Here is a 285,762-nt window from a genome sequence, read left to right as displayed (position 1 = left end):
GAATGGTCTTAGCATCCTTTTTGAAAGTCAGTTGATTGTAGATGTATGGGTTTATTTCTAGACTTTCATTTCTAGTCCGCTGGTCTCTGTGTCTAAGGGTGTAAGTGATTCCAGTTATGTGGAGTTCAAAACCAGGCAAAACTAATTTATGAAGAAGGCAGAATAATAGTTACTTCTGCGGTAGGGGAGGGCCATAAGAGAAACATGGGAGCTGGAAATGCTCCATGTCTTGATCTGGGTGGTGGTACCCAGGCGTAAGCATATATGAAAGATGATAGAGCTGCACCCTTAGGATTCATGAACTTCATGCACTTTACTATATTTATGTTATATCCCAATAGAAGGGAAAGAAGGAAGAAAAGAAAGAAGGGAAGGGAAAGAAAGAAGGAAAGAAAGAGAGAAAAGATGGCGTGGTCAAGAGGTAGGGTGGAGACTGACCAACGCGGAGGAGAGTCGTGGGGACTTGGCTTTGGTGCCTGATGGCACTGTGCCCCGAGGAGGAGAACTTGGAGGAGAAGAGGCTCTGGGGAGAGAGGCTGAGTTCGGCTGGGGGCCTGTTGAGCGTGAGGTGGCGCGGTCCTGGAGGCAGCCGGATGCTGTGCCTACATCTCTGGGAGGCAGCGGCTAGAATGGGATGGAGAGCGGGGCCTGGGCGAGCCCATGCAGGAAGAGCAGCTAGTGGGACGAGAAGAGGCCGTGGGCCAACTCTGAGCACTTGGAGCAGGAGGTGCGCCTGGCAGAGTCGGTGGTCAGCTAGGCTGGGAGGTGGGAACTGAGGGCTGGAGGGGTTGAGGAGGTCAGGATCAGGTGGAGGAATGTCCACAACACTGCATCCCAAGGGCCAGGCCGCAGGCTCCGGGCTGCGTGTGCTCTTCGTCATCTCATCCCTGTGAGTACAAGGAGGAAACTGAGGCACAGAGCTTGCCCAAGATCAAGGCAGAGCTGGGAGTGGAATCCAGGCAGCCCGGCTCCAAGCCTGCACCCATAAGCCCTACCCCACACTGCCACCCGGTGCAGTGGCACATGGGGGCGGGGGCTGAGTTTGGGGTCTTAACAAGGGGGCCCCTTTCCTTGTTCCTTGCTCCCTCTGGGGGCGGTGGGGAGAGAGGTGTCCCCTCCGCCTGGAGCCCTGGCTCGGGACACGAGGGGAAGATCAGTGAGCAGGGGCCGGGGAGGCTGAGGCAGAGAGGGGGAGTTTTCCGAAAGAGCCCTCCCTCCACCGGCCTGGCTCCCTCTGCTCTCTAAAAGGGTGGCTTTCCTGGAAATCAAGGGCTCTGCCTCCGACGAACTCGTCAGACCTGTTTGTGTCCCGAGGAACCAGGCCGGAGCCAAGCTGGAGGGAATGGGCACCGCGGGCACCTGCCTGCCTGCTTGGCAGCTCCCGGCTGCCCTGCTTCATGACACCCAGGTCTCCCTGCCCCGCAGTGGCCTGGCTCCACAAGGACACAGGGGCAGCCAGTGGGGAAGGCCAGAGGGGCTCCACGCAGCTCAGGAGAGGAGACTGGGGGCCATTTCTTTGCTCATTCATCCCTCCATCCTTCAGACATCCATCTACTTACACCTCCTCTGCTCCAGGACCCGGAGACAATCGATTACACCAATAACACCCACTACCTGCTCTCAAGGGGCCCTGAGGGAGGGTGGTGGGGGTGGAGTGGAGAGCCACAGGCCCGGGAGTGACCCGGCTCCGGTGGCCTAGGGAAAAGAAGGTGGGAGGTGAGCGATGGCCAGTTGTGAGGCTGCTGGTGGCTCCGAGGCCCTGGCCTCTGCCTCTCTCGGCAGCCCCACAGCACTGCTCGCTCAGGACCCTTTCCCTCCAGCTGTGTGTCATTGATGCTCTTGGCTGCGCCTGACCTGGGCCCACCATCAGCCACCTTCAGTCTCTGTGACTCTCCATCCAGTTCTCAAGGGCCACCTGGGTTGGCTCTGCACTACCCCCATATGTGTTCCCCTGGGCCCCCCTCTGGTCCAGGCAGCAGGGCTGGTCTACAGAGCTGCCCCTTCCAGGAGTAGGGGCCGAGGCTCCTGAGAGCTAGAGAGAAACTGGGAGGAGCACACACACTGGTGGACATATCCTCTCTCCTGTGTCATATCTGGAGCCACCTTCTTAAAGGCACAGGAACTCCTCGTGGCCCCCTCCCCTCCCCTGTACCCCTATCCTCTTGCTGCTGGGCTCCAGCTGCACGGTTTCCTTTGGCGACTTGAGTGCCCTGCCTTTCCTTCTGCCAGAGGGTCTCTGAATATGCTGTTCCTTCTGCCTGGAACGCTCTCCCGCCCGGCACCGCCCCCTTATTGCCCAGTCCCCAACTCTCAGCTTTCCGCCCTCGGCTCTGGGTCACCTCCCCAGGCCCCTGCATGCGCTTTCATGGCATCAAGTGCTTTTGCTAGAGAGACTAAGCGGTGTTCATCTGTAAGCCCGGGAGCAGCTTAGACTGTCCCTCGCTGCACCCCCAGCACCCCGCCCCGGGCCCGGCGCATCAGGACTCTTGAGAAACATTGAACCGACTCCGGGGGGCCCAGAGACCCACCCCCGAATTGCACAAGGCCTGTGGCGGCAGCTCCCGGGGCCAGCGCTGCAGGCTCTGGGCCTCCGAGAGGACACCGTGGGCCAGAGGCTGAGGCCGGTCCAGAGCCGTCCCTGGGACTCCACGGGGCCTGGCCTGTCTATCTGGGCCTTAGTTTCCCCACAAGCAACGGGCCCTCGAGGTTCTTGGGATCCCCGGGCAGCAGCAAACCCCGAGGCCATGGCCATCCCTGGGCTTTCCTGGCTGTGCCTCCCCAGAGGTGACCTGTCTCGGGAGCTGGCCAGACCGGCTCCCCTGGAATTCTTGGTGGCCCCAACCAGGGCCTGGCAGGCGATGGGCAGGGAGCCCAGGCATGGCCACGGCAGGCCTTCCTCTCCCTGGCTCCCCGCGTGCAGGGATCCGACCCGCCTTGGCCCCGCCAGCCCCCCAGCCAGCTGGGTCTCATTGAGGGTAATTGGCCCAGCGGGACGCCTGGGTCTTGGCATCTCATTTTCCACTGCGATCCGTCAGCCGGGCCTTCGGACCGTGGCCCCCCGTATAAATCACGAGGGGGTCCCTGTTAAGAGAAACAGCAAATTCCTTCCACCCGTGTGGCTGACTAAATTGACTCAGAGAGCAGATTCCCTCCTGGCGCTCACTCAAGAATGGCCGAGTCCTTTGAAGGGCCTTCCAGGACGGACCCCAGGGGCCGGCAGCCGGCTGGGCAGGGAGTCTCCCCAGAGCCTCTGCTGACCGCAGGAGACCCCGCCTGACGCTGCTCCACCGTAGCTCCTCTGCATCTCGGTGGCAAGCCTGGGGGCAAGTGGCTGTGGTGGGGGTGGGGGAGCCGATGGTGAAGGGACAGCAGACCTCAGGCCATGAACCGTGCTGGTGGAATTTCAGGCTTCAGGGTGGTGGAGGCCCCAGCCGCCGCAGAGTCTGACGGGAAACTCCACTCCATCACTGCTGTGAGCTGAACCCTGGGCTGGGCCAAGGTTTCAGTCCGGCTGAGGGTCAGTCTGGGCCTCCAAGCAGCCCCCAAGTGTCTGTTTCTTTCTGTCTGTCTCGTGCATAAAGCTCACAGTTGACAAAAGCAGAGAAAAGTCCTGCAAGGGAGACGGTCAAAGGTGACCTGTGCCAGCTCTCGAGCCTGGGGCCTGAATTTGCATCGGGCTCCACTACTAGGCGGGTGACGCTGGGCAAGTCACAAACCACAGGCCAGGCCGGGGAATCCGATGGTGGACAGACAGACATCATCTGGGCCCCCACTGAGCCTACATCTCGGGGGAGGCAGACACCACGAGCAATGATGACATCAAGATGCAAGAAGGACTCCAGTTGGTGGAGAGGTGGACGGCCGGTGGGGAGAGGGGAGGGAGTGGACCACCCGTGTAGGCCGTGGTAAAGTTCATCCCAGGAGTCTGGACACTTCCATTCCATTGGGAGTGACATGATCAGAAATGTGGTTTAATAACCCCAGGTAGCAAGTACAAAGTCAGGAAAGGCCTATGGAACTGAGGAAGCACAGAGGAGATGCCCCTTCCAGGCTGGAAGGCTTCCTGGAGGAGGTGATCACCTGAAGAATGGGTGGGAGAAAGGCAGACAGAGAGGGGATGATGACGGGCCTCCAGGTGGAAGATGGAGAAAGGGAGCCTTCTTCCAGAAAAGTCCGTTCCTGATTACACCAAGGGGGAGGCTCAGTTTGGCACTAGTGGATCTCTGGGCAGTCCACGGCCCTTTTCAACCATCGGGAGCCGGCCACAGGCCAAGAGCCTTCCTTTGGCCACAGCAGCCAGCTGGACTTGAACAATATTGTTTTCACCATATAAAATGCTATGGTCATCTTCTGTTGGTGGCGTGTGGGACCAGCTTTTCATTTTTTGGCAGTGAAGTTCTTTATAAAAGCTTTCTGCAAAATAGGTGCCTGAGTTGATTTAAAGAAAACAACATGAGCAATATTTAGGGGCAAAAATCATGAAGCGGGGATGGGAAATCACTGAGGTTTGGGAAGAGCTGAAGTCTCGGGAAGAGGCTGTGAGAGATGACACTGAAGGGGAATGTTCCAGAACTCTCTGGAACACAGGTTCCAGAATGCCTATGCTGAAATCGTCAGCTTTCAGTCTTGAGTCCCCTTGAACAAAGAAACTCCATCCTAGACCCCAAACCAGTGGGGTGGGGCCACGGGTGGGGCCACTGGTGAGGTGGGAGTGTCGTTGCTCGCTGACAGACAGACAGACAGGCTCCCAGCCAGGTGAGACTTGGTTGCGGGGCACGTACACGAGCTTAGAGTTGGTTGCCTTGAAGCCAGTCTCCCTGGGTGATTCAGGGGCAGCTCAGTCTGGCGGATGTGGCATCCTGGGGCCTGCCCTGTGCCTGCCGCCCCGCGCCACAGGCCCCTCTGCCCAGCCTCTCCCAGCTTGGCGAGGATGGAGCAGAGGGGGAGTCAAACCTTTGTTCTTGGTTTGGTTAAGACCGTCCAGCCTCTCCTTGGAGTCAGCAGGCCTCACTGACCAGAAGCCGAGGTCACTCAGCAGGGGCATGTGGCCGCCAGAGGAGCCCGCAGTGTCAGAGGCTGCACTCCCGGAGCAGCCTCAGCCAGGATGCAGAGGGGATGGGCCTGCTCACCCAGGAGGGCTGGCCCCCCCACACCCTCCCCCCGCTCTCTGGGGGACAAAGACAGAGGCAAGCCTGAGGGGGAGAGGCCAGGACGGGGCAGGGGGAGGGAGCTGGGGACAGTGTCCTGTGAGCCCATGCAGGCTGGGTGGGGGATACTCAATCTTCAAACGCTGTCCTGGGGCAGAAGGCGGGACTGGCTCAGGTGCCCCAGAAGGCAGAGCGGAGGAGGTAGCTGGGGGTGACAGGGACTCAGTCTTCAGACTGCTCTGCAGAAGGACTTTCTGCAAGCCTGAGCCATCATGGGGATGGGCATCTCGAGTGGGAGTGAACTGCCCGTGACTGGAGGTATGCAAGCAGCTACTGGTGATCATGTGGCAGGGATGGGGCAGGCTGGCTTTTAGGACCCGAGTTGCCTCTCGGGGCAGAAAGATGGGGCGCATAAAGCACCTGGCCTGGCACACAGTGGGTATCTCTCCCGTCCCACACTCGCCTGCCTGGCCTCGGTGTGGCCCAACCAGAATCGCAGGGCCCATGGCAGGCTGAGCCGGGACCCTCTGGGTCACCGGGTGCCAAGAGCTCTGTGAACAGACGAGGGAACTCGCCCTCCTCAGCTCCAGACCATCCACGTGCCCTCCCTCTTTCCGGTTGCCCCGGAAACATGCTCAGGACCACATTCCTGTCCCAGACCTGTTGCTGGTGACGGGTGCTGAGCACGTGTGTCGGTGGCTGGGACAGGGAACAGCATGTTAACCTGCGGCCTCCTGGGTGAGGTTGGGGGGCTGTGAGGTGGGGCTTCAGGCCATGGGCACGCTGGGGGACTTGGGGCTCCTCAGTGCAGGGGGAGGGCGTCCCGAAGATGGGCTGCTGAGCGGGTCTTTCCCTCTCCGGGCCCCAGACCTCTCTGTGCCACGAGCACGCTGGACTGGAGAGGGGCCCGTGGGCGTGGGCCTGGCGACGGGGCTGGGAGGCACAGGCCAGCCTGGAGCCGCCCTAATCTGGGGCTTAGCTCTGACTTCAAAGCTGGCGGCTTCAGCTTCGCTGGAATGTCCAGCCATGGCGGGGGCGGAGGGGGATGCCTGGTTCCCATCAAGCTCCAGAGAGCAACTGTGGCCTCTTGGGGGCCATGAGGGTGGGGTGGATGGCAGGAGGGCAGGGCTGGGGATCTCAGCGGGGGCATCTGGGTCCCACCCCAGCCCCTTAGAGCTGTGTGACCTCGGGCGGTGGCTTAATCTCTCTGGGCCCTTGTATTCCCCCTCAGAGAAACAGGGCGAGTGGTACCTCCCTCTCGGGGCAGCACCTGGTATAGATCTGGCCCGGGGGTAGGGGGACCCCAGTCTGTGCCTGACCTAGCGTGTGAGCACCGGCTTGCTGCGAGGGTGACCCTGTGGCCCCACAGCGCCATCTACTGACAGCTGAGCAGCTGCGCCCAGCTCGGCTTCTCCAAGGCCCGCCAGCCTGGGCGTCTTCTGCGCAGCCAGGGGCACAGGGTTAAAAGCCCAATTTAGGGGCAGACAAGACTGAATGTGAGTCCCAGCAGCCTCAATTCCTGGCTGGATGACAGGGAAAACTCCTGTAAAAGTCAGCAGCGAGCACTTAGAGAGCGTCCACGGTGCCCCGGGGACGGTACTTTATGTGCCTCCACTCAGATACCTCTCCTAACAACCACCCGGAGTGGAGCTGACTACTACCCCTATTTTACAGAAGGGACATTGAGGCCAGAGAGGGAAAGACACTGGCCCTAGGCTGCACAGCCAGTGAGTGACAAAGCTGGGATTTGAATCCAGGAAGTCTACCTCCTCAGCCCTTGCTTGTTGTCACCCCTAGACCGAGTACAACGAACGCAGCTGGTGTAGCTGTCCGGCCGGGTTGCAGGTAAGAGCGCCTCCTGGTAATTCGGCTGACAGCTCTTGGCTCAAGGTGGTGTGTTCCAGGGACTCCAGCACGGGGTTTGCGTTGCTCTGGGTTCACGTCCTCGCGCTTCTCCTTATTAGCTGTGGGACCCGGGCGAGTCACACAAAGCTTGGTGCCTCCGTGTCTTTATGGCTGCTTGGCGCAACAGTCAGAGATGAAGCACGGAGGGGACACCCAGCAGCTGGTGGCAGTGAACTCCTGCTTGTTCTCACGTATCTGCAATGTCCCCCTCTGGGCCGGTGGCCCCTCCTGGTGCCCGTGCACCAGAGACGGTCCAGGAAGCAGTCCTCACACTGCCACAGTCCTGCAGCCCCGGGCACGAGAAGGCCCACAGTTGGGGAGGGGGCTGGGTGCTCAGAGAGAAGGGACCTTCATCCTGGCTCCCGTGTCCAGGGGACCGGACTGAGGCGGCCTGAGCCCTGGGGCCTCGGGTGGAAGAGAAGCAGCCATGGCGGGGCCCCACCTGTCAGAGCCTGGTTCACGCCTTCCTCCAAATTTGTGGGGAGAAGGCTTCCTCTCCTTGTGGGTCCCGGGACCTGCATCGCCCAACCCTGCCGCCCACTGGGAACAACGCGGGTGGGAGGAGATGGCCGCCGCCATCTGTCGTGTGACCCACTCTGCGAGGCCTCGTCTTCTGCCCTCGCATGGGGTGACCTTATACCTTCAGCCACTTCCAGCTCTAACACCTCCCCAGCCTCTGCCTTCCTCCCTCACATGCCCCTTAGGGGTCAGATTCCCCAGGGACATAGGCCCCCAACACCTCCACTGGGAGGGACTTGTCAGAGCAGTTTGACCCCTGAGTCACTGCCCCCACCTGGAAATGCCCTCCTTGGCTCTCTAATCCTGGTTCTTCTTCCTGCCCCACCTCCAAGCTTCGTCAAATGTTTGCTCACCGACAGGGCTGTGCTGTGAAAGCCGGAGGCCTAGGATGGCTTGAGCACATCCAAATACAACGGAAAGGGAAGCTGCCCCTGAATCCCACTGTCCAGCCTGGGAGACTTTGGGAGATGGGACCGCGGATCAAGCTGGACCCAGAGTGGCCCTGGCTCGGGGCTCAGGACCCTCACTGGACCACTGTCCAGGGTGTCTCCATGAACACCTGCCAGTGAAGGGGTGAGCTCCCCATCACCGAGTGCTGGGTGGCCTGGGCCACCTGCTCCACAACCCTTGACAATCTCCATGGCCCTTGGACCCCCACTCTGAGGATCAGGCCTGCCACCACCTGGGGGGTGGGCCAGGCAGGCAGGAGGACCCATTTTACAGATGGGGAAGCTGAGGCCCAGGGAGGAAAAGCAGCTTGCCTTTAGACACACTGGCAGGAAGTGGCAGAGTGGACCTCAGAAGCCAAGGATGAGGACTCCGGGCCCAGGGCTCTCCCCATCGCCTGCTCTGGGGGTCCAGCCCCTGGCTCAGGTCTGTTTCCTGGGGGCTGGACAAGGAGGACATGGGTCCCCAGAGGGTGCTCAAGGTTGGGTCGCTGCAGCTTGGGAATGGGGCTGGTCCTGGGCCCTGAGGCAGACACCGGGGCAGGGGGCAGGCCTAGGAGGAAGGGGCGAGTTGGATGATCTGGGGATGGAGCAAAGAGGTGGACCCTGAGGACAGGGGATGGGGGACGCCTGGGGCTGGAGGGGGAGCTGCCGTCTCTCGCACACCTGCTGGCCGCGCCCTGTCCTTGAGCTTCATGCGGTCGGTCTCTCTGAAACCGCTCTTCAGCCCTGTGAAGTTGGAAGTGATAGATCTTGACAATGAGCTCATACCCTGAATATACTTGTTAAAAATCCTACATGCCAATAAGGAAAAGAGAACAATAAAAAACCCCAAACCAAAAAACACAAACCAGGTAGGTGGCAAAAAAGGATACCCAAATGACCAATAAAGGCCTGGAAAGATGCTCAACCCCATTCTCCACAAGGAAAATGCAAATTAAAACTTCAGTAAGGTAGCCACCCAGCAGACTGGCTAAAATGAAAAAGATGGACCCTAATTATGCCCATTCTGCAGAGGAGGAAACTGAGGCTCGGAGAAGCTAAGATACCTGTCTAACGGCCGAGGATGCCCAGGGCTGTCTGCTCTCCCAGCCTGCTATCCTTCTCCTCCCAGGGGGTGGTTGGAATGCCTTCCGCTGACCAGAAACTTTCTGAATGCATTGGTCACTTTGCAAACCACCAAAGGGCTCCTCCTTTGGCCAGGCCGGTCCTGGGCACTGGGAGTCGGGCCTGCTCACCCCCAGCCTCTGCTCCTGAGCAGTGTAGCCAGAGAGCAGGGGGCGGGTCCATAACAGCCCGTGGCCTGGGCTGGGCAGAGTCCTGGGGGCCCAGAGGATGGAGAGGCCCTCGCTGCCAGGGGCGGAGGGATAGGCCGGGCACCGATGAGCCGGCCTTGCCAGGGCAGGAGTTGCTGCGGGAGGCAGCCAACAGCCAAGCTCGGCGGGTGGTCTGGAGGCGGCCGGAGGCCCGGAGTGCCCTCTGGGGGAGGGGCAGGGCCTTGGCTCCAGTCAGAGCTGGGTGGTGATGCTGAGGGCACAGGGAGCCGCCCTCGAGGGCGTGGGGCCCACACGGGCACTGTGGCATGGCCGGGACTGAATGGAACTCTGTGCTGCCGTCCCCAGAGGTGGTGACAGAGGCCACTGCTGACACGAGGCCGGGCACAGTGACAGAGGTGTGCATGGTCCTGGACTCCTGCCCCGGGGGTCCTTGGAGAAGCCCAAGGCTGTGGCCCCATCTCTGTGGTGGAACCAAGAAGGCGACCAGGAGGGCAGAGGTCAGTAGCTTCTGCAGGCCGAGGAGTTCGGGCTGATTCCATCCCAGACGAGCCAGCTGCTCCCCTGGTGCGTCCCTTCCCCGAAGGGAGCTGGCAGCCATCGGGGACCAAAGGACAGACCCAACATCTCTTAGCTCCAGCCCCCAGCTGGTCCCAATGTGACGATGTCATTGCTCTGGGGTGGTGTGTGTCTGCCTGATGTCACCAGTCAGCTGTGCCAAAATGGACTGACCAGAACAAAGGGGATGCCATGTCCTGGGGGAGCGGGGGCCAGGTGGGGGCTGGGCTGCCCCATGGGGTCTGTGCCCCAGTTGGGCCTGGGGTTGCTGTCTGGGGTGGACACCCTGCTGTCTGCCTGTGTGCCCTGCGGTGCCACCCATCTGAGCCCCTTTCAGAACTCAACCGTTTGTCCATGGAGTGGGGTGTCAGTCAGACCTGGGAGCCTCGGGGCCTGTGGTTTGTGTCCCTCACATGGGGTCATCAAAGGGTTTACGAGGCCCTCTGGCAGGCCCACTGGGTTTCTGTGAGGTGAGGTCATGCACCTGAAAGGGGGGCCCACCCTCCCTGTGCCTTGAATGGGCTTCTTGTTCTCCGGAACCCGGTTGTCAGCACCCGGCTTTTTCCTGCCAGGCCAGGGGCCCTGCCAGAGGCCAGGTGAGGGTGGAGACAGCTCAGGCTCGGCCCCAAACGTGTCCACCCGTTGGGGGGCCCCAGTCTGTCTGCACTGCTGGTCCTGGCAGGCGGTGGGTGGGAGGGGTGCCGGATCATAGAGGCCTGCACTGTCGGGCCCACTCAGCATCCTTGAATTTTCTGGTACCCAAATGCTCAGGAAGGGCTGTGGGGGCTCCTTCACTCAGCACCTGGGCCCTGATGCCTCCCTGGGGCCCCACCACTGCCCTCGCAGTGCTTCCAGCCCAGGAGCAGAACGACTAGGAGGTGGGTCTGGACGATACGATATGGCAGGTGGGAACTTAGAGGAACGTGCCTGGAGAAGCCTGTGATGGATGTGGGAATGGGCGAGATGGATGATGACGGACTTCCAGGTGGAGAAAGGGGCCCCGGAGGGGTGAAGGAATCTGTGCAGGACTGAGGCGCCAGGGGCCTGGAGCATGGGGCAGGGGTGGGGGTCGGGGGAGGAGGCTGCAGGGCTGCAGTGTGGGCCTTAGGGAGCGTCCTGGTCCAGCTGGGCCTCTTTTCCAAACCCTGTTCTCCTTATTCAAAATCCTCAGTCTCTCCCCACCATGAGAAAGTTTTAATTTGATGTCTCCTTGAACGCTTTCTTGGCACTCCTCCCACAATTTGCTAAATTTTGCACAGTTTGGCCATTTTTTAGATTTCTTAAAGCTTCCAAGCTTTTAGATAAACAAACAAACAAGTAAGCAAAAAAGTCCACAATGTTCGTTTTTTTTTACTTGGTAGAGTAAGTAAATAGAAGCTCAAAAACACATGCAGCGTTTTCTATGCAGTGATTTAAGACCAAAATGGTGACACATATTTAATGCTCTGCTGCAGGGGTGGGAAGTCCGTGCAAAGGGCCAGACAGTAAATCTTTTAGTCTCTGCAGCCTTTCGGTCTTTGCCGCAACCACACAAGTCGGCCCTTGTCGTGCGAAAGCAGCCGTGGACCATATGTCGTCGAAGGAGCATGCCTGTGTCCCAATCACACTTTATTTATGGGACCGAAATTTGAATTTCAGATAATTTTCACACACGGATCACCAAATAATATCCCTCTGATTTTTTTTGCCCAGCCATTTAAAAATGTAAAAATCATTCTTACCTTCCAGGCTGTACAAAAACAGGCAGCAGGCAGTTTTCTGTAGTTTTTTGGCTCTTGTCTGATAGTGTAGAAAGGCCTTTTAAAAACTAGTAAATAAACACTTAGAAATGCATACACATCTCATGCATGGGGCTACCATCTGTGTTGGTTACCCATTGCTGCTTAATAAACTGCCCCCAAACTTTTTGGCTTAAAGCAATAACCATCTCACTGAGTCTCACGGTTCTGTGAGGCGACTGTGCTCGGCTGGGAGGTTCCTCTGCTCCACGTGATGGTCGTTGGGGCTGCAGCCTTCTGAGGGCTTGATGTGTTCCGGAGCAGGATAGCCGGACCCTGAGAAGGAGCGTCCCAGAGGGAAGAAGCGGAAGCCGCCAGTCTTCTTTGAGGCGAGGACTAGAACTGGCACCGAGTCCCTTCCATGACATCCTGTGGGTTAAGCAGCCACAAGGCCAGCCTAGACTCGAGGGGAGAGGGAACAGACCCCTTGAAGGGAGTGACAAATACTCTGTGGCCATCTTTAGTCTACCCTCCCACCTGTTGAGGCCACCAGGTGGGTGGATGACCTGGTGTGGATTTCAAGTGATTGCTGGATGCTCGAATGTTCAGGGACTACACACAGCTGGCCGGACCATGGGGACACGTTCCCAGCCAGTTAATAGCTAACGTTTATTGAGTACCTACCATGGGCGCAATGAAAGTGTGATATTGTAGTATCTTATAATACCCTGTGATGCAGAAACTATCGTTATTCCGGTTTCACAGATGAGAAAATAGAGGCTTAGAGACTTCCACCCAAGACCTGCTAAGTTGTAGGGTCCGAGGGACACCTGAGGATAAAGCCCGGGTGGTAGGGGGTGCAGGGGCTGGGGCTCAGAAGGAGATCAGGGCTGGGGGAGGCAGCCAGGTTTAGATGATGGGAAGTGACTTGTCCAAGGCCACACCGCCAGCATCCTGAGTGGAGCTGAGACAAGAACCCAGGCCAGTGGGGGTGGGGGGTGGCATCACCCCCGGGACTCGGGAGCGAGCGCTGCATTTTCATCCACACTTGCAAGGTGAACCAGTCAACTCTGAGCTTCAGGCTGCTCCCCGGCAAACAGAGCAGATAATGGCTTCCTCTCAGAGCTTCGGGGAAGGTCAGACCCGAAAAAAGTCACCACCGCTGTCATTTTGAAGTGCTGAGGGTCTGTGGATCTGGGCACATGGGGACTACTCACTTAGCATTCCAGCCCCTGTAGTTTTCTCATCTATAAAACGGGCCCCGGTCTTGCGAGGAGTAAGTGAGATAATGTGTATGACGCACGGAGTACAGAGCACCCTCCTCCCAACCCTGAGCTGGTGGAGGACAGCAGCTCTATCCCACCCCTGGGTCCCCAGCCCAGTGCCTGATGGAGAGCAGCGCTCAACATAGCTGAATGCGCATATCATGAACGCATCCTGAGCTCCTAGGAGGAAACAGAGGAGGAGAGCGTGCACACAGAGGAGAGGCTGGCAGTGGGAAAGTCCCCTGAGGACCCCTGGCTGCCTCTTGGGAGGATTGGGGTCTCTGGGGTCAGGCAGACCCAGGACCCTCCCCACGTGGTGGCTGGAAGACGCCAGGAAGAGGAAAGACGAGGGGCAGATTTAGTTGTGTGCTGGAAAATGTGGGGAAAAGCTGCAATTTGTAGCATCTGCCAGTTCCCATGGTTTAAATGCTCTCACTGTGGCTAATTTCAAGCTCTCATCATGACATCAACCAGTTTGCAACATACTGAGAAATTAACAACTGGTTCTCAGAGCCGGCACCGGCAGGTTCCGGGACCACTGGGGGAGCTCTACCCCCACCTTCCTACTCCACGGAGCAGGGTGGAATGAGGTGGGTGCCCGGGGACGTCCATGGTGGGTATAATGGGAGGACTGGGCTAGTGACCATGAGGGAGGTGGGATCCAGATGTGGCCATCCCCTGAAGCTCAGGAGGGTTGGCTGGCTGCTTTACTCATCTCTCTCTCCTCTCCCCCAAACAGAATCCAGGCAGTTTACAGCAATGAAGACACTGCAACAAGGTGGAGTGACAAACAGTATTTAGAGGCTGATAAAAGGTAATATTTGGAAGCAGTAGGGCAAGGCCAGGGGTGAGGTTAAGACCCCAAGTTAATGTCACAAGGTACTCTCCTTCCTCTGGTCTCCTGGGCTGCCTCCCTTTCCTGTGGCTTGATGACACACTTGGCCTTCTGTGCCAGACTGACAGCTGGGAGGTGAGAGGGTCTGGGGGCAGCCTGGAGGGGACCCAGGCTGGGGAAGAGATGGGTGGATGGATAGGCACTGAGGGACACCAGTGCCATCTTCAAGTTTCTACAGGGACATTCTGGGACAGCAGGAATATACTGGGTCCAGAGGACAAAACTAGGGTCAATATGGACCTCTGTCCAAGAAAGAGCAGTGCACAGTCAGAGTTGTTCGTAGATGAGACTCGCAGCCTGGGAAGGTAGTGAGCTTCTTGTCAGGGGAGGTGTGTAAGCAGATGCTGGACAGCACTTGGCTTGAGGGCCCGTAGTGCAGGCTGTTACCAGTCAGTGTAAGGCAGAGGTTAAGAGTGTGGCTCTGGGCCCACGGCCCAGTTCAGTAGCTTCCTGATCAGGTAGTCAAGTTTCTTAACCTCTCTGTGCCCAGGTTTCCCCATCTCACCTCTACTTCCACGTCCACGCCCTCCAGGCCCCATCCTATCTGGACTCTTGGTGGAAACGCTTCTGGTCTCCCAGGTTCCCAGGCAAGCCGAGCTCGAGAGGGGCAGTGCATCAGCGGCAGTCAGAAGCGGCCACGCTCTCGGGCTGCACTCTAAGACTGGGGCTCAGCATCCCCCTCAGCTCCTGCCTGTGCCTCTCTGCTACTACTGGTGGCCTCTCCCTGGGAGGGGGTCCTGGAGCTGCTTCTGATTCCTCTCTGTCCCCCAGATCCCAGTGCAGACCTGGCACATAGGAGACCTCAGTGAGTGCTTGTTAGATGAATGGAGGAGAGGATAGATGGATGGATGGATGGATGGATGGATAGGTGGATGGATGGGTGAATGGATGGATGGATGGATGGATGGATGGATAGATAGGTGGATGGAAGGGTGAATGGATGGGTGGATCCATGGATGGATAGAAGGGTGGTTGGATGGGTGGAGCGATGGATGGGTGGATGGATAGGCGGATGGATGGGTGAATGGATGGATGGATGGATAGGTGGATGGATGGATGGATGGATGGATGGATGGATGGAAGGGTGGATGGATGGATGGATAATTGCAAGGGTGAATGGATGGTGAGTGGATGGATGGATGGGTGGAGGAAGGAAGGGAGGGAGAGGTAGTACAGGCCCTTTAATACAATTGCAAAGCATTCTCAACTCCTTTATTTTGTTTTATCCTCACAACTGTTTTGAAGGCTGGGCTGGAACTACCAATCACATCCACAGAATGAACACTGAGTAAAAAACTGGTAAAGTGCCTTGCTCCCGGTGCCTCTTCCAAAAGCTCCGTGCAGTCCCTCACTCATTCATTTATTCAAGCAGTCATTGTCACTGGGCATCATGCATTCAAGCAGAAGCTTGCTGAAGCCCATTTTGGGCCACTCAGGGCTGGGGACCTGGAAATCAAGCACACCTGCTTCCTGGCTTTGAGACGCTCTTAGGGAGCAATGCATGGACAGTTTGGCAGGCTCTGGGGAGAGCCTGGGCTAAGTGGCAGGGCACCACCCGTTCTGGAAGGTGGTATCAGAGTCAGTGTTTCCGAGGAAGTGAGGCAGGGCTGGACCTGGAAGGAGATGCAGGAGTTGGCCAGGTCAAGAAGGACAAGGCCGGTGATTTATGGCCGACATTGTACAGAAGCCCCAGTCACAGCAGCTGGGCTCTCTCTGGGGCAAGCCAGGCATCCTGGGCATCTGAAGGGGGGTGGGGGGGAGGGGCAGGGATAAGGCCAGGGAAGCTGGCGGGGATGGATCAGGGGCTCTGAGGGCCAGGCTGCAGAGTTGGGACTTCCTTTGAGGCGGCGGGGAGATGCTGAAGGGAGGGATGTGAGAGGGATCTCCCCACTGAGAGAGCAGCGGTGTTGGCCCTCACTCAGGCCCCTCTTGGCCTCCTTGGCCGGCTTCAGAACCCGCCTCCACTGTGACCTCAGCCAGGCCTGGGCCCCAGTGCCACCCCCTCAGGCAGTGGGAAAGCCAGCCAGGGCAGGGGCCCACCCACGGCTGCCCACCCGGCAGCGCCAGGGGGCCACCAGCGCTCCGGGAGCCTGGGGCTGGGGTGCGGGGACACAGCCCCCAGAAGCCGCCTCCAGGGGCACGGCCGCGACGCCAGGTGCGCGCCGCTGCTCATTAGGCCGCCGTGCGCGCCCGGCTCTTGGTGTCTTTCTGAGAATCCCCCGAAGAAGAAAGCAATCAAAGCCCGGGGATTGGAAAACAAGGATGAGGAGATAGAAAACAAGATTTCTATCTGAATAATTTCCTCTAATTGCTGGTGAGAGACACTCATTTTCCTTTTGAAGCTCCCCGCGGCCCCAGGCGCCTCGGGCCGTGCCAACATGGCAGCCCGTCTGGCCGGATTGTCTCCCCGCGCGCCCGCGGGGCTGGCAGGGTGCCCATGGGGGCGGGCTGGGTGCTGCCCGGTCGGGGGAGGCGGGGAGCCCCTGACCTGGCGCGCTGAGGATGAAGCACAGGGGGCCTTGCCTCTCTGCGTCCTGGCGCGCCTCCTGACCTCCCGCCACCCTGGGAGGGACACAGGAACTGGGGACCCCGATGCCGGGCCCCTCTCCCGTGCTGTGGAACCGCTGGGCCTTGGGACACGCAGGGCATTGGCTGGGCCACGGCTTAAGGCACTGCTTCCTCACCTCTCCTGCCCTTGACCTTGGCCCCCACAGTGGACAGAGCCAGGTGAGGCCAGGTGAGAGAGGCCGAGCCGGGGCCCCCTGTCCAAGCTCCTACCCGCTCCTCATGATTATCCCCTTGAGGGCTTGAGGTTCAGGGATGGTCCCACTGCAAGAGGGAGGATGAATGAAAGTTCTGTCCCCAAGCCCTGGTCTTCAGATGGCCGTGGAGAAGAGTGCAGGGGAAAATCTGGATTCTTCAGCAGTGCCTCCCAGCCAGCCCTGATCTGTCCCCAGCTCCCTCATCTGCTCTCTTCTCTCATTGTCCCTTGTCCTGTTCCCTCCATCGGCTGGGCTAGAGGCCTCCTCTGGGTTCGCCAGCCCCCCGGCTTTCTCTCTCTGCACTGGTCACGGCGACTGCCACGGCCTGCTGGCTGCTGCTCCCTCCTGTCTGCAGGGACCCTGGGGTGTGTCCCACGCTCAGCCCGGGGCCACATGTGTCGGGGTGTGCAGGGGACACGGAGTGGAAGGAAGGCCCACACCCCAAGGCAGCCGCGTGGGCGTGTCAGCTGGGGATGGGGCCCAAGCTGTCTTCTCCCCTAAGAGGTTTTTCCTTCTCTTTTGATCCTTTGCAATTTATGAAAAATGGAACGCATGTGTTCCTGATTAATTTCTACAAAATCACAGAAATGTTGACTTTTTTATAGAGTCGTTTTATGTGGATGCTCCTTTTATATTCTTTGAAGTCTTCCTTTGCTGGGAAAGTTGAGTTTGGGGAGAAGGACCACTCGGCCGCCTCTCACCTCCCATCAACACAAGGAGAATCGGCACTGTCACAAAGGCTGGCCCTGGAGGGCAGGTGTCCCCACCTCACTTACATTCCTCCTTGGCTCCCCTTGGCCTTCAGAATAAAGTCTGGGCTCCTGAGCCTGTCATTCAAGGCTCCACAACCCAGCCCTCTCGGTCAGTCTCTCAGCGCCCTCCTCTCCTCCCTAATAGCCAGACTCGCTGAACTTCTAGTTGCTCCCAGAAGATGCCAGTCTGTTCCTCTCTCTATCCGTTTGCACATTCCCTTTGCTAGGAATGCTCTCCCTTCCGTTTTTCCACCTGACAAACTTCTACTCATCCTTCAAAACCCAGGCCCAGTGTCTCCTCGTCTGTTCAGCCTTTGCTGCCTTGCCCAGGCAGCCCCTGTGCTTACCCCGCATTCCAAGAGGCGAGTCCTCATTTGACCAAAGAGGCCTGGACACGTCACCTCTGGCCTGCCTCCCGGGGTCACTGACCCAGGCGTGCAAAGATGAAAGGCTGGTATGTTGTGGTAAGAAGTAATAAAAAAGGCAAGACAAACCCTCCGCAAATGAAAGCCATGCCCAGTGTTTATTTTTGGTATTTTATGAGGTGCTTTTGGGCCTGGGAGACGGAGGAGAGTTCCACCAGCGACAAGAAGCACATTTCATCCTTGGGCTGGGAGGGCGGAGACAGGCGCAGCAGCCCCTCTGGTCCATCGCTGATCTCTGGGCCTCACCTGGACTCCTGGGGAGCCGGAGGTGCTGCCAGAGCTGGTCACGGGCAGGATTTTGGATCCCAGCAGAGGGTCCCTCTGGCTCTCACACCCTCCCCTCCCACCCCCACACTGAACCCCTTCTCACATGCTTTGCAGCTCACCTTGTAAGGCGGGCGGGCTGTACACGATGCCCATTTTACAGGTAAGCAAGCTGAGGCCCAGGCATGAGAGGGCTGGCTTAAGGCCGCATGCTGACTTAGCAGCCAGGCAAGGACTAGAACTCGGGGCGTCTGCCCCTACAGTCCAGGCTGGCTCTTTCTACCCAGCTGTCTCCAGCCATGGGAGAGGGGTCCCAGGCGTCTCCAGCCTCCTGTCCTGACAGCAGAGGGCACCCTACCCGTCCATTTCCTCCAGCCACACCAGGCCCTGGCCTCCTGGACTTCCTGCTTGCCTGCCTTACCATGAGCTGCTGCGTCTCTAGTTGAAGAAGGGGGCAGAGTGTGTGTGCGGAGTTCCAGCCCTGAAACCACATGGCCCAGCTGTAGGAGGCTGTCCAGCGAGCAGGCTGGCCCCGGAGACAAGGGAGACCCTCATATGCCAGATTGCCTCCTCCTGATCCAGCCCCAGTCCGGAGGATTGCCAGCAGCCTACTCTGTCCCCACACTCACAAGAGCTGGGGAAATCCCAGAGGGCTTCCTGCAGGCAGGGCCCGGCTGCGGGCGGGAGCCTTCCTCTTGTCTTCTTGAGTAATGGGGGCCTGAAGCCACAACAGAGGCTGGGAGGAGCCGGGGGCTGGAAAGGCCATGGGTGCTGCTAGCTGCTAGCCCAAGGGAGGGGTGGGTGGTGGGAGAGAGCCGGACCCTCAGGGAGCCTGCGTTGTGTCACGGAAAACAGCACGGCCTTGGATGACCCCACTTCCTGAGCACCGATTGGAAACCCAGCTCTGGGTCCTTTACGACCATCATGGAATTCTTGTAGTGACCTCATTGGCCCCATTTTACACAGAAGAAAACTCAGACGGCTGGGAAGGATCCATGGCCCACCTGGGGGCACAGAGGGAGTCGATTGCAGATGTGGGATTTGAACCCACATCTATCTGACCTCAGAGCCTGCGCTGTGACCCATAGGAATGGCTACTTAGAGTGGTGGGAGCACCCCGGGGCCCTCCCCATTGGCCGATGTTGGAGGAGAGGTTGCTGATTTGGCCCAAAGAGGTGTCCCAGGTGTGTGGCCCTGTGCTGCCCCAGCCAGGCCCCAAGGGAGGCATGATGACAAACGCTCTCCCCGTGAGCGGGGACCACCATTTCAGAAGGGAGTTGAGTGTAAGTCAACCAGTCCTGATCTGGGTTCATCTCTGACACCGCGAGGCTCTGCTGGAGCTCTTCCTTGGCCTCTCTTGTGAATTGCATTTGAGTAAACACTCAGTAAATGAGTAAACTCAATGTAAATGCTCACCGGTTATGCCTCCCAGCATCCTTTGATTAGCCTGGGTCATGTGACTAGTTCTGGCCAATAGGATGTGAGCAGAGGAGACCCGCGTCCCTTCTGGGCTGAAGCAGTTAGGAGCCAAGGAGCTCTCAGCATCCCTCGCTCCTGCAGGAGCAATCTTGGAGGAACATACGTTCCAGATAATAAGGCTGAAAGATGGAGGAAGGCCTCCACGTCCGATTTTGTAGGAGGCAAAAATTAAACTAGGTACTGGGTTAAGTCACCGAGATTTGAGGCTTTCTCCAATGTTGATTACCTGAGTATTAGTACTCCGAGTCATGCCATCCTGGGAAATAGGGATTATGGTCTCCATCCTGCAGGTGAGCACACTTGGGTCTGGAGAAGGCTGGAATCTTTAGTTCCAGAACCACATCAGCCGGCGGTGCCTGATCCAGCCCCCGTGAGGTTTTCCCCGCCCCTTGCATTGCTGGCCTGCTGAAAACAGTGCAAGGACAGAGGCCCCGGAGAGGGGAGAGGAAGGAGCGGCTACAGCCCACTGGTAAAAAACTGCGTGTTGTTAAAACCCCATAAGGCTCATGCAAACCATGCCATGCAGGGCGGCTGCGTGCAGAAGAGCACAAAGGAGGACTAAAACGGGGCAGACGCCTGGGCGCCCCAAGGACGGTGGCAGGATGTGTGTGGGGCATGAGGGCAGTGTGTGGGGCCGGCTGTCAGATGCTCCACCTGCAGCGTGATGGATGGCAGGTAGGGGCCACCAGGGTGGCGGAGATAGGGCCTGATTTACAGGCAGCGGGGAAGGAAACGCAGCCAAGATTTATGGGGGCTCAAGTGACTCGTTCAAGCCAAGTTTATTACCCATCACGTGCATCTGAATGTGTATTTATGGCTCTCCAAATGATCCCGTCTCGCTGCAAATTATGTCCAAAGGACGCGAACAGTAGTTTGTCTGCATCAAGAAGGGCTGGTCCAGAGTGGAGTTCAAGACGGCTCTCCCAGTTGTCCGGGGAGGCCTGGAGCTGATCTCATTGGTGTGTGCACAGGTTCGAAAGGTGGACACAGGCCAGCGGGAGCTCCGAGCCGGGCCCCGCACTGGAGCCAGCGTGCAGAGACTCACCCGCCTCACAGGGCCCTGCCTGCACCCCACTGTGCCCTGCCTGCACCCCACTCTGCCAGGCACGGAGCCAGGTGCTGAGTCTCACAGGCACGCTGAGGAGGTAGCCCAGAGGGAGGGTGAGAATGCTAACTCTGTCACGTGACTGCTGAGTAACCCTGGGTGAGCTACCTAACTTCTCTGAGCCTCAGTTTCCTCGTCAAGAAAGCGGAATTAACAAGGATGGCTGCCCCAGAGAGTAGTTAGGAGGTGTGCAAGACACAGCATGTAAAGTGCCGAGCACAGTTCCTGGCATTCGGTAAGTGCCCATAAATGTTTTTTTTGTCTGTTGTCATCGTGATTATTACTCTAAGCATCATATGTAATGTTTGGCATAACCTGACCATCAAACCAAACCAAACAAGGCAAATATCTGGCTGAAGCCCATTTGGTAAAAGAAGGACCACTTAGCTGCTTTGCACACACTGGATACCAGGGAGGTAGGTCCAGCCAGTCAGATAACCACCTACAAGTGGCTTTTATCTTGGAACTTAATGAATAAGTGAAAGAACTGGTTGGGAATGACTTAACCTGCCCCAGTCTCAGACCTGTAGATCTCTAACTAAGCCCTGAACTTTGGCACAGTTGGAAACAAGAGCTGACATTATGCCAGTAGGCGCTCATATGACTGTCTCTTCCAGACGTGCCAGTAAATAGCAACCACTCTTGACACTGGAAGTGCCTGTCCTGCTGCCCCGGCCATCCTAGCCCCTCCACCAGGACCCCTTGATTAAGGGGTGTCTTAATTTGGATTGCCCCCAAAGGAGAACCTAGGACAAAGTCTTAGGAGTTGGGAATTCATTTGGGAGGTGTTTTAGGATGTAAGTAGAAGCAAGGGGAATGTTAAGGAGAAAGATGAAAAGCCAGTGTCCTGATGTGTTATCGTGGGCACTGCTCTCAGAGATGGGGACGTGGTTCTATAGGGGCCCTTGAGAAGAGTACAGAGTGTCTTCCAGAATTGTCCTTCTGGAAGAAGGAGGATGGAGCATGTGTCCACTGTCTCCTGTGCCCCAGTGGCTGAGAGCTTCCTTTGGGAGGATTGACCCTCCCACACTTCTGGGCAGTGCTTGCTCATAGACTGAGCAGACCCTTGTTGTCGGAGAGGAGCCTGAGCCAGAAAGGGGAAGGACGCATGTCACACGCCTGACATGGAACACTATCAGTGTGCCTGAGTTCACCTATAACTGTCCATCCTAGCTGCTGATGAAATCAGAGGGAAGCTGAGGGAATGTGATGCAGGGCACCGAAAAGCATCTGCTACGGTCCACCCCTTGCAACACTTGGATCTCTTTGTGTCCACATTAACTCCACTGTGTACTGAGTCTTCAAGTGGTGTACAGCCATAATCTATAAAGAACTTAATGCAGGATTCTGGGAAGGTGGTGGAGTAGGAATCACCAGGAATCTCTCTCTCCATGTAGACAACAACTGCATTGGCAAAATCTGTCTGATACAACTATTTGGGAACTCTGGGGTCTATTGAAGACTTGCAACTTCCAGGGAGAAGCTTAGACAATAAATTGCTGTTGATTTCAGCTCTTCGCACAGTAGCAGCTACCCATCCCTCACCCCCAGCCACATGGCAGGCAGATGTGCATATGTTCCTGGAGCAGCTTGCACATAACTGGTGAGAGCCAGATGGGCCAAATATGGAGGATTTGTGCTCTGATTGCTGACTGCTGCTTCTGATCACAGAGGTGCAGACAAAGAGGTGAGCAGCCATTATTGTTGCATCTCCCCTTTTTCTTGCAAACCCCTCCTCCTCCAGCTGAAGTGACATCTGGGGAATTTAAAGGGCTAGCATCCCTCTACTCCTTCTTCATTTTTTGCTTTTTTCCCCTTTGGGGAGACAGACATTAAATAGTAAGACATTAAAAAAACAACCACATGTACAGGGAAAATTAGAAAGCAAGCCCAGGGAAAGGCTTAGCAAAAACTATAGAGGAACTTAAGCTGATACCTCAGGCTGATCCTCATCACAGAGACAGCCTACAACAATCAAAAAGAAAGAGAGAAAGGCAAAGAAACAATAACAGAAAAGAACAAACCCTGGGAAAGGGAAGAATCTGATTTTCAGAGTTACCACATAATTAAATTCTAGGGTCCAATTTTCAACAACAACAAAATCACAAAACATAGAAACAAACAAGAAAGTATGGCTTGTTCAAAGGAAAAGAAATAATTCAAAAGAAACTGTCCATGAAAAAGTTCTGATGACAGATGTACTAGACAAAGACTTTAAAACAAATGTCTTAAAGATGCCCAAAGAATTAAGGGAAGATGTGGAGAAAGTCAGGAAAAACGCGGTGTGAATAAGATGGAAATGATAAACTGATATAAAACCTAAAAAGAAACCAAAAAGAAATTCTGGAGCTGGAAAGTACAAATAACTGAAGTAAAAATTCACTAGAGGGATTTAAAGGCAGATTAGAGTAGGCAGAAGGAAGAGTCAGTGAACTGGAAGGTAGAAAAATGGAAATTATCAAGGCTGAGGAACAGAAAGAAAAAAGATTGAAGAAAAGTGAAGAGAAGCTAGGAGACCTGTGGGACACCATCAAAAGGACCAACGTACACATCGTGAGAATCCCAGAAGGAGAAGAGAGAGAGAAAGTGTCAGAGAGAATATTTGAATAAATAGTGGTTAAAAGCTTCCCACATTTGATGAAAGACATGAATATAAACATCCAAGACGCCCAACAAATTCCTGATAAGATGAACTCGAAGAGACCCACACTGAGACACGTTATGATCAAACTTTCAAAAGACAAAGACAAAAAAAGAATCTGGAAAGCAGCAAGAGAGAAAGGAATCATCACGTGTAGGGGATTCCAGTAAGAATATCAGCAGATTTCTCATCAGAGACTTTGGAGGCCAGAAGGCAGCGGGTCAATATCTTCAAAGAGCCAAAAGAATAAAATTGTCAACCAAGAATCCTATGCCTGGCAAAACTGTCCTTCAAAAATGAGGGGGAAATGAAGACATTCCCAGATAAACAAAAGCTGAGAGAGTCTGTGACTTCAAGACCTACCCCACAAGAGGCGCTCACGGGAGTCCTGCAGGTGAAATGAAAGGATCCCAGACAGAAACTTGAAGATGTGTGGAGAAATAAAGATCTCAGTAAAGGTAAACACATGGGCAATTGTAAAAGCTAGTATTATGGTAACTATGGTTTGTAATTCTACTTTTTGTTTGTTTTCTCATGATTTAAGAGACTAATATATTTAAGGAAAAAAATCCACCTACTAGTGTAAAGGTTAGTACTGCTGTAACTTTGGGTTTTAAATCTTGTTTTCTACATAATTCAGGACACGGATCCATTTAAAAGAATTATGAGTTTATGTTTTTGGCAACACAAAGTCTAAAGATGTAATTTTCTGACATCAGGAACTGAAAGGGATGGGGACAGAGCTGTAAAGAAGAATTTTTGTATGCTATTGAAGTTAAACTGGTATAAATCCAAATTAGAGGGTTATAACTTCAGAATCTTAAGTGTAATCCCCATGGTAAACACAAAGAAAATAGCTATAGGATATACACAAAAGGTAATGAAAAAGGAATTTAAACATTTCACACACAAAAATTAACTAAACACAAAAGAAAACCGTAATGCAGGAAACGAGGGACCAAAAAGCTATAATGCATCTAGAAAGCAAATAGCAAAATGACAGGAGTAAGTTCCTCCTTATCAGAATTACTTTAAATGTAAATGGATTAAACTTTCCAATTAAAAGCCAGAGACTGGCAGAATGCATAAAAATACATGGTCCAACTGTGTGCTGTCTACAAGAGACTCACTTTAGATCCAAAGACACAAATAGACTGAAAGTGAAAGGATGGAAAAGATATTCTGTGCAAATAGTAACCAAAAGAGAGGAGTGGCTGTGCTCATATCAGACAAAATAGACTTTAAATCAAAAAAGTTTGCAAGAGACAATGAAGGACATTATATATTAATAAAAGACTCAGTGCAGCAAGAAAATATAACAATTATAAACATTTACGCACCTAAGGGCAGACCCTCAAAATGTATGACGCAAAACTGACACAATTGAAGGGAGAAATAGACAGTTGTACAATAATAGTTGGAGACTTCAATAATCCATCACAATAATGGATAGAACAACCAGACAGAAGTTAAGTAAAGACATAGAGGATTTAACACAGTAAACCAACTGATTCTAACAGATTTATATCTACCCAAAAACAATAGCATACACATTCTTCTCAAGTTCACAGGAGACTTTTGTCAGGATAGATTATATCTTAGGCCACAAATTAAGTCTCAATAGATTTTAAAAGACAGATGTTATCCAGAGTATCTTCTCTAGCCATGACAGAATGAAGTTAGAAATCAGTAACAGAAGGAAAACTGGGAAATTCACAAGATTGTGGAAATCATACCACATAATTTTAAACCAATCAATGGATCAAAGAAGGGATCACAAGGGAAATTAGAAAATACTCAAAGACAAATGAAAATAAAAATACAACATACCAAAACTTAGAGGATGAAAAGAAAGTGGTGCTAAGGGAAAACTTATAGTTATAAACACATTAAAAAACAGGAAAGATCTCAAATCAACAACCTAACTTTACAACTTAAGGAATTGGAAAAAGAAGAATAAACTAAACTCAGCAAAAGGAAGGAAGTAATAAAAACGTTAGAGCAGAGATCAATGCAATAGAGGATAGAAAAACAATAAACAAATCAATGAAACTGAAAGTTGGTCCTTTGGTAAGATCAACTAAATTGACAAACCTTCAGCTAGATGGACTAACGAAAAAAGAGGGAAGACTCAAATTCCTAAAATCAGAAATGAAAGTTGGGACATTACTACTGATTCTACAGAAATAAAAACGATTATAAGAGAATACAATGAACAACTATATGCCAACAAATTAGATAACCTAGATAAAAGTGGAAAAACTCCTAGAAACAAAATCTACTAAGGTTAAATTACAAAGAAAGAGAAAATCTGAGTAGACCTATAACTAGCAAGTAGATTGAATCAGTAATCAACAACCTCTCAACAAAGAAAAGCCCTGGACCTGATGGCTTCACTGATGAATTCCACTTAACATTTAAAGAAGAACTAATACAATCCTTCTCAAACTTTTCCAAAAAGCGGGAAAAATGCTTCCTAACTCATTCTATGAGGCGAGTATTACCCCGATGTGAAAATCAGACAAAGACACTACAAGAAAACTACACATCAATATCTCTTGTGAACATTGATGCAAAAATCCTTAACAAAATAGTAGCCAACCAAATTTAGCAGCATATTAAAAGAATTATACTCCATGACCAAGTGGCGTTTATTCCTGGAATGCAAAGATGGTTTGACACACCAAAATTGATTAGTATAACACACCACAGTAAGAGAATGAAGGCCAAAAAACCCCACGTGATCATCTCAGTTGATGAAGGAAAAGTATTTGACAAAATTCAACACCTTTTCATGATAAAAATACTCAAGTAACTAGGAATGGAAGAAATTACCCCAATATAATGAAAGCCATATAAGAAAAATCCGCAGCAAACATCATACTCAACATTGAAAGACTGCAAGTGTTCTCTCTAAGATCAAGAACAAGGCAAGGATGCTCGTTTTCATCACTTGTATTCAACATAGTACTAGAAATTTCCTAAGCAGGAAAGGGAGAAGTAAAATTCTGTTTGCAGCTATAGTCTTACATGGAGAAAACCCTAAAGATTCCACAAAAAAATCCCCACAAACTGTTAGAACAAATAAATGAATTCAGAAAAGTAGTAGAATGCAAAGTCAACACAGAAAAATGAGTTGTGTTTCTTTAAGCTAACAATGAACAATCTGAAAAGGAAATTACAAATACAGTTCCATTTACAATGACATTGAAAAGAACAAGATATGTAGGAATTAACCAAGGAGATGAAATACTTGTACAATGAAAACTTCATAATACTGCTTCGGAAAATTAAAGAAGAATAATAGAAACAGATCCGACATTCACAAATTTGAAGACTTAATATTGTTAAAATGGCAATGCTATCCAAAGTGATCTATAATTCAACACAATTCCTATCAAAATCCCAATGACTTTTTTTTTTTGCAGAAATGGAAAAACCCATCCTAAAATTCATATGGAATCTTAAGGGCCCCCGAATAGCCAAAAGAGTCTTGAAAAAGAAGAACAAAACTGGAAGCCTCACACTTTCTGATTTCAAAACTTGCTACAAAGACACAGGAATCAAAACGGTGTGGTTCTGGCATAAAGACAGACATATAGACCAATGGCATAGAATAGGGAGCCCAGAAACAAACTCTTGCAAATACGGCCAAATGATTTTTGACAAGAGTGTTATCACCATTCAGTGGGGGAAAGGACTGTCTTTTCCACAAATGGTGCTGGGAAGACTGGACATCCACATGGAAAAAAATGAAGTTGGGCATTTGCCCAACACCATATACAAAAATTAACTCAGAATGCATCAAAGGCCTAAGTGTAAGACCTAAAAGAATAAAACTCTTAGAAGAAAACATAGGATGAAAGTTTTACTGTGTTGGATTGGGCAATGATTTCTTGGATATGACACGAAAGGCACAGGAAACAAAGAAAAAGACAACTTGAACTTTAGGAAAATTTTAAAACTTTGTGTATCAAAAGACACTATTAACAGAGTAATAAGGCAACCCATAGAATGGGAGAAAGTATTTGCAAATCATATATCTGATAAGGCATTAAAATCCAGAGTATATAGAGAGCTCCTAAAACTCAACCACAGAAAAACAACAACCTGATCAAAAAATGAGCAAAGGGCTTGAATAGACATTTCTCCAAAGATATGTGAATGACCAATAAGCTCATGAAAAGATCCTCAACATCAGTAATCACTAGGGAAATGCAAGTCAAAACCACTTCACACCCATTAGGATGGCTATAAAAAAACTGCTATTAAAAAAACTATTTTAAAAAGTCCCCAGAAACTACTGTTTCTACTATTGAAAAAATGCAATAACACAGAAAACAGTAAGTGTTGACGAGGATGTGGAGAAATTGGAACCCTTGTGTGCTGATGGTGGGAGTGTAAAATGGTACAGCTGCTTTGGAAAACAGTATGGCGGTTCCTCAAAAAATTAAAAATAGAACTACCATACGATTCAGCAATTCCACTTCTGGGTATAGACCCCAACAAAGTGAAAGCGGGGTCTTGATGAGATATTTGTACACCCATGTTCGCAGTAGCATCATTCACAACAGCTAAAACGTGGAAGAAACCCAAGTGCCCATCGACCAATGAATGGATAAACAAAATGTGGCATATACATACTATGGAATATTCCTCAGCCTTACAGAAGGGGCGTCTGTTACACTACAACCTGGATGAACCTCGAGGACCTTATGTTGAGTGAAAGAAGACAGTCACAAAAAGACAAATACTGTATGATTCTTACATGAGGTCCCTGGAGTAGTCAAAATTATAGAGACAGAAAGCAGAATGAAGGTTTCCAGGGACTGCGGGGAGTGGGGAATGGGAGTTAGTGTTTAATGGCACAGAATTCAATTTTACGTGATGAAAAGAGTTACGGAGTTGGGTGGTGGTAATGCTTGCACAATATTATAAATGTATTTAACACCACTGAGTTGTACACTCACAAATAGTTAAGATGGTAAATTTTATGTTATATATATTTTACCACAATAAAAAAAATTGGAAAAAAACCCACCTTAATACAGAGGTATATTGGAACAAGCTACATTCCTTGCAGCTACAGCTGGTCACAAGTCCATGATCAATATTCATCTTCTGTCCTCTCCATCACCCATGCAAGATTTCCTTCATGTCAGTCAGCACTTCAGCTGGTCCAAGTTGCTTGCCTCTGTGGGGACCCTGGCCCTCATCCCCGAGGGATCTGAGCCCTTGGTTGCCTTGCCATTGTCAGACCCTGGTTGCCGCCTGTTCACCATATCACTAGGCATCGATGCACCAAGAGACGCTCCAGTGGAACCTCCAGTTCCAGACACACTGCCCCTGCCCTACTCTATATCGCAACCCAGCTTCCTCACAGTAATTGATAGTCGCCCCCATCGGTATGACGACTCCTTCCTTTGCCTTCTATTCTACTAGCCTAAGAAACCCAAAGAGACAGATAACATTTATAGGTGCAGGCTCAGTGGAACTTTTAGTGGGTTTTCTAGTGGAAATATCTCCCCAGACCCTGGAAACAGGGCTCCAGGTCTGGTGCAGCACAGATTCCACTAGGGTCTCTGGGAGTAACGTGAGAGGGACCAATCCTTGGTTCCTGAACATCTGAGTTCTAGCTAAAATGTTCTAGCTACAGGGGTATAGCATATCAGTTGTTGGTTCAATGCATATACAGCCATGTGCTGCACAGTGATGTTTTTGTCAACAATGGACTGCATATACAACGGTGGTCCCAAAAGATTAGTACCACATAGCCTAGGTGTGTGGTAGGCTATGCCATCCAGGTTTGTGTAAGTGCACTCTATGATGTTGGCAAAATGATGAAATGGCCTAACGATGCACTTCTCAGGATGTATGCTAGTTGTTAAGCCCTGCACGACTGTACCACATTGTGGAGGACAGCTCTGTGTCAATCATATTTTTTATTTTCTGTATTTTATGATGGTTTGATGTATTGGGACCTTGATAATCCTAGGGGCTGTCAACCCCAGGACTAATTAATTCCTAGAGAGAGTAAATAGTTTGCCTCCAAGCACACATTTGCTATGCGAACCAACCAATCCAGAAGCTGCTGGACAACCTCCTCTATTTGGCTTTTACACTCCAGGAGGCAGTATTCTTCTGCCCTAATCATGCCAGGGCCAGGCATCAGGCACATAGGGACAGCCTTGACACCCTAGAGCCCACTAAAATCATTCAAACTAGACGATCCCAAACCTACTCAGCCCATTCCCCCTGCCTCACCCTTTCCTTCTCTTGAAAACCACAATAAAGCCTTTTGCCCACTTTTCCCCTTGTTCTTTCTGCCTCCTGACCAACCCAGGTGCTTCTCCATGTGGCCCTGCATGGTGCACCATGCCTCCTGTTTCTAGGGAACTGTGAATAAAAACTTCCTTCATGGCAGTCTTCTCCTGATCTGTTGGCCTCACCATACCTGATTAAAACAAATCTTGAAAAATTTGAACACAAGCTCCCAATCCCACAGGGCATTTTCCTCCAAATGGCACTTTACCTGAGCCTTAAACAGGAATTCCAATGGTCAACCGGGCTGGCTGCTTCCCCGTGATGTGGTAGTTGGTAGGAACAATGGATCCCATTGTCATGCATTTATTGTCTTTCCTCTGCTGTAAAATAGGCCTCTTGGTCCAAAGCACGGCTGTACAGGATTCCAGACTGGGAGATCAGTCACTTTATAAGCCTGTGTGTGGTGCTGGAATGCAGGCAGAGATAGCAAATGCATATCGCAGCAGATGGATGTCCACCTTTTCTTGCCCTTAGACATTGGAGCTCTGGGTTGTCAGGCCTTGGACTCATACTGAATTATACCACTGGCTTTCCTGGGTCTCCAGCTTGTGGACCACAGATTGTAGGGCTTCTTGGCCTCCATAGCTGCATGAACAAATTTCTATAATAAAGCTCCTCTTATCTACATCTATGTCTAATTTCCTATTGCCCCATTTCCCTGGAGAACCCTGATGCATACAGCATCTGTTGATTATCCTTTCGCTTGAGAATTATCGAAATTTTCCTGGTTCTTTGTATGTTGAGTAACTTTGGATTTTATCCCAGAATTTTGAAATTCTGGGTCCTGTGAAAATATTCTGTTAAATGCTGATTACTCTAAAAGAAGAAAGTCGTTGTGACTAGGTTCAGACCTCAAGTCATGGTCCTCCTTCTTTGAGCTGTGATTCCAATGCAAGTTATGTTTTTAAAGCCTTTGCAATGCTATCCTGGCCCGTCCCATGGCGCACTACCCAGAGGCCAGTTTGGGACCTTGATAGTGGTCTATACTAGGGGTTGGCAAACTGGTCCACAAGCCCAATCCAGCCTGTGGATTGTTTTTGTGATGGCCTATGTGATAAAACTGGTTTTTATATTTGTAACAGTTGTGAAAAAGAAAAAAAAGAGAAAATATGTGACAGAGAACATATGTTACCCACAAAATCTAAAATAGTTGCTGTCTGGCCTTTTATGGAGAACTTTTCGACCTCAGTTCTCAAAGCCTTTCCTATGCTATTCCTTGCACGCACGACTCAAGGCTTATGCCTTTTCTTCACACGTTCTGCCAGCTCCCTCCTCCCCAGGACTTCCCCCACAATCTCCGTCTCTCCAAGCCTCTATTTCTGGTGAGAAAGCCGAGGGTCTAATCTCTCTGACTATCATGCGTGTCCTCTGACTGGGTCCACTCAGGGAGACGTGGCAAGAGAAACATATGGGATTCCCCACCCTCTTCAAATCACAGAGGCACTTGCCCAGTTTCTCTGAGCAGAGAGAAATTTTTCTCAGAGTTTTAGGTGCATGTGGGACTGCCGCCACCCCAGGACCACAGATTCATAACTGGGGCTTGCCTCAGGAGAGGGACAGTTAAAAGTGAAAGAAAAAAACTGGGATTTCCCACCATGTCCTCTGTCCTAAGAAATGTCTCATTCCTGGTTCTCTGGCCAGAAAGATGGTTTTTCTTAAAGCTCATTCTGTTTCAATCCACTTCACGGTCCCAGGATTTGGTCCATGCTAGAGTTTAACCCAGGAGATGTGGAGAAAAACAAAAAACCAGGGAACTCACAGCTATTTCTGTCATTTTTTGAGCTAACGGAGCAGAAACTTCAGTGGCTAAAAACAATGAAGAACACAGGCTTTGCAGAATTAGTCCAGGAGAGCCACGAAAGAAACCAACAGCAGCAGTAGCAACAGCAATAAATAGCAGTAACAACAAATCTTTGGGAAGCGGGTGAAGGGGTGGGGAATCTGATTTCCCGACTTGCCACATTCTGTTATTTCAAACACCCAGTTTCCAGTGAAATTTTATGAAACATGCAAAGAAACAAAGAAGTATGGCCCATTTACAGGAAACTGTTCCTGAGGAAGTGCAAACACTGGGCTTACTAGATGAGGACTTTAAATGCACTATTATAAATTTGTGCAAAGAACTAAAGGAAACCATGTCTAAAGAATTAACACTAGCAACCAACTGAACCTAAACAGACGTCTATGGAGCACCCCACCCAACGTCAGAATACATGCTCTTCTCAAGTGCACATGGAGCATTCTGCAGTCTATACCCCATGTTAGGCAATAAAACAAGACTCAGTAACTTTAATAGGATTGAAATCATACAACGTATGTTCTCTGGTCTCAGCAGCACGAAGTTAGAAATCAATAACAAAAGAAAACTTGGGATATTCACAAATATGTTAAAGTTAAACAACACCCCCCTAAATAACCAATAGTTCAAAGAGGAAATCACAAGGAAATTAGAAAACACTTTGAGATAAATAAAAATAAAATCACAACATACCCAAACTTGTGGGATGCAGCTAAAGCAGTGCTTAGTGGGCATTTTATAGCTGTAATTGCCTTTATTAAAAAAGAATAAAGGTCTTAAATCAATAACCTAAATTTCTACCTTAAGGAAATCACAAAAGGAGAGTAAACTAAACCCAACATGAGCTGAAGAAAAGAAATAATAAAGATTAAAATGGAATAGATGAAACAGAGAATAGAAACACAATAGAGAAAAAACAAAACTCAAAAGTTGGTTTTTTGAAAAGATAAAATTTGACAAACGTTCAGGTAGACTGACTAAGAAAAAAAGAGAGAAGACTCAAATTACTAAAATCAGGAATGAAAGTGGGACATTATTACTGACTTTACAGAAATAAAAAAGATTATAAGAGAATACCAGGAAAAATTGTATGCCAAAAAATTAGGATGAAATGGACAAATTCCTCGCAAGACATGAACTACTGAAACTAACTCAAGAAGAAACAGAGCATCTGAATAAACCTGTAAGAAGTAAAGAGATTGAATTAGTAATGAAAAAACTTCCCATGAAGAAAAGTCCAGGCCAACATGGACTCTCTGGTGAATTCTACCAAAAATTCAAAGAAAAATTAACTCCAATTCTTCAAAAAATCTAGCAATATAGAAAATATAGTAGAATGGACGCTTCCCAACTTATTCTATGAGACCGGTATGACTCTGATAACAAAACTGGACAAAGACATCACCAGAAAAGACCAATATTATTTATGAACGTGGCCAAAAATCCTTGACAAAATACTGGAAAATCAAATCCAGCAACATATAAAAGAATTATATACCGTCACCATTGGAGATTTATCCCGAGAATGCAAGGTTGGTTTAACATCTGAAAATCAATCAATGTAATACAACATATTAATAGAATAAAGGACAAAGCACATATGACCATCTCGATAGGTGCATAAAAGCCATTTGACAAAATCCAACACTCTGTTATAATAAAAACACTCAAAAAACTAGGAATACAAGGGAACTTCTTTAATCTGATAAAGGACACCTACAAAAACCCACAGCTAACATCATGCTTAATGGAGAAAGACTGAATGCTTTCCGCCTAAGATCAGGAAGAAAACCGGGATGTCCTCTCTCACCACTTCTATTCAACATCGTACTGGAGGTTCTACCCAGAGTAATTAGACAAGAAAAATAAATAAAGCCATCCAGAATGGAAAGAAAGAAGTAAAACTATTCCTATTCATAGGTGATATGACAAAATCCTAAGGAATCCACAGACACACACACACACACAAATTAGACTAATAACAAGTTCAGCAAGATTTCAGAATATAAGATCAGCATAAAAAATCAATTTTACTTCTATACACTAGCAATGAACAATTTGAAAATGAAGTTAAAAACAGTTGCATTTACAATACCATAAAAAAGAGAGAATACTTAGAAAATACTTGGAAATGACAAAAGAAGTGTGAGACTTGTGCACTGAAAACTGCAGAACATTGAAGAAAGAAGAAATAAATGGAAAGGCATCGCATGCTCATGGATTGAAAGAGTTAATGTTGTCAAGATAACAATCCTCTACAAATTGATCAATCTCTGTCAAAATTCCATTTGGCTTTTATTTTGCAGAAATTGACAAGCTGACCCTGAATTTAATGCGGAAAATCAAGGAACTCAAAATAGTCAAAACAACCTTGGAAAAGAAGAGCAAAGTTAGAGGACTCATACTTTCCAATTTCAAAACTTACTACTAAGGTGTCATATTTAAAAGTGTGAAACTGGCATAAGTCCAGGCATATAGATCAATGAAAGAGAACTGAAAGTCCAGATATAAACTTACGGTCAATTTATTTTCAATGTGTGTCAAATCCATTCAACAGGGAAACAATAGTCTTGTCAACAAAAGGTGCTGGGACAATTGAATAGCCACGTGCAAAAACTGAAGGATACCCTGTATTAGTTTTTATGGCTTCCATAAGAAAGTACCATAAACTGCGTGCCTTAAAACAAAAGAAATTTGTTGTCACATAGTTCTGGAGGCTAGAAGTCCAAAATCAGTGACATGTCAGCGCCATGTTCTTTCTGAAGAGTCAAGAAAGATGCTTCCTTGCCTCTTTCTAGCTTCTGGTGCTTGCTGGCAATCCTTGGCTTGTAGGTGTATCGCTCCAATCTCTGCCTCTGCCTTCGTCACAGGTGTTCAATGAGTGTTCTCCTTGTGTGTCTCTGTGCCCCTGTGTCTTCACATGGTGTTCTCATGAAGACATCAGTCATTGGATTTAGGTCCCACCCTAATCCAATGTGACCTCATCTTATCTTGGTTACATCTGTAAAAGTTCTATTTCCAAATAAAGTCACATCCACAGATATTAGAAGTTAAGAATTCAACATATCTTTTGGGGGAACACAGTTCAACCCACTACAGACCCCTACCTCTCACCATATAAAAAATGAACTAAAAATGGATTATAGACCTAAATGTAAGAGCTAAAACTATGAGACTGTTAGAAGAAAACATAGGTATAAATCTTTGTGGCCTTGGATTAAGCAATGATTTCTTTGCTATGGCATCAAAATCACAAGCAACAAAAGAAAAAATAGATAAATTTGACTTCCTCAAAATTAAAAACTTTGTGCATCAAAAGATACTATCAAAGAGTGAAAAGACAGCCCACAGAATGGGAGAAAAATTTGCAGATCATATATCTGATAGGTGACTAGTATCCAGAATATATAAAGAACTCTTATAACTCAACAATAAAAATGCAAACATCCCAATTAAAAATGGGTGAAGGATTCTAATAGACATTTCTTCATAGATACACAATGGCCAATAGGCAATGAAAAGATGCTCAACGTTGTTAGTCATCAAAGAACTGCAAATCAAAACCACAATGGGCTACCACTTCACATCCACCAGGATGGCTAAACAAGAAAGACAGACAAAAACAAGTGTTGATGAGGATACAGAGAAATTCGGGTCCTCATACACTGGTGGGATTATAAAATGGGGCAGCCATTTTGGAAGATAATTTGACTGTTTCTCAGAAAGTTAAACAGTTACACCCCACAGCTCCTCTCCCAGATCTACATCCAAAAGAAAGAAAAACAGGAGGGAGATCCAAGATGGCGCCGTAAGTAGTCCTCTTTGTCTCTCCCCCCTCGAGTCTACAATTATTTGGACACTTATCGCTTAACAAAGGATATCCAGACAGCATCTCAGGACGTCTAAGATACCCACGCGACTATACATCGGAAGGCGGACGGACTTTCCTCCGGGAGGATGTGGAAATAGGTGAAAACTCTCTGACCCCGACCGAGCAGCCTAGTACCCGCAAGCGGCTTTCTTCCAACGGATGCCCCCAGAAGATCTACACACATCTAGGGCAGGAGCGAGCACACAACAGAGGAGCGACGGTGGAAACAGGTGACCAGAACCCTACCTAAACCCCCTGCAATTACTCCTAAACGCAGAGGGAAACTTTGGAGTTGCACACCTGGGCCCGTGGGGAGAGTCTCTCCCGGCCATTGGCGGGGAGACCCCGCCTGGTGTTCGCGGCACCCGGAGGGTCCCAGAGAGAGTCGCTGGGGGTGCGGAGGTCTCCCGGCTGCCACTGCCGGCGCGATGGGGCTAGGGATTGCCGGAGATCTCCGAGCGGACTGGGACTGGGTGAAGCTCCAAAGACTCCATGCCCCGGAGGGGAAGCTCCGGAGTTCTGCCCGGGCAGCAGACAAAACTCTCTGTCTGCCATTAGCAGAGGGGCCACGCCCAGCATTCACGGCTCCGGGAGAGTCCCGGAGAGAATCTCAGAGGGCAGGGCGACCCCCAGCTGCCACTGCCTGCCCCGTGGGACTAGGGATTGCCGGAGATCTCGGAGAGGACTGGGGCTGGGGAGAGTTCCAGAGACCCAGCTCCATAGCCTAGGGGGAAACCCTACAGGCTCACAGCAGCCTTAGGGAAAGCCTCTGCACAGCACCAGTAGAAAGCACCCAGCCGGCAGCCACAAGGCTGGAAGACCCCAGGGCAAAAGCAGCATAGCTAGGTGAACTAACCACAGACTGTAGAAGATGCCAATAGCTCTCCTGCGGCCCATAGAGGACAAGTGAGATTTTGTGGGTGCCGACAGCAACGGAGCGACAAATATAAGAGATTCCACCCCTGGCCGCTGGAAAAGCCCATAACACCGTTGCAGACCCCAAGGAGGGAGCACATCTAGGTGGGCTGCAACAGTAGGCACCAGCAGCCTGAAGCCCCCCTGTGATGGCCCCCACGGCAGAGGAGGGAATCCAAAGGACCACTGTGACTACGAGGAGGGGCCCAGACCCAGTTAGCAACTGCGGACAGGGTTCCTGGTTGGTGCAGTATAAACAGCTGCTCCCCCACTGCAGCAGCTGAAACAAGTGAAAGGAGCAACTAAACTCTATCTCCATGCGGAGGCACAAATCAACAACATAAAGCAATATGAAAAAATACATTAAATCTCCAGAAAGAAAGTAACAAATACACAGAAAACAATCCCAAAGAAAATGAGATATATAACCTAAATGATGATGACTTCAAAACAGCCATCATTAAAATACTCAATGAGTTAAGAGAGAATTCTGACTGACAACTCAACGAGTTCAGGAGCTATGTCACAAAAGAGTTTGATACGATAAAGAAGAACCAAACAGAAATATTGGAAATGAAGAACACAATAGAGGAGATTAAGAAAAATCTAGATGCTCTGAACAGTAGGGCCGATAATATGGAGGAAAGAATTAGCAATTTGGAAGATGGCAGTATAGAATTGCTGCAGGCAGAGAAGGAGAGAGAAGCAAGACTAAAAAGAAATGAAGAAACTCTCCGAGAATTATCAGACACAATTAGGAGATGCAACGTAAGGATTATAGGTATACCAGAGGGAGAAGAGAAGAAGAAAGGGGCAGAAAGCCTATTCAAAGAAACAATGGCTGAGAACTTCCCAAATCTGGTGAGAGAGATGGATCTTCAGGTGACAGAAGCCAATAGATCTCCAAACTTTATCAATGCAAGAAGACCAACTCCACGGCGTATAGTAGTGAAGCTAGCAAAAGTCAACGACAAGGAGAAAATACTAAGGACAGCCAGGCAAAAGAAACTAACCTACAAAGGAACCCCCATCAGGTTATCAACATATTTCTCAGCAGAAACTTTACAGGCTAGAAGAGAGTGGAATGATATATTCAAAAATCTGAAGGACAAAAATCTACAGCCGAGAATTCTCTACCCAGCGAAAATATCCTTCAAATACAATGGAGAAATAAAAACTTTCCCACATAAACAAAAATTAAGGGAGTTCATTGCCACAAAACCTCCTCTACAGGAAATCCTCAGGAAAGCCCTCATTCCTGAAAAATCCAAAAAAGGAAAGGGGCTACAAAACCAAGAGCAGAGGAGATAAGTAGAAGGACAACAACAGAGAGTAGCAGCTCTACATCAGAACAGATTAAACCATGGGACAAGAAACAAAGGAAATTGAAGAAAACCGGAAAACAAGACACAAAATGGTAGTGGTAGGCCCCCACATCTCAATAATCACTCTAAATGTAAATGGATTGAACTCCCCAATCAAAAGGCACAGAGTGGCAGGATGGATCAAAGAACAAGATCCAACAATATGCTGCCTCCAGGAAACACACCTCAGCCCCAAAGACAAACACAGACTCAGAGTGAAGGGATGGAGAACAATACTCCAAGCTAATAATGAACAAAAGAAAGCAGGTGTCGCTATACTAATATCAGACAAGGTAGAGTTCAAAGCAAAACAGATAAAGAAAGACAAAGAGGGACAGTATATAATGATAAAAGGGACTCTCCACCAAGAAGACATAACACTTATAAATATATACGCACCCAACACAGGAGCACCAAAATTTGTAAAGCAACTCTTAATAGAACTAAAAGAAGACATCAACAACAATACAATAATAGTAGGGGACCTCAACACACCATTAACACCAATGGACAGAACATCCAGACAGAAAATCAACAAGGAAATAATAGAATTAAATGAAAAATTAGACCAGATGGACTTAATAGATATATGTAGAACACTTCATCCAAAAACAGCAGGTTACACATTCTTCTCAAGTGCACATGGAACATTCTCAAGGATTGACCATATTTTGGGAACCAAAGCAAACATCAATAAATACAAGAGAGTTGAAATAATATCAAGCATCTTTTCTGATCATAATGCTATGAAACTACAAGAACAAAGCAGAGAAAGGTACAAAAGAAAGAAAAACATATGTCAACACGAAAACGTATTTGTGCAAAAAGGGCACTTGTACAAAAATGTACATAGTAGCGTTATTCATAATATCCAAAAAGTGGAAACAACTCAAATGCCCATCAATTGACGAATGGATTAAAAAATCTGGTGTAACCATATAGTGGAATATTCATTCAGCTATCAAAATGAATTAAGTACTGATACATCCTGCAACATGGATGGTCTTCAAAACGTGCTAAATGAAAGAAGCCAGACACAGAAGGACACATGTTGTGTGATTCCGTTTGTACGAAATGTCCAGAATGGACAAATCCATAGAGACAGAAAACAGACAAGTGGTTTCCAGGGGCTGAGGGAGAGGAGGACGGAGGAATAACTGCTAATGGGTACAGGTTTTGGGGAAGGGTGATGAAAATGTTTTAAAATTAGATGGTGAGGTAGGTGGTTGCACGACTCTAAAGATTCGAAAAACCACTGAATTGGAACTTTAAAGGGTTGGACTTTACGGCATGTGAATTACATATCCATAAGGTTGTTATTGAAAAAGAAAAACAGGCAGGAGCCAGATTCAGGCCACGGGCAGTAGCTTCCTGACCTCCGCGTCATTGTGTCGTCCCGGACCTCCAGCACAAGGTTGAATGGAGGTGGGTGAGTTCATACCCTTGTCTTTTGTCCCAACCATAAGGGAAAGGCATTCATTAGATCGCCAGTAAGTTTGGTGTCAGCTGTAATTTTTTTAATATACTCTTCATCAGGTAAGGAAGATTCCTTACATTCCTTATCCAACACCTTAAATAAATGTTGATTTTATTATTTTTTTTCCTGAGGAAGATTGTCCCTGAGCTTACATCTATTCCAATCTTCCTCTGTTTTGTATGTGGGACACCATCTCAGCATGGCTGATGAGCGGTGCTTCAGTCCATGCCCAGGATCTGAACCCACAAACCCTGGCTGCTGAGGCTGAGTGCACAAACTTAACCACGACACCTCCAGGCCAGCCCGGGATATGTAACATTTCTTCCTTAACTGTTGGGTAGAATTCACCAGTTAAACCATCTGAGGCTGGTGTTTTCTTTAAGGGAATGTGTCTAATTATGGATTTAATTTCTTTAACAGATATAAGACTATAGGTTTTCTATTTCTTCTTATGACAATTTTGATAAATTGTGTTTTCCAACGAATTTATCCATTTCATCTAAAATTTCAAATTGTTGGCATAAAGGTCTTCATAATATCCTCTTACTATCTTTTTAAAGTCTTTAGGGTCTCCTGATATTTACTGATACTGATAATTTGTGTTTTTCCTTTCATTTCTTTGATCAACCAATCTAAGGATCTATCAGTTTTGTTAATCTTAGTCTTTCAAAATACCAATTTGTGGCCTTTAAAATTTTCTCTATACATATGTTTTCTATTTTATTGGTTTCTGCTCTCATCTTTGTTTTATTTTTTCCTCTTCTTTCTTTTAATTTGCCATTCTTTATCTAGTTTCTTGAGTGTTATGGGCTGAATTATGTTGCCCCCCAATTCATATGTTGAAGTTCTAACACCTAGTGCCTTAGAACGTGACTGTATTGGTGACAGGGCCTTTAAGAAGTTAACATGAGGTCATTGGGGTGGACCCTAATCCACTATGACTGGTGTCATTATAAGAAGAGGAGATAGGACACAGACACACACAGAGAGAAGACCACGTGAGGGCACAGCGAGAAGACGGCCATCTACAAGCCAAGGGGGGAGGCCTCAGGAGAAACCAACCCTGCCCACACCTTGATTTTTGGTCTTCCAGCCTCGAGAACTGTGAGAAAATAAATTTCTGTTGTGTGAGCCGCCCCGTCTGTGGTACTTTCTTATGGCAGCCTTAGCAAGCTGAGATAGAAGCCTAGAACATTTGTCTTCCACCTTTTTTCTAATCTATTCATTTAGAGTTATAAACTTCCTTCTGAGAGCTGAACGAGCAGCATCTCACAATTTTTGTACGTCATGCACTTATTTTCATTAATTCAAAATACTTTCTAATGTCAATGGTGATTTCTTCTTTGACCTATCGATTACCTAAAAGTGTGGCTTAATTTCCAAGTATTGGGGTATTTTCTATTCTTTCATCGTTATTGATTTCTAGTTTAATTTCAATTCAGGCAGAAAACATACTCTGTATGATTTTAATCATTTGAAATTTGCTGAGATTTCTTAATTTGGTTAACACATGGTCTATTTTGGAAAATGTTCTACGTGCCCCTTAAAAGAACACGTATTCTGCAATCGGTAGGCGCGTTCTGTATATGTCCATTAGGTCAAGTTGGATAATTATATACTTCAAATATTCTATATTATTACTAGTTTTTTTCTCCTCGTCTTCTTAGTGAGAGAGAGGTGTGCTAAAATCTCAGACTATAATTGCATATTTGTCTATTTTGGTAAACTTTTTCTTTATGTATTTTGGAGCTGTGGTACTGGTGTACAGAAAGCCTCCTGTTGAACTGACCTTGACATCATTACAGAAGGTCTTTCTTTAGCTCTGGTATACTTCTTGCCTTAAAGTCCATTTTGTCTCTTAATTTTGCTACACCAGCTTTCTTTTGGTTAGTATTTGCATGCTGTATATTTTCTGTTATTTTCTTCTTTTCCGTGTCCTTTATTCAAAATGTGCCTTTTCTTTACTTTTTATTAAGATTATGATAGTTTACAACCTTGTGAAATTTCAGTTGTACATTATTGTTTGTCAGTCGTGTTGTAGGTACACCCCTTCACCCTTTGAGCCCACCCTCCACCCCCACTTTCCCCTGGTGGCCACTAACTGTTCTCTTTGTCTACATGTTTAACTTCCACATGTGAGTGGAGTCATACAGAGATTGTCTTTCTCTATCTGGCTTATTTCACTTAACATAATTCCCTCAAGGTCCATCCATATTGTTGTGAATGGGATGATTTTATTCTTTTTTTATGGTTGAGTAGTATTCCATTGTATATATATATACCATATCTTCTTTATCCAATCATCAGTTGATGGGCACTTAGGTTGCTTCCACGTCTTTGCTATTGTAAACAACGCTGCAATGAACATAGGGGTGCATGGGACTTTTGGAATTGCTGATTTCAAGTTCTTTGGGTAGATACCCAGTAGTGGGATGGCTGGGTCATACGGTATTTCTATTTTTAATTTTTTGAGAAATCTCCATACTGTTTTCCATAGTGGCTGCACCATTTTGCATTCCCACCAGCAGTGTATGAGGGTTCCTTTCTCTCCACAACCTCTCCAACATTTGTCACTTTTTGTCTTGGTTATTTTTGCCATTCGAACGGGTGTAAGGTAATATCTTAGTATAGTTTTGATTTGCATTTCCCTGATGATTAGTGATGATGAGCATCTTTTCATGTGTCTATTGGACATCGGTGTATCTTCTTTGGAGAAATGTCTGTTCATGTCCCTTGCCCATTTTTTGATTGGCTTGTTTGATTTTTTGTTGTTGAGTTGTGTGAGTTCTTTATATAGTATAGAGATTAACCCTTTCTCGGATATATGACTTGCAAATATTTTCTCCCACTTGGTGGGTTGTATTTTGTTTCAATCCTGTTTTCCCTTGCTTTGAAGAAGCTCTTTAGTCTGAAGAAGTCCCATTTGTTTATTCTTTCTATTGTTTCCCTTCTCTGAGAAGGCATGGTGTCCGAAAAGATCCTTTTGATACTGATGTCAAAGAATGTACTGCCTATATTTTCTTCTAGAAGCCTTATGGTTTCAGGTCTTATCTTTAGGTCTTTGATCCATTTTGAGTTTATTTTTGTGAATGGTGAAAAAGAATGGTCAATTTTCGTTCTGTTACATGTGGCTGTCCAGTTTTCCCAGCACCATTTGTTGAAGAGACTTTCTTTTCTCCATTGTATGCCCTCAGCTCCTTTGTCGAAGATTAGCTGTCCATAGATGTGTGGTTTTATTTCTGGGCTTTCAATTCTGTTCCATTGATCTGTGCACCTGTTTTTGTGCCAGTACCATGCTGTTTTGATTACTGTAGCTTTGTAGTATGTTTTGAAGTCAGGGATTGTGATGCCTCCAGCTGTGTTCTTTTTTCTCAGGATTGCTTTAGTGATTTGGGGTCTTTTGTTGCCCCATATGAATTTTAGGATTCTTTGTTCTATTTCTGTAAAGAATGTCATTGGGATTCTGATTGGGATAGCATTGAATCTGTAGATTGCTTTAGGTAGAATGGACATTTTAACTATGTTTATTCTTCCAATCCATGTACATGGAATGTCTTTCCATCTCTTTATGTCGTCATCAATTTCTTTCAGGAAAGTCTTGTTGTTTTCGTTGTACAGGTATTTCACTTCCTTGGTTAAATTTACCCCAAGGTATTTTATTCTTTTTGTTGTGATTGTGAATGGGATTGTGTTCTTGAGTTATTTTTCTGTTAGTTCATTGTTCGAGTATAGAAATGCTACTGATTTATGTATGTTGATTTTATACCCTGCAACTTTGTTGTAGCTGTTGATTATTTCTAATAGTTTTCCAGTGGATTCTTTGGGGTTTTCTATATATAAGATCATGTCATCTGAAAACAGCAAGAGTTTTACTTCTTCATTGCCTATTTGGATTCCTTTTATTTCTTTTTCCTGCCTAATTGCTCTGGCCAAAACCTCCAGTACTATGTTGAATAAGAGCGGTGAGAGTGGACACCCTTGTCTTGTTCCTGTTCTTGCCCATTGAGTATGATGTTGGCTGTGGGTTTATCATATATGGCCTTTATTATGTTGAGGTACTTTCCTTCTATACCCATTTTATTGAGAGTTTTTATCATAAATGGATATTGGATCTTGTCAAAAGCTTTCTCTGCATCTATTGAGATGATCGTGTGGTTTTTGTTTCTCATTTTGTTAATGTAGTGTATCATGTTGATTGACTTGCAGATGTTGAACCATCCCTGTGTCCCTGGTATAAATCCCACTTGATCATGGTGTATGATCTTTTTAATGTATTGCTGTATTTGGTTTTCCAGAATTTTGTTGAGGATTTTTGCATCTATGTTCAGCAGTGATACTGGCCCATAGTTTTCCTTCTTTGTGTTGTCCTTGCCTGGTTTTGGGATCAGGGTGATGTTAGCTTCATAGAATGTGTTAGGGAGTGCTCCATCTTCCTCAATTTTCTGGAATAGTTTGAGAAGGATGGGTATTAAATTCTTCTTTGAATGTTTGATAGAATTCTCCAGAGAGGCCATCTGGTCCTGGAATTTTATATTTGGGGAGGTTTTTGATTACTGTTTCAATTTCTTTACTTGTGTTTGGTCTACTCAGATTCTCTATTTCTTCCTGCTTCAGTTTTAGGAGGTTGTAAGAGTCTAAGAATTTATCCATTTCTTCTAGGTTGTCCAATTTGTTGGCATATAGTTTTTCATAGTATTCTCTTATAATCTTTTGTATTTCTGTGGTATCTGTTGTGATTTCTCCTCTTTCATTTCTAATTTTATTTATTTGAGTCTTCTCTCTTTTTTTCTTAGTGAGCCTGGCTAAGGGTTTGTCAATTTTGTTTATTTTCTCAAAGAACCAACTCTTTGTTTCATTGATCCTTTCTTGTTTCAATTTCATTTATTTCTGCTCTAATTTTTATATATTTCCCTCCTTCTACTGACTTTGGGGTTTGTTTGTTCTTCTTTTTCTAATTCTGTTAGGTGTCATTTGAGATTGCTTATCTGAGATTTTTCTTGTTTATTGAGGTGAGCTTGTATTGCAATGAATTTCCATCTTAAGACCACTTTTGCTGCATCCCAAATGAGTTGGTATGATGTGTTTTCATTTTCATTTGTCTCCAGATAATATTTTATTTCTTCTTTCATTTCTTCAATGATCCATTGGTTGTTCAGTAGCATGTTGTTTAATCTCCACATTTTTGCCCCTTTCCTAGCTTCATTCTTGTAGTTGATTTCTAGTTTCATAGCATTATGGTCAGAAAAGATGCTTGGTATTATTTCAACCCTCCTGAATTTGTTGAGACTTGCTTTGTTTCCCAAGATTTGGTCTATCCTTGAGAATGTTCCATGAACACTTGAGAAGAACGTGTAACCTGCTGTTTTTGGATGGAGTGTTCTATATATACCTATTAAGCCCATCTGGTCTAGTTTTTCATTTAATTCTGCAATTTCCTTGTTGACTTTCTGTCTGGATGATCCATCCATTGGTGTTAGTGGGGTGTTGAGTTTCCCTACTATTATTGTGTTGTTGTTGATATCTCCTTTTAGTTTTGTTAATAGTCACTTTACATACTTTGGTGCTCCTGTCTTGAGTGCATATATATTTATAAGTGTTATGTCTTCTTGGTGGAGTGTCCCTTTTATCATTATAAACTGCCCCCCTTTGTCTCTCTTTATCTGTTTTGCTTTGTCTGATATTAGTATGGCAACACCTGCTTTCTTATGTTCATTATTAGCTTGGAGTATCATCTTCCATCCCTTCGCTCTGAGTCTGTGTTTGTCTTTGAGGCTGAAGTGTGTTTCCTGGAAGCAGCGTATCATTGGGTCTTGTTCTTTAATCCATCCTACCACTCTGTGTCTTTTAATTGGAGAGTTCAATCCATTTACATTTAGAGTGATCATTGAAATGTGGGGGCCTAACGCTGCCATTTTATTGCTTGTTTTCGGGTTCTTTTGCATTTCTTTTGTTTCTCGTCCCATGATTTTTGGACTACCAATTCAGGGAGGTAGTTTTCTATATCGGCTTTCTTCTTATTTGTAATTTCTGTCTTTATTCTTGTTATTTGTTTAGTGGTTACCAAGTGGTTTGTATGAAACGTCTCATAGATGACATAGTCCATTTTCCGATAGCCTCTTATTTCCTTAGATTAAGTCGTTCCATCCCTTTCCTCTTTGCCTTCTAGGTTGTTATTGTCAGATTTTTTTTTTCTTCCTTCTTGTGTTGTGGGTTTGTGGTTAAGATGACAAGATTATATTTATTCTTGGTGTTTCCCTTCCTTTTATCTTTAAAGTTATACTTAGCCTTTGCTAACCTGTTCTGATGGAGAGCTGCAACTTTCTGATTTTGTCTTTCTACTTATCTCCTTTGCTCTGGGTTTTATAATGCCTTTCCGTTTTTTGTTTTTTCAGGTATGAGGGTCTTCTTGAGCATTTCTTGTAGGGGGAGTCTTGTGGTGATGAGCTCCCTTAACTTTTGTTTATCTGGGAAAGGTTTTATTTCTCCATCATATTTGAAGGATATTTTCGCTGGATAGAATATTCTTGGCTGCAAGTTTTTGTCCTTTGAGTTTTGAATATATCATTCTACTCTCTTCTAGCCTGTAAGGTATCTGCTGAGAAATCTGCTGACAGCCTGTTGGGGGTCACTTTGTTGGTTATTTTCTTCTGCCTTGCTGTCCTTAGTATTTTCTCTTTGTCATTGACTTTTGCGAGCTTCACTACTATATGCCTTGGGGTTGGTCTTTTCACACTGATAAAGTTTGGAGATCTATTAGCGTCTGTGACATGGAGTTCCATCTCTCTCCCCAGGTTTGGGAATTTCTCAGCCATTATTTATTTGAACAGGCTTTCTGCCCCCTTCTCCTTCTCTTCTCCCTCTTGGACACCTATAATCCTTATGTTGCTTTTCCTAATTGAGTCGGATATTTCTTGGAGAGTTTCTTCATTTCTTTTTAGTCTTAGCTCTCTCTCCTCCTCTATCTGCAGCATTTCTATATTCCTATCCTCCAAATTGCTAATTCTGCCTTCTATATTATTGACCCTACTGTTCAGAGAGTCCAGATTTTTCATAATCTCCTCCATTGTGTTCTTCATCTCCAACATTTCTGATTGGTTCTTCCTTATAATATCAAGCTCCTTTGTGACATAGCTCCTGAACTCCTTGAGTTGTCTGTCTGTATTCTCTTTTAATTCATTGAGTTTTTAAATGATGGCTATTTTGAATTCATTGTCATTTAGGTTACAGATTTCAGTGTCTTCAGGATTTTCTGGGTACTTGTCATTTTCCTTCTGCTCTGGAGATTTAATATATTTTTTCATACTGCTTTATGGCATGGATTTGTGCCTCCACATAGAGACAGAGTTTGGTTACTGCTTCCTTTTGCTTCTACTGGTGGTGGTGGTGGGGCAGGAGCTGTGTAATCTGCACCAACCAGGATCCCTGTCAGCTGTTCCTGACCGAGCCTGGGCCCCTCCTTGTGATCACAGTGGCCCTGTGAGGTCTCTTGTCAGCTGTGGGGACAATTGCAAAGGGGCCTCCGGTGGCTGGTGCCTACTGTGGCAGACCACCTAGATGCACTCCCTCCTTAGGGTCTGCAAAAGTGTTATGGGCTTTCACAGCGGTCTGGAGCAGGTTCACCTAGACTCTCAGCTCTGCCACCATCAGGTCCCACAGGGTCTCACTTGTCCACTGTGGGCTGCAGCAGAGCTATGGGTATCTACTGCTGTCTGTGGTTAGCCCACCCAGCTGTGCTACTTCTGACCCAGGGCCTTCCAGCCTTGTGAGTGCCGGGTGGGGCCTCTCTACTACTGCTGAGCAGAGGCTTTCCCTGCCGCTGCTGTGGGACTGTGGATTTTCCCCCTGGACCAGGGAGCAGTCAGGCTGGGGTTCCAACTTGTCACTGCCCACTCACACAGTCCCTCTGGGTCTCCCTTGCCCCCTCGGGGTTGCAGCCAGGCTTTGTTTGTTAGATGCAGCCAGCAGGGTGCTCAGCCAGCCAGTCCCCTTTTGCCCTAGGGCCTCCCAGAAGTCTGATTGCTGGGCGGGGCCTCTCCCCTACGGCCGAGTGGAGGCTTTCCCTGTGGCTGCTGTGGGACTGTGGATTTTCCCACTGGGCTAAGGAGCAATCACGGGGGGCTTAGGGCTCTAGTCACCTGTTTCCACAGTTGCACCGCAGATGTGCACCCTTGGTGCCATGGCGATGCCATGGGCGTGTCAGCCAATAGAAAGCCACTTGCAGGTACAAGGCTGTCTGGGGGTTGGAGAGTTCTCAGCTATCTCCACCTCCTCTGGGGGGGAAGTCTGTCCATTTTCTGATGTATAGCAGCCCGGGTCTCTCAGGCATCCTGAGATGCTGTGTGGATATCCTTTGCTGACCCATGAATGTCCAATTAGTTGTAGTTCGAAGGAGGAGAGACAAAGAAAACTGCTCACTCTGCCATGTTGCTGACACCACTCCAAACTGTGCCTTTTATAAACAGCGTATACTTAGGATTTTAAAGCTCCATCTTGCCCTCATCCTTTGGGGTCTCCCTGGCTCTAGCTCATCACTTCTCCCTGCTGGTTCTTCCGCATCCCGCCTACACCTGTATAAACAGTCTCCTTGGGATTAAATCTTCCTCAGATTATGCTAATCTGAGTGTGCTGTTTCCTGTTGGAACTCCAAGGACCACTTCCTCCCACTTCACAGCCTCCACTGCAGTTAACTGGGGGCCGTATGACTGGTTCTGACCAATGCACCAGGCAGGGAAATGACTGGGGTCTCCCACCGAGCTCCTCCACCCGTCTCTTCCCTGTGGTAACAATCTCAGAGGCCATGTGTTCCAGATGGAGTGGCCACAGGATGGAGAACGGCTGCCCAGCGTGGTAAGAACTGTGTTGGGTGAGTAAGAAATGAACATTAATGGGCAACATCACTGAGGTTTCAGGGTGCCTTCTCATCTCTGGATCGCCTGTTCTCCGTGACTTAGGGTCATGCACTGGGTCTACTTTTGTATCCTCCTTGTGATGGATGCTCGCTTTTTCTTTCTTCCTTCCTCTTTCTTCTCTTTATCTTTCTCTTCTCCATTTTTCTTGTTCTCCGTCTTTTTTCTCTCTCTTTCTCTCTCCCTTCCTTCCTTCTTGCTTGCTTCCCTCCTTCTTCTCTCCCTCTCTCCCTTTCTCTCTCTCTCTCTCTCCTCCGCCCAGCACTTGAATCAATTCCCTTCCTACTGTGCCGAATTTCCCACTGTGGTTCTGAGGGCAGCGGTGCCTGCCTTCCACCAAAGATGAAACAACTGGATACCTGATCTCCCCTGAGTCCTGGCCCCCATCTCCTCTGACTCTCTCTCTCTTGGATCCTGGCACACGGCTTCGCTTGACCAACCAAGCCTGCAGGGGCAGCAGCGGCAGCCACTGGAAGCCGAATTCTGTGCAGAGCACGTGCCTCACCCAAAGGTTCCTCATCTTGCCTGGGTTTGTGGCTGTCTTGCTGCCTGACTGTTTTCTCAGTCCAGTTCTCTCGTGTTCCTGCTGATTCTGACCCTCCAATGTCTCCCAGTGAATTCCTTTTCCGCTTTACCCAGCCTGCTGGAGTGGGTTTCAATTGCCAGCAGCTAAAATCTCAATTGATATCCTATTTTCCACTTAACATATATCACAGACGTATTTCCATGCTATTATCATTCAAAATGTTATTTTAATGGTTGCATATTTCACCGTACTCATGTAGTATAATTTATTTAGCCATGCCCTAGTATTTGAGTAAATTTATTTAGCCATTCCCTAGTATAAATTTCTGTTAAATGCTTGCAATGAATATTTTTGTGTTCACATATTTAGTTTCAATCTTTTTCTTTTTTAAAGATTGACACCTGAGCTAACCTCTGTTGCCAATATTCCTTTTTTCTTCTTCCTCTTCTTTTCCCCAAAGCCCCCCAGTACATAGGTGTGTATTTTTAGTTGTGGGTCCTTCTAGTTGTGGCATGTGGGACACCACCTCAGCATAGCTTGATGAGCGGTCCCATGTCTATGCCCAGGATCCGAACTGGCGAAACCCTGGGCCGTTGAAGCAGAGCACGCGAACTTAACCACTTGCCCACAGGCCCTGCCCCTTAGTTTCAATCTTTATCTCCTTAGGATGTCTCAGGAGTGGGAGTACTGGCTTAACAACATGAACATTTTGAAAGCTCTTGTCGCGTAAAGCCAATTTTTTCCCAGAAACGTTATACCAATTTGTACCCTCACAGTTAAGGATGCTCAATTTCACTCCACTCAATGAGACGAGGTATTATAATTTTAAACAATCTTTGATAATCTGATAGGGGAGACTCTCACTGGTGTTTTAAAGGGCATTTGATGACCAGTGAAGCCGAATATTTTAAAATAGTTTATTACATATTTTTATTTCTTCTTTTGTACATTTCTTGTTGAAGAACAAGAAATTTTTCTACTGGAATGTTCATTTTTATTGATTTGTAATAGCTTTTTATATATTAGAGGTGATAACCTTTCGTCTATTTGTTGTAACTATTTTATCCTGGTTTGTAGTTCCCCAATAAATTTAATTAAATGGTTCATAGAGATTTAAATTTTTATATATTAAATTCTATCTATCTTATTCTTTGTCATTTTTTCCCCTGCTTTTATGTTTAGAAAGTCTTTACTCACTCCCGGATCAAATATTTGTCTCTAGTTTCCTCTCGTTTTTTTATGATTTTCCTTTTTTACATTCAGTTCTTTAAATCCTCTGGAATTTATATCAGAGCATGGTGTGAAGGAAAGAGCTAATTTCATTTCTTTCCAAATAGCTAAGCGGATGTCCCGGCATCATTTATTGAATAATCTGTTCTGTCCCCACAGATCTGCAGTGCCACCTCGGGAAGCGGAGACGCTACAGTCGCCATGGTAACAGGGCTGCCTCAAAAGCATTTGTTCTCACAGAGCCTCGGCTGGTGCCCAGCAGGGCTCAATCTGGCCTCACTGCACGTCTTCCCTAATTAAGATGCACCTTTTGGTTTTGTCTTTTAAAAACATTCTCCCTTTATAGCCACGATGCAGAAGGAAGTGGAGACCGAGGCCTCCTCACATCCTGTGTATTATGAGCTAGGCCCGCCAGGGTGGCTGGAGCACGGGAAGAGGAGGCAGCAAGCTGAGAAAGTGGATGCTGGTTCGCTCCTCTTGCATCCTGAGGAACTGGAGGGACGTCGTCAAGGTCCCTGAACAGCTGGAGGGTGATGTTCGAGAATGAAGCTCTATTTAAAATGGAGCGGAGACTGCGCTGTTGGCCCAGCGAGAGCCCAGCTTGGGTCCCAAGCACCCCTTCCCCTCCTGGGGTGGCAGCTTCTGCCACTGATGGGCAGCAAAGCCCACACTTCCTGCTCTCTGGGGCTTCCGGCCTTAGGCCCCTGGAGTCCTCTTCCTTATTAGGGGTCTGTGTCCAGCTGGGTGGGGATGAGACCTGGGCCTGCGCTCATCCTTCAGGAAGGAGGAGAAGGAGCCCTGCTTTGGGGGAGGTCCCAGGGAGCCTGAGCGCGGAGGGGGAGATGGTGAGGATGCTTGACGACCACTTTGAATGCTGGGTGATCGCAAAGCCGCCTGCTGCAGGGCAGAGCAGGCGAGAGACCATGTGAGCCGGGGCAGGAAGATGCAGAAGCTATGAGGCCAGGGACAGAACCCGGGTGGCAGTGAGAGGAGGGAGGGACATGTGACAGCTGTGGGAATCAGCAGCCTCCTCCTGCCGTTGTCCCCTGGGGGCCTGGCCCCCAGCCCTGGGATCCCCTGAGATCCCTGGAGCCTTGCAGTAAGCCCCCATTACTCGAGGCACTTGGAGTGGGTTTCTCTTGCTTGCAATCGGAGCAGCCTGTGTCCCAGCCGGTGTGAGGCCTGGCAGTGGTGCCGTGGCCCTCCATGCGGCATGTCTGTCGGCAGCGCTGTTGGCCCTGGGTCTCCAGCCTTAACCCCCTCCCCCTCCCCCCTTCTTCCTGAGGACCCAGGTGCCAAGGCCTGCTGGAGCTCCGGCCCAAGTGTCTTTCCTCTCTCGCCCTCCATCCCCTCCTCAGCTGACGACAGAACAGTCCGAGGGCTGGGGGGTGAAGAGCCAGCACACTGCTGACATCCGACAGGAGTGTCCTGCAGTGTGGACCCAACACCTGAGGTCAGAGCTCCCAGCCCTGTGCTGCGTGGGGGCTCCAGCGAGGTGAGGGTGGGGGCTCTGGGAGGCTCCCAGGGCCGTGCTGGGACAGCCAGAGACCCGGGCTGGGCAGGCCTGCCATTTCCCCCAAGTGCTGTGCAAATACTGTCCTGCTCTCTGAGCCATGACCTGAGAAAGGTCAGAAGCTCTGCCCCAGGTGGGGGCGGACCAGGCCTGGTGGCTGGCATTCAAGCTCGCCAGCTGATGCCCCCGTCTCTGGGCTGCTGGCTGTGCCAGGAATCTTGTCCAAAGAGAGGACACTGCTGTGGGAAGAGGGGTAATAGATCGTGTCCCCCATGTCCTACAGAATCCTTGCAGATCAGGCCTTGAGGATTGGCTGAGGTTTCTGGAATATGCCAATCCTACAGAAAGACTTTCAGAGCTTCCGGGGACCTTACAGGTCATTGTAGTGGCTAAGAGTGTGGGCTCCTGTTTGGCCAAAAGGGAAATGAAGCCCTGGGGCTGGCCTGGTGGTGGTGCACTCCACTTCGGCAGCCCAGGGTTCATGGGTTCAGATCCCAGGTGCGGACTTACACACCGCTCATCAAGCCATGCTGTGGCAGTATCCCATATACAAAATAGAAGGAGATTGGCACAGATGTTAGCTCAGGGTCAATCTTCCTCACCAAAAAAAAAAAAAGGGGAAAAAGAGAAATGAAGCCCTGATACACAGCACAACATGGATGAACCTTGAAATCATGATGCTGAGTGAAAGAAGCCAGACACAAAAGGCCACATTGTATGATTGCATTTCTACGAAACATCCAGAATAGGTAAATCCATAGAGACAGGGGTGGGGGGATGGGGGGACTGGGGATATTACTAAATGATATGGGGCTTCTTTGGGGGGGTGATGAAAATGTTCTAAAATTGATTGTAGCGATGGCTGCACAGCTCTGAATATACCAGAACCCACTGAGTTGTACACTTGAAATGGGGGAGTCGAATGGTATGTGAATCATAGCTCAACTGAAAAAGCTCAACTACAAAAGAAGGGGAGTTTGGGCCGCAGGGCAGACGGCCTGGGTTCCAATCCTGCCCCTCACTTACCAGCTGGCTCCTGGGACAGGCGGCCTAACCTCTTTGCACCCGAGCTTGCTCACCTGCAACAAGAAGCTGATAAAGCACCTGCTTCCTGGGTCAGGGGTCGGGGGTCGGGCTGGGTTAGATGAGTCAGCACGTGACTGGTGAGAACAGGGCCCGACGCTCAGTCGGCAGCTGCCTGCGCGGTTCAGTGAGGCAGCCCCTTGTTGGACGAGGTGGAAAATGGAAGCCCCGAGAGGTTAAGCGACTTGCCCAAGGTCACTGTCAGAAGCTGAAGAACAGCCCCCACAATAAAATACATGTCCAAGTCCTCATTCCTGGAACCTCTGCGTGTGACCTGGTTTGGAAAGAGGGTCTTTGTGGATGTGACAAAGTTAAGGATCTTGAGATGAAGAGATCGTCCTGGATTACCGGGTGAGCCTGAAATCCGACGACAAGTGTCGAGGCAGGTTCTGTGATCCCCTTTTGCAGAGGAGAACACCGAGGCCATGTTGTCACTTGCCCATGTCACACCCCCATCAACGTGAGGGAGGAGGAGGGACTGAGATGTGTGAGCCCGGGCTGTCCCCTTGGGGCACACTGGCTCATTAGATTTCCCAGCCTCTGCCTGAAAAGGTATTTAATTTGCCTTTTATGATGTACCGATTGCAAGTTAATTAACTGGCAATTGAAAGTTATAGGTGGCATTAGAATTTATTAATAACATTGGAAATAAATCTCCCTGGAATTCAAATAATTGACAATCTCGTGAAATTCTCTATTTTATAATCCATAAAACAGGTCTGGCAGAGAGGTGTTCCAGAAACCCTGGGGGTGGTTGGGGCTGCAGGTGTGGGAGAGTCAGGCTGGGGAGGGGCTTCTGTTCTGACCTAGGCCCGTCTTGGGCCTGCACCCCTGCCCACCACCTCAGCCACTGCCTCTTAGGGTCTCCTATTGGGATGTTCTGTGGCTCACTGCAGTGATCACTGCAGGGCACTGGGACGAAGATGAGACCCTGCCCACAGGAACATCACAGCCTGCTGGGGGTGACAGAGCTGTGAGGGCACTTTTTTTTTTTTTTTTGGTGAGGAAGATTAGCCCTGAGCTAACATCTGTTGTCAATCTTCCTCTATTTTGTATGTGGGACACCACCACAGCATGGCTTGATCAGTGGTGTGTAGGTCCGCACCCAGAATCTGAACGCACAAACCCTGGGCTGCTGAAGTGGAGTGTGCAAACTTAACCACCCGGCCGTGAGTCCAGCCCTAGAGGGCACATTTTTGCTCCAGGGAGATGAGGGCTGGGACTGGGGGACCCCACTGGCGCCTGGACTGCCTCTGGCTGGTGCTCCTGGCCCATTCGGCAGGAGAAGAGCCCCTTGTGGGTCTTTGGAACACACCACACACAGGATGAGAAGAATGAGCCCCCCAAATACCCCTCCTGTCCAGCATGGAGTGGGCCAACCCCGCCCACTGCATTCTGAGAAGGGAGATGCTCAGAGACCCTGAGGGTCAGGCAAGTGTCTGACCAACTTCCAGCCACGCCTTGATTCCCTCCCCGTCCCAGGTCACATGGAATTCTCTTGAGTTCCATTCCCAAGGAGGTGCAGCAGGAAATGTGGGGTCCCATTGGGATGCCCAAGAGGGCCCCTGCTGGGGCTGACCAGGGCTTCTGGCCCACTTCTGCGGGTTTTTTTGGGTTTTTTTCAAGGTATGCTTTTTATTTATTTATTTATTTTTGGTGAGGAAGATTGGCCCTGAGCTAACATCTGTTGCCAATCTTCCTCTGTTTTTTTTTTCCTTCTTTCCTTCCCCAAAGGCCCAGTGCATAGCTGTATATCCTAGTTGTAGGTCATTCTAGTTCCTCTGTGTGGGACGCCGCCACAGGGTGGCTTGATGAGTGGTGTGTAGATCCACACCCAGGATCCGAACCGGCAAACCCCAGGCCACCAAAGCGGAGGACACTAACTTAACCACTAGGCCACCGGGGCCGGCCCCCCTCTGAGTTTTTGACCAAGGCCGTCCAACCCCTCCATGGGAAGCAACCCTGTCCCAGAGCAGCGCCTCGGCCTCTGCTCATACTCGCCCCTCCCAGTGGGGCCATCCTTCCGTCTCTCGGTTCACATGGTCTCCGCTCTTCCTTCCAGAATCCCAGCAGCCAACAGCACGGCCTCCCCGAGTCCCACGGACCTGATCTGAGACCCAGATTCACCATCAGCTGGCTGTATGACCTCGGGCGAGCCACTCAGCCTCTCTGGGGCTTAGCTGACTCTCCACAAAGTGGGGAAGGCATCTGTGAAGTTGAAGGGAGGTGATGCATGCCACGTGCTTCACACGCTGCCTGGCCTCATCCTTAAAGACCAGCTCACGTCCACTTCCCCGGGCAGACCCACACCCCTGGCCCTTGGGGACCAGGGCCTCCTTTGGGGTCCACAATACCTGCGCCTGGGCCCTGTCCACACACACGGCAGACTTGGCCTGTCTCCCTGCGGCCGTGGAGCTCCCGTCGGAAGCTGGCTCCCCCTGTGCCCCTCCACTCCCGGCAGCTCCGAGCGGGCCCGGGAGCACCTGGACCTCGATCCTGCGCCCATCCTGGGGGCTCACTCCAGACTCTGCCAGCCCCCACGCAGGCCTGCCCCGGACAGCACAGGGTCCAGGGCCAGGGTACGTGGAGGCGTCCCATATATCTGAATATTTCAGTTAGATGTTGAGTTAACCGACAGTTAAATAAAATGTTCGATGCTCCTACTTGGATAAACGTCCTTTATGAGGACCTGGAAGGCCAGGATGACTTCAGATTGTGACCCCGGAACGTGAGGGCCCGGGGAGAGCCACCCCCAACCCTTTGAACCATGGCCACCCCTGCTTGCTTCTGTCCGGCACCTAGGGCCTGTGTGCACGTGTGGACACCCACCCTGCACACCCATGCTCAGTCACCCTTGGGAAGCAGCAGCCCCCGGTCTAAGGATGCAGATGTCAGTGGGGACGCGGTCTGCCCTCCAGACGTCCGTGGGGAGAGGCACACGCCGACCTTGGGCTGGGGCCACGGGGAGGGCACATTTGGTGTCCTGGGCGAGACAGGACAGGCTCCCTCTTACGGTCCCACATCTGCCACTGGGTCTGGGAGAATGAAATGCTCCTGGCCTGCTTCACCAAGGGGTGGAGGACTCAGCTTGTCAGATGGCATTTGGTCCCGTGGGGGCCCCAGGGACCTCCATGAGGCTTCAGCCAATAAGGACGGGGTGCGGGGGATGGGGTGGGGGCCTCCAGGGAGCCAAGAGTGTGGCCTGGAGAAGAAAAAGGGGCTCGGCTCCCCGGGGGGGGCACTCACACCTCTGCCCAGCCCTCTGAGCCATCCTCTCCCTCCTGCACCCTTGTGTGTACACCGTGTGTCCCCCTTGCACAAAGGATCACCAAGGAGACACCCGCCTTCACTCCCCGAGCCTTTGCTGATGCTGTTCCCCTGCCTGCAGTGTCCTTTCCTGTTTAGCCCACTTCTGCTGATGCCTGAAGACCCCTTCCTCCTCTGTGGCTCCTGCTCCGGCCCCCAGCAGACTGGCTGCGCCCCCTGCTGTGTTGGTGTGACCACGCGGCCATTCTCCGACATGGTGAGCCACGCATGTCCCACTGGCTGGAATTCACCTGTCCTCAAACCTGGCCACACTGTCACTAGATGGGGGCCTTCGTTCCAGGGCCGGCCTCCCACGCCACCTGTGGGGCACCAGGTTGGGCTCAGCGCTGGCTCTAAGTAGCCGTCCCTCAGTGTTCTTGTGTGATTGGGTCTGTGTCCCCATAGGGAGGATGCCATTCCTTTATTAAAAAATGGACACTTCGTCTGGGCCAGGCTCTGTGCAGGAGGCTGGGAAGGGGGGAGGTGACCAGACAAGCTGGATCAGGATCTCAGTAATGTCACCCTGGGACGAGGCCAGACCAGGGGTAACATGGGGGCCAGGGGCAGGAGCCCAGTCCGAAGCTTCCAGCCGGGAACACAGGGTCTCCCTGGGCCCTGGAAGCGTGGGCCTCCTCCTGGGCTGGGGCTGTGGTCAGAGAAGAACTCCCCTGGGGCCCCTCACGAGGGGTGGGTAGCCCCACGAGGCTCTGAGTCCTGCCGGGGACAGCCTGTAGGAAGCCCTGGGTGGCATTCAGTTCAGTCCCCCACCTCGGCTGAGGGCCAGGAAAGGACCCAGCGACTGGGCCCCAAACCGGATTTGTGCCTGAAAGAAAATGTCCACGACCCCAGGCTTGGGCCGGAGCAGGGGGGCAGGGGTCCCTCTGCCCAGGACCCTGAGGCCTCCCCATGTCACTCTCTGTCTTGCAGAGCTGGGCCAGGCCAACCTGGATGCCACGCTGTTGGGAGGAGGGCTCCTGGCAGACCCCTGAGGGGCCGGGCCTCGGTGAGGCTGACCAGGGACATGGTTGGTCAGTGGGCACAGCCAGGCCCCCCACCAGCTACCCCACACGACACCAGAGCCACATGAGGAGACCACCTTTATTGTCAGAGTCTTACAGACGTCCTGTCCACTTCCGACTGCCCCTCTGTAACAGCAGGCCTGCGGGAGGCCACACCTCGGCCCTAGGGCCAGCCCTGCCTCATGAGGGGCAGTCAGGGCCTCGAGGGCAGAGAGAGGTTACCAGGGGCCAGGGACCAGGCCACAGCTGCCCAGGAGCACCCAGGGCTCTGGGGACCATCACTTCTCCTGAGGGGACACATGCCCGGGGGGCGCCAGCACCTGTGAGGCCCAGCGAGGGAGCAGCACCAGGGCTGGTCCAGGTCACAGGGGACCCAAGGCCTGAGAGGCCTGAGTGGCCCAGATGGCTGGGTCTGAGCTGCTCCGGGCGTCTGCTGGGGGGCCCGCCTGGGCTCGCAGCCCTGAGGGCAGGGGCGTCTCTCCCCACCAGGGCCTGGGACATAGACAGCCCTCCTTCCTCTGTGTCAAGGGGACACAGGACTTGCCGTGTGGCAGAAATGGCCAAGCCTACAGATTCCCAGGAGCCTGCGAGGGGGCATGTGGTGGCCCCTGGAGGATGCGCATTCCATTCAATCTTGCCTCCTCCCGGCTCCGGGGACGGGGGCCTGGGGGCGGGTGGGCTCAAAGAGACTGGGATGCTGTGGTGGCCATGCCAACACGGTTTGAGGGCCCCTGCACCCCAGGGCTCCTCTTTCACGGTCCCCAAGTCCATGTGACTGTCGTGGCTTTATTCAAGGCCTTCCTGGCCTCCAGGAGCAGATACAGGCCCAGACGCTGCCAGCCCTCGGAGCAGACCCCGAGCCCGGGGAGGGCCGTCACGGAAGGTGGCCCAGGTGCCGCGCATGCAGTCTCGGGGTGCTGGGGAGGGCCCACCCTCCTCCCCACCCTCCTCCCCACCCTCCTCCCCACCCGCCGGCCGGTCCAGTCTCGCCAGCCCTGCGCCCGCGCTGGCCGAGTTTCCCCGTGAAGAGGGTAAGCTGGCTGGGTGGAGAGTTCGGAAGGGAGAGGCCTGGGTTCAAATCCTGCCCCAGCCGCCCACGGTCCGGTGGTCTGGGGCGGGTCACTCATCCTCTCCAAGCCTCCGTTGTTCCCCCAGCAGGCGGGGACAATAAGCCTATCTAAGGGCTAAATGAGACAATGTGGGGCCAGCCCCTGGACAGGCGCCCGCCTAGCAGGGACTCAGGAAATGACGGGGATTACGATTATTCCCACGCTCTCCGCCCACCCGGACCCCAGCTCCTGCAGGGAGGGGGCGTAGGGGGCAGGGACTGGGGCAGGGCTCTGCCAAGCGTGCTGGGCCCCTCTGGACCCTGCCCCTGGAGATGCCATCTGTCCCCAAGGTCTCCAGGCCTCAGGAGCCAGTGTCCCTCATCGTCGTCCACCTGGAGCCCTGGCCCACTGGGGGTGCCCTCAGGAGCCGGCAGTGGCACAGGCCTCGGGCTGGGGCTCTTGGGCTGGGGCTCTAGGGGCCGGGCTTGTCCTGGAGAGCTGGCCCTACTGCCTGCTGCTGGCCCGGCCCGCGCTCTTCTGCCCAGGGTCGGGGCCGAGCAGGGCGGCCAGTGAGCCGTCGGGGGGTGGGCCACCCCGCTTCATCTTGAGGCTGGCCCTCAGGGCGGCGTCCTGGCCGGAGCCCCCCTCAGGGGACGCCAGGGGATCTGGAAGGAGAGTGGGAGAGTGGGCTAACACAGGCCTGGGGGCACTCCAGGGCACCCTGGCTCTTGGTCCCCGGCGAGGGAAGCACTGTGCCAGGAGAGGAGAGGGCAAGGCAGCAGCCGGCTTCCTATGCCTCAGGCATGGGCTCAGTCATTCATTCATCCATCAACTCATTCACTTACCCATTCATTCATTCATTAGTTCACTATCCATTCATCCATCCATTCCGTCACTCACTCAGCCAGCCATTCATTCATTCATCCATCATTCCCTTGCTCACTTACCCATTCATTCATCTATGCATCCATTCATTCACTCACTCATTCATTCATCTATCATTCATTCTTTAACAAATGCTGACCAAGGCTGGGCTCCAGCTGCAGAGGTGCCAGTCCCCACCCTGCCACAAGAGCCTCCTAATGTGCCAGGGGGAGACCTGGACAGCCCGCCCCCTGCGGGAACAGAAGGATTCACAGAGCGCCCTGGCGAGAACAGAGGGCACCTCCACCGAGGAAGGGATCTTCGAGCAGGTCCTGAAGTGGGAGCTGGTGTCCAGCACGTGGAGGGACCGGCCTGAGCAAAGGCACGGATGGAGGTGGGAGGGGACCCGGGTGACTGGGTGGTGCCTGTGTCCCTGGGCACCAGCCTATGCTGACGAGGAACTTGGGACTTGATGCGTCTGAATGTCGGTCACGGGCATCAGGGAGCCACCGAGGGTCCTTGAGCTGGGGAGGGACAGGGTCAGACTGGGGTCTGAGGAGGACCGTCCGGCAGCCAAGTGGAGGGTCCTGGAGGCAGGGAGACCAGAGACCAGCGGCAGCTTCCAGGAGGGCAGAAGGGAGTGGGGAGGCGCGAGCAGAGGGAGAGTCCAGCTCGGTGGCCAGCAAGGGGCCCGCCCGTCCACCAGTCCCCAGGTGGTCGCCACTCACCGTGGATCCCAATCATGTGCTCCAGGATGAGGACTCTCTCCGCCAGGATCTTCAGGGCCTCCCGCAGCTGCTGGACCCCCTCGCCCTGCCAGGGAGGAAGCCACCAGGGTCAGGGCCGTCCCACCCCAGCGCACCTGTCATCGGAGCCCTCCCCACCCCCCCCTTCCCTCCTGTCACCGTCAACACAAATAACCATCATCCAAAATGTGCCAGGGGTGGGGTTCGAATTCTTGTTCACAGACAAGGAACCTGAAGCACAGAGAAGGTAACCAGCGTCCCTGTGGCCACACAGCCTGGAAGTGGCTGACGGGGCTTCACACCCAGACCTGCCTGCCTCCTGTCGGGCTCCTCCTGCTCCAAAAGCTGCCCGGCTGCTCCCCCTCCGTGCCCTTCCTTCCAGAAAATGCCCTGCTGCGGGCAGAGCACCTGGCACGGGCCCCCAGTGTGGGTGCTCTGCTGATGTCCTTCCTGGAGCTGCCCACCTGTGAGCTCTCTGCCAACCAAACGTGCAGAGCAGGCCGGGGCGGCCACCCCGGCAAGAACAAGAGAAGGGGGAGCCGCCACTTCCCGGTGCCAGCGGCAGGGCGCGATGATGGCGAGGCCACATTCTGGGACCCGGCCGACACATGGGCAACAGACCTCGTGCATCAAGACTCCTGAATGAGCTGATTTACTGAGAAGATGGGTGTCAAGGCCACTTTGAAAAGAAAAGTGACGGTGAAGGGTCAAGGCCCTGCGCTGGGTCAGCAGCAAAATGGGTGCCTTTTGCTGGAATAACATGACAGCTCTGTCATGACATTCAGATTAATTTAGCTTAAAAAACAAAAGGAAACCAAAAAGCGTGCTACTGGGTTACAGGCGAGAAGTCTTCCTACGGGGAAGCCAAAGGCCATGAGAAGCCGCACACACTGTGGACAGTGTCTGGGATGGGAGTGTCCCCAGCGAGCAGCAGGGGTCCAGCCTCCTCTCTCAGGGAGCCAGCTAAGCCCCAAGTCCCTGGACCACAGGCTGCACTCTTAAGAAATGGGGAGGGGGGAGTCACGGTGACCTCTCAGTCTCCATCTGTGCTCACGCTCCTGCATGCACATCTTCCTCCCACTGCCTCCTGCACCCACCACGGCTGCTGTGGTTCCAGCCTCTTTCCATTTCTCCATTCCTGCATGTACCTTCCAAAGGTCCGCCCCAGCTCGTCCCTCCAGCCCAGCCCGCCTCCTGCAGCTGTCTGCCTCCAACGCCCACCTCCCACCTTGCCAGACTCTCCCCTGCTTGGAACCTCCCCAAGCTCGCTCACTTAAGGGGCTCTGGGTGCCCACCATGCTGGTGGGCCTGGCCAGCACTGACACAACCAGGGGACTCTTATTCCCAGCTTGCAAGGCCTCCCAGCTGGCCCCACTGCCCTTGCCCCCTTTATGCATCACCCTGGTCCCCAGCACCCCTCCCCATCCCAGAGGGCAGGGGGCCCCACAGCCACGCCCTTGCCCCATCTGTGTCCCCTGCCCGCCCCATCTTGCCCTGCCACCTTCCTGCTCCCATCCTCACTCCTTCATCCGCCTTGTCCCACTTCCACCAGCCACGCACCCATGTGCCCTTCAGTCCACCAGAGCCGTTAACCCTGTGGGCGCATCCTGTCATGGGAGAGGATCCTGTCCCTGGAGAGGGACCCCACAGCGTGAAGCCTCCTTCAAGGAGGGGTCTTTTCTGCAGCTGGTGGCCCCTCCTGTCCTCTCCACGAGGGTCTCCTCCACCCTCCGCCCGAGCCAGTCACCCCTCCGTGCTCCCCCCACTGCAGCACCCTCGCACAGTGCCGCCAGCACTGCTTCTCGCGTCTGCCTCCCCCGATGGACGGGTCCCTGTCACCCCGTAGCCGCGCCGGCTCTGGCTCCGGCTGAGGGGCGTCGGCTCAGATCTGCTGGGAGGGAGGCAGAGGGGCCACGGCAGTTACCTCGGCGGCGGCTTTCTCCCCTTCCTCAGCCTTCCCACCAGGCTCGCCCTGGGAAGAAAGGCAGGCTGTCAACAACCAGGGGGGCAGCGGGTGTGGGGGACCCTCCCCAGCCTCGAGGGCAGACCGTGGGGGCCTCCAGGGAGTAGGGGGGGCAGCAGCCCGGGGCCCAGAGCTGGATGGGAAGTGCCCTGGGGACAGGGAGCAGCGGAGGGCAAGGCCTGGGTGTCCCTGCACAGCCTGGGGCTGTGGGGGAGTCAGTTCATGTCTTGGCTCTTCCAGGAGCAAGTCCCCTGCCTCTCTCGGGACTCTGCTGCCCTGTTTCTAAAATGGGGCCAGGAATATCAGCCTCACGGTGACACCTACGTGGCTACTTACTGCTGTGTGACCTTGAGCCGTTACTTTACCTCTCTGTGCCTTGGTTTTCTCATCTCTAAAAAGTGGGTAACAATAGTGCCTATCTCACAGAGCTATGAGGAGGATTAAATAAATCAATACCAATAGTGAGCTTAGACTGGAGCCTAAAAGTGTTGTGAAGGTGTTTACCGTTATTGTTATTTGCTACTAAACAAAGCCCGTGGCTTTGCAGGCTGACACTCCTGGGTTTAAATCTTGGCTCTACTGTTGCCTAGCTGTGTGACCTTGGCCAAGTTACTTAACCTCTCTGAGCCTTAGCTGCCAGTTCTGGCAAATGGGGGAAATAAAGCCTGGTCTCCCTGGGTCGCTGTGAAGCTTACAGACACTATGGATGAGGAGCACCTCCTCGGAGGCCACCATACAGCAGGTGTTCAGCAAAGACCCATCCTTCCTCCCCCGCCCTGTGCCCTCCATGTAAGGCTTGGGCACGCAGTAGGAGGCGTGGCCTCCTTGGCCCTGGAGGCAGGAGTTGAGACTCAGATTCTTGGGAATTTAGAAGTGAGCTGTCTAAGACGCTTGCTTCTGGGAGGTTCAGAGAAGGGAGAGATCTGCAGGTCACACCACGCCTTAGCCGGGGGGTCTGGGCTCTGAGGTCTCCCCTCCCCAACCTGGGCATCTGGGACCGCAGTCCGGGGGCCCCTTTCTCTCGTTCGGCCCAGCCCAGCGTCGGGGGGACAAGGCCGTGCTCGGGGAGCCTGGGGGCTGAGGTCCGGCAAGGCGGCTGGGACAGACCCCCAGCCCCCGGTGCCTGGGAGCGGCCCACCCCCAGGGCCCACACTCACCGCCACTGTGGGCCCCGGCTCGGGCCGCTCTCCAGCCGGACCCTGCGGACAGCAGACAGAGCTTAGCCCGGGCCCAGCGCCAAGCCGCCCCGCCCCCCCCCCCCCCCCACCCCCCCCCCCCCGGGCTCCGCGTCTGAAAGGAGGACCAAGGAGGATGGCCCGTCCCACGTCCCCTCCAGGAGCCTCGGCCGGGCCCTGGGAAGAGGCTCCTCTCATCTGCAAGATGGGGCCGCGCCAGGGAGGCCGATCGCTGGGGGAAGGAACGATGGCCTGCGCACCCCCGCGGAGAGTGGCCCCCGGAATCAAGTGACAGCAACGGCCATCGAGACGGTCCCACCCCTGGACGCCCGTCAGTGCTGGGGCCCAGCCGGAAGGCCCCCGCCCCCAGACCTGGACGTCCAGCCGTCCTCCAGCATCCCCACCCAGCAGACCAAAGGGGGAACTCCTGCTCCCCAAGCTACACTCGCCCCCATTCCCCAGTCGCCCTTCTCAGACCAGCCCCAGGTCCTCCGGCCGCTCCAGCGCCCACCTAGGAGCTCGCCTCCCCTTCCCCTCACTCGCCAAATCGACTCCAGCAGCCGACCGTCAGCTCCACTTTCGCAACGTGTCACTCACTCTGCCACCTCCTTAATGCAGCTGGGGCTCCCTGCTCCACGTCTGCCCCCAACGTCCACTCTCCCCACAAAAGCCAGAGGGGTCTTTCATGACCCCTGAGAATCAGATCAAGGACTAACCTCCCTGACACTCCATGAGTCAGCCCCCTTCCCACTGGGACAAAAATCCACGCTTCCGCCCTGCAGGTTGGGCCCTGCCCACCTCACCTCATCTCTCCCCACACTCCCTCTACTCAGCGTGTTCCAGCCACTTCCCTGCCCCAGGGCCTTTGCACTCACTCCGCCCGCTACCCGGATCGCTCTTTCTTGGCATCTTTGCAGGGCTGCTCTTTCTGGTTCCTGGGGTCCAGCTGAAGCGTCACCTCCCTCCTCACATGTGTCACTCCCTCGTGTCGCAGGAGGCCCCTTCCCAGTCACTGTCTCACGTGGCCTCCTTTAGTTCTCTCATGACACCTCCTTACTGTTCAATGTCGGCCTCCCCCCTTAGACTCTCAGCCCCCGGAGGCAGGGCTCCCTGCGGCCCTGCTCTTGTGCCCAGTACAGTGTCTGACGCAGCCGAGGTCCCAGGAGACATCTGCTGGGTGAACAGCGTTTAGGGAGGTTCTCCTAAGGGCCTGGCGTTTCCCATCTGGCATCTCCTTTACTTCTCACAGCAAGCCCACCCAGGAGGGATCTTTATCCTCATTTCACAGATGGGGAAACTGAGGCCCGGGGGGCAGTGGCCTGCTCAGGGTCACCCAGTTGGAAACTGGCAGAAATGGGCTTCAAACCCCAGTCTGTCTGTCCCACTCAGAGGAGAAAGTAGGGGCCACCTGGTCCTCCGTCACTGTCCCATCTCACTCCTATTTGATCCCTGTCTAAGGGACCCCGTCCCCAGTGCTCAGAGGTCTCGACCCCTCGGCTACGGAAGGAGACAGTGGCTGGGGCACCAGACTGGCCCCGCCGTCCACAGTGAAGCCACAGTCCAGTCCTCCCATGGGAGCAGTGGAGGCTGCTGGCCACTCGGACATTGTCAATATGTGGGCTAACCTCGGAATCTCTCTCTTTCCTAACCTTGGAATCTCTCTCCATCCCTACACTGTGGGCCCTGGGGAGCCAGGGACAGGCCGGGCACCGCCTGGGTCCCTCTGGCATCCCAGCCCTGCCCACAGGCCCCCGGCTGTAGGGAGAGACCACAGCTAGGAGGGGAGGGGTCAGGATGCCAGCAGCCCAAAGACCCCTCATGTCAATGCCCGGTGCCACTCTCTAGAGGGGGCTGGACGAGCAGCTCGGATTCGTGACCCCTGAACCTCCTTGGAATCTCGCAGGCCTGGGCCCCCACAAACCAAACCCCTGAAGCCCTGAGGGTCTGCACAGCACCCAAGGCAGCCCTGGCTGCAGGGCCTGGGAGACTCTGGCAACAGACCACCTGGTGGGATGAGGCCACCCCAGATCGGCCCCTGCATCCTCGGCAAGGGCCAGAAGCAGCTGGAGAGAGCCTGAGAGGGGCCTGGAGCTGCCCAGGCCCTGCGGGACCCCCACTCTGTTCCCCTGCTGTGTGACTCCGGCAGGTGATGGAACCTCTCTGAGCTTCCACTTCCCCGTGGCTGCTGGGATTAAATGATGGGATGCCCGAAAGCAGTGGGCACAAGGAGGTGGGGGAAGGGCCAGGAACACCCACGTCCCTGGCCTTCCCTGTTGCCGTGGGCTGGGACATCTGGAGGGCCTGACCGCACAGGGCTCCTGTGGCTGACAGATCTCCGCCACACCTCTCTCCCCAGGCTGCCCCCAGCTTCCCTGGGCCCCTCCATCCCTCCCCACAGTCCTGTCTCTGTCATTGTCATTCTCTTCCCCTTGCCCCCCCCCCCCCCCCGCCCCGGGGCCTGTGGCTGGCGGCTCCAGGGGCTAGGAGGGGACCATGCGGGCCTGGCCTCCCAGCTTCCCTGGCCAGCCCCCTGACTCAGAAGCAGAGCAGACCTGAGGGCCCCCTGCCCCTGCAGCCCCCGCCCCACCAAGGCCCTGCCGCCAGCCTGGTTGGTGGCACAGCCAGCGTCGCTCTATCTGTGCCGTGTGCCCCTTCCCACGCCTGTGCATCCCGCCAGCCCTTCTCCACGTTGCCTCCTCCGGGTGTGACACACTGGGGACAACGGGGAGCAGGTCAGGGTGGGGACACTGGTCCTCTGACAACCAGAACATCCGCTCTCGAGGGCTGGGCTGTGGCCCCGGGGCCGGTCGTGTCCCAGGCTGGCGGTGCTCAGGGAACACTTGTCAGGCGACTAAAGGGATCAATGAATGTGGGGGACTGCCCAGGTCCCAGCGCCCACAGGTCAAGGCCCGGATCCACACCCCTCGCCATGTGGGGTCACCTCTCAGCACCCACCCCAGCCAAGCCGGAGCCCCAGGACAGCGGAGTCCCGGGTCTGGACAAGGCCCAGGGTGGGGGCTGCAGGAAGCTCTGTTTGGTAGGACATCCCCAAACCCCTCCCTTTTGGCCTCTGCAGGACGTCCTGGGCCGTCCTGCCCCTCGGGGGCGATTTTGCTCCCAGGCCCCAGGCGCCTGCACAGGCTGTTCCATCTGGCACCTTAGTTCTCTTTCGCTCCCTCTAACAACCCACGAGGGAGGCCCTGTGCCCCCCCGTCTTAGCAGCTGAGGAAGCCAGAGCCCAGAGAGGCTGCCTTTCCACCCAAAGTCACACAGCCAGAGAGGCAGAGCAAGCTGGCGTTCGAGGCCACCCAGGCAGGCTTTGGGGTGCCCCCTCCCACACAGGGAATTCTTGGAGGGAGGGGTGACAGGCTGGGGTGGCTGTCCTGTGATCCTGGCCTGGCCCCACCACACCTTCTTTGCGACCTTTGGCCTCCCCGGGTCTCAGCTCATCTAAGAAATGGGAGTGACGCCAACACCTCCCTGGCACGAGGGAGCAGGCAGCAAAGAGACACTGCCACTAATACAGCCAGGATCCCCGCCGACCTTCCTCCGGGCACCCCTGGCCCCACAGGGGACTGGCCCGGCGGCTGGTTCCTTCCTGAGCAACTCTTGCTGCTAAGAAGCTGGCTCCTCCTTTCCCGGGAGACAACGCCCCCCGTCCCCCTCAAAGGGGAAAGTCCTTACCTGGGATCCAGGCACACCTGGGGGTCCTGGGGGACCGAGTGGTCCAGGGGGACCTGTTGGCAGAGTCACAGGTGGTCTCAGGGCCCAGAGAAGCTGGGTCAGCTCAGGAGAGGCCCCTCCCCGCTCCCAGCCCAGCCTGCCTGGGTCTGTCTCCACTGGTGCAAACAGGGGGGTTTGATGAAGGAATGGTCAGGGGCGGGGGGCACGTGCTCCCCTGGCCTCCCCTGGCCTCCCCTGCCCCCCCCCGAGCTGAGACCCCCCTCCTCCACCTCTTCTCTCCCTGCAGCCCCCACACCCCATACTGCTCCCCCTCCCAGGGCCTCATCCATGGGGCCGCGCTGCACCACCCCCACCCCGAGCCAGCCCAACCCCTGGCAGATCAATCGCGTCTGCCCCTCATCGGGACCTCAGACCTGAGCCCTCCGAGGCCATCCTCACCCGGGGTACTACAACCGCGTCCTGACCATCCACCCTCCTTGTGGCCACCCAGAGCCACCTTCCAGTTAGGTCCCTCTCAGCCCAGCCCACTCCACCCTCATTCCCTAGATGCCCTTCCAGAAGTTTCCTCTGCTTCTGTGCCTGTGCCAGCACTGTTCCTTCCTCCTGGAGCTTCTCCATTCCCTCCAGATCCCGGCAAACTCTTTCCTACTAGTCTCAGGCTGAGCATCACCTCCTCCAGGAAGCCCTCCTACTCCCTCCTCCCTCTAGACACATCCCTGACGTGGACCAGCCGCTGCGCACGGCCTCTGTCAGATTCCCTGTCTGGAAACTGGGTCACGGCCCAGGGAGCACCCAGGGGGTCAGGCTGGTGACTGAACTTCCCACACGTCTGGAAGCGTGAGGCCTTGTCCCCAGGCGCCAGCATAGGCCTGTGCCTCCCGGGCTGCAGGGAGCCCCCTGCTGTGCCCGCGTGCCCCCACGCCTGGCAAGGACCCACAGGGAGGGGCACAGATCTGAACGTGGTCTGGTTAAAAACAAACGCCCTCCCTCCAGTCGGAGCAGATGACCTCACGGTCCCCAGATCCCCTCCGAGCTCATGCCCTCGCCTCCTCCAGCCTTTGCTCCACTGCCACCGTCGAAACAAGGCCAGGAGCCTGGAACACCGCCGGGCAGCGGGGACGGGGACGTGCTCAGGAACACGCGGAAGGCACCCTGCGGAGGCCATGGGCCCCACCCAGCCCTCGCGCCCCTCGGCCCAGGCCACCCCAGGAGGGGCACCCCGTCCAGGCCGGCCTGTGTGCTTACCTGGAGGACCTGGGGGGCCCCGGGGCCCCGGGACGCCTGCCAGCACGGTGTCCACAGCAGCAGAGGCCAGCTGCGCGTCCCCATCTGTGGTAAGAGCAGAGCCGCCTGTGACTGGCAGGCAGAGCCCAGGGCTGGGGGCTGGGCCAGGGCGGCCCCGACCCACCCCGCTGGGCCTCACAGCAGCCCCGGCACGCGGACACGGATGCTCTCACTGCTCAGAAGAGCAAGGGAGCCCGGGTCAAAGGGCAGGGGAGCCTGATGGTCTTCCTATCAAGACAAATTCCCTCCTGAACATTCCAGGCCCTTGGGCTCTGGCCCCACCCCGCTCACTGCTGGAAAGGCTGGCACTCTCTTCCAGGCTCCACCCCACATGCTCGTTCTGATGCACCCTGCTGGCTCATTCCTTCGGGGCCTCCACCTCCAGGAAGCCTGCCTGCCCACACCTCTCAGCCACAGGGCCCTGGCCTGCCTCCCTCACGCCTGGGCAGTGGTGAGGGCTGGCTAATGGCTCCTCTCATCCAGGGCAGCCCCATGTGACTTCGCCTTGCCCCATCCCACAGCCAGGCCCAGAGCGGCCAGGCTCAGGGAATGTCTGGGATGGGGGTGGTCACCTCCGCCCCTCCCTCACATACCCAGACCCTCCTTCCACGGGCCACACAGCAGGTGGTCCTCCTGCGGGCGCTCAGTCCCCACTGGCTGCCTCCACTGCTTGGGGCCTCCCCACTCTTCCCAAACGCTCACACCGCAGCCCTGCAGGATGGCCGCCCTGTGTCAGGAACCCCAGGGCTGGGGGAAGGAGGGTCCCATCTGAGGAGGGCTCTGGGCACTGGAGGTGGCAGAGGCAGGGCGTGGTGCCCAGGCCAGGGCAGGCTAGAACCTTCCTGCGGCTCCTCGTGGTCCGGGATGCGGCTGCTGGACTCGGAGACCCATGCGGGCCTCGCAAACACCCTCTGCTCTCTCCCTGCCCAGGTGCATCGCTGAGCCACCACGCGTGAGGAAGCTGGGTCTTCAGGGCTAACACTCGCTCCAGAAGGCCCCTGAGAGATGAGCCCCTCCCCAGGCCCTGCCGCACCCACCGGCGCAGCCCAGGACCCCCACGTGCCCAGGAATGAGTTGCTCCCTTCCGGGGCAGGCACTGGCTGGGGGCTGGTTTTCAGCTCCAGAGCAACTCCATCAGGGAGTAGTACCACCCCAACTTTACAGATAGGGAAACTGAGGCTCGGAGGACAGTGCAATTCAGGTCCAGGGTTTAACGCTCAGCTGAGGCCTGTGCTGCCTGGGGGGACAGAAGCAGCCGCAGAAAGGGGGCTGGGTTTCTCTGACAGCTGAAAAGGAGGTCCCCACCCCCCACGGAGCCTGGGACATCACCCACCCATCCTGACGGCACCTGGGATGTCACCCACACATCCCCGAAGCACCCAGGACGTCACCCCCCCCCCCCCCCGCGCCCGGGCGTCCCCCCCCCGCCCCCCCCGCCACTGGGACGTCACCCACCCATCCCCCCATGGTGTCTGGGACGTCACCCACCTGTCCCCACAGCAGCTGGGACGTCATCCACCCAGCCTCTCTTCTCAGAATTTAAAGTCAACCCTGTCACTTGCTTCTTAAAACCCTCCCCTGATTTCCCAGGGCATTTAACAAAAACAGTGCCCCTCTGCCCACCCGCACCCCGCCACCTTCCTGTCCCTGTGCCCTGAGTGTGGCGGATGGTCCCATGTGCCAAGGCCCCTCCTGCACAGGCTGTGGCCCCCAGGGCAGGCGTCTGTCTCTTGCTCCTCGATGAGTCCCCAGTGTGTGCGACACATAGTAGGTGCCCAACCAACACTTGTGGAGTGACCTACAGCGAGGGGACTTGTAAGGAGCAGATGCCATAATGGATGACCTGGGGGCGCTGCCGTCACCAGGCGGGGAAACCGAGGCTGGGCCAGAGAACAGAGTGACCTTTGGGGGTCAGGACCCAGGGGCGGGAGCTCCAGGCATGGACAGGCCGCACTGGGGCCGAGAGCAGGGTTGGGGGCCAGCATCAGCCCCCAGGGGACCCCTGCCCGCCTGGCTCCCCAGCCGACGCCCTGCTCCCTGACGTCCACTTCCCGGGTCCCTAGGGGAGGCTGACCCCCCAGGCATGACACTCACTGTCCTTGTCGGTGGGCGGCTGCAGGGAGTAGAGGACGCCTTGGGGGCCACCTGGAGGGAGGCCAGGGCTGCCTGCCGGGCCAGGGGGGCCAGGGGGGCCAGGGCGCCCCATCTCTCCAGGAAGCCCGCGGGGCCCTGGCGGCCCCAAGAGGCCTGTGGGGGAGAAGAGGAGTCACATGAGGCCCGGGCCTGGCCGCTGACATCACAGATGGGAGCAGGCCCATCCAAAGGACGGGTTGGGGGGCCAGAGTCAGTGGGGGCGTCTAGATCACCGTCTCCCCGGAGGGCTGTCCTGGGATGTGAGTGACATGGCTTCCCCTCCCCGGCCAGGGCAGAGGGCACAGCGGGGCGCTGGTGGGAGTGAGGGGGGGCTAGGAACCAGCGAGGCTCTGCTCAGACGCCGTCTGCCCCTCCAGGGGCCTCAGCTCTGGGGCAGGGGTCCCGAGGGTGGCGGTCAGCCCGGGCCAGCCCTGTGCCTGCCCTGACAGGACCCGTACCTCCCCTGCTCTCTGGAGGTGTCGTTAAAATGGCTGGGAACAACCGCCAGCCCCCCACGGCCTCACCCCACGCCAGCACCCACGGTCCCAGAGCCTTCTCTTCTCCCTGCAGCCCACAGTGAGCCCCGGCCCTAAGGCGCTTGGAATGGGGCAGCCATGGGGATGCTGGAGGGAGGAAGTGAGGCTGGAGCCCCCCAAGATGGTGGCCATTAACCCCAGCAAGATCCGGGGTACACAGGATGCCTGCTCAGATAGGGGAGAAACACCCCCCCGCTGAGGGGACAAAGTCAGGTAGGGGGTCCTTACCCGGAGGCCCCGCTGGGCCCTTCTCTCCCGCCTGGCCCCGGTCACCTTTGGAGCCTGGGGGGCCTGCAGGCCCTGGTGGTCCCGTCTGCCCTGGGGGCCCTGGGGAGAGAATGAGGGGAGGCCTGAGGACACTGTGGGCCAAGCTGCCTCTGGTGGCTCCAGGCCTGACCACCTGGGCTGTCCGGCCAGACCTGCTCCAGGAGCCGGGACCCCCGTCGGCTCGCTCGGTCATTACAGTTTACAAATCACTTTTGTACCTATTAACTTCCGTGATCTCAGGAGCTACTTTTGTCCCACTTGACAGGTGGGGAAACTGAGGCTCGGAGAGGGGTGGTCTGTTGCTCAGGCTCGCAGAGCCAGGCTGCAGGTGACTCAGGCTCCTCCCTCCACGACCTACCGTCTCCCTGCTCGGGGTCTGGAACTGGGCTTGTGGCAAAGAGCTCTCCAGTAAGGCCTCCTCGGAGCCCCGGGTGGCCCTGGAGGACACGCCTGCCCAGCGTCCCAGCCCCGGGGTCTACAGGCCCCCAGGGTGGCCGGGAGTGGCGGGGGCCGGCCCCTCTCCCTCTGGAATGCCTAGAGAGGATGCCCAGGAAGCCTCGCTGAACCGAGGGAGGGACCTGTGCTGGCTCCGCGGGCCCCTCCTGCTCCCACCGCCTGACTGTGGTCCTGGAATAAGGGCTTGACCTTGGCCTTGACCCAGGCTGCTGTTTTCTGCTCTCAGGAGGTCCAGGCGCTGGGGTGTCACCATTTGTAGGGGTTGTGCCCCACCTGGTGGCCACTTCTTGGAACTGCACCTCCCCGGGGTGGGGGGGGGGGGCGGCGGGAACCCAGAGCCTCTCCCAGCCTCCCACCAGCGGGTTTGGGGCCTGGGGCCTCAGGGACGGGAAGGTTCCTTCCTCCCCAGTTCCAGAGGAAGGATCTGAAGAACATGGGCATGGGGCAGCCCCTGGGGGTGAGATCTTGGGGACAGCGGCTAGAGAAGTGGGCCTGGGGGCCCAGGGAGAGATGCTCCCCGCGCCCCCAGCCCCCAGCCTCTTGGAAGAGTGCAGAATATCTGCTCCTCCCCCAGTACCAGGACTGGCCTGTGGAGGGCAGCTCCCCCACAGCCGGGGGTCTCCCTCGTGCTCTTTTCCCTCTGCTGGCCGGGCCAGACAGGCACAGATAGGAAACAGGCAGAGGAGGCAGGGAGGGGCCGGGCACGTGCTCAGAGCTGAGACAGGGCAGGGGTGCTAATATGCTGTGGGCTCGACTGGGAGCCAGGAGGGGAGGGAGGTGTCACCTGCAAAGGGCTCTCGTGGGGCTGACAATCATGGAGAGAAAATGCCCCTGGATCCCTGGGTGACCCCCACTCTGAACCTCAGTTTTCTCCTCTGTAACCCCCAGCTTTAGTGGAATGATTAGAAATGAGATCCGTACAGCCAGGGGTGACATAAAAGTATTTAATAACTGGCACAACATGGACACTGACCAGTGAAAAGCGACATCAGCCTTAACCCCGAGTTCAGCCATTCTGACAGGTGCCAGCCAAACATCTGCCCAGGGTAAGTGCCTGGCACAAGGCAGGCCTTCAACAATCTTAACGACTATTATTACAATTATTATTACTATTCTACCATCCTAGAGAGCAGAGCCCAGGGGATAGAAGCTGCAGAGAGTAAACATTTACCCTGATTTTGCAATGTGGCCGGAAGGGAGAAAACAGGATGGCAGGTGTCCTCTGACTATAGTTAGAGGTCAACAAGGAACCCCCAGAAGGTGGTGGGAGGCAGTCACTCCCTGTAAGATGGAGCCGAGCAAGGTTGGGGCTGGGCTGGGGGCCTAAGTGTAGAGCTAAGGGGCAGCAGGGCAGACAACGAGGACAGTAGCTGAACTGGGAGGCAATAAGGAATGGTGAGGCCTGTGGCAAACTGCAGAGCTTGGACAGAATCTGTGGGGCAGCCGTAACTAGACTGCAGTGAATTGTTTCCATGAGGGACTGCCAGCCCCAATGGCCAGAACTTCCATTTTCCTAAGAGAAGCTAAAAAATCCTGATATTCATGTGAAAACCCCCAGTTTTTAAATGTTAGTTTAATTTTTCTAGATGCCACGTGGGCGTATGTGACCCAGAGGGCCTACCCTGCGACCTACTGGTGGAGGTCCTGGGAGGCCATGCCTGGGCCCTCCCCTGCAGGCCTCACTCACCGGCTGGGCCTGTGGGTCTTCTCCTTTGGGGCCCCGGGTGGGCGAGGGGGATGGCATCTGGGAGGAAATCCTCGTTCCAGGGCGGTGGGCTGCTCTGGGGCACCGGCAGGTCGTTGTCCGGGCCTGAGGGCCGTTCTGCAGCTTCCAGCAGGAGAACCTGGGCAGGAGAAGGGCAGAGGGTCAGGCCGGTCACATGCTCGCAGAGTCCCTGAACTTCTCTCCGGAGTGGCCGCCACTGGGATTGGAGACCTGTGGCCGTCGGGGAACGACCCCGGTCACCCCACTTCACTGGTCCTCCCAGGGCGGCGCTGGGGGCACTTGTCCCTGACATTGCCCAGCTCAGGGCACAAACAAGGTGGTCAGGAAATGTCTGTGGACAGATGGAAGGAGGGAGGGAGGAAGGAAGGAAGGAAGGAAAGAAAGAAAAAAAGGGAGGAAGAAAGCGCCCAGCTTGGCGCATGATCTTTAGGGGAGCTCCAGGAAAACGGAAGGTGGTCGTGGTCACCCAGGGCCTGGAAGGCAGCCATGTCCTCTCCCCTTGAGGGACGCAGGGGCCAGAGACCAGGAAGGCCCCAGGGGACCGTCTCCCCGATTCAGGTGAACTGGGAGCCGGAGGGAGGCCCCCGCGAGTCCCTGCTGCCCCCGAAGAGGCCGCCAGGGGGCGCTGCAGGCCCGGGATCCGCGCGGGCGCCGGCAGGTGCGAGAGCCAGGGGCGCCCCCAACCCGGGCAGAGGGTGCCCGGGTCCCTGTCACGTGGAGCCCGGCTTCCTGCTCCCACCCTCTGTGTCCCTGGTCTCAGCCCCCCCGATCTGCCGACCGGGAGGAAGAAGTCGGGGTCTCGGGGTCCCGCCCCACACCCCCCGCCTCGGGAGCCGGGCTCCTGCGTCCTGCTGGATTCCCGGAATCCGCCCCCACTTCGCGGAGGGTCAGGGCCCTGCACGTGGCCTCCCCCGGTGCCCCCGCGCTCAGGCCACAGCCGGTGCCCAGGCCTGCGGCAGCCCCCCAACCCCCGCCTGCCCCTCCCCCGCCTGCAGCAGGGGGCGTCAGCCCGCCCCGCCCCCTCCTGAGCCCCTGGAAGCGGCTGAGGCTCTGAGTGCCCCCTCCGCTGGCCCTCTGCAGAAGGGGGCCACCCCCTCCTGTGTGTCCCTCAGCCCCTGCACCACCACTTTGTGCCACCAGCCCTGCCCTGGGGAGACGGGACCACGACGGGGCGCGCGCCCTCCTTGCTGCTGGTCCCCAGAGCCCGGCTGGCGTTAAGTGCCACGTGGTGGGGAGGCTAGGGCCCTGGTGCGACACAGGCCAGTCTGGACCCTGGTTCTCCCCCGAGGTGGTCCCTGCGGGACCTGTGCGAGCGTCATGACCTCTGTGGGCCTCAGTTTCCCCCTCAGCAAAATGGGAGGAGCGTGCAGCCCACGCGCACCCTGGTTAGTCCGCCGCTGCTGGGGGGTCACGGGGACAGACGGCTGCCCGCACAGCCCCCGGGTCTGGGCTGCGCTGAGGATTCGCGGGTCCCTCTGGGCACCCCCGCCCCCCACTCTGCAGTGTCCCTGGGCCTGCGTGACAGAGTCTCCCAGGATCCTTGGGAACACGTGCCACCCCTGTGTTGGCTGAGGGGGCTCCTGTGCCGTGAGGCTCTGGTGATGCCCAAGCCACGTCTCTGGGCCCCTCCCTTCCGGTCCTCACAAAGGCCCATGAGGCAGGAAGGGTCCCTGCGGCCACATCACAGGTGAAGCCAAATTAGAGGCTCAGAGACTGTAAGTGACTTGTCCAAGGTCACCCAGGAAGTAGGTGGTGGGGCATGGGCCCCATGTGATGCCTCGTCCACCTCGTCACAGCTTGGCCACCACTTTGTCCTCAGCAGAGCTTCTCGGAGGCACAGAGAAGGGGAGCGGCTGGCTCAGATCACACAGCAGCTTGGGGTGGAACCCCGTCTCCTGACCCCGGGAACCCCCACAAAGAGGAGAGGGTGTCCCTTCCTGCCCCAACCGCCCAGTGTCCACTGGAAGCTGACCAGCCTCGCCAAGGTTGGGGGCTTCCGGGCAGCGGAGGAGTTGGCGAGGGGGGCAAGGAGACTCGGCTGCGGGGGCAGGTGATGGGGGACGCCAGGCAGTGGGCGTGGGGACGGGGTGAGAACCGTCGGGACTGGTGCCCGGGGCTGGGGGACAGGAGGGCGGGTGAAGGCAGGAGCGGCTCCCCCGTTTCAGGCCTGGCTCTGGGGATGGTGGGATTGCTGCCAGTCAAACTGGGGCACAAGAGAGGGCAGGTGTGGGGGTGACAGTGACCAGTGTGGGGTCGCGTTGAGTTGCAGTGCCTTGGGGGACCTCCAGATGGACATAGCTAACAGGGAGTAGCAGGGGTGGGGCAGTTTGGAGGGGGAGGGGCCCCCACCGGGGTTGACCCCCAGTGTTCGTTCCTGGCAGGGCTCAAGAACCCCCATAGGGGACCTGCCACCTGCAGCCCGGCCCCCGCACAAAAGGCCTGGCTCACTCCTTCCTGGGCCACCTCCCATGCAGACACCAGGTCCACAGAGCCCACGGCCCCAGGCAGAGGGGCGCTGGCCACGGCTAAGTTAGCCTCAGGCCCCGCCAGAGTCCAAGCCCCCTGGCCAGGCCGTGGCCAACGTCCCAGAGCGACAGGCCCCACCCTGGCAGCATGAGCTCACCAGGCTGGGCAGCAGTGGGCGTGAGGACTCAGCCCAAGAAAATCAGACATGGCCAGCCTTCGAGGGCAGTGGCCCCAGTGATGTCATCGTGGCCTGGCTGATTGGCCGGAATGCTGCCCCCCTGCACCAGAGACCAGCCGAACTCAGCGGCTCCTGTGACCCTCACGTGGGGGAACTGCCTGCGTGTGGTCCCTGAAACCAGCGTGTAAACTGAGGGGGGAGAGAGGAAGGAAGGCAGGATGCTTTCCCCAGCTGGCCTCCCACCCCACTGCCCCCAGCAGCCAGGCCCGCCTGTCCTAGGGAAAGAGGCGGGCAGGAACACTACATCAGCTCCTAAGTCTGGGTCCTATGGCAACTCGGGCACCCGTGGGGAGTGAAGATGGAGCAGACCCTGATGGTTGCCTGGTCACCAACTGCCCCTCTCCCCTGGCTCCAGAACCCCCTCTTGTATGTCTGTGGGTGTGCCCCAGAGGAGGAATCCTGATTGGCCAGGTACTCATTTTCCCAGCTCCCTTGCAACTACGAGGTGGGCATATAGCCCAGTGCTGGCCAATGAGTCTGCTGGGGTGTTTTCCCTCACTCTAGTTCCTGCCTTTGAGGAAGTGTGAGGATGTGATGCCTTGAGCTGCAGCAGCCACTTTGTAACCATGAGGCACTGACCATGAGGACAAAAGCCAATTCACTAAGGAGCTGGAGGGGAAGGCTCCTGAATAACTTGGGTTCTTGAGTCACCAAACCAATCCAAAGACCACCTACTCCTGGACTCTTTGTTAAACAAACAATAAGTGTCCTTAAGGAATACACTGTCATTAGCTAGGTTTCTGTTACTTGCAGCTGAATGCCTCCTTCCTGACAAACCAAAACAGGCTTCTTGTCTGAGGGAGCAGAAGGCTGTTTCCAGGCCTCTGTGTTGCTGCTCTCTCATGCCAGCTGCCTCGTTTCTGGCTCCCCGTCTGGGTTCTCCCTGCCTGGCTCTGCTGTCACCCTCCTGATCCAGCCTCTGGCCTGGCTGACCCCAGCTCCACCTTCTCTCTGACCCCTGCAGGCTCGCCTGGACTTGGCGCAGCCCCAGGGTTGCTGGGCTGTCCTGACCACCAGCCTGGCTTGTGTCCCCTCCTTCTCCAGGCCGCTGCCTTTCAGTGCCCTCTGGCCCAGGCCAGCGAAACTCCCAGTGGCCCTGTATCCTCAGGGGACAGGGACATGGAGCAGGCAGCTGGAAGGTGGCCCAGGCAAGACACGGGAGCTGAGCCAAGAGCCTGCCAGCCCTCCCTGGAATCCAGAAGGAGGGTAGGCAGCTGAGAGGGGCTCCCCACAGGAGGGGCAGGCAGCCACCTCCCCAGACTCAAGCTGCGCCCACTACTCCCCACCCAAGAGCGCCCTGAGCTGGCCCTTGTGCACGAGCCTCGGAAGGACCCAGCAAGGGGCAGGGAAGTGACGTCTTCCGTGTCCATTTTACAGGGCAGCAGAATGAGGCCGAGCTGAGAAGGGAGCTGCCAAGCCAGGGCTATTTATTGCCAGGCCGGGCATCCTCGTTCTGCTTCCTCCAGCACATCCTGCTGTCCCTCCCTCCCTCCCCTGATGTCCACAGAGGGGTCACAACCCTCACCCTCAGCCACCAAGGTGCCACCGAGCCAGCCCTGCGCCCAGCTGCGATGCCGGGGCTGCGCCGGCAGGAGTGTCAGGGCCGAGAGGACCAGGGGCTGGGATGGCTCATGGCAGGAGGGCACAGGCACAGGCCAGGTGGGCGGGGACAGCTGGCGTTAACAGTGGGGGAGCTGTGACTTGACACCCCGAGGCGCTGGGTGGGGCCAGGGCTGGCTGTCGGGGCTGCTCTGCCAAACCACACAGCCGCTTTGGGGGCCTAGGAAATGTCTGGCTGGCTGGCCCGGGGATCCCCCTTTCCTAAACTCTTAGGTGCCAGAAGCTCACCCCAGCACCCTCCCTGCACCCACTCCCGTCCCAGGGCTGCCCCAGCCCTGGCTTGGCCCACGTGGCAGCATCTGCTCCCTTTCGCCCCCACCCCCAGGGAGCCACTACCCCAAGGAGGGCCCAGGTCCTCCACCCCCGGCCCATGCCCAGGACCCCCAGCCAGCAGCAGGGGTCCAGGACGGGGAGGCCATTCACACCCTGGGGCTCCTCGTGCTATGCGCTCCACACGGATGCCTCCCACACACTTGTGTCTTCAGCTGTAAGATGGGGACAGTGATGTGGCATAGATGGTAACACGGACCCTCACACTTGTCGGGCACTGGACCTCTTCCAAAGCCAGGTCCCACCACCATGTCCCCTGCGGCCCCCAGCTGCCCTGCGAGGCTGGTCCTCTCATCCACTCCACGGGGGAGGAGCTGGGAGCTCGGCGAGAGCCACCAGCTGGTGGAGGGTGGTCCCGTGTACATCTGACCCCAAGCGACAGGCACCTGCAGCCTCCATCTGACCAGTCGGGTGCCCTCAGAGTCCAGCTTTCAGGGCAGGAGGCAGGGCCAAGGGGCGAGGTAGGGTTGGCAAGGGCTGCGTGTATGTCTGTGTGTGTGTCTCTGTGCTGTGTGTGTCCGTGTGTGTGTGTGTGTGTCTCTGTGCCGTGTGTGTCTGTGTGTGTGTGTCTATGTGGTGTGAGTGTGTCTGCAGAGGACACCTGCCTGCCCGGCTCCCCTGGGCAGGTTGCCCGCTAACACCCTGCGCCTGGCCCAGCCCTCCCTTCCCTGGCTTTCTTCCTGTCTCCTGGCCCAATGCTGCCTGGGACCACTGCCAAATAAATGACTTGTCCTTTATCCCAGTCCTTTTCCCTCTGGGGTGACCCGTCCCTCCCACCGATGTCCAGGGGCCAAAAGCTGCCTGGCGCCCAAGGCTCCTACTCCACCAGCAACTCAGTGCGCAGCTCCGCACCAGACAGAGGGAGGAGAAGCCGGAGCTGGGGACGGCGGCCCTGGGGGGCGGTGACTCCGCGCTCTTTCCTCCAAGGGGTTGACTTCTGGGTGTCCAGCCTCCCCGTCCCCGAGGCCTGCACCCAGACCAGCCTGCTTCGTGGAGCCTCCAGACTTCTCCCCTCTCCCCTCCCCCACTCAGGAGGCTGGCCCAGCCCAGAGAAGGCCACTCAGCCCCCAAGTCCCCGGCAGCACCCAGCCCCGGGCCCAGGCTGCTCAGGCCTGCTGGGCTCCCTGGGGTTGGCGCTTCCCCAGCCACACCCTGTGGGTGCCCGCTGCAGCCTCCCCGGCCAGCTCCCCAGGCCGTCTGACCTTGGCCTCCAGCGTGGTCAGCCGCTCACTCATGTCGCTGAGCCGGGTACAGTTCATGCATTCTGAAAGAGAAGAGGCGCCCAGTGAGGGTGGGGTGTAGACCCTGGGGAGAGAGCAGCTCAGCCACCAGGACGGCCTCTGGGTAGACACGCAGGGAAATCTCTGCAGATGTGCCTGGAAAACTCCTACCCATCCTTCAGGGCCTTATCCTCAGCGCAGCCTGCCGGACCTCCAAGTCTCCTTTCTGAGTACCCACAGCACATTGCACCATCTTTTTTCCAGCAAAGTTCTGAGCTGGTGCCAGGCCGCTGCCTGGGCTGCCTTGTCAGTCTATGAGCGTCCCGAGGGCAGGGTCTTGTCTATTTTGTTTGCCCACGAATCTCAGTGTGTGGCCCAAAGTAGAGGCTCAAAAAAGTTCTGAGAGTTGAGGAATGGATGGTCAATGAGCTGCACTCTCTGCCTTTGGGATCTGTGGTCTGGGGAAGGAGCCGGGTGAATAGACTCAGGCCGGGAAGGGCTGTGCTGGGGCTGTAAGAACAGGACCTGCAGGTGAGCATCACGGGGGACGCCCAGGCCAGTCTGCAGTGGGGGAGGGGCTGGTCAGGGAGGACAGCCTGGAGGCAGCGGCCTCTAGGGTGAGGCCCGGGAGAGGCACAGTGAATGGTCAGGTTCAGCAGAGGGGAACAGAACAGGGGTCCACCAGCAGCCTGGCTGAATCAGAGGGCCCCTGCAGGCCCCCCGAGGTTGAACAGGGGGCCCCTAACACAGGAGGCCTGGAGGAAGGAGCTGGGCAGGGTCCTGAGGCCAGGGGGCAGCTGTTGGCAGGGGTGGAAGTCAAGGTTGCATTTGGGTTTTTTAAAGCTCATTCTGGCAGCAAAGTGTACGGAGGGCGGGAGTGGGAGGGACTGGCAGCCGGAGGGCCAATTAGGAGCGCGGTAATGGTCGACCCCCCAGGGAACGCCTCTCCCTGGGCTGTAATTATCTCTTTCTGTCTGTCTGCCCCGGAGACCCGGAGCTCTTTAATGAGGAAATAGATGGTTCAAAGCTGTTCCAAAGAGCTTTTATTGCTCTCGAAGTCAAGGGACGCCGAAATGCCTCTGTCAGTTCAAAGGCTGACCCCACAGGAACCTCATTCTGGTTAAACAGACAGACACCCGACAGAGATCAGGTCCCCCTGCGTGTGCTGGGCTGACCATGGCAGTGAGGCCCGCATGCCCCCGTCCTTGGCAAGATCCCCCATCTCCATCACTGGATGCGAGTCACCTCGCCAACGTCCCTATCCTGAAATGGCGATTGCTCTGTGAGAGACGGGGGAGCGCCGGGGTTTCAGGACCACGGCGCTAGATGGTTCCTGCCGTGTCCTCCCCAGGGCTGCCCACCGGCTTCGGGGCCAGGGGGGCTGACCCCCGCGGCTTTCTGCTCAGCAGCCCCAGGGGGCTTTGCAGTGCCTACTGCGGGGCCGGCAGACGCCCCGCTCCCCGTCTCCCTCCGCTGCTTCCCTGGGCTGGGCTCAGTCAGTGGTTTATTAGCATTTTTTTAGGACCAGAACTCTTCCTCCTCTTCCTCCCCTCTCGTAAAACCTTCTCAGTAACCCCGACACATAAAACAGATTAAAGCCTAAGGTATAAACACTAAAGTTTTAAAGAACAGAAGAATGTACACAGTCGTCTGACTCTCTGACGACTTCACAGGGGACCCTCCAGGCGGGGGTGGTGTTCTGGTTAAACACGGGGAGATTGAACACACATGTCCCTTCTGGTCGCTCCAGGAGAGGGAGGGTAGAGGAAGAAAGAGGTACAACCACAAAGCAGAGACGGACTGGGGGACTTCTCAGGGGACCAGCGCTGCCAGGAAGTGACAGGCAGCCAGGCCAGTCCCGGCCTCGCCAAAGCCCACGGAGGCCACCAGAGCCTCCAGGCTCCCCTGAGGCTGGGACAGCCCAGGCGGGTGGGGTGAGGGGTCCTCTCTGGGCACAGGGACCCGCCCAAGGGAAAGGCCCACAGGCACTGACAGCTGGGGAGGCCCCGTGCTGACAAGGCCAAACCACATGGAAAGAGCCCCAGGGGCTCCACAGGCCCTCTGAAACAGACAGCCCAGGACTCCCCGGCCTTTGAAAGAAGCCTGTAATGAGAAAGACGGAGACCAAAACAGGGTTCCGTGTGTCCATCCACCCACCCTGCCCTCCACCTATCTACCAGCTCTGCACCCCACTCACCCACCCACCATACCCACCCCCGCCCATCCCCTCACCCCCTGGAGCTCGGCGGCTTCCCTGTGCCCCTTGGTGACCCTGTGCCAACACTGATGGGGTGGGCGGCAGGGCAGCATGCACGGGGGGCCTGCCTCGGAGCAAAGGCCCATGGACCGTCCCCCGCAGCCGTGTCTGAGGGGGAACAGGCGCCAACTCCGGAGGAGGACGGGCCGGAGGACTTTGAAAGAGCTAGATTCCTGCTGGAGCCCCAGCTGCCTGGTCCGCACTCTGCATGGGAGAGGGCACCCCCCGCACCCCGGGGCCGGCAGGAAGAGCAGGAGCCGGAGGAACAGGATGGACGCGGGTGACTGTGAATCAGAGCCCCAGCCCTGCCCAGAGAACATTCTAGAAGCGTTTAGGGGCCATGACCAGAACGTTTCCATGCTCTCAGGCCACAAATAGGACTCTCTGCAGGGGAGAAGGTCAGCGGAGGGAGGGGCGGGACCTATTTCTGGAAAGTGTGCTGGGCCTGCTTCCAGTTTGCCCTGGCACTGGGCGCCCTGCTTGGCAGTTGAGCGGCGGCTTGGCCATCGGCGGGCACAGGGGGTCCAGCTCCCTGGCTGTGGAGAGGCCCAGCCAGCGGGCACCTGGCCGCAGGCATTGACACTGGCTGGCCCCGCGGCTCCCCTGGCATCCTGTCATCACTGAAGCCTGTTTGTTTCACTTTCTCGAATTACCCATCAGCGCAGTGGATGCACGGAAACGGCACAGGTGGCACTGGGCCTGGCTCTGGGGCGGACGAGCTCCGGGCCTTGGTTTCCCCTGAGAGCAGGGCTCTCACTTCCTGGGATTCTGAGGGTCCCCATGTTCCCAGCGCACACAGGCCGTGAGCCCCGGGCCACAGGACACGTCCCGGTGGCTAGGACACAGATGCAGAAACCCCTGTTGGCAAATCTTTGCCAGAACAGCATGTGCGTCTCGGAAGTGTGGATGTGCCAGGCAAACCAGCCTGTGTGTGTGCGCGCGTGTGTGTAAGAGAGAAACAGAACCGGACTGCTTGGTGCGCTCAGTGGAAAGAACTCTGGAGGCCACTAACTCCCTGTGTGGCCTGAGAGGCCCTCTTCTCTGTGCCTTGGTTTGACCCTCTGTAAAAGGGGTTCACGCCGGATCAGCTCCCAGGGCCTCCGGCTCCTGGACCCTGCTCCTGCCGCCTGTGCCCTCACCCTCGGGCCTTGCTGCCGGGCTCTGTCCACTGCAGGACAGTTGTTGCCAGTCCGCCTGCCATTCACCTTTGGCCAGCACTGTGCTGGTGATGGCTCGGCACCCAGAATTCAGGACCCACTGCCTGAACGGGGCCAGATTCCTGAGGCCTGGGCCCTGAGATTGGCTTCACCCATAAGGCTATTGCAGAGAAACCTAAACTAAAAGGGCAGAGTGAGTCCACTGTAGGCTCGGGCCATGAGACCCCGACAGGGGGAGCCAGGGTGCAAAGGTGGTCCTGTCCCCAGAGGCCCAGCTCCCTCCATGAGAGGTCTCAGAGATGGCCGTGCAGGCAGGGACATGCGCGGGGCAGTGTCACCAGTGGGGCCCGGGTGGAGGAGATCCCTCGATCCTCCTGGAGACCTCTGACCCTAGCCAAGACTCCTCGGCCCTGTTAGGAGGACACAGCTCCACTGGAATGGCCGTGAGTGCTCACAGGGGACCACAGGAACAAGGAGATCCTGAGTGGACTCGGTTTTCCCAATATGACAAGAGTGGGGCTGGGCCCTGCACAAATACATCTGGCACCTTTCTGTCCTTGACACAGGTCAGCCTTGGGCCACACATTCTTTCAGTGCATCCCTCACCCACTGGGACCCTGGGGGTCACTCAGCACCTCACCCCGCTGGAGAGATTGGTCATCTCCCCCTCTGTCAGAACCCTGAGCAGCTCCCATGTGCTCAGGAGAGAGTCCTTGTCTTGGCTGGGCACACTGCCCCAGATGGGGGCTCTCTTTTCTCTTCTCTCTCAATACCACACCCCCAGCCAGGACACACTTCTCCAGCTAGGACACACCCTCCAGCCAGGACACACCCCTCTAGCCAGTACACACTCCCCTCAGCCAGGACACACCCCTCCAGCCAGGACACACCCCCAGCCAGGACACACCCCCAGCCAGGACACACCCCCCCAGCCAAGACACACCCCGAGCCAGGACATACCCCCAGCCAGGACACACTACCTGAGCTTTCCTCAGTGCCCAGAGGCTCCCTCCAGTCTCTAAGACAGAGGTAGTCTTCTGAGGAAAGAGGATTTTCTGGCTAAGACTCTGTACCCAGCTCAACTATCTACCAAGGTCTGAGAGTAGAATGAAGGCATCTTAGACAGGCATGGCCTCAAAACACTTATACTCATGTGCCCCCCCTCAGGAAGATGTTAAAGGATGTACTCCACCAAAACAAAGGAGTAAACTAGAGAAAGGAGGACAGGAAACAGGGACACACAGAGGCAAGAAGTTCCACATGGGAGAGAGACAAAGGGGTATCCTGAGTAGGGAACTAAAGGAATGCCACGTGAGGACAGGAGGCCTGGAGGACAACCTGACCACGTTAGACCAGGAGACAGAGCGTTCTAGAAAAGAGAGAGCCTCTGAGGGTGGGAATGTCAGGAAGGGAGAATTAAATATCTTTGCGGGAAATCTGGGGTGAATTAGTGATATGCCAAGTAATGCACACCCACAACATGGCATAGAAAACTGAGCACTTAAAACACGAACTATTAACTTTCCAGAAAATGAAAAATCTAAAGCGAGGAGAAGCACCCTGGTCTACTGCCCAAATCAGCTGCGAACGTGGTTTGCTTTGTCAGAATCCTCTGTTCATTGTCTATCGCTCTAACCCAAATTGTGATACAATTCTCTGGGAGGAGGGGAGGAAGAGAAGGCCTGGAGCATGGGTCAGGGGTGAAACAACGTGTGTCTAGTTCAGCCTGCAGCTCTGCGGGGCCCTCAGGGGCTCTGAACCAGCCCCATGGGTAGCAGAGAGGCCCTGGGAAGACCTGTGCCTGGGAAGCTCCCTTTCCAGCCAGCTTCTAGAGCGCCACTTATCCAGGCTGGATTTCTCGAAGCCACATGCCCCAAAAGGAAAGGCGGAGGGGGCAAGGTCAGGCCGAAGCGGGGGGGCCTTGCCCTGTGCATCCTCTGTGCTCCCCAATATACACCAGAGCAATGAACCTCATCGGGGGCTGGGGAGCCTGCTGGTGCGATAGAGCCATGGCTGCATGCCAGGCCCAGCCGTGGGGTTCACGGACAGGACAGAATAATTAAATTCCCTCCTTTTCTATATCAGGGATCACAGAGGAGGCAAGATTTTTTAGGAACTTCTGCCAAGACTTTTATTGAAGAGTAACTTGAGTTCCTTCTCAAGAGGGGCAGCCTCGCAGGGGTGTCCTCACTGGAAACACAAATGCGCGAAGGACTGGCTGCCCCGAAACTTCTCAGAACATGATGGTAGCTGGCCACCTCCACCCCGACTGCTGGCACCCACATCACCAGCCCCTGGACTGCGGAACTTTCTGGCGATGTTCAGAAACACCCCACCGGGAGACGGACAACACTGGTGAGTGAAGTTGGTTCACTGGTGTTTATCAGGCACCCACTGGGTAAAAAGCAGAAATACCCTGGCATACTGCCCTCCCTTTGCAAGTGAGGAGGATGAGATTCAGAGAGGTTTGGCAATGTACTCAAGGTCACACAGCTTGTCAATTAAAGGCCAGAATCAGAACCCAGGTCTTCCCTTCCCATAAAGCCATGGTGGGCTTGGCTAGGTGCCCTGGCTGGGGCAGCAACTCTCAATGCGAAGTCAAGACAGTGCCTGGATCTTGGCTGGGCATGGGCAAAGTCTGTGAATTCTGCACCCCACATGGCCCTAGGGATCTGCTGTTCTGGCTGGCCAAGTCTGTCTTCCCCCTTCTCTACCTCCACATCCAGCCCAGAGTTCAAGGTTGATGGGTCTTGCACCACGGCTGGACCACATCCCAAAGCATCTTTTCCCCAACAGAATCTACAGAGGGATTATTAGAATTATTGAGTTACTTTACCAAGGTCGTTGGAATACAAAGACAGTTTACAAAAATCAACAGTATTCCTATATACCGGTGATAAACAAATAGAAAATGAAATTGTAAAATACCATTCACAAAAGCATCATAAAGCATCATTATGTAGGAATAAATCTACCAAAAACTATAGAACATCATTGAGAGAAATTAAACAAGATCTGAATAAATGGAAAGATATACTATGTTCATGGATTGGAAGACCCAACACTGTAAAGATGTTAATTCTCCTCGGTTGTTCTTTAGAGTCAGTGCAATTGCACTCAAGATCTCAGAAGGCGTGTGTGTGTGCAAATTGGCAGGTTGATTCTAAAACGTATATGGAAATATAAAGATCCAAGAATAGCCAACGCAATCTGCAAGAAATTGAACAAAAGTGGAGGACATGCTAGCAGAATTGAGACCTATGATACAAGTATAGTAATTAAGACTGTATTTTGGGTGCAAAGACAGACAAACAGACCCACATTTATACAGTCACCTGGTTTAGGAAAAAGGCACAAACGCATTACAGTAGAGAAAGGACAGACTCTCAATAAATGGTGCTGGGTCAATTGAATATCCAAATGGAAAAGAAAAATAAAAGAATCGGACCGCTAACCCACCCCATGCACACAAGTCGATTCCAGACGGCTCATAGATCTAAATGGAAAAGGTCAAACAACACGGCTTTTAAAAGAAAACATGGGCGACTACCTTCATGACCTCAGGATAGATGAAGATGTTTTTAAACAGGACATAAAAAGTAGTAACATCATAGAAAACGGTGATAAAGTGGACTGCCTTAAAATTAAGAATTTCTTTTCTTCAGAAGACACCACTAAGAGAATACAGAGGCTGCCACTGGGTGGAAGAGGAAGGTTGGAATTCCCGTGTCCACAAGATGTCCAAATGGCCAATAATCACACACAGAGGGGTCACCTCATTCGCCCTGTCAGGAAATGCAAATGACCCCCAGCGCCACACTCCCACACCCCATCAGAATGGGTGCAAGTAAAAAGATGAACAACGCCGGTGTTAGGGAGGCCGAGAGCCACTGTATAAACCCAACAAAAATGAATGAACACGTTCACCAAAAGCCGTGTGCAAGAATGTTCACTGCTGACAATCACCAAAACCCAGAAATAACCCAAATTCCCATCGACGGCCGACCAGATAAACTGAATATTCACGAGATGGAGTTCCTCACAGTAACGAGCTTGCACGAACCGTGTGCAGCTGTGTGGATGGACCGCAGGAAGATAAGGCTGGGCGAAGGGTGGCAGACCCCGGGGGAGCGTGCGCCGGGCGGGCCCCATTCTCTCAAGCTCCAGCACTGACTAAGGTGCTGGCCCTCGGGGTAGATGACCTTGGGGAGGGCGGCTATTGGAAGGGGCGGGAGGAGGCCTCTAAGATGACGACAATGTTCCTTTTCTTGATGTGGGTCCTGGGACACAGGTGCCGTCAGTTCGAAAAACACGTGGAACTATTCCCCTGCTCATCCGAAACCACCAATCTGACATGTTGCCCCCAGGGCTCCCTGTCACCCTGAGGACAAACCCCAACAGTGTGGGCTACTTGCCATGCTCTGAGCACCTCTCACTCTCCCAGGCCTTGTTGTCTCATCAAGAAATGGCTCCCAGCCCACCCCGTTGATCAGCTAACTCCTGCTTAAGCATCACCTCCTCCAGGAAGCCTTCCTGGACCACTCCAGCTGGACATCGGCACCTGCCTTCCCATCAATTGCCACGCGCCCAGTGCACACCTTGCTGACAGCACTGGGCACCCTGGATGGGGCTGGCCTCTTGTGTACCCCTCTTTCCTGTGGGCTGTGAACCCCTTGAGGGCAGGGCCCATGTCTCATCCATTCTCATATTCTAGAAAAATGGGGGAGGCATATTCCCCTGTCACATGGGGCTGCAAAGATGCTCATGTGTCCTCATGGGAGGTGGCAGCGCTGCCCTTGGGGATGAGCAGAACTGGAAGGGGACCCCCAGCTCACAGTCCGGGCAGCCTGCCCTGGGGAGGACCTCGGGGGACAGCGAGGGAGGGGGCCGCTCTCGTCAGTGGGGGAGGCGAGCACGGTCGGGTGTCTGCCCGGTGCCCCCTGCAGCTCCGTGCCGAGCTCCCTCCCTGCACAGGAAGGGCCACAGCCCCGAGCAGAGAACAGCTGTTTCCCATTTCCACCAAGGCCAGACGGAGCGGAAGCGGCTGAGGGAGAGATAAGGAGGACGTTTTGATGCTGAAGCTCATTATATTCTGGCTGTGTCACCACGGGACGGGAGGAAGGGGGGAAACGCTCTCCTCCAATTTCACAGGAGCAGCAGGTCTGGCCCACGTGGCGTGAGGCAGGTCACAAAAACGATCCAAAGGAGAGATGGCCCCTCAGGTCCAGGGAGCACTTATCGTGTGCCGGACGCTGCTCAAAGGGCTAGACCTGCGCTGACACCCCCTTTTCGTGTAAACTCGTCTAATGCCTACACTAACCCCATGAGGTAGGGACCATTGTTACCTCCACTTTACAAATGAGGAAACAGGCACAGAGAGGTTAGGGAGATAGCCCCAAGTCACACAGCTTGGAAGTGGCAGAGCCTGGATCCAAACCCAGGCAGTCAGGGGGTGGCACCCTGGCCGGCCTCGGGGACCTGCCTGGTGAAAACACCTGAGACCCAGGGGCTCTGGGGAGCCTGCCTCCAGGCTTCCTCCTGGCCCCAGCCCCACCAGCTGTCCTCTGGAATGCCTACCCCCGCGCCGAGGGCTCCACAGCCTCTCCCCAGATGCCATCTCCTCCCCTTGCCCCAGCTGAGGGCACCACAGCATTTCCTTTTGAAAACATTAGGGCCCTCGACTTCTGTGGGGAAACAGCAGGAATTAAATTAATGCATTTCTTTGGGAAATGAGCCCTGACCCAAAGTGAGCTGTGTCCCTCTGCTCGACGGGGCTGACACGTTCCCTTTGCCTTCTCCCCCAGAGGGCAGCTGGGCCCAACCAAGAAGACACTCAAGCTGGCGGTGGCGTGGGGTGGGGGCTGCAGGGGCGAGGGGCTGCCACCTGAGGAGGGGCCTCAGGGCTCCCAGAGGGTCAGGGCACTGCTGAGGGGGAGGGGTCACAGGAGGGAGACCAATGCACATGGCCACGCAGCACGGTGCAGACACTCGAGAACATGTGTGTGTGTAAGTGTGCACGTCTGGTCCTATTTCTGGGAGGGAATAGGAAGCATTCTCCCCTCCCCCAGGGCCCCGGGTTCACAAAGCCCTTTCACCTTCAACCTCACTTGGTCCCCGTGTGGCTAGTGAGGCCCCAGAATCCATGGTCCCAATTTATAGCCATGTCAAGGGCAGCTCAGAGAGGGGAGGGGACTTTCCTAGGTCATACAGTGCTGTGACCAAATGCCAGTGTCCTCTGGGGAAGGCCAGGGGCCCTCCCACCCCACCACGCCCCCCATTCCCACGGCCGCTCCAGCAAAAGGAACCCACAAGAGGCTCCAGGAAGAGTGGCGGCCGAGGCCAGGGAACCAGCCCCCTGCTCTGTGAGCATGCACCCTCTGATGGATCAGGAGTGGGGTCAGGCATCAGGAACAGCGCTGTGTGCCCTCAGGCAGGGTGCAGCCATCTCTGGGCCTCAGCTTCCCGAAGGTTAGATACAGAGACAGACTCAACGCTCTCTCAGGGCCCTGTCGCCCATCGTTCTCTGAGTCAGTAACCCAAACGGGAGCCAAAAGGTGCATCAGCTGGGCATCTGCCTTTCCCCTTCTCTCTCCTGTGGGCAAAGGAGCCGGGCCTTGCTTCCTGCGAACAGACGGATCACATCATGGCGGCTCATTCTCAGGCTTCTATGGTGACATGTGATCCCCTGTGAAGCAGCCCGGGGCCTCCGTGGGCTGAAGGGGCCATCTGCCCACCTGGCAGGGGGCAGGCAGCGTGCAGCCCAGGTGAGGCGCAGAGGCTCTAGTCCCATCTCGGCTCACCCGCTGCCTCTCAGTGGGCCTCAGCTTTCCTCCACGACAAAATGGGGCAATAGCACCTGCCCTGTGTGGCTGGGAGGCCGGGCCCAGACCTTTGCCGCTGGCCTTCGGTTAGTGCGTGGCCTTCCGTCCCTGTGGCTGGGGTGCTTGGACCAAGGCGGCTGTGCGACAACAGAGGGGTTTCCAGCTTTCCAGCAATGTCCCTCAGGTCTTGAAGGGGATTTCATCACAACAAAAATAAGTGGTCCAGTCTCTATGGCCTTTTGGGGGAGCGAGAAGCTGGTGGGGGCCGGGGCACCCTCCCTGCATATGTTTTCTCTCTCCGTATTCGGCCGCTTCTCTCGGTGGAGTCCTGAGGTTCGTGCGGTTAATCTGAAGTTATTGCTGGAAGCTCTCTATGCTTTTTTCCTCATCCAGAAAGAAATCATAAATATCTCCAAGGTCCCAGGAAGCTGGCAGGCAGCCTTGCCCGGGCCTGAAAGATGACACCAGGCACGGCCGAGGGAGATAAGCTGCGATCCTAGACACCCTTGGACACGCGGAGTCGGGGCTGCCACGGCTGTGTGTCACTGGGAAAGAATCCCGTTTAACAGGGCTCCAAGCCGAAGGTCAAGGTTCAGGGGTCATCAAGCAAAGCTGGCTGACCGGGGCCTCCAGACCCCAGGAGGGGCGGCCTGACGCCGCCGGGGCTTCCGCTCCCCAGGGGGCCGGAGGAGCAGCCCAGCCTCGGCCCTGGTGCAGCCTCCCCCTGCCGTGCCCGTCCAGGCTCCAGAGGCGCAGGGAGCTCTCCTGGGGAAACAGGAGGTGCCCAGACAGACAGCAAGAAGGGGGCGGGCTCCTTGGTCCCCAGGCCTTCAGAGGGAAACAGTAGCAGAATTTTAAGAACTCAAGTCAAAGTCCCTGGCCTGTCCCAGGAGGGCAGCGTGGTGGCGGAGGAGCCCACAGCAGAGGGGAGGGAGGCCTGGGGAGCAGGTCTGCACGTATCTCCACAGGCACCTGGGCGGGTCCCTTCCCCTCTGGGGTCCTATTCCTCCAAAGGCAGCTGAAGGGACCCTCAGAGATAACAAATCAAAGAGAAGCTGCTCCCATGCAGGGGGAGGGAGCCCAGAGCCCCCGAATCAGCTACCTCCTGCCTCCTGGGCTCCAGGTGGGCACGGGGTGGACGGGTCTCGGTGCCCCGGCCCCGGGGCCTCAGACCCCCAAGGGAGCAGCATGTGAGGAGGCCCGTCCCACGCCCACTGGGGCTGTAGACAAGACTCCTGACTCTCAGGGTCAAACCTGGACCAGGCCTTTCCCCGGAAGAGGTTGCCATGGCAACTAAAGGACCACTTGATGGGGCCCCTCCCCTCACCAGGCACAGACCCTCCCTGACGATGGATCTCCCTGCTGATTGCCTGTGTTTTCCAGCCTGGAGGATCACTCAGACACAACCTGGCTCTTTCTTAGGGACACTTCCTCCCCACCCCCCGCCCCCAATAGTTGAAAACACATTTGAACGACACAACGTGAAGGCCTTTGTGCAGGATTTACTGTCGTTGTCTCATAGCTTAAGGCTTAGTCACCTCTCCGGGCCCTGCCCCCCGACAAGCTGAGTGACCTTGGCAAAGTTACTTCTCTGAACTCAAGTTGCTTTGCTGGGAAGAGGAGGATAATCGAGGCCGCCTCCTAGGGCCCGGACCAGTTAGAGAGGAACAGGAGAAACACGGACCGCACGTCCCAGGAAGGGCGGCTGTTAGCTGGACTCTCATTGGAAAGCACACCGCCCACGCCGTTATACAGTCCAGAAGGATCTCACGCTACCTCACCCGGGCCTTTCATTTTACAGAAATTTCATTTTAGAAAACGGATCTGGAATGGTAAATGGTTCACGGCCACAGTCACACATTTGAGATGGTGGCCAACCCAGGTCTGAAATCTGGTTCTGGGCATACGTCCAGTGGCCTTTTCCTCCTCCTGGGGTAGGCGCCACATTACTTCCCCTCAGTCATTTACACCATAGTAAGAATGAGTCCATACAGTACCACTGAGGTCACAATGCTTTACAAATCACTCTCCCATCCCTCTCTCCCACTAGGAGAGCCCAAGAAAATAACATTATCCCCAGAACTAAGGAGGGGTGGGAGATGGTCCAGCCCAGAAAGGTGAGGGGTGGTCCGGGATCTGGAAATGCCAATCCCTCTGAGTCAGTGGCTCCGTCTGTGTGCAGGTTCAAGGAAGGGGACAGGAAGCCCTCTGCTCAGGCACAGAGTACAGTTATGGAGGGGGCTCCTGTTGGCCGCGTGTTCCAGCACCCAGACGCTGGTCTGGAGCAGCAGCAGAAGCTTCTGCTCCACGATCGGCGCTGATGCCTAAACTTGGTCCTACCCCAGGCTTCTGGGAGCCCAGCTGGACTCACCATGCAGCAGAGGAAAGAAAGCTCAGGCCAGAAGCAAAGCCACTACAGGGGAGGTGGGAGGACAGCCAGAGGCTGGCCTCAGCGGCTGACACTTGTGCCCTGTTCAGAGCTGGGCTGGAGCATGGGGGGCGCAGAGAGCCCCGATCTCCCCCCTTCAGCCTCTCTGAGCTTCAGGGATTAGGGGAGGACTGGGGCTGGGGTTGCAGATTCTCCCGGGGAAGGGGTCCGTCCATGTGCAAGGGGGGCTGGTCTGATCCACTTACCCCCGGTCCCCTTCTCCCTCTCTCCTGCCCCCTGCCCTGCAGACCAGACCCAGGCACTAGCCAGAGGCACACCTGGCCGCCCGGGAAGGGGCCCTGCCACCAGTAGATTCCAGGCAAGCAGTCTCAGGTCTGGGCCGGGGGTACGGGGTGGGTGGGGAGGGCCTGGGGGGACCCAAACAGCACCGCCTTGGGGCTGCTCGCTGTCCCAGCCAGAGCCAAGCCCCGAAGGAAGATAGGAGTCAGGAACGAGCCTCCCTATGGGAGAGCATCCAGTCCCCTGCCTCCTCCAACGACCCCCACCCCAGCTCTGTACCCCGGAGCCCCAAGATGCAGCCGTCCAAGACTGCAAAGTCTGCCAATCTGGTGGGCGTGAAATGCGATCTCGCCGTGGTTTGAATTTGCATTTTCCACATTGCTAATGAGGCTGGGCATCTTTCCATAGGTTTGCAAGCCGCTTCTCTCCCCGACCCCTCTATGAAATGCCCGTTTGCGCTCTTGACCCATTTTTCTACCGGATTGTTGTCTTTTTCATATTGATTCATAGGAGTTCTCTCCGTATTTCCGATACCAACCCGCTGGCGATTTCACACGTTGCAATACGGCCGCCCGGTCTGTGGCTTGTGTTTTTGCCCCGGTAACACTGTCTCTTGTCGTGCAGACGTTTTCCAGTTGATTCACCATTTATTCCTTTAACTCCAGGCATTTCGTGAAGTCGCGCTAGCCGCCTCCGAACCCCATTCGCGACTTTGAAGGGACACTTCCAAGGACTCACTCACGTGTGTGACATTGCGCTGTGGGACTGGTAGGCGGGATCTATGTGGCCAAAAGGTCCTTTCTCTGCCTAGTTTGCCAGGAGTTTTCACCACGAATAGATGTTGAATCGTATCTTTTAAACTGTGAATGAACTGAATTACAGGAACCACCATTCTGAACGCTGCTTGGTGGCGATCTACGACTCGTTTGTGCTCCGCTCGACTTGAATAGCTACTATTTTATTTCGGGTTTTTCACTTGAATCCTTTATAGCTCCAACCCGGAACCATTGTGTGGCCACAGAGGTGAGGTCAATTTCAGTCCTGCACCCGGGGGAGGGAGAGGCCTGGGGCTCTGATTTCTCAGGCCTATTTCTCCCCATCCAGAGTCTGACGGACAAGCTCCCTCGTGGCCTCCCTGAGCTGGGAGGGGACCCTTCCTGTCTCGTCTTTCACTGAGTCTCCCCCGTTCCAGCTCAGGCGTCGACCCCAGTCCCGGGTTCCTGAGACCCACGCCCCCACCCCACCACCACCTACCACTGGTGCCCCCAGCACCAGCAGCGAGCCCTCGGTCTCCTAGGGTACCTGGACGCCTGGAGCCCTTGCTCCCTGCCCCGGAGGGGAGGCCGAGAAGGGGCCAGCAGCCTTGTCCCTGCTTGTTTCACCCAAGCTGAGGTTGTATTTAAAATGTAAAAGAAATGGTTCTGGAAAACACTGATGAATAAGTGAAATTTGATGAAAACGCTGGCTACGAGTCAGCCAGCCGCTCCAGTACAGGCTAACACGCAGGACTCCAGTGCTGGTAGAATTTCTCAGTGGTTTGGTGCTAAGAGACATCTGTGCCCAGATGACGAAGAGATTCCCAGAGTGTGAAGCTTGATTCTGGGGTCCCACCGTTCCGGAGCCTGGACGAGGGCTCCTGCTCCTGGGCCATCGTCCCATACCATGGGCCCAGGCTTCTTTACACAGCTTACATGTACATACAAGCACATACATGTATAAATAGACACATATATTCACAAAATATGACGTCCAAGCTCTGACATCCAAGCTCTGTATGGGCATGAAGACTCTGATGCTGGGGTCACACACATGCAAGTGCACATGTACACACAAACACACACGTACCATGGCAGTCTCTTAAGCCTTCCTTCTGGAACATTCCAGGCTGAGACTTGACTCATAAGCTGAGAGGTGGGCGACCCCTCCCTCAGCCCCCAAGGCCCATGGAATGGGAGGGTCTGGGGGAGCTGGGCAGGAATAGTGGCCAGCTCTGGGAGGCCGGTTTGAGGCTGCATGTAAAGGGGAAGACAGGCTTTCAGCGTCAGCTTCTGGAACATTCTCTAGATAGAAATGATTTTGGAAAATCCTGCAGCACAGAAACCTTTCTAAAGAAAGTAAGGCACTTACCACTACCCAACATTTGGAGAAACACATGGTGAATGACCTTACAGATATTCATTCAACAAACACTGCCAAGCACCCTGGCCAGGAAGCACTATCCTGGGCATTCAGGATTCAGGGAGTGAGAACACAGACTCAACCCTTGAGAGCTCCATGGCCCTGGGAGAGACAACCCACGAGACCATTGTAACAGCAAGCTAAGGAAGCCAAGAGGGTAGGGTGGGTACACAATGAGGCCTTCCTGAGGGTGGCGGCACCAGAAAATAAGAACAAGTTGGAATTACTGGAAAGGGAAAGTAGTACTTAGGTAGTTTCCAAACCTAATTTGGTTAATAGTTCCCAAGACGATGCTGGGGGCCCGAGGCCCCAGCTCAGGTCTGCCCAGGGCTCTGCCAGTTGTCCAGTGTCTGAAGCAGCAGGATCTGCCCCCGGCCATCAGACCCATTTCCCAACAAGGGGCTGGTCAGCATTCCCAGGAGGTCCATGAGGGCTGTAACCACAGGTGGTCCCTCAGCAAACACTGAAGCCAAACTCCATCTTATGCAGATGGAAACAACGGCCCAGAGAGGGTAGGGAATTGACCAACAACACCCAGTCAGTCAGGGCAAAGCTGGGCCAGAGCTGGGGCCCACATGCCAGTTTTGCAGGCTCAGACTTCCGCAAGTTCTCGGTCCCAAAGCTGTTCTCAGCCCTGTCGGGGTTCCCCAGGCCGTCACCAGCTCCCTTAAAGAAAGTCTCAACTTCTCTGGACAATGGGCTCCCCGTCCCTGTGGTGTAAACTGCAAACTCCTCAGCTGGCCCTCCAAGGCCCTTGCAGTGCGGCCTCTGCGCCTCCCGGGCCGTCTCCCCCTCTCCCACCCTCCCCACGTTCTCCCTCTGCACCGGATCAGTCGCCTGCCGTCCCCAAACAGACCTCGCTCTTCCCTGACTCCTGGCCTCCACATACCACCCCTGTGGCGTGGGCCTTCTTGTCCCCTCTGACAGATGGGGAAACCGAGGCTCCCCAAAAACCCCCCACCCCAGGGTGCATGGCAGTGCCACTGTATACAAGCCCAGGAGGACTCAGCCGGCTCCTGGCACTGCCTGGGCTGCGGGCACTAGAGGCGTGGCCTCTGCAGAAGAGGGCTCAGCCCAGTGGTCAGTTCCTCTGTCTTATGATTTCATCCTGCTGGGATAATATTAATAATAGCAATAACAGCAGTCGGCACTCACAGGGCTTCCCAGGTGCCAGGTCCTGTTCTAAGCACACTGCATATATTAACCCATTTAATCCTCACAACAACCCTATGAAGCTGCACCCATTTTACAGATAGGGAAACTGAGGCACAGAGAACAGGCTGGTAAGACGTCACACAGCTTGTCATGCAGATAATTCGATGGCTACCGTCCAAAACGTGCCTGATAAACTCTGACTTGACCCCAGATCAAGCACCTTCAGGACACCAGCATCCCCAGGGCACCAGGTCAGCCATCCAGGATTTGCTCTGGGTGTTCAGTTTGTGGTCCTCCCACTGAGCACCCAGGAGTCCCAGCCCTGAGATGGGGTCCAGGCCTGCTACTCGCCTTCCCAGGGACCCCCGTCAGCTCCCCCAAGGGCCTTTGTCTTTCCCAGTTGAAGCCTTCCAAAGGGTTCCACGTGGCCGGGCCACTGGAGGCACAGAGAGGCCCCCCGCCCATGTGCGGCTGCCTGGCATCGACCTGGACTCAGGCAGTAGCGCTCGTGAAAAGAAGCGAGATGCTCAAGTGCTTTCGAATCACCCCGTGTGGACAGCCGAGAAGAGCCCCCCGTGTTGAGAGGCCCAGAAGCCGCATCCCATACTGCTGGGGCCTCAGCTCTCAGCTCCATCCCGCCCACTGCTGGGCCCGCCTGGAATATTCTGGGCTGGGGCCCTGCCCGGACCTCAGCAGTCCCGGCCTTCAGCTGGCAGCAATCCCCGCCGCCCCTGGCAGGGTGGGCTCTTCAGTTAGCACGTCCACTGGCTGCGATGAGCCGTCCTCGCTCTCAGTCCAGGGAGGGAATCCACACACTTGGGGCCCCGCCATTCAGGCCCCGGGGAACCGGGCACATGCTGGGCCCAGCTTGTCCTCCAGAACACGCCCTCGGAGGACAGCTGGCAGCACACACGGCGTTATTTCCTCCGACCCAGGGCGGTGCGCACAGTACTCGGAGCATCCTTACCTTACAGGTGGGGAATTCGAGCGGGCAGAGGGTTAAGTGCACCCAAAAGAAAGGGAGGACGAGGAGCTCTCGCTCCGGCTCCAGCGCTCTTTCGGCTCCAGGCCGGCCCCGTCCAGGAGCAGAAGCAGCCGCCAGAAGCCTCAAGAAAGAAGATACAGAAGCCCATGGCATGCATGCCTATGTGTGAGCGTGTCTGCACGTAAGTGTGTAAATGGGTACATTCCTGTTGGCCCAAGCGTGCAGATGCCCATGGGCACGTGCGTACACCGGCTGTTTGTGCATGCCGGTGCTTGTATGCTCGTGGGTCTTGTCCGTGTCTGTCTCCTATGCAGGGGTGTGGACTGTGCGCTGCGTGCCGTGTGTGAGCGCGTTCACGTGTGAGGGGAAGGGAAGAGGCTACGTCTGTGTGCCGTCCTCCCACACACCTCAGTCACGGCCGAGCAAGGGACATGGAAGCACTGGGGCCCATGTTGGGAGGTTGGGGGTCCCGGCGGCTGCGAGGAAGCCACCACCCCTTGCTGCTCCAGGAAGGGCTGGGCACTGCCCATATTTTGCACCACTGTTTATACAGAGACTGCAGCCCCACCCCTGGGCCAGGATGTGGGGGCTGCGGGCTTGATCAATGGATGCAGAAGCCAGCCAAGTGCAAACTCAAGGAGGGACCAAGGCATCCTTCACTTTCTGAAAAAGGAGGGGGAGCCGCTTACCTCCGTTGAAGATAAAGCAATAGAGACTAGAGAGGAGATGGCGTCGGCCAAGACTAGCCATGGAAGCCTGACCTTGAGCCCAGTCTGCCTGAGTTCCAGCCCAGGGCTCCTTCCTCCATCCACACTGCCTCCCCAGGCCAGGGGGCTTGGGCCGGGCTCCTCAGATGGCGAGTCGGCAGTGCCGCCCTGGACCAGCATCTCGGTGCAGGATGCAGAAATCCCGAAAGCTTCGCGCTGAACCAGGCAGAGTGTAGGGAGCCCAGTGGCTCTGAGCCTGCAAGGGGACAGCACCCCCAAGCTTTACGACCTGACGATGGGGAACCTCAGGCAGCATCTCCAAGCCAGAGGCTTCCATCTCCAGCATCCGCCCTCCAGCTCCGTGAGTTCTTGGAGACCCGGCAGCCAGAGCCCAGCTGGGGCTCCCAGCACCTCCAAGAGACTCAGAAGCTTGGCAGCTGGGGCCCTTGGAGTGTGCAAAGGGAGGGGACGTTGGTCTGCTCCATCCAGGGAAGTGCATGAGGCCAGGCAACAGGCCAGCATCACGGCCTCCATCAACCTGAACCTGGAGTGTCTGGGGCTGAAGCGGGGAGGGGGAGGCGGGAAAGGCGGGTCTGGGGAGTCCATGTCCCACACCCCTCCCTCTGGCCAGGGCGAGGGTGCTGGGTCACTAAAGCGACTGGAGGCTGAGGGAGGAAAGGATCACACACTGAGGCCAGAACGGAGGAGCACTCAGGAGAACAGAGGTCAGCACGCTTCTCCCTCCTCCTCTCGATGTCCAGCCTCCCATTGGGCCACTTATTCAGCAGATGCTCCCTGTGCCCTGCTGAGTGTCAGGGGCTACAACACACAGTGACAGTGGGTGCAACATGCTCTTTGCCCTTTGAGAGCTTCGAGTCTGCTGGAGGAGACACAGGGTCACCAAACAGGTCCTGCAGTGTCCCACGTGCTGTGGTGGCCGTAGGGACGGGCCACTGGGGGAAAAGGGAGAGGGGCCTCAAATCCAGACGTGATTTATCAGCGGAGGCTCCCAGAGCAGGAGTGAGCAGTTGGTCAGGTGGAGGGGCCAGTCTGTGAAAAGGCCCTGAGCAGGGAGAGAGCTCAGCACGTTCCAGGTCAGGGCGGCTAGAACACAAACCTCAGTTGCCTCGTGCCAGGCCCTGCGAGCCCACTAAGGTGCCCGGTATCTATCCTCAGGGTGGCAAAAGCTGAGGAACAACATTAAACAGGGAGTGAGAAGCAGAGAGACCTTCACCATGAAGCTTACACTTCTGGAACCTTCACTGGCAAGGGTCCCTTCAAGGCCCCGAGAGAGACTCTGGCAATGTGTTCACATGTCTGTATAAAATTTGCCAACCTAGGAGTTTTCTATGTATTCCTTTTATTTAAAAGCCCCTCCAGTTGGATAAGCATCCCATCCACGGGCCCGGATCTGCCTCTGGATGGGGAATCAGCTCCCGTTGCTGGGAGGTGCTCCTGGCACAGAAGGAGCCCTTGCGTCAACTATGGACTTCAGGTGATTGTGGTATGTCACTGTAGGTCCACCTGTTGTAACAAATGTGCCAGTCGGGGGGTGGACACTGATAACGGGGGAGGCTATGCACGGGGCGGGGGCGGGAAATCTCTGTACCTCCTGCTTAATTTTGCTGTGAACCTAAAACAGCTCCACAAAAATGAAGTCTTACAAAAAGAACTGCGGGGGCCAGCCCGGTGGTGCAGCGGTTAAGTATGCACATTCTGCTTTGGCAGCCAGGGTCAGCCAGTTCGGATCCCGGGTGCAGACATGGCACCACTCAGCAAGCCATGCTGTGGTAGGCGTCCCACGTATAAAGTAGAGGAAGATGGGTATGGATGTTAGCTCAGAGCCAGTCTTCCTCAGCAAAAAAAAAAAAAAAGAAAAAAGAACAGTGGGAAAGTGCTCCAGGCTCAGTGTGAGAGGCGGATGGGGTCCCCTTTCACAGAGCAGGGTCTTGCACACCTCTGGACAAACAGCAGGTTCTCGGTCTACACTGGGTGTTCTAGAAAAGCTTGCTGATCGCGTGGGAACTGCCCCTTCCCTTTGGAAAAACCCTTTCCCAGCCCTGCACTGAGGTGGCTGCTGAAGGCTGAGGGACGTCCTAAAGAGAAGAGAGGTTCCCATATTCCCAGCCTCGGCGTTGCTTGTGGCCGACGACCGTGACATCTCCCGGCTCACACCTGACCCTGTGGGACCGGGCAGCTGCAGCGAGCGGGTGACAGAGCCGGGCCTGGGAAGACCAATGGCATCTAATATTCAGTCTGACATCATCTGGCTGATGTTCCCAGAGACTAAAATTAGGCAGAGGAAATTTGGGATGCTGCTTCAGGTTTCCAAAGAAAACAGGAGGGGAGGCCAGAAAAACGGATCATCAAAGGATTTTTGTGACTCAGTCGCAGCTAGGAAAACAGACACGGGCTCCACTTATGGGAATAGGCAGAGGATCTCCCAGCCCTTCAGCGGAAAGGGAGAGCCAAGCTCCGGGTGAGCCCACTCCCACTGGGGCTGTCCCGGTGCAGCCCCATTTTGCGGATGGAGTGGAGAGATGCCGGGCCTCGTCCAAGGGCAGCTGGAAGCCGGTGGAGTTCCATCCGCAGCCACCTCCTTAGGACACTGCTCTGCTCCCAAGAGCATTTGGCTCTGCCCCACTTAGGAGAGGTGAGGGGTCTCGAAGGGTCTGCTGCTCCATCAGAACTAAGTGTTTATCCCCAAGGACCAGCTGGGAACGTCCAGGCCACGCGGGTGGGCAGGCCAGTGCCTGAGAACTTGAAAAGTGCCTGCTACCCCACGTGCCATGGGGCCCAGCAAGGATCAGCAGTCTTTCCTCATTCTACCACTTGAGCTGAAAGACCTTTGGTAGAAGCTTCTCAATGAGAGATTAGGGAACCCGAAGGTTCTCACAGTCTCTGAAACGTGGAAAGTGTAAGCAAGATAAACTGTGCCTGGCCCCGTTTCAGGAGAAACTGTCCAAAGCCTTGTCCAGTTCTCAGAGAGGGGGATCCATGACCCTGTGTTAAGACCATTGCCTCGACTGTCCAGTTCAACCTCTCCTTTTATAGATGAGGAGCTGAGGAGGGGCCGGCTGCAGATGCTGACACAGGTGTGGAGTGCAACAGGTCGAAACCAGGTGGAAAGATGGAGGGGAGGAGACATCAGGCAGAAAAGTCAGATGAAGCCGGGGTAAGTGGGGGTACAGAAAACGGAACTGGGGGGACCGCCACGATTGTCAATCATCAGATACAAGCGGGGCATTCTACTGCCCTCATGTGGCTGCGGGGAGAATTACAGGCATGAGCTGGCCTGAATCCCGGCCCTCCCCCCCCAACCCCGTCCCCCCACCCCGACCCCGAGCCTGGCCCGGTTAGCGGGCGCTCTATACAGATGTGAGTTTTCTCCCTGGATGAGAAAAAAACAGGACAGATCACCACCAGGCACTGTCGTGAGGGAAGGAGATGCGGGGTGGGCATCTCGAATTTTCTGGCATCTTCAGGACTGCAGTAATCCCAGAGCACCCCCAACAGAAATGTAATCCTGACAACACAGCAGAGGCTTGGGCTTGATTCTGGGATTTCGCTTCCAACTTATTGGGCAAATTCTCTCAGTGTTGCAGAATAAATTAACAGGCAGGTGGATGGGAAGACCAGCATCCCCGGGAACAGTAGGTGCAAAGTCCAACTCCAACACGAGGGCTGAGGAAAGGGGAGCTGCAGGCGGCTGGGTGGCCCCGCAGATTTCCAGTCACCACGCCAAAGGGAAAGGGAGAGGTGAACTCTGCAGAAGCCAGAGAGGGATTAGCAAGAAGCGGGGCAACGAGGGGCGAGCCTCACGCCAGGCTGCCAGGCCCACTCAGAACCGGCCCTCCCACAGCAACTGTAACTCAGAACGTGGCCTTTGCAGCTGCCTCACAGCCTCAGCGGCCAGTAACCCCAAGGTCTCCATTTCACAAACAAGGAAATGGAGCCTGAGAGGGAGTGAGGCCCTCCCCACAGCACACGCCCAGAAAGAACCCAGGCCTTCAAAATAGGCCAGAGCCATATTTCCACGGCCAGCTGATTTTCAACAAGGGTGCCAAGATCATTCAAAGGGGAAGGAATAGTCTCTTCAACAAGTGGTGCTGGGAACCCTGGATGTCCAGATGCAAAGAACAGAGCGAGACCCTACCTCACCCTGTACACAGAAATTAACTTGAAATGGATCAACAACCTAAATCCAAGAGCTGAAACCATAAAACTCTGAGAAGAAAACACAAGGGAATGCCCTGCACTTGGCGACGGATTCTCAGATATGACACCAAAAGCACAAGCGAAAGAAAAAATCGATCAATTGGACTTCATCCAAATTAAAAATGTTTGTGCATCAGAGGACGTTACCGAGAAAGTGAAAGACAACCTACAGAACGGGAGAAAATAGCTGCAAATCGTATCTCTGAAAAGGGTCTAGTTTTCAGAATACATCTTACAACTCAACAAAAAAGACAAACAATCCAATTTAAAAAACAAAGGACTTGAATAGACAGTTTTCCTAAGAAGATACACAAATGGCCAACGAGCACATGGAAAGATGCTCAGCATCCTTAGTTCCTGGGGAAGCGCAAATCAAAACCACAGCGAGATACCACTTTCCATCTGCCAGGATGCTTAATAATTTAACAAATTTTAAAAAACCCCAGAAAATAACAAGCGTTGATGAGGACGTGGAGAAACTGGAACCCCTGTACCTTGCTGGTGAGAATAAAAAATGGTTCCGTTCCCATGGAGAACAGTTTGATGGTTATTCAAAGAGTTAACACAGAATTACCGTATGACCCAGCAATTCTCCTCTTCGACATACACCCAGAACTGAAAACAGACACTCACACAACTGCACGTACAAACACGCTCACCCTTCATAGCAGCTCTTTGCACAACAGCCAAAAGGTGGAAACAGCCCAAATGCCAACCCATGGATGAATGAATAAACAAATGGTGGAATATTAGTCAGCCATAAAAAGGAAGGAAGCACTGATCTGGGCTACGACGTAGGTGACCCTCCAAAACATTATGCTCAGTGAAAGAAGTCAGACCCAAAGGTCACATATTGTGTGGTTCTATTTATACGACATATCGGCGTAGATAAATCCACGGGGACAGAATGTAGATTGGTGGCTGCCAGAGGCGGGGGGGAGGGGAGAACAGGGAGTGATGGTTTAACGGGTTAAGGGGTTTTACTTCGGAGAAGTGGTCACATTCTAAAACCAGAGAGAGGTGGCGGTTGCATAATACTGTAAAAATATACCAAACGCCACTGAATTGTTCAGTGTAAAATGGTCAATTTTGTTACGTGAATTTTACCTGAATAAACTGTTAAAAAATAAACCAGAAAATTTACTATAAACCACAGGATATGCTTCCCTAGGCTGGGTGCTTCCCACCCCACCCTCATCCCTTCTCAGACCCTGGAACCAATACGTTCTCTCCAACCACCCGATGGAGAGCTCACGCCAGCCTCTCCCCAAGCTGAGCCATGCACCACGCGTCCAGCCCGGCCTCTTGGGCTTTGCTCCGCCGCATGGCCGCCGCCTCAGCCATGAGAGACCATGGCATGCCCCAGTAGGAGAGGGGCTGGTCTAAAATGGCGCCACTTCCAGTTTGAAACGTCAATCCCTCAGCCCCAGGCTTCTATCTCCTTTCAAAAAGGCACCTGCCAACCTCACTACAGAATTCCTGCCCCACAGGCACCGCTTCTCTTTAGGGCCTTTCTCATCGGCCAGCCCCAGGAGGACATGGTATTAGCACGATGAAGCTGAGGCTCAGAGAGGTTAGCCACTCTCCCAGGGCCACACAGCAGGGCAGCAGAGCTGGGACGTGAGCCCAGGCTTCTGACCCCCAGGCTGGTGTGGTGCCTGATGCCCATTTCACCTCCTGCCTCCCAGTGTACAATCCCACAGCTCCCACGGGAATGGCCGTGACGCCAAGACAAGGACTCATGGCAAAGTGCTGGGCACAGGCCTTCCCACTGCACCTGCCTTCCTCTGCCCTGGGGCTCCAGGCCCTGCTCTCTCCCCACCACGTTCCCTAGACTCCAGGGCAGGAGCCAGCAGCCTGCAGACCTGCAAGCTTCCCCATCTCTTCTGCCCAGAGTCAGACCCAGGCTCCAATCCTGGGTCCACCCCTTACTGCCCTGGGGCCTTGAGCAAATTCCCTAATCCCGAGGGCCTCAATGTCCTCTTCTGTAAAATGGGACTACGAATAGGATGGTGAGCTCACCATAGTGTCAATCCCTTAGTTGTTATTAATCACTTTTGCCCTCTAGCTCCCTTTTGTTAAAGGGCTTACCTACTAAATAAATGACATTTACTGAGGGATAATTAATTTATGTTACCATTTTGAACTGTGATCCCATACAATGGTACGTTGCTTAAAATCAGTATTCAATAGGGCCGGCCTGGTGGCACAGTGGTTAAGTTCCCACATTCCCCTTTGCTGGCCAGAGGTTTGCGGGTTCGGATCCCGGATGCAGATCTACACACGGCTTGGCACACCATGCTGTGGCAGGTGTCCCACATATAAAGTAGAGGAAGATGGGCACGGATGTTAGCTCAGGGCCAGTCTTCCTCAGCAAAAAAAGAGGAGGATTGGCGGCAGATGCTAGCTCAGGGCTAATCTTCCTCAAAAAAAAGAAAAATCAATATTCAATAGCAAAATGCTTAAAACTTTGAGGTGATTTTCAGTACAAACTTTGGGAATTCCTACTCTGAAGCCACCCTTAGGCTGGGTCCTGAGCATTCAGACCCTAATAAGACCTGCTTCCTGCTGGCGAGGAGCTCACAGGGCAGGGACACCTAAGGGACAAGGACAGCTTTTGTTAGAGTGGTGCCTGAGGGTCGCCCAGGGACTGAGGGAGCCTGGAGGAGGAAGCAGGGACACCCTCCTGGCCCTGATGAGAAACGGCTTTCTGAGCCTTGAGGTGTGACGAGAAGCTGACCAAGCAGAGCCGAGCAGAGCAGGGTGGGAGGGAGGCACGCCATGCAGAAAGAATGCCCGTGAAAGGGCAGAGGTGAGGAGAAGAGTAAGAAAGGAAAAAGACTAACATAGCGCTTCTGCGTGCCAAGCCCTATTTCACATTTTACAAATATTAACCATTTAATCCCCACAAAAACCCAAGGAGGAGGGTCTTCCTCTGAGCTCCGTTTCCCGGATAAGGAAACCGGTCGGATGCAGAGGTTAGGGAACTGGACAGCAGGTGCTGGTCCAGCTGGGATTCTGTCTCCCAAGTCCGCATTCTTAGCCACCCCGCTGGGGCGCGTGTGGAGCCTCAAACAGCTCCATGTCTGTGGAGGGTGAGATGTGAGTGGGTCAAGGGGCAGGAGGTGTGAGGGCACCCAGGGTCTCGGATGCCCCGGGACACCTGGATTCAGGAGACTGTGCATGCACACCCCTAGCACAGTCATCGATTTGTATGCTCATTACAACTGTCGTCCAGCAGATGGCAGTCAAGGGCCTTGAGGCAGGGCGCCTTCTAACCGGCACAAAGACGCGGTCGCACCAGCGGAGGTGCCGCTTGGCTGGTACCCAAAGCCTCTCAAACGGGGAGGGGCTGTTTAATTGCCATCTGGGACTGGAGACAGCTGGGCGCTCCAGGTGATAGGTGGGCAAGGGCTAACCTAAGATTCGGCAGGGGCCAGAGAAGAGAGGATGGGTTCAAGGGCTGCGTAGACAGAAGAATTCGTAGGACATGGGGATCCCTGGAACTGGGGCACAAGGAAAGGAGAGCGTTGGGGCTTTGAGGTTCCTGGACTCAACAGCTGACAGATGCAGTGGCGTCGCTCACTCGTTGTTGAGCAGGGGGAGTCAGCAATGGTTCCGGGGGCAGCGATGAGTGGCTTTCGGACACGCAGGGAGTGAGGAGAGGGCAGCAATCCAAGAGGGACGTCTGGAAGGGGCTGGATGGAAAGGAATGGATCTCAGCACATGACCCATCCACGCAAGACACTAACATTCCACGGGAATCCCATAGTGGTCCAAACCGTCTAGCAGAGCTCCCTGAGAGACCTGGGAGCAGGTCTTCCTGTGGTCCCGGAGCAAGTCCAGGTGAAGCCAGGATGCTCTTCGATCCCACCACACTGGGACCCCGAGTCACTGTCCCCCTCCTGCACCCAGAAGATCTTTAATATACTCTCTCCACGGGGGCTGCAGAGCCCGCTTACTAATAAGAAGGAGGTCATGTTTCTGGAAACAAATGGAGTCTGGACACCACAGGGATCTCTTCTGTAGTGACCAACCTGCAGCTGGGCGAAAGGAAGAAAGCGATCCGGGATCCCACAGCTGGATGCAGCGGTCTCAGGGCTGGCGCCCAGGACCCACCTCCAGCTTCTGAACCAGCCCCGCGGCCCACCCATGATCTGGGGGCCCCCTCTCAGCTCCCTCGAGCCGGAGCCGCTGTCCGAGGGGGCTGGGCCGGCAGGTCTGGCTGGGACCGGTTTGGTCTCTGCTGAGAGGCCCCCACCAAGTCTTTGATTAGCAGCCAAGACGTGCTTCTTTCCAAGTCAAAAATAAAATAAAATAAAGCATGTTACAAAGTGATTCCCTCTCCTCCAGCTCATTTTAATGTGGTTTTCAGTGTCGGTTTATTGCGAGCAGCCCTGCTCACAGAGAACATGTGTGTGCAATATGGCCTGTCACCGTCGGGATTCCAGGGGGCCGCTGCCGGCCGGCCGCGCAATCAAGAGCAACAGGAAGGAAGTTAAAGGCGTGTCGGTGAGGGTCAGGTAATTGGTGCCTCAAATATTTGTCCTAAAGGCTCTGAATGGGTCTGCTTCCACCCTGCATCCTTTCCCTTTATAATCCCAAGGCTTTCTCGAGCCTGGCAGGGGGAGGAGGAAGGACAGGGTGGGAGAATTCCAGGGCTGGGGTGTGGCGTGGGGACGGGGCAGCCTGGGGTATGCCTTCTCCTGTCTTCGGGTCCTCGCAGTGGGATGAGGGAGCAGGAAGATCTCCCTGGCAGGCGATGGGGAGATGGAGCCTGTAACAACACTGTGCTCTCTTGGGTAAGTGCCTGCTCATCTCAGGGCAGCTGGGCCTCGGTTTCCCCATCTATAAGAGAAGGTGTTTGGCCTAGATGTCAAAAGGTGACTTCTATATGTGACATTCTCTGGTTTCTCTGGGTGGAGACAGTGGAGCAGGGATGGTGGATGGCCCGAGCCCTGACAGGATCTTGTGGGGTCCCTGCAGTTATGTAGGGTCAGAGGGTGCCTTAAATATTATCAAACTCACCCGAATGTGTTATTTGACTCAACCTCCCCCCACTGACAAGAAGACCACTGCCTCTCTGGGAATGTGCCCCCAGCTCATCCCTCCGTCTTCATCCCTTGGTCCTGGGTGTGCCCGCTGGTGCTCCCAGGGAGACCCTGGCCCCCTTCCCCACCCATGACAGCCCTGTGGATGTCTGGGGAGCACGGACAGGTCTGCCCTGGATCTCAGTGTCCTTGGTCCGACATCCCCACACTGCGGCCTCCACCTGCAGGGCCCGGTGTCCAGGCCTGGCCATGTCAGGCAGCTCATGTGAACAAGAGCCATCCTGCCAACCCCCACCCGACAGGGACGTCCAGAGGAGAGAAGGCAGAGGCGGGAGACGCTTCCTGAGCACCTAAGATGCACAAGACACGATTCTCTCATCTGTCGTCTCTCCTCCTGGGTGCCTCTGTTTTATAGTCGTGTAACTTGCCCAAAGTTGCGCAGCTCACACATAGCACTCAGAAGGGCCTAGAGGCAGAGAGCCCAGTGCTTAGGACCCGAGTCCGTGTCTGTCCTCACCCCTATTCAGCGGTGCGACCCCAGGCAAGTTGTTTAACTTCTCCAGGCCTCACTGATCATACGAAAAATGGGGATAATATTAGTACCCACTTCCGTGGGCTGTGGTGGGATCTGGTTTCCGTAAAGCGCCTGGCACAGTGTGGGACACAGAGTGTCACAGCGCCGCGCTGGGCACCGTGTGACCCGGCTCCATCAGACTCCACCAGAGTGCTGGGGCACCGGCAGCCACCGCACAAAGGACCTCTTTCAGGAGGAGAGATAAGTGGCATCTGCTTCTTTGAGAGATGACGAAACCCCATGGACTTGACCGAGGACCAGAGGCTCCTGGGAGCTGTCAGCCAGGCCCCACACCCCGCTGAGGGTGGACCAGGAAGGGGAGCCCCAAGTCAGCTCCCGCCCTTCCTTCCTGCCCCTCTTCCTTTTGTTCTATGGGATGGCCTGCCCCTGCTTACCAGAACCTTCTGGGGCCTGCTTCCAAGGGAGTTCCATTTGCCATGGATGCCAAAAAGGCTTCAGGGTGGGGCACAAATAAAATGAAAAGCAAATATTGCAGTTTGCAGTTTCCCATAGTCATCCAGGCTCCAGGCCCTCTCTGGATATGTTGTGTACACTCATGCACACACATACACACACATGCACGCACAGTGTTCACACATGGGCACATCCAGACCCACTCAGGCCCCTCCACCCATATGAATGGACACACAGGCCTGCACGGACGCACACGCATGTGCATGCACACACACTGCGGGCAGAGCTGACCATGGCCCTCTGACTCCACTGGAGTCGGAGAATCTGGACAACAGTCAAGAACCAGGCTCTGCGCTTGGTGGCTGGGGACCACGGGCAAGTCACTGAATTCTGAGCTCAGGGGCCTCACGTGTGTAATGAGCAAGTGAAAAGATCATAAAAACCCCTCTGCCGGGCCGGCTGCGCAGGGCCCTGGAGAAGGAGCAACAAGGCGGCAGGAGGAAGATGGCTGGTGACTCACAGAGCCCACGTGTCACTCTCAGCAGCATCAGCGTCACCCCAACAGACAGAGATGCCAGAGGCTCTTGCGTGGAGAGTAGCGTGATGGAAACCCCTGGAATCAGGAACGGCAAAGATGGGGGAGGGAGCAGAGCCTGGATCCCTAAATCCAAAGTGTGAGGAGGGGTCAGCTTGAGGCCAAGAGAAGGTGCCGGCTCACAACAGGATGGGTTTCCAACCCAGGGGGACTGGGAAGCTGGGGTCCGCAGGAGATGGACAGACACGACTCGGTTCAGGGCCGCCTCCCCACGTCGTGGGCCCGCTGCAGAGAAAGGGTCTGGTGACGCCTTACACGCGGTCCCCTTCCTGGAAATCACCGTAAATTCCGATCCACTGTGAAAAGGAACTGCAGACCCATAGTCGCCCAAACAGGTTGCGACAACAGCTCGGAGCTGTATTCAATAAGCCGAAAGAGGGTTCCAGCAACCGACTCTCTTAGGAAAAGAACAAGCCCCGCCCAACCACGCCCCCCTGCCCAGCTCCTTGAATAGGGGGCACACTCACGTAGGTTTCGATTTCGGACTGAAGGACGAGAGGCCCCACACCTGGCCTCGAGGCTCCCTTTCTTTGGCTCTGTGTTTCATTAGTACCTTTGCTCCTCTGGATGGGGTCCCCAACCAGCAGCAGCGTCTCCTGAGAGCTCGTTAGAAATGCAGACTCCTGGGCCCGCCCCAGGTCCCCCCGTCCCAGTCCGCACCGTAACAGGACCCCAGGGGATCCATGTGCACCGGGCATCTGAGAAGTGCTGGGTTGTTTTCCAGCCATCGTTTCTGAGACACACAAAACTGGGAACAGCAAGACAAGCAAACGGAGCAGTGACTGGTGCTGTCACCAGCAGGTGTCATTGGGGACACAGGAAAGAAAGCGTCGCAGGAGCAGAGGAGAGGGGGAGCCTCACAGAGCCTTGATGCCCAAGACCCAGTTCTCAGGCCTGGGATGAAGGCCCATCACTGACGAGAGAAGAGACAATGAAAAAGGAGGGTAATGGGGGGGACCATGTAGGGGCGGGGCCCTAGCCTGGTGGGGTGGCAGGCGAACTGGGGCGGATCTGGGAGAAGCAGGTAGGCAGGGCCCTGGGGAGCCACAGAAGGCACTGGGCCGTTCACCATGGGCAGGAGGAGGCGACACAGGCTGTATCTGTCATGGGGCAGAACGAGCAGGTGGGCCCCACTTGGGTCAACCAGAGTCAGTGCGCAGACTCCACACAAGGTCCCAGCTCCCTCAGAGGAGGGGCTCCCTGCAGAGAGGCGTGGCTGCCCCGCGGAGGGGGAAACGGAGGGAGGGAGGGCGTGCCCATCTCTAGAAGTGCCCAGAAGAGGGCAGACAGCTGCTAGGTGGGCATGCCAAGGAGAGGGCTTGTCCCCCAAGGGCCCCCACATGCTGAGCTGCCCACCCACGTCGGGTGGGGGAAGGGGGCTCCTGATCAAGCTGCCCTTCCAGGCTTCAGCTGCACAGCCCCATTCGTGTGTCCCTGGGGATGGCGGGGCTCCAGCCCCACTCCTGCCCTAGCCTGGCGCTCCTCTCCGGCAGCCCCCGTCCCTTAGCACGCTCAGCCGCCAGCTTTGAAGGCGCTTCTCAGTCAGGAGCCAGTGGGTATGGAATGCCCAGTCCCCTCTCTGAGCCTCAGTTTCTCCATTTGAACAAAGAGAGGGGTAGGCCAAATGACGTTCCAGGCTTTGGCAGGGGTGATCTATCCCACGTGTGTTTCTCTAGAGAGCTGCTTTGAACTAAGACTACAGAACCGTGTACACACAGCCCACGCACACACACAGCCCTATACACACGGCCCATGTGTGTACACACAGCCCATGCGCATGCATCCTATGTCCACACACAGCCCCCCCACACCCTATGTATACACATGACCCACGCACACCCATGGCCCATGTTTGCACACACAGCCCAGGTCTGCACAGCTCATGTACACACATGGCCCGTGCACACACAGTGCATGCACACACATCCCAAGTGCATACACATGTACTATATACACACACAGCCCATGCTTGCAGAGAAGACTCATGGCACACACTCAGACTCACACATGCACATGCACACGTGAACAAACACCACCAGCAGTCTAAGCCCCACTGGGCACGGTGGGGATAAACCCAATGGCTGTCTTGCCAAAATGGAGCATGCGGCCGATCTGGGGCAGAAACAGCAGGCAGAGAGTGACAAGGACCAAAAAAAGGGACAGCTCGTAAAGAGAGCCTGGCTCCCCCAAGACCGATGGGGCTGGTATCTTGGAGGAGGTGCCTGGTGAATCTGGAATAAGGGTGGAACATTTTGGACTTGAAGACATGGGCCATCTCCGAGGGGTGTCACCTCTGAGCTCACAGCCCCTCCCGGCCTCGCCCCGCCACCGCCGCAGAGGCAGGGAGCAGTGGGGGCAAGTGGGGGCGAGAACGGGCCGGGCGTGGCAATGTGTATGGGTCTCAGCCAACAGCTCTCACGGCCACCAACTCATTTCCTCCCTAATCCTCGGGCTTATTTTAGTTGGCAGATTCTTAAGCGATACTTAACAGCCTCTTTAAGACAATCAGGACAATTTTCTTTTTAATAAGAATAAAAATAAAACACCTCCGGATCTGAGGCCGCTCTCCTGGGCTGGGCAGTAAGAACCTGGGTCTGATGAAGCTGAGGGCCCCGCCTGGAGGCCTGGCTCCACCCTGGAGCTGAAGCTGCTGGACCAACATGCGCAGGTGGGCTGCTTTCACAGGGGACATTAAACACGAATGTGACTCAAACAGGGACCAAAGACTAACTAACGCGCAAAAGGAGCACCCGAGAAGTCTGCGATTGTAGGCTTTGCTTTCAAAACATCCCCTTCCTCCCCAGGTCAGGGGTCTCTACATAAGGCCAGGCTCCTTGGGCCTCACCATGACCTGCAGAAGCTGCTACCAGCCCACCAGGCCTGGTTCCATGCCCACCAGGGCCCCGTTCTACATGCCTCCCTGGCCCCTTGTACCCAAGCCCTGGGCATGCCAGCCACTGGAAAGGGAGACCCCACTGGACATTTTTCCACCCCCCTCCTCAAACATGCCAACTCCCAGTGGAGCCTGAGGTCCACGGGGTCTCAGGAGGGAAGGGAGCATTTGGCAAGAATAACCCAGCTCCTTCCAGGAATGAGCAGATCGGCCGTTGAGGCTGTGCCGGAGTCCCGAGGCTGCCTCTGCCCCTTGGGCAGCAACGTCTCCTGAGAAACGACCTTTGCAAAGAGGCAGGTCTTGTTCTCGCCCTTACACTTGGATCAAGGCAGACAAGTTTGGTGGTAAACAAAGGCCTGGTTGCAAGTGGTCACCGGCCAGCTGTGTAGCCTTTGGCAAGTTACTCAGTCTCTCTGAGCCTCAGTTTTGTCATCTATAAATGGGAACAACAGTAGTAACAGTGTTATATACTATTGTGTTATACATTCTATAATTGCATATGATATATTAATATGGTATGATGTGATATGATATAATAATAAGGCCTGATCCATGGTGGTGTTGGGAGGACCCCCTGGGAGAACACTCAGAGTGCTTCGCACAGTGCCTGGCAGAAAGTGTTCACTAACTGTGGTATTGTCTCCGCTATGCATCAGGATGTTCGACTGGAAGTTTCCACCGAGCGCCATGCTGTCGAATACCAAGAGAATTCAGAAGCAAACCAGCGCGCAGACAGTTCAGAGCATGTGATGGAGAACCTGTTAGGAAACTCGCCCCCGTTAGCATATAAAGGGGTGGAGAGGAGTTTCCAAGCTCTGTTTGGAGGATGGGGTGAGGTGTGGCTGTTTCCCTGGACCAGAGCGGGGCCATGCACACAGCGAGCTGGCCAGCGCATCAGCTCAGCTCCTGGCCACGGCGGACGAACAGCCCACAGCAGGAGGCCGAGGCAGCCTCTGGATTCCTGGAAGTTGAAAAAAGCCCCAGCAACTGCCAGCAGGATGGCATTTGCCCAGGTGATTGGAGGGGGGAGGTGCCCCTTCAAGGAGAAAGGCAGTTCCAAGCCTGCCAGCCCCAAGGAGGAGCCTTAATGGTTGATGAGTGTCGCACAGGAAGCCACATGCCTGCTGTTCCGGCCTCCCCTCCTCCCCACCCCCACCCCCACCCCCCATCCGGGAGACGGGAGTTGGATGAGGCAGAGAAGGCGAGGACGCCCGGGCAGCTGGGCTCCGAGCAGCCAGCCCGCGGCAGGCCCAACTGGGGAAGGGGGCAGATTGCATTATAAATCAAGTTTAGACTTTTGAGGATTACCTGGTTCCAGTTTTTTCTGGTTGACGATTGAGACTGAGTTTGCGACGTCAGCTGACTGTCAAACGTTCTGTTCCCTACCGAGGGACCAGAAAAATCGTGGGAATACCCAGTTCCTGCTCCAGAGCGGGGGTGAAACTGCCCCCTTGAGCAAAGTGGAAAGGGAGCATAGGTGGCAATAACAAAGGTGCTTCCCCACCACAGCCGCCGGTCCCGCTTCTCAATTCCAGTTTCTAGAATAAAGACATCTGCCCCAGGGAAGCTTCCCCCCTTACCTCAGGGATGGTCCTTCATTCGCCTGCCTTGGGAAGTGTGAACTGCCATCCCCTTAAATACCCCTGCCCCTCCCCGAGGCTGGTGGTCATGTGACCTGGCTGGGCCAATCGGAATCCTTCCCCGGGAGTTTTTCCTTCTCCAGCCTCTGGAAGAGCTCCCTTTCCTCTCAGAACTCGAGCAGTTAAGGCTGAGTTTGCACCCTCATGGCTGTGCCCCCTCCTGAAGGAAGAGACTCCTCTGAGAAAATGAAGGGGACGCACTGCAGGGAAAGACCCCAAGACAAGAGACAGAGGAAGAGATGTGGCAGGAGAGCAGGGGGGCTGGAAGGTGGCTCCCTGGCTCCCGCCACCCCTTTATCGGCATGGTCGTGGGACTCCCCCATGTGCGACAGGCTCCTGTCTCTGTAGCTGAAGGCCTGCAGGTGAACCCAGACCTTCCCAGAGAAGCAGGGAGGGAGCCTCCCCCCGACGGGCCGGGCTGTCTGCAGAGCCCGCCCTGCTGTGGGAGCCCAGGTCACCTCCCCGCCAGGATGATCACGCTAGTGCCCATGACCCTCATCAAACTCTGTTTGGCGTGGCCCTCCTCAGCTCACACAGCTGTCGCGCAAATACAACGTTCCAGCAACCCCGTGAGCAAAGCGTGACTATCTGCATCTTACAAAGGAGCAGGTGAAGTGACTTGCCGTATCTTACGGCTGGGAATTGTCGTCACCGGGACTTGAACCCAGGATTGCCTGCATCCCTCGCCAGCATCCCTCCAGGTCCACCAGAGGTCCCTTGGTGGCACACCCTCCCCTAATCCTGGGATCATGTCAGGGGCTCTAAGGGAGGGCGCTAGACTCAGGGCTCTCTGTGGCCCCCAACACCAATCCCTGAGGGGTCAGATCTCCCTTTGTCTCTGAACCTCAGTTTCCCCATCTGCAAAGTGGGGCGATCATGGGCCTCGCCACCTCCAGGCCGAGGGGAGCACAGGCAGGCATGCGGGGAGCTGCGGAGCCCGACCTCACTCCCCACAGCGTTGGGGGCAGGAGGATGGAGACACAGCGAAGCCTGCGTGTGTCGGCTCCGATGCAGAACAAATTCAAGCAAAAGTGGCCCAAACTGACCTTGAACAAACCTCCTTGAATAGCCCCTCCATCCCCTCCACCAACCCCTTAGCCACATGTGGCAGACGGTCACCTTTCCCGATGCCTGGTTTGTTCATTCACTCATTTATTCACTCATTCATTCATTCCCCAAGTATTCATGGAGCAACAGGATCCAGCAGGGAAAAGAGTGGACAAAGCCTTAGAGGGCTGGACATTCCTAAGAGAAGGATAATTAGCGTAACGACTAAGTCAGTGATGTAGTGCTAGGGTGTTGGGGGGAGAAGAAAGCAGAGTAAAGAGATAGGTAGAGTGGGGGCCACAGGGCAGCAGCCACGCCAGTTAGGTGGAGAGACAAGAGAGTGGGTGTCCCAGCTGGAGGACATGGTAAGTGCAAAGGCCCTGAGGTGGGCGTGGACTTGCAGTGTTGAGGAACAAGCAGGGGCCAGTGGGGCTGAGGCAGAGGGAGCCACAGAGGCGGGGGGTGTGTGTGCTAGGGTTGCCCCGTTTGGTGGCTGCCCCCCAAGGTGGGCAGAAGCCCAGTTGGAAAATGCCCCCACGTACCTGAGAACAGAGCACACAAGGGTTGGGCTCTGGGAGGCAGGCATTCCCCATTGCATTTCTGGGGCAAGGAAGAAGAGGCCTGGGGAGGGACCAGGAGCCCCAAATCTGTCCCCACTCACTGTGACTCAGACCACGGCAAGTCCCGTCACTGCCATTGGTCAGCTCTCAACTGAGCGTCCTGACGCTCCGTCCCGGGGTGGCTGGGAGGACACAGGTATCACAGCGGTGGACACAAGGCCCGGGGGTCGGCAGTGGCCCTGCATCCACGCAGAGCGGGGCTGGAGCTCCCGCCGCGCGGCCCCTCCCGCAGCCTCCCCTCCCCCGCCCAGCCTTCCCGGGAAGGAGCGCGCCTCCGCTGGCCCAATCTGGAAAGCATTGAGGCCGGATGGCTCCATTTCAAGCGCAATTATTACAAACCCTTCAGGGGACGCGAGCTCCAAGATGAAATCTCTCTGTCAAAACTTTCATTACGGCGGCGACGCCGCGCGTGGATCAGCTTACACCGAGCCCGCGAGCCCTCGGTGGAGACCGGATTCCCGCCCCGCTCGCTCGCTGCCTCCCTGGAGTCTGCACACCCCAGAGAATCCGCCTCCAGCCGCTGTCTCCAAAAGACAATAGCCTTTGTGTTGGGAAAACGTCCACTCGGATTTCACCAAAGCTGGGCACAAACACGTCAAGGGAAACACACCACTTGCTCGCTGGTTGTCAAGAGCCGTCTCTGAACTCAAACCAGCATCAGGGAGCAACTCTCCAGGGTGCAGCAGCTCCAGCGCGCCACGCACGGTGCAGATGAGGAAGCGGCTTGGAGGCCTGGGATGCTGCCCGAGGATCCAGGTCTCTCAGAGCCGACAGGAGAACCCAGGGCTCCCACCCCATGCCCAGTGCGCACACCGCAACGCCAGGGCCACTTTAGCCACACCTGCATCTCCTCTGTCAATCACTCTAATGTGACTCTGACAGCCCAGGGGCAGGATGCCGGGGAAGCACTGATGAACCCAGCACAGGAGGCAGCCCCAGGTTTAGTTTTTCTATGAGGCAAACTGAGGGCCTGAGTTTGGGGAAATTCCTGGACCAGAAGTCCTGGGTGCCCCCTTTTCACCAGTCCAATGGCTCTTCTCAGATGGACAGGGAGAGGGGGAAACAGCAGAGCAATGACCCCCACTGTCCCTGAATCCCTTCCCCTGCCTGGAATCTTCCTCCTGGAACACCAAGGAGGTCCTTCTGAAACATGGGTCTGAGCTCTGCTCACTTCCTCACTCACTAACCTTCAATGGCTCCCTATTGTCGACAGGACCAAGTTCGAGTCAGCCTGGGCAGGTGGCATCACTGCGTCCAGCCACAAGTCCCCTCTGTCCATCCCCAGCACCGGCACTCCAGGGCATGCAAAGAACCACTAGCTTCTTCCGGAACCAGCATCCAAGCCTCTGCATTTGCTATTCCCCCCACCAAGAGGATCTTTCCAACTCATTTCACTGGGCCAATTCCTCCTCATCTTTCCAGGTCCGCCTCCTCTGGGAAGCGCCCCCAGGCCCCTGGGGAGCTGGCCGCCCCACCCCGTGTTCTCCTCTATTACAGGGACAAAGGGACAAAGCCTGGGTCTTACTCCCCTTAGAATCTCCAGCGCTGAGCACAGGCTCTGACGAAGAGGTTCTGGCTACACAGCTCAGTGGTTCCGGGCACAGATCGCTGCAGGTTACAGGTTCAAGTCCCGGCCCCGGCACTTACAGACTAGGTGAGTTTGGGCAAACCACTCAGCTTCTCTCGGCCTTGAGAGATGTTTCCTCGTCCACAAAATCATTGCAGTCTCTCCTCACTGTTGCAGGCATTCAATGAGGATTAAATGCCTTTAAAGGGCTCAGCCCGGTGCCTGGCATGGGACGTGCTCAGCGCAGGTTACCCAAAATAAGACGAACACAAAACAGGACGAACCTCCTGCTCCCCGAGCTGCGGGTCATGGCTCCGACCATGGGGAGTGCAGAGCTGTGGCCCACCTCTCCTGCCAGCGACAACGCAGAGGAAGAAAGAAACAAAGGCACAGGATGATGCAAGGTTTCCAGCCTGCCAGACGGAGCCTGCTGGTGAGCCACAAGCGTCCACCTTTTGGGGACAGAAGCACCCAAGGGGGCCGTTTTGCTGGGTCTCACTCTGATGAGCCCATGGGGCCTCTGGCGCCCGGCAGGTGCACCATTCTCCCCACCCATGTTGGAGGCCAGTAGTCCAAGCCACTCTTTGCTCCTGAGTCCTGATGGCTCTTGCTGGGTGTGCCCTGCCATCAGCCCTGCGGCCCTGGCCACAGCCCACTGGCCCAGGAGTCAGCTGGTTTGAAACCCTGCCTGGGAGGAATGGTCCCTTCTGGATGGTGACAAATGATCTTGGAAGTGTAATGTCCAGTTTGCCAGGAGATGTGGGACTGCTGGGGAACAGGACACGCCGAGTGACTCGGAGCCATTCCCTGGGGCCGGATGAGGTGGCACAGCACCCTAGGCTGCCCAGAGTGCCTGCCTCTGCTCTTGCACCAAATGCCACTGCCCGAGGTCCCCTGGAAACTCAGGGAGCTAGCAGCTGCCCTTGGGAAGAAAAGGAATCGGGGCCACGTGCTCTGGAAAGTTCTGTCTGCAGAGCTTCCATCGCCGGGTCTGAGTGACGTCGGGCTGTGCTGGGCAGATAATGTTCCATCGCTGCGTGCTGGTGACGGCTAGAGCGGATGGCTCCCTGATAGGCTGACATTCTCAGTGGGTTAGTGTAATGCCTCTTTAAGACAACCCTCGCTGGGTTTTTTTCTCCAGGCCAGAATAGCTTCAGGTCAATTAATTTCTAAAACCGCAGCAGCTCCTTCAGGCTGCCTTTGCCAGGAGGAAGTTTTGGAAGCAGCGAGGGACGCCCGTCGGGATGAGCACAGCCCCTTTCCCCGGAGACGAGAAAATCACAGCCAGCTCAGGGCAGCACCTGACAAACTGATTCTGAGAGGGGGTCTCGTGCCGGGCCAAGCCAAGTCACGATCATGCCATTAAACCGGCACAGCTGGAGGACTAGAGCCTGGGGACGAGCAAGGCCTGGCCCCCTGCCACGACTTCCTTCACTTAAATCACTCAGTCACTCACTCACTCATTCAACAAACCTGCGGTTCGCTATATTCAGCTTGCCTGCATGGTCCAAACCAGGTGTGACTCGAAGTACTGGAGATGCAGACAAAACCTCATCCTGGACCTCAGGGATGCCTGAGTCTGGAGCACAGGTTCTTAGAGGGTAGAAATCAGGAGTTTATGAACTGTGATTGGAAATAGAATTGCGTCTTTATTTTCACCAACCTCTAACTGACGTTTAGCATTTCTTTCCATTACGAATGTACTAACAACATCACCGAGGCAGAAGTAGGAGTACCTGGATCTTCGTTCCCTATAGAATTCACATCACAATTGTTGCAACTATCTAGAGACATCATTCACATTCATTGCTACTTTGAAATTCTAGAAGTCATCGGACCCACTGTTAGATCTTGCTGTCTGGGTGTTAGCAGAGAAGCATATGCATTATTCTCTATATGATTTGTCAAGACTGCTGTTTGCACTCAGTGTGGTGAGGACTCTAACTGATGGAGCGAAGCCACCACCATAGGACCCCCAGGGAGTCAGGGGGGCTTCACGGAGGAGGTGACTTCTAAGCTGGGCCTCTGCAGGCAAGTAGGAGCCCTGGGCGAATGGGGAGGGGATGAGGTGGGAGCACTTCGGCAGCCCGCTCTCTCCCTGCTTCTGGCTCCCTATTGCAGTAAGGAGGCAAAAGGATGTGCTTCAGCTCAGACGGATCCAGGGTCAACCCCTGCTCAGTCATTTACCCACCGCACGCCCATGAGCAAAGTGCCTGCTCCTCTCAAGGCTTAGTTTTCCCCTCCGTGAAGGGGGATGACCACGCCCGCCTTGTTTGAGGATGAAATGCAACAAGGGCTGTAGTTTGCCAACCACAGCTGGTACCCGGAGGCTGCCCAAGAAATGATGACAAATCATCATCCTCATTATCCGTGTTATTTCTACCACTGCTTCTATCTACTGGGTTTTTTCTTAAGAAAAAACAAAGAAGCCTCTTCCCAGAAGATCCCACTGCCTGGGCAAGAGGAAGAGCAGGCAATGTCCCTTTCATTCTACCCTCCGAAATTCACCATCTGCGCTGACCCGGGGAGCCGCCCCCAGGCACCTAGTGTCTCCAGGCAAGGACCCAACCCTTGTCAGCCCACCCAAACCCAGTGGTCTTGCATCCTGTTACGCCATAGTCCTCACACCCCAAAGGGAACAAGCGTCCCCAGTGCCGGGCACCAAACAGCAGCTACACATTGGCACGGCCACCAGTGGTGTGCTGGCAAAGGTGAGCCACCAGCTGTCTGTGGGAACAAGCCCATGCCTGTAGAGCTCGCTGATGCCCATGGTGGAGATGCTCCCACCGTGGGCAATTTCAAGGTACCGACGTGACATCACCGGACCCGAAGGTCGGAGGTTGAAGGGGTTCAGGGTCTCCCCGAGATGCGCCACTTTGGCATGTGGAATATTCTGCAGACTCAAGAGAAACTTTTATTTCTCCCTTAAGGAATTTAAATGGGGGTCCCTTGCCCATAATAAGAGTTATTACCAGAAATAACTTTTTATGACCTATCCGTAGGGCCCAGCAAACCTCTAATCACTGAACCTCTGCTCTTCCTGTCGTCCCAGGAATTACCCTCTTCCCCTCTGCAGCCTCAGGCCCCTGTCCTGTTCCTCAGCTCAAGATGGCAGATATTCCTCGTTCTTCCTTTCAGTCTGTGAACCTCTCATGTGTCTGGGCTCTCTGAGCCTCTTGTGTATGTGAGGCTCCTGCACACACACAATTAAATTTGATTTTCTCCTATTAAGCTGTCTCTTGTCAATTTCATTCTTAGACCAGCCAGAAGAATCTAGAATGCAGAGGAACATGTCTAAGGTGATGCATAAAATTGGCCCTCATGAGAGAGCAGGGGACAGCTTCAGTGCACAGCTAATGACACAGTAGACGGAAGAGCATGATGGTCCCCGTGTCACAGGTGAGGAAATGAGGCTCAGAGGAGTTAAGTCCACACACCTAGAGACTCTGAATCTGTGTCGCTCTGCTTTACCACGAGTCCTCCCATGAAACTGCCCTGGCTTCAGAATGGCCCTGGAGAGCCGGCAGAAGGACAGAAGGACAGGGAGGGACAGTGGGGGATGCTACGGTTGTGGGGGCCAGCTGCAAGGGGCACTGCGCTATCCACAGATGCTCGGAAGGGGCCCAGCCCCGGTGCAGCCCGGGGCCCAAGGTGACCTGCCTGCTCGGGGATAGCTGTGGAAGGAATCAGAGCCTACAGGTCCCCCCAGTGACAGATGCATTTTTCCAACAAAATGAACAGCCACCCAGCAGGCGGTCTTTATGGTTCCCCTGCAAGTCCTTTCTTTTGTTTCGGTTTTTTCTTTAACGGCTCCCTTTCTTCTGAACCAAACAAAAGCTCATTGTTGGAGCAGTTCCAGGCACCCTGGAATGCTGTGTTCCACTGGGGACCCCTTGGGTCCCTCTGCCCCTTGACTCCCTGTGTCATTGGGGGACAGTGCTGGAGGCCAGGTACCTGTCGCCACTGCCCACCCGGCCGCACTGTGACCTTGGGCTGGTTCATCTCTGAACAGGAGCCAGTGCCCACACCCGTGCCTCCCAGGGGTGTCCAAGGGTCGACAGGAGTGGACGTGCCGAGCTCCGAGCAGCCACTGGCACAGAGCGGGTGCTCACAGCCCACCGGTCTGAACCTGGCTGCCAGGCCTCGGCTAAAACGTGAGCGGGGTGGTGAGATGGCCTCAGGGCCCCCTCCGGCTCTGGCTGGCTGATGGTGGCATTTCGGTCGTTTGCTCCTGGGGTGACAAAGGATGGAATACATCTGGCACCTCTTTCCCAGCTGGGCTGTAACAACCCAGAAGACCCTAGGCCTTGCCCTTCCTACAGCCGGGGAAAGGCCAGCCCGCAGCCCCCACTCAGGCTCAGGCTCCCTGGGGGGCCTCCATGTGACCCTCTCATCTGTCAGCAGCGAGCTCCTCACAGGGGCCCACGATGAGCGAGGGCGAATCTGTGAAAGGCGTGCAGGGCGGCTGCAGACCTGCTGGGCGTGACACATTCCGACCCCCTTGGGAACGGGACACCGGCTGAGGAATTTCAGGACTTAAGCCACAGCTCCCCCAACTCTGCAGACTGAAATCTTGTGAAAGGACCAAGTCTAACAAGAGGGGAAACCATGGCTCCCTTACAAATATAAAATGAACACGTGTCAAGGATTTTATTTAACGCATTCATGAAAGCGGGGACAAAGCAGTAAGATGCTACGAACGGTTCAAAGAAAAACTCAGAGAACCACAAGAACGCGGAGGCAAACGAGGATCGCTCCGGGAATTTACAAATAAATGCAGACCAGGCCCAGCCCTCGGCGTGACCGGCTGCGATCCACGGGCCTCAATTAAGGGACGTTAATAGGGACAAGGATCTTCCCATTCTCCCTCGCGCTGTGCAACGTTACCGGGTTGTGTAAAATATTTCAAAGACAATGAGAGGCACAGCTCGCCCGGGAGGGCACGCTGGACAGGACGTGCAGTACACTTTTTTCTCCCTTTGAAAGTCTGCAACTTAATTGGGATGATGAAAAAGTGCTGGATGAGGATGGTGATGCTTGCACAGCAATGTGAATGTACGTACTACCACGGCACTGTGTACTTAAAACTGGTTAAAGTGGCAAATTTTATCTTACGTTTTATTACAATTAAAAAAACAATTTCTATAGCCTAAAAGCTACCGCAATAGCCCCAACCCAAGTGACACTGTGGGTTCGCTTCGGGGTCTCAAACACCAGAGTTGTGAAGGTCTCGCCACCCCACGGCTGGTCTTTTCTGCCTAGAAGCCCCCCAAATCCAGCCTCAGGGGGTGGGCTTCCCTCCCACAGAGGACGGCCCACCAAAAGCCAGCATGCGGGCCTGAGGCCCTGGGGACAGAGCGGTGGCCGAAGTGACTGAAGGCCGCGAGTCTGCGCGTGAGCATGACGTCTCAGAGGAGGAAGGGGAGGTCTGGACTCCATCTACTCCCTACGTCCCAAAACACACCCCCAAGCAGGAGACTGGTCCTGAGCCCCTCCCCCAAGAGGGACGAACCCCGCTTAAGTGGGAAGGTGTCCAGGCTGGCGAGGAGAGAGCACTGAGCTCCTGGCAGGACAGCAGTGAGCGGCCACAGCAGAGTGGAGGCCGCCCAGAAGCTTGTGCCTCCTCCTGCCGCCCCACTCCCCAGAGGTCTGTGGCCCAAGGCACAGAAGAGACCCTAGTGTCTTCTCGCCCTGAGGGCCCGATGGGAGAGGACCCCCAGGGCCCCATGCTCCCAGAGCCTGGACACCTTTCTCTAAGTCACACACAGGCACCCTGTGGGCTGGCTGCAGCCCTGCCCCCTGCTCAACAAACAGGAGTGAGGGGCCCACGCGGGCGGAGGGCCTGTGGACAGTGCTTCGGCCACCGCTCCGCCCTCAGGAACAAACCCTGCAGACTCCTCCACAACTTACATGTGTCTCTGACACTTCCCAGGCCTCTCTCGGGCTCCGGATGGCTCTTGGCAGACAATGCCAGCCTCAGCCAGGGGGAGTGACCATCCCGGGGTTAGCCACGAATGAGGACTCGGGTCACCAAGCTCAGCCTTGGGGCCAGGCCTGGTGGCCCCAAGGGCAGTGCTCTGCTCACATGGCCTCGCGCTCCTCCGGGAGGCACCTCCCTGGGGTTTCATCCTCCCTGGATGCCCAGGCTCCAAGTTCTCTTCTCCAGAGGCTAGAAAATCGTGGTCCAGTGCCCACAACCAGCCCTGGAGGGTCTGCTCCTCGTCGCCGGGTTTTGAGAACAGCTGTGCCTCCTCCCAGCCCTGCATCCTCTCAGCTTCCTTTGTCCATCTCCCCAGCCTCCCCTCCCACGCCCGCCTGGAATCCCCTTAATTGGGAGCTGTCGGCCCAGGCTCCCTTCCTCCCCCTCCAGCCCCGGGACTGTGCTTGGGTTCCCGGTGCCTGTCTGATGGCCACGGGGGCAAACGCGGGGCTCCGGCCTCCCTGGAGATGGTCCAGAGACTTCAGAATTAATAGTACAGAGTCTGATTCCAAAAGAGCATAAATTACATCCTGGAATCCATTACATTCTGATCTGCGAGGCAGGAGGAAACGTGGTCTGTAGCGAAATAAAAGACATCCTGGAACCCATTACGGACTCCGACAGAAGACAAAGGCAGTGGGAAGGACATTCCAGGATGGACGTGCCTAATAGACGGCGTGTTGGCATCCCCCTCCACCGGGATGCGGATTAACAACAGATGTACCACACTAATGGCGATTTGTATGCTAATCGAAAACAACTGTGGGGCCTCTGCAGACAGGAATTCTATAAATGCAGCCGGGTCCTGTTCCCAGAGCAGCTGCCGGTGGCAAAGGCAGTGGCGGGGCTGGGGGCTGTCTCCAGCCCTCCCCTGCGGCACCGCGTGGTGGGGACCCCCAGCTCGGGGTCAGGGCCCCAGCCCCTGCCTTCCCCAGGGTCTCCTCTGAGCCTGGCCTGTGAACCCCAAGACCCAGCCTGAGGAGTCCTCATGGGGTAGGACACAGGCAGCCTTGGGCTCTGGGGGTAGGCCCCACCAAGTATTCAGCTGGTCCCTCCACGGGGCTGACGCTCCCGGAACATCCCTTCCCCAAGGTTCAGCCACGCCCAGAGGGTGAAGCCGGATCCCAGAATCCCAGAGAATCTCAGACCCGCTGAGATCACTCTGCCCCCAACACCACCATCTAGGATGAGAGTCGGAGGCTGGGGGAGAGGATGAAGCTTCCCAAAGTCACACGGATGCAACGCCAAGCCTCCTCCATCCACTCCCCCACAGCCCAGGCACCTGCACGTTTGTGGCGACCTGCTCTCGGGGATGCCAGAACAGTCAGTTCTGTCCCATCAAAGAGCCCTTCCTGAGGCCTCTCCAGGGCCAGGCCCTGTCCTGGACACTGGGGACACAGAGATGAGTCAAATGAGTCCCCAGCATCCTGGCCAAAGCAGCCGAGCAAACAAAGGCAGCCACAAGTCAGGGGACAGAGGCCGGGACAAGCTCCACAGCAGCACAGGGAAGGAAGGGACCGTGAGGACCACCTCCTTTCTGGTCCATAAGCTCCCAAGTGTATGTCCCAAGGGAGCCTTAAGGGCCCCTGCAGCACAACAGCCTATGGCACAAAGGGCCCAAACTCACACTTGTCGTTTTGGAATGTGTCTCCAGGTAGGTGTGTGTCAGGCAAAGCATGACCAGCCTCTGAAGCCGAGGGGCAACCCCTCCCACAGGTGAGCTGATAGGCACCCCTGCTCCTGGAGCTCACCTGGAGAGACAGATCGCCTCTTGGCAGCAAACATCCAGAGCTGACCTCTGGATTCCTCTCACCTCCCTGCGTGTCTCTGGTCTTTTTCTCCAGTGGTAGAAATATACGATCAGGAATCAGAAGGTAGAATCCAGACTCTGGCTCTGCCACTAAGTAGCTGGGGCATCTTGCATGAGCTCCTTAACCTCTCTGACTCTGGTTTCTTCATACGCAAAGCTGCCTTGCAGCACTGCTGGGAGCAGAGAGGGACTGTGGCCGGCACAGGGCTGGACACTTAGAAGGGGTTTGAGAAACGTTCATTTCTCTCCATTCCTGTCTCTTCCAGAGATAGATTTAGTCACCAATCTCCCATTTTCTTCCTTACGTTTCCTTGACCCCTTAGGGTTGACCAGGGCCACATGACTGCTTTTGGCCAGTAAGTTCCAAGAGGTTGAAGTGCTGCTGAAAAGTCCATGGGCAACTTCCCAGCCTCCCATCTGATGCAGATGGTACACCTGCAGGATGGTGGAATGTCTGTCAACTGGAGCCCTAAGATGCTCTGTGATGCAGGGCCCTCCGCTGACCTGCACCGGACACGTAGCTTGAGCAAGAAAGAAACCTTTGTTGGGTCAACTCCCTGAAATCTTGGGGCTGTTTGTTACCAAAGTGTAACCTGGTCCATCCTGACTGTTACAACATCCCCCATCACGGGGTTATTATAGGGATGATGTGAGAGAAGATATATTAATGTAACTAGCATAACGTGAACAGTAACTTTCAATTTCATTGCTTCTTCCCTACCTCCTTCTCAGGATAAATTTGGCACTATTAAAGGTCACAGCTTACATTGGGAGAAAATGAGCTATTTTATTTTCAAAAGTTGCCAGCAGGGCCCCACAAAAATACCAATAAAGAGAAAAACCACATATGATGTCAATGTAATAGTAATCATTATTCCCAGCATTTATTGAGTGCTTACCATGTGGCTAAATGTTTTACACAAATCCTTACCTAATCCTGATAATGCATTGTAGAAGGTGACATTATTCCTACTTCATAAATGGAGCAATTGAGGCTCAAGGGGATTAAGTGGAGACCTCTGGTTCTAACAAGATGGTATATAAGAAAACAGAAAAACTTTCTACAAACACTTAGAAATGCTGGGTAAAATGTAACAAAAATTACTTCAAATGCATAGCTGGTTTCCCAAGAAAGAAAGGAGGTGCTTACAAAAATAAAGAGGAAACTGAAGACAGAGTAGGTAAGACATGAGTGGCTGCTGTACGGGACCTTGGGTCGGGGGTTGGTTATCATCACAGGAATCCGGCTGCTTCAGTGTGGGGATTCACACCCGTGAGCTCTGAGCATCCACGACATGAGCGAGGGCAGCAAGCCCTGTGAAAGCTTTGCTGGAAGTCTATCAGCACAAGGGGGCAATAATGAAGCTTCTCCTTTTTGCCTGAGTTTAAACAGAAAATCTCCTCTGGTACATCCAAACCTCAGGCCTGTGCCTTACGTGGATCTTGGGTTTGAATTAATCTTAGAAACCCACGAGAATTTATCCAGAAACCCACAAGCCAGGAAATCAACATAAAAGTCTACTCCTGTCCAGTGATACTCTGAAGTGCCTTGTAAAATGTTGCGGGAGAACGGTTCTACAATCCAGGTGCTGAGGGGTTCCCACAGGAAAACAGGCTGCAACAAAGATGAGCTCACCAACAGAAATTGCAAAACAAACAAGGAAATAAGCTACCATGAGTGAGAGGGTGAATAAGACAATCGGGAACATGAAACCCCAACAACATGAGAAAATAGAATTCCAATATGCAAGGACATATGAAATATATATAAAATAAGTATGTTTTAAAACATTAAAGAACTGAAAGAAGGAGTTGGAAATAGGACAGAAATGAAAAAGAACTAAATATAACTTGTAGAAATTAAAAATATAATAAAGATAAAAATTAAATGGACAGGTAAAAAGGCATATTGGACACTGCTGAGGATAAGATTAATAAAATCAAGGCTAGATCTGAGGAAATTGCCAAAAATGCAAAATTGAAACAAAGAAATAGAAAGAACGAGTGGTTAAGACACATGGAGGATCGAATGAGGATTCCACCTGTCTACAAGGAATTCCAGAAGCAAAGAATAGAGAAAATGGCAAAGAGGCAAAATCGGGAGAGATAATGGCTTGAGGTTTTCTGGAATTGATTTAAAAATACACAGCTCCTCATAAATCAAGGATTGCAATGAATCTCAAACAGATGAGTAAACCAATCCATCTCTAGAGAAGTTAGAGTGAATTTGCAGAACACCAAAGACAGACAAAATCTTACAACCAACCAAAGGAAAAAGTTGAATTATCTCCAAAGACATCTACAGTAGATCTCCAACAGTAACAACAGCGGCCAGAAGATAAAGGTATGAAATCTCCAAAGGGCAGAGGGAAAATAACCGTCAACCTAGAATTTTATACCCAACCAAACTATTATTCGAGAGTCATGCCTAAGCACAATAATTTTTGGACAGACAAAAACTGAAAGAAGCTGAAACTCAGATGCACCAGGGGAATGCAAATCTTTAGAACACTTTACAATTTCTCTTCCATCAGAGTACAGAAAATCACGTCTGGTAACACGATGTGTTGCCTATGGTATGGAGCAGTGGGGAACTTTCACATACTGCTGGTGAGGTGGCAATTGGAACAATGAGTTTGGAAAGCAATTTCACAAGATCTAGAAGAGTTCAGATACGCATTTTCATTCTGGGCAAGGCTTTGCTCATATGCACAAAGATCCAAGGGTATTCTCTCAGTCCCGCTTGTAATGGTGAAAAAGTGGAAGCAATCTATCTTCCAGTAGGAGAATGATAAACTGTAGGATGTTCACACAGTGGAATACTATAAAGCAGTTAAAGTAAATGAACTAGAGGTAAAAAAAAAAAAGTCAACATGAATAGATCTCACAAATACGTTAAGTGAAAAAGCAGAAGGCAGAAGGATGAATTCAGCAGAACATGTATTCAAATCTTACAGCACATAGTCATATATATTATTTATAGATATAAACATACATAAATAACAGTAGTACAGAAGTTTGCCCAAGAATGACACACACCAGTCTGAGATTTGTACTAGCTCCATGTGGGATGGGAAAGGAGAAAAGGCACAGAGGGTGGGGCTTCAACTGTGCCTGACTTTAGCCATACCTGTAACGTTTTACATCTTTAAAATACACTGTGCTGAATTATTTTTGAATAAGCAGTTAAAAAGAAAAAACTGTTCTACAGAAAATATGACATAATGCTAACTGTTGAATCTCAGTGGTGGGTACAGAAGTATCTTATTGGGTGTTTTATGTACTTCTTAGTTAGTTTGAGATATTTCCCATGTAAATTTTTAAAAATTAAGAGTTTAATTGGAACATCAAGATGGTGAGAGAGACTAAGGGTTGCTGAGCCAAAGTGCCCCGTGCTGTGACCTACCTCCACAAGGGGGCATGACATTTTCCTGGGCACCCGTTTGTGGCACAGATGGCAGATCCACATTGACCACCACACTCTCCTGAAACCTCCCCACTGAAGTGACAGGAAGAGTTGGTTCTGTAAAATGTATAAATTGACAAGGATAAGACAACAGGAGAGGAGTCAAGAGCAGTAGAAATGTGGGATCTGCAAAATGAATGGACAAATTCCACCGGCTTTGGGCGACTTTGCTCACCCAAGGATGCTGCACAAGGATGCTCCTCAGTCAGCACAAGGAGAGCTGAGGAAAGCTGTCACACTGCAGAAGCCCCTCCCCAAGACGGTGGCCTGTCAGGTACCTAGACGTCCGGAGTGACCTCTAAGTGAAGATACGCGGAGGTGCTAAAAATAGGCCAGTTTCTAAGACCATAAGGAGAGTCTCTGAGTCCTCAGACTTGCTCAGGCAGAAAATTGGAGACTTATTCTCTGGAGAGGAAAACACGAGGCTCTCATGACGGAAGGATACCAGGTACGATGGAGGGTGAGGGAGCCATACTGAAAAACAGGGTTAAGTGCGAGTTCATATGTGAATGTCGAGACGCTCCCCACCCAGCCCCCCTCTCCTGTGCAGCTTCCAGAAGGCAGATGGCCAGATGAACACCTTCCAAGTACAAATTTAGACACATTTTCTCAGGAGAATCTCCCAGTCCAAGAGAATGTCACTGAGGACGTATTACACACTCACAGCACATCTGCACACGCCACACACACGCATAAACCTCACACCCTGCCCACGAATGCACACACGTGAACACGTACGCACAAATGTTACACGCATAATTCACACTGACTACACACAGAGCACGTGGATACCCCACAGACACACAGTACCCTACAATCCACACACTGACACACACCCCCATGGGCACACACACCCACCACGCACAGACAGTACACGCCCCCACACACGTGTGCACATACACTAATGTTCTGCATATGTGGACAACATGCATAGCCACCACACACATCCTATACACACTAGGTACACGCACACATCATAAACACAACACAGATACGCACAATGCATACAGTACACACACGTTGCACGCAGACACAGCCCCACTCCATAAGTGGACCCGGTGACCAATGGCCCTGAAATCCACCGTCGCCCTTGGTCTCTGGACGAGGCCTCTGGAGACCTATTCTGTTGCCGAACCAGCCAGCTGGCCGCCTGCTTCTCTTCACCACGGCCAGGCTTCTCCTCACAGCCCCGAAGCCCAGCGTCAGCTCAGCAACAGCACAGCCCCATATGTCAATCATATATTCATCCATTTCCTCCTCAGTAAGTGTGGGGCCATAGAAACATGAGACCTGGTTTCTGGTCCAGGATGCATCACTTACACCTACGAGGCTTTCATCTAATCATCTAATGCCCTGAGTGCTCATTGGCTGCTGGGCGCTGAACTGGGCACTTTCCAGAAGCCTCTAGACCTCCTAACACACCTGCAGGGGATGCCCTAACCCATCTCATTGATGGGGAAAGCCAGGCTCGGAGAAATCGTTTTCTTGTCCGGAATTTCATAGCTAGGAGGTGGCGGGGCCAGACTTGACTGGAGGTCTGGAGGCTCCAAAGCCCTATTTTTCTCCTCGGGGCGGTGCGTCCTTGAAGAGAAAGATTTAACTCTCAGGCAGCCCCAGACTAGTTGGGACGATAAACACGTAGGTGATTGAGAGAAAAGGAAGAAGACAAAGAGGAAAACCTCAAGCCGGTGAGAGGAGCGTTGAATGAGAGGCCCAGGCAATAAATAACTATTCACAGCAGAGTGAGGCACAGTGATTCTGGAACATTCCAACTCCACGTCGGGAAACGCAGCCCCTCCTGAGGGGAACTCGAGGCAGTGCCTGGCCATAAAGAAGATTTAGGAGGTTCTTGTGGGAACAGGGGACCCAGGGCCAAATGCACCACCTCCACAGAGCCTGGGGGTCCCGTGGGACCCCGGGACACTTCAGCTGGAAGGAGTCACGGTTTGCACCATAGATTCCCGTGTTTACGGGCTCCTGAGGGCACGCGGGCATTTCATAATACGACTTGGTGATGGAACACTTGGCTGAGGCGAGAACTGTTCTCATCCCAGCTGCTCCGAGGTCTCCTGGAGGTCATTTTCCTGTGGCGTGATGAACACGATTGCAGTCCACACGCACTGGGATCGCTTACTGTCGTGTGGCACCCATGTGTCCGTGATTAATGGGTCCACCGACACAGTAAAGGCACGAGCATCAGGCAACTCTACACTCTGTCAAAGGCACTGCCATCCTCAGCCACGCGCCTGGCTGGAGCAGAGCCCTCGTGCCGTGATGCATGTGATCCATGGGAGCAGACCCCTGCATCACGCTCCGTGGCTTTCGGTACCATGGAACGACACTGCAGACACCAGGGCCCCCCTACCTCAAACCTAAGGCCCCAAGTGGGCGTTTTCAGGCCCCTCAGCAGCTCCAGTCGCAGCTCGGAAAGCCTTCATCTCTGTGGCATAATAAAATATACCTATTTGGATTTTATTCCCAGGTCCTGGCACAGAGCTCCTAAACCCCTTGGAATTTCGTCAGCAAGAGGAGCATCTTCTGTTATTCAAAATCGCCCCTTTTGACCACACCTGAGTTCGTGCTAAGGAGGGGACACTTGGTGGCCCCTGGATGCTCCAGAATGGGGGCTGGTCGCCAGAGGAACGGACTGTGTGGTTGGAGGGCTGAAACTCTCATCCCACCCCGTGACTTCCCTCTCCAAGGAGGGAAGAGGAGTCGGAGATTGGGCTCTGTCACCAATGGCCAATGATTAACTCAATCGTGCCTACGTTGTGGAACCCCATATAAAAATCCTAAACGACGGGGCTGCGAGAGATTCCAGGCTGCTGAACACATCAAGGTGCTGGGGAACAGTACCTCTGGAGAGGACATGGAAGCTCCATGCCCCTTCCCCCACTCCTTGCCCTGTGGAACTCTTCCACTTGGCTGTTCCCGAGTTGTATCCTTTACAATAAAACGGTATCATAAGCACGGTGCTTGCTTGAGTTCTGGGAGTCATTCTAGCGAATCGTGGAATTTGAGGCGGGAGTTGTGGGAACCACGAATTGGTAGTCAGCAGGGAGGCGGATGTGTGGGTGGCCCCCGGGGACCTCATTTGCAGCTGGCGTCTGAAGTGGGGGCAGTCCTGTGGGACTGAGCCCTTCACTTGTGGCGTCTCCAGAACCTCCGGGTCGTTGGTGTCAGAACTGAATTGAAGTGTTGAACACCCTTCGGTGTCGGCGAGTCGGTGTTGAAATGAAGAATTTGGAGTTAGGAAAAAAAAAAACACGACAGCATCTATCTTTTCTACAAAAACATTCCTGAAGTTGCTACCGACACAGTTTTCAGAGAAGGAGACCCCAGGACTTCCAGGACAGGGCCCCTTGTGTCTGCACGGCACTTTACAGCCTACAAAGTCGTCCCTGTCTTGCCAAATTTCTCCTCACCGTGGCCCCAAGAGGTGGGTCTTAAACTCGAAAAGGCATTCCTTCCGCTCGACAGGCGTGTCTACTGATCCGCCCCGCCAGGTCTCCGAGGATCAGGAGATGGAACCCTTCGTGCTGGGAGACTCTCTCTCCCGCCCCGTTTTACAGGTCAGGAAACTGAGGCCCCGTGAGGCTGCAACTCGCTCCACGTCCACCCAGCTCAGGAGAGCAGAGCTCCAGCCACCAGGGCTCCAGAAACCAGCGCCGGGCACGTCCCGCTTTGGAGGAAGCAGCCACGTGAGACCAGAGTGTTCGAGGCGGTGCCTGGCGCCCATGGATGGCCGGAGAGGAAGCACAGAGGGAAGTGGGCACCTCGCCTCCCCGCCCAGGACAGTCTTCCCAGCACGTTCAAGTCCCAGAAATCTCTCGTTAAAGTTTTACAGTTTAACCGCTGAACATGCTACTTTGTCTCCATAATTTATACCTGACCTGGGCGTCTAGACATGACATCATGGTAAGGTATGCCTCGTTCTGCGGGAAGTTTACAATAACCAGAGCTCAGCATCGTCCTTACGACAGCCTCGCTCCGCAGCAGCGGGGAGCCCCGTGGGGGGAGCGCAGAGCCACGGGCTCGCAGACCTCAAAGGCGCCCCCTGACCCCCAGCAGAATGACTACGAGGACCCCATTTCCAGATGAGAAACCGACCGCAGGTGACTTACAAAGGTCCTGTGGCCAGGAACAGTCACAGCATCTGGCCTCAAAGCCCAAGCTCAGTGCCCACCACCTGCCGCCTCCCGAGCTCCATTCACAGCATCCCTGCTGATCAGCTGCCTCGAGGGGGACGTGGTTGGAGCCCAGACCCCAGCTGCCCCCAGAGGAGAGCTCACCTTTGCAGGTGAGGGCACTCCCCCGGCCCTCGGGGCGGGGCTCCAGCACTCGCAGCAGAGCCACCACCTCCTGATGCTCTCCACCTGCCGGGGCGCTCGGGGTCACTGGCAGCTGAGTGATCCCCACTTCTGGGGTCCCCTGGTGCCCAGGCAATATGTGGGCCTAAACCCCATGCTCACTCAGACCCCAGTCACGTTCACAAAAAGCAGAGTCTGAATCAATCTCTCTTACACACACACACGGACACAACAAAGATTTTAAGGTCCATTTCAGTTCTAAGCACCTGTTTTGTGAAGAGAAAGACACCAAAATCAGTGAGTGTGTCTCTGTAACACATTGTGCCTAGCCCTGGGCAGGTTGGGAGGATAATAATAGCAGCAAGAACCGTTTACTAAGGACCTACTATGTGCCACGGTCTGTGCCACATCAGGTACTTTGTATTCCCCTCATTTGACATACAATAGGACAAACAGCAGCTCTGTGAGGCAGCTATCATTGTACCCACTTGACAGATGAGGAAATGGAGGCTCAGACAGAGGAGCTGACTTGCCCACAGAGCGAGTGTGTGGAGCCAGGATTTCAACCCTCGGTCTGGGTTGAAGCCTGCGGTCCTTCTACTGTCCGAGCGGGTGAGGGACACAGAATCCCTCGGCATGGACAGACCGATGGCTCCACCGTGCTGGGAGCATGAATGATACACCAGCCAAGCCCAGATCCCCTTCTGGGAGCTCTAGCTGGGAAACTGAGTCACCACGGGCAAAACAGTTAGCCAGTCACGTGACAAGAGGAAGGAGGGGGTGGAGCCCTTTCTTTCCTCTGGGCGGGGTGGAGAGTCCCAGCCGAGGGCTGCTGCAGGGCGCTCCTGCCCTCAGCAAGCTGGCCCAGCTCATCCTCGCACTCCGGGGGGTTGTATGCGGGCCCCGGGAGGTGAGACTCTGTTCTCCATTCTGCTTGTTCTGTTTGGAAAGCCACCATGCTCTGTCCGTGGGTGTCTGGTTACACAGGAAGGGGTCCGATGCCTTATACCACCGCCACCCTGATGTCCTGCATGGGGGTGTCGGAGGGTCAGGGGACTGGCTGGACAGCCAAGCTGGAGTTCCCCACCCAGCAGCCCAGGATCCAAGGCTGTGACTCTGTTAAAATGGTGCAGAGAGGACCTTCTGGGCTTCCAGGGGACCTCAAGCTGGCCTTGGTGAGTCATGTGGTGTCGGAAAGAAAATGTTTAAATGGAGCGGAAGGCAAACCAGACCTGCCCACCAGTCTTGGTGTAGTTCATGCACCGCGCACCCCAGGGGCGGGAGAACCAGGTGAGGCAGCAAGGATGGAGGCCACGGGGGCCTGTCTGGTCTGGAAAAGGATTGGGGAAACTGAGTCTGTCCAGCAAGAGAGAGGCAAAGATGCCTAGGATGGGGGACTGCAAATACACAGCATGGCTTACGCACAGACAGGGGGCACAGGGCTGGGATTCAGGTGAGACAGAAAAGAGGCAGCCTCTCTGAAGGCAAGCGCCCCCACCCAGGACGTGAGGACCCGGGGACCTCTGTCGGGGGCTGGGACTGCAGCCTCTCTGGAGGCAGAAGGGGCCTAGGCAGACTCCCCAGGTCTCCAGTCGCTGCCTAAATGCCCCTGTCAGCCTTGAGCTGTGCCCTCGGTGGTCTCGGGCTGGGGGCAGGGACTCGGCTATCCCTCCGCCACCTGCCAGGGAGTTTGTGGCTGGAAAAGCGCCAGAAGCCACAGAGCCAGTGCTCCTTGGGCCGAACCCCCTCGGGAAGACCCAGAATCAGAACTGCATCGGCCCTGCAGGCCCAGGCTCTCGCAGGCGGAAACGCCCCTCCGTGTAGACCACCTTCCAGGCCACCGGGCCCTGCCTCTCCATCTCAGCAGCCGCCAGCCCTGCCTCAGCCTCAGTTTCCAAGTGGGAGGCAGACACAGGCCGCTGGGCGGCGCTGCAGGAGGGCACAGGAACTCGAAGTCTCCTCTCAGGACCCCCACTCGGGGCGGTTCTGAAGGGCCGTCCATCTCGGAGCTCCTGTGGAGTGGGCGGAGGCCTTCCCGGAGGCTGCATTGCAGCCCAGCCTCTCAGCTTGTTCCATCCATCCTGCTTCCCTTCCCCTGAGAGGTGTTGATCCTCAGAGCACCCCCAATAAACCTCTTGCACAAACCTCCCTCCCAGGGTCTGCATCTTTGGGAACCCAGCCGGCCACAGCTCTCCGGCCTCCCCACTTTCTCAATCCATGTGTGTTTGGCCCTGCGGTCGGACTTGGGCCACCGTGAGTAGGGGTGGGGGCCTTGTCTCACACACTGATGGTTAATGTTATATGTGGGCTTGGCTGGCCTAAGGCATGCCCACATAGCTGGTAAGACGTTATTTCTGGGTGTGTCTATGAGGGTATTTCCAAAAGAGATGAGCATTTGAATGGGCAGCCTGAGTAAAGATTGCCCTCACCATGCGGGTGGGCACCATCCAATTCTTCCAGGGCCTGAATAGAACAAAAAGGCAGAGAAAGGGCAAATTTGCTCTCCACTCGAGCTGGGCCCTCCATCTTCTCCTGCCCTCCTGGTTCCTAGGCCTCCGGGTTTGGACCGGAACTATACCATTGGCTTTCCCAGTCTCCAGCTTGCAGACAGCAAATCGCGGGACTTCTCCGCCCCCAAATCTCGTGAGCCAATTCCTTATAACGAAGCTCTTTCAATGTATCTACATACGTCCTATTGGCTCTGTTTCTCTGGCTTTCTCTTCAGGGCTGCTCTCAGTGGCCCCAGAAAAGGCCAGCTTCGCCCCAGGGCAGGGCTCCAGGAGCGTTTGTCACACCCCTGACCTGGACCACTGGCACCAGAGACCTTACCTGGATGGCTGTTAAACACACAGATACCTGGAGCTGCCCCAGGGTTTCCTGTTCTGGAGGTCTCCATGTCTAATCTGTTCTCTGGGTGATTCTGAGGTCGGCCAGTGAGCAAGGAGCATGAGGCGCCCTCCAGCCTCCTCATCAGCAGCTGAGGCCACAGCCCCACAGGGAGGAAATGAAAATTATATTATCTAAGCTTCAGGTGGATGCTGTAAGCAATTTACCTGCAAACAGGTGTCCCACGAAACCCAAATGACCTCAAATGTCCAAAACAGAGCTATTACAAGCTAACACCGTCTAATTACACGCTACTCTTAGAAGACTCTATGCTATTTATTTCTTTTAATAGAATCAGAGTCACCGATAATAGTAAAGAACACTTGCCCCCAGTTTCGCTCCCCAAAGTCCTTCCTTATATACTCCCTCCTTTCATCTGCTAAACGACCCCAAAGGTGAGGTTGGGCAGGCACAACCTGCAGTGAAGGGATGAGGAGAGCGAGACGTGGATTTGATCCTACATCGCTCAACCCAGGTGATCCCCGGTCCTTCATCCACACCTCTGCGCCTGCCTGGAAAACGAAAATCAGGTGAAAACGTGCATTTGACTGGCAGGCGTGCCTTTCTCACTGCGGACGAAGCTGAAGGGCCCTTCCTGCCCCGGCCCCCATGCTGGGAGGCCATGTGCTGTTGGCCATGCCTGAGTCGCCAGTGGCCCAGCTGAGGACAGCCGGGAAGCAGACTCAAGGATGTGCAAACAATTCTCCTCTCCCTTCCGGCTGTTCTTCCCTCCGGGGGGAGAACCTGGAAGCCCCGAAGGCCAGGGCCCTCAGTGGGCTCTCAGGACGGGACCAGAAAGGTGCCCCCCTGCTCCTCACGGCCCCGCAGCCCAGCTCCTTCACTCCCTGGCTGTGTGAGGATGTATAACTCCTCCCGGGTGCAGACCGAGCCAGGCGCACAGGCCATTCCCTCGAGGGAAGAAAAGCCCGCAGCTCCGAGTTGGGGACTACATTTGGGCAGGGCGGCGCAGAGTCAGGAAACCTCCAAATAGAGGGGCGAGCAGGGTGGATTTCGCATTCGGGTGTGCCGCGGGTGGGTAAACTATTGCAGGAAAAGCAGAGAGGCAGTGTGGTGCAGTGGCGTGCGCAAGGGTTGGGGTTTGGTGAACGAGAGGGGCTCACATCGCAGCTCTGTCACCACCCGCCCAGCTGGGTCACTTCATCCTCATTCATCTCACACCCATTGTTTGAGTCCTGGCTGGACAGAGGGGATGCAGGGACGAAAAGGACGGCCCATGTCTTCCTCACAAGGTGGTCCAGAGGGCTATACGGCTCACGTCCATGAGAGCCCACGGCCCCCAGCATTGAACGCCTGCTGGATACAAATGCACGCGAGGCCTAAGAGAGAAATGGGCTCATGTCTGCAGTTTACTTTGAAATGCACCAAAAAATAAGACGGATCGAGGGATGGAGAGATGGATAGCCACTTCTGGCTTGTGGACCGTGGCTCGTCCTCACCCTCTAAGAGGTCTGGACCCTTCTTCTGGGAAAAGAGAGGGTAATTCCCAGCTGCATCACCCCTTAAGATCGGGGGTCACCGGGGGGAATGCCCTCCCCGGCTCAGGCGGCGGGTCCTGGTTTGCTCCGCCCAGACTCAGTGTGGATGCTTCTGTTGTCTGCTTCTACGACTGTCGTGATGGGTCCGGCCTGCCAGCCCCCCACCCTCCCATGTGTCACCGGGGGCCAGAGGCATGGAGGTCCCGGATAAGCAGTACAGGGAGCTGCTGATGACACTGTAGTCTAGGAGGCCCCAGGAGGAGAAGCAGAAACACCTAGAAGACGGAGCTGTCAAATTACAAGTGCTGTCTGGGTGGAGCCCATCCATCGCCGTCCACCATAATAGGCCAAGGGTCCTGCTAAGCATGGGCAGGCCCCAAACAGTCAACCCCACAGTCCCCGAGGGTGGGACTGGGATGGACAGATGGCCCCTGCCAGTCACCGGCTCTGCCCAGCCTGGGCCAGCACAGCTTGGACCCTGAGTTCATGGCTGATGACATTGGCCAAGGCCCTTCGCCTCTCTCGGCCACAGTGTGGTTGTGATGTGCTCACTGCCTGGGACCCTAGCCTCAGCCAGAAGGTTCTGGAAATGCTTCCCTGCAGTCGTGGGTCAGGTTGAGCATTCTGGCCAACCCAGTCCTCTTCAGTGCATTGGGCCTGGCAACTATCGCAGCCTCTCGAAACCAGAGTATGTGACTTTGAGCCCCAGCGTGTGGCCTTGGCCCTAGAGAGGATCATAATTAGAAGGAGAAGGAAGGGGAAGAAGAAAACCAGCTCCTTGATCTGCTGAATTAGCATAACTACCCCTTTCTTTATGTTTTCTCCTGGTTTTCTAATACAGCTCCCGCTTCTCCCCGCCAACACGCAGGCCGCGCTCCATAAGGCTCTCCACTCGCCTGCTGAGTGCTCTGGAGAGAAGCCCACTGGCATTGAACAGGCCGCTTGGGGGGCTGACATGTTCGCCTTAGAGCCTCAGAAGCTAATTGAGGGACCCCGCCCTCCCAAAGGCTGCCTCGGCCCAGTGGCTCAGCCAAGCGCAGCGCACATCTGCTGCCCTTTGCCTGGCCCCGCTTCTCTCCCATCCACAGCTCCCCCACATCTTACCCCCAGAGCGCCTGCACCATTCATGTGGTCCAGCTCCTTGTCTCCGGGCTAGCCTGTACTTCACCTCTCAAAGAGAAGGAGAGACTCCCCTCGCCAGGCTCTGCCCACCCTTCCCAGACCTCAACAGAGGCCCCCATCTCCCTCCCTGCGGTCAGCACATCAGACTAACAGGAGAGCCTTGCCTTGCACCTGGAGCCTCTCCCAGAGAGATGTGGAGCCCTGTGGCCAACAGGGAAATGCCCAGGTTCCCCCTGAGGCGGTCTAACCCTGGCCCAGAGGAGTCTCAGAAAATTCATGAGTGTAGCGATCATCTCCCACGGCATCGCTCTGGCCCCAGCCTCCCCCTGTGAAACGCCCCTGGGTGAAGAAGAAGCCCCCCCGCGGAGTGCTGAGAGCGCTCTGGACGTGCAGACAGCCCGGCAGCCGAGCAATGCGCCTGCGTCCTGGGCCAGCCCCCGTGCAAGCGCTTCCCAGAAAAGGAAAAGGCAGGTGACATCTGTGGATATTTACAGCCCCACAAAGCATGACGGGAGGTGCCGAAAGATGCTCGCCTGACAACAAAACCCGTGCCGATGGCTGGAACCAGTCCAGGCTAAGGAGGGAGTATCAAAGGGCCCGGATCTCATCAGCAGGGCCATGCTGTCTGCTGAAGCTGAGAGCAAGAGCAGATGCCGACTGGAGCAGGCCCTCAGCTCGTCCTCCCCACCAGGCCAGGGCCCAAAGTTCACCGAAGATGCCAGGAAAGAGGCGGGTGTCAGAAGTGACCGAGTGGTCAGGCCCTATGAAATGTCCTCTCCAGCTCAACCAGCCAGAGAGCTGGCAGCAGCGATGGCACCTTCCTCTTCTGGTCACTCGACCCCTACGGTCCCCCATCGGCTCCAGCAGGGCCTCACATAAACTATCAACGCTTCTGTAAGTCCCAGATCCTCATCTACGCAGTCGGGATAATCATCCATCCGCCATCCGAACCTCATATCTCACACACATGAAAATCGCCTTTGCTCTCATTCATTCATTCATTCATTCATTCGAGAAATGTCATCAAGTTCCAACTCTTTGCCAGTGGGTTGGGAAGTAGAGATAAATATGACAAGGACATACCCTGCATGGCGGTCACTCAGCAAGAAGACTCTCTAAGTGGTAAGTAGGGCAGGGCTCTGACCTCGCTGCTTGGAGAAGACCCTGGAAGCACAGAAGCTGAGTCAGGGAAGGTGGATAGCTCTTCCAAGAAGCTTGGCCGAGAAAGGAAGCCCAAGATGGGGTGGTGGCCAAAGGGTAATGCAGAGTCAGTAAGATTGTTTCCTTCAAGATGGGAGATGCTTGATGCACTCACGGGCTGACGGGAAGGAACCAGCGGAGAAGAAAGACGGAACCTACAGGAGTAGGGGATGCCCCGTGGAGTGGAGCCTTGAGAAAGTCAGCCACGTTGGGTCCAGAGGACCAGGCCTTGGACTGGAGGAGCCCCCCAAACTCCCTACTCTGCGGGTCCCACAGCACCACAAACATACCTTTGGCCAAGCCCTTACTCACAGCCTGAGGATTATCTGCTCACTTCTCTGACCCCTACACCACCCCCACCCCACCCCACCTGGGAGCTCCCTTTTCATGAATGTGACCCAAGCACCTAGCACAGTGCCTGGAACCTCCCAGGCACTTGGGTAATTTGAATAAATGGCCCTACTTGCTTGTCCCTCCCTTGATGACAGCCATGGTAGGCAAGTCTCAGAGACATCATCAGATCCCCCCAGAATCATTTCCCTAAAATGCTGAGCTCAGCAGACTGGCCAGGAGGTTGCAGCCTCCTCCCAAGAGAACTCCTTCTGGCTTTGAACCCTCAGCCATTCCAAACACAAACACACTCACACACAGAGCTCGAGCCAGGGGTGAAAGGTCAGCATCGCCTTGGACTCAAATCAATCAGCTCAACGCTTGGATGCACCGACTAAGCCCCCTCGCCCCGAGCCTGCCCTTGCCCATATGGGGGCCCAGGGATTCATTTCCCATTCTGGCCAGGACTCCAGCTGAAACAAAAAAAAAAAGAAAAAAAGAGGAAAAATCTCCTACTTGAGTTAAATTTATCATCTCCTGATGATAGAGTCCATCAACTTTATGGCAAATCTCCTCCACGACACCAAGGCAACGTGAGATCTGGCCTCTAAAACACAAGGGACCAGGCTGCCTTAGGTATTTCAGGAAGGAGCCAGCCCAGAATCCAGTGGACCTGTCCCTTGTGCTGGGACAACTTTGGGAGGGATTTCCCAAGACCTCAAAGGTCCCAGTTGGCTTAGAGTAAAAATCACTTAATCAGGAGCAAACGATCCAGGTTCCAGTTCTGCAGTGGCCATTCCTCAGCTGGATGATCTCGGCCAAATCTCTTCTCACCTCTGAGCTCAGTTTCTGCGTCTGTCTTAGTCCATTTGGGCTGCTATAACAAAACACCACAGACGGGGCGCTTACAAACAACAAGCACTTATTCTCACAGCTCTGGAGGCTGGAAGTCCAAGATCAAGGTGTTGGCAGATTCAGTGCTTGGTGAGGGCCCACTTTCTGGCTCACAGATGGCCGTCTTTTCATTGTCTCTTCACGTGGCAGATGGGAAAGGAAGTACTCTGGGCCCTCTTTATAAGGACACAAATCCCATTCATAAGGGCTCCACCCTCAGGACCCAATCACTTCCCACAGGCCCCACCTGCTAACACTATCACGTGGGGAAAGAGGTTTCAACATATGAATTTGGGGGGAACACAAACATTCGATCTAAAGCAGCATCCACACTGTGGAAATGTAGAGTAACATGACCGAAAGCTCTTCCCAAAGTGTGAACTACCATTTCAAAGATAAAGAGTAATGACATGATGATATGACGCTGATAAGGGTGATGATGTCACCTCTGCTCCAGCCAACCAAACTAACTGAATGGACATCTACTGGTAGAATGTGGCTTAAGGAACTACTTTGAAACTTAAATCTAGTGGTGAAGCAGTCACACTGTGCCCTATGCACGATGCTACTCCTTTGATCAGCATGGCAGAAATCACACTCCAGGTGCAGAGTCAGTCAACAATCCTGACAGAACCCTAACTAAGCTCCAGGCACTGTGTTGGGCACCGCAAAGCAAAGAGATAATGACAACAGCCTCTGCCCTCCAGAGCCTCTCAGCCTGTCCAATGGCAGTGTAAGGTCTAATTTGGCAAATATGATTCAAAACCCTTGATGTGGCTCCAAGCCCCTTGACCCAATAATTCTGCATAGGATTTATCCTAATGAAATTATTAAAAGTGTTGACAAAGATTTAGCCAAAAAGATCTTCACAAAGTTCCAGTTCCAGGAATGATGGCGTAGCTCGTATCAGACTAAGCCTACTTTAGATAAAAATTATAAACTCCAGATAAATGTCTTTTAAACAACTACTTGAAGGCACTAGAGAGCAACAAAGAGCCAGCAGAAACTGGAGGGGATTCAACTCTTGCAGACTGGACTAGAACTAAGTGAGTTCCACATGACATGGCTTTGCCCCCAAGGGCACATCTCAGTTCAGGCAGTGCAGGGTGGCCAGAACTCAAGTCAAAAACTTCAGTTGTTCTGGATAAAGGCTGCCAGAGGACCTGGAAACTGAGGGAAGAAATCTAATAAGGGAGGAGCCACATAGAACAAAGAGCCCCAAACTCGGTGTACAAACTCCCCTGACATCCTCGGCTGACCCCCGAACTGTGTGAGTGTAGGGGGGATGCCAATGAGCTCAGCAGAGGACCATCGTGGGAGGTGACGAAAGCCGAGCAGAGATCGCCGCCGCTGCTCAACAGAAGGGAGACATTTTAGAGCTGGAGTCTCTCAAGTTGGGGCAGAGTTAACAGCTAGGGCTTGCCTTTGAAACCACAGAAAAGCTATGCCTTACGAGTAAAAAGTATAACCCAGGTCTAAGGGATTTACATAGCCACCCCATAAAGGATACAAACCAAACCTTCACAAATTTACAGCAATTAAGTGCTTGCTAGAGTGAAAATCCACACTCTTCAAAGAAACCAGAATCTCTATAACATATCCTCCAAAGTGTTCAGCATATAAGCAAAGGGCATTAACATGGGAAGAAAGAAAGACAGAGAAAAGAAAGGAAGGAAGAAAGGTAGGGAGACAGAAACAATTGCGACCCAAACCAAGAAAAAAGTGCCAATACAAACAAACCATAAGATCACTCAGAAGTTGGAAATAGAAGACAAGGACTTAAAAGCAGCTATTATATATAAGTTCTAGGATATAAAATAAATTATGGTCATAATAAATGAATAGATGGAGAAATCTTATCAGGGAAATATTAACCAAAAACACACACACAAATGGAAATTCTAGAACTGAAAAGTATAATATCTGAAATGAAAACTTCACTGGATGGGCTTAACAAAAGATTGTAGACGTCTGAAGAAAGAGTCAACAAACTTGAGGACAGATCAACAGAAATTATCCAGTCTGAAGAACAGAGGAGAAAAAACAGACCCTCAATGATAATATCAAGCAATCTAACATGCATGCTAGTGGAGGCTTAAGAGGAGAGGAGAGAATGGGGCAGAAAAAATGATGGACAAAATTTTTCTAATTTGGTAAAAAAAAAAAAAATTGACTTAAGAGATCCAAAGTGCTCAAAGAACTCCAAGCAGGGTTAAGAAAATCCCACCTGTAACACTGTAGTCAAACTGTGGAAAGGTAAGGATAAAAAAAAAAATCTTGAAATCAACCAGAGGAAAAAAAAGACAGGTTCTAGAGAGGAAACTACAATATGAACATGGCAGACCTCTCACCAGAAATGATGGATGCCAACAGACAATGGAACGACCAATCTGTTGAAAGCACGGAAAGAAAAATCATCAACCCAGAATTCTGAATAATGAAACTCAATGCAAATATTATCCAAAAACTGGAGTATTGGAGATGATGTGGAGAAACCGGAACCTTATACATTGCTGGTGGGAATGTAAAACGGTGCAGCCACTATGAAAACAGTTTGGCAGTTCCTCAGCAAGTTAAACATAGAATTACCACATATAGCTCAGAAATCCCAACCCTGAGTATATTTCAAAAAGAATCAAAAACAGTACTCAAACAAAAACTTGTATGTGAATGTTCACAGCGGCACCACTGAAAATAGCCAAAAGGGTGGAAACAACCCAAATGTCCATCAACTGATGAACAAATAAACAAAATGTGGTATATCTATGTAACAAGATAATAGTCATTATTCAGATATATCCCACAACTTGGATGAAGCTTCAAAACATTTTGCTAAGTAAATAAGCCAGACACAAAAGGCCACATATTGTATGATTGTATTTATATGAGATAGCCAGAACAGGCAAATAAATAGAGACAGAAAGCAGATTTGTGGCTGCCAAGGGCTAGGGGAAGAGGGGAATGAGGGATGACTGCCTAAAGAGTCTGGGGTCTCCCTTTGGGGTGATACAAAATTTCTGGAACTAGATAGCAGTGATGGTTGCAAAGCATTGTGAATTATACACTTTAAAATGGTTAAAAAGGTAAATGTTATGTTATGTGTATTTTACCATAAATAAAATTAAGGCAAAATAGATACTAAAAATGTTTTTCAGTTGAGAGAATTCACTGCCAGCAGACCCACACTACAAGAAATGCTGAAAGAACTTCTTGGGGCTGAGAAGAAAGGACACCAGATGGAGGCTCAGAGTTCCAGGAGAAATAAAGATCATGGAAATGATAACTACGGGGTAAATAAAAGACTATTTTTTTCCTCCCTTCACTTTTTAAAAGGTGATCTGGTTAATACAAAAATTATAATAATGAACTGTGAAGCTTTTAACATATTTAGATTTTAAACATATGATAACAATAGCACAAAGGCCGGTGGGGGTAGATAAACGGAATCATACTGTTTCTAGAACTGAGAAATAATACGGAGAAGTATAACTAAAAATCCAATAAAGGAAAACATGCAATTTGTTTCCAGTCATGATAGACTAACTCATACTGAACTTGCCCCCCCATCATAAACAACTAGAAAACTGGACAAAATTTATGAAACAAATGTTTACAGACACCGGACAGGAGGCAATTAGGAAAAGTGATTCCTAAGGGAAGAGAAACACACAAGGTGATTCCTGGAGGCACCTTCTGGCCCGGAGCACATAGAGGAGGAAGTAAGAAGAACGTGGCAATCTCTCTGAATTAAAGAAAGAGAAATCAGAGTTCAGGGAGGCTGAGGTAAATTCAGTGGACAGAACACCAGAGAAAAGCAAATTAAATAGAAAATTATGCGTAGGGTCAAAACTTATTGAACTGTACACTTGTGACGTGTGTAAATTATATGTATGCAATAAGTCGTATGTAAATTACACCTTGGTAAAGTTAATTTTTTAAATGCATAAGTGATTATTAAATTAAGAAATAGAAAACATGTACAGCCCTATGTAGATTAAAGAAAGTGAATTTGTTATCAAGAACTTCCCTGCAAAGAAAATTCCAGGTCCAGATGGTTTCACTGTGAATTCTATTAAATATTTAAGGGAAAAGTAATATCCACTTTACAAAAACAAAAATGCTTTCAGAAAATAGAGGAGGAGGAAAACAGAGGAGGAGATTTTCCCAATTCATTTTATGAGGACAGCATAACCCTCATAACTAAACTGACAGGCATGATAAGGAAAGAAAATTACAGACAAATATCAAATATAGAAATATAAAAAAGAATAACACATCCAAATGAGGTTTTTATCTCAGTAATAATAAGGTTATTCCCAAGAACAAAAGGTTGGTTTAATATTCCAAATCAATGTGATTTGCCACATTAACAAAATAAAGGATTAAAAATCACCTCAATATAGATGCAGAGAAAGCATTCGACAAGATTCAGCCCCTATTCTTGATGAATACTCTCAACAAACTAAGAATAAAAGTGACTATCTTCATGGGATAAACCGCATAGATGAAAATCTACTGCTAACAACATACTTAGTGAAATATAGAGAACTTCCACCCTGTGATCAGAAACAAGGCAAGTACATTTATTGTCATCGAGTCTATTAAACATCTTACTAGAAGTTCCAGCTAGTCCAATAGGGCAAGAAAAAGAAATAAAAGGCATAAATATTTGAAAAGAAGAAGCAAAAATATCTTTACTTACAGAGGACATGATAGTTTATGTAGAAAACCCAAAGGAATCAATAAATAAGCTACTGGAACTAACAAATGAATTTAGCACGTTTTCACATACAAAGTCAATATTTAAAAATCAAATATATTTCTATACACTAGCAGCAAAATAATAAAATGAAATTTTAAAAAGCAATCCCATTTTTTAAAAAGCACTGAAAATACAAAATACTTATTAATAAATTTAATAAAAGACAAGCAAGACTTCTAGCCTGAAAAATGCAGAACATTGCTGACAAACATGAAAGATCTAAATAAATGGAGAGCTATACTATGTTCATGAACCAGAAGACTCATTATTAGACATCCATTCTCCCCAAATTGGTCTAGAAACTCATGACAATCCTAATTCTAATCCCAAGAGGCATATTTTTGGTAGACATTGATACATTGATTGTAAATTTTTGACGGAAATGCAAATGAACTAGAGTGGTCAAAACAGTATTAAAAAAGAAGACATTTTAAAAGGAAGAAGAAATGACATTCCATTTCATTCTCATTAGAACAGCCAAAAATTAAAGAGACTTGACAACACCAAATGTTGGCAGGGACGTGGAGCAACTGGAACATACTTTGCTGGTGTAACCTGGTGAAACCACATTGGACAACATAAACACACACCACGACGTAGCAATTCCACTCAAATGCCCAAGGGACGTAAAATCATATGTCCACAGAAAGACATATACAAGAAACTTCACAAAAGCTTTATTGGTAAAGCCAAAAACTAGAAACTACTCAAATATCTATCCTCAGGAGAATGGATGAGTAAAATTGTGGTTATTCACCCAATGGGACGATCCCCAGTAACAAAAACAAATAAACTACTGATGCTCATGTAACGACATGAGTAAATCTCAAAAACATTATGTAAAGTGAAAGAAACCATACTCAAAAGAGTATACACTATACGGCTCCATTTATACGAAGCTCCAGAATAGGTAAAACTGATCCATGATGCGAGAGAGCAGGCAGTGGTTGCTAAGGGGTGGGAACTTGCTAGGAGGTGATAACACGTGTATGCATTTATCAAAACTCATTAAACTGTACGCTTAAGATCAGCGCATTTTGGTGTATGTAAATTTTACCTGAGTGAGAAAAAAAGACACGTACAGCAATGTTATTAATGATTTACAAATTGGAAGCAACTGAAATATCTTGTAGTAGGGGTTTAGTTTATAAAGTGTGCACCCAAATTCCACACCCACTAAAAATGATACTACAGAACACTATCTGTTGACAAGGAGAGATGTCGGTGACAATGAAGTTATCCAACAGCACGTACAGTACCACTGAGGTGTAAGCACAGAAGGGCTGGAAGCCCTCCACCGAAGTGAGAGTCAAGGTCACCTTGAGCGGTGGAATTCTGCGTACTGTCACTGTTTCTACACTGAACATGTACTTGTTTTTGTAATAAGAAAAAATTATTCCTAGACACATACATAATAGTTATAGACATAGATACACAGACACGGTTAATTCTCATGATTCACAGCAGTTCTGTTCTATGAAGTCACAGGAAACCCTGAAATAGCGAATACCAAGCCGTTGCTCCTGGGAGAAAGACAGGACTAGGTTCCCCCGAGCGTCTGGTCACGATGTTTTCATCAACTGATCAATGCGTAGCTTTGTTTCACGTGTGCTTCTGCTTAAAGGCACCTTGTTGATTCCGTGACGTTGTAGTAGGGGTTTAGTTTATAAAGTGTGCACCCAAATTCACAGCCAACAGCACTGTAACCAACGTCTGAACGAAGCTCATTTCACACACGTATCCTCTCCATAACGCACATCATAGCCTTCTGACGCTTCAGAACACTACACAGCACTACGCTTGGAGACATTTTAAACAATGAGATCACAAAAAAGCACGATAATGCAAAAAGCATGGCACCAAACAGACCATGAAGAGGACACTTGTTTGCAGTCTGAGAGGTGAAACGAGGCAGAGCGTTGCCCTGTTTGACCTCAGCTGGGAGCACGCACGTCGGGTGACTCAAAGTTTGTGCTGTTCTGCACGCATCTTGAATGATCACGCAAGTGCCACGAGCATTGATTTGGGGGTTACAAATAAATTTTGGCAAATAGGCAGATTCACAAACACAGAATTCTCAACTAATTAGCCTTGACTGTCTGTAGACATGTCTAGGAAGGAAGGTCCCTCCCGCAGTCTTGGCCCTGCCCTCCTGGGCATCCAGGGAGGGAGGAAGGAGGGGGGTGATGGGAAGGAGGACCTGAGAGAGGCCACCTGCCCCTAGGTAGTCACAGTCCCAAGTCGCAAGACTGGAGAGATCTGAACACTTGGAAGGAAGACCAGTCACAGCCAAAGAAAAAGACGCTTCCCCGGGGAACAAGATCCGAACCACAGCAAACCCACTGAGGAGGGGGCCTCGGACCTGCATCCTTTGCAGAGGGGCCACCATGGGGACTGAGGGGGAACCAGCTTAGGAATGTGCCTAAAGTCACAGACATGGCTCTGATTTCGCCTTCTGTCTTTACTGTTGCGTATTTGGGGATGTAAAATCTTTACAAGGGCTTTCAGGAGCCGGCCCCAAACTCAGCCCAGGCCCTCAGGCTCCCAGGAATCCTCAGCCCCTCAGGGTTTTCAGGACCCTCGTGCTCCCAGCGGGAAGGGGCCACTCGACCCTGAGGCTCTCTGAAAGAGGCTAGCCTTGCCCTCGCCCTGAGATGGATACACGGCTGGTCCAGATGGGCAAATGCAGAAGGTTCCTCCACCAGGGAGGGGCTGGCAGATGCTCTGAGGCTGAGAGTGTCTCAAGAGGTGCCAGCAACTCTTAATAACCAGCCCAGGAGGCTCAGATGCTTCTGGTGAGTGTATTGGTCATCGCCAGGTACGTGGTTTATCAGATAAGAGCTTTCTTTTGGAGGTGAGGGGCCAAGCTCTGAAGGGTGGGCACCTTTGGGGGGCATCTGACCAGTTCATAGTCACCCCGTCTTTTCACCCAAGAAGGGTGGGCCCACAGCCCTGCCGAACCCTCACCTGCCCCAATGGGCAGAACCTCCTGGATGGCAGGAATCGCTCCCAATGGTCCGCCAGCCTCCTGTGCTTGGTTCACTGGGCCCACAAGAAGAATTATCCAAACCCTGGAAAAACGGCAACAAGGCGATGGCCTGACCTGGTAACATCATGCTAGAGCACTCTGGAATGAGGCTGCCTAAGTGCCTCCGACCCCCGGGGAGAAGGTCGCTTTGTTTAGTTACCGTGGACCACGGATGACAGCGCAGGTTCTGGAAAACTGGGAAGATGCAAATGCCTTCTGCTCGGGGGAGAGGAGAACCCCAAAGGCTTTGTTTTACTGTCCTGTGGGATCTAATTGAATGATCTTACTTCAGGTTCTTATTTCATATATATACGAAATATATTTCTTATTTCACATGTATTTCGTATAGTTCGCATATATGAAATCTATCTCACATGATGTATGTATATACTCACGTTATATATGTATATATATTAGTAAAGGATTACCCTCCGCCTCAGAGAGGTTTGCTGTTTGCACTTGGCTCCTGAGCCCTTGGAATGAGGGTCTTTGTTGACCGGGCAGCCCTGGGCCACCCAGACGGTCTGCACCGACAATGTCATTTATAAGGACATCCCTGGACCAGGTGATGCCAGCTCCACCACCAGAGCACCAGGAACAGCTCAGCCACACGCATCCATCATGTACACACCACCAATCCCACCAAGAACTCTGGGGGCCTTCCCTGGTGGGCAATACTCCATGCAGATGGTTTCGTGTTGTAGCTGGGAGAAATTAAGCATGTGCACCCCTCCACTGGACGGGGACCACCGGATGCTCTGCGTGTGGCGCCCTCCTGGACTCTGCCCATGCCTCGTTGCCCTTGGCTGATTTTAATCTGCATCCTTTCACCGTAATAAACCATCAGCGTGGGCACAGCAGCTTTCGGGTTCTGTGAGTTCTGGTGAATTACCAAACCCAGGGGTGGTCTTGGGGCCCCTGGTCTGCATCTCTGTCAGTTGCTCTAACCCTCCTTTGAACAGCGTTGCCAGTCTGCTGCTTCCCTTGTGAAACGCGTTCTGGAAAACACGCTCACCAGCTCCTCGTGGGAGAATGAGGACTTAGACGTTCTGAGACCTGGACTTCATCTAGGAGTTCACGCCTTCCTTCAATAAAGAGAACGCGAAGAGAGATACAAACTAGACGGGCTCAAGCACCTCAGTGGTTTCCAGGAGAGGGAGGAAGGGGCCCCACTCAGGCCTGACCCAGTCACCTGGGAAGAACCAGACAGTCCCGCTGGGCGGGGAGGGGCGGCTGGGAGGTAGACAGGAGACACAGGTTATAGTCGGCTGAGGCGACGATGGGGTGTGGGGGTGCTCAGAGGCTCTGCGGGCTGAGAGAAGGGCCCAGAAGCCTTCTTAATGCCGAGGGAAGGCTTCTAACGATGAGGCCTCGATGGTAAACCGGCACCTCGTTGGGTGGAGCCAACGTTACTCATTTTATTGATCATTGAAAAGCGCTCAGTCGGTTACTCAAGGGTCATCAATCGATTTGCCAGAAGCCCCGCAGAGTCTAGCCAGCAGGGCCGCTCCTGTCTGTCAGGGGGACCAGGTGTCTCTCCCCATGGCCATGGCACTGACCCAAAAGGCAGGCCTACGTCCTGGCTTCGAGGGCCTCTGACTTCATTGAGGGACCTGGCGCGAGCTGTGGTCATTCAGCACAGAGTGCAGGGTCCTGCCACCCACGCCTCCACCCGGGGTAGCACAGCCTCTCCTCACCCCCCGCCCCTGAGCTCCCTCCTGCTCCTCCCCGAGCAAAGGCCCAGGGCAGTCTGTGCCCCCAGGTGTGGCCCAGCTGCGGAGGCTGCCCAGCGGCCCTCCCAGGATCAGGAGGAAGGACGCCACCTCCGACACTTTCACATCCCAACCCCGTCCTGCAGCTCAGCTTTGGGCCGCCGGCTGGTCAAAACATCACCACCATCATTATTATTACTGCTATTTCTGTTGTTATGCTATTATTTGTAACCCAAAGCATTTTAGGCAGTTCACAATCAAAGCATATACTTATGTTATAACTTATTATAACTTTATTATAACCTAACATATATATAGGTCTATGTATATGCATATATATATATATATATGACAAAAATACATGCTGGGTAATAAAAAAAGATAAGAGAGAACGATTTTGTCAGAAAGTCAGGTTGAGGAGAGCTACTGTTTCCAAATACGACAGTGACCCCTGAGCCTCGGGACTGACCAGCTGTTCCGCGGATTGAGGCGGGCTGCAAGCCTCTTGGGTGGGCAGGACCCGCCTTCCCTGGCAGTGACGGTGGCAGGGATTTGCTGTGGGCCAGCCCTGACTTCCACGTGAGCGCTGCTGTCCGGCCCCATCGGGCTCCGCAGCCAGGCTGAGCCCGACCCCGACCTCTCGTCCTCCCTCTGGGCACCAGCTGGGCAGAGGGCAGGGGCAGTGGGCCAGGCCTTCCTGCCGTGGCCTGCCACCAGGTCTGTCTGCCTCAAGCTACAACAGCCTTCAAGGCTGGTGGGCCCTCGTATGCATCTGCTCAGAGCCCGGACACCCAGCTCTGTCTGCCCCAGGCCCTGCGTGAGTGGGAGCCAGGGCGGAAGAAACAGACTGTAGGTCGAACGCTCCCCCCCCAAGCCAGGGCTCGTGATTCTCCTCCACCCCCCACCCAAGCGGTGCACACAGGGACCCCACCTCGACGCCCTGGTGCAGGTGGCAGCCTCACCCCAGTTTGGCGGGTCCAGAGCATCTGGTTCAGAGGCGCTTGGGAACAGGAAGGAAGGAATGTGGAGGAATGGAGACCCGCTCCCAGGAGGAGGGCAGAGGAGGGAGGAGCACCCAGAACTCCACAGCCCGGCTGGGCCACGCCCTGTCCCCTGCCCCCCACACCCCTGCAGACTCACCCTCGTCACAGTTGCTCCCGGTGAAGCCAGGGCAGCACCTCCACTCCAGCGCCGTCACGGTGCGGTAGGACACTCTGTATGTGGGTCTGATCAGAGTCCTGTAACTAACACAAGGGCAGCGTCAGGACAGGACGGTGTGAGCGCCCGCCCGGCCGCCCCAGACTCCAGCCCTGCAGGACAGCCCAGCCCAGGGCTCCGGGAGCCACCCATCGCCTTGACTCTGTGGCGGGCAGCTGTGTGGTCCCGGGCAAGTGACCACTCATCTCTGTGCCAGGTGAATTCTTAAGTTCCTTCCAGCTCTGCCTTCCTGCAAGCGTCCAAACGTGGCCACCTAAGGGGTAAATGTCCTCCACACCGACTGTTATGGACTGAATCGTGTCCCCCAGAATCCATGTGTTGATGCCCTACCCCTGCCACAGTGTGACTATCTAGACATGGGTCCTTAGGAGGGAGTTAAGGTTAACTGAGGTCGTCAGGGTGGGGCCCTAATCCAATGGGACTGGTGGCCTTATAAGAAGAGGAAGAGAGAGACGTCGCTCACATGCACGCACTGAGGAAGGGTCACGCGAGGACACAGCGAGAAGGCGACCATCTGAGAAAATAAATTTCTACTGTTGAAGCCACCCAGTGTGGGATATTTTGTTACAGCAGCCCGAGCCAACTGAGACGTTGACCAAGATAACGAACAAGGAAAAGAAAAACATCGTTAGAACCTGTACAAACTCCAGCCACTCGCAAGTCACTGGACTCCAACTTCCTTCCCAACCGTTATTACTTTTTGTTGATTCATCTAATGAATATTTATTGAGCGCCGACTACATGCTCTCCTGCACGGTGGTCACAGATTGACAACACTGAGTGCCCATCCTCGAGACACTCGCAGCCTGGCGGCCGAGAGAGACGCTGCAAGGAGAACTCGAAGCCCAGCAGTGGGGCCCTCGCGGCCATCGAAAGCTCTTGCACACTGCTGTGGGTTCCGTGGTCAAATCTCACGCTCCTACGGTTTCGAAATTTTTCTTACAAATAACTTTTTACTATTTTGTGAAACTGCAAAAATAGTGAATATAAAATACATGGCCCAATTTCACAAGGGGGATAAATTGGGCTTTTACTATTCGCTTTACAGGCATCATTACAACCCTGCCGCTTGATGGAGTTGGCACGACTTCCTGTTGAAAACAAAACTGTATGACTTCACAAAATTTGAATCTGCTGACACCAAGCAATTTAACCGGTGAACGGAAAAATCATGAATTAATTGGTAGCAGTGGGCGTGACGTTCTGAGATGCAACGTGGACAGGAAAACACACAAGTCACGTCTCGAATTTCAGAAATACAGCACTAAATCTGAAAAACCCTGTTACACTAATTTTTTCTCTTAAAAAAATCTTCTCACTCGTGTTTCATAAGCATTCCAGCAAACCAGCTTGCCCCTGGAATCTAAAGGGGGTATGACAGCACTGTGTGCGCTGCCAGCGGCTGGCACCTTTGAGTGAGGAGTGAGAGTCTGTACGGAGAGGTGCCCACAGCTGGGAGCTGGAGGGCGAGCCCAGGCCTTTGGACATCAGACGCCCCAAGGGAGCCAGTGATGTAGGCCAACGGGGGGTGGGGAGGTGACAGAGGAACAGTGTCACCATCGCCACTCCTTACAGCAAGGGGCTCGGTGGGACATAAGTGGATTGATGAACCTGGGTGCAAGGAGTACAAAGAGACTGCAGAATACACACACACACACACACACTTTCACACTCACACACGCTCGCACACTCAACTGAAGCAGGCCAGGCTGGGAGAGGGGAGAAGTTTTAATTTGCGTAAAAGATGCCCGGTTTAAAACTAATTTCTGAAATGAGATCGTTGCTCCAGTGGAGAGAAAGCAGGAAAGCTCTGGAATCTAGCCGGGGCCACATGCCGGCAGGAAAGCGTTTGTTGCTTGAATCTGTGCATCCCAGGGGGTCCCTCCTGTCACCTCAGCACCCTGGGGCAGACGGACTCCCGGGCTGCGGGGGCTTCACCCCGAACTCATGGTGTGGACGACTTGTGCACATTATTCAACCTCCCTGAGCCTGTTTCCTGGTCTGCCTGCTGAGGACCCCCTGGAGACAGGATGTGGGGGCGGGGCGGAGGAGCGAGGCTCCCTGGGAGGGCGCATGTTCAAGGCGATGAGAGCAGAAGTGGAGGCACAGATGCTGGGTCCGCACAACGCAGATGTGCCCTCCTTCCTCCCAGCCCCCGCCCTTCGGCCGTGCCCACTGGGGTCAGGAGACAGTCCGAGCTGCTTGGTCACGAGCACTGGCCCTTCTTCAGCTGACACGGCCCCCTGTGTCGCAGGCCACCTCTCAGCCTCCAGCCCGTGAGCCCTCAAACGCACCGGTCATTCTGCAGTCCATACCTTGAATGACGACGATGATAAAAACAATAATAGATTAGGAGCTTGGCCCGAGCGCTCACCACGCGCCAGTCACATTCTGAGTGTTTTATATTTGCTGACGCACAACCACCCTAACAGGTGGGTACTATGACTATTCCTAATTTACAGATGAGGAAACCGAGGCACAGAGAGGTTCAGTAACTTTCTCAAGGTCACACTGCTAGAAAATAGTGGAACTAGGATCCAAACCCAGGCAGAAGCGGCACAGCCTAAAAATGCTAGTTTGTGTCTGTTAAGGACGAGGGAATATTTTTTCCTTCCTACGTCTGCACAAGGTACTGATCTGAGGCCTCCGAACCGGAGGGAGAGCTCGTCCCCCAGAGAAGGTCTCTTTCTGCCCCTCATCTGAGGGCCATGGGGCTGGCCCGTCCCACTTTGGGACCGGGAGGAACCAGGTGGCCTGCCAAGTCCAGGAGCAGGGGGTGCCAGTAGGTGGCGCTGCTCCACCAGCCCAGCAGGCCAGGGCTCGGCAGGGCAGACCCCCGCGGTTTCACCTGAGTGCCCAAGGCAGGCTCAGGGTTGGTGGCCTGTCCCCAGTCTGGGCAAGAGCCTGAGGGAGCTTCGCTTTCCTACGTTCACGAAGAACTCCTAGGCCTTCTGCCGGGGTCCAGTCTGCAAACCCAGGGATCTTTCTAAAACGCAGATCCAGTTTTGCGACTGGCTTATCTCAAAACCTCCCATGGCTCCCACAGACTAAAGACCAAATTCTTCAGGTCGGCAAATAAGGCCCTGCCTACCTTTCTACCCTCCCCTCCGTCTACCACCAGCAGCCGAAGCTCCTACCACCACAGTACAACAAGCTGCTCTCCCTGCCTCCGGGCCTTTGCACGAGCAGCTTCCTCTGCCTACCTGCACTTCCTCATTTACCCAGCCTGAGAAAAGTCTCCAAAGGACTTCACGGTGTGACTCAAATGTCCCCTTCTCCTCTGAGAAGCTCCCCTATGCCCTGGCCAGAGTTCACAGGCTCCCTCCTCAGCGCCCCCACAACACCTTGCACAGAGCTCGGTTTTGACCCAGTGCTCATTCACGTACTAAGCAGACATGTACCGAGAGCCCGCTGCGTGCCAGGCACTGGGAATACAGATTGAATACGGCAGTGTGGGCTCCGCTCTGCCAGAGCTGTGGCACTAACATATGACCACACGTGTGGATGGATGATTGCACACTTGGGTCAGCGCTACGATGGAAGTACTGGGTTCCCGGCCACATTATAATGGATTTTTTTCTTGTTTTATTAAATGTAATTTACATGCAGTAAAATAGGTCAATCTAATGTCTAGCTCAATGCATTTTTACCTATGTGTACACCAACGTTTCCATCACTCCAAAGTCCCCTTGCGTCCCCTCCAAGTCGATTACCCAGCCCCTAGAGGTAACCATTCTTCTGACTTCTCTCACCAGAGATTGGTTTTGCCTGTTCTAGAATTTCCTACAACGGAATCTTACAGCAGGCACTCATTTGTGTCTGTCCTCTTCCATCCATTATGTCTGTGAGGCTCATCCATGTCGCTAAGTGTAGCTGTATGTTGTTCCCGTTTATTGCTAAATAATATTCCATTAGATAAATATACCACAGTTTGTCCATTCCCCTGTTGATGGACATCTGGGTTGTCTCCAGCTCTGAGCTATGATGAAAGAGGATGCTGTGAGCGTTCTCGTAGAACTCATGTGAACACACGTTTTCATTTCTCTGGAGCATATACCCAGGGATGGATATATGTCAAACTTTAGTAGATGCAACAAACAGATGTGCCAAACCCACGCGGAGGAAGCCGCTCACATCTTAGCAGCAGCGAATGAGTTCCAGTTGCCCCATCACCTCGCCGACATTTACACTGTCCGCCATTTTCACTTTACTCCTTCAAGGGTGTGCGTAGTACTTTTCTTTACTGTTTAATTTGCAATTTCTGTTGACTAAATAAAGTTGAGCCCCTTTTCATGTTTGTCACATGGACATCTCCTTTTGTGAAGCTCCTGTTTAAGACTTGTGCCTACTTTTAAATTGGGTTTTGTGCTTTTTCTTATTAATTTGTAAGATATATATTTTTTGTGGGAGACCTCTGTCAGATTTATGCATTGCAAATGTTTTCTCCCAATCTGTGACATGCCTTCTTATTTTCTTAAAGGGGTATTTATCATAATCAGTTTTTAATTTTGATGAAGTCCAATTTACCACTTTAAAAATTTTACTATTGGTTGGGTAGGAGTCAAGGTTCATTGTTTTTCATTTGGATATCCAGTTGCACCAGTGCTAAAAAGACCTTTTTTCCCTCCATTGAATTATTTGAGTGCCTTGTTGACGACCAAGTGATTGTTTAAATGTGTGTTTACTTCTGGACTCTCTGTTCTGTTCCACTGATCTGTTTGTCTGTCCTTGCACCAAAACCACGCTGCCTTATTAACGTAGCTTCATAGTAAGTCTCGAAATCTGGTAATGTAAGTTTCCCGATTTTATGCTCTTTCAGGCTCTTCTAGGTCTTTTGCCTTCCCAAAGATCTTTTTAATTGGCTTATCAATCTCTGCAAAAAAGCTCATTATGATTTTGATAAAGATTACATGGAATCTATAGACTCATTTGTAGAAAACTGACATCCTAATAATATTGTCTTCCTATCCATGAAAATGGCATAAGTTTCCATTTATTTAGGTCTTGATTTTTTCTCAGCAGTCTGCACATTTTTCGTTAAATTTACTGCTAGATCTCTGTATTAGTCTGTTCAGGCTGTCGTAACAAAATACCATAGGCTGGGGGGCTTGAACAATAGAAATTTATCTTCTCACAGCTCTGGAGGTTGGGAAGGCTGAGATCAAGTTCACAGCCACGTCGGTTTCTGGTGAGGACTCTTTCTGGCTTGCAGTGGCCAGTGTGTGTCCTCACACGGCCTTTCCTCGGTGTGCGTGTGCGTGTGGAGGGAGAGAGAGAGAGGGAACTCTCTGGGGTCTCTTCCTATAAGGACACTAATCTTGTCAGACCAAGCTCCCCCCACTTATGACCTCATTTAACCTTACTTCCTTCCTTAGAGGCCCCATCTCCAAATACAGCTGCACTGGGGGTCCGGGCTTCAACCTATGAACGTGGGGGACACAGACATTCAGCTCACACCAGTATCTGACGCTCTATTACTTTGCTGTACCTGGGGAAGTTTTTTACCTTTCTTTTTCCGCTTTGGTTCCGCTAGTATATCGTTATTCATTTTTTCTTTATTAACCTTGTATTTTGGCCCATTCGGGCTGCTGTAACGGCACACCACAGGCTGGGTGTCTTACAAACAACAGAAGTGTATTTCTCACAGTTCTGGGAAGTCCGAGATGGAGGCATCAGCAGAGTCGGGGTCTAGCGAGGGGCCGCTTCCTGGTTCGGAACAGCTGTCTTCTCGCTGTGTCCTCAGGCGGCACAAGGGGTGAGGCAGCTCTCTGGGGTCTCTTTTTTAAGGGCACTAATCCCATTCAGGAGGGCTCCACCCTCATGACTTAATCACCTCCCAAAGGCCCCACATCCTAATTCCTCATGTTGGGGTTAGGATGTCAACTGATGGACTGTGGGGGGACACAGACATTTGGTCTATGGCGCCTCGTATCCAGTGAACCTGCGGAGTTCTAGCACCATATTTGTCTCTTCCTTTGGATTTTCTGTGTACCCGATAATGTCGTCTGTAAACAGAGTTCTCCCTCCTTGTTTCTGAGCTAAACGCCTTTTATTGCCGACAGAACAATGCGGAATAGAAGTGGCAACCACAGACATTGCTTTCTTACTCTCAAACTAAGGGGGGGAGATGCAATATTTCATCAATTAAGCAGGACGTTGATTGCAGGTTTCGTAACAGATACTCTTTGTCAGCTGGGGGGAGGTTTCCCTCCTGTTCCTAGCTTGCTCAGAGTTGTTTTTTTTCTCATTCACTCAGCGGGTGCTGAATTTTATCAAATGATTTTTCTGCATCTATTGAGATGATCACATGGTTTTTCTCCTTTCTTCCATGATTTTGATGAGATCACATTAATCAGTGTGCAAATGTGAAACCGACCTAGGATTCCTGGGTTAAGTCCCAGACGGCCATGCCGTACCACCCTTCCCCCATCTCACTGGATTCTATTCTCTCATATATTGTTTTGAGTTTTTGCATCGATATCCATAAGGGATACAGTTGGGATCCTTTATCTCCTGAAAAAAACACAAGAAACCGATCATGCGGATTGCCCCCAAGGTGGGGGGACCTTTGTGTTCACTGGATATTCGTCTATATTTTTTGGATTTTGAATTTCGTGGCTTTCGAATCACTCAAAAAGGAATAAAAATGTAAATGCTAAATTAAAAACTTAGATGATTCTCTGATGGACCAAATGTCTGTGTCCCCCCGAAATCCGTATGCTGAAGCCCTACCCCCCAGGGTGACGGTATTCAGAGGCGGGGCCTCTGGGAGGTCATTAGGGTTAGATGAGGTCGGGAGGGTGGGGCCCCATGATGGGGTTAGTGCCCTCGGAAGAAGAGGAAGACCAGAGCTCTCTCTGTCTCCCTTCCACGTGAGGACACAGGAGGCAGCTATCTACAAGCCAGAAAGAGGGCCTTCACCGGGACCCAAATGCGCTGGCCCCTGGCTCTTGTGCTTTTCAGCCTACAGAACCTCGAGAAATAAATGTCTGTGGCTTAGGCCACCCAGGGTGTGGCATTTTGCCATCGCAGCCCAAGCCGACGAAGTGGTTAACACAGCGTCCAGGCAGGAGATGCAAACGATAATGAAAGTGAGCTATCCTGATGGTTAGTTTTGTGTCAACTTGCCTGGGCTAAGGGATGCCCGGATATATGGTAAGACATTATTTCTGAGTGTGTCTGTGAGGGTGTTTCTGGAAGAAAAATAGCGTTCCAATTGGTAGACTCAGTGAAGAGAATCGCTCTCACCAGCATGGGTGGGCATCATCCAGTCCGCTGAGGGCCTGAATAAAGCACAAAGATGGAGGGAAGGTAAATTTGTTCTTTCCAACAACTTCCAACTTCTCCTGCCCTTGGCCATCAGAGTTCCTGGTTCTCGGACCTGCGGGTGTGGACTGGAGCTACACCACCGGGTCTCCTGGGCCTCCAGCTGGCAGGCAGCAGACCGTGGGCCTTCTCAGCCTCCACAATCACACGAGCCAATCCCGTATCATAAACCTTTTTCTATATGTCTATATATATCCTATTGGCTCTGTTTCTCTGGAGACCTCTGGCTAATACAGCTATTATTGCCAATTATAATTGATAATGAAACTATTTATTTGTTACTTAGTAATTGCCACCTCCAGACTGGGAAGTCCTCCCCAAGCGTGACCTTGTCTGCCTCATCTACTGGGCAGAGTGTAGTCGTGTCAAGAAACAACCAATGAAGGGGAGTGCAAATCAAAGCCACAAAGGGACAGCACCTCACCCCTGTTAGGGCGGCCGTCATCAAAAAGACAAGAGATGACAAATGCAGGCGAGGATGCGGAGAAAACGGAACACTCCAGCACTGCTGGTGGGGATGCAAATTGGTGCAGCCACTATGGAAAACAGTATGGAGGTTCCTCAAAAAATTAAACATAGAATTCTCGTACGATGCAGCAATCCCATTTCTGGGTATATATCCAATGGCACCCAAATCAGTATCTCGAAAAGATCGGCACCGTATGTTCACTGCAGCATCATTCACAATAGCCAGGACACGGAAACAGCCTTCCTGCCCATCACCAGATGAACAGACAAAGAAAAGGTGACATATATGCACACACATACACAATGGAAGATTATTCAGCCATTAAAAAAAGGAAATCTTGCCATTTGCAACAATGTGGATGAACCTGGGGGACATTTTGCAAAGTGAAATAAGCTAGACACAGAAGACAATATTTCAAGACCTCAAATACTGAACCAAAAAAAAAGGCAGAACTCGTAGTAACAGAGAAATTAGTGGTTACCAGAGGCGAGGAGGTGGGGGAAGGAGAGATGTTGATCCAAGGGTACAAACTTTCAGTTACCAGATGAATAAATTCTGGAAACCTAATGCACAGCATGGCGGCTGTAGTCAATAACAAGGGATCATATACTTGAAATTTGCTAAGAGGATAGATTCCAAATGCTCTCACCACACACACACAAATGGTAACTATGGGAGCCGACGGATATGTTAACTAGTTTGATGGAGGCCATCATTTCACGATGTGTATATGCATCTATCAAAATGTCACCTTGTACACCTTAAATATATACCATTTTTGTCAAAAATAAATAAATGGATCAATGAACAAAACTACAAACAGACGCACGTGTGCGCGCGCACACACACACACACACACACACACACACACAAAACCTTGAGCGCCCACATAAGATACGAAGGTGATTGGACCATCTGTTGCTGCTTCAAGACTGTTCCCAAGGGGCAGAGAGGCCTCCCGCCCCACTCCCACCCCTCACCCCAGGGAGCAATTCCTTTCAAATCAGAACAGCCCCCCAAACCACCCCCACAATAAGACAGACGGCAACAATCCCAGGGGTTCCCGACTTCGTGGGACTTTTGACAGCCCTGAGGCCGGTCTCCGTTGAGGTCGCTGGACTCCGGGAAGAACCCAGCTTGCCAAGGCTCCCCCGAGAGGCTGCACCCCTCTCTCTCTCTCTATTATCCACTTAAGGCCCAATCACCTGCACTCTCACCTCGAAGGCCCTCTCCTCCAGGAAGCCTTCCTGAGGCCTCCAACCAGATCAGCATTCCCAGTGGCTCCTGGTGCCCTGCCTCCATAGCACTCACTCCAGGTTGCAAACTGTGCTCCCACGTGTGGCTATTAATTGATGCCTGTGTCTCTGCCACACCGTGGGCTCCAGGAGGGCAGGGACCTTTTTTGTGCCTGGCACGCCGTGGGTGGGCAAGACTACGGATCCACTGACAGACCATTTACTGACTCCCGTGGCGTGGCGGTTCTCCTGGAGCCTGCTGGCCAAGAGGCTGTGCAACTGTGTGAATGGGCTGAAGGTGAGGGAGCCCCCGCTGGTCCACGGAAAGTGCTATCTATGCCCATTTTACAGATGGCAAAGTCAGCTCTGAAAAGGAAGGAGAATGCAAGGGACTTGCAGCCACTAACACCTGGGTGCTCGGCCTGCTCACACTGTGAGTGTCTCTTCCCATTTTATGGACAAGGACACTGAGTCCTGCCTGCACTGTGCAGCTGGTGGGCAGCGGAGCCCCAGCTGGGCCCCCACCGTCAGGAAGTGGAGGATCCAGGCTTGACCCGCTCCCCATCCGCAACTGCACACCCCCAGGGCCTGTCTTTTCATCAGCTGCCACCCGTCCCCACCGTAGACGCATCCAAGATGAGATGAGGCCCAGCCGAGATGGGGATCCAGCGAGGGTGACACTGGGGAACATGTCCCAGGCGACCCCTGCAAGGACAGCCCAGGCCGACTGCCTTGCTTCTAGTTGATTCCAGCGCGTCTCTGCCTGTCTGTGAGCCGTGGAGCGAGCCCTGCCTCTCTGAGCCCCCAGAAAGTCTGGGCTGAGCCGTGACAACCTCGAAGTTCCCCTCCTTCCCTGAAACTCCCCAAATGCAATTGGGAGTCTCCATCTGGGGTCTCCCACCTCACCAGCCATGGTTTTTTTCCCAAGACTGCCCAAGTCTGGGGACTTCTGACCTCTCTGCATTTGTTCCCTCAGATGGGCAGATCCGGGGCTTCCCTCACTGTCACTTGGCCAATTCAAAGACGTAAATTCTCCTGGGGGTTGTCATTCACTCAACAAATATCCACAGACACCTTGACCCTCCCCTCCCTGCCCCCTCTCATCACTGAGTCCAGGGAATTCCACCTCCACTGCATGGATCCACCTGTCCTCTGCTCGCTGCCCACCCCACCCTTGTCCGGCCTCCATCACTGCCCTCCCAGATGGTGGCAATGGCCCCTAAGTGGTGCCCCAGCTTACACCCCCACCGCCAGCCTCCACATAGAAGCTCTAGAGATGTTATCAACACACAGATTTCCTCCGTGAACCCTTCCCAGCTTCTCTGTTCAATCTTAGGACAAAACCCAAACCCTTAGTATGACCACGTGGACTTCTAAGATCCGGCCACTGTCCACCTTGGCTGCCTGCCGCTCTCTCCTCCCCGAGCCGGCTCAGAACTCCAGCATCAGCCTTCGAGTTTAGGAGCTCTGCTTGAGATGCCCCCTAACTCCAACGCAGCCCCAGGGCTTGGTGAAAGTGCCATCCCCTCTGAGAGGTCCTTCCTGGCCAGCCCATCCTCAGATCCACGCGCTCCACTGCAGGCTGGGTCCCCTCTATTTCCACTGTCATAGAACCCTGACTTCCCTCCCAAACACTTAGTCTCCTCACCGTTATACATCTACCTGGGCCACCACTTGCCTGATGTCGTTTGTCTCCTCCGCTAAGCTGCGGGCCACACCCCAGGCCTAGCTCAGGCGGGCGGGGGACGTCGTAGGCACTCAATAAAGACCGGTGGAATGAATGAAACCATCAGTGACTCACGTGCCAGATGGCGTCCCAGGCTGGGAACAGCCACGCTGACCAAGACACGGGGGGCTCCCTAGAGCATCCGTGGAAACCGATGGCTGCAGGGATGGGGGAGCAGGGCGTGGCCACTGCCACCAGGAGGGGCCAGAAAAGGCCTCCACTTGTGGGGACCCCTGAGGGAGCTCTGCTGAGCCGAGAAGGCAGGGAGGCAGCTGACAGCAGAAGAGTGGGGAGGTCGTTTGAGGTGAAATTTGGGGAGCAGAATGCTTTGACGGGCAGATGGGGCACAGCCAGGACAGCAGTGAAGCTTCAAACGCAGGCAGGGAGTCTGGCCTGGGCCTGTGGAGACCGGCCAGCGCCCTCTCAGCTTTCCTGAACATGCTCCTGATCAGCAAAATATTTCTGAGTCTGCGATATATGCATATTAATTTTTCCATGTATATATATGTGTATTACTTACTGTCTTTGCATATATTAAAAATCAGTAGAGCTTAATTTCGCAGATTAAAAAATAAACAGAAGACTTGATGTGGTTTTTCCACCCGTCAACAGACAGCCTTGTGTACCCATTGGGAGACCACCCCTTCTGGCCATGGGGAGACCACCCAGGGACTGTGGCGCAGAGGAGCATTCTGATCAGATCTGCTTTCAAGAAAGACCCAAGCTGTGGGAGTGTCCCACCTGTGGCGGTGTGGCAGCTGGATAGGAAGGGAGAGGTGGGAGGTGGGGAAGAGAGTCAGGCAGCTGCTGGTTGACAAAGCGGGGTGGGCGGGAAACACTGAGAGCTGAGGTCATGAGATCCTCCAAGGGACCCCACTGAAGTCCTACAGCCCAATGACTGTCCTGGAAAGGGTGCAGATGTGTCCCATGCATCCCCAAAGGTGGCCCTGGGTGCACATGATCACATGAGAAGGCATTTGAAAAAAGGGATCCCAGGAGGAGTGAGGTGCCCATCACCAGAGGTATGCAAGCAGAGGCCATGGCTCTCTGGCCTCCAAAGGTGATGTCCCCAAAGCATCATGAGGTCCCTTGGTGGATGCCAGGACAGGGCCATCATCCAGGCATCGTCCACTCAGAATGACTGTGCCAGCCCAGAGACCTCATCTGAGGGAGCAGGTACCCCGTCCATCACTGGGCACTCCAGCCTGCAGCCTCCGCTCCTGCCCTGGCCCCACTTCCTCACCAGGGACCCTGGCAAGGAGGACCAGACTGGGAGGTACCGAGACAGGCTGGAGACTCAACAGGAAACGGGAGTGGGGGTTTCAGCAAGGGCAGCAGTAGATTATTAATCTCCTGATTAATAGCAGTGGGCCAGCGCACAGGGAGGGGGCCGTCCCACTGCAGATCCGGGGCAGGAGCGGGAGCCTCTAGCCTCTGGCCTCCAAGAATCCAAGCTAGTCCTTCTTAACTGCCAGACGGAAGGGACAGCGGGCCCAGCGGGTTTGTGTTCCTCCCAGGCCTCCCCCTCACTCGAGCCCAGGCCCACAGTCTGCGTGGGGGGCCACAGAGGGGGAGATGCTCGCAGCCCAGACAAGCCCAACTGCTGGCGGGGGCAGCCTGGGTGAGCTTCCCGACCCACACAGGCCCGCTGAGGAGGAGGGACAGGAAAGAAAAGCCACGTGTTAAGAAAGCACTAGGTCCAGGACTCCATGTGGCCTCGCCAGCAGGCAACACAACCAGAGCGGGGAGGCGGGCTGGCGGGGGGCCGTCTGGCAGAGGGGCGTGGAGGAGGCAGATGGAGCCCCGGAGAGTTCCGGAAAACCCCTCCACTCGGCACATCTGGAAAAGGTTGGCTCTAATGCCATCAAAGAGCTCTGAGGAGCCAGGAGACAGCCGAGGGCAGGGAAGCCAGGCCGAGGAAAACTTAACCCCCCTCCTCCTCGTCCCTGGGGCTCGTCCCCCCTGCGGCCCAGCCCACCCCCTCCAGCAGCAGACTGAGGGGCTCCGGAGGGCAGGGGACAGCGTCAGAAACGCCTGACATCCCGCCACCAGGAACAAGGCAGAGCCAGGGGTATGATTTCCACCCCGGAGCAAGATGAGGGTGGGTGGGGGGGATGTCCCCATTTCCCAGAAAGGGAAACTAAGGCACAGGGAGGGGAAGCGTGGCTTGTCCTCTCTGCCTTCCTCCGGGTCGTGAGCTGGTTCTGAGGGTCCCTCACAGGCAAGTCTCCAGGTCCAGCCCCCTCCCTATGGAGCTGCCCCGGAAGCCAGCAGGGAGGGGCCCGCGTCGCCCTCACAGGCTGTTCCCCCTCCCCCATTCAACGCCCTCCCCGAGTGACAGTCCCCCGTCCCCCAGGTCTCAGCTCAAATGTCCCTCCCCCAGGGAAACCCCAGGACCAGCTCCCAGCGCTGACTGGCCTGTGCCCGCTCCTCTCTCCATGCAGCCCTATGAGGGGGGGAGGGAGAGGCGCACTAGTGCCTGGCACCCAGGTGCTCCGTCAGCCCAAACGCAGGATCTGAGAAACTGGGGGTGAGGCTGCAGTTCCCCAGGCCGGAGCAGGCCCGCAGGCCCCACTGGCATCTCTCCACACCAGCTGTCACTGCCTGGGCGCCTGGCCCAGTCCTCTGGGGCTCATGTATGTCTCTGAGTGTTAGTTGTGGGTGCCGCCCTCACCCCCACCTCCAACACACACACCATAAGAATCCAATATAAAAAAATCATGGGATTGGCAAATCTACAGGGGACGCAGTGGTATTACAATTTTTTGTTCACTTAACAAGAGGATGGATGTGTTTCTTTAATGACCATCGTCAAGCACCTTAATGTGCCGGAGCCCTGGGAACAGCGGGGTGACGACATCATGGTCCTGCCTTCCAGGTGCTCATGGGTTGGTGGAAAGAGCCCCAAGGGCAGATGGTCTGAGTGGCACATGGATGGACCCCTACAGGTGTCGGGTGCTCCCACTCTTGGCCTTCCTCCTATTGCTGCTCTGATGAGGCCACTGCCCCCTGCTCCGAGCCCACCCCTCTGGGCTTCTCAGCATCTCACCCCAACAGCTGCCCTTTGCCACCTGTGCCATCTTCTCCCCTGTCGCCCGGATCATTGCTGGCCGTTTAGAGTTTAGAAACCAGCTTAAAAACAAACAGAGCACCTCCTTAGCCCCACGCTGCCCCCGCTTCTGAGCCCCGCACCACGCTCCCTTCCCAGCAGAACTTCTAGACACTCTTCTGTCGTCCCCCTCTCACTTTCTCACCACCTCTCATTTCTCTCCTCTGCCCATACCATCTTGGCCTCCATCCCCACCACTCGACCCTCCTCTATAGCCCCACCTCTAAGGCTGGGGGGCCCCGACTGTTCCCTTCTCCATCTATTCATCCCGAAGTTCACCTCCAGTCCCACAGCTTTAAACACCGTCTACACGCTCCTGATCCTCCGTCACTCTGCGTTTCCTCAAGGCTGCAAGGCACGGATTGTGACATTTTCACATCTCTGACGTTGGCATTCGTGTGACAGTGGGTGGTGTGATATAGTTTAATTAGCAGTGTTCATAGTGATGATAAGATAATGTACTTCTTCCTGCCAAAGTCATCTTAGAACCCACAAAACACAACATGGCCCCAGCCCCGGAGGCTTCCTGGCACTCCAGACCTTTGTCTTCGACCTCCGACTTGCACCCCTCCCGCTGGATGGCATCTCAAACTTCTCTTGACTAAAGCAAAGCTGTTGGTTTGCACCTCCCAGGGCTGACCTCCTGCCAGTGTCCCCAACTCAATGAACGACATGCCCAGCCAGCCAGCCACCCAAACCAAAAATCTAGGGTTATCCCTGATCGCTCCCTGCCCTTACGTGATCAGACACTCCTCTCACCTCAGCTTCCAGAACACCTCCTGAATCCGCCCACGTCTCCCCACTTCCCCCGCTATCATCCTAGCTTGAGCCACCATTGTGTTGCACCCATGTCCATTCTCCCCACAGCAGCCAGGGATCTTTTCAAAATCTAAATCAGCCCATCTCAGGAACTTCCAAAATGGAGAGAAAAATAAACTCAAAGCAAGAAGAAAGAAAGACAGAGTAGAGATAACAGCAGAAATCAATGACGTTGAAAAGAGAAAAACAATAGAGAAAAAGCAATAAAACCAAAAACTGGTTCTCTGAAAAGATCAATGAAATGACAAACCTCTAGCAAGGATGATAAAGAAAAAAGGAGAGAAGACACAGATTATCAATAGCAGGAGTGAAATAGGGAGTATCACTATACACATAAATTTAACAACTTAGAGGAAATGAGCCAATTCATGGAAAAACACAAATTAGTACAACTCACTCAACATGAAATTGATCATTGGAATAGCCCTATAACTATTAAGGAAATTGAATTTGTAGCTTAAAAGAAATCTCCAGATCCCAATGGCTTCACTGGAGAATTCTAACAAATTAATTCTTTAAGAAGAATTAATACCAATTCTATATAATCTCATCTAGAAAATGGAGGAAGAGGGAGCACTTCTTAACTCATTTCATGAGACCTTGATACCAAAGTCAGTCAAAGACAGTACAAAACAAGAAAACTACAGACCATTATCCATCCTGAATATAGACACAAAAATCCTTAACAAAATATTAGCAATTAGAGTTCAGCAATATAGAAAAAAAATTATATACCATGACCAAGTGGAGTTTATTCCAGGAATGCAAGGCTGGTTCAATATTCCAAAATCAATCAATGTAATCACCATATTAACAGGCTAAAGAAGAAAAATCACATGATTGCATCAATCAATGCAAAAATGTATATATTTGACAAAATTCAGCCCCCAAGATAAACACCCTCAGAAAAGTAGTAACATAGGGAACTTCCTCAACTTGATCAGCAACACCTACAAAACCCTTATGATTAACATTGTACTTGATAGTGAAATGCTTTCCCCCTACAATTGGGAACAAAATATTCTCTCCACTCCAACTAGTGCTGGAGGTTCTAGCCAGTGAAAAGGCAAGAAAAAGAAATAACAGACACACAGATCAGGAGGGAGAAAACAAGACTACCTCTGTTTACAGATGACATGATTGTCTTTGTAGAAAATCTCAAGAAATATACAAAAAAATTCCCAGACCTAATAAATGAGTTCAGCAAGGTCAGAGGATACAAGATAAACATACAAAAATCAACTGAATTTCTATATACCAGCAATAAACACATGGACATCAAAATTAAAAACACAATTTTACCAAAAAAAAAGCTATTTACAATCACTCAAAAAAAAATGAATAGCCTTATATGCTGAAACTACAGAAAATCAAAGAAATCAATGAAGAAAGATGAAGGAAATCAAAAAAGATCTAAATAAATGGAGAGACCTCCCATGTTCCTGGATTGGAAGTCTCAATAAAGTAAAGATGTCAATTCTTCCCCAAGTGGATATACAGGTTTAATGCAATTCCTATAAAGATCCCATCAAGATTTCTGGCAAATATAGACAAGATTACTCTAAAGTTTGTATGAAAAGACAAAGGAACTATAGTAACTAAAATAATCTCAAAAAAGAAGAATAAAGTGGGAGGAATCTGTCTCCCCAATTTCAAGACTTATTATGTGGCTACAGCTTCCAAGACTGTGTGGTATTGGCAGAATGCTAGACACATACATGAGTGGAACAGAACAGAGAACCTAGAAATAGACCGATGCAAATACGTATGCCCAAAGAACTTCTGATAAAGATGCAAAAGCAATTCAGTGACGGAAGGATGGCCTTTTCAATAAACAGTGCTGGAACATCTGGGACATCCATAAACAAAAAAATGAACCTCGCTCTAAACATCACACCTTCTGCAAAAATTAACTCAAAATGGATCATGGACTTGAATGTCAAACACAAAACTATACAACTTTTAGACTAAAACGTAGGAGAAAATCTTCAACATCTAAGGCTAGGCAGTGTTCTGAGACTTGACCCCAAAAGCAGAGTCCATAAAAGGAAAAACTAATAAATTGGACTTCATGAAATTACAAATTTTTGATCTGCAAAAGACTGTTAAAAGAATGAAAAGACAAGCCACAGCGTGGGAGAAGATATTTGCAAACCACGTAACTGACAATGGGCTGTATCTCGAACATATACAGAAATCTCAAACCCAACAGTAAAAGAAAACAAATAATCCAATTAGAAAATGGGCAAAAGACAGGAACAAACATTTCATCAAAGAAGATACACAGCTGGCAAATAAGCACATAAAAAGATGTTCAACATTACTAGCTATTAGAGAAATGCAAACTAAAACCGCAATGAAACAGACGGCTCAGAAAGGCTAAAATAAAATATAGTGACAACACCAAATGCTGGCAGGAATACAGAGAGAGTGGATCGCTCAGACACTGCTGGTGGGAATGTCAAATGGTCCAGCCACTCTGGAAACAGTTTGGCAGTGTCTTAAAAAAACTAAACATGTAATTACCATATGACCCAACAGTTGCACTCCTGGGCATTCACCCAGAGAAACGAAAACTTATGTTCACACAAAAACCTGAATGGACGTGAATGTTTATAGCAGCCTTATTCTCATAATAGCCCCAAACTGGAAACTACCCAGATGTTTTTTCAACAGAGAAATGGTTAAACTAACTGTGGTACGTCCATGCTGTGGAATACTACTCAGCAGTAAAAAGGAATGAACTACTGATACACCCAAGAGCCTGGATGAATCTCCACAGAATTAGGATGAGTGAAAAGATCCATTCCCAAAAGGTTACATACTGTATGAGTCATTTTTGAAATGACAAAATTATAGAACTGGAGAACAGATTAGTTGTTACCATGGGTTAAGGAGAGGTTGGGGGCGAGAAGAAAGTGCATGTAGCTATAAAGTGGCAACATGGGGGGGAGGGTCCTTGTGGTGACCGAAATGTTCTGTATCTTGATGGCATCAATGCCAATATCACAATTCCCTGGTTGTGACATCGTCCTACAGTGTTGCAAGATGTTACCATTGGGAGGACAGTCTAAAGAGGACACGGGATCTCTCTGTATTGTTTCTTACAACTACATGTGAATTTAAAATTATCTCAAAATAAAAAGTTTAATTAAAAAAACCCTAAACCAGATCATTTCTCATCTCTACTTAAAACCCTCAATGGCTTCCCAATATGCTTACAATAAAATCAAAACTGAAACCCACCGAGATCAGTCTCTGCCTATACTCTCCTCCTCTCCTGTCTGCTTCTGGATACTGACCTCCTCATCCAGGTCCTCCATGCCTCAGGGCCTTTGCACCAACTCTCTTCACCCAGTCTTCACATGGAGGCTTTCTCATGACTCATTGCTCAGCATCAATGTCATCTCTTCAAAGCATGTCTCTCCCACCTCCTCTAAAGTAACCCTAATTAGTCAGTCACATCACCCTATTTTAATTTCCTACACTCATTAGGGGATTTGGTTTTGGGGGTATTTTTTTGGTGAGAAAGATTGGCCCTGAGCTAACATCCGTTGTCAGTCTTCCTCTTATTGCTTGAGGAAGATTGTTGCTGAGCTAACACCTGTGCCACTCTCCCTCTATTTCATCTGTGGGACACCACCACAGTATGTTTGACGAACTGTGTGTAGGTCCACGCCAGGGGTCCAAACCTCCAAACCCCAGGCCGCCAAAGAGGAGTGCATGAACTTAACTACTATACCACCGGGCTGGCCCCATCATTACGAGGGGAGATTTTTTTCTTGTTTTCCTATTTAGATAAATATAAACTCCACGAGAGAGAGGATTTGGCGGTATTCGGCATCATAGTCCCACATGGCGCACAGTGGGCCCTCAATAAGTATTTGTCGAAAAGCTTGAGTGAATGAATAAATGGAAAGAAAGAGGCATCCATGGGGCTCCTGGGGGCACAGGCGGGACTGGGGGCACATGCCAGTCCCCTAGAGCATTCCAAATAGGCTTAAGTGCGCCCCACTTCACGTTTCCACATCCACACCTCCCTTCCCCCACCTGCACACTTTTGTCGTAGAAAGGTCATCATTTCTATGCAGGATGTAAGACGATAACGTGTGGCATCATAGTGCCCTGCAGAGAGAGGCGCCACCGAGGATGACGGCCAGGCTGATCCCTGAATCCAGCTACACAGAGATGCAGAAGGCCCTTCCCCGTGCACGGCCCTGGCCCAGAGCTCGCACTGAGCAGGCGTGTGCGGCAGGAGGACGCTGAGGCAGGTGTCCCCAGCTCTCAGCCAGCAAACAGTTCTCGTGTTCTCTCACCGGCCACTGTTTGCTCACTTGATACTTACACCTCTTCTCAGAGGGCCGCAGCCAACACTCACCAAGGGCTTATCAAAGCCACACACTGGGCTGGACGCACCGCAGCATGGGTATCTGTGCAGATGAAACAAGTGAAACCCCAACCCCCACCCCTTCTCCTCCGACCCCCAGCTCCATCCCACACCCTGTGTGTGGACCCAGGCCACACATCCCAGCTCCATCCACGCCCCCTACTCTCACAAATAGCCACCCCTGACCCACCCCTTGAGGCTCAGAGTGTGCCTCCAACAGGCACAGTCCCCCAGATTCAGGGGAGAGGCCAGGGCGGGCCTGGAAGCCACTCAGGGCTGTTTAGCCAGGTATCCAGAGAATGGTCTAGAAGATGGGCGCAGACTTGGGATGGACACGTCCGCCTGGCCTCATGGACTCCTCACCCTGTGAAGATGGGCATGGTTAGAGGAGGACCAGAGTGGCCTCCTCAATGGGCAGGGTCCAGGACAAGGGTTCTCTTTGCCTGGGGGAAGGGCCATATGCCCCAGGAACCCGAGGGGGCAGGCAGCTTCTGGTCACGCTCGAGTCCGACTCCATCTCCCATGGCTGGAGGTGGCAAAGCGTGGCGGTCCTGCTCCTCTCAGAAACCCATAGCTCTGAGCACGCAGACCTTCCCCAGGCACAAATGTGATGGGTAGACGAGCTCTCACCCCCCTCACCCTCCTTTCTGCCTCCTACTCTCTGCTTTGGGCCCTCACTGCCCAAGGTGCCCCCATCATGGGGCAGTAGGGGGTCCCTCAGCCAGTTGCCTCTACAGGAGGGGGTGAGGAGATCATCATATTTAACTGGAGGCTCCTGGACAAGGCGCTGCCGAATCGAAGGGAATGACCAGCTGAGCCCCAACTCCTCAGCTGAGTGCTCTGGCCCTGTGGCCGTCCTGCCTCATGCACCCCCATTGTCCCTCATCGCCCAGCCCCACTCAGGGGTCTGGAGCTCCTGAGCCCCTCCTGCCATGAGCCCCTCTGTGCCGGGGCTCCAGCTGTTCCCTCCCTGTGCCCGCCAGGCCCTGCCTCAGCTCAGATGCCACCTCCGCCAGGAGCCTTCCCCCGCCCCCCCCGTCAGGATGGGTGGCGCTCCTACAGTAGCCTGGCTTACCCTAGACCCCAGCCACCATTTGGAAACAGTTATTTGCCCCTGGAGTGCCACCTCCTTGAGGACAGACAGACAGACAGACAGCAGTGCTGTCAGCCAGAACCTGGCATGCAACCAGCCTCCAGGACATGTGAATGAATGAATGGATGGATGAATGAATGAATGGTGAGTGAGTGAACCAATACAACTTTGCAGGCACCCTGGGAGGGGATATCTGGGGCTTGGGGGTTTCCTAGCACCCCAAAATCACGTTACCTATTTCTAGGCAAAGCTAAGCTCATCTCTAGGAGAAAGAGGTGTGACGATGAAGGCACTGCTCATTCCGAGTGGCAGGATTATGGCACAGCCCATGTGCCCCAGGAGAATATCCCTATATCCCGACGACTCCAAGGAGGGGACGCCCGTGGACAGCCGCGTCCAGGTGATTGGGCCGGCCCATCCACAACCGTTCATTAAGCTCCACTTCACGCCAGGCCCTTGCCTCGCTGGGGCTCATGGGGAGTGAGCCAGTCAGGGGGCGTGGGATGGGCTAGGGTCCCGGGCCCACTCAGAGACCCAAGCTGGGGCGAAGGCAGGAGGAGGGAGGCAGACAGCCAGGGAGGAGGGCAGCGCTTCTGACTCGGCCACAGGGCTCCACGCACACTGGTCAGAGAGCAGCCCCTCCCGGTGCCCCTCGGCTCTCACTTCCTGCCCCGCGCCCCCCACCAGCGCTTCCCCACCAGCGGGCTCTCTGCCCTTAAGCACAGCCAGATTAAACCGGGACAGACCAAGGGACACCTCCTTGCAGGGGCTGTCCCCATGGGGCTCACACCCAACAGCTACCCCCGCCCTGGAGTCGGGGCCTCTACCGGGCCCACTCCAACTCTGCTTCAACAGCCATTTAGTCTTCATCCTTCTTCCAACCCTTCTCCATCCGGACTCACTCACTCTCTCCTGACACTGGCCAAGGCCCCACGTCCTCCCTTCTGGTCACACTGTCACAGCCACATGAGGGAATTGGGACACAGCCCGTTTCCAAACCCAGCCAGAAGAAGGAAGACAGAAATGCCCTTTAGGGTTCTCCAAGCTTCCTTGTCATGTTTCTCTTCTTCTGGTTGGACTGCCCACAATTCTACACATGACCGGGTAAGGCCTGGCCCAGGAGCCCTCAGTTAGATATGAATTCCCTTGAGGTGTGGGGACCTCTGGCTAAGGGATCCAGTGGAGGGGGTCCCTCCCTTGCAGAGTGTGAGTACCCGGACAGTGGGGGAGTGGGGACAGGAGGCAGAACGGGGCGGGGGGGCAGGTGGGCAAAACTTTGCCAAGCTCATGATCATCTTCTCCAGGCACTCGCAAAGCTGCGGGAGAATCTAAACGTGAAGGTCAGACTTCCCCTGGCCTGGAGGGAGAGACTCCAGCGGGAGGGATGGACAGGCAGACAATTAACTAAAACCAGCCCGGCTGCGCTCTGTGAAGGACAGATAAGGCTCTGGGAGAACGTAACTGAAGGACTGATCGATTCTGCCTGGGAGGGTGCAAGCAACAGCTTCAAAAAGGGGAGGCTGCAGCTGGACCTTCAAGGGAAGAAGGAATTCACTGGGCAAGGGGAAGGAGCAGTTAATCACGGTCATTACCATGTCCCGAAACACGCCACGCGCAGCACTAAACTAGCACTTTCTCTCGTGGAATCCTAACAATGGCACTATGAGACAAGGGTTGTCTGCATTTTAGAGATAAGGGCCAGAGAGGGTAGGTAACTTGCTCAAGGTGACACAGCTGGTCTTTCGGATTCCAAAGCTGTACTAGCCCCAACCCCCATAACAGGGAAAACTCAGAACAGCAGAGAACTGGAAGTGGCAGTTCACAGTCAATCACGCCATGATCATATTCCCTCTCATTTTCCCTGCAAAAGTTCTGTGTGAACACAATTGAAAGCATCCAGAATGTTTCAAAAGATGAAGGGAACAAGAATAGGGCCACACACAGCTTCAGAAAGTGCTGAGGGGAAACAGACAAGAAATACTGAACCCTGCAAATTTCTATGTAAATACTGAGATTGCAATGTGCAAGACGCGCTGAGCAGCCAGGATTATAAGCAACAGAATACGGCACCCACCGGGAGGTGACGGCGGGGGTGGGGGGGTTCCGCTGGGGTTTGCCACCCTAACCTAGGAGAGAAATGCAAGCTCAGAGCATGCCCAGGCCTGAACGCCAGCATGGAGCTGCCGCGGGAGATACCTGTCTGGGATCCGCTTCCCGGCTCAGCCATGGCCCCACCTCTGCTCCCATCCCCCCAGAGAGCTTCTTACATAGCGCCTCTCCCAGATTTATCGTGAGATTAATAGGCTCCGTTATCCAAGCCTCTTGTGGTGATGTCGTCTCTCGCTTTCAGCCCAGGGCATTGTGACACACTAGGAAACAGGCGCGTAGACAGTCCCTGCCTCAAAGTGCTCCCAGGAACCCGCTCCCCGCAAGCTCCTCCCACCCTGAGGCTCTGCTCAGGGAGATGAGCCCAGCACAGACTCCCGCAGCGTCCAGACTCTTTAGAAAAAAAGCTAAAATTACGCTAAAAAATAAATTACACCAAGAAGCATAATAAGCACACTGGGAGGGGGCTACACAATCCTCAGCCTTTCTTATTTCAGTAACACCCCCGCCTCCTGCATACAGGAGGAGGTCAACAAATGTTTATTTGCGGGAGGAAGGGAGCTGGGCCTTCAAACCTCAAGGGTGTCCCAACGGGGCCTGATGGGGATGGGCTAGAGTCAAATCCAAGATGGCGATGGGTCTTTGGATGGGTGTGGGGCGAGAGTGGGTAAAGGAAGCCAGCCCTGGAGCTGGAGTAGGGCCTGGAAGAGGAGAGGATGGGGAGGTGGGCGAGGCCGGGGTCTCAGAGACCCTGCACTGGGCCACATATTCAGATCTTTCCATGTGAATGCTGAGGACCGGCTGAGGGCTGGGGGGTGGGGTTTGACGAGATGGGCGGGGATTGAAGGGGCGGGGCTGCGACAGGGCAGAGCTGTGAGGGGCAGGGCTGAGAGAGGGCGGGGCTGAGAGATGGGCGTGGCTGCGGGAGGGACTGGGCTGCGGGAGGGGAAGGGTTTATAATGGGGTCAAGGCTGGAGGCACGCCGGATTTGCAAGGGCATCATAGGCCCACACTCTCATCTGGACCAAGGCTGGCTAGTTCCTTCTTCATCCTCCTCTGGCCCTTCCCAAGCCACTCTGTCCCCTCGCCCCACTCATTGACCATTGCTGGCTTCTCCCCCACCAATCAGCCGCTGGGTGGTGAGGTTCTGTCGGGGTGGGGAGCGCATCCTTTCATCTTTGCACACACATACCCCCATGCCCTATACACAGAAGGTGCTCCATAAATGCATGCTCAGCTCTTGTTTCCGAGCGTCCACCCGCCTCCCCGGACAGCTGTGCTGGGGCTGGATTCACCCAAGGGAACAGAAAGGAAGGGCAGAGCAGGCCAGCCCCGCGACCGTTACCTCACAAGGTTGGCGCAGGGCCCGGGCCACCGGCAGCTCTGGTAGACGCGCTGGACCACTGTCTCCGAGCCGTTCTGCACCTGGCAGGACACCGTCCGCGTCACCGTGTGATGGCACCAGTGCCTGTGGGAGAGCAACAATCTCATCAGCCCTATCTGACGCTGAAACACGGACTGCGGGTCAAAAGGCCGTGCTGGCAGAGAAGGGCCTCTCCACAAGCCGGGGGGCTCGTCCTCTTGGGTAAAAGGGGGGCGCTGAGACCCTCTGTCGGGGCCTAAGAGGGAGCGCGAGTACCCACATCCCTTGGCCACCAAGCCCTGGCATCATTTCAGTCATTGAACGCTGTATAGAGTCAATGAAAAAGACTGAACCGCTGCCCCGGGGAATCCCACTCTGCTGGAGAAGACGGACGAGGAGAGGATTACGACCCACAGGAACTCGGGGTCACGAGTACAACCACACGATGAGCTCAGGGAGCTATGGGAACGGAGCAGGGCACCCAACCCGGGTCCTAAGAAAGGCCAACCAGTGGAGTACTGAAAGATCAGAGTCAGCGACCAAAAGTGGGGCAATGAGAGGGGATGGCATTAGCGGAGGAGGGAGCAGTGTGAGCAAAGGCACGGAGGCGAGAGAGGCCATGGCTGGTCTGGGGACCTGTGTGCAATGAGACGTGGCCAGATGGCTGGAGGAAGGGGACAGCCCGGGGAGAGAAAGAGGCATGGCACCCATCAGGCTCGATGGAGGTCTTATCGTGAAGTCACTGAGGGATCCTGAGCAGGGGGATGACTCAGATGGGCCTGATTTTAGAAAATGCCTCACTGGTGCAACATGTAAGAGGTGAGGTGGCCTGAGCTGGGGCGTTGCAGTGGGGAGGAGGGGACACATGCAGGCAATATGTGACTGGATCAAGATGGCAGATAAGCACACACTCCTATCTGGCCCTCCCAGCCGCAGATCTCAGATATTTAAAATCTAAAAATAAGTCCCTACTGTGACATCAGCAAAATGGGGGGGTGGAAGGTTCCCCACTCATATCTCCCCACAGTAACAATAATTTGGCAGCCAGCCACAGACAAAAATGCCTTTGTGAGAGCTGTGGGATTTTTGCAAACCAGATATCAGATAAGGGCTGAGGGTGGGAGAGATGGAGGGACATTGGTCAAAGGGCACGAACTCCCAGTTATACGATGAACAAGTTCTGGGGCGCTAACGGACAGCATGGTGACTACAGTTAATAATACTGTATTGTAGACTTGAAATTTGCTAAGAGTCGATCTTCGGTGTTCTTAGCACACACACAAAAAAGACGCCAACTATGCAAGGCAATGGATGTGTCAACCATTTGTGATAATCACTTCACAATATATACATATATTAAATCATCATGTTGTACACCTTTTAAAAAAAATCACATTGTACAACCTAAATAGATACTTTTTTTTTTTTTTGAGGAAGATTAGCTCTGAGCTAACATCTGCTCCCAATCCTTCTCTTTTTGCTGAGGAAGACTGGCCCTGAGCTAACATCCGTGCCCATCTTCCTCTACTTTATATGTGGGATGCCTACCACAGCATGGCTTGCCAAGCGGTACCATGTCCGCACCCAGGATCCAAACTGGTGAACCCCGGGCCGCCAAAGCAGAATGTGCGTACTTAACCGCTGCGCCACTGGGCTGGCCCGTAAATATATACATTTTATTTGTCATTCATAACTCAATAAAGCAGAAAATAAATAGATAAAAATAAGTCCCTAATGGCATTGGAAAACAGGAAGGAATTGGGCCGGAAATTTTGAGGAATCCTGGAGAGACTGAAAGTAGGTGGGACTCAATTGAAGGAGGAGGGCACAGCCCAAAACACACAGGGAAGGGGACCAGAGCTAAGGGTGGGAGCAAGTTAGAAGCAGCAGACGTGGCTGGTGGAATCGGGGAGGGAGTTAGGGGTGACTGTCAGAGGACCACAGAGAGAGCCAGCCAGGAAGGACCCAGTGACCCCTCCTGCTGGGATCAAGAATCAGGCACGGGATCTGCCTGCTCTGAGGCAGGTGGGGTCAGAGTGGGTGCCTCCAAAGCTGATGACCTCCAGAAGAAAAGGGGACCCTCTCAAGTTCAGACAACTGAATTCTCGCACACTCTTTCTCTGCCCTTCACCTCCACCCACCTCAAAGAGGAAACGCAGCAGGAAACAGAGAAAGAGGGACAAGCTCGTGGAAAACCCCAAATATCAAGAATTTCAACTCATTTGAGAAAAAAGGCCAAGACTATGAAAGCAAGGCACCAACTCAACAGACAAGAGAAAACAATTAATAAAGCAAATAGATGGAGACAATTCTTAAAGCATAATTAATGTCCTCAAAGAGATAAGAGAATTTTTCACTCAAAAAATATTATGAAATAGGGGCCAGCCCAGTGGCATAGTGGTTAAGTTCGTGCACTCTGCTTTGGTGGCCCGGGGTTTGTGGGTTTGGATCCCAGGTGTGGACCTAGCACTGCTCGTCAAGCCATGCTGTGGCAGAGTCCCACATAAAATAGAGGAAGATTGGTACAGATCTTAGCTCAGTGACAATCTTCCTCCAGCAAAAAAAGGAAGATTGGCAACAGATATTAGCTCAGGGCCAATCTGCCTGACCAAAAAAAAAAAAAAAAAAAGGAAAGAAATGAAAAAACTAGTTATCTCAGAAATGAAATGTATGACTGTGAAAATAAAAAGCTCACCAGATGGGTTGAAAAGCAGAAGGGACATGGCTAAAGAGTGAGCCTTGGATGAGCTGGAATTCTGAGCCATGAACTTTCCAGGGGTGCACTGCAAAGGGACAGAGAGATAGAAAATGAGGGAGAAAACATGAGGGGCCTAGAAGACAGACCAAGTTCCAACATAGATCTGTTAGTAGCTCTGGAAGGGGAGATCGGAGAGAGCAAATGGAAGTATATACTTGAAGAAATAATAAAGAAAATTTCCGAGAGCTGAAGATAGACCTGAGTTCTTAATTCGAAAGGGCCCCCTGAGTGCTAAGGAGACAAAGAAAAACAAACAGATGGATCGTGGTGAAACTTCAGAACACTCGGGATGAAGAGAAACTACCAAATGCTCCAGAAAGAGAAGAGTAAGAGATTCCCAATCATAGACTGAAATCAGATTTCTTACCGGCAGCAGCAGATTCAAGAATATAGTGAAACAATTGCTTCAAGTTCTGAGGGGAAATATTTAGAACCAAGAATTCTATAAGCAGGCAAAGTTTTTCAAGATCTTGACAATTTTCTAGGAAAATATACATTACCACTATTGGCACAGTCAAAAATGCCATAGAAAAAAATGAAAAAGTGGTCAAAAGTCGATCCCTCTCTCCAAAGGCACCAGGAGACCTAGTTCAAAACACGGTTCTGCCACCAACCTGCTGTGTGACTTGAGCAAAGTGATGTCCCCTCTCTGAGCCTCAGTTAAATAAAAAATTCTACGTCTGAAGGTTATTGTGAGGACTCAGTGAGCACATCCAGGTTAATGGTGTGTAAACCGTGCGGCACTCCATAATCCAAGGTATTACTGCTTGGCTGGCTACTGAAAGCCCACGATATTCCTAAGAGCTAAGGATGGTCCTGCCTATTTTGCAGATGGAAAAGAAGCACTGGGAGCTTCGACTTCATGGCCCAAAGTCCAAAGCAGAGATGGGAAAGCAATCCAGGCTTCCTGCCCACGGGACCAGCAGGGTCGCACCTACCCAATACCAACCACTGCTCCTGCCTCTGCCAGTTACTCAGGGAAACTGGAAACTGCGCGAGACATCAGCAGCCCCCAGCCCCTCCTTCATCCCTACCAGGAGCGTCGCGCCATCTCAGGCGTTCTGTGTGATTCTTTTCAGGATGAACTACCGTCAATTTGAGGACAATGCTCCACCCTGAGAGCTGCCCCTGCGGGTCCGGAGCAGACAGACTGTGCGGCCGTCTCAGAACTACACTGGCTCAGCACTTTCCATAGGGAGCGAGCTTTGAATTGGAAAACAGTTTCAAATGCCTCGATTTATCATCCCCAGACATTTGATCTTTTAATGGGCTGTAAATGGCTTCCCAAAATCAAAACCTGGCCAAAAACAACAAAGAAGGCAGGCGGAGATGAGGAAAGAGGGCTCCAGACCTTTCCAGATGGAATTCAAGACCGCGTTCGTCTCCAGGCACCTGAGGTTCTGGGGGAATCTTGCTCCCCAGAGAGTCAGGATCCCCACGTCCTGAGCACTATGTACACATCTTCTACCCTCCCCCCCCCGACCATCCCTGGAGGGTGCGTAGTGGTGGGTGAACAGGGCTGTATGGGCCACAGAAGCCCTCCACCCAGAGGCTGGCCTGGCAGGAGACGTACGTCCCTTTTACGACCCTGGAAGGACTGGCCCAGGAGCACAGACTTTGGGAGTGCTCCTCAAACGGCCTAGGACGTGAAGGTGCCCTCAGCAGCCTTCATCAGGATGGGAAGGGACCGGCATCATCTCTGAACATCATCTCGGCAACAGCTCTTCGTCATCTTCCCTCCCCAACCCCAGCTGAGCTCCCATGGAGTCCAGGAGGGGAAACACTCCCAACCTTGGGGACGGATCTGCTCCCCTCCAGGTCCCTTTCCTTATGAGAAGAGGCCCACTCCCTGATGGGGAACAGCGACGGACTTGGCTAAGCATTTGGGTCCGTGGCTTGGCCAAGCCGTGAAATCCTTTGAGAAAACAAGCGCTAAGGAAATCATGCCAGACGGAACGGAGGGGCCTTCAGGACAAGCCTGGCCCAACCCTGAACGTTACTAACTGACCCCATCTCCCATGTCACCTGCCACCCGGGGAGATGCCACTGCGACCCCTCCTTCCCCAGGACCCTGAGCTCTGAACGGAGGCCCAGGGCTTTGCTGTGCCCTCCCCCTCACAAGGAGACCTCCCTTCCATGAGGACCACCTACTCTGCCCCCAATTCTTGTCCTGCGCTCTCGCTCCGCCCCCATGTGGAGTCACCTCAGTGCTTCCTCTCAACCCCAACATATGGGCCCCACTTGCCTGGACAGCATCATATCATCACAGCCCGTGGGACACCCCAAAACCCACCATTTCCATCTGTTCAATACCGAACCCATCACTATACTAACCCCAACTTGCTCCATCTTGGCGACGGGCACCACTAAGCTCCAGGTCCCCTTACCCAGAAACCTCCTGGAGCTAATCGCCCCTGACTCCACCTTCTCCCTCCCTCACTTCCATGTCCAAATTAGCCGACAGGCCGGGAAAGTCTACCTTAGGCGCCCCTCCCCTCAATCCTCATTCTGGGCATGCTCATCTTTCATCAGGGCAGCCTCCGCCCCGCCGGCTCCCAGCCTCCCGCCGCATCTCCCTGCAGTCTTCTCTACATGCCACCAGAGGGCGCTCCCTAAAACACAAATCTGGCCCTGTGGCCTTCCCTGAAACGCCTTCTTAGCTGCCCATCCCCCCAGGCTCCCGCTCACCTCCCTGGTGCCACCTCCCACCATCCTCCATCTTGCCATCTACACTGCTACGTTGTCCTCCCTGGCATGCCATGTCACCTTCTGTCATTCGGCCAACTCTTACTCTACCCCTCTTCATTCGGGCTCCGTCCCTTCCCGCAAGGCCCACCCCTACCCCCACCCCCAGCCCCTGGCCAAGAACGGACTCCTGCCTCCTGCTTCACGCGGCCCCTGCACCTCTATCTTAACCCTCATCATCCGGGTACAGACAGGCTCCTGAGGACAGCAGGCTCCGGGCAGGCCTAGTAAAGTGTGCTGCTCCGTCCGACCCCAAACCCTACATCCCAGAAGGACCTTTTCCGGTCCACACTCACTCACCAAACACTGCTTTTTGGGTTCTCCTATGTGCCAGGCCCTGAGCCCCAGTGGGGTCTGCTCCATGGCTGCTCGAGGTCGGGGGTATCCCGTTTCTGGTCCCTCTCCACCTGCCCCTCACTGTTCTCATTGCCTGGCCACACCCTGCCTGATCCCCAGAGAGGCCAGTTCCAGGAGGTGCCTGCCAGCTGGGCTCAAGAAGCTCCGTGAGAAAGGAGGTTGCAGCCTGAAGACGATGGCCAAACAGATGGAAACTGGATGACTCTGAGGTCACACCCATGAAGCAGCGCCCGCGGGCCTTGGCTGGTCCCCAGAGAGATGCAGGCAGAGGAGCCAGCCTCCAGCCCCTACCAGCGAGAGGAAGGCCAACTCTGCCACAAACAGCGTCAGCCAGCCTGGCCCCTGACCACACAGAGACTCTCTCCCACAGGCAGGGTAGGGTCCAACATCCCAAGACCCATTTTTCAGTTCGCAAAGCAGTTCCACATAGCATTATGAGCTGAACTGTGCCCCCCGGAAACTCATATGTGGAAGCCCTGGCCCCAAGGACCTCAAAACGCGACTGTATTTGGAGACAGGGTCTTTAAAGAGACCCTAAAGTTAAAATGAGGTCATCAGGGTGGGTTCTAATCCACTATGACCAGCGTCCTTATAACAAGAGGAAATTTGGATGCAAGTCTGTACAGAGGGCAGACAATGTGAATACACAGGGAGAGCGCATCTGTCTGCAAGCCAAGGAGAGAGGCCCCAGGAGAAAGCGAGTCTGCTGACACCTTGATCTTGGACTTCCAGCCTCTGGAACTGCGGGGAAGTTCATTTCTGCTGTGGAGGGCCCCCTGTCTGTGGAGCTTTGTTATGACATCCCTAGCAAACCAGCACACACGTGACCTCATTTAATCTTCTCGACGATTCTCATGTAGGGACTTGGCAGAGAGGGGACCTGACACTCCGGAGGAGACTCAAGGGCGTACAACGAGCACGTGGTCAGTTTAGGTCTTGAATTCCAAACCCCATGCCGCATCCACCTTGCCACTGAGATGTACAATGGCCCCTGGCAGGCCCTTATTAGCTATGTCCCTCAGGGGGCCATCCACACGCAAAACAGCAAGCAGGAGGCACCGCCTCCACCCCGTGTGTGAAACCATTGAGACAACAGTGGAGGGCAGATGAGGCCACAGTGGGGCTGATGGGGTGGGCTGTGCCCGGCCCCCTCCTCACTGTGCCTACCTCCCATTCATCCCCACATGGCCCTGGGCAGTAAGGACTGGATTATTCCACTTTACAGGTAAGGAAACTGAGGCACTGGGAGAGGGTACATAACACATCCAAGGCCACCCAACAAGTCAACCGGCAACCAAGATTGAAGCCCAGCCCTAAGCCACTTGGCTACACCATTGGTGACTTGAAGCTCACCCCAGAGGATCTGGGTCTTCGCCAGCTGTGGTCTCTTCCCTTGGGGCCACACGGCCAGGAGAAGGCTGCTCTGCAGACCGTGATGGAGGCAGCGGGCTGCTGATGGCAAGTGCGAAAGACCGGGAGCTCGCAAACACGGAGGCCTGGGTCTTAGGAGAGAGTCGGGATCCAAGCTAGATCTCCCCAGCCCGGAGCCAGGAGCCAAGTCTAACAAGATGAAACGTGAGCAGGCGACTGTGGAATCCAGCACTGCAGCCCCAAACCCAGCGGACGAGCCCCAGGAGGGGCGGAGCGCTTCTTGCCAACAGTAGGTTCAGTGAGGCAATGGTGAGCTGCGGCCTCCAGGGCACAAAGGGGATCTCAGGCTGTCTTACTAGCAAAGTGATGTCACGAACACCCCTGCTCCCCTACACGCCATCCCACGTGTCATGGACACTGGGCTGTGCCACCCAGAGCCCCCTCAATGAAGGGCCTTCAGCCCCAGCAGCAGAAATCCTGTCAGCAGGCGTTGTTCAGTGGTCAGCCCCTCCCGGTACTGTCCCAGCTGCGTAGAGTCACCTTGCCAAGGCCCAGCTCTTCCCGAGGTGGGCCCCATCCAGTGCCAGGTCATCAGGACTGTGAAGGGCTAGTCCAGCCGCAGAGGCCCCGGGAGGTCGACAGTAGCTGTCATGGGGCCCGCATCACAGCCCAGCTCCTCCTTCTGCACACACCTGCTTCTGTCCCCTCCCTTCCACGGATATTAGTCCTAAGAGCCATCCCCAATACGCATCCTCCGTGATGGACCCCATGCAGAGTCTGCTTCGTGGGCACTCAACCCGGTGTCTGCACTGAGCCCCAACAGGGAAATAGACAAACTGACATCTGGTGCGTTGGGAGGACAGGGCTGCGGCCACCGTGCCACCCGCAGGAGATGACAGGGCTCGGGGAAGGGGAGGCCGACCGGCAGAGTGGTGAACGTCTGTGGAAGAAGACAGGTCAGAAGCCCAAGATCTGGCCAGGAGGAAGGGAGGCCCCGGGCCCCTCGGATTCACATCTGCCCCCTCCAGCAGGTGAGGATTGCCAGCAGCGGGTCCCTCAGATAAGTGGAGCAGAAATAAGCTGAGCGCCGTGGCAGGAGAGCCCAGCTGTCCACACCGGGATACCTGCAGGGGGGCCAGCCGGGACTTGCCCACGTGGCCCCAGAGGGCCCGGGGTCGGGTCAGAACAGGAAGGCTCCTAGGAGACAGACTTGCACTCAGGCTCAGGACGTGCCTGCTCCCGGGAGAGCCGGCCACGGGTGCAAGAGCTGCCCACGGCACTTGTAGAGGGTGCCCATCCGGGAAAGGGGTGAGCAGAGGCGGGATACCCACTCAGTGGGGGGAGGATGAAGATCCACGATCAGCCCACGACCCACCCCATTGGAAAAGAGGCAGTGAGAACACAGAAGGCTTTTCAAGGAGTGGGGAACTGGGTCAGTGACATCCAGGAGGACCTTCTGGTGGCGAGTGGTGGGGAGCGGCAGAGGCTGGAGGGGGGCCCAGTCGGCATAAATGGACCCAATCCATGAGGGCGCTCATGACCGTAGCTCCATGGCAGCCCCCCCAAGATGGTCTTCTTCAACATCCGCCCCCTATTCGGGCAAACTGGGGCTGAACTGGGCCAGCACACGGACGGCCACACAATCTCCCAACAAAGTGAGTGTCTCTGTGGCCAATTTATTTCTCTCCCTCTCATCCACCCGAAGCACCATCCGGAGCCACGGTTTGTTTATATAAGGATGACTGAGTGTGTGTTACGCTAAGTCCTGATCAGTTTTTAGGGCACACAAACCAGTAGGAGTGTTTGCATAAGCAGATAAATTTGCCTGCATTTTCTCACGATAGTTTTTATTGGAAGTGTCCATTTCGAGGCAATACTGGGGAGGAACTGACGGAAATGTCAGGCCACTGACTTTTGGAGGGGAAGGATGCTGAGCTGAATGCCCGGGGGCAGCTGACCCAATCTTTCTGTAAAAACAGGAGAGCGAGGACAGGGGCTCCAGGGCCCAGCACTGAGGCCTGATGGGAGAAGGAGGCGTGTGGGTTCGTGTCCGTGGGAGACGGGGAGCCGGCGCGCCCCCAGAGAGCACAGCTGTGCCGCAGGCAGCCTCTCGGCTTCCTCCCACTTCATTATCATCTGCACTCACTCTCTAGCACCTTCCACGGCGGCAGGGGATTCCTGAGGCCTCCCCCACCTGAGAGAAGGCTGGAAAGAGCCTCACATGGAACATCGGCCACGTATGGATTGAATTTCCCATTCACATGCATGCAGCTAAGGGAGTATATGATTTGGCCGATCAGACTGTGCGGTTTGAGCTTTTTGACAGCGATCCACAGCTACTCCCGTGAGAGGAGCGCCAGGGTCGACAAGCTGTGGGAAGATGGTGAGATGCCTTCCATGAAACCATTGTTCCCGCACACGCTTCGGGAGGCCACGCGCTGAGAAACGCCCTGGCTACACAGGACCCACCACCACTACTGGGACCAACCGGCACTCACCGAGAGCCCACCAGGCTCCGGGAGGGCGCTAGGCATTTGTTCAGACCCACCTATGATCTTCCGTGTCCAGCGTGGACCATGATGCATTTGGCCAGCGAGTGACCTCCGCAGAAACCAGAGCTTTCTGGGTGTCCAAGATCTGGACAGGACCCAGCAGTGGTGGTCCTCGGTGGTCTTTCTCAAGTGCACCGTCTCTCAAAACCTCCTACTGACTCGGATTCTGTGGCTTCAGGCCCAGGAATAGGCACATATGACAGGCTTCCCAGGTGACACTGATGCCCACCGATGCCCACCAAAGTTAGGAACTTGAGGGAATCAGAAACTAAAGCAGAAAGAAGAGTAATCAGCATTTACTGAGCATTTACGAGGTGCCAGGCACTGCAGCCAGCCCCCGACACATCCCCCCCTGTCATCTTGAGACTTTTGGCAGCCTTTGGAAGGACGGTGCCCATTTCACAGATGAGGAAATTGAAGCTCTGAAGTTGAGATTTGCCCAAAGCTACGCAGGTGGTAAGTGATTGTATTTCATGATGGAAATGCAACCACGATCCTGAACTCGTTCAAACTCTTCTGGAACAAAAGGAGACTGTAGTCTTTACCTAGATGGTCTCTGCATTTTCTTCTCCACTAGACTACGGCCAGTCTCGTAGGCCATTTCTGGGTCAGCGAGGGCCAGACTGCTCTGGCTTGACCAGCCCCTTGGTTTGGGAGTTTAGGCTCCTCGGGGTGTAAACATTTCACTTCCACAAACTTCAGCGTAGCATGTGCCTTGTGACCCCCACCGCCGACTGCCAGCCGAGGTGCTGGCTCTGGATGCTGTGGGCCAAAGGCAACCTCCCTCACTGATTCCCACAAACGTTCATGGAACCCCTGCTTCACGCAAGGCCCAGACCAGCTATGTGGCCACTGCGTGCCCTCCCACGCTCCGGGACGGTGGAAAATGGGCAGGACCGGGGGGGTTAAGGTGAACCAGGCTCCAGTTCTGCCCAGTTGAACAGGCTTTATGTCACCCGAGCCTCAGTTGCCTCATGTGTAAAATGGGAATAATGAGATGCAGCCTGGGACCCACAAAAATTAATGGATGTGCAAGCAGTCTGAAACTTGGACAAGAACATCAGCGGCAATTACTCTCGGGGGTATTATTGCAAATAGGTACAGCCAAGGCCGTACCGCTGGGCGGGGAGGTCCAAACTCATTGGAGCATTCCCCTGAGGGCCCGGCCCCTTGGAACGTGGAATGCCAGTCTCTGACAGTCTCAGCTGCAGCATCTCAGGGGGAGGAGTGCTTCCCTGGGAGGGAGGGGACACATGGAGAGGCCGCCCCTCCTAGGCTCCCACTGCTCAAGTGTGCTGGAACAGCGTCCGCTCTGGGAAGCAGACACACTTTTGTTTAGGTGTATTTTCCAGAAAGCAACCCGCTAGGGACTTGCATGGAGAATTATGAGAGTCTTGCACTGCGAGGGGCCTTGCAAAGATGCTCTCATTCCAATCCCCTCTTCAGAGGTGAGAAAACAAGGCCTGGAAAGCGACGGACCCAAGGTGGCAGGGCAGGCTGGTGGCAGGGTCGGGAGGAAAGCCAGGACTCCTGTTTTTAATTTTCTCCCATCCTCCTGCAATCAGCGGGGAGACTGGTTCCCAGTGTTCACTTGAGAAAAAAAAAAAACTGATAAGAATCTGAGGAATGTGACTGCTGAAAGGGACTGTGGAATTTGGCATTCGATACCCGCTGGAGGATCACACACAATTACGGGCGAGCGAGTCTCTGGGGAGCAGCACACCTTCTGGACTTGTGTCCGTTTCCAAAAGAACCGAGCTCTGGGTCTAGGCGCCGGGCCCCGCTGGGTGGCCCGTGGCACCCCTGCCGCCCGCAGCTGTCTGTCGGGCTCTAAGGAGTTCCTCAGTTCCCCTGCAAAGGGCAGGCCCCCGGGAACTCGAGGCGACTAGGAATCTGGGGTATGAACACGGCATTCTGAATTAAGTCCTGCTGGTGAGGAAGTCCGCCTTTTCTTTTGGATCGCCACTTCTCTTAAACCTGCCTTCTCCTCTACCAGCACTAATCATTGGCAGCTCATTAAACCCCCCAGCAGGTAGGGGAAACACTGGTTAGACACCGCTGGATCATGCACTTTCCGTCTGACATGCAAAGGTCTTCCTCAGAAGAGCTCCCAGAACCCTGGGTTGGGGGTCCCGCTGCGGGAATGGCTGTGTGACCTTGCACCGGGCCCGACCCTCTCTAGGCCTCCAGCTCCTCCTTGTCAGCAGATGGAGCAGGCAAGGCAGCAGTAGGACTGGGGTACTTTCAGAGGCCACCACGCTGGCCTGGGCAGCAGGGCCCCAGCAACACTGCCCCTCGCTGGTTGAGAAGTCACACATGGTTGGGAAAGAAGACTGGCCGAGCAAGCGGCCTCTTCCTGTCCTCCAGCCAGGCAGGGCCAAGGTTCCGCTGCCCACGGGCTGGAGGTCAGGGCAAGCCTGTGCGCCAAACCCTCCAGGCAGGCAGTTCAGTTCTGCAAACACCTGGGTCTGCAAAATCGTCCCCAAGCCAGGGGCTCGGGGAGAATTCCCTGCAGAACAGAGCCACTTGTATGGGGCATGTCCACCTGCACCGTGTGACCACGGCTCCCGGAGGGCAGACGCCCCGAGCTCCTATCTCCCCCTCCCCCGGCCCGTGTTTAGCACGGGGTGCATGGCAGTAAATGTGTGCCGAATGAGCAAAGGAATGAAGAAGGAGGTGCAGAGATGGTGTGGAGGAGGTCTGGAAGGGACAAAGCCCACGTCTGCCACCATCCCCTGAGGTCTCCTGACTGAGCCCTGTCTGGCCCTCCGGTGGGCCCTCTCCGGGCTCCCTCTGGAACACAGGGCCCCTGACACCCCCTACCCAGGCTAAACTGTGCCGGTGCCCTCTCTGGGCCTTCAGCCCCCAGTAGCCTCTCCCAGGAATGCCCCTCCGTCCTCACCCGGCCCGTCTTCTCTCAAATCTCTTGGTCCCCTCAACTCTGCCCACCACTCACAGCCACTGTTCCCCGCCAGGCACTTGTGGGTTCACACCGCCGTCCCTTTCTCTCACGGGTCCCTGAGAGCAGAAAGCCACTCGACGTGTCTCTGCACGGCGGTGTCTGGCATGGAGTGGGTGATGAGTAAGGCGCTTGTGAATGAACGAGCTAGTGGGAGGATTAAATGTACATCAATTATGTATTGGAAGAAACAACTTTAAGCTTCGTACATTCAAATTTCAACATCCTTTACCATCCGATCCGATTACTTCCCATGGGAAAGCATTTTGGGAAATTAGAATGAACGCTCATTAGAAACAGGATTCCTTACACAAATATGTGCTTTGCCCACACTGAGAGACTCTGTGTAATATATGAGGAAAGCCACAAAGTGCAATGCACAGATGTGTTCGAGAAAAACTGCAGCTCTGACCGGCCAGGTGCACCAGGAGGGCCCACCCATTTTTTGACTGCCATGTGACCGCGCCCCCGCCCTGAGGGCACCCTCTGCAGCCGGGGTACTGCAAACGAACACGAAGGGGACATGCACCAGGGGTCCCTACCTCTCCCTTGCCCCACTCTCCTCACCTGTAAACCAGGTATAACCCGAGGCATCTGGGAAGGTGACCTAACCCTGGGTACACAATTAGAATAAGACCAATACCACAAAGGGTCGTTGTGAGGAGCGGCTGATTCAGTCCTTCGGGTACTGGAGCGGCCGGCACTTGCTAAATTCTCAGGAAATAGTGGCTCATTTTATTCACACTTGCTATCTGCCTCCCAGGATTATAATCCGGTGTCGATGGATGACGCACCTGGATGTCCGTCGTATTCTGATAGCTCTAGACACACATCGTCATCTCTAATCCAGAAGGTTCCAACCCACGATGAGTATTTCAGAGCCCTGCCCACACCCCGGGGGCACGCCCCCCCCCCCCCCCCCCCAGCAGGCAGCCTCGCCAGCTTCCGCACGGCTGAAGCGGCCTGTCCTCGCCCGTCCACCCCAGCCAGGCAACTGATCGCATCAGATCAATGAGGATGTGGTCACCCAATTATGATCCGACCACGAAGGGCCTCAGATCAGTGAAGTCCACACCCCCCGCCCCCGTGGAGTCCCTCTGAGAACTCTGCACGAGGCTTTGGGGAGAGACAAAAATTAGGCAGGGAATTGGGAATGCGCTTCCCAAGGCACCAACAAGGAAGGGGATGAGAGGATAAATAATGCACAGAAGCCCCTACAGGGTCTGGCTCACAGTAAAGGCAGGAAGAGAGGCTGCTGCTCCTGCTGATTCTACTGCTGTTTCAGGTCAGGAGGCAAGAACTCAGACACCCTGGAGATGGCTCAGGCCTCTGTGACCCGCTGACTTTCACGGGGCCCCGGACAGTCGAGCATCAGGTGACGTGGGAATATGGCCACCCTGAACCCAGTAAGAGGCACCAGCTGGGCTGGGCCGCTGCGGAAGCTCAGGAGTCTATATATCTGGCCTCTTTGGGGGAAAATCACTGGCCTGTGAATCAGGAAACAGGGGTCTCATGCTTTGAGTGACCTTGGGTGCGTGACCCCTAATCTCCGGGCCTCAATCTCTTCATTTGAAAGTGACAGGCTCAAGCTGAAGCTGTCCAGCTCTCAGTCACCAACAGACTGTAAAACGGAGACAGCAGCGAACTTCCCAAATGGCCAGCAAGAGGACAATGAATAAAGTATCGAATCCACACAGTGGAATACAGCAGAAAGGGAACAAAACCAATACCCGCCTCAGCGTGAGTCTCATGCACAGTGTCGATGAAAGAAGACAAGACAACACAGTCTACACCATGTGGTTCTGTTTACACAGAGTTCGAGAACAGGCAGAGCTGATCTATGGTGAAGAAATAAGAACAGAGGTCCCCCTGTGGGTGCTCCCTGGGCAGGGGCCTTGGGGTGCTGGAGATGCTGTCTCTCTGGTCCTGAACGGTGATTGCATGACTGTGCACGTACGTAGAAACTCATCAAGCTGTAAGCACGTTACTGTATTTAAGGGATGCTTTGAAAAAAAAGTTAAAAAAACAAACAAATAACAGGAAAGGGCAATTCTAAGCCTTTTGGTCAATTAACATTAAGCCCTTTGGGGGCTCAGCCAGACCCTAATGGGGTCACTGGCTAACAGAGCTGGATTTGGGGAGAGGACACAGACGATGCAAAGAACTCCAGAGATACGAGGCAGGTGATGAGAAAATGCAAAGACCTGGAGTGCTGGAAGACCTGAGGAGGAGGCGCCTGGCTCTACTCGGGAAGGACAGGAAGGTCAACCCCACTCACGGCCCAGGGACTCTGACCCACAAAGCCCAGCCCAGGCATCCACGGGCTCCCGTCTGTCTTCACTCCTTGCTCCCCCTCCTCCTGGTCTTGCAGTCCTGCCCACCCAGCAAGGCCCTAGCCTGGGCTACTGATGGAATATCCCTCAGCCACACTGTGGAGCCCTCCAGAGACCCATGACCCCCTGGGCAGAGCCCTCCAGGCCAATGGCAGTTCCGTCTTCCCCGACCCCTCTCCTTCTTTCCTCCCAGGTGCAGGCGGTGTCGCCCCCCCAATCCACTGGGAAGCCTGAGCCCACAGGGCAGCACCCCCCGACCTCCTCCCCAGCCCCTCCAAGGGGCTTCGCCCTCCCCATCCCACTCCCCAGCCTCAGGGAAGCAGGTGCCCTCGCCGCCTCTCACCTGGAGCAGGAGACCAAGCCAGGAATCCCCCCACGTCCAAACTCCCAGTTTCCCATGCTTTCAAGTCTATTCTCCATGGGGTCTTACTCTATCCATCTGCCTGCTCCAGGCTCGCCCGTCAAACCCTGGTCCCCACAGCCCAGGATTACGTCCTTCTCTCTCCTCATCTTCTTGGGGACCATGGTCCTCAAAAGAGGAGTCCACACCCCCAGACAGACTCACTGCCCACCTACTGGCCCCCGTCCCCTCCCTTCCACCAGCCACACCTGCGCGGTCCAGCCAGAGCCTCTTCTCTGTCCTCCTCTTCCTCAGCCTCTTGGTGACATAGACTTCTCAAGCCCTGCCTCCCGTGTCTCCATCCCGATTCTCTGAGCTCCACCAGCTCCTGCTTTCCCTGGGACCCCAGGTCCATGAACTCTTCCTCCTCCCGTCTGTGCCTTCCTTGAGGGAGCTCGTCCACTCCAGACTTCTACCGGGAAGGCCTGGGGCATCTTCACCAGGACGTCCCAGCTCAAACGCAAACTCAGCATCCCACACACCGAGAGGGCTTCCCTCCAGAGGCCCTTCTCTGGGGAGCAGCTCCACTCTCCAGGCATCTCCTCTCGGCCCCCTTGCCTGCACTGTGGCTTCATGCTGCCTTAGCACCCACTTGGCCACTGCCTTCCCCCCTCATTCCTGCCGCCCCTGGTCCAGGCCTCACAGGTGCCTCCCAGGACACACGAAATCCTGCTTTCTCCAGGTCCCCCACGCTGGTGGGGGCAGGGACAGATCAGACCAGATCGTGCTCCACGACGTGGTACCCCCAGCATCCAGCATCAGCCTGACTCTGAGTCAAGGCTGAGGAATGTTCGTGAAGAGGATGGCCATTCACAGGGGCCTAAGCTCTGAAACTGCCAGAGGAGCAGCTCTCGGGGCTGGAAGGGAGGCTGAGAATGGAGAGTGGGCTGGGAAGAGCCAGACCACTAAAGGCCTCCATGCCACCCATGGGGTGGAGACCTGCGCTGAGGCCAGGGGAGCCATCAGAGCAGTTTTTAAGCAAGGGCGGGATGTGAACAGATCCCAGCTCCAGAAAGCTTTCTCCAGCAGCCCCTGCAGGCACGACCCCAGGGCTGAGCCCCAACCAGGAGGCTGCAGCCTCCAGAGAGCCCTGAGCTGCCTGGTCGAATGCAATCCCTCGGCCCGCTTTGTTCTCAGCTGTGATTGAAGGCAGATGGCCCTCTGCTCGGGCAGCCCACCTTCCCCTCACCTTTCCCCTCTCATCTGGCTGCTTCCCCCAAGTCCTCCAGGCACTACGGGGCTAGCCACAAGAAAGGCGCAAAATCACCAAAGAGAGAATTTGCATCCGGAGGAGAGATGCTGTTTCAAGTTCCCGGTTTGCCCCGCGGCCCTGCTGATTAAAGGGCTCCCCCCCAGGAACCCCCGCAGACAGGCGGTTCCCACAGAGCAGCTAGAAGGAGCGGCGGCTTCCGCACCTCACCGGGTCCCCGGAGCACCGCCGGGGCCGGGCCGCCTAATGTGCTTCTATTTGATTGTGGGTTTCGCCGTGGGATCAAAAAAGAAAATTAAATCCATCCCGAGCTGCAGAATGCTCTGAACCAGGCCACCCCACGGTCACACATGGAAAAGCTGAAAACTAATGACTTGCAGTTTCCAGCTCGAAAGGTTTCTTTTCATCAGTCCTGCGGTGGGATGGCGGAGTTTGGGGTTAGAATTCCTCGGGAAAAGGTTTTCTCTCCTCCAGAGGAGACCTCACAATGGGACATTTGCATCCATACGACGACAGGGAGGCCTGGAAACCTACCTTTGTTTTTCTAAGTCACTTTCTTGAGGTCCGGTTGACATACAAAAAGCAATACATATTTAACGGGTACAACTCGATGAATTCAGAGACCGGCATACACTCCTGAAACCATCACCAGAATCTACGCGGGAAATATACCCGTCACCTCCACAAGTTTCCTCCTGCCCTCTTGTTGTTATTATTATTATTATTATTATTATTATTTTGTGATAAGAACACTTAACACAAGACCCACCCTCTTAGCAATGTTTAAGTACACAGCACAGAGTTGTCAACCGTTGGCACTTGGCTGCACAGGAGATCTCTAGGGCTTATTTGATCTCGGATAACTGAACCTTTGTACCCTTGATGACCTCCTCCGTCTTCCCCAGCGGCCCCCAGCCTCTGGCACCCACCATTCCACTCTCTGCTTCTATAAGTTTGGCTCTTTTAGTTTCCTCATATAAAGGGGATCTTGTAGCATTTGTCCTACTGTGTCTGGCTTAGAACACTGTCCTCCAGGTTCATCCATCTTGTCACAAATTGAGGGATTTCCTGCGTTTTTAAGCCGGAATAATACTCCACTGTATGTAAATACCAAATTTTCTTTATCATCTATTGGTCCCTCGATGGAGGGAAACCTGCTTAATGGTGACAGAAAGTTCCGGCAAGAGCCCAGATGACCGGAAGTTCTCCTGCTTTCTGATCCCCGGAGAGTCAGAGTCAGGACACGGGTGTCGTGACCATGATATGGATGAAAAGGCTGTGGTTCAGATCGGGGACACAGTGTACTTGTTGCCTGTTGCTCCTGTAACAAATTCCCACCAACTTAGTGATGCAAAATGGTGCCTACTGATATCTTACAGGACTGGAGGTCGGAAGTCCAGAATCAGTCTCCCTGAGCTCGAGTCAAGGTTTGTGCAGAGCTGGTTCCCTCCAGAGGCTCTAGGAGAGAATCTGTTCCGTGTCTTTTCTAGCTTCTGGAGGCCTCCTGCATCCCTCGGCTCGAGGCCCCCTCCTCGCATCACTCAGACCTCTTGCTTCCGTCATCACATCTCCCATTCCCTCTGACTCTCCTGCCTCCCTCCTATAAGGGCCCTCGGGATTAGGTTGGGCCCACCAGGATAAACCAGGATCATCTCTAAAGTCAGAGTCTTCATTTCATCACATCTGCAAGGTCCCTTTTATCACAGAGGGTAACATACGCACAGGCTCTGGGGATCAGGACATGGACATCTTTGGGGGCCATTATTCTGCCTCCCACGCATGGTTGGCCCCAGACCACATAGGCAAGAGGTGGCCACACTGGGCCTGTGGAGGGAGGTGCAGTTCAGACAAGTGGGCACTGGATCAGGAGCGCCTGTCCCCCTTTTGGCGTTCCTAGATGTCACCATAGGCCTGGTTTTTGGAAACTTGCTTCCTAGTTAATACAGACAACGTGTGGTTCAACATAACTGATGCAAAAAGGAGCTGTGCAAAGGTACCTACAGACGGGAAGCAGGAGGGGGGTGCACATGGCTCAGAAGTGCCAGACCCGCTGCCCTCAGGGCACCTCTGCTCCCACTGTCCCCACCAGCCTGGAGGGCCCCTCCACCTCTGCACCCACCTCCCACATCCCAGCTCTGCTGTGACACCCACAGCAACTTCTCCCTCCCCCGGCCTAGAATGACCTCTTTCCCCGACCGCTTACATCCTCCTGCCTCTCAGGCCCGCAGCCCTCCCCACCCCCGCCTCCCTGCTCCCATCCTGCTCTGCGTTACTCCAGGAGTGCACCCCACAGCCCATAATGGGTGCAGACACACGTACACATGGCCCTCCCCGCACTGAGCAGACCGCGTCACCCTCGTCTGTGCATCCTTCTCCACTCACCCTCCACTCTCAAGCACCAAATGGGCAGGTGGCACAGCGGCTAAGGGCATGAACTAAGGACAGCCTGGGTTCAAATCCTTGCTACCCCTTATTAGACGTGTGACCCAGGGCAAGCCGTTTAACCTCCCTGTGCCTCAGTTTCCTTACCCATAAAATAGGTCTAATGATGGCTCCTCATCAGTGGGGTCGCTGGGAGGGATACGTGAGCTATTGTACCAACGTGCATAGAACACCTCCCCGCACATAAGAAGCACTAATTAAGTGTCTGCCGTTGTAATTAGGTATTTAGGATGTTCCAGCCACTGTAGTGTCCAGGCTCGGGAAGTTTATAATCCAACAGAGGAACACGGATACTAAACAAATACTTAGTTACAGAGTTAAAATAGCAGGCAGCGGGAATGCACGCCCCTGCCTGTCTGGGGCCCCCGTGGATCCACATCAGCTAAACACAGTGGCCCCCCCTGCGCAGCCCTGCAGCAGCCGTACCTACGCTTGCTTCCGAGTCAGCAACAGTCAACACGGGCTGCCACAGGACCCTGCGCATCAGCCGTGTTTCTAGCTTCTATGAACTTCATGCTTTCACATCTGCCTCTGGGCACACGCCAGACACGCCTGGTTCTGGACAACGCCACGACACACCTGAGGCACCTCGCCTTGGCCTCCTGCTCCCTCATTGCCCGCCCTGCCTGAAGTCCTGCCCCCAGGGCATGCATTTCAAATACTCAATCCAGAGTCCACACCCCAACTACCTCCTCTGTGGGTGTCTCCCTCGCAGGGCCACTGCCCGCCTGTCCCAATTCCCCAGGGCCAGGCACTAGCCGGCTAGGGGCAGCCCCTGCACCCAGAGCCTGCTGACATTATCCAAACGAGCCCATCCTAAGCCTGCTTACCCTCCCTCACCTGTTCCTTCCAGCGAAAATCACAAGAAGGCTCTTGCTCCACTCCTCCCACTCTGCCTCCTGACCAACACTGGTGCTCCCCTGAGTAGCCCTGTGTGGCTCGGCGTGCCCCCTCCTCTTGGGAACTGAGAGTAACAGCTATCTAGACCTCACGTCATCTATTAGCACACTCTATTTTAGAACACCTACCACCCCATCAATCCACACACAGACCCTAAGCTGCATACGCAGGATGTAAAGCCAGAAAACACACAGATTCGGGCCCCGGCCCGGCCACTCCCCAGCGTCGCATCTTTGGACAAGTCCCTCTTGGTCTCCCGGCCCCGTTTTCCGGTGGTGGGGGCTCAGGGGGAACAAGAGCCGCCCGTGAAATAAGGAACAAATGCAGGCGCGCGTGGTCAGCCTAAAACTACAAAGGTGAACATTTAGTCCCAAACCAAAGCCTGCAGAATTTGGAAGCCCTCAAACCTTGGGTCCAAATGCAGAGATGGCTCCCGCCCGCAGAGTCACGGGGAAGACCTACGAGGAACATGGAGACTGTCCTCTCCTCCCGAAATCTCCTGGTCCAGCCACCACTCCACGGGACCTGGCTGACACACACGGCGCCCCCCGCAGGACACACAGGGCCTGGGCGTGTGTCTCGGCCGTTGCCCGGGATGAATTCGCAGCCCAGACAAAGTCAGGCCCTCAGGGAGGTAAACAACAACAGGAAACCCCATCAGGTCCCCGTGCTTCCAGCAAAAAGGGGGGGACCCACGTCCCCACACACTCCCACATTCGCTTGTGAGTCAGCAAACTGCCCCCAAGGCCAGAGAAACCTCCATTTTGTGCTAGAACCAGACCCCACAGAGGCCCGTGTTTGCCTTCACCATCTGCTCCAGCTCGGAGGGCTGCGCCTCCCCATCCCCCTTTCCTTCCGAGGCCTTGTCCCCCACGAGGCTTCTGTCCCCACAGCCAGGCCGCGCTGGCCTCACACAGAAGGCTTTCGTTAGCAGGTCAGGCCAGAGGGGCAGGGCGGGGGCAAAGGCCATAGGCCAAGCAGGAGACCTGAGGAGGGGAATGCTCTCCTGGGGGAGCCCTGAGCCATGCGGGGGGACAGAGGGGCACAGAGCTGGGGGTTCTGTGGGAGCCCCCCCCCACACACACAGCCCCCTGCAATGGGCCCTCAGCTTCCCAGCCTCAGAGAAGTGGCTCCCAATCCCCGAGACCTCACCGGATATTTACATTGAGGCTGTCTCAAGGAATTTTCTGGAAAACTCCCCCTTCTCCACCCACTCCCACTTCAAAGGGAGAAGCAAGACCCCAAAGCTGGTGGCCTCCTTGGCTTCTTTAAAGTGGCTTCTGGAAAGCTGGCCTGGCGGGAACAAGGCACAGATGAGGACCTCACTCCAGGAATCGCAGACCTGCTATGGAGGAGGAGCGAGGGCCTCAGTTTCTCATTCCTTGTTTTTGTACCCAGTTCTTTGCACCTGTGACTGGGCAGCATATCTGATGGCCCATGTCACTCCCCTCCTTCCAGGCCTCCAGAGGCTCCGCGCGGCCCCCAGAATGATCCACAGCTCCTACGCCTGGCAAGGCAGGCTCTCCATCCTTGCTTCCCACTCTTGTTCTCAGAACCCTGGCCTTGCCATGCTGGGCCCCCTCCCACACCCTCTCTGGGCCTTTGCTCACTCCCCGCTCTCAGCCTCTTCTTCCTCCAGAGTGCTCTGGGGTACCTCTGCCTCCTCGCGTCCCTTTGTCCAGAACTGTGTGGCTCCGGCCCTGCTGTGATCATTGTTCATTTATTATCCTAATCGGGACGTTGAAGGCAGTGACCCTCTCTGGATCATTTCTGCACACTCGGCAACTGACACAGTCCCTGGTAAACCAGGGCATCTGTAATATCTATGGAATGAATGAAGATGGCTTCTTTGAGGTTCCTGCGCACGTGCGTTAAAAGAAAAGGCAGGACCCAAAACCAAATATACTGACCTTCTTCCTTAATACAGCCTGTGTGACCGCAACTCTGCAAAGTATGGATAATAAATACGTAAAGAAATAAATAAGCAAGCACATTCAGGGCAAAGATCAAGAAGAAATACGCCTCTTGAAAATGGAATTATATAGAATGACCGTAAGAGCCAACAATTACACTTCTGGAATATATCCAAAGGAAATGAAAACACTAGCTCGAAAAGATATATGTCCCCTCATGTTCACTGCAGCATTATCTACAATAGCCAAGATGTGGAAATAACCTAAGTGTCCATCGACGGATGGATGGATAAAGAAGATGGGGTATATATATACAACGGAATATTATTCAGCCATAACAAAAACAAGGAAATCCTACCATTTGCAATAACATAGATGGACGTTGAAGGCGTTATGCTAAGTGAAATAAGTCAGACAGAGAAGGACAAATACTGTATGATCGCACTTATATGTGGAATCTAAAAAAAAAAAAAAAAACCCACCAAACTCATAGAAAAAGCGGTCAGATTTGTGGTTACCAGAGGGGGGGTCGGGGAGGGGGTATTGGAGGAAGGTGATCAAAAGGTGTAAACTCCCAGTCATAAGATAAATAAGTACCAGGGATGTCACATACAGTATGATGACTATAGCTGACCCTGCTGATTGATATATAGGAAAGCTGTTTAGAGAATAGATCCTAAGAGTTCTCAACACAAGGAGAAAACGTTTTCCTTTTTATTGTATTGATACGAGATGATGGGTGCTAACTAGCCTATTGTGGTCATCGCTCCACGATATATGTAAACCAAACCACCATGCCATACACCTTCGACTTAGCCAGTGATGGATGCCAATTCTTTCTCAATACAACTGAAAAAAATGGAATTACAGGGAAAGGAAAGTCCAACAAATGGCATTGGGAAAAGCATGAAGTTAAACTCTCATCTTACACCACATACAAATATTAACTCAAAATGGATCAAAGACCTAAACGTAAGACCTAAAAGAATAAAACTCTTGGAAGAAAACATAGGGCAATTGGATTTGGCGATGATTTCTTGGATATGACACCAAAAGCACTGTCAACAAAAGAAAATATAGATAAATTAGACTGCATCAAAATTTAAAGCTTTTGCGCATCAAAGGACACAATCAACAGAGTGAAAAGGCAACTCGTGCAATGCGGGAAAAAACTGCAAATCGTATATCTGATGAGGAATTAACACCCAGAATATACAAAGAACACTTACAACACAACAACAACAACAACAACCACCTAATTTTAAAACTGGAGGGCTGGCCGCGTGGCGGAGTGGTTAAGTTCGTGTGCTCCGCCTCAGCAGCCCAGGGTTCGCCAGTTCAGATCCTGGGCGCAGACATGGCACCGCTCATCAAGCCACGCTGTGGCGGCGTCCCACGTAGAAGAGCTAGAATTACCTACAACTAGGATATACAACTATGCACTGGAGCTTTGGGGAGAAATAAATAAATAAATTACTTAATTAAAATAAAAATAGACAGGGGACTTGAACAGACATTTGTCCAAAGATGACATACAGATGGCCAATAAGCTCAGAAAAGATGCTCAACATCACTAATCATTAAGGAAATGCAAATCAAAACCATAATGAGACACCCCTTTACACCCATTAGGATGGCTCCTATCCAAAAAAAAACCAAACACGCGCTGGCAAGGATGTGGAGAAACTGCAACATTTTGCACCGTTGGTAGGAATGTAGAAAGGTGCAGCCGCTGTGGAAAACAGTATGGCGGTTCCTCAAAAAGTTAAAAATAGAATTACCATATGCTCTAGGAATTCAGCTTCTGGGTATATACCCAAAAAAACTGAAAGCGAGGGCTCAGAGAGATATTAGTGCAGCCACGTGATGGCAGCATTATTTACAACAGCCAGAAGGCGGAAGAAATCCAAGTGTCCATCGATGAATGAATAAACAAAACGACGTATGTATACAATGGAATATTATTCAGCCTTACAAATGGAAGAAATTTTGACACATGGTACAACCTAGATGAAACTTGAGGACATTATGCTGAGTGAAATAAGCTAGTCACAAAAGGACAAATACTGTATGATTTCATTTACGTGAGGCCCCTAGAGTAGTCAGATTCACAGAGACAGAAAGTAGAATGGCGGTTACCGGGGGACCGGGGGAGGGGGGAGGGGAAGTTAGCGTCTAAAGGTGTAGAGTTTCTGTTTTGCAAGATGAAAAGGGTCTGGAGAGGATGGTGGTGATGGTTGCACGACAACGTGAGTGTATTTAACGCCACTGAACTATACACTTAAAACTGGTTAAGATGGTAAATTTTATGTAATGTGTATTTTACCACAATAAAAAGAATAAAAAATCTAAAACTGAAAAACACAGAATTATAAATAATTGCTTTCTTTCCACTTATGCATAGTTTCCAAATGATCTATAATAAATATCATCAGGAAAAAAATAAACCTTTTTTTTTTTTAAAAGAAAACGTGTCGGGCCCCTTTCACCTAAACATCTGTGCTGGCCACTGACCTCCAAGCCCCCATCCCCTGCTCACAGGCCTGCTGGGCCACTGGTTCCCATCAGCCTTCTCTACCTGACACCAACATTTGGTTTCCATTCCCAACTCTTCACATAATTCTTGGAGATCAGCGCCTGCCGGTTTCGGGTCCAGCGGAAAGAAAGTGGCCCTTGGGAGGGTCAGCTTGCATCCCGTGGGGGTGGATTTGGCTCGGCCAGTGGTGAGCTGCTTTGCCCAGACGCCCCCAGCCCCCAGAGCCCATCCATCCTGCAGGCTACCCACCCACTGTCAGCAGGGCAGGCGAACTTCCTGGTGCGCTGTAACCCAAACCGCTCCCCGCTCCCCCCGGGCACGGCCAGGCTCTGTTATTAATCTTGGGGCAGATCCTGTGTCCAAAGCTGAGACAGCTGTCCCCACGTGCAGCTGCCCCAGGCCAGCAGGCAGACGATTTCCAGCACTGCCGCCTCCCTGCCAACGGTCAAGCAGAAAGCTGGGCTGTCCTGCCAAATCTCTTGCTCATGCAACTGCCTGGCCCCTCACACAGCATCAGGGTCCACCAGGCTCACTGTTCACTCCCGGGTCACTCCAGGTGAGAAGGCAACCCAGGCCCATGAGCTCCGGACCGACCTGGACTTCCCAGCCTGCAGGGCACACACAGCGGGGTCCCGGTGGGTCCTGCTGTGGTCGAACCAATAAGGGATTGTTTCAGCCCACATTCTGCACTCAGTCCTGGGTCACCTGCTGTGGCAGACAAAGCCATCGTGGGGTCAGCTGGGCTCCTGACCCCAAGGGGCTTGCAGCCCAGCTGCAGAAGACTCACATGAAACAAGAATGAAGCAAGCCAGGACAGGACCCAGGGGGAAGCTGCTCATGGCGGCCACTTGGCCAGATGCTACACAATCCAGATGGCGGCACGACCAACTCCAGGGGCCACTGTTCTCGCCGGACTCTAAGTGCAACACACAGCCCTCGTTCAAACGGCTCTTTTGCTGCTCCCACAGGAACTGGCTGCGATTAGTCCCATCTCACAGATGTGTAAACTGATGCACGTTACCAGTAACTTGCCCACAGCTGGAGGGGGAGCCAAATTCCGACAGAAATTTGCCTGACTCCAAAGTTCTGTGCTTTCGGGCCCGCCCACCAGCCCAACTTGGCTGCGCCTTTATAAACTGACCCGCCCACCTGCTCCCAGCTGGCAGGTGCCCACCCAGCATGAACCTGCTTGGCTTTGTCACCTCTTTCTGGCTCTGTATTGATGGCGGGGATAGAGTGATAACCCAGACAGACAACCCCAGAACCCCCAAACCTTCCCTGCTAAGGCATCCCAAGATCCCAGGCGTGCACGATTTTGGCCTCTGCATTCTCTGGGACACAGCTGTGACTCAGTCCTGGCCGTCTCTATGATTCCCCCACGGGCACACTGACAGGCACAGGAGGACCAGAGTCAGTGCACACGGCCAGCCCCAGCCCATATGGGGCAACTGGATAGCTAACCCGTGGACTAAAACACAGCTCGCATCAGTCTCTAAAAGCGTGTCAGGCCACTCTGAAACACTGCTCTCTCACCCTTACGAACGCTTTGGGCCACCTGCGGTTTTCAGGGGATGCCATCTGCCTAGGACACCTGTGTGGAAGGATGTAGCTTGTGTTCTTAGCTCTGCTAATCAAGATGGCCCTTGGTTTTCATTTTAACTGGACATGCCTGGCAGGGTGAGGGAGGAAACTCACATGCTCCCCATCCCGACCCCCAGCATTTGGACCCCCTCAGACAGATGCTGGCCTCTGTTGGGGAGAAAGAGAAAGACCAGAGAGAAGCTGACAGCTCGCGGTCTACGTCCAGCGCTGTTTGCAGGAAGAGCAGGTGGCTGCTGCTGGGAGGAGTGGGGACTGATGGGTGACGATGGAAGAAACAATGTAGCCTTAATTCAGAATGACTGGCCCAGAATGACAAGGAGTCTAGAATCCACAGTCCATTATTAGGTTCCTTCTGTAATAAATGGCAGGAGGCAGGGGAGGGAAAGGTGAATGAATCCTGGGTTCTCTGATTCCAAAAAATATCCTTCCTATAAACCAAGAATTGAGGCAAAGATATCTTCGTCTTTTAACCATGTCCTACATACCTCTGCCTCTCTTCAGAGCGAACAAGGAGAAGGAAAGAGGGAGCAGAGAGGACGACTCCAGGTGAGACCAAACCATCACCTGTTCTCCAGACGCCCTTTCTCTCTCTTAAAAGGCCTCTGCCGGGTCACCATTGTAGGAAAAACGAAGCTCCATCCTTCTAGCTCAACCAAGATTTTGACTTACACAATGATCAACACACACACACACACGCACACACACACACACATTGGGAGCCAATAGGATCCTCTACCTCAAAAATCTTAGAGAACAACCTAAAAACCATTAAAATAATTTTTATTTTTATTTTTTATTATTATTTCTTTTTTCCTCCCACAGCCCCAGGGCATGGTTGTACATCCTAGTTGTAAGTTCTTCTGGTTCTTCTGTGAGAGCTGCCACACAGCATGGCAGCTGACAGGCGGGTTGAGTGATCCTGCCACCGCAAGTCAAACCCAGGCCGCCGAAGCAGCGAGAGCGTGGAACTTTGACCACCAGGCCATCAGGGCCTGGGTCTCTAAAACAATTTTTTTAACTGCACGTAGCTGGATATAAGACCAACATGTCTATTTGCCAGACAGAAACACTTAGAAACATCAAGGAACAAAAAGAACTCGTTCACAATAGCAATAAAGACTACAAAATGACCACAAATAAATCCAACAAGATCTGGATAAATGGAGCAGCACACCTCGTGCCTGAAAAACACACGAGATTATAAACAGTGATTCTATAATCCACTAAGTCAACACAGCCTAGATCAAAATCTCAGCGGCAGGCTTTATAGAACTGGAAGAGATGATTCTAAAATTCACCCAAAAGAAAAAATGTAGCACAGCTAGGAACATTTGGATAAAGATGAACAGCGAAGGAGGAACTGCTCCATCAGCTAACAAAACATACAAGAATGATTAAAAGTGTGGTTTTGGCCCCAGGTCAGATTAAGGGTTGAGAAAAAGGACCAGTTTACTATAGGATACAAGTGGCTCTTCAAATTATTGGAAAAGGATGGATTATTCAATAGAAGTCAGAGAGGGAAAGGTGTTTGGGGAAAAAAAAACCCTAAAGTTATATCCCTACCTCACAGCCGATGTAAAAAATTTGGGTGGGAAGGCCATGATGCTCTTATCATGACTCTTCACACAAGGCTGAGTCTTAACAGGCTTCTGATGCTCAAAGCCACTGTCGGTCTTAATACTGTTGGAAACCTAGGATCAATCCGACCCTCCAGGGCCCCGAAAGTCTGGTGTGTCTTTCCCTTTTCGTTTCTGTTTGTGTGGTAGGTTAAATAATGGCTCCCCAGTGATGGCCTCACCCCATCCCTGGAATTGTGTTATCTCACACGGTAAAAGGGACTTTGCAGGTGTGATTAAATTAAGGACCTTGAGGAGAGGAGGTGACCCTGGATTGTCCGGCTGGACCCAACCTAACCACACCGGTCCTTATAAGATGGGGGTGGGGGCCAGGAGGATGAGAGTCAGAGAGAGAGGAAAGGTTGGAAAGAGAGGTTAGAGGATGGTCTCTGGAGATGGAGGAAGGAGCTATAAGTCCAGGGATGCTGGCAGCCTCTAGAAGCCAGAAAAAAACAAGCAAATGACTTCTCCCCTGGAGCCTCCAGAAGGACCAGTCCTTCGAACAGCTTTCAGCCCAGTGAGATTTATTCTGGACTTCCGACCTCAAGAACTGTAAGATAATAAATCTGTGATTTTTAAGCCATGAAGTTTATGATCATTTGTTTCAGCGTCAAGAGGAAACTAACACAGCTGGCAAAGCGGTTAGTCCTTTCCTGAGTCCCCTCTGTGACCAGGCACTCTGCAAGAACCTAGAGGTGTGGCACCAAACAAGATGGATGGGATCCCTGGCCTCACAGAACTTACAGTCTCAGGGTAGACAACTATTGACCAATTATCAATCAGTTATAGGATTGACTTATAGTTATCATGAGCCTCTACGTCCAAGAGCAAGCTCAGGGGCATTTAACCAAGGGGACTGACCTCGCCTTGGGGGATAGCTAAAGGTTCCCTGAAGACCTGATGTTTAAGCTGATCTTTGAGCTTTGAGCAGGAGTTAGCTAAGCCAAGAGAAAGCAAAGACTGATCGAGGCAGTGCAAAGGCCCTGAGGCAGGAAGCAGTTTGAGATTAAAAGGCAGCTGGTGGGGAGCAGAGCACCCAGAGAGACAAGGAACAGGTTGTGGGGGGGGGGTCTGGATGAGCTCCCTCCGGGCCCCTGATGTAGGGGTCTCTCCCGCCTGCTCAGCTGCCTCTGCAGGAAGGCAGATATTCAGAGCTCTTGTGCGAAGAGTTTCAGTGTCTGAGCTAATTGTCAGCATCAACCACAGGACAAAAGACAGGAAGAGCCTGGCAGACCCTGTAGAAGCCCAGGATCCCATCACCCAGAAACAGCGGGTGTCCAGGAGGCTGAGCCCTCTCAGATCACAGAGGGACAGGAAGAGAGAAGTGCTGATTCCCCAGAGAAGCCCTTCCAGGGGAGCAGGAATGACAAAAATGTCAGATGCCACAGGCAACTGGCCGGGGCGCAGACGGCCGGAGCCAAACCAGAAGGAAACCGCCACCTTCTCGGCAAAGGCTGCCCATGTGAGACCGGGGCGTCCGGCAGGCCCTGGCGCCTCCGGGGGCCGGCAGGGACCGCAGGCAGCCCGCAGCGGGGCCTGATTCCACAGGCTGCTCCCTGGAAGAGGGAAGCCTGAGGCTCCCACAATAGCTCCCAGCAGGACAGACCCTCAGCCGGGCCCCCCGAGTGCCAGGACCTGGGGGGCTTCTCAGCCACTGCCACCCAGGCCCTGTCCTTTCAGACGGAGGAAGGGCGTGGGGGACTTTCAAAGAAAGACATAAAATATTTGGGCTGCAAATCACAGCCAGTCCCAGATGCAAACCACTTACACACACACAGAGCAAACGACCATCCTCATGCACGTGTGGGTGCCTCCCGCCCCCTCTCCCGGGGCACCATCCAGGGAGCAGGAACACGCTCAGGAATAATTAGTCTGCATATTTCACAAACACATTTCCTCACTTGATCTCGGCCCAATCCTATTAGTTTCATGTTACTTGTGAGTCTACGAAGGGAAGCGCTGGCTGGACTGTGGCTCCCCGAAGGGTCACGACAGGCCGGCTGCAGGAGACACCTGCCGGAGAAGCCCTTCCCTCACTCCAGGGCCACACGGGGTTCCCTGGGACACGAAGCTCGTCTGAACTCCTTGGCCACCGACCTTGCCGTGGGCATCTCAGGCCCCCAGATTCTCCAACCTCCTCCCCACTTGCATTCTGGGGGCGGCCCTCTGTGCTCACCCTTCCCCCTCCAGTGGCTGAGGTTCAGCTGGGAGCGCAGACAGGTCCCCACTCCTCACCTGCGGCCTTCCAAACCTGAGTAGGGTCCTCAGGGATTCAGAAAAACTGAAAGGACCCTTGATTCTGTATTTCTTGGCTCCTCCGCAGCACCACGGTGGGCGACGGCGGGGTGAGGTTAGAAACGACCCCAGCCGGCGAGAGAGCTTAGGACCAGCTCCCGGAGGGTGAGGGCAAACTGCTGAGACTTTTAACCTTGACCCGTAGGCCAGCGTTTCCCAAAGTTTGGAGTCTGGAACACCATCCTAAGGAAACGCTCCCCAGAAAAGGATTCCAGGCCTCAGATGTCTGTGCAACTCCCCATTTCCCAAGCTTGGCAAGGCCGGTCAGCACGCTACCCTGTCTGTGAAAGCCTTTATCCTTTTCCACGGCCGCACAGAGTGTTCACCTGATATGGTCCTAAGCATTTTATTAATATTAGCTCATGCAGCCCCAGAACGACCTGATGAAGTGAAAACTAAGATCACCCCCACTTTACAGATGAGGAGCCTGAGGCACAGAGAGGTCAGTTGACTCAGTCGGGGCCACCCAGAGCTGGGATCCAGCCCCAGGCAACCTGGCTCCAGAGTCTGCTCTTTAGGCCCTCCCTCTTTATTCAGGAAACTTGAGCTTGGTTCGTAAGCACTTCCCAAGCTTCTCCTCGCAGCTTCTGTTAACACCTGACGCAACAAGTTCCGGAAATATCCGGGCAGGGGGAGCTGGCGAAGGTCAGGGGCAGCACGGCCACTCCCACCTTCTTGCAGATCCCTCTGGAGGCGGCTGTGGGTGGGGCAGACAGAGAGGCGCACGAGGTGGGCGCCCTGCTTCCCTCCTCGAGTGTGACAGCATCAACCTGGCCCGGGCCCAGCTCCTCGCAAGGTGGTCTCGTACAGGCCACCAAAGAAACACCGAGACCCCGGTTTCTGGGAGGCAGGAATGGCTGAGGACCCCGGACTCCTGGGAGAGGAGAACAGTGTGCCATGTGTCTACATCCCCAGGATCGGCTGCGGGATTCCAGAAAATCCTCTCACAGTTCGTTATTGTTCCTCTGGTCCCTGGCGCAGGCGGAGTTGGTCAGGGTCCAGCTCATACACGGTCGAAGCGGCAATGAAGTGTCGGCCCAGCTCAAGCCAAGGGAAGCCTGGAGCGGGGTTCTCGCTGCCTTAGGAATTGTGTCTCTGGGAAAGGATTTTAAAATAACAGACAAGCTGGGATGGGGGAGAGGAGACTCAGAAAGCCCTGGAGCCTTTGAGAAAGGCCCCACCAGATATTTATATCGAGGTCATTCCGCATGATTTTTAGGAAAGGTCCCCCTTTTCCACCCTCTCCTGCTTCAGAGGAAGAGGCAGGATCCCCAGAAGCGGTGGTTCCTCTGAAAGTGGCTTCCAGAGCCGGCCCAGTGGGGATAAAGCACAGGCAAGGACCTCACTCCAGGCCCCCTCAGAACAGCAGACCTGCACAGAGGCAGAGGCCCCTGCCTCAGTTTCCTAGAGGAGAGAGGTCAAGGCATTCGTTCATTCATTTACTCAACAAACAGCCCTTGAATACCTCATGTGTGCAAGTCCGGGGCTAGATGCTTAAATTCAGCTACAAAAACCCCACGGAGGAAAAAGATGAGTATTTCACAGAAACGCGAGGGCGTGAGCTCTGCGTTTTGCTGCCTTTTCAACGCTGAGAAAACACGGCAGAGTCTTTGCAATGCTCCCAGGCTCAAAGCAGCCAGCTCCCGGCATCCCCCAGAGCAGTGGGGACAGCCAGGAGGCCCAGTCCACAACCTGTCCTCGCCTGTGCACGGCCCACCAGGTGGCCAGGTGCTGCCAGCTATACAGCCTCAGAGGTCTCTCCTCCCCCGGCACCATCCCCACGGCCTCTGCCCAACTCCAGGTCCCCTGAGCCTCTCTGCCAGCCGGCCCCCCTTCTCCGCTCTCCTGCCTCTGCTGGTCTCCTCTGCACCAGCAAAGCCCCACGGGACCCACTGTGACCGTGCCTCCACATAAAGCCCAAGCTCCTTAGGGTGGCAGAAAAGGGGCTTTGCGCCCAGCCCTCAAAGGCCCTGCCTGCCCCCCACCTGCCTGCAGCCACGTCCAGCCATTCTGATGTCAGCCGCACCAACGGACGTCAGGCCCCACCCCGCGTCCAAGCCCTTGGTCGGCCTGAACGCCCTCCCAGTCACTTCCGAGAACACGCCTGCTCATCTCGCAGGACCCACGGCAGACACTGACTCCTCCAGGACGTCCTCAGCATGTAGCCTTGGTCCACCAGGCCAGCATTTCCCGAAGTACGGAAGCTGGAACCCCATTCTCAGAGCAGGATTCTGCGGCCTCACGTGTTTGTGAGACCCCCCTCTCCTCATCACCTTTGCAAGGCATGTTAACACATTTGGTTACAAGCCCAAACAGAGTGTTTACTGCTTGTTTTTCTAAGCACTTTATTAATATTAGTTCATTTAAGCCCTAGAACCACCTTGTGAAGGAAATACTATGATCATTGCCTTTTTTTTTTTTTTTGAGTAAGACTGGCCCTGAGCTAACACGTGTGCCCATCTTCCTCTACTTTATATGTGGGAAGCCTGCCACAGCATGGCTTGATAAGCAGTGGGTAGGTCCACACCCAGGATCTGAACCAGCGAATCCCAGGCAGCCAAAGCAGAACGTGTGAACTTAACCAGTGGGCCACCAGGCTAGCTCCGTGATCACCGCCGTTTTACAGAGGCGAAAACTAAACACAAAGACGCCCCAGCTCCCACACAGCCACACTCCCCTGGACGAGTAAGTGCGCACACGCCCTGGCCTGCCCACCCCACGCCACACACATTCACGTCATGGGAAGTCCCACACTTGCTCGTGGGTCTTCCCCAACCGTCTCTGAGCTCCTCAAGGGCAGAGGCTGGCTCTGCATCTTCAGTGGTCTCGCTCCCCCCAGCCCCAATCGCACAGCAGGCGCTCAATTATAGCTTCTTGAAGGTAAGGCACCAGAGAACCCACAATCCAGTCACAGGGACAAGGCCTCCCCTGGACGTGGTCATTCGCTCCCCGAGTTTGCAGAGAGCCATCCACGAGCAGGCCTCCGGGGAGAGTGCCCCACCCTCACGGTTGAGTTCCCAGCTCCTGCCTGCCTACTGTGGGCTGGGTGAAGTTCAGATGGTTAAATGACTGGCCCGGACAAGGACACATTCCCAAGGGGCGGGGAGGGCGGTGGGCAGCGTGGGCGCACACGCTCCTGTCACAGGCGGGCCGCTCAGGGCCAGGCTGGGGAGTAAACGGGAGAAATTAATCCATCAACAGGGAGGGGGAGTGGCAAGTGAGTTCTCAGGACGAAACCACAAGCAATCACAGAGACAGGAGGCGAAGGGACCCCTGCATTTGCCCAGGGCGAGGGGTCTCCCACGGCAGGTCTGAACCCAGAGGGGCTGTGGAATCAATTTTCTTAGTCTGGCAAGCACTTTTTTATGAACTGGATAGAATACCATAAAAAAGAGAGTACCACATATGGTAACAGTAAGTATTATTTTGTGAAACTTGTTTCAGATGTGTGTGTGCGTGTGTGCACATGTGCGTGCACTCAGTCACCATATAAAAGGTATTTCTTATTATGGGTCATGGCGAAAGAACCTCAAAAAAAGCTTTTCTCCGTGCTGTGCTCTGTAAACCCGGCTGCCCAGGAAAACGACCGGGGAGGCCATTAAAACACCTATCTCCAGGCCTGGAGTGGGGAAGTCAAGGCAGGCACCTCCCCTTCCCAAGGGCGACCATCCTACAGCAGACAGGCAACCTTCAAGGACACTGCAGCCTCTGCCATGGATGCACTAGGATTGGGGTGGTGAGAGGCTCTCCTCTGCTGAGTCACCTGTGGACCACACCAGGCACTGCCAGCCCAGGGCAGGGACAGCAGCCACCATGCCCCACCCCTCCCTGAGCCCACACCAGGCCCGAGCCAGAGGCAGAAGGTGACAGTGGCTACTGGGCAGGGATGGAGAGGGGGTGCCAGAGGGTAGGGAGCGAGCAGCAGAGACTCCACCCCAGGGAGGCGGTAGGAGGTGAGAGGTGGGACATGGCATGAGCTAAGAGGCTCAAGTCCCCAGGGTATGCTCCATTGTCCCCTCAGACTTCACGTACAAAACACATATTTTTACTTTATTTATGTTTTTGGTGTGGAAGATTGGCCCTGAGCTAACATCTGCACCAATCTTCCTCTATTTTGTATGTCGGACGCTGCCACAGCGTGGCTTGATGAGTGGTGTGTAGGTCCACGCCCGGGCTCTGAACCCGTGAACCCCAGGCTGCCAAGCGGAATGTGTGAACTTAACCACTAAGCCACCAGGCCAGCCCCTAAAGCACAAACTTAAAGATGAGAGTATTGAGAATTTTGAGACGGTGCATGCAAAGAATTAAACCCCAACCATGGGACCCTTCTGAGCATCGGGCCCTGGTATCTGCACTGGTCACATGGCCCTGACGCTGGCCCTGCCTGGGGACACATGAGGGGGAGGGTAGGGGAAGGAAGAGTCCAGATCCAGCAGCATTGTCATATCAGGATCAGACCCTTTCCAAAACTGACCGCCAGAGTTTCTAAATGGAAAACAAAAAGCAGTCGCAAGTTCTGAATTCCATTCCATCACTTCTTAGAATAGTGTGAAAATGGGTAAAAACCCCGAGCATCCGGCCAGAATACAGCTGTGTTCCTAAAAGAGCTGAAACAAGTCCCCACAAGCAGCCCTGGAGCCTGCCCCCGCTGCCGCTCCTCGTCATTTCTGAAAGGCGTCCGTGCACAGGGCGACTGTGTGACCGGTGCTGCTGGCGCTGCAGAGGAAACTGGGAAGGACCCACATCCTCTGGAGATTCACAGCCTCGGTGGGTCCCTGATGGAGGCGCTCCAGTTCACTCAACACGACCAGCGGAGTCCAGCTCTATTCTGAGCCCCGGGCTGGGTCCCCGACAGGCAGGGGACATCCCGCTTGGTGCTCACAGCCCAATGGGAGATGAAGTGCTAGAAGGGTACTAGACGGGAACGCGACGCTGGGACACTGACCGTTTAACTCAGTCACTGTAATGCAGCCTTTTTGACTGGGGTCGTTTGGGGAAGAGCCATCTAAGTTTTGAGGATCTGGGGTACACGTGTCCTGGTTCCACCCCCGAGACTCACTCCACATCCCCCCAGAGGTGACATTTACACAGAACTGACTTGAAAGCTGGGCAAAAGGAGCCCCAGCTTGACGTTGTGCTTTTGAGGAGCGCACTCTGGCCCCCTCTGGCCATACCCACAGGATGAGGAGACTGTGGGGCCCAGGGGACATGACCCCCAGAGCCCACAGCCCCCACTGGAGGCCAAGCACAGGTACCCAGGGGCCTGGAATTTCCTCCCCAAACAGCTGGGGACAAGGTACGGCCAAGTGGCCATTGCCAGGATGAGGAGAAGGACCAGGACTTGGGCTAGAGTGTCCACGAATGTGTTCATGACACCCCACTAGGGACGAGGCGTCAGGTGGGATGAGAAGGGAAGTGGAGTGTGGCTCTCCCTGCACCGCCGACTTCCAGCACAAAATGCAAGGCAGTCAAGAGCTCTAAACGTGAGCCTGGCGCCAGGTCATGAGGATGATGTGTCTTCAAGGTCGATGACAGAAAATATTTTATTTAACAGTTTGCAAGGTTGATTTATAACTGTTAAATATTTACACACATGGTGGGTGGGTCTCCATCCGTCCCCTTGCCCCGGGCCCCGCAAATGTTAGGGTGGCCCAGGCTCACAGGTGGTGTGGGCCAGGGAAGTCCACTGTCACCCTGGCAAGGCCACTTGACCCAGCATCATTCAAACGGGGCTCTAAAATGTACCCCATGAAAAAACTGCTGAATGCAAATGGGATAACGCCTGTGGCGGGAAATTTGACATATCTGGCAGAATGACGCACGTGTTAACGCTTTAACTCAGAAAACTCACATTCAAAAACGTATCCTAAAGATTCATTCACAAAAAGATAAGACGAATAAGGCACGACAACATAGAGTGTGGCATCATATGTGACACAAAAGGTTAGAACAACATCTGCTGTCCATCAGCAGAGCCCTAGCTGCTTCAACAAACAAATTGCAAGGAAAAGAGAGAGAAGAAACCTACAGACAGTGGTGTTCTCGAGAATTCCAACTCCCAGCTCTCCAGAAAAAAATCACATCCTCTTCTATCAGCCTGCTCGGGCTGCCCTCACAAAATGCCACAGACTGGGTGGCTGACACAACAGACATTTATTTCTCAGACATAGAGGCTGGAAGCCCAAGATCAGGGTGCTGGCAGATTCGGTTCCTGGGGGGAACTCTCATCCTGGCTTGCAGATGGCCACGTTCCCTCTGTGTCTTCCCAGGCCAGAGGGAAAGAGAGCTCTGGTCTCTCTCTCTTCTTAAAAGGACACTAATCTCACCATGGGGGCCCCACCCTCATGACCTCATCTAAACCCAGTGACCTCCCAAAGGCCCCACCCCCAAGCACAGCACAGTGGGGGTTAGGGCTCCAACGTACGGATTTTGGGGGACACAAACATTCAGCCCGTAAGACCTCCTGAGATGATATGGTAAACGGGGCCAACCAGGAAGCACCCTTGCCTCCCCTAAAAAAAAGATCCTAAATCTAAGCAAAACATTACAGCTGATCTCCAACAGAGAAGAGATACAGGGGGCAGAGGATCAAATTAATGACTCCACTGAGAAGCAACCAGCTGAACCTGGAACGTGGGCATCCTACAGGACGACGGGCCTTCAACAAGCCGAGGGCACTCTCTGAAAGGAGAGAGGACTCTCCTATGAGGGGAGAGACTACAGAGGCTCAACCATCAACACACGGACTTTATCTAGACCCAGATTTGAACAAACTGACAATGAAGAAAGGCTCTTTGGAAAACTGGAGAAGTCTGAATGTGGATCGGATTTTAGATCCAATTATAAGTAATAAGGATTAATAATAATAATAATAATAAGGACTGATTTTAAGTTTGTTAGACGTGAGGATGGCATGGTGGGGAGGAATCAGGCACGTACTGAATGCTACAAGTGAAATGAACACGAGTCTGGGATTTGCTTTAAAATACCCTACACACACAAAAAGAATATGAGGGGGGCTGAAATAAGTGTGATGGAATGGTTGGCAAAGCCAAGTGAGGGTACCTGAGGGTTCATCTTAATCTCTACTTGTGCATAGACTTGCAAACTTCCACTGAAAAATTTTTACTTTTTTTTTTTTTTTTGGCTGAGGAAGATTGGCCCTGAGCTAATATCCACGTCCATCTTCCTCCATTTTGTATGTGGGACCCTGCCACAGCATGGCTTGATGAGCGGTGTGTAGGTCCACACCCAGGATCCAAACCCACCAACCCATGGCCCCCGAAGTGGAGTGTGTGAACCACTATGCCACCAGGTGGCCCTCCCCTTAAATACAATATTTTTAAATATCCCCCAGATCAAAATGTTCATCTTCAGAAAGAACAGTGACTTATCACTGGGTGCGGTTTTGTCCCCTAGGGGACACTGGGCAGGCCCTGCAGACGTTCTTGGTTGTCACAGTTGGGGATAGGGGGTGCTGCTGGCATTTACTGTGTAGAGGCCAGGGATGCTGCTAAATATCCTACGATGCACAGGACGGCCCCATAGCAAAGGATCATCCAGCCCCACACGTCAAGAGTGCCAAGGTTGAGAAATCTTGAGATAGATGTAAGCAGAATATTCCAGGTGCTCAAAGGAGGGCATCTAACGCAGCGGGGAAAGCATTCCAAACAAAAGATGCAGCACACGCCAAGAAACAGAGGCGCGACAGAAATAACGAATATAACGTAGCTGGTATAGAGAGACGGAAGATGGGGTTTCAAAAGCCAGCCTTCATACGTAATGCCGGAGGGGCTGGATTTTATCACAAAGGCCAGGACTGCAAATACATCACACTTGCCTCCACTTTCCTGTCCTCCACTCACGGTGATCAGTAGATTGTCCCGGCACTCCTTCTCAGAGCCTAGACCCCACCTCAGAATCCTTCTTAACACACCGGCCTGGGCAGCTCCTGCCAGTCGGTGAAAGTTGACCTAAACGTTGACCTCTCTGCCAAGAGGACATAGGAGATGGTAGGACACCACAGGGTTTTAAGCTGGCGAGAGAGGGTCTCCATTGCAGCTGAGAAGGGTCCATCGGGCAGCAGTACAGAGCAGAAAGACAGACTGCTATGGAAATAAACGGGGCCCCACCAGACAGCAGCTAGGCTGGTCACAGACTGTGCCACAAGGCCTCCCATCACAGGGCTGGCACTTACAGCACCCTGTGGCCAGGCACCTCCACATCCTGCGCAGAGAGGCAGGAAGCCCCAGTGCCAGACCCCATCTCCACTGCCAGGGAGCAACGGCTTTGCAGAAACAGCCCTCCTGACCCTCCACAGACAGCTGGGGGGTCCCCTTGCGGGGGGGGGTGGGGGGGGGGGTGGGGGAGGGGGCCTTTCTAGGTAGCTGGGAGAAAGGTCCAGGGGACCGGAAGCTGAGGATGCTAGTGAGATCCGGGCTGGACTGGAAGGCCGTGAAGACCGGACAGGCTTGCGGGCTGAGAGAAGACGGAGTGGGTAGAGGCCTGGGGTCAGCGAGGGACAGCGTGAGTGATGGGGGCGCAGGGCCTGAGTCCTGAGTTGAAGATATTGAGATCCTGTATGAGATTCCTGCGGGGGAGTGAGAGCGGGGGACGGCCAAGGAGAGTGGCTGACGTGGACGGAGAGGCCGAGAAGAGTGACACCGGCCATGGGGGAGCCACATAACTGGACGTCCAGGTGCCAGGATAATGGCAAAATGGGGGCCGGGTAGAGAGTGAGCAGGTGGCCTCGAGGGGGGAAGTGAGGATGACCCATTGCTGCAGGTAAAGCACAAGGATGGAACAGGCCCTCCCCTGGTGAGGGGTCCAGAGAAACTGTCACTCATTCATTAGTGCCAGCATCATTAAAGGTGCAGCCTGGAGCAGAGCACCCAGGGTACCTGGATGACCCACAGGAGCCTGAGGGACGGCCTGCAGCACAGACAAGGACCAGCATCCGGGGTTAAGCAGCTCAGACTGTCTCCTGACCACAGTGGGCACGGCCGAAGGATGCAGGCTGGGAGGAACGAGGGCAGATCTGCGTTTTGTAGACCCAGCATCCGTGCCTCCCCTTCTGCTCTCAGCGCCTGGAACACGTGCCTCTTCCAGGGCAGACCCTGAGCCAGTGTGCCCACTCCGAGGCCAAGGGGTGTGGACTGAACTCGCATGTGCAGGTTGAGGGGTCCGGAAGCCTGTGCATGAAGCCCCTCACTGTGTGGGAATAATCCAGGGTACAGGGTGGGCCAGGGCCCGGGCCGGCCCTCCCCGGCCACCACTTTCCAGACCAGAATTCTAAGGCTTCCTCACTTGGCCTTGGCTTTCCAGGTCATTGTGAAAGGGGACTTGTCACACTTGAAGGATAGAACCTACTTATTGAACTGTTGGCTAGCTTGATTCGTAACCTGCAGACACGTGGTTGGAGTGAGCGGTTTATGGAATGAGCACCGTTCTTCAGGGGGAAGGAATCAAAACCAATTTTGTTCGTGTCTCCTGCCCACACTGGGTGTATTCATTCCCTCCTCTGCTGAAATCCAGGTAGGTCCCACAGTTCTTCTGGTTTCTCTCTCTCTCTCTTTTTTATTCTTTTGTGAGGAAGATTGGCCCTGAGCTAACATCTGTGCCAATCCTCCTCTAGAATTGCGTGGCTTGACGAGAAGTGGTAGGTCCATGCCCAGGGTTCTGAACCTGTGAACCTGAAGCACGTGAACTTAACCATTACACCACCAGGCCGGCCCCTCGTGGTTTCTCTTAGTCAGAAGAATACTCCCGTCCAAGAATTAATATTATAAATTTCTCTTTTATCCAAATTAAAACTTCTTCCTCCTCGAGCTGGGGGCTGTGCAACATGGGATGGGGGCAGGCCCACCCCTTGCGCCATGTCACTCACTGCCGTTTTGGCTTCTTCAGGGTGGGACATAGAGGTATAAAGGAGGAGACAACAGACAAGACCCCTAATAAACATCTGTGGAAGGGAGGGGGGAGGGGAGGGGGGCAGGGAGGGAAAGAGACAGGAAGGAGGGAGGACGGGAGGGAAATGAGTGAGATTTGCATACTTTGAAGAGTTTCCCAAACGCATTATCCCATTATCCTTACTAGGGTGGAACGGAAGAACTGGGGCGGGGAGCTGGGAGCTCCATCCTCGTGCAGCCCTCCAGGCAATCACCAGTGCATTTCCCTTCAACTTTTATTTGGCATCTGAACTCTGTGGCTGACAAAAACCATTAGCGGTCCACACGTGGGGCTGCAAGATTCTACTGGAAACAGGCCTCTAAGGAATATGGGTCCTCTTCTTCTTTGCAAAAATAGCTTAAACAGAGGGGTCCACCCTGGGCTTCTGACACAGGTGACCAGGGTAAGGCAAGAGGCCCCCATCACGTCACACCCAGACACCCGGCCCAGGAGGGTGTGCGCAGGCAGGCACACATGCAAACATACACACACACACACACAGAAAGGAGAACACAGAGCACATCCAAAATTCAGACGCCAACGGGCACAACCACCACGGAATAAACAAAGGTTATTTATCAAGAAACAGCTCTGTTGCTTTGCCCATCAACAGAGACCAAGCCACTGCAAACACATGTATGCAGCTAAAGCTGTGAAGAGCGCTATGCCATGGGCTGTCCCCAAGCCCTCTGCTCCCAGGGCTCTTGAATTTCAAGGACATGGGCCACCTGTGACTGATGGCTCATGAGACACACGAACATGTGACACCCGGGCCAGCTCAAGCCTGCATTGCCCACGCTGGGCTTTCCGTGGAAGGGCTCAGTTACCCTCTGGAGCATCCGTCTCAAGCATCTGGAACCTTCTCCGAGCCCCCTTAACACCTTCTCGTATCCTATTCGGGAATCCATTTCCCACAGATTCAGCCGGATCCTTCCTGAACCTAATTACACCTTCTCCCTGCTCCCATCCTGGTGGGAAGAGTTCTGGAAGACAACCACATTTGTTTGGGCCACTTTCTATTTATGATAAACCCATCCCTTCAAGGTTTCTGTGGACGTCCCTGAGTTCCAGCCCACCGGACGCCAGCAGCCTGGTCCCCAGTCACTCCCTCCCTTCACAGACTTCACGGCTGGCTCCCCGAGGCATGCACATTCCAGGCTGCGGGAGCCTTTTTTCCCTTCCTACACTTTCTAATTACAAAAGTAATACAGGAACATATGCTCCTTGCCAAACATGCAAACCAGACACAAGCAGAGACAGGAAAAACACAGGAGCCCTCTTTACTCTCTCCCCTGGTCCAGCTCCAGGTCTCTCTATAGGTAACTGTCGGAAAGGGCGTCCTACAAACGTTTTCCTGGGCATTCATATACCTAAGTATACATAAGAATTTTTTCCATAAATGAGACGATGTTAGCCATATCATTCTGTAACTTGAGAACCCTATTTTATAGACTACTCTCACATGGAAGCGAGCAGAGGCCACACTACTGTGGGTGTTGGGAGAATTAACACCAACAGAAGTCTTGGGTGAGTATTTCCAAACAAAATGAGGGAAATAAAGTTGCATGCAAAGCTTCCAGAAGCACTTTTATGCTTTTCTGAGTCTCGCCTTATCCGGCCATGAAGTGTTCGTTCTTCCCAGCACGACGCATGCCCGTCTCCCGGCCACAAGACATCGCCCGTGTTCATCGGCGTAGCCCTCTCGCGTTTGGTAAACACCCAGGAGGAGAAAAAACCGGGACCTGTCTCTGGCCTTCCTCCGTAAAGATGGCAGTGGGTGCCCTGGAAAGCACAGGATTTGGAGAAACAAGACAGGAGGTGGGTCCTGAGCTGCCACCGACTTGGGGACCTCTCCTCGGTTAGCGGAAAGATAATACGCAACAGCAAACCCCGGAGTGGTTCCAGGATCCAAAGAGACGGAGGGTACGAACGCAGGTGTGTGTTCTAGAAGGCTATCGCGGCAAACGAGGCGCTCGGCATCTCTCATTCGCATGCTTTCGCGTTTTCTGGGGGAAGGCAACGGCGGGGCGAGGACACGCTCCCCTAACCGTCCCGGGGTGGCCAGGGCGCCACCTGCCGGCGGCGGCGGAGGCCGTCGTGGGTCCCGCGGTGACCCCGCTGCTCCTCCGACCCCACCGCGGATGCATCGATCGCGGCGGCTTCCATGCCCCCAGGTGGCTAGCGAGCCGCAGCCGACGCCCCTGTGGCCCCAGCCCCAAAGACCGAACGGAATCGCCCCTCCAGTGTCCCCGGGCGGCCGACAGGAGCGGCGGGGCACCCGGCCTTGGCAGCCCCGGGACCTGCTTCCCAACACAAAGCCGGGCCGCGCAGGTGAGCGCGGCGGAGCCACGTGAGCCGGGCAACGTCCCGGGACGCAGCCACCGAGCACCGGCGAGCCGCGGTCGCCCCGCCGCGCGCCCCCGCCGCAGGTTGGAGCCACCTCCGCTCGGAGCCTGGAGCCGAAGGGGCGAAGGGTGGGAGAGCACGGAAAGGAAGAGAGAGGGCGGGCGCGGCCGGAGCCCACCGCAGTCCCAGCCCCGCACCTTCAGTCCCTCCGCGCGGCGCCCCCAGCCCCGGACCACCCCGATCCCCAGCCCCCGACCCCCAGCCCCGTCGCCCCGAGTCCACAGCCCCCCAGTCCTCGGCCGCCCCGCGTCCCCGGCCCCCAGTCCCACTGCCCCAAGGCCCCCTCCCGCGCGCCCCCGGGCCCCGCCGCCCCTCGCGCTCACCGGCGGCCCGCGTAGCCGCTGCCCGGGGAGCCGGCGGCCGGCTCGGGGTAGCCGTGCTGCGGCAGGGCTGCGGCCGGGAAGGGGTAGAGGAAGCCGGTGGCCAGCGCCGAGCCGCAGAGGCAGCAGCACGCCCAGGGCAGGAGCAGGGCCAGCTTCATCTTGCGCGGCCGCCGCGGGGCCCCGGAGGCCCGGGCGCAGGACGGGCGAGAGCGCAGCGCGGCCGGCCCGAACCCGCGCCCCCGCCGGCGCAGAGCGAGCGAGCGAGCCGGGGCCGAGCCGAGGAGTCGGGGGGCGCCCACGCCGCGCCGGGGCCGCCTTTTCAAATTCGGCGAGGTGGGCTCTGCGCCGTCAAAGGGGGCGTGGGGCTTTCTCATTAACCCTCGGCGGTCCGGGGCCCAGGAGGCGCCGTGGCCGCTGAGCCCGGGTTCCAGCTCCGCAGGGGGTCCCTCGTGCCTGGAGAGGCAGACCTTGCGCCTGGGATCCCGCACGCACACTTTCTAGAACTTTCGCAAGCAAAGGCGATTCAAGCCCACAAACGCTTGTGGAGCCCCCGCCCTGTGCCTGGCAGTTTCGCCGGGGCCAAGTTGTTTAATCTCCGCAACATGGCCCTGCGTGTTAGGAGGTACCACTCCCATTTTTCAGAAGTGGAAACTGAGGCTCAAAAAACTTAAGCCAGAAAAATACCCACTCGTTGTCCAGGGCTCTTTGGACCGACCCATTGCATGGCCAGCCTGCCCCAGAATCCTCTCCCCTTCGCCTCCTGTGATGAGGGAAGCACTGATGTGGGGTGAGAAGTTGTCCCCACCGATTCGTGAGGCATCGGATCTGGAAAAGAGCTGGGGGAAGAACCCACCTCTTAGGATGGAAAAGCTGAGTCCCAGATCACACACGCTGGGCCCACGGCCAGATGGCCAGCCTGGCCCCAGATTGATCTTCTCTGGGCTGCGGGATCCCCACAGGGCTGTGCCCCGCACAGGGGACAGGTGGGACCTGCTTCCAGCCTGGGCTCTACTCCCCAAGTTGGGAGTCTTTTTCTGATTCTCCCAAAAGCATCCTAGGGACTGGCGGAGGCCCTGGGGCCGTCTGTGCCCCTGCTAACAGTGGGGCGCTCCCGGTCTGTAAAATGCCCATAGGACTGGAGAGAAGCCACCGAATATGGAAGTGGTTAATGGGCTTCAACACATTTTGTGAAAGAGTTGCGGGACTGTTGTTAGAGGAAGGCAGTTGAAATGTGGAAGGCTGTTGAAAATGTGGAGGGAAAGGCCCACTCCTGTGGCATTTGCCATCTTATTTATATATCTCAACATGTCCCCATGTGTACATCTCCCATCTGGACCCTTTTGAGTACGTATCATATCCCAAGATATCACATCCAACCTGCTTCACCCTCTTCCCAAACTACCCTTCCTTACCCATCAAACCCCTCAGATCCTGACCGGTCTTTTGAACAGAACTTGCACACTTCCAAAGTCTCGGGTCACCAGGAACCAGGATGGATAGAGTTCATCTCCAACAGACAGCCCCCTGTCCGCTGTAACTTCGACCTAGGACCACTTCCTTCATCTCGTCCTCCATCCCTTTCTCAAGGCCTAAAAGATTTGGAGAATTTGGGTTATCAGGGGATTTTCAGTGCCTCCCCCAAAAGGAATCTGAACTGTGCTCCTTGGGCAGTCAGCCAAAACCCAATAAAAGATGAGGTCATACCCCCCCCCCCCAGGAATCTGTAAGCATTCTGTCTTCCTCCCTCCCTCCTTTACTTGCATAATGAGATCTTAAAGACCAGAGAAATTCCTTGTCGCTGTAAATTGGCTTTTTGCTGGCAGGCATTACAGTAAGGGAACAAGAATTTAGTTTTTATCTTAAATGCATGTTTCTGGTGCCAAGGGCTGCACGCAAGCTAGAGGGGTGGAGGAGAGGAAGGGATAACACTGCCCCAGAGACTGCAGGATTCTTTAGCATGAAGAGCTTTAGGAAGACAATTAATCCATCCCAGAAACTTCAGGACTGAGGCAGCCGTCTTGAGTTGTGTCTCCCTCTTCACATCTGGGACAAGAAATTCCCTCTGGCCCCGTGAATGTGCACCGGGAAACCTCTGTGTGTCCAGCCCCATGTTGGGTGCTGCAAAGGCTGTTAGAGAAGCAGATAACATGGTTGTCACCCTCAAGGTCCTTACGCTGTTCTTTAGGAAGCATTATAATGGCCTTTTTGCCTTCAAAAGAAAGCAAGCAGTCTGGATAAACGTTCTGCAAACAAGAGGTTCCATTTAGACAGCGAGAGATAAAAAGAGCAAGATGCATAAAATCAGGAAGAGAAATATGATCTCACTCACACCACCCAGACCCAGAAGCCCAGGTCTGCTCCCAGCTGCCCCACTGACTAGCTGGGTGACCTGGAGTAAAGCCTCTTCCCTCTCTGGTCCTCCCCAGTGTCTTCATTTGTAAAGTGAAGAGTGGATTGGCTTGTCTCTGAAGCCCTTGCCAGTTCTGGGCTTTTCCTTCACTTTTCGCTTCATCCTCCACTCCCATCTCCAAGGTGGCTGAGGATGTTCCCAACCTTATGGAGCCATCACTGTTGTAGGCAAGATTTTCAGCTGCAGCACGCACCAGTGGGGTCATGGGAGCCAAGAAGAAGGGAGAAGGATTCTGTAGCATCCCAACCTAAAGTCCCCACGGGAGCACCAGTTAGTATAGTCCACCTCCAAACGCATAATAGCTGTGTGACCTGGGACACACTACCTAACCTCTCTGAGCATCCTCATCTGTAAAATCAGAAGAATAATAACGGCCCCTAACGTCCGGGTTTGCTAAAGAACTCAATGACACATTCATCTAAAGTGTTTGGAATGGTGCCCCTGACACATAACGCTCAGCAAAGCTTCGTTATTACTCTTTGCAAGGCTTTGGTGAGAGATAAAATTGAAGAACATAGCCCTTCTCAAACCCCCAGGGTGGGCCCGGCCAGGAGGCTCCTACCTGGGGGTGCCGGGAGCTTTCTCAGATGACACTTGGAGCCCCAGGATAAATGGGGTACATCTTACTCCACGGTCAACAATTAAAACTTTATTTTAAAACAAACCTGGGAATATTATTGAGTTGAATGTGCCGTGGTGGTATTTTTCAAGACAAAACATACTTGTGGTGGTGAAAGTGGGAAAGTTCGAGCAGCCCAGGAATAAAGGACGCGCGGGGCCCTGGGGGGGTCTGGTGCGCCCCGTGGCCTCTGACCCGCTTTCCACACAATCGCTCGTCTCTGTATTTGAAAACTGCACCTGCCGCTGTCCCAGGACGTGTTCGGCTTCAGTGGAGGCAGAAGCCACTGTCCCCGGGGGCCTGAGAAATGGAGCGGTAAAGGCTTGGGGTGGGACCCAGGTTGTGGCATCGGCTCCTTCCTCCTCGCTTCCTTGGGGACCCTCGGCGATCTCACCACCCCTGGAACCTGGTTAAAATGGAAACTGGACAAATAAGGGTGGGGGGGCTTCACCGAGCCCCCCTCCTCCACCGCCCAGCGCAACTCTGACACGGATACGCAAGAGCTGTCATCGCCCCATTTTTCAGAGATGAGAGATGAAGCCATGTGTCTGGGATCCCGTGCCCCTCCCCCCCTTCTGTAAGTTCAAAAGCGCCTGAGAAACGGGGTGGTTTGTACAAAGAGGGATCAGATTTCCTGGTGGAAGAAGACAACCCCCCCAACCCGGGCTCCCCCCACCCTCCAGGCTACATCAGAGAAGCGGGCTCATCCGCAACTTTGTTTCCAGACCTTTCTGATAAGAAAATATCGGTCAGCATCCTCTTCGGCAGACAAAAAGCAGATCTTCGCTTCTGCTGAAGTCAGCAGAGAGCCACCGAACGGAGAAGTAAATACACATCAAGCCGAAGCCAAGGTAAATATTGACCTTCTGGCATGATAGATCCTCCCGTTAATCTAAACCAGAGATCTCCCCTCCCCCAGCGCCCTGGAGGACACGGATTCTGCGGTTCTCCCGAAGTTCAGGGAGCGAAGGCGCGCCGGAGCCCTTTCCATCCTGATTTCTCTAGCAGACCAGGCTCCCAGCTGCGCCGGATCCAGGACCGCACAGCAACGGGGTGCAGTCGACTCCAGGTAGCGGACGTCGCCACAAAAGGGCCTCTTTGTTTTGCTGCAAGCTTTCCTCTCGGCCAGGGCAAAATGCAAGCAGAACGGGGACGTTATGGAAGATGCCGACCGGAATTTTCTTCTTGACCTGGACACCCCCAGAATTCCACCCAGGCCCCATAAAAAGGAACAATTCTTTGCTCAGCCTACCTACAATGTAAACCCACCTATTTCCCCAAACACTGGCAGTGAAATGGACGTTCAGATGACAGCAAATTAGATGGTAACCACAATAGCCCATGATCTCAAATAGAAGTTTGGCAGGGAAAAAAAGTGTTGAAAACAAAACCTAGGGGCAGGCAGATGGTGTAGTGGTTAAGTTCCCCAGCTCTGCTTCAGCGGCCTGGGGTTCATAGGTTTGGATCCTGGTCAGGACCTACACACTGCTCGTCAAGCCACACTGTGGAGGCGTCCCACATACTAATAGAGGAAGATTGGCGACAGATGTTAGCTCAAGGCCAATCTTCCTCACCAAACAAAAGAGAAAGAAAAAGAAAAAAGAAAGAAAACAAAACCTTAAAAACTCTCAAAAATAGGGAGTCTGCCCAATCACCAATGCTGAAGCCCACCTCACAGGTGGTGATAAGAAGTTTGTTCACTAACATAACCCCAGAAATAACGCTTCCCAGGAGCTTAATGACATTGCCTGGTGATCAATGAAGAAAAAGGCTGTCTTAGTCTGTTCGGCTGCTGTAACAGAGTATCACAGCCCGGGGTCCTTGTAAACAACAGACATTTATTTCTCACAGTTCTGGAGGCTGGAAGTCCAGGGTGAAGGTGCGGGCAGATATGGTGCCGGGTGAGGGCCCCTTCCTGGTTCATAGGCGGCTGTGTTCCTCTGCGTCCTCACGTGTCGGAAGGAGCCAGGGAGCTCTCGGGGCCGCTTTTGTAAGGCACTAATCTCATTCAGGAGGGCACCACCCTCTTAACCTGAGTACCTCCCAAAGGCCCCACCTCCCAGTACCATCACATTGGGGGTTAGGATCCCAACAGATGAATTTGGGGGGACGCAAACATTCCATGCATTGCAGGGGGCTAAAATGACAAAAGAAAGAAGAGATAACACCCAGGGGAGCCTTATAAGTTTTACGCCAGCACAGGCATGAAGGTGGTAGGGGGTTTAGACACAATGAATCAACGTCACGCTGCCCCTCCCAGAAGTGCCCCAAGCTGAGGGTCTGCAGTAGGGGGTCTGCCCAAGGCTCCCCACCACAGCTGTCCACACCCCTTCCACCGCCCAGGTCTGCAGTTCAGTACTTGGGGCTCCTAGGGTGACAGAGGATGGTGAGTGAAGAGGAGACCCACCAGGCAGGTGGGGGCTGGGCTGCTACAGGGCTGTTGGACTTAGAGAAGGAAAGTCTAGAAGGAAGCGATCCAGAGCACCCAAGCAATGCAGGAAAAAGAAGTCAGTTTGTTCTTTGAGCCCCAAGGATGAACTGGGGACCAACAGGTGGACGATGCCGGCTGAATATCAGGAAGAACTTTGTAGGAGTCAGGCTGTCCACAGTTGGATTTATCTGTGTGGAAAATGAGGGGTGAGTTCCCCATCACTAGAGGAATCCAAGCAGAGAGTGGGGTAACACCTGGTAGAAGTGTTGTAATTAAGTGGAAAGCACTACGTAGAGGCAAGAAAGGCATCCACTCAACCATAGAATTTTCCCGAAACAGGCGTGAGTAAGTATGGTAGACTTTACCAGTGTTCACCAACGTCTGGCTCTCCTGTCCTCTCTGGGCACAGAAGGACCTCCCTCAGCAGCCTCCCTTGCAGTGAGGCGGGGCCCTGTGACTAGTTCTGGCCAAGGGGCTATGAGCAGGAGGGACCTGTGCCATTTCTTGGCCAGAGAGAAGAGAGGGTTTGAGTTCTCCAAGCCGTCTCTGTTCCGGCCATGGCAAATGCTCCCTGGGCTGGGCCTTCGTCAGCCTGGATCCCTGAGTGCAGAAGGCATGCCTCCACCCCTCCACCCCCTCAGTAGCTTTGGTCGTCCTTTGTTTTTTTCGGCCACTGAGATGTCAGAGCTAAGTTATTGTTGTGGCATCATCTGGCTCTTCCTGACTAAGGACAGACGTGTGGTTTGGTGGCCAGGGCAAAGGGGCCTTTTGTCCTGCAGAAGCTGTTAGAAAATGACCTCATGCGAGCCAGGGTGGACCTTCTGATGTCTGTCCACCTGTGTTTTTGCAGGACCAAGCCCACCTCCCTCTCTTTCACTTTCCCAGCTGTGTCCGTGCTCACTGAGCAAGCCTTCATCCGAGACAAAGCAGACTACATGGGTGAGGCTCCGTGCTCGGCCCCGGCGGTGCCCCGCCAGGTTAGACATCATCTTCACCCTCGGTTGGCCCTAAGGCTCCTTAGGAAGAATGCACTTAAAGAGACATTATGCCTGGTGCTGTACGACCCAAAGTTAGCAGCTCGGAGGAGAGAGTGGAAGCTGGGGGTCTGCTGGCACTGTGACAGGAGCGTGGCCGAGGGTCAAAGGCAGGACTGTGTGCTGTGATGGAGGGGCTGAGGATTGGGGCACCGGGATGGAGTGGAAGGTGCACGCCCAGCTCAGCACACCCATGCGCACACCAGCTGCACGCTTGTGTGTGCAGTCACAAACCCCTCCGAGGGCTGGAGATTGGCCGTCTCCCCGAGGCAGCCGTCCAGGTGAGCGAGGGCTCTGCACTGCGATGCACCTTCCTTCCCCCTCCACCCCCAGCTCTAAGACGTCATCCTCACCTCCAGCGCCACCTTGGAAGCCCAGGGCTCATGAGAAAAGCCCCCAGGAGGAGTTATTTGTGGGACGTTGGGGACCAGGCTCAGGCTGGAGGTGGCAGTAGGGACCGGGTTCTTCTTACGAGCAGATCTAAAGTCGGAGTGCTGCATGGGGTGGGCATTGCAGATACGGGGAGAGAAACCAAAGGTGTGCAAAAGCAGGAAGGGTGGTGGTGCTGCCGCCACGCCATCCTGTCACTCTGAGCGTCCCCAAGTCCTCTAAGCACCCTGAGGCTGCTGCCACCCACTGCCTCTCAGACATCTGCATCCTCCCGGAGGCCCTCAAACTCAGCAGGTTAAAAGCTGAGCTCAGCTCAGCTCTCTAGGGCCACTGCCAGCCACACTTGTGCAAATCAGAGAAAGATGCCTCCTTTCTTTCCAGGTGGACACAGCCCCCGTCAGGCTGGGCCCCAAGAGCCAGGCTGGATGCCAGCCCCGACTCGCCCGTTTGCAGAGACACCTACAGCCCTGTGGGTTTCTTCCAGCTGGTTTCTTCCACCGTGGCCCCCCGCCCAGACTGGAATCCGGTCCCCCTGCCCCGTATCTGAAGGGGTCTCCACATTTAACTCTTCACTCCCCTCCCTGCACGCTGCCGCCCTGCCAACGCTCACAGCTCACAGCTGCTGCCAGAGCCCTTCTTCTGCCCAGCCTTTGTCAGGTCCTCTGTGGGCTTCTGGAATAAGTCCCCAAGAGGTCCCCTGGCCTCCTGTCTTCCCTCCCTCTGCCCTTTCTTCTGCATGGCTTTCAGAAAGCTCCTTCCAAAACATGGTGGGATCCCTCGACTCCTGTTGAAACAGACCTCTGCCGGCTCTCCATTGTCTCCTCCTTGACTGGGCACTCAAGTCTTCTGCTACTTGCTCCTCCCCTGCCTCCCCTGCCTCCCCTCCCCCCACTCCTCCATCAGCCCCCGACACACCCCCTCCCCAGGCTCATCCCTCAATGGGCCGAGATCGCTCCCTTTGCCGTGACTTCGCACAGACTGCTCCCTCCGTCTGGAATGCTCTTTGCTGTAGACTGAATGTTTATGTGCCCCCCCCCAAATTCCTATGTTGACATCCTAACCCCTAGTGTGATAGTATTAGGAGGTGGGGCCTTTGGGAGGTGATTAAGTGGTGAGGGTGGAACCCTCATGAATGGGATTAATGCCCTTATAAAAGACACCCCAGAGAGCTCCCCCCTCCCTTCGGCCACGTGATGACACAAGGAGATGGATGTCTGCGAACCAGGAAACGGGCTCTCGCCACACACCAAATCTGTCAGCACCTTGATCCTGGACTTCTAGCCTCCAGAACTGTGAGAAATAAATGTCTGTTGTTTATAAGCCCCCCGTCTATGGTATTTTGTAGCAGCCTGAACCAAGACACTCTTCCACCCTCTCTGCCTCCTCCTGGTGAGCCTTCCTCAGGATGCAGCTCCTCACCCCCTCCAGCTAGCATTGATGCCCACTCTGTCCTCCCAGAGATGTTTCCACAGCTTTCTATGTCCACATCTACCTCCCTTTGCCATGTTTACTTCTTCTTTTTTTTGTGTGTGAAGAAGATTGGCCCTGAGCTAACATCTTTGCCAATCTTCCTCTATTTTGTATGTGGGACGCCACCACAGCATGGCTTGACAAATGATGTCTAGGTCTGCTCCTGGGATCCAAACCCACAAACCCCAGGCCACCAAAGCAGAGTGTGGGAACTTAACCACTATGGCACCAGGCTGGCCCCATGCTTCCTTCTTAACACGTTTGTCATCTTTCCCACAACACATTGCACATTCTAAAACCAAGAATAATTTCCCACTCATCTCTGTCTCCCTGGGCCTACCAGCATCACACTCGGTCAGAGCTTAATAACTATTAGCTGGATATCTGAGTAAATCAATGAAGCATTCAGTTCATCCTCAGGGCCAAGCTGCCTTCCAGGACATGGCTTCTGGAGGACATTCATTAAAGTTTGGGCCTTGAGCAACAAAGTTGTTTACTCTGTCTTCTTGTTTCTTTGTATGTGACCAAAAAAAAGAGAGAACCACAAATGAAAACACCAGGTTGGTCCTGCAGATGACTAGACCAGAGAAGGAACTTGCCATTCATGCCAAGAGGCACTGATGCCTGCCCCACTCACATGTCGGTCCAAAATTATTGAGTTTAGTACATAAGAAAGGATTGTCACCAAATTGGAAAGGAAGAAGTGAAACTCTCACTGTTTGTGGAGGACGTGATTCTATATATAGGAAACCCCTAAAGAACCCACCAGAAAGCCGTTAGAAATAATCAACTACAGCAAAGTTGCAGGGTACAAAATCAGCTTACAAAAATCAGTTGCATTTCTATACTCTCATAACGAACCAGCAGAAAGAGAAGTTAAGAATACAATCCCATTTGCAACCACAACAAGAAGAATAAAATACCTAGGAATAAACTTAACCAAAGAGGTGAAAGACCTATACACTGAAGACTATAGGACATTATTGAAAGAAATAGAAGAAGACATGAAGAAATGGAAAGATATTCTATGCTCATGGATTGGAAGAATAAACCTAGTTAAAATGTCCATACTACCCAAAGCAATCTACAGATTGAATGCAATCCCAATCAGAACCCTAATGACATTCTTCACGGAAACAGAACAAAGAATCATAAAAATATATATGGAATGACAAAAGACCCTGAATAGCCAAAGCAATCCTGAGAAAAAAGAACAAGCTGGAGGCATCACAATCCCTGACTTCAAAACGTACTACAAAGCTACAGTAATCAAAACAGCACGGGACTGGTATAAAAACGGACCCACAGATCAATGGAACAGAACTGAAAGCCCAGAAATAAAACCACACATCTACGGACAGCTGATCTTCGACTGAGGAGCCAAGAACATACAATGGAGAAAGGAAAGTCTCTTCAATAAATGGCATTGGGAAAACTGGACAGCCACACCACACACAAAAATTAACTCAAAATGGTTAAAGGCTTGAAGGTAAGACCTGAAACCATAAAACTCCTACAAGAAAATGTAGGCAGTACACTCTTTGACATCAGTCTTAGCCGCATCTTTTTGAATACCATGTCCACTCAGGCAAAGGAAACAAAAGAAAAAATAAATAAATGGGACTTTATCAGACTAAAAATATTCTGTAAGGCAAAGGAAAGCAGGAACCAAATAAAAAGGCAACCCACCCACTGGGAGAAAATATTTTCAAATCATATATCCAACAAGAAGTTAATTTCCAAAATATATAAAGAACTCACACAACTGAACAAGAAAAAGGCAAACAACCCAATCAAAAAAACGGGCAGAGGATATGAAAAGACATTTTTCCAAAGAAGATATACAGATGGCCAATAGATACATGAAAAGATGTTCGATATCACTAATTATTAGGGAAATGCAAATCAAAGCTACAATGAGACATCATCTGACACCTGTCAGAATGGCTATCATTAACAAGAAGAGAAATAAAAAGTGTTGGAGAGGGTGTGGAGAAAAGGGAACCCTCATACACTGCTGGTGGGAATGCAAACTGGTGCAGCCACTATGGAAAACAGTTTGGAGATTCCTCAAAAAGTTAAAAATAGGGGGCCGGCCCCACAGCTGAGGGGTCGTTAAGTTCACACACTCTGCTTCTGCGGCCCAGGGTTTCGCTGGTTTGGATCCTGGGCACGGACATGGCACTGCTTATCAGGCCGTGCTGAGGTGGCATCCCACACAGCACAACCAGAGGCACTCACAACTAGAATGTACAACTATGTACTGGGGGGCTTTGGGGAGAAGAAGAAGCAAAAAAAAAAAAAAGAAGAAGAAGAACATTGGCAACAGATGCTAGCTCAGGTGCCAATCTTCAAAACAAATAAATAAATAAAAATAGAAATGCCATACAACCCAGCTATCCCACTACTGGGTATTTATCCAAAGAACTTGAAATCAACAATTCAAAGAGACTTATGTACCCCTATGTTCATTGCAGCATTATTCACAATAGCCAAGACATGGAAGCAACCCAAGTGCCCATCAACTGATGAATTGATAAAAAAGATGTGGCATATATATATAATGGAATACTACTCAGCCATAAAAAAGACAGAATCATCCCATTTGCAACAACATGGATGGACCTTGAGGGTATTATGTTAAGCGAAATAAGCCAGACAGAGAAAGACAAACACCATATGATTTCACTCATAAGTGAAAGATAAACAAACACGTGGATAAGAAGAATGGATTAGTGGTTACCAGAGAAGGAGGTGAGGGAGCAGTGGGTGAAAGGGGTAGAGGTGCTCCCATGCATGGTGACAGAGAAAAACTAGACTATTGGTGGTGAGCACGATGCAGCCTCTACAGAAACGGATACATAATCATGTACACCTGAAATTAACACAATGTTATAAACCAACACGACCTCAATAAAATTTAAAAATTTTAACAAAAGAAAGGATCATCAGGTGCAATCTTCAAACCAAAAGTGCCCCAATAGCCTTGTAAATATCAGGCCACCATCATCTCATAAGGATTGACCGTGGAGGTCTCTGTTGTCCACAATCCAAATACCCTCGCTGTGCTTCTCGGAAGGCATGTTTTCCTGAAAACCAGAGAGGAATGCAGACATGTTCCCTAAGGGTGGCTTTGCATTGATACTAAGACCCAGAAGAAAGAGAATGAAAAGGTTGTTCCACTTGATAAAACCTTACCGCAGTTCACCATTATGAAGTGTCTGTTTGAAGTCGAAACAAGTTCTAGATAAGCCCTTCACTGAGAGACCAGAAAAAAGGGGAGGAGGGAGATAGAGCAGTCAGAGCGGAACTCTGATTATAGAGCCGTTAATCCAGACCGTGAAGGTCCCGTGGCGTTTCCTCTGATTGGAAAAATAGATGACTGCAGAATTAAAGGCTTTGAGGGAAAATCTTTGCATGCTTAAGGGGAGCCAAAAATTATTTCAAAGATTTTAAAACTGAGGCACTGTTGAAGCTAAGGCGTTGGTGGTGACCTGAAGACCCTGTCAATTTAATCAAAATCTTACGGAGAAGAGGGAGACAAAGGAAGGAACCCATTTTGCCCCGTGAAACTGTCTGATTCCACTTGAAGTCACATTCAGTCTGGTCTGTGTGCCCATCCAGAGCCGCCCGGAGGGACCCTGCCATGGGGAGGCAGCCCCATAGTCCAGCACACAGCTCTCGGTGCTACCCACCTCCATTTTGCATGGGGGTTCGGTAATAAACAAGAAAACAACCTCGGAATTCCCTTTTCAAATTTCAGGTGTTATGAGGGATGGAGGATGCTGCTTTCGATGGAGGGGTGGGGGCAGGCCTCTAGGAAGAGGTGACCTTGGAGCAGAGACTTTAGTGTTATGAAAGAGTGAGCATCAGACGCTCCAAGCGGAGGGAAGAGCAAACTCTAGAATGTGACCCGTTCAAGGAAGAACAAGAAGGCTGGCGTGGCTGGAATGGAGCAAGCGAGGGGGAGGAGTGGGGGGCCCAGATGGTTCTAAGTGTCATGGGAGGCCAGAGGAGGGACGAGTAGAAACTGGAGCTGCGTAGGCGGTGAGGGGAGTACTGCTATAGACTAGGAGGGGGGCCGGCGGCTTGGACTACAGTGTCTCTCTCTGGGTCCACAGGGCCAAGACAGGTGACCCATTCTGATTGGGGTCTGGGGACTCAGGGGTCTCTTCCCAGGGTCCTGACCCGTGTCCCATCACTGTTGGCTACCTCCATGCCCTTCACACAGCATCCTTGTCCTTATTTACCTCTGTCAGGGTCCAACATGGTTTAGGGGAAAAGAAGGCCCGATATTTAAAAAGAATGAAAGAATGAAAGAATAGTGAGTTGTAAGGGGTCTTGGATCTAATATCCAGTCCCAGGTCCCTGAAGTGCTGGCTTTTCTGTCTGGCACCCACCCTCCAGATCCACCACCTGCCCTTCTCTGCTCCGCTCTGAGCCTGGGAGGCTGAACTCCACGGACCACATCACCTGACTGCCTTGGGTCCCAGCTGACGGAAGGAATCGGCAAAAGAGGAGGCCAGGAGGGGAGTGGGAGCAAGATTAGGGTGTTTCTTCCTGCTCCCTCCAGCATCAGCACCCAAGTATCTGGCAGTAACCGCCTCCCCTCCACGCTCCAGCTCTCGGAGGGAGCATTAGTCCCAAAGTGCCACCCTATCCCTTGTTTGCTCCCTTAACCCTGCCCACACCTCTAACAGGCTCCCTCTCTGAAGCCTCTTCATTTGAACCATCTGGGGTCCATTCTGTTGCCTGCCAGGTACCTGTCTGGGGCAGCCAGTTCACAGAAGATAAACCTGGGATCCACAGAGTGCTATGCAACTTCCCAGGGTGGCCACATAACGTTTGTATAGGTTGTAGACTGCACAACTTACAGGGGCTGCCATTCACTTTGCAATCTGTGGGAATGATTCGTCCTGGGTTATGCAGCACACGTTCTGCATAGCTGAACCCAACAGCTTTGAATGCCCAAGGTCGACCAAATCCTGGAACTCAAGGCAGGATCCTGATCCGTGCTCCACGGCTATTGCACCACCCCAGGCCGGCTCTCCACTCTGCCATATCTCCCACCAGATGAGTTGAGTGAAGCTGCGAAGTCCATTTCTCCTCCCGTAGTCCAGGCACAGCTCAACTCCTGGCATTTCCCCATTTGCAGGGTCTCTCTGAAGAGGAAGACAAAGTTTGCAAGTTTCTTACCATTGATAATGATGAGAACCTCTGAGTGTGTTTGTTTTAAGGGTAGAATGACTAGCATCCACACTTTGTCCCGGTAAGAGTTGATTAGAAAAACATTTTAACCAGATGTCTCAAAAAACATTTGTCTAATCCAAAAAAATACTAATCCAATGAGAGAGACCTTATTTTTGAAAAAGTGCAATAGTAGCTAGAACAAATATGTAATGTGGGTTCAGAAAGATCCTCCAAAACTCATTGAAAGTGGGCCCCCCAGACATTATGTGCCTCATAATTCGATGCGATAGGAAGTACTTAGCGCCATCCACGAGGAATTCCTGTCTAAGAAGGAAAGGGAACCTCAATCTGATGAGGCCTCTCCATCTAAGCAGGAATTTATAGGAAATACTAGAGACAGAGGAACAAGTTAACCAACACCAGAAGGAAGCAATCGGCCAAGTGCGAAGGCAGGACATTCCCTGGGGCAGTTGATCTGGTTTCTCCAAACATCAATGGCATGAAGGAAAAAAGGAGGTAGACTGTTAGAGATTAAAAGGGACCCATCAAATGCAATGTGGTAGTCGGGCTTGGATTCTGAAACAGAAAAGGGACATTAGTAGAAAAACTGATGAAATCCGAACTTAGTTAGTAGTTATGTATCAATGTTAATTTCTTACTCTTGACAAATGTATCACCGTGTGTAAGACATTAACATCAGGGAAAACTGGATGAAGAGTGTACAGGAACTCTGTGCTAGCATTCTAACTTTTCTTTTAATCTAAAATTATTCCACAATAAAAAGGTTATTTTTTTTAAAGAGAGGGAGACGTAAAAAGTATAACAGCCACATACAATGGCTGGTGCTTGTTTGAATCCTGGTTTGAACAAAGCTATTGTAAAAACATCTTTCACACAATCAGAGAAATTTGAATATGGACTGGATATTGGAGGATATTACGGAATCATTGTTAGTTTTATTAGGTGTGATGATGACTTAGTGGTTATGTTTTTTTAAAAGCCTCAGTCTGTTAAACACATGTATGTGCTGGTGAATTGACACGATGTCTAGGATTTGCCTTAAAATACTCCAGAGGAAAAAAAGTGACGATGGTAGATAAAATGAGATTGAAAATGGTTGATAATTGTTGAAGCAGGTGATGGGTTTGTATTTTAAATTGTCAAGTTAAGAAGAAGAAGGAAGAGAGGTGGAGGAGGGGGGCAAAAAGGAGGAGGAAGAAGAAGAAGGAGAAAGAGAAGAGAGAGGAGGGGCTGGCCCGGTGGCGCAGCAGTTAAGTGCGCACATTCTACTTTGGAGGCCCAGGGTTCGCCGGTTCGGATCCTGGGTGCGGACATGGCACTGCTTGTCAAGCCATGCTGTGGCAGGCGTCCCACATATAAAGTAGAGGAAGATGGGCACGATGTGAGCTCAGGGCCAGTCTTCCTCAGCAAAAAGAGGAGGATTGGCAGATGTTATCGCAGGGCTAATCTTCCTCCAAAAAAAAAAAAAAAGATAGAGGAGAAGGAAGCCTGTGGACTCCCTTCCCCGTTACCAGGTTTAGAGGCTGCCTTCTGAGGTGGGACAGTCTGGCCTCCAGCTTCTTTGTTTCCCTGATCAAGACTCACTGCCAAGCCACCAAGTGACATACTTCCCACCACCACCATGGCCCCACCGAGGTAGTGGTCCAGGATGTGGCGGAGAGTTGGATCGTGCATCCGACAGCCTTCACTCACATCCTGGATGGCCTCGAATAGGTTAGTCTCCGTGCCTTGGTTCTACCTTCTAGAAAATCGGAATGAAACTAATAATTGTTCCTACCTATTGGTTGTTGAGAATTTTAAATGAGTTGATGTGCGCAAAGTGCTTAAAGTTGAGTGTGGCACAGAGGAAGGACTCTACAAATGTTAGCTGGTTTCCTTCCATTAATACAGACCGTGTTCTCCTGCGAGATGCCTCACGTCCCGCAAACCCTACATCACGGGGGCCAAAGTCTTCCTGTGCGCCGCTTCCCAGCCTCTCCTTGGCTTCCTAACATATCCCATATGGATGCTAAGAATTGCCTCAAGTCATTTGGCCAGAACTGTGCCTTTTTGTTTTCACATGCTCCTAATTTTCAAATTAAATTCTCTTGTTTTCATGGTCTTTGTCAGAAACAATTTGATTAATCCCCGTCACCATTTCGAGAGACTTCGGTTGGGTCAAAGAGATCTCTTCTCAAATAAGCAGTTGCCAAACCTCTCTGGCCTTTCCTCAGAACTAGCTGATGACAGAAGCGATGGGATGTGGATCCTCGATGCCTCATTTCCCTGGGGCCTCATGTCTGCTCATCCTGCGGCGCTGGGTGGGCTCTCCCGCCATCCGTGGAGAGGGAGCACGCCTCTGATTTATGATCTGTTCTGTCATGCTGCAGCCCAGCATCCTGTCCAGCCTCTGCGCCATGGACCAAAGCTTGTGAGGGACGTTCAAAGGCATCTTTTCCTGGCATATTAATCCTCCTACGAACACACTCATTCTCTGCAGGGCAGGTACTTAGCTCCTCGTTTCTATTTGATGGCACTACACAACACAATCAAGATGCTTCCTGGCTCCTCCCCTTGTTCTAATTTGTAGTGATCTGGAGTGCCTGCCTTTGCCGTTTTTCATGCCTGTGGAGAAAGACTGGTCCGTGAAACAGCGCCACCCTGGAGTTGGGCCAGGTTTGCACAGTTATAAAATCTGACAGTGAAGGAGCCCTGCCCAGCTGACAGCAACTAAGCTGAGTTCCTTGGGCGAGTCAGCCCATTTGTCCTCACAACAGTTCTACAAAGCAAATTCGATTATTATGGCCATTTTACAGGTAAGAAAAGCGAAGCACGAGGCAGTTAAATAACTGGCCCAAGGCCACCCATCTGGGAAGTGGTAGAGCCAAGCGCTGACCTCAGGCCGTCCAGCTGCAGAGCCCAAACTCCTTACACGCGTGTCGCTGCCTCACACGGACACCCACCAATGACAGCCAGGGCCAGCCTGCTCCAGTCTGATTTGTTGTGATGTTTTCTGATAGTCACTGAACTGATTGGATCAAACCATTTTGTCGTTGTCGTTGATGATGATGATAACGATGCTGCTGCTCTGGTTGGTTGGTTGGTTGGTTGGTTATTGTTTTGCTCAAAGGAATTACTGTCTGGCTGTTATGTGTCAAGCATCTTCATCTCCATTATCTCTTTTTGTCTTCCCAATAATCCCATAACATACAGGTTACTATTCCTACTTTACAGAGGCTCAGGCAAGGCTTACTCTTACCCAAAGTCAGACTGCTAGTGTTTACACAGCATCCAGAAAGCCCGAGTGGCCAAGGGCTATGGTCAAGGCCCTTCTGCTTGTAGACCAGGAAACATGACTATGGCCCCAAATGTCCACCAAGAGATTGCAGGAGAGAAGGTGGGGGCCACAGTAGAGCAGGCTCTCCCAGAGGCAGCCGAGGGGAGGAAAGTCACAGGAAATCTGCTTTCTGCTCCTTGTCGCATTGCCACGTGCGTCATCACTTGCAGGCACCATGACATGAGGAAAACCATCTTCCCTTCCAAAACCTGCTCTGAAGATTGATTAGATAATGGCGGCAAAGTGCTTTGAAGAGACGTGGTGGAGGAAACCCCCCGTGTTTGGGTTTGGGTTGATTCTCAGGGGACGTCGGATGAGATTAAGGCCAGTGAATGGGTCTGCTCAGGTGGCTGGGCTGCTGTGTGTGAGAAAGGAATTGTTTCCCATACATGGCTCCTTGAGGGGCTGTGGAAATCCCCTGGCTTTGCTCCACAGCTGAGTGCGTCTTCCTTCAGCTTGGCTGTCACACGAGGAAAAGGACACTTACCCAGTCAGTTCAACCACAGACGGCCCCAGGAACTGCTGACGTGCACTTAGCCATCGAAGGGTGCCTTTAGTGAAAGACAGTCACCAAACGTTTCAGAACATGACTCCCATAGGTAAGTTTTATCAGGAAGGAAGGAAAAACCGAGATGAATAGATGAGGCATATCATCAAATCAGACAATCAGGACGGAAGGAACATCCCAGGACATTTAGCCCAACCCTATCCACGGTCAAGTCTATTTCTCTCCTCCCAGACTACTTCCTGCTGAGGCCGAGTGGTCCCCAGCCTGTGTGTGAACACCTGTACCCTCCGGGCAGGTTGTATATGAATTACTAGCTGATAAGTAAGAGAAGAAACACATCATAGAAGTTAGCCGATGTTTTCAACATAAATATCCCGTTCCCGAGCCATGGGCCTCATTCATTTGGAAACTTTGAAAGTTAATTTTATAATATACTCTGTTGATGACACTGTAGGGAAACAGGGCCTGTCATCCATTGCCGGGGGAAGGACAAAATGTCACAGCCTAGATAGAGGGCAAATTGGCTCTATTTATTCAAGGCAAAAGTACATATATCCTTTCACCAGCAATCCCACTTCTGGGAATTTATCCTACATATACACCAGCACACATCAGAAATGAGATGCATGTAGTGTTATTCACTGCAGCATGGTTTGCCATAGAATCAGGCTAGAAACCACCAAGTGTAAATCAAAACAGATCTGGCTAATTCAGGTGTGGTACATCCACAGAGTGGAGTACTATGCAGCAGTGAAAAAGGAGCCGCGAGCTCTCCCTGTACTGATATGGAAAGACCTCCAGGCTACACTGCTAAGTGAAGAAGAGGAAGGTGTTGAATGGGATATTTAAAACATGATACCTTTTGTTCAATAAAGAAATAAGACCATATATTAATGTTTGCTTTTATAAGGAAAACAACACAAAGAGACACAAGAAACTAATGAAAGTGGCTATCTATCTGGGGGAGGAGGTGGCGAGTGTGGTGGACAGAAACAAGGTAGGAGAGAAACTTCCTCAGGGTTTATCTTTTTCCAACATTCTTATTTCGGACAGATGAATTTGTTGTCTGTTTAAACCCACACAGGCAAATAAACACAAACAAAGCAAAATTGAGTCTTGAGTTTTATGGAAGAAAGTTGGTGAGCAGATGTCAGAGTATTCATTCCACTTAATCCCAGGTCTCCTGAGCTTTCTCTGCTCAATCCCACTCCATCATCCAGCCTTCCAGCCCAGCATCTACCCCTGCTATGGAATCCTCCATCCATGCCCCGCTCCCCCCAGGGAAGGGAGACCTTGCCCTTCTCTCCCTTCTTGGGTCTTGCAGTCTCCAGAGCCCCAGGCCTTGTCCTCAGGCTGCTGAAGCACTGCCAAGTCTGAGGGCAGGGCTGGGCTCTGGTCCCCGGGCTAAGGAAGGCAACGGGGGCCTGCTCCAGTTTCTCCACCAGCCGGCGTTCCCCCTGACTTCCTCCCTAATTAGGTACAAAGCAAGCACATCTCCCCACGTCAAAGAGCAATGGTTTTAGGAGACGATGCGATCTAGGCTCAGAGGAGGAAAAGGTGTTCCTCCTGTCTCTCGGGAAGTGAGGACCCCGCATCCCTCTGCTAGGCCCCCTTTGATGCTTCTGTGAGCCTGGCCTGTGGTGGAGGTGCCCCCACGAGGAACCGACTGTTCACAGCTCCTCTTCCCCGGGCAGGGTCCCAGGCAGCACCCCTCCGACCAGGACCTTCCTGCTCCCAGCTCTCCCACGTGCGAAAGAGGGGCCGGAAGGGCCTTCCTGTGCTCCATCCCCCAATAATCACATCTCCAGATCCAGCCTATTAGCAGAAGGTTTGAATATGTGGTATTAAAACAACAAAACCGCCAATCCATAGCCGGTGGTGAAAAGGAGGTCTATAAAAATAGTGACCTTTCTTGAAAGTCAAAAGGCACATCTGATAATAAGTTAACTAATATTAAGTGATGGGCTTTTGTATTAATCATGTATTTCTGAGGCTTTGACATCTGGGCCTCGCTGACCCTGGAGAGCCTGCCCCTCCCAGGGCTGGCTAATTTCTAGAGGTGGTAAACCTCTTTCCTGCTGAACATGCCTTTCATTTGCAAACCAACGGATGCAGAGCCCACATCCAACCACCTCCTTCATCGGGCTCTCACACTGGTACCTTTATCAGGGTGTGGGACCACTTCCCCCTGCTCTCCCACTATCCCACTATCCTCATCCTACAGGGCCAGGTATCAGACAACTAGGGACAGCCCCCTGCCCCAGAGCCTGCTGAAATTACTCAAACTAGCCCATCCTAATCCTACTCACCCTGCTTTACGCATTCCTTCCTGCAGAAACCACAATAAAGGCTCTTGCCCACAATGTTCCCGTGACCTCTGCCTGTGACCCACCTGGTGCTTCCCCATGTGGTCCCCTCTGGGGCAACGTGCACCCTCCTCTTGGGAATGGTGAGTAATGAGCTATCTTTTCAAAGGCAGTCATCTCCTGATCTGGTGGGCTCACCATACTTAAATAATCATAAAGCCAACGTTTTAAAGCAGTTTTATGTGAAGGTGGCATTTACTCAGAAAAGAAAGCTCTAGAATCATCTCAGTTAAGTTTCAGGTTGAAGCCTGGCCCAAGAAGAGACAACGCACCAACTGCATTAGGAACATGAGCCTGTTCGTGAATGCGTCAAGTCTGCACGCGCCCCGGGCAGGTCTTCTAAGCAACCCGCGGGTGCATCACAGTCATTCCCAGGCGTTGTCCGCTGGTTTCACATCCTCCGTGATCTAATTGACTCTTGAACATAAACACAGCGTGCGAGGCCTCTAAGTGAAGACTTCTTTAGGGAATGCATGCACTTGGAATTTGCAGCTGCCCATGGCATGTACGGTAGCCTTCATTTTAAGCAAATATAATATACAGAATTCAGAGCAAACTAAGTCGCAAAAGCAGGAAATTAGCTAACTTTGGCAATCACGAAGTAATGATATATAAAGAGATGTCAACACCATGTGTTAGTCAGAGGCCTTAACTTATTTGTCACTGGTTAAACGCCTATGTGCTCCTTCCTTAAAAAAAAAAAAGGCAAAGAAAAACTATAAAATTTTAGTGCTCAAAAGGCACACTTGCTGTAGTGGGAAAACTCCTATGATCAGGGGCGCAGAGGTGATGGGTCACAGCACCACAGAAGTATTATAAAGGCCTGAGAGCACTACAGTGACAGTGCTCTCAGGTCCCCCTCCTCCTGCACCAGGATTGGGCTAGACTGCTGGTGTGTCTGCTCTCATTCATCCTCCTGACACCCCTATGGGATTGGCTTAGAAGCCCCATTTCAGTGGGTGGGAAGCTGAGGCTCTGTGTCAGTGATAAATGCCCCCAAAACTTAGCAACCTAAAGCAACATTAACATTTATTATCTCACGCAGTTTCTATGGGTCAAGAATTTGGGCATAGCTGGGTGGTTCTGCTCAGGATCTCTCGAGGCTGAAGTCAAGGTGTTGGCCGGGGCTGTGGTCATCTGAAGGCTCGACCGGAACCAGAGGACCCACTTCCAGTCAAGGGATGGCTCGATCACATGCCAGCTGGCTGGTGCCAGGTGGTAGGCAGGAGACCCCAGTTTCTCACCACGTGGAGCTCTGCACAGGGCTGCTTGTGTCCTCGAGACATGGCAGCTGGTTTGTCCTAGAGTGATCGATCGAAGAGAGTGGAAGGCAGAAGTTGCGATGTCTTTTTATGACCCAGCCTCAGGAATCAAGCATCCCTTAATATCCTAATGGTCACACAGGTCCGCCCTATTCAGTGTGAGAGGGCACTACACAAGAACGTGAACACCAGCAGGTGGGCTCGTGGAGGCCGTCTTGGATGCTGTCTGTCTTCCAGTGAACCCAAGAATTTAAGTAATTTTCTTAAGATCACTCAGCTAATTTCAAATCCTGCCTTCCTCCAAACACAGCACTCTTTGCTCTGCACAGTGGCCTCGCCAAAGCCTGCGAACAGGACACTGCCAAATGGAGACAAAAGGTCCTGCTTGAGCCTCATCCCGGGCTCATTGTTTTGGCCAAAAGTTTTATCTTCAATCCGCTGGGAATTTTTTTTTTATATATTGAGAGCATAGCTCAGACTTTCTAATGGGAATTGATGAAAAATAATTTTTACTTTATTGATTTGCCCTAAACCAAACTTGCTGAACCTCATCCCTGGCTAGAGCTCTTTTTTTCTAAAAAAAAAAAAAAAAAAAGGAAAAAAGTGGGAGGATGCCTGTACTAATAGAGGACAAACTATTTCCAGGCTACAAACCATTTTGAGATCGTTCCTTCTATGAGAGCTGAACTGAACACGTTCAAATCTCTGTTGTAGGAAGAGGTGATTGAAGGGCATTCTTATTCCCTCAAATAACAGGAAATCCATCATTTATTCTTCGGTAATAAAAACTGCGTGTGTAAGAATTGGGACCACGGAAGGTCAATTCAAATTAAAGATTTTACGACTGGCGGGTATATTAAATCTTTTCAACAATTTATAGAAAGGATTTGAAATATGCCAAACGTATTTCTTTAGGTTTTTTTCAAGTGAGAGATTTTATGGCATCAAGTCACAGAATCAGGAGAAAAATTTCTCTGAGGTCATGCAGTCCTGGTCACTGCCAATGTCGTATTGCTCCCTTCAGAACCAAAGGCCGGGTATTAAGTTGTCTGAAGTCAACTTCTTCTAATTAAAATGAAAGTCATAAAGCAAAGTATTTCAATAATCTACAGTAGTAATCCCAAATGTATATAGCACATATATCCGAGAAATGTAAAGCAGTTCACATTTTTTATTTCTCTCACCTGGAAACAAAAACTAAAGCCCCGAGGCAAATGGAAGGGAACATTCATTAACTTAAATATTTACAGAGTAAATCAATGTGGCTGTCTGTCTGCGTGTGCATGTACCAGGAGAGGGGGAAGAAACTGACATTTATCGAGGACCTACTGTGTACCCGGCTTTGAACTAGGTCCAGTGGACCCGAACACGAGTGCGACTCTTCATAGAGGTCACGGGCTGTTAAGAGAGTCAGCAGTTCCCAGGGTGACGCAGTAAATGCCAGGGCCGAGGACGCGCCAGCTCTGGACCCGACACAGCGGGGCAGGCTAAGAGAGGCAAAGCCATTTCTGCGCACACGTCTTTTCACAGAGAAAGGAGAAGTGGAGCTGCTACATAGCCTTATGGTTCCTGCCTCGTCCCTGACACCCACTTCAGGTATGGACTCCCTTGCCTTTTAGTCTTGAATTAAAATGAGATCCTATATGGGAAAGCATTTGACAAAGGGGCAAAGCGCCGTACAGGTTGGTCTCCCCATCTAGACGAGGAGCTCCCTGGGGGCAGGGACAGGGCAAATCCTTGCCCAGAACCCAGCGCCTGCCGGAGCATCTGGCAGCGGTCCTCGCAAAGCTCCGGCCGGAGGTCTAAGTATGTCTCACGCCAGAATGAGGCGGGAGAGAAAAGTCCCCTGTGCTTTTCCAGGTGTGAAAAGAAACAACTTTTTTGAAGTTCCTTGGAATTTTAAAACTTTTAATTGTTTTAATGGGTGCAAAAATGTGGATGATATTTGATGGTTATGAGGCTATACTAATAAAATAGCCACCTGGGAACATGTAATGTGGCCAAAAAGTAAGGAAATGCTCATGGAAGGAGAGGTAGATTTCAAAAGGGCACAGAAAGCAACCTGGGGCTCCTAATGGCCAAGTCAAGGGCGAATTGAGCATCAAAATAAACAATAATGGTAACAGATTATAACCGAGTGAATAAAATAGGAAACCAGGCACCAGGACAGTGAGTGTGTGTGTGTGTGTAAGAGAGAGAGACGATCACATGACCCAGAAATCCCACTCCTAAGTATTTACCCAATAAAAATGTAAGCATCTGTCCACACAAAGCTTTATTTAGAGCAGCTACGCTTGCAGTAGTCCCAAATTAGAAACAGCCCAACCCAAATGTCCATCAACAGGTGAATGGATAAACAAGTTATGGTGTATTCATACATGGAATACTACTCAGCAATGGAAAGGAATGAACTATCAATACACACAACGTGAATGAAGATCGAGAATATTATCCTCGGTGAAAGAAGACAGACATGAAAGAGTAAATATTGCGTGGTTCCATTTATATGAAATTCTAGAACAGGCAAAACTAATTTATGGTGATAAGAAGTACGACGGAGGTTGCCTGGGGCCAGGGGTGGGAGGGAGTTGACTGCAAAGGCGCGTGAGGGAATTTTGAGTGATGGAAATATTCTGTATCTTGAGTAAGACGGTAGTTATGAGTCTAAACATTTTTTGAAACTCAAAGAACACTTAAAATGGGTACACTTTACTATATGTAAATTATAACTAAATAATATTGATTTTTTTAAAAAGGACAGACTCGGGGCCAGCCTGGTGGTGCAGCGGTTAAGTTTGCACGCTCCTCTTCGGTGGCCCAGGGTTTGCCGGTTCAGATCCCAGGTGCGGACCTACTCACTGCCTGTCAAGCCATGCTGTAGCAGGCGTCCCACATATAAAGTAGAGGAAAGCGGGCACGGATGTTAGCTCAGGGCCAGTCCTCATTAGCAAAAAAGATGAGGATTGGCGGCAGATGTCAGCTCAGGGCTAATCTTCCTCAAAAAAAAAAGAAAAGAAAAGAAATTTTTTTTTAAAAAAAGAGAACAGACTCAATGGGAAAAGCATTTGTTCTTCCCTCTTCTTTCCTTAATTGCAGGCATGATGTCTGGAGGCACAGCAGCTACTCTGTGACTATGAGGTAACAAGCATGAGGACAACAACTAAACCTAAGGACAGCAGACAAATGTGGTGAGAGAACCTGGTGACTGAGGCCATTTTTGAGCCTAGACTTCCCATCTCTGGACTCTCGCCCTCCACACCGTCCTGTTCTCACTGTGAGAGGGTTTTGTCATTCCAGTCAAATTTATTCCCACGCAAAGTACAAACCCCTTCCATCCAGATTATTTCCACTCCATCTTCATTGTGATCAACTGATAATGCACCCTCCTCCTCCAGAACCCAAACTAAGGATGCAAGCATATAATCTTCCAAGGCGCATTTTGAAAATGGGGGCTAAGTGATGTTAATTAAGCTGATCTTCAAGATTACTGTGGCCGTCTCAGTCAAGATAACTAGATATAGCTACAAATCACAAAGGAACAAGAGGGCACTGACTCACTCCATTTTCCCAGCTTCTGTACTATAGTATATAGAGTCTGTTTTATAGCTTATACACAATACATACATTATATAATATGACAGAATTAAACATAAATCTAAATATAATATGTATTTTTAAACCCAGTAAGAATTACTATTATTATTATATTATACAGCCAATATTTATTAAGTTTATCCGGCTAGTTGCCATGTTCAGTGTTCTTCATTTAGTTCCAAGCTTCTACTTGGGTCATTTCCCTTCTGTCTATAAGACACTCTTTATTATTTCTTTTAGAGCAGAGGTGCTGGTGACCAACTCTCTCATTTCTTAAAATTATTTTATTGAGGTCATAATGGTTTACAACATTGTGTGATTTCAGGTGTACAGTATTATTTATCAGTTTCTGTATAGACCATATTGTGCTCACCACCAATAGTCTAGTTTTTATCTGTCACCTTATGTATGTGCCCTTTTACCCTTTATGCCCACCTCCCAACCCTTCCCCTCTGGTAACCACTAACCTGTTCTCTCTGTGCATGTGTTTGCTTATCTTCCACATATGAGAGAAATCATGGGGTGTTTGTCTTTCTCTGTCTGGCTTATTTCGCTTAACACAATACTCTCCAGGTCCATCCATGTTGTTGCAAATGGGATGATTTTGTCTTTTTTTCTGACTGAGTAGTATTCCGTTGTATATACACCACATCTTTATCCAGTCATTGGTCGATGGGCACTTGGGTTGCTTTCATGTCTTGACTATTGTGAATAATGCTGCAATGAACATAGGGGTGCATAAGTCTTTTTGAATTGTTGATTTCATGTTCTTTGGATAAATATCCAGTAGCGGGATAGCTGGGTCGTATGGTATTTCTATTTTTAGTTTTTTGAGGAGTCTCCATACTGCTTTCCATAGTGGCTGCACCAGTTTGCATTCCCACCAGCAGTGTATGAGCGTTCCCTTTTCTCCACATCCTCTCCAACATTTGTTATTTTTCGTCTTGTTAATTATAGTCATTCTAACGGGTGTAAGGTGATATCTCATTGTAGTTTTGATTTGCATTTCCCTGATAATTAGTGATGTTGGACATCTTTTCATAAGCCTATTGGCCATCTGTATATCTTCTTTGGAGAAATGTCTGTTCATATCCTCTGCCCATTTTTGATTGGGTTGTTTTCTGTTGTTGTTGTTGAATTGTGTGGGTTCTTTATATATTTTGGAGATTAACCCCTTGTCAGATATATGATTTGCAAATATTTTCTCCCAGTTGGTGGGTTGTCTTTTTGTTTTGTTCATGGTTTTGTTTGCCTTGCAGAAGCTCTTTAGTCCGATGTAGTCCCATTTGTTTAGTTTTCCTTTTGTTTCCCTTGTCCGAGTAGACATGGTATTTGAAAAGACGCTGCTAAGATCGATGTCGAGGAGTGTACTGCCTATATTTTCTTCTAGGAGTTTTACGGTTTCAGGTCTTACCGTCAAGTCTTTAATCCATTTTGAGTTAACTTTTGTGTGTGGTGTAAGATAATGGTCTACTTTCATTCTTTTGCATGTGGCTGTCAGTTTTCCCAATGCCATTTATTGAAGAGACTTTCCTTTCTCCATTGTATGCTCTTGGCTCCTTTGTTGAAGATCAGCTGTCCATAGATGTGTCATTTTATTTCTGGGCTTTGAATTCTGTTCCATTGATCTGTGTGTCTGTTTTTGTGCCAGTACCATGCTGTTTTGATTACTATAGCTTTGTAGTATGTTTTGAAGTCAGGGATTGTGATGCCTCCAGCTTTGTTCTTTTTTCTCAGGATTGATTTAGCTATTTGGAATCTTTTGTTGCCCCATATGAATTTTAGGATTCTTTGTTATATTTCCATAAAGAATGTCATTGGGATTCTGATTGGAATTGCATTGAATCTGTAGATTGCTTTAGGTAGTATGGACATTTTAACTATGCTTATTCTTCCAATCCACGTGCATGGGATATCTTTCCATCTCTTTACGTCATCATCGATTTCTGTCAATAATGTTATAGTTTTCCTTGTATAGGTCTTTCACATCCTTGGTTAAATTTATTCCTAGATATTTTATTCTTTTTGTTGCTATTGTAAGTGGGGTTGTATTCTTGAGTTCTTTCTCTGTTAGTTTGTTATTAGAGTATAGAAATGCAACGGATTTTTGTAGGTTGATTTTGTACCCTGCAACTTTGCTGTAGCTATTGATTATTTCCAATAGTTTTCCGATGGATTCTTTAGGGTTTTCTCTATATAGAATCATGTTGTCTGCAAATAGCAAAAGTTTCACTTCTTCCTTCCCAATTTGGACACCTTTTATTTCCTTTTCTTGCCTAATTGCTCTGACCAAAACCTCTAGTACTATGTTAAATAAGAGTGGTGATAGAGGGCATCCTCGTCCTGTTCCTGGGTTTGTCATATATGACCTTTATTATATTGAGATGCTTTCCTTCTATATCCATTTTATTGAGAGTTTTTATCATGAATGGATGTTGGATCTTGTCAAATGCTTTCTCTGCATCTATTAAGATGATCATGTGGTTTTTACCCCTCATTTTGTTAATGTGGTGTATCACGTTGATTGATTTGCAGATACTGAACCATCCCTGTGTCCCTGGTATAAACCCCACTTGATCATGATGTATGATCCTTTTAATGTACTTCTGTATTCAGTTTGCCAATATTTTGTTGAGGATTTTTGCATTTGTGTTCATCAGCAATATTGTCCTATAATTTTCCTTCTTTGTGTTGTGCTTGTCTGGCTTTGGTATCAGGGTGATGTTGGTCTCATAGAATGAGTTAGGAAGTGTTCCATCTTCTTTGATTTTTTGGAATCGTTTGAGAAGGATAGGTATTAAACCTCCTTTGAATGTTTGGTAGAATTCTCCTGAGAAGACATCTGGTCCTAGACTTTTATTTTTGGGGAGGTTTTGATTACTCTTTCTATCTCTTTCCTTGTGATTGGTCTATTCAGATTCTCTATTTCTTCTTGATTCAGTTTTGGGAGGTTGTATGAGTCTAAGAATTTATCCGTTTCTTCTAGATTGTCCAATTTGTTGGCATATAGCTTTTCATAGTATTCTTTTATATTCCTTTGTCTTTCTGTGGTATCCATTGCAATTTCTCCTGTTTCATTTCTGATTTTACTTATCTGAGCTTTCTCTCTTTTTTTCTTAGCAAGTCTGGCTAAGTGTTTGTCAATTTTGTTTATCTTCTCAAAGGACCAGCTCTTAGTTTGATTGATCCTTTCTATTGCTTTTTTTATTTCTATCCATTTATTTCTGCTCTAATTTTTATTATTTCCCTCCTTCTACTGACTTTGGTCTTTGTTCTTCTTTTTCTAATTCTGTTAGGTGTAGTTTGAGATTACTTACATGAGATTTTTCTTTGCTTGTAAGATGGGCCTGTATTGCTATGAATTTCCCTCTTAGGACTGCTTTTGCTGCATCCCATATGAGTGATATGGTGTCTTTTCATTTTCATTTGTCTCCAGATATTTTTTTATTTCTTCTTTAGTTTCTTCATTGATCCATCAGTTGTTCAATAGCATGTTGCTTAGTCTCCACATATTTGTCACTTTCCCAGCTTTTTACTTGTAGTTAATGTCTAGTTTCATAGCATTATGGTCAGGAAAATGCTTGATATAATTTAAATCTTCTTAAATTTTTTCAGGCTTTCCTTGTTTCCCAGTAGCTTGTCTATCTTTGTGAATGTTCCATGTGCATTTGAGAAGAATGTGTATTCTGCTGTTTTGGATGGAATGTTCTATATATATCTATTAAGTCCATCTGCCCAAGTATTTCATTTAAGGCCACTGTTTCCTTGTTGACTTTCTGTCTGCATGATGTAAGTGGAGTGTTGAGGTCCCCTACTATTATTGCATTCTGTCAATTTCTCCCTTTAGGTCTGCTAATAGTCACTTTAAATACTTTGGTGCTCCTGTGTTAGGTGTGTTTATATTCATAAGTGTTATGTTCTCTTGGCGCAATATCCCTTTTACCATTATATACTGCCCCTCGTTGTCTCTCATTGTCTTTTTTAATCTTGACATCCGCTTTGTCTGATATAAGTATGGCAGCACCTGCGTTCTTTTGCTTGCCATTTGCTTGGAGTATCGTCTCCCATCCTTTAGCTCTGAGCCTGTGTTTGTCTTTAGAGCTGAGATGTGTTTCCTGGAGGCAGTATGTTGTTGGGTCTTGTTTTTTAATCCATTCAGCCACTCTGTCTTTTGATTGGAGAATTCAATCCATTTACTTTTACAGTGATTATTGATATATGAGGGCTTAATACTGCCCTTTTATCACTTGTTTTCTGGTTGTTCTGTATTTCCCTTGTTTCTCATCCCTTGTATTTCCTACTGCCAGTTCAGTTTGGTTTTTCTCTATGATGGTTTTCTCAGTTTTCTTTTTATTTATCATTTGTGCCTCTGTTCTGATATTTTTTGGTTTAGTGGTATGTATAAACCACTAAATGTGAGGTTTGTATAAAAGATCTCATAGATGAGATAGTCCATTTTCTAATAGTCTCTTATTTCCTTAGTCTAAGTAGTTTCCATCCCTTTACTCTCCCCATCTAAGTTATTGTTGTCACAATCTATTCCATTTTGTGTTGTGAGTTTGTGATGAAAATGAAGTGATTATAGTTATTTTGTTAAATTAATTTTTATTGAGATAATGATAGGTTACAATCTTGTGAAATTTCAGTTGTACATTATTGTTTGTCAGTCATGTTGTAGGTGCACCACTTCACCCTTTGTGCCCACTCCCCACTCCACCTTTCCCCTGGTAGCCACTAATCTGTTCTCTTTGTCTACATGTTTAAATTCCTCATATGAGTGGAGTCATACAAAGATTGTCCTTCTCTGTCTGGCTTATTTCACTTAACATAGTTCCCTCAAGGTCCATCCATGTTGTTGCAAATGGGATGATTTTGTTCTTTTTTATGGCTGAGTAGTATTCCATTGCATATATATATATATACACCACATCTTCTTTATCCAATCATCTGTTGATGGGCACTTAGGTTGCTTCCATGTCTTGGCTATTGTCAATAATGCTGCAGTGAACATTGGAGTGCATGGGACTTTTGCAATTGCTGACTTCAAGCTCTTTGGATAGATACCCAATAGTGGGATAGCTGGATCGTATGGTAGTTCTATTTTTAATTTTTTGAGGAATCTCCATACTGTTTTCCATAGTGGCTGCACCAGTTTGCATTCCCAGCAGCAGTGTATGAGAGTTCCTTTTTCTCCACAACCTCTCCAACATTTGTTACTATTTGTTTTAGTTATTTTTGTCATTCTAATGGGTGTAAAGTGATATCTTAGTGTAGTTTTGATTTGCATTTCCCTGATGATCAGCGATGATGAACATCTTTTCATGTGCCTATTGGCCATCTGTATATCTTCTTTGGAGAAATGTCTGTTCATGTCTCCTGCCCATTTTCTGATCGGGTTTTTTGATTTTTTTGTTGTTGAGCTGTGTGAGTTCTTTATATATTATGGAGATTAACTCTTTGTCAGATGTATGACTTGCAAATATTTTTTCCCAGTTAGTGGGTTGTTTTTTTGTTTCAATCCTGTTTTCCTTTGCCTTGAAGAAGCTCTTTAGTCTGGTAAAGTCCCATTTGTTTATTTTTTCTATTGTTTCCCTTGTCTGAGAAAACATGGTGTCCGAAAAGATCCTTTTAATACTGATGTCAAAGAGTGTACTGCCTACATTTTCTTCTAGAAGCCTTATGGTTTCAGGTCTCACCTTTAGGTCTTTGTTCCATTTTGAGTGTATTTTGGTGAATGCTGAAAAAGAATGGTCAATTTTCATTCTTTTACTTGTGGCTGTCCAGTTTTCCCCGCACCATTTGTTGAAAAGACTTTCTTTTCTCCACTGTATTCCCTCAGCTCCTTTGTAGAAGATTAGCTGTCCATAGATGTGTGGTTTTATTTCTGGGCTTTCAATTCTGTTTCATTGATCTGTGAACCTGTTTTTGTACCAGTACCATGTTGTTTTAGATTACTGTAGATTTGTAGTATGTTTTGAAGTCCGGGATTGTGATGCCTCCAGCTTTGTTCTTTTTTCTCAGGATTGCTTTAGCAATTCGAGGTCTTTTGTTGCCCCATATGAATTTTAGGATTCTTTGCTCTATTTCTGTAAAGAATGTCATTGGGATTCTGATTGAGATGGCGTTGAATCTATAGACTGCTTTAGGTAGAATGGACATTTTAACTATGTTTATTCTTCCAATCCACATGCATGGAATGTCTTTCCATCTCTTTATGTCATCATCCATTTCTTTCAGAAAAGCCTTGTAATTTTCATTGTATAAGTCTTTTACTTCCTTAGTTAAATTCACCCTGAGGTATTTTATTCTTTTTGTTCAGATTGTGAATGGTATTGTGTTCTTGAGTTCTTTTTCTGTTAGTTTGTTATTAGAGTATAGAAATGCTACTGCTTTATGCAAATTGATTTTATACCCTGCAACTTTGCTGTAGTTGTTGATTACTTCTAAAAGTTTTCCAATGGATTCTTTGGGGTTTTCTATATATAAGATCATGTCGTCTGTAAACAGCGAGAGTTTCACTTCTTCCCTCCCTATTTGGATTCCTTTTATTCCTTTTTCTTGCCTAATTGCTCTGACCAAAACCTCTAGTACTATGTTAAATAAGAGTGGTGATAGAGGGCATCCTCGTCTCGTTCCTGTTTTCAGGGCGATGGTGCTCAGTTTTTGCCCATTGAGTATGATGTTGGCTGTGGGTTTGTCATATATGGCCTTTATTATGTTGAGGTAGTTCCCTTCTAGCCCCATTTTGTTCAGACTTTTTATCATAAATGGCTGTTGGATCTTGTCAAATGCTTTCCCTGCATCTATTGAGATGATCATGTGGTTTTCATTCCTCAGTTTGTTGATGTGGTGTATCACGTTGATTGATTTGCAGATGTTGAACCATCCCTGTGTCCCTGGTATGAATCCCACTTGATCATGCTGTATGTTCCTTTTGATAAATTGCTGAATTCTGGTTGCCAAAATTTTGTTGAGAATTTTTGCATCTATGTTTATCAACGATGTTAGCCTGTAGTTCTCCTTTTTCATGCTGTCCTTGTCAGGCTTTGGTATCAGCATGATGTTGGCCTCGTACAATGTGTTAGGAAGTGTTCCATCCTCCCTAATTTTTGGAATAGCTTGAAAAGGATAGGTATTAAATCCTCTCTGAAAGTTTGGTAGAATTCCCCAGGAAAGCCATCTGGTCCTGGGGTTTTATTCTTTGGGATGCTTTTGATTGCTGTTTCAATCTCTTTCCTTGTGATTGGTCTGTTCAAATTGTCTGCTTCTTCTTGATTGAGCTTTGGGAGATTGTAGGAGTCCAAGAATTTATCCATTTCCTCTAGGTTATCCATTTTGTTGGCATATAGTTTTTCATAGTATTCTCTTATAATCCGTTGTGTTTCTGCAGAGTCTTTTGTTATTTCTCCTCTTTCATTTCGGATTTTGTTTATTTGAGCTTTCTCTCTTTTTTTCTTTGTAAGTCTGGCTAGGGGTTTGTCAGTTTTATTCATCTTCTCAAAGAACCAGATCTTTGTTTCATTGATCCTTTCTACTGCCTTTTTTCTTTCAATAGCATTTATTTCTCTGATTTTTATTATTTCTCTCCTTCTGCTGACTTTGAGCTTTGTTTGTTCTTCTTTCTCTAATTCAGTTAGGTGTAGTTTAAGACTGCTGATTTGGGATTTTTCTTGTTTGTTAAGATATGTCTGAATTGCGATGAATTATCCTCTTAATACAGCTTTTGCTGTATCCCATATGAGTTGGTATGGCATGTTACCATTTTCATTTGTCTCCAGGTATTTTTTTATTTCTTCTTTAATTTCTTCAATCATCCATTGCTTGTTCAATAGCATATTGTTTACTCTCCACATTCTTGTGCCTTTCTCAGCTTTTTTCTTGTAATTAGTTTCTACCTTTATAGCATTATGATAGGAGAAATGCTTGTTATTATTTCAATTTTTTTTTAATTTGTAGAGGCTTGCCTTGTTTCCCAACATATGGCCTATCCTTGAGAATGTTCCATGTGCACTTGAGAATAATATGTATTCTGCTGTTTTTGGATGAAGTGTTCTATATATGTCTATTAAGTCCAACTGTTTTAACTTTTCGTTTATCTCCACTGTTTCCTTGTTGATTTTCTGTCTGGATGATCTGTCCATTGATGTGAATGGGGTGTTGAGGTCGCCTACTATTATTGTGTTATTTTTGATATCTTCTTTTAGGTTTGTTAATAGTTGCTTTATGAACTTTGGTGCTCCTGTGTTGGGTGCATAGACATTTATAAGTATTATTTCTACTTGATGAAGTGTCCCTTTGATCATTATATATTGTCCCTCTATGTCCCTCTTTACCTGCCTTATCTTGAAGTATGTTTTGTCTGATATAAGTATTGCAACACCTGCTTTCTTTTCTTTGCTATTAACTCGGAGTATTATCTTCCACCCCTTCACTCTGAGCCTGTGTTTGTCCTTGGAGCTGAGCTGTGTTTCCTGGAGGCAACACGTTGTTGGATCTTGTTCTTTAATCCATTTTGCCACTCTGTGTCTTTTTATTGGAGAGTTCAATCCGTTTCCACTGAGGGTGAGTATTGATGCATGAGGGCTTAATGCTGTCATTCTGTCGCTCGTTTTCCGGTTTTCCTGTGTTTCTTTTGTTTCTCTTCCTGTGTGTTTTAGCCTACCCATTGACTTCTGCAATTTCTTATGCTTGGTTTCTTAGATTTTTCCTTATTTATGTTTTGTGTCTCTGTTCTGTTGTTTAGTTTAGTGGCTACCCTGAAGTTTGTATTCAGAATCTCGTGTATAACATCGTCCATTTTCTGGTGGTCTCTTACTTCCTTAGCCTAGACCGATTCAGTCCCTTTCCTCGTCCCCTGCTAAATTATTATTTTCATCTCCTGTTCCAACTTGTGTTGTGAGTTTGTGGTTAGAGTGATAAGATCGTCTTTGCTTTGGTGATTTCCTTCCCTTTATCCTAATGCTATAGTTGAATATTTGCTATCCTGTTCTGATTATATCTATTTGTCTCCTTACTCTGTATTTTGTGACCCCTTTCTCCCTTTTTTTCTTTTTTCAGGTATGAGGGCCTTCTTGAGGATTTCTTGTAGTGGAGGTCTTGTGGCTGCGAAGTCCCTTAGATTTTGTTTGTCTGGAAAAGATTTAATTTCTCCCTCATATCTGAAGGATATTTTTGCTGGATAGAGTATTCTTGGCTGACGATTTTTATCCTTTAAAGTTTCAACTATGTCATTCCAGTCTCTCCCAGCTTGTAAGGTTTCTGTAGAGAAATCCACTGAAAGTTTGATGGGGGTTCCTTTGTAGATTATTTTCTTCTGTCTTGCTGCCCTGAGTACTCTTTCTTTGTCATTCATTTTTGCCATTTTTACTACTATATGCCTTGCAGTAGGTCTTTTTACATTGAGAAATCCAGGAGATCTGAAAGCTTCCTCCACACACATTTCTCTCTCAATCCCTAGATTTGGGAAGTTCTCTTCTATTATTTCATTGAGCACACTTTCTGCTCCATTTTCCTTTTCCAAGCCCTCAGCAATTCCAATTATTATTAAGTTGCATTTTCTCATTGAGTCTGCTATTTCTCAGAGATTTTCTTCAGTTTTTTTAATTCTTAGTTCTCTTTCTTCCTCTGTCTGGAGCCATTCAGCCTGTCTATCTTTGATTATGCTAATTTGCTCCTCTGTGGTGTCTACATGGGCATTCAGGGAATCCGTATTCTGTTTTATCTGATCCATTGTATTTTTCATCTCTAGTATTTCTGATTGATTCTTCTTTATGGTTTCAATCTCTTTTGTGAAGTAACTCCAGAACTCAACTTGTTTCTCTATATTTCCCTTTACCTCATTGAGTTTTTTGATGATAGTTATTCTGAATTCGTTGTCACTTAATTTACCTTATTTCCAGGTCCTCAGGACACACTTCTGTGTTTTTATTGTTTTCCTTTTGGACTGGAGCTTTTATAAATTGCTGGATGGTAGAGGAGCGATTTTTGCACATGATGCTGTTATTGGGTTGCAGTTACAGCCTGTCGCCACTAGATGGGGGTCGAGAGGCTTATTTCTTGAGCCCTGGGCCTTCAGCCAAGATGGCGGCACGCAGCGTGGGTTGGGGGAGGAGGGGCACTTTCACTCACATGGACCTGGATTCCAATCAGCTCTGGCTCTCTGGTCTCCCGGGGCCCTGGCTTGCTTGGGTTCTCCCACACGAAAGCGTTCCCCCATTAGCGGGTTTGGCTGCATGGGTGGTGGGAGTTCTGGAGATCCCCAGACGTGCGGCCCCTACCCCGCTCCTTCTCTCACCCGCGGCAGCAATCCCAGACTCTAGGGGAGGGAGTGAAGTTCTCTCCTACCCCATTCCTGCTCCTCTGAGGGCGGCTACAGCCTCTCCGCCCTCCGTTGTTTGGCTGCTGTGGGTCTCTGACAATTTCTGTTATTAGGATTTTTTTTCGGTTGGAAAGCAGTTGCTCGTTTTGGTTGCAATTTGGAGGGGAGAGAGTCCCCGGGTGAGCTCACTCTGCCATGTCACTGATGTCACCTCTGATTATAGTTATTTTTGATGCTTTCCTTCCCTTTATCTTTAATGTTACAATAAGTGTTTGCTAACCTGTTCTGATAGAGAGCTGCAATTTTCTGATTTTGTCTGTCTATTTATCTCCTTCCTTTGTAAACCCTTTGATTTTTTTCAAGTATGAGGGTCTTAATTATTTCTTGTAGGCAGGGTCTTGTGGCAATGAACTCCCTCAGCTTTTGTTTATCTGGGAAAGTTTTTATTTATCCATCATTTCTGAAGGATAGTTTTGCTGGATAGAGTATTCTTGGCTGAAAATTTTTGTCTTTCAGTATTTTGAATATATGATTCTACTCTCTCCTAGCCTGTAAGGTTTCTGCTGAGAAATCTGCTGAAAGCCTGATAGGGGCTCCTTTCTAGGTTATTTTCTTCTGCCTTGCTGCCCTTAATATTTTTTCTTTGTCACTGACTTTTGCCAGTTTTACTAATATTTGCCTTGGAGAAGGTCTTTTTACATTGGTGCAATTAGGTGTCCTATTAGCTTCATTTACATGTAATTCCATTTCCTTCCACAGGTTTGGGAAGTTCTCAGTTATTATTTCTTTGAACAAGCCCTCTGCTCCTTTCTCCTTCTTTTCTCCATCTGGAATACCTATAATCCTCATGTTGCATTTCCTAATTGAGTCGGATATTTCTCAGAGAATTTCTTAATTTCCTTTTAGTCTTAGTTCTCTCTCCTCCTCCATCTGCAGCATTTCTATATTTCTGTCCTCTAATTTACTGATTCTGTAATATCAGCTCTATTTGTCAAGGACTCCAGATTTTTCTTTATCCATTCATTGTGTTTTTCATCTCCAACACTTCTGATAGTTTTTTTTTAAATAGTTCCAATCTCTTTTGTAAAGAATTGCCTCTGTTCATCAATTTTATTCCTGAGATCATTAAACTCTCTTTCTGAGTTTTCTTGTAACTTGTTGAGTTTCTTTATGATAACTATATTGAATTCTCTCTCATTTAGACTGTAAATTTCTGTGCCTTCAGGATTGATTTCTGGGTACTTATCATCGGGAGAGTTATCATACCTCTTCATGCTATTTGATGGGGGTGGATTTTGCCATCGCATAGTGGTAGTACCTGATTGCAGATTCCACCTGCCACCACCGGGAGGGGCAGAAGCTGTGTTATCTGAGCTGTCTGTGACCCCTGGCAGATCCCTGCCTACCCATTGGAAGCCCTGCCAACAGGACCCATCTGCGTTTGCCCACTGGCTGCTGCTGCTTTACACACACATGCACAGGAGCTCTGGTGGGGACTCCCTGCTCTGACAAACTGGTTGAGCTGATGCACCAGGCAGCAGTGGGGAGGGGCGCTTTCTTTCACATGTGGGATCCCTCACACTGCTGCTCTGCACCTGCTGTGTGCCCACCTGGGCTGTTCGGCTTGGTGTGGATGCCCCTGTGATTGCTTAGCTGCCTCCGTGTGGAGCATTCCCACAGGCTGGGAGGCAACTCTGAGAGCACAAGCGTTGCCCTGGAGGGTCGCCTTTTCCCCTTCTCCTCTCAGTGTCACATGCTGGTCACCACGTGAGATCCTGTGCCCTAGATCACTGCTGGTCAGGAGGGAGAGGAGCTCTCCTTACCTCTTTCCACTGCCTCCTAGGGAGGTCCAGCACCACCTCCTTCAGACATACGGCTGTGTGGATCTCTGAGACATTTACTGTGCTGTGTGAATGTCCTCTGTTGGTTTATGAATGTCCTTTTCATTGTATCTTAGTGGAGAGAGGGGGAAGAGCTCACTCTGCTGTGATGCTGATGTCACTCTCCCCAACGCTCTCATTTTGTTTACTTGAAACTGTATTTACTGCACTTGAAGTATCCTTGAAGGATATTTTTGCTGCATATAGAACTCTAATCTGGCTGTTATTTTCTTTGTGCTTTAAAGATGTCATTCTATTGCCTTCTGGCTTCCATCGTTTCTGTTGAGATGTCAGGTAAAGTCTGATGATTGCACTTTTGAAGACATGTTCTCTTTTCTCTGGCTCTTTTTAAAATCTTCTCTTGGAATTTTTTTTTCAGCAGTTTTGCTCTGTTTATGCCAAACTATAGCTTTCTTTTTATTTATCCTGCTTGGATTTTCTCAGGCTTCTTTGATCTTTGGCTTGATATCTTTCATCAGATTTGGAAAAATCTCAGTCATGAGCTCTTCAAATAGAAACTGTGCCCCATTCTCTTTATCCTTTCTTTCTGGGACTCCAGCTAAACTTATGTTACAGCCTTCCACTGTATCCTCTATACCTTTTATCCTCTCATCTGATTTTTCCATCCTTTTTTCTCTCTGTGCTTCAGTCTGGATACTTTCTTCTGACCTAACTTTCCTTATCACTAATCCTCTCTCTCTCTCTCTCTCTCTCTCTTTTTTTTTTTTTTTGAGGAGGATTAGCTCTGAGCTAACATCTGCTGCCAATCCTCCTCTTTTTGCTGAGGAAGACTGGCCCTGAGCTAACATCCGTGCCCATCTTCCTCTACTTTATATGTGGGACGTGTATCACAGCATGGCTTGCCAAGCAGTGCCGTGTCTACACCCGGGATCTGAATCAGTGAACCCCAGGCCACCAAAGTGGAACATGCAAACTTAACCGCTGTACCACCGGGCTGGCCCCTCTCTCTTTTTTTATTCTATGACTTATTTATTTTATAACTGGACTAATTCTCTCTTTAGCCTTTCCAATTTGCTGTTAAACCCATCTATTTAGTTCTTAACTTTGGTTTTTCTATTTTTCAGTTATAGAATTTTTATTTGGTTTATTTGTGAATATATATAAATGTAAACATATATTTATACAGTTTCAGATTTTCTGCTAAAATTCTCGATTTTCTTTTTTATCACCTCATCTCCTTAATTTTTTACTAAAAAATCCTATCATATAGTAAACATAGAAAGTAGATTCATTTTAAAGTCTGTGTCTGATCATTCAATAATCTGGGGTCCCCTTGGTGTGTTTCTATAGTTTTTGTTCATGTTTTTTCTTTCTATGTCACTTTGTCTATCATGTGTCTGATTATTTTTATTATGTGCTGGATGTGGTAAATACAAAATTGTATACATGATTTATGGTCCAGGATGGTGTATCTTCCTCCAGAAAGGATCCCTCCCAGGTACCTGGGGCACTAGCAATCTTGGGTCACCTTTACACAGACCCAAGAACTGTGAAGGCATGAAGCTGGGCCACAGTCTCTGGACTGTCTACTTCCTCTTTACCTTGATCCAGGGGTGCAGCTCTTCAGGATCTTAACTCCAAACGGGGGGAAGTTCATCAGTGCCCCTTCCCACTTGGCAGACTCTAGCCTCCATCCCAAGGCCCAAGTACCAAGAAGTCCTATCACTCAGTCTTTCAGCCACTTGGCTGTGCCCTCTGAAACAGACAAACATACCTGGGGGAGTCCAGCCCCAAACACGGGGCTCCCCTCCTTGGGCCTTCATGCTCCTCTGATCCTGGTCAAGTAATTATTCACTATTCTGTTCTTCCTCTGGTGCTTCCAGGCAAATAATTTTTATAGCTTTTTAAATTTTTTTCACAGTATAATGGTTGGTCTAGGTTATCTAGATTGCTTTTACAGGAAGCAAAAATTCCTCCTTGTAATCAATAAATGCATTTAAAACAGCAGTGGTTTTTTTCTTTATGAAAAGCTATTATTAAATTGATGGTATTTTAGAATCAGTACCTTATAATCAGGCTGTCCCAGGCAGCTTTTAAGTTGGCCCCAAATGATACCCATCCTGGTGTTCATGCCCTCATGTAATCCCCTTCACTAGGGTGTGGGCTGAACCTAGTGACTCACTTTTAAGGAATATAATACAGCAAATGTGATGGGATGTCACTTCTAAGCTTAGGTCACAAAGAGACTGTGACTTCCATCTTGCCCGCCTTCTCTTGTTCTCTCACTTGCTCACCCTGTTTTTTTGTTTGTTTGTTTGTTTGTTTGAGGAAGATTAGCCCTTAGCTAACTGCTGCCAATTCTCCTCTTTTTGCCGAGGAAGACTGGCCCTGAGCTAACATCTGTGCCCATCTTCCTCTGCTTTATATGTGGGATGCCTACCACAGCATGGCTTTTGCCAAGCAGTGCCATGTCCGCACCTGGGATCCAAACTATCGAACCCTGGGCCGCCAAGAAGTGGAACGTGTGAACTTAACCACTGTGCCACCAGGCCGGCCCCTCACTTGCTCACTCTGCAAGAAGCCAGCTGTCGTATTATAAGTCTCCCTAAGGAGAGGCCCACATAGTAAGTGAGGGAGGGAGGTCTTTGACCAACAGCCAGCAAGGAACCGAGGCCCTCAGACTAACAGGCCACAGGAACTGGATCCTACCAACAGCCACGAGTGATCTTGGAAGTGGATCTTCCCTCAGTCAGGCCTTGAGGCGATGGCAGCCCTAGCCGACATCTTGATTGAAGCCTAGTGAGAAACCCTAAGCCAGAGGCACTACTGGGTCATCCCAGATTTCGACCCACAGGAAGTGTGAGACATAAATGCTTATTGTTTTAAGCCACCACGTTTTAGAGTGATTTGTTACACAGCAATAGATAACTACTACACTTCCTATCCTATTTTTAACCTACCCCAGTTGGTCAGATTTTCTTCCTTACCACTCCACTGAGACCATTTGTCAAGATCGCCAACTATCATAAAAATACATATTATTGACAAAACTCGATATTGGTGGAACATTGTTAAAATAGCCAAGTGGCAAAGTAATCTGGCAATAACTATTAATATTTAAAATACACATATCCTCTGACTCAGCAATCCTCTTTCTATCCCACAGATTCCACAGAAGCAAATGCACCAGTATTAAAGCCATACATTCAAACCATTGTCACAGCATTGCTTTTAGCGGCCCTCAAATGGAAACATATTGAATGCCCATCATTAAGAAAATGTCTGAATAACTGGTAAATGCAGGCTATAAAATGGTGTATAACCTTTAAAAAATATAATGGGATTACAACAAATGACTTGGACCAGTTTCTATAAGGTATTGTTGAATTTTAAAAAAACAGAGAATAATATTTAGGACACAATCTCATTTTTGTAAAACAATGGCCTAAAAAATTGTGTATGTGTGGGTGTGGGTGTGTGTCCAATCAGTGCATTAAATGAACTGAACATGATAGGTTTATTTATTCAAACAACTTTATTCTTTCTCCCAACTGTTTCCTTCAAACCCTCCCTGTAGATTAATTCTTCCCCATCCCGTAGAGGAAATCTCAGGCACTTCCCACAAGTTTTCAGTCAGCCCCAGGTAACAGTAAGTCCTCTTAGTACCTTCAGCTCTAAGAGCCATCTCTTCTAATTAAAAGGTCCACTGAATTAATCAAAATTCTATCCTTTATTCAGAGTTAAAGCCTCAGCCACTCTCCCACTCCCACCCGTACCCTCAGCCCCAGGCCAGCTTCAGGCTGGTAGGACTGAAGGAGAAAGGGACATGACCACCTTCCTTCCTCTTTGCTAGTCTTGTTCTTCTATTCCTGCCCCCACAATTCTCACTCTGGGCTACCCCAGGCTCTCCCACAGTTGAGTTTGGGGGGGGAGGAGAAGGAAAGGGAAAAGAGAGAAAAGATTTTATTTCACAGGTGCAGATACAACCCAGCACTGGTGACCTCTGGAAGTAGCAGACGTCCCATGCTGATTCGTATCTCAACGGGGAGCTTTTAAGGGTCCCTGGGACATACATGAGGGCTCTGATTGCTGCTTCCTTAGAGCGTCTTCCCTCCAGCCAAGGGTTTGCAATGTCCTCCCTCAGCCTGGGCATCCAGCGGTCCACCTTGTCTGGGAAGTTCACCTCCTCCAGGGGGTTCTCACAGGCAAGATCCAAAAGGACTCAAAGCCCACTCCCTCCCACCTCAGGTCCCTAGAAAAGTCTCTTGTATTCTTGGTGACTCCCGGTGCATCCTCTTTCTTCCCTACTGTCTTGCCTTGGACCAGATCTCCCTACAGCTTCTCATACCTGTTCTCATGCTGCCCAAATTCCGGGGACACAGCTTCTCTGAAGCCCCATCTCTCACTTGACCTGAGGTGAACAAACAGCCCATTCTCCAAAGAAATTCCCCCTCCCTCCTTCTCTCCCTCTTCAGCCTCATGACTCTTTGATAACTTCCAGGTGACGTGCTAAGTTCCACAGAAATGGACTACAATCTGAAAGACACTCAACACCTATTGTCAGCCTTTCATGCCTCAGCCAAAACTGGGATAGAGTCCCTTTTTGGCAACCCGTCACAGAGCTACATGTATATAGAGCTATGTAGAATGGGGATGGATAAGATGGATGGTGAAAAATATTGAAGGATGCAGCCCAGGTTGTTATCATGGACTCCCCATTGGGAGTTTACTCATTGTCTATCTCTTCATTGGAATGAGAACTTCAGGGGATTAGAAGGGAAAGAGAGAGGTCAAGGGTGAGGTAAGGGAGGCAAACAAAAAAGAAACAGAAAAAAGAGATTGCACCAAAAGAAATTGAGTATATGATCGTATTTGGCCATGTTTATAAACTACATTCACGTTTGGACATACGCCTAAAGATATTAAGAGAAAACCATTTGTTAAAAGTGCTCACTGACCTCCACCTTACCACATCCCATGGTCGATTCTTAGTCTTCACCTTACTTGACCTCACTGCATCTCTTAGGAGCATTTGACAAAGTGGATCACACCTTCTCTGGCGACACTGTCCTCACCTGGCTTACGTGATGCCATAATCTCCTCGTTTTCTTCCTACCTCTCTGGTCGTTCCTCTTCAGCCTTCTTCGCTAGATTCTCCTCTCAATAGCAGAGTGACCCTCTGTTTACACTTATCTTCTCTGCCTACACTTACTCCCTACTTGTTCTCTCTTGTCCACAGCTTTAATGGCCCTCCACATGCTGACTGATATCTCTTCCAGGTTTGTATCTCCAGTCCTGACCTCTCCCATCAGGGACAGAATCTTACACCCCAGTTCTCCCTCAACAACTGATAGGCACCTCAAAACTGACACAACCAAACAGAACTCTTAATGTCCCACCCCTAACGCTCCCCCAGCCTTCCCAAGTCTGCAAATGGCACAACTCATTTGTGCAACCACAGAAGTCAATGTCCTGGGAGTCATCCTTAACGCCTCTTTCTCTCACACTTGACCTCTCATCCATCAGCAACCCCTGTTAGTTCTACCTTCAGAATGAGTCCTCAAGCCAAGCTCCGCTGCACCACCCTGGCCAAGCCACCACCATCCCTCTTAAGCTGCCAGAATACCCTCCTAATTGGCACTCTTGTCCCTGTTGCTCCACACAGCAGCCAGTGATCTCTTTTAAAACAGAAATCAGATCACGTCAATCCCCTGCTCAAAACTCTCCATAATGACTTTAAAAAAAAAAAAAAAGAAAAGAAAGAAAGAAAGAAAAGCAGACTGCCACAGGTGACAGTCTGTGTGTGTGGATGTGTCTAGAGTCTTGGAAGCTTGACTACCCTACGTTCTCCTACAAATGGCCCTCGAGAGCTTGTTTGGAGGTTCCAGCAGGGGAGTGTAGCTACTCATATACCCTTGATGGAAGAACGGTCCTCCTCCATTGGGGAAGGTCATCCTCTTTGACTGAACACGCAGCTTCAAGAGGGATGCACGTGGAGCAGTGAGGGAGAAAGGCAACACCCGCCCAGGCAGCCAGATCAGCCGAATCAATCCTGGGGATCAGTGGGGTGACAGATGTTGCAGCCAGATGGCCCTCACATCCCATAATGATTTTTTGGCTTGCCAGTTTCCTAGCCAATGATAAGTGTCCCCCACCCTGACTCCCAGCCCTCCTTCTTGGGGAAAGGTAACGTGCAAAGCTACAAACTACATTTCCCAGATTCCCTTGCAGTTAGGGAGGACACGTGATCCACTTCTAACCAATGACACATAAGGAGAAATCACTGGATAGGGATTCTAAGAAAGTCACTGTTTTCCTGAGAAAAGGGAGACTGTAGCGCCATATATCCTGGGCCCTTTGCTCTTCCCCTTTGCTCGTGCCTAGAAAGTAAATACTCAAAAGAGTAGCCACGCCGAAGACGCCAGGACGGGAAGGGAGAGGGGATCTTGCTCCTGGAGCCGCTGCAACAGCCCTTGAATGCCCATCCCTGGATGCCTTGTTAAGTGAGAAAAAATAAATCCCTCCCTTGGTTATATCGCTGGGGTAGAGTTTCTAGCCCACGTAGCCAAATACAGTCCTGGCGCAAGCTCCGCATCACCCTTCGAATAAATTCCCAAAGTCTCGCATGATCTTTCCCAGAGCATCCCCTACTGCTCTCTCCCTTGTACTTCCTGCCGCAGCCTCCTGGGCCCTCTGGGCTCTTCCTGGAACGTGCCAAGTTTATTTCTGCCTCTGCGTTTTGACCTTGCTGTTCTGCTAGAACGCTCTTCCTCCATATTGTTCACACGGTTTGTTTGAGCCCTCTCATGGCTCAGCTTTCTGCATTAACATCACTTCTGCACCAACGTCTTGCCTTGACCACTCTACCCAAAACTGGCTCCTTCACACTCACTCTTTAACTCTTCAACGATTTATTTTTATTCATAGCTCTTACCACTACCGAACATTGTCTCTACCTGAGAGTACATTATTTACTTGTTTACTTAATATCCGTTTACTCCACTGGAAAGGAAACTTCAAGAGGCACAGCACACGCCCAGTACCTAGAAGAGGGCCTGGTATACAGTAGGCATGCAAAAGATACGTATTCAATCAATCAGTCAATTCACGACATCTTGAAATTGAGGGGGACTCTTCCTTACACCTCACTCAGCAGTTCTTGGTAATACCAAGACTATATAACTAGCCTACCAAAAGTTGGTTTGGTATTGGATCTTTTTTTCTTTTTTCTTTTTTTATCATGCCAGTACGTTTTTGGGCTCTCATATTTTATATCAGCACTCCTGGTACATACACACAATTTCATGGCCTCACCCGAAATTCTGGACCAGTTCCGTAGTTTAAGGCTGACCTCATGACTGAATTTAGCAGCAATGCTTTCAAACACCTGCACTGACCCTGAACAACGCCAGGGCATTCTCCTTTTGGTTTCTCCCAGATCATCCGAAAGACGCTGAGTGGTGAATTCCTTTACAGACACCAGAGACTCGCTTTTCCCCTGACCTTTTCTAGACTGGGCCAGGACCGAGATAAATCCGTTCTCAACGTGGACGGTATCAGGCCAGAGTGCTAAAGGCGTCAGATGCCTGGTTCCAGCCCCAGCTCACCAGCTACTTGGCCTGGGGTGACAAGGAGTGATAAAGATTAGCGACCCTCAATTCCGTCCCCTCCCTACAAAGAGAAAGGCCGGACTCGCGAGCTCTGCGCGCCTCCCCGCTCACAAGCGAGTCTGGATGCGGAGTTTTCGCTTCCTTGGTACCCTCTTCCTCTCCTTGCGCGCCCACTTTCAGACCGAAGCCGGCCCCGCCCCTCCCGGGCCGCGGTGACCGCCCCAGAGCCCCTAACGCGCCCAGCCCCGCGCATCTAGAACCCGCCCACTCCCGTCGGCCCCCGCGAGCCGCTCCCCGTCGCCATGGAAACGGAGGCAGCCAATCGGCGCGGCGGCTTCCGCTACGCCTTGACGACGGCGCGCGCTCGGACGGCACTGGGGGGGTGGGGGTGGACGCGGCCGGCCTGCGCGCGGCGGACTGCGATGCTCAAGGCCAAGATCCTCTTCGTGGGGCCCTCGGAGGTGAGGCCGGGGCCGGGGCCGGGCCCAGGCGAGCGCGGGGCCCCCATGGGGCAGGGCCTGGCGGACGGAGCCCTCCGGGAGGTGGGAGCCCAGTCCCCCCGCGCCCACCCGGTGTGCCCCGCTGGCCTCACCGTGAACTCGGCGCCTCCAGACTTGACCCAGTTTCACTAGGGGCCCAAGGTAGTGAGTGGCATTAAGGCACCAGAGCCTGGGTCGCACTTTGCGTCTGAGGTTGTCCCTAATGAATATGTCTAGGGGACCAGAAGAGCAGAAGGGGGAAACCGACTGGACTATTATCTGGTCTTGGAACAATTAGCTAATAATGTGTGTGGGGGGGGGGGAGGGGGCGGTTATATCTACTTGTGTACTTCACACCGTACACAAAACTAAGATTCAGATGGGCGAAAGCTGAACGTGTGAACAAAAGAACTGTAGAAGAAGTAGGTGACTATTCCCCAACTTCAGCACGGGCCAGGATCGCCTGGAGGGCGCATTAAAAACACAAATTGTTGGTCCTAGCCCTGTGTTTTGATTTTGTGGGTCTACGAGGGACCTGACAACTTGCATTTTGCTGGTGCTATCCGCCCAGAGGAACATATGGAAAGAAATGCTTTTAATCTGGAGGTAGGGAAGGTCTTCTTAAGCACAACACAAAATTGAAGAAACCTTAAAAGAAATGACAGTGAAGTTAAAGCCTGGGGAAGTGTTTGCAAAATATGTTACAAAAAAAGATAAACAGGGGGCCTGTCTGGTGGCACAGTAATTAAGTTTGCTCATTCCACTTCGGTAGCCTGGGGTTCGCCAGTTCGGGTCCCAGGTGTGGAGCTACGCCCCACTTGGCAAGCCATGCTGTGGCAGGTGTGCGACATAAAATAGAGGAAGATAGGCACAGATGTTAGCTCAGGGCCCATCTTCCTCAGCAAAAAGAGGAGGATTGGTGGCAGATGTTAGCTCAGGGCTAATCTTCCTCAAAACAACAAAAAAAAAGATAAGTAGAACACAGAAAAGTTTAAGAATCAGTAAAGAAAAGAGAAACAACTCAATAGAAAATCAAACGAAGGCTCTGCACACAAGAAATACAACTGACCAGTATGAGAAGATGCTCAGCTTTGCAGTCACAGGAACACAAATTAAAACAAAAAGATGATGCTTATTTGCTCATCAGATTGGCTGAGAAAGTTTAGAAGGCTGATAACAGCATCAGGATGCTTGTAGAGAAATGAGTACTCTAGGATTCTGTTGATGGAGTTATACATTGATAACAGCTTTTTTGGCAATCAAGTTATTAAAATTTAAAATGTGCATAGCTTTTAGTGCAGCAATTATGTTTCTCAAAATCTCCTGCAGCTGATACTTGTCCATATTCCCCATGAGTCATGTACAATATTGAACAGTTGGAAACACCCTAGGTGCCCAGCAATAAGAGAATGTCTAAATAAACTAAGGCACATTCTTGCTTTGGAAGACTGTGCAGCAGTTAAACAAAATGAGGCAAGTCTGTGTGTACTGACATGGAGAGCTCTCCAAGACATAAACTAGTAAGTGAAATAGACAAGTAACAACAACATGCACAGGAATATGAAACATAAAACAAGCATAGACACCTTTTTTTTTTAGTGGAAATTCTCAAATGTGTCCAAGAGGAGAAATAACTGTGAGCTCCCAGTCCTCGTCACCCAGCTTCAACAACAAAATATATTTCTGCACATACATTTCTCCCTTTCACTCACTACTCTTCAAATGTACCAACCTTTCTATTCCTTTAACACGCTCTGCCCGTTGCTGCCCTCGTGCCTTTGCGCTAGCTGTTCCCTCTGCTTGGAAGCCTGGTTGACTCATTGTCATTCAAATCTCACTTTAAATTTCATCTATTAAATTTCCGGACTGCCCAATCTCAAAGTCTCTATCACATTATCCTGCTTTATCCTAGTACTTATCACTCCCTCATCTTTTTGTAATTTATTCAACAGCACCTGCAGAAGGCAGACACTTAAAAATACCTTATGGGCCTAGCAGGCACTTTCTTCATTTTCCTGTGAGAACCCCTCCCCCCTCAATAAATTGGTTTTGACCAAGTTGTATATAGAAACTTTAAGGGCATAGAGGAAATATACAAATATGCTTTTATATTGTTTTATGTATTGGTGTCGCTATGTGCCCATTTAAAGGTACACTATGAAATACATTAATTTGGAAATGCTGTTTTGTTCCATTCTTGCATTTTGTGACAGTCGTATTTAAGCCCCTCACCTGCACCTTTGACACCTGAGGGCCCGTCATAATGGGAGCTGGCTTTTGAATCACCTAACAAAGCACACCGTGGAAGGAGTTAGGATCTAGCATCTTCTGAGTCTGTGTATGACCCTGTTCAGGACATGTACTCCAGCCTCGAGAACAGTGCCTATGACATGAGGGCATCTGCCTTATTCATTCGTCCTCTAGATCAGTATCCACCATCTCTACGCATAGCCACCTACTGTGTTATTCTCAAGTGCTGTTTAATTTGTGAGACCACATCCTCAGAAGAAGTTACGAAAGCAGTGTGATGCTCCTCCGTCTCTCCCCTTTTTTTCTGATTCTGTCAAGTTGCCTCTACGAGCCCCCGAAACTGGTTTAATTGAGGTGATTCTAGTCAAGCAGTTGTTGTTCAAAGAAAAGTAATTAAGGGAACAGGGCATGATTCGAGAGATTTTCATAAGTTCTCAAGTGTGGGAGATTCCCTTTCTTCTGAGGAATAATTTTGAGGGAGGGAAAAAAAGCTTGTTTGGGGCTGGCCCAGCGACGTAGCGGTTAAGTTCGTGCGCTCTGCTTCGGCGGTCCAGGGTTGGCAGGTTCAGGTCCTAGGCGCGGACCTATGCCCTGCTCATCAAGCCATGCCGCGGTGGCCTCCCACGTACAAAATAGAGGAAGATGGGCACTCTTGTGAGCTCAGGGCAAATCTTCCTCAGCACAAAGAGGAAGATTGGCAACGGGTGTTAGCTCAGGGCCGATCTCACCAGAAAAAACCAAAAGCTTGTTTTACATTCAGAAATGTACAGTAGTTTTTAAGTAAATGATGCAAATTTATAGAAAAGATCTGGAAAGTATGTCATAGTTGTTTATGTTTGGGGAGTGAATGGGATGGATAGACAGATGGATGCTTTGGTTGGAGGGACCGGGAGGGCTGTTGTGTTAATTTTCTTACAGGAACGTGTATTCCTTGTCTTATCTACAAGGAGAAACAGCCCAACATGAGAGGGCAGCACTGCCAGCCACCTGTCCCCAGACCTGGGACCCAGCTTTGACTTTGAACTTCTGTGTGCCCTTGAGGAACTCTCTTCCACTTTCTGGGCCTCAGTGGCTTCATGTCTGTGACAGACTGGGCTTTCTAGAAGAGGTGGAGAGGAGCAAGTGAGGAGAGAGACACACACTCACAATTGTTTTCTGTTATCCTCGGATAAGTTCACTGAGAGCCAGTGGGGAAGTCAGTGGGTAAAGTCACCCAGCGGCAGAGCCAGTGCTGGAACCCCGTGCTCCCTGGGTCCCAAGCAGGCTGCGCCCAGCGCATAGAGCACAGCAGCGAGGTCCACTAGCCAGAGAGAGCCCTCTGCCCCGCGATCTAGAGATCTGGGTGGCCGTGGCCTGTACTCCATCATGCCTCGTTCCAAGCCAGCTTCTGGAGTGCTCATTTACCATTTACTTTTGTGCTCTTCTGCAAAGATGTTTAGCATCTCTATTTTCACAGAGTGGAAAAACCGTTTTGGCCAACTTCCTGACAGAATCCTCTGACATCACCGAATACAACCCAACCCAAGGAGTGAGGTGAGCCCTGAGCGGTCTGTGTCCCGGCGCGCCCCCGTCCGTTGCCACCCCCCTCCTTGTGGTGCGGGTGGCCTTCCAGCAGTGCACTGTTTCCGAGGTAGAGATGCTGCCCTTGTTTTGCTGTAGGATCCTGGAATTTGAGAACCCGCATGTGACCAGCAACAACAAAGGCGCGGGCTGTGAATTTGAGCTCTGGGATTGTGGCGGCGACCCCAAGTACGTTTCCTTTTAAGAGAGTTTGCTTTGTCAAATGATTCAAAAATCAGCTGCCCGCCGGGCGCCTTGGACTCGGCCCGGCACACTTCGTAGCGTGCATGAGGGGCTTGATCCATTCTTTGGTGATAGGCACTGCTCTTGAAAGTTCAGTGGTTGAGTTATGATCCAGTGAGAAGCCATTTAGCAATTATTAAGACGAAGATATTATGTTTAAAGCCCACAGTGAGAAACCAGAACCGCCTGGCACACACTCCGAATGCTTGTCCGCCTCGCAGGTTTGAGTCTTGCTGGCCAGCCCTGATGAAGGACGCGCACGGCGTGGTGGTCGTCTTCAACGCCGACATGCCGAGCCACCTGAAGGAGCTCGAGATGTGGTACTCCTGCTTCGTCCAGCAGCAGCTCTTACAGGACACGCAGTGTCTCTTAATTGCGCACCACAAACCAGGCTCTGGGAGTGACAGAGGAAGCCTGTCCCTGTGTAAGGAGACTGGAGTTCTTGCTGCTCTTGTCTCGAATGTTCTGGGCGTTGGTATATGGCTGTATGTCTGAAACCAGCAGCTGTGTGCTGTAACTGAGTGCTTCCTGTGTCCTAGGCATTTGGTCTTCTCACCATCAGTGAGAAATCAGAATGGCCGAGTTGGGAGACCTGTCATACCATCTCGGCCAGGACCCTTAAAAGCAGGCAGACACTGAGAGAGGAAAAACGCTAGTTTTGGCCACTTATCAGTGCTATTAGGGACACTTTTCTGACTGGCCTTTTCTCAAGAAAAACTCCAATTTGCACATGACACACACCATTACAGAGGTGACAAAGTGATCATGGAAAACACTCAGAATAGTCAGAAATCTCTTCCTTTCTGGTGTCAGAACAGAGTTTTTCTATTGCCGGGGGGCAGTGTGGTACAAACCTTCCTGTTAAATTATGCCAAACAGACACAACTTTAGTTTTGGACTTTAGAAATTTAAACAAAATGGCTTCTATTAACTCTCGGGTCAGTGGAGCTCAAAGTGGCCCCTCATGAAAAGTTCATGCCTAATTACATTGTTTTCCTTCTAAAGCGCCGCCCTTGAACAAGCTGAGGCTGGTGCACTCGAACCTCGAGGATGACCCCGAGGAGATCCGGCTGGAATTCATCAAGTACTTAAAGAGCGTAGTCAGCTCGGTGTCTGAGAGCCGCGACCGGGAGGAGATGTCAATCATGGCCTAACCGGCCTCCACCTGGCCTCCTCCGCATCCCCAGAGACGTCCGCTTCTTTCCCAGTGCAGCTCAGCCGCCTTGACCAGCTGCCTGTGGCTGTAGAAGTTCTCCTTGTCTGCTCAAAGGTACCGTCAGCCAGGGAGTTGACTCATGCCATCTATTCTCTGTCCGCAGTTCACTTGAGAAAATCCTGTTATTCAATTCTGCTTCCTTTGCCCCAGACCTCTCCAAAGAGCTGGAGAACTGAGGTGGTTGTTTTTCCCCCTCACATATGTCAAGTTATAAAAATTGTGGAGTTGTAACTGTCAAAGCCCAATGATACAACCGTAGTTTAATCCGTGTGTATTGGTTTGAGCGTCATTTTCATCCTTAATTCACTCAATAAAGCCCGACGTGTTGAGCATCTTCCGTGTGCTGCACTGTTGCAGCTGCTGCCCACATACAGCATGAACTAAACAGATAAACATCCTTGCCTCACGCAGCGTCCATTTTATTCTTCTAAGTACTGGTGACATAGAGTCAAAAACTTAAGTCCTGTGCCTTGGATATGGGAAAAGTTGTAGACTCTTCATTTTCTGTGATTGGTCTCATTCTCACGCTCCCATCCTCTGAGACCATGAGGGACCTGGAGCAGTGACGATGCCAAAGGAAGATACAGTCGATCCTCAGTCGTGGATTCCATTATTTGCGAATTGGTCTGCTCGCTAGAATTTGTTTGTAACCCCCAACTCGGCACTCACAGAGCTTTCACAGTTACTCAGAGGGGCAAGAAGTCTGAATAGGTAGATGCGCACTTTCCCAGCTGAGGCTGAACAACGCAGCACCCTGCCCTCTTGCTTCAGCTCTCCTCCTGTAAACGAGGGTCCCCGTCACCGTCTGTTCAGTGCCACATTTTGCATGCTTGTGCTTTTCATTGGTGATTTTGCTGTTTAAAATGGCCCCCAAACGTAGTGCTGAAGCGCTGTCTAGTGTTCCTGAGGGCAAGAAGGCTGGGAGGTGCCTCACGGAGGAAAACAGGCCTTAGATAAGCCTCGTTCAGCATGAGTTACAGTGCTGTTGGCTGTGGGTCCAATGTCAGTGAAGCCAGAACCTACATTAAATAAAGCGTCTTTAAACAGAAGCACACATAAGACAACGTTACATATTGATGGTTGATGAAAATGTTGTGATCAGAGGTGTGCAGGAACCTAACCCTGTTTTTCCCTGGGAGCGATGGTTCGTTGTTCACTAATCCAGTGTTCGCGGTGACTTTGCAGAACACAGTGACTGCGAATAATGAGAATCAACTGTATTTCCCCTCTTGCAGTTTAAAAGTTTTCAGGTTAGTTCAGGCTCTGGGATAAATATCTCATCAGCTCAGTGTTACAGTCCACTCCCTCTGCCTTCTCCCCGAGACGGTTGTCAGGGTGCCTGGACAGGGTTTGTGCCATTGTGTTGGGGTGGGGCAGCTGTCCTGAGGGCAGGTCCTCAGGTTTCCTCCCTGACCTCTGTCAAGATGTCTCTGGCCACCCTACTGGCGGTCTCCTGCCAAGTCCAAGGCTGGGAAGGTTCGTGGCCTGGGCTCCACCCGTGGGACCAGCGCTCCCCAGGCTGACTCAGCCCAGTCCTGGCTGGGGCTGGCCCTGCACATCTCAGAGGCAGCTGTGGCCTCCCCCGTCCCAGGTCTCTGTGTCTGTATGGCAGGATCACTTTGCCCCTTGCCACAGTTGGCCTGTCCAGTTGATTCTCAACTCACAGCTTCCTGGGAGAAAAACAGGATTTTCGGGGGAATCAAGAATTTGGCAGGTGAGGGGCCGGCCCCGTGGCCGAGTGGTTAAGTTTGCGCGCTCCACTTCCACAGCCCAGAGTTTTGCTGGTTCGGATCCTGGGCGTGGACATGGCACCGCTCATCAAGCCATGCTGAGGCAGCATCCCACACAGCACAACCAGAGGGACCCACAACTAAAATATACAACTGTGTACCAGGGGGGCTTTGGGAAAAAAGGAAGAATTTTAAAAATCTTAAAAAAATAAATAAAAGAATTTGGTAGGTGAATATTTTCAAAATATTATTCCTGTTATTATCGTAAGAAATGCAATGATATTTTCATTGTAAACTTAACAGGAGGTTTACCTGCTCACTTAGGATAATTTTTTAATTTTAAAAATATTATCTTTTTTAAAATTGTGTTAAAATATACGTAACATAAAATTTACCATTTTGACCATTTTTAAGTGTACAATTCTGTGGCATTAAGTACATTCACATTGTTGTGCAGCCGTCACCATCATCCCTCTCCAGAACTTTCCATCTTCCCAAACTGAAACTCTGCCCCCATTAAACGCTAACTCCCCGTCCCCACCCCCCGCCCGGGCCCCTGACACCCGCCGTTCTCTTCCTGTCTCCGTGCATCTGACTGCTCCAGGGGCCTCCTACAAGTGGAGTCACAGTGTTTGTCCTTTTGTGCCTGGCTTATTTCACTCAGCATAATGTCCTCAAAGTCCATCCGTGTTGTGGCAGGTGTCAGAACTTCCTTCCTTTTTAAGGCTCAATAATATTCCACTGTGTGGATAGACCACATTTAGTTTATCCATTCATCTGTTGGTTATTGTGAATAATTTGCTAGGAATATTAGTGTACAGTTCACCTAGGATATTTTTGAAGAATGTTCGCATTTAACCTCTCCAAGATTTTATTTTTATCTAGATGTCCTTGATATCTCGATACTGCATCACATTGGAAGGTGGAAACATACATTTTCTAAAAAGTTGTTTATCATCTCAGAGGAATTTAATTCTTCAATATTATTTCATGTAATACAAGTAAAAACAATGTCATGTTGTCATAACACCTAATTTGTGAAAATGCTCAAAAGATTTAAAGCTCAGAATAACCAAATATGGTGAGTTTTAGTTTATTGTACAAGAGAGTTTGTTTTAATCTTAGGAGTTACTGTTCAGTCATAATTTTTATATTTGTAATTTTTTAACATAGCCAACCTGAAAATACATTAAGCAGATCGAAAGTTAGATGTCGATCTTTTCAACTGAGAGTGGGAGAAAAGTAGAGACGCTGAAGAGAAAGGCATGTGTATGCCCCCGTGCCTTTCCCTTTTGTAGTGAGGAGGCTGAACTGTGGCTGTGTGGGCCATCTGTTTGGGAGCGTGGCTTTTGCAGATAATGACAATCCCCTGGTAAATTTCCACTGAACCCCAGTGAACCTTGAGTGAACTGCCTGGCTTACCTGTGAGCACATTTTAAGCCCAGGTTAACTTCCCGCCTGACCTGCTCTCAGTGGGAACATACATAAGGAGCACAAAATAACGTTACTGGCAACTGGAGCAAATCAGCTTTACATAATAGCTGCAGTAGTAATAATTAATCTTGAGAATACAGCTCCAAGACAAAAAGAAGTTATTTTTATCTGATTTTTAATGATTATCCAAGAGCTCAAGAGAAAAATTAACCCAGCAGCTTTCATTTATGTTAATGGCCAGGGTACAACCCCGTGAGTTCTTGAATCAAGAAAAATGTGTTAAATTTTAATAGGCCACACGTGCATGAGTTACATGAGGATGTTCAATGAAGAAGTCGCCCTGTCTGCTCCGTCCCTGAGCCCCGGTCCCTCTCAGGCAGCCCCTACCTTGCGTCTTCTGTCAGGCCGTCTGGGCACACGCACATGTGATTTGTGAGTGGAGATGGTAGCAAACTGTTGACACTTTTCTACAACTTGTTTTTTACGCTTTTTTATCTTGGGAATTTGTGTCAATACAGATAGAGCTGCCTCGTCCCTTTTTTACAGCTGCATAATATTCCACCTAACTGTTTAGGTTGGCATTTTATATTGGATAATTCTAATAACCATTTATGTTGCAATATTGTATTTTTATTGATGGACATTTTTAACGGTATTGGAAAACATGATTTGGAATATAAATATGTTTGCCTGTGGAAGTTTAGAGAAGTGTTTCAACCATCAGCCCTTTGGAGGGAAGGATCTGGGCATCCTAGTTCTGGTTTATAATTTCACAGGGCCATTTTGTAACGCACAAAGTGACTTCTGCCATGCCTGTGCTGGCATACGGTTGAGGTAAGATGACTTTCTTTCTCCAGGTGTGACATGCACATGAAACAACCTAGTCACCTGGGGAACCCAGGAGAGCTCAGCAGGGCCCCAGGGAACGTGTCGGGGAGTGAGGGTGCGCATGAGTGACATGGGGGGTGGAGCTGAGTGTGTGGGTGAGGGGAGAAGACGAGGGCACAGATGGTGAAGGGCCTCTCAGACCAGGCCAAGAAGGGAGAGTTTGAGGTGCCACCGACAGAGTTTCACTGCAGATGAACGTGGTCACATCTCCATTGGAGAAGAACCCCTCTGACGGCAGCAGGAGGGCTGGGCTGGAGGGAGGAAGGACACGGTGCGGGGGCTGCTGTCATTTCTTGGTTTGTGGCTGCATCGCTCCGGTCTCCTAGGCCAGCATCTTTGCGTCTCTCTCTGCTCCATCTGCGCCTCGCCTTCTCTCCGTATCTGACTCAAACCCCCCTTGACCACTCTCTTCTAAGGACAACTATAATTGCATTCAAGGCCCACCCGGATAATCCAGGATAATCTCCCCATCTAAAGATCCTTAACTTCATCACGTCTGCAAAGTCGCTTTTTCCAAGTAAAGTGAAATCTGCAGGTCCCAGGAATTAGGACCTGATATATCTGGGGGCCGTTATTCAGCATCCCTCAGATGCCATTCACTGAGGGTTAGTGGAAGAGGAGCAGGTTTGGGGGGAAGACGACAAATGACTAGTCCATGATGACCCAGCAAGGTAGGAACATGGACCCCGTGCCCCTGCTCTTTCTCCTGCCTTGTGCTAACTGCGCACATGAGTCCACAGTGGACATGGCTAAGAGTGTCCCCTTGGAGACTAAACCTCTCAAAGTAGTGAAACCACCACCACCACCGCAAGAAGAGCAGGACGAATAACCGTTTTTGAAGCCAGGCTTCTCCAAAAATGGCTTGTGAGTATGTTGCAGACAGAACTAGCATCCTGCTTCTTGAAACCAAACAGATGACCACGCAGTATTCTCACGCTCTATCTGCCGTGAAGAACACTATGACCTATTCACTTACATTGTAACTAAACGTCCATCTCGGAACTGTTCAGGAAGGCCCCTGGAAACATTAGACTGCTTATGGAACACCAGAAGACCCTTATGTCCACAGGGTGGGTGACATTGCCGTGACAAAGAGTAGAGCTTTGCTGGTAATTGATGACGTGAGAGTTAATAAAATGCAGTACTCCGGATACCCATGGAACAGGTAACTGCATTTGTACCACTTAAGAAAATTGTTCTGAACCGTGGGTCTCCTAGATCTTGACTTCAGCTGTCCCCACCTGATTGTTGAGAGTTACATGAATATCCTGGCCTTGGCTGAGGCTGTCTCAGCAAATGTACTCTTCCCTTAGGCAAGAAATGAAGGAGTCCACGTTTTAAAAACCGAAACCAAAGAAATGAAATGAGGAGGGAGGGAACTTTCTGCTTTTGAATGTTAAGAACAGATTACATATTTTTCGTGTGACTTCTAAACGACTTTATCAGTTAAATAATTCTCTACATTTATGATACGGGCCATTCTTCCTACTGAAGTTAAAAGCCGATGGAAATGTGTCTGCCAAGTATTCCCACTTCAAAAGGAAAGGTCCTGGTGCTTTGATGTGAGCAACACCTCATCCATCTTTCTGCACAGTAGAGTTCATGCCCATCTAGGCTTTGTGATAGCCTTTGAAAGCACGCCTCCTTTCTCTAAAGCCTTGGGGCAGGTTTACTCCACACAGCTTTTTGGATCAGGGATAATGATAGATCTTAGACAAAGTGTTGGGTACAATAACATCTATTTTACGTTAATAGTCTTACTGGATTTGTGATGAGTACTTCCTACAAGAACCATCCTTTCTTTCATCTTGTGTGTGACTTTCCAAGGCCGGGAAAAGCCCTACGTGTGAATTACCCCTATCATGCAATGAAATATTTTGTTCAAGGAAATAAAATTCAGAGTAAATGAGGAACTAGGTTTCTATTTATAGAAACCTATTTCAAGTACTTTAAAAAAATATTTTGCAAATCCAAGTACACTTGGAATGTATCACCCTTTTTGGATACAACTGTTAAAAGCAGGAGGTTGTGCTCTGCCTTTTGAAAAAATAGTGACAAGTTTTAAGGTAGTGATCACAAATGAGATGAAGAACAATCCAAAGAGGATGGTTCTTATGTCTGAGGAGCCTGATGGGAGGCAGGAGGTGAGGTCAAACACACGTGCCAGCCAAGGAACGTGGACTTGAGCCCTCGAAGAGCCCTAAGCAGAGCAGGAACAATTACTTCGGTGGCCACGTGGAGAATAGACAAGAGGAACAAGGCGGCGGGCGGTTGACCAGGAAATGTAGTGTCTTAAATACAGCACTGAGGGTTGGCATGAAGACAAAGGGACAGGTTCCATAAGTATTTAGGCGGTAAAATTCGTGTTTGGGCGACAAAAAGGGAGAAGGTGAGTTTTATCCCTTATTGTCAGCGTGCCTGGCTTATCTCAAGGGCTCAAGGTAGAGGCAGGTAATCAACGACTACATTTCCCATAGTCCTTAGGGCAGGATCGCCTTCGTTTCCCAGAGGGCTGTGCGATGTTCGCCCTCAGCGTCGTGGAAAAAAGGCAAACGAGAGGGGATGTACTCTTTAACGTTGCTTTATAACCAAGTTTCCCATCCTTCTCTCTTCTATCCCTCTTCTCTGTCTCCAATGCCTCTTTTCTTTGGGCTTCAGGAGCCCAAATACCCCGGGACTCGTCTCCTGGGCAACGTTACCGCTTCGTTACCGCGCGACCACAAGCGGAGTGTGCTCGGAGCCTTCTGGGAAATGTAGTTCGGCCTCCCCGGGGCCCCGGCCCAGACTAATGGCTCTGCCTCCTCGGGCCCCAGAACCAACGGCTGGATGTGCGGTCACGTGACCGGCCCGTCTGGAAGCCGGGGGAGTGGGGGCTGTTCTGCGCAAGGCCACCGGGAGGCCCAGGCCGCGGACGGTCGCAGAGCCGGCGCCGGCCCGTCTCCGTGGTAACCGGCTCGCCGCAGAGGCCTCTGGGAATTGTAGTTGGGCGGGGTGGGGTCCGCGCCGCTGCCGTTAGCGCTCGCCGCCGCGGTGAGAGCGGGCGCGGTAGCCGCAGCCCGGCCCGGCCTTTGGCGGCGAGGGTTCCCAGCGTCCGGGGCGGGCTCCTCCGCGGTACCGCAGCCACCGAGCATCCAGGCAGGTGGGCAGCCGCCCGGAAGGGCGAGGTGGCGGCCCCGTCCGCCTCGGGCACCTCCCCGGCCCGCTCCCTCCGGCCCGGGCGCCGCCCCTCGGCGGGTCTCCCGAGGGTCCCTGGGAGGGAGTATTTGGGGGCGTTTGCGTGGACTCACACGGTGCATCGTAGTGATGTGAGGGGTGTCCGAGTGGATCCAGTCCAGTCCTGTTCCGTTAGAGAAGCGGGAACCAGGCCCGGCGAGAGCCGATGATTTGCCCCTAATGCAGGACCGGTCTCGGGGCTGCCTGCGCACCCCTTTATTTCCAGCGCGAGGCACAGTGCCTGGCACGGAGCAGGCGCTCGAGCGTTTGTTAAGTGTCATTTCGTTCTTAGACAAACACTTCAACAAGTAAATTACAAGATAAACAAGATTCTTTAAGAGGGAAATGGACCTGTAGACCAAGAGATTTATCAGCCAGATGCAACGTTTATACCTTGTCCAGATCACGATTCTAACAACCAACCGTGAAATTTTTTAAAAATGAGGGAAATGTGAACATTGATGATATTTAAGGAATTATTCTTTAGAATTTTTAGTTGCGATAACGCTATTGGGGTAATGCTTTAGAAAGGAGAAGAGTTTTAGGACACACACTGCAGATTTTATGGATGAAATGATGTGAGATTTGTTGGAAAAATGTCCAGTGTGGTGGGGAGGAGGCGAGGAGCAGAGGAAAGGCGATTGGCTGAGTGTCCATAAGTGCTAGAGATGCGTGCACGGAGAACACTAAACTATTCTACCATCATATATGTTCAAAACATATTACATATGTTTTTTAAGTGTAATTTTAATCCTGTCTGCTAGAGATACATGCTGAGTTATCTATCAGAAAAAAGGTCTGATGTCTGGGATTTGCTTAAAATACTACACACACACACATACACAAAGAGTGGTGGGGCATGAAGGAAGCAAGAATGGCAGAAAATGAATGGCGTTGGAAGCTGGGAGATGGGTACGTGAGAGTTCATTGTATTTATTATATTCTCTTTAGTGACATTGAAAATTTCCATCATCAAGGAGTTTTGTTTAATTTTTTTAAATGTATTTTATGTGTTTCAGAAAGTTTTTGAAATATAAAGAAGCATTTCTCTGAAATTTAACCCTCCCACAGTACAAGTGACCTTCCTTGGGGACTTTTCCAGCCAAGAATGATCACAGCCGCGAGGGAGTCTGTATCCTTGGACCCCCAGGCCCCTCAAAAGCAGGACAGAATTGTGGTGGTGAAGGTGGAGGCAGAGGGCCACTTTATCCTCGCAGCCGGGAGCTGGCCCACTCGCGCTTCAGACGGTTCTACCACCAGGAGACCAGGAGATTTGCCACCCGGTGAGGTTCTGCGATGTCCCCATGAGCTCTGCCACCAGGGGCTGAGGCTGGAGAGACATCGCAAGCTGCCCATCCTGGAGCTGCTGATGCTGGAGCAGTTCCTGGCCATCCTGCCCCCGGGGCTGCAGAGCTGGGGCTGGGAGGGCCCCTGGGCCGTGGAGAGGAGCTGGCTGTGACGGTGAGAGCTCAGTGAGCCGGGCCCGGCGGGTAGGAGAAGAGAGAACTAATGTGTGCAAATAGGGAGGGTCGGTCCTCCGAAGAAAACTAAGGCCCAAGCCATTCTCACCCAACACTGCGTCTCTCCATTCCTCTTAGCTCTTCCCTTTGACCTTTGGGGCATAAATTAGACATTGGATGATTTCCTGGGGTGGTTTTTTTCTCTGATGTTCTGATTCTCATTGTTACTTGGGAATGCTTCCTTTAAATCGTTGTTTAAACCCCTGATTTTTAAATCATACTCTACAGAAACTAAAATATATACTCTTCTTCTAGAATACAGAATTAAGTACAAGTTTCCCGTTTCTGGCTGAACCTCCCACTCTGGGTGCTCCATTTCCACTGACTTCTTGGGACGTGGAGAGAAGTAAAGGCCGACTGTGTCCCTTCTGTTAGACTAACCGTGGGGCCCTGAGGCGTGTCGTCTTTCCACATTCTGTTCTTAGCAAGCTTTTATCTCTCGGAACACAAATCCAGCAGACGCCTCGGCCTCATCCTCATGAGGGACCGTGAGCAGGGGCCACCCAGCTCTGTGGCTCCCAGATTCCCGCCCTCAGAGACTGTGCGAGATCTGTCGTGTGTGTGTTGTGTTCAGCTGCTGAGTTTTAGAGTAATTTGTTACGCAGCAATGGAAACTGATACAAGTGTTCTAACAAAGGATTTGGGTATGGTTTCCAGGTTTTAGAAGCCAACTGGGAGAGGTAGGTTGGATTCAGAAAAATGAATTTCTGGGCTGTTCTCATGGCTTTTGAGAACGACTGGACAGAATATTTGAAACTAGGACATATAGGGAAAAATTTAGGAAATGTCATATCAGTAGATTCAAATTATATTTAATGTAACTCAGTTTTTTAGGTTTTAAAATTATTTTATCAAAATTTAATTTGAAACCATTAAATTGTACATTTTAAATATATGCTTTTTTTTTTTTTTTTTTTTGCTGAGGAAGATTCACCTTGGGCTAACATCTGTGCCAGTCTTCCTCTATTTTGTATGTGGGTCACCACCACATTATGGCTGATGAGTGGAGTAGGTCCACGCCCTGAGAACTGAACCCCAGCTGCTGAACCGGAGCGCACCAAACTTAACCACTAGGCCACAGGGCTGGCCAAATAGATGTAATTTTTTCTTTTTTTTCTTTTTTTTTTTTGAGGAAGATTAGCCCTGAGCTAACCACTGCCAGTCCTCCTCCCTTCTGCTGAGGAAGCCTGGCCCTGAGCCGACATCCATGCCCATCTTCCTCTACACGTGCAATGCCTACCACAGCATGGCTTGCCTAGTGGTGCCATGTCCGCACCCGAGATCTGAACCGGTGAACCCCGGGCCGCCAAGAAGGGGAACGCATGAACTTAATCGCTGCACCACTGGGCCAGCCCTAGATGCAAGTTTTAATTCTCAACTATACTTCAATAAAGCTGGGCAAAAATTTTTTAAATAAAATAAATTTTTAAAAATTTACATTATCTCTGGGAAATAGGATTATGAAGGACTTTGAACATTTTTATTAAATATGTAATGTTTCTTTTTTGCAATGAACTGATGTTGCTCCGTAATCAGAAAAGAATAATTTTTAAAGAAATATGCTGGAGGGAAAAGTCTAACAAGACATCTTCTAAAAAAAAAAAAAAGCAAGTAATTTCCTTTATTTCCTTTAAAGCTCCCAATTTTCTTAATTGTCTTCAGGACCGGAAGTTTCCTGGGGGCAGAGGGCACCTCCACCAGCGGCACAAGAACCACCACACGTCGCCAGCTTCAGCCAGTGAGACCCAGTTCAAACGCGGATCTTGGGAGCTCCACCCCCTCCAAGCCAGTGGTAAGAGGCAGCTTCCCCTGGGGAGGAGATTGGGGTCCTCGTTCCTTCTTCCTGGGTCCTCCTGTGCTGAAAAGCAGGACAGAACATCACAGCTTACAGATCTGTGCTGGGAGCCGAGTGTGATCATTGAACTAGCATGAGACCATAAGTGTGGAATGTAGAGAGGTACTGAGGTCATTGGAGGACAAGAAACAGAATGGAACCCCTCCGTCGTCTCAGTCATCCACAGGGGCCCCTGCCAGAGCTGAGCGTCCCTGTGGTGTGGTAGCTTTTTGGCCAAACCACGCTCCATGGTGTGGCTCACAGAGACCTTTCTTGACAATGAGATGATCTTGTCTTCTTCCCTCCATGTAGTCTGTACTCAGCGTTTGGAGGGAACCCAGGAGATCAAGTCACCTTGTTGGGTTTATGGAGGGGCCCTGCTCCAGGGCAAGGCAGGCAGTTGGGAATCAGGAGAACAGGCTCAATGAGGCATCTCCCCAGCGGGAGGGGGCAGCCGGCAGGGTGGAGGGGCTGGACGCGCTGCTGTCTCTCCCTCAGAGAGGAGTGGTTCCATCGCTGTTTCTGTTGCTGTAAATTCTCAGAACTCAGTACCTTCCCTTGTAACAGGACTATAATGCTCCTTGCAAAGCCAAATATCCCCCACCAGGGGGTGCTGTTTTAGACCAGCAGTGCCAGCCTGGCCTTGCGTGAGCACCGGGGGCCAAGAGTTCACCTCCCAGATTTGGACGTGTCCATAGACACCTAGTCGGGGAGCATCAGGTCCCTTCTCTTGGGAGTGTAGTTTGACTGAAGAGCTCCCACAATGAAATAAGTGACACACTCACAACTTCTAGCATCTCCTGTCACTGTTGGGATCCATGGGACACAGAAGGCGGGGAGGCCAAGGCAGGGATGACATTCATCTGGTGCCACCAGCACGGATGGACGGGTTGTGAAAGTATTGAAACGCTTCTAGACTGGTTGGTAAGCAGCTGCCGCTCTGTCCCTGAGTGCCCTGCCAGCCCTTTGGCCACCCGGTGATGCCCCCGATCCGCAAGACCTTCCCAGGGTCCACCCTTTAATGGTTATCACCAGGTCCCACCAGAGGTCTCCAGGTGAGACCAGCATCTGTTCTAATCAGTCAGTCTGGCCCTACCAGTTAAGTGTTTGTAACATGCTCCTTGGCCCCTGCCTTGTGGCCCGTGCTCGTGAGGGACAGCTGAGCAGCACAGAGCAGCGAGACGGGCACTGGAACCAACTGGATTCGGGTCCTGCCTCCTCTGCGTACTAGCTGTGCCGTTTGGGGCAAGTCCTTGAACTTCTCTGAGCCTCAGTTTCCTCATCTGTAAGCGTCAAATAAAATAATAGATGAGAACGTACTTTGTAAACTACAACGTGCCCCCATGTAAAAGTTATTTTTTTATTACCGTTTATGACATCTATGAGTCTTTGTCCAACACGGGACCGCACCCTCAAAGCCAGCGTTCATCCCTCGGCCTCCGCTCCTTCCTTTTACCCTTTCTGCAGCTACTTCAACCTCTATCCCCTGCCGCCCTCCAGGGGACGCCCAAGGACTCCATTCTGCTGAGGTCACAGCCTTGGCCCCCCTGGGACAGTGTCCTCAACCACCTGCCCACCGCGCCCTCTTCCTGTGTGGCCAAGTCATTCTCCCAGAAGCTTCCTTAGACTTCCCCTCCTGTCACCCCACTACCAAGCTTTTTCCTCCTCCTCTCCCCAGATTTGTAAAATAATAATTTGAGAGGTTTTCGTTAATATAAAAGGAATACATGTTTGTGACAGAACATTGGGAAAATACAAATATGCCTGAAAGGAAAATGGAAGTAACTCATAATCTCACCGTATATATACTATTTTATAAGCTACTGTAAAAATATATATGATCATGAAATTCTTTTACAGCCTCATTTTTCATCGTGGTGTCACATGCCGCCGTTCATGTCATGGGTCCCCTGTGATCGGCAGGGGTTTTATCTCCACAGCCACCTTTGCACAGCAATAATATTTGGATTCTCTCCGTCTGGGTTCCGATGGTGACCTCAGGACTGAGGACGGCTTCAGCTCAGATCAGGAACTTGCTGAAGGAAGGCCTCCCCAGTGACTCAAGCAGACTCCAGGGAAGCTCTGCAGGCGCCAGAGCTGGGAGGCCCGCAGAATGTTCCAGGCCCTTGGGCCGCCTCAGGGAACCTCCCAGAGAGCAGGCCGAGCAGCCATCCTGCCCAAGAGAGGAGTTTCAAGCAGGAGAGAGAAGAGACAAGCCATGAAGGTGACAAGTGACAAGCCTGCAGGCCAGGTGAGCTCCTGGTTCCAGATTAGAAAAGATGTCCGGGCAAAGGCCACAGCGATGTCACACGTGTGGCTGTGGTCGAGCAGACACAGCCCTCGTTCAGCATCAGAGCCCATGCGGAAGAGAAGCCTCAGGTGTGAGCGAGTGGAACCGACTTCCAGATCACCCAGAGCCCGTGTGACAGGTCAGGAGGCTGTTACTTTGATGAGAAAAGGAGAGAGGCGGGACCACTATGGCCCTGAGCAGGGAAGCTGGTGTGTGTGAGCTGAGGGGCACGAAGGACACAGCTAGACACGGTCCCCAAACACAGGCCTTCTCTGCGTGGCTTCGTCACCACCAGGTGTGTGCTCCCCAGGTGCCGAAGGGCAAGGGAGCTGGCCCGCTCAGCCACTCGTCAGCAGGCCACTCAGCTCCCACATCAGCCACCTGGCCTCCACCTTAGTCCCTTCTTACGCCACTTTTCTGTCACTTCTGCTCTTTTGTAAGAAACATAATACATTTTTTCTCTTCTCAACAAGCGTAATACATGTCCATAACAGACACTTTTAAAATACATGTAAACAAAATGAAAAAAATCTAGTCACCTATTCCAGAATCACGGGTAACATGGAGTGTCTTTCTAGCATTTCTTCCTAAGCATATATATACATTTTCTCCATTTTTCAGGTTTCTCTAAAAAAAGAGGTAGGGAACCTCCCTGCAGTCCGACTTCCTTTCACCTGGGAGCCGAGAATGGGAACCCAGAGAAGCCTGTGTCTTGTGGAACCCGCCCTGGCGGCCTCAGGAGCAGGACCTCTTTCGGCCACCAGAGGGGGGTGTCTGCTCACGCACGTCTGTCCCAGTTTTCTCCTCGGGTCCAGGAACGGGCAGCTCCCCTGGAAGCCACCGTGGCCGCTCCTCGCTTTATTGCTCATTCTGCTCCCTGCCCCCCCCGGGAAACCTTCTTGGTTCCTGAGGAGAAACAGACCGAACTCCCAGGCTCCCTCTGGACCACGTCTGCCCAGATTTCCCGCAGCCTTGGACAGCTCTCCTCGCCGGTGCCGCCTTTGGGCCTCAGAGGGAGGGGATGAACTGCTTCCCGTTGTTCTCAGGGTCGAGTCCCGAGGCCCTGGACGGCCCGGCCCCTCTCTGTTCCTCCCCCCCTCCCTCCACGTTGGGCTCCGTTTTCCTCACTTACACTACACTGGCCATCTTCCGGCTCCGTTCACTCTGTTCCCTCACCAGCTGACCCTCCCGCGTGTTGCTCTCGGGAAGGCGCCCCCCAGCCCGCCCCAGGCAGATGCTTGCTGTTCCAGGGCTTAGCTGACACGCTGCTTCTTCCCGGGAGTCGCTCCCAACCCCGCAAGTCTGGGATACGGGATTCTCTTCTCTGCTTCCTGGGGCCCAGGAGTTCTTTCAGAACTCGTAGCATGCTGGGTTGTCTGCCTCCTTCTAGAGTGGAAGTTCCAGGAGGGCAGGGACCGTGTCAGTCTTACTCGTGTCCCCAGCACTGATGCATGAAGATCTGCTAAATGGGCACATGAATGAGTGAATGCAGGAATGAAGGAGTGTGCCTTTCCCTGGTCCCTGAAGTAGAGTCTCCGAAAGCCGTCCCCTTCTCTCCTTCTGTCCCCTTGCCCTCCCAGTTCGCCAGGTGCCTCTCATTGTCCCTACAACTCTGGAAACAGCCGGAGGAATCGCACACTAATGGCCCAGTTCCCTCCCTTGTGTGGGGCAGACAGTGGGGTTTGGAGCGAGATGGACTGAGCTTCAAGTACTCTGCCACTTAATAGCTGTGCGCGCACCTTATTTTCTTTATTTACAAAGTGGAGATAACAGGTCCCAGGCCGTTGCTCTGAGAAACCCCGGGCCAGCTCGACATGTGGTGAACAGCCATTACGCCCGCGTTCTTTCTCCCTCCCTTCCCCGCGCTCTCTCCTACGCCCCCTCCGAAGCCTTGGGCCACAGACACCCCTGCAGTCCAAAAGGTGCCACTGTCTTCCTGATCCCCTCTCTCTTCCCCGAGGTTGTCCAAGCCACTTGTTGCTGACACCTCCTTCCTCCCTGTCCCTTATCCCCAGCACAAATGTTAATGTCAGCTACAGAGCAGAGTAGAAGCTGAGAAGACACTTGTTGAATGAATGAACCAGTCACCGCGTCCTCCCCTGCGGCGTGTTTGCCAGTTGTCAAACGTGTAAAGTGGTCGCCAGCCCGTTGATGGGCAGGGGCCTCCTGCCATTGGACGACTCCCGTGACAGGTTGGGCACGTGTGAAGACACAAGGCCGAGACTTTACTGAAGAAAGAGGGGGAAGGAGGAGGGACGACGAGGAAACACTGTGGCCCTGGGGAAAAGGAGACCACCAACGTCAGCGGAGCCCGGGCCCTTCTCTTCTGCACAGCATTAGGTGCCCCTGTGGGTGGACCCCAAGGGTTACATGTGCACGACTGTGTCACGGAGCAGACTCTCCTACAGGGTGTCTGCGATCCCCGCAGCCACAGTCTGTCTTCCCGTGACTTGTACTAAAAGTACAAGTTCCAACAAAAGTGCTTTCTAGATTCGCCCCTTCGTGGTGTCTGTCTCCTGTGGGAACGTGTCCTGTCACACGTGCTCTAAGGCCCCTCTGACAGTCCCCCTCAGGCCCCCCGTGGTCGCCTGTGTCTGGTGAGGTCGAGCACCTGCAACAGGTCCCTCATTCGGGACGACACTGGCCCTCTCTCCGCTCGGAATCTTCCAGTGATGAATAAGGACTGATTTCTCCTCAAAGGATCGCCACCCCCAATTCATTACGCCTGAAAGACTCAGCTCCAGAACAGCTCATGTGCTGTCAGTGAGGTTCAGGCCCTCTCGCTCCCCTCCCTGGGGCTGTCAGCTCCTCCTCGTGACACCCCAGAGGTCGAGCTCTGCGGTGGGGTCACCTTCGTCTGTACCGGGGCCTCCCCATGATGTCCTCAGAGGATTTTCCTGCCCTGGGGCCATTCATGGGGAGTCTCTCTAGTATCAGGAGATGGGTGGAAATTTTCCCTTACTCAGAATATTCAGAGATTTCCTCTGCTGTATGAATTCTTTGATATTCTGCCAGAATTTGGCCCACATGTCTGGCCACGTGTATCCTTCCGGTGGAGCGAGGTGTGGGCTTAGAGTCTGTGGGTTCCCAAAGGGGTGTCTTCATCGGCATGCAGCCTCCGGATCCTGGCCTTTGGGGGCAGCAGTCCCAGGCCAGCCCCCACTGGTCGGCTCTGGCAGGAGGGCTGAGCGGTGGTGTTGACAGTCTGTCCTCAGCCTGGCCTCACGCTGTGATGACACCACAGGAAATGACAGTGTCACAATCCCCACTTCTGAGAAGCAAAGCTCTGTGCACGAACACGCCGGCCTCTGGCTGTTTCCTCTTGTGATTACAGCAGTGAGAGAGAAGGGAACGTGGCGGTTGAGCCCTTTTCTTTACGAGGGGAGTGATGAGCGAACTGTGTTCTGAGCACCGTGCTCATTGCTCACAGCCAGTTCCCCCTGGAAGGCAGCCCCTGCCACTCCAAATTCTGCCCATCCTCCAGGCCGGCCCAAAGCCCCCCTCTTCCCTGAAGCCTTCCTGAGACTCTGGGGACCTGCAGTAACTCCCAGCCCGCACTTCCGGGCCTTCACTGCCCGTAAAACCCATTGCACACACATGTCGTGTTCTCGTTCTTTGTGACCTATTTTGCCTTTTTCTTCTCAAACAGACTTAAAGGAAGCTCTCTGAGGAAGAACCGCGTCTTGTCCTTCATATGTCTGCGGCCGCTCTGAGCCTGAGAGACTCAGGACGGTCTGTGGCTTGGCCACTGTGTGCGGCTGCGGACCCTGCGATTGAAGCAGACAGATCTGTGGTTCAGGGCAGTCGTGGATGGAGATGCAGACGTAGTCTGCCTTCCCTGGACGGTTGTCGGTCCTTCTCTTCCAGGACACACGGAAGGAAGGTGATCTTGTCCCTCCCGCCACCCCTTCCCCCGCCCCCCAGGCCGGTTGGCCATGTTGGCCCTGATACTCAAGGTTCTGGATGCGTGGTCCCCCTGCCTCAGCTCTGCCTGGAGACGTTGCCAGCCCCCACGCTCTGTGCTAATCCTGGGCGTGACCTTGGGGTGGAGGAGGCAGGGAGCAAGCAAGAAAGCAGTATTGTTGCAGGGCCGTGTGGTTAAGTATGGCTGGTTCAGAGAGCACCTTCAATGTCAACTTGGAGCTCTTTGAGGGCACAGCCTATGCCTGAGGCGTCTATGTCCGCATGCCTGGCTCAGCACCAGCACGTAGTAGGTACTCATCTGGGGTGGAGCAGGAGTATGCTTCTGTAGTCACCAGCAACCACGGGGGTCACGAGGGAGCGAAGAGAACAGATGTTAGTGACTGGCCTGAAGTCCCGCCTGTGCCTCCCCGGCCCCTGAGGGGGACAGCATCCCCTCGGACTATGGTGAAGTTCTGGGGTCCAAGCAAAAACGCAGAAAAGGCCCCTTGTCTTTTGTTAGCTGCAAAATCTCCATCTCCCCTCAAAAAAGGGGACCGATTCTGTGTATGCATTCAGTTTTCCGTAGCCTTGGAGCTCTCTAACTGTCTTTAAAAGCTAATAGGTTAGAAATGTTCTCGGTGGGATGGTGAGAGCTGGTCCCTAAAGTTGGCAGTCCCCATCAGAACTGCATTTCCTAGGAACCCAGGGCTGCTTCTCAACAGCTGACCCTTGAACCTGGTGCAGTCAGGAGCGGGTCACTGAGCCTCAGGGAAGGAGAGTGAGGTGGGGCCCTTGCTGGCGGCCTCTTCGTCTGCTTTCCACAGGCCTCGGAGCTCACCCCGTCGTCTCTGGGCAGGAGGACAGCTGGTCCCCGGGTTTTTGTGCCCCGGCCTTGGTGGACCATGGCTGGGATGTCATTTATGGTGGGTCTCCAGAATACCCTCTCAAAGCGCTCTCCTAAGACCAAATTGAATAGAAATTATGGAAACGGGTAGAGGAGATCGAAATGGATCACCAATTGGAGACTGTCGGGAGCAGGGGCCTGGAGGGACGGGTGGCTCTGAGCTCAGCGCCCCTAGGGAACTGGTGAAGGCTGCTCCTCAGAAGCTGTTCCAAAGGCTTCTGGGAAACTTGCTCGAGAAACTAGGTCAAGAAGGAAAGCCATAAAGTGCTTCACGGTGTGTAAATACACCCCCAATCCCATTGCCCCGTGCAGAGGACACCAGTAGAGTCCCCGTCCTGACCAGCCCAGCCAGCCTCTGTGCGCTGGCAAGCTGCTCTGCTCCCTGGGCCTCTGGCCCCGCTCACCGAGAGGCTAACACTGACCAGTGCAGCAACTAGGGGGCGTGTAGTGCTGGCTCTGCCGCGTGCTCCCCGAGCAGTATCTCATTTCATCCTCCCAACAGCCCTGTGACATGGGAGGTTTCTCTCCTCGTGGTACAAATGAGAAGGTAAGACTCAGAGAGGTTAAATAACTTGCCCAAGGTCATGCAGCTAACAAGTCGAGGGGCAAGCATTCAAGTCCAGGTCTGACCCCCCAACGCCTTTCAAAGTCCTAGTTTGCCCGTGGCAGGACTTGTAATTCCGTGCACCGGACTAACCAGTCCACTTTCCATCCTATTAACTGGCCATAGTGAAATGGTCCTGCTTCCACACTCTCTTCTTCAGCCTGTCAGGGCCGCAGATGGTTTCTCAGAGGCCAGGAGCGGTCAGGACGGGGCGCTCCCATCCCTATTAAAGCCGTGTTCATGAGGAACGTCAGGCTTTCTGCCGGCAGCCCCTGGAATTTCTGCTGTGGGAATTCGGGAGATCCTCGAGTCATGGCCCGCTCAAGAATCGGTGGTTGTGTCTCAATTCTGTAAGTCAGGTATTCGGGCAGAGCAAGGCAGGAACAATTTAGTTCTGCTCCGCCCTGTCTGAGCCTCAGCTGGAGTGGCCCCACTGACTGTATTTGACTGGGGCGGTTTGACTGGCCATAGGTCAGAGGCCTTGCTTCTGTCTGCCAGCTGGATTCCTCCCCAGTTGTCCATGAGGTGGTCACTGAAGTGGGGCTGAAATGTCCAAAATAGCTTTTGCTTTCATGTCTCTGCTGCCTCTGCGTGCTCCCGTGAAGCCCCTCTCCACAGAGTAGCCTAATCTTACATTGTTGCTCTGGGCTCCACAAACCCCCTATCCATGCTCTTCTCTCCTCTCCTCTGCACCTGTCTCAGCCCACAGCCCGTGTGTGGGGAGCTGTCTCGTTCAGCCGCCGTGGCCATGGCTGTGTTGTACCACGCGACCCTGCTCTTTGCCCCTTCCCCCCCACCCCCACACCAGTCATTGGACCAGGATCCGTTACAGGCTGGCCAACGATTTTGGAAGTCACCTGACTCGAAAATACAAGGAAAAGCCAGTCAGACCAGCCAGAGTCCCCTTTTGGGAAGTTTGAATCAAAAAATCAGAGAGGATAGGCAGTGTGTGACAAGATGTCACGAGGGCAAGTAGGGCCTGGCTGGACCAGTGTGCTGGCCAGGATTAAAAGAAGATTAAATGAAGAAGAAAGTTAGAGGTTGAAGAAAAACAAAAACAAGCTCTGACTTGGAGAGGATACCCTTACCGGGGAGGGACCAGTGAGCCTGATTTTGGCAAGAGGATAGAGGAGGGAATGACGAGGGCAGAGCTGGGACTCTGTGAGAGGCAGAGAGGGCAGTCCGCCCGGGAGGCACCCTTGTGCCCCACAGCTCACTAGGTCCAGCCTCGCCTGTGTGTGTCATTGCAGCAAGCTCTTTACTTTGGTGTCAGTTGGCTTGCTGGTGGGCATGTGACTTCATTCTGCCAATAAAACTTATGAAGGAATGGCTGGGGGACCTTCTAGTAAGAATTTTGCTTTTTGATTAAAAGAGAGAGAGTGAAGAGGCCTGTCCGTTCTTCCTGCTTTGAACGTGGATGTTTAAGGGCATGATACTTGGAGCTGCAGCAGCCATTTTGAGACCAGGAGGCAACAAGACCAAGGGAAAAACCAACATACTGAGGTTGTCTGAGCAGACAGACAAAAAGAGCCTGGGTCCTTGATGGTATTGTTGAGCCACTCCACCTGTCCTGGAACCCCTATTTCCATTCTTATTGATATATTCGTTAAATGTCTTTATTTTGCAAGCAGATTTCTGCTACATGCAGCCTAAGCCAGTCTTAACCAGTACAGCACTCCTCTGACCTCTTCATCCTCTAACTCTGAACAACTCCTTCGAGCCCCGTGGTTCTTGGTGTAGCTCCAAATAGAAAGTCAGCCCAAGTTCAGACTTTGGAAATCTTACTCATATGGTAGGAAATAAAAGTCAAGATTGCTCACAGCCAACAGAGCAATTCTGGCACTTAGCCCTGACCCCTGGCCCCTACAGGACACAGACAAGGAAAGAAAGGTAGGTTAAGGAAAGTTCTAGATGCATGAGTCTTCTAAAATGGGGCTTCATGATGAACTTTAGGAAGAAGATCAGTTTGTGTATTGGGCTCAAGGATTCATGTCTGAGATGCAGAACGTA

General features: G+C 52.0%; 3 protein-coding genes across 4 annotated transcripts; 2 read left to right on the top strand and 1 right to left on the bottom strand.

The window, feature by feature from the left end:
* Window positions 1-56,570: 56,570 nt before the first annotated feature.
* COL26A1 (collagen type XXVI alpha 1 chain) lies at window positions 56,571-215,579 on the bottom strand. 2 transcript variants are annotated; one of them, XM_046667548.1, is made up of 13 exons: window positions 215,305-215,579; window positions 172,621-172,743; window positions 148,928-149,031; window positions 78,227-78,288; window positions 72,332-72,488; window positions 70,150-70,248; window positions 69,347-69,499; window positions 67,214-67,297; window positions 65,969-66,021; window positions 62,267-62,308; window positions 61,071-61,118; window positions 59,129-59,213; window positions 56,571-58,201 (listed from the first exon to the last, which is right to left on the bottom strand). In XM_046667548.1, exons 1-13 carry the CDS (start codon window positions 215,460-215,462, stop codon window positions 58,041-58,043), a joined length of 1,329 nt encoding a protein of 442 aa, XP_046523504.1. In that variant the 5' UTR covers window positions 215,463-215,579; the 3' UTR covers window positions 56,571-58,040. The 2 variants fall into 2 exon arrangements, with proteins under 2 accessions (XP_046523504.1, XP_046523505.1); XM_046667549.1 differs by having other exon boundaries at window positions 148,928-149,025.
* A 44,473-nt stretch (window positions 215,580-260,052) lies between these two features.
* On the top strand, window positions 260,053-265,766 carry IFT22 (intraflagellar transport 22). The gene is made up of 5 exons (XM_046667102.1): window positions 260,053-260,145; window positions 263,870-263,946; window positions 264,073-264,162; window positions 264,438-264,640; window positions 265,222-265,766. Exons 1-5 carry the CDS (start codon window positions 260,107-260,109, stop codon window positions 265,368-265,370), a joined length of 558 nt encoding a protein of 185 aa, XP_046523058.1. The 5' UTR covers window positions 260,053-260,106; the 3' UTR covers window positions 265,371-265,766.
* A 4,874-nt stretch (window positions 265,767-270,640) lies between these two features.
* On the top strand, window positions 270,641-278,864 carry LOC124242579 (uncharacterized). Its single transcript, XM_046667748.1, has 5 exons — window positions 270,641-270,649; window positions 272,467-272,623; window positions 273,800-273,980; window positions 275,880-276,009; window positions 277,992-278,864. The coding sequence occupies exons 1-5, from the start codon at window positions 270,641-270,643 to the stop codon at window positions 278,271-278,273; spliced, it is 759 nt and encodes a 252-aa protein (XP_046523704.1). The 3' UTR covers window positions 278,274-278,864.
* Window positions 278,865-285,762: the final 6,898 nt, after the last annotated feature.

This window comes from Equus quagga, chromosome 7 (assembly GCF_021613505.1).
Source record: "Equus quagga isolate Etosha38 chromosome 7, UCLA_HA_Equagga_1.0, whole genome shotgun sequence".
Taxonomy (NCBI): Eukaryota; Metazoa; Chordata; class Mammalia; order Perissodactyla; family Equidae; genus Equus; species Equus quagga.
This window is presented reverse-complemented; position numbering and strand designations above follow the sequence as displayed.

Excerpts from the sequence above, each read along its gene's own strand:
- COL26A1 (XM_046667548.1), bottom strand. The coding sequence starts at position 215,462 with ATGAAGCTGGCCCTGCTCCTGCCCTGGGCGTGCTGCTGCCTCTGCGGC. Across the intron at positions 72,489-78,226 it reads TGACCACGCTGGAGGCCAAG|GTTCTCCTGCTGGAAGCTGC; the intron begins GTCAGACGGCCT and ends TCTCCTGCCCAG. Across the intron at positions 62,309-65,968 it reads CAGGTGTGCCTGGATCCCAG|GGTCCGGCTGGAGAGCGGCC; the intron begins GTAAGGACTTTC and ends TGCTGTCCGCAG.
- IFT22 (XM_046667102.1), top strand. The coding sequence starts at position 260,107 with ATGCTCAAGGCCAAGATCCTCTTCGTGGGGCCCTCGGAG. Across the intron at positions 263,947-264,072 it reads AACCCAACCCAAGGAGTGAG|GATCCTGGAATTTGAGAACC; the intron begins GTGAGCCCTGAG and ends GTTTTGCTGTAG. Across the intron at positions 264,641-265,221 it reads CAGAGGAAGCCTGTCCCTGT|CGCCGCCCTTGAACAAGCTG; the intron begins GTAAGGAGACTG and ends TTCCTTCTAAAG.
- LOC124242579 (XM_046667748.1), top strand. Across the intron at positions 272,624-273,799 it reads GCCACCGAGCATCCAGGCAG|CCAAGAATGATCACAGCCGC; the intron begins GTGGGCAGCCGC and ends GGACTTTTCCAG. Across the intron at positions 273,981-275,879 it reads ACCAGGAGATTTGCCACCCG|GACCGGAAGTTTCCTGGGGG; the intron begins GTGAGGTTCTGC and ends AATTGTCTTCAG.